This window comes from Canis lupus, chromosome 29 (genome assembly GCF_003254725.2).
Source record: "Canis lupus dingo isolate Sandy chromosome 29, ASM325472v2, whole genome shotgun sequence".
In the NCBI taxonomy this organism is placed as follows: domain Eukaryota; kingdom Metazoa; phylum Chordata; class Mammalia; order Carnivora; family Canidae; genus Canis; species Canis lupus.
The window spans coordinates 11239628-11527985 of record NC_064271.1 but is presented as its reverse complement, the minus strand read 5'-3'; the positions used below and the strand labels follow the sequence as shown (position 1 = coordinate 11527985).

Sequence of the window (288358 nt, the reverse complement as noted above, 5' to 3'; positions counted from 1 at the left end):
TGTTTGCAAGAGATGGTGATAACCATGGTCCAGGATCACATTTCAGGAACTGCTGCTCCCGTGAAAATCCCCCCAGGTGGAAATGAGGCACAGGAGACTCTCATTCCTGCCCAGCTGGGTAGCCAAGCCAGCCTGGGCCAACTGGTAGATTGCTGAGGGAAACTAGCTTTGCCACAGACAGTCCCATAGCAGGGCAGGGGAGTTTCCAAAAGGACACGAGGTGTTCTTTTTCCAAAGGAGGAGAAACAGAAAGTAAGTAGCCCCCAACAGCACTTACTATGGAGGCACATCAGAGAAGCCAGAAGTGTACCCATAAGAAAGGAGTAGGGAGCACCATCGATCGATCGCACTGCTCCAGAAGATACAGACTAAGGTGTGTTTGCTGGATTGAGCAGCACAGAGGCCACTGTGACACAGAGACCACATTCAAGTGAATGGTGATGACAAAGAGATGACACAAGGTGGGAAAATAAATGCAGGTGCTTCCAGGACCCGTTCAGTAAGCATGGAGCATGTATGTACGTGTGTGACGAGGTGGGATGGACGGCATCACATTTCTTTGTCAACATGGGGATACTTAAGGGAGGAAAGGAGTCAGTAAATGACAAGAGGTTGAAAATATGGGAGAGAGAGTGTGCTCATCCAGTGAAGTCCTTAAAAAGGCAGGGAAGTTGGGACCCTGACCACAGAGGGAGCAAGAAGCTGAGCAGAAGCATAAGGCAAATAGGCAACAAGGAAGGAAGATGGGGTGCAGATGTGTGTGGGGTGGTGTAAGTTTAGTGGAGGGAAACTGAGTGTGTCCCCATCTGATGGCCTCCATTTGCTCTGAGGTAGAGATAACAGGTCAGTCAAGGGATGCCCTAAGGTGTTGGTTTGAGAGCTCAGTCTCCAAAGTCAGAGTTCAAATATGCTGTGTAACACTGGATGAATCATATGCTTAGCAATGTCTCTAAAGTAAGAATAGGGGCGCCTGGGCGGCTCAGTCGGTTGAGCATCTGCCTTTGGCTCGGGTCATGGTCCTGGGGTCCTGGGATTGAGCCCCACAACAGGCTCTCTGCTCATGGGGAGCCTACTTCTCCCTCTCCCTCTCCCTCTCCCCCCACCCTGCTTGTGCGCTCTCTCTCTCTCTCTCTCTGTCAAATAAATAAAAATAAAATCTTCTTAAAATAGTAAAAAAAAAATTTTTTTTTACAGAACTGCTAATCGGTCGCAGCTACTAATGTTTAACTCCAAAAGAAGCAGCATCCTCGTCAAACTAGCCGGCTGCCGTGCAAGCACTCTGTAGAGTACCTCCTCTCCAACGTCTCAACAAGATCCTCCCTGTTTGTGAAACTCTGGGAGCCCAAGTGCACACTAGAGAGGAATTCAGAGGTCTTAGGTTCTTCTCCCACCTGAGCCACCACCAGCTGTGGGAACTTGAGCGTTTCAGGACAAGGCCACTCTTCAGGTCACCTCTGAAGTTCCATCAAGACCTAACAAGTTGGTGTTTCAAAGGCTCAGAAGTGAGTCACTCGCCCACAGTTGGCACCTTCAAATGGGGCCATTGTGCAAGACGCCCGGAAGGGTAGAAGTAGCTGGACTTAATTAGCCCAGGGAGACCAAAGGTGCCTCTTTTCCCCACTCAAACCACCAGCCACCAGCCAAGGCCATGGTTCAAGGACACTGTTCCATTTCACGTGATAAGTGAAAAAGAGCTTTCTCTTCACCCCCCCCCCCGCCCCAAAGCATTTCTTCTTCCATTCTGTGTGCTAGAGTTGAGCTTGCATTTCCAACAAATGTTATTTCTCCTTGAATTCATTGAACATGGGTTGGTAAGAGAGCTGTCCCAGGTGTGGGTCCCGCCTGAATTACAGAAGAAACAGAACTACTCCAGTTCCTTCCTTTTCTAAAAAAAGGTGAGGCTTTTCCGAGCTTCTGTTTTTCTCCCTTATCTCTTTTTCCTTAGGAACTCAGCAAAAGGCAGTGACTATACTCCCTCCATTCTAGGGTGCACACTTTCCTCACATGCTAATGTCTGGGAAATGGGGATGCATTGTACGGTCCAGGGCACCTTCGTTTTTGTGCAATGGTTAAACTGCCCATCTCACAATCAGTCTCTTTGTTTTGATGAAGTATAGAGCTTGTCCTCTGGGGAGTGCCTCAGTGCCCGGACTTTACTTAAGTGCTCTCCACAAGCCCAACCCCAGCCCTGTACATTTGGTGGGATGCTCCCGTCCTCTGGCACAACATGACATCAGCCAGATTTCGTGACCTGCTCGAGGCCACGTGGTTAGCAGATAGCAGGACGGGATGATGCAAAGTCTCGCTGCCTCCTGAAATATTTTGGCAGCATAGGCATCATCAATCAGCTATATCTGTGAACATTCCAGAGGAGATGAACAAGGCTCACAAGAGGATTTCAGTCTGAACTATAGCATAATATATAGACAGATAAAGAAAGCCATGTCTGGAGACATTTAGGACCAGCTAGGGGACGAAGCCACCAGACTATGGTTATCTTCTCTGGGCCTCTGAGTTGTGTAAATATGGTCACAGTAACAACAATGCCACCACTTTTGAGGGCCTGTCTGTAACTGGATCTGGGCCAAGCAGTCTACCACATTGTCTTATTTACTTCTCACAACGGCTCCAAAAAGCAGATATTTTTCCTCATTAGAAGCTGTTGCTTAGGGGCACCTGGGTGGCTCAGCAGTTGAGCATCTACCTTTGGCTCAGGTCGTGATCCTGGGGTCCTGGGATCGAGTCCCACATGGGGTTTGGTGCAGGGAGCCTGTGTCTCCCTCTGCCTATGTCTCTGCGTCTCTCTCTGCATCTCTCATGAATAAATGAATAAAATCTTAAAAAAAGAAAAAGAAAAATTGCTACTCAGAATGTTTAAGTTATTGACCCAAGATTACAGATCTAGCAACTATCAGAACTGGAATTCACCTCTGCCTGGCTGGCTCCAGGAAGCACTTACCCCGTGCCACTCAGCGCCAACCATCAAAGGAAGTGGGTGGACCAGCTGACCTCCGAAGTCCTGTCCCTAAGAGGCAGTGGTTCTGCTTTCACAAACAAGTACACAGTGACACTCGGTGAGCATGCTCTATGATGACGTGTTTAAAAGTGATTTTTAAAAAAATCAAAAATTAAACATAGAATGACAATATGATCCAGCGACTCCACCCCCAAAAGAACAGGAAGCAGGAACTTAAACAAATGTTTGTACACTGATGTTCATAGCAGCATTATTCACAAGAGCCAAGAAGACAGAAACAAATCAAATGTCCATCAAAAGAGGAATGGATAAACAAAATGTGGTATGTATGTACAACAGAATATCATTCCTCCTTAAAAAGCAATGAGATCCTCATCTACACTACATGGTGGGTGAATCTTGAAGACATTATGCAAAAGTAAATAAGCCAGCTCCAAAGGGAAATATTATAGGATTCCACCTTTATGAGGTACCTAGAGCAGTCAAATTCATAAATACAGAAAGCAGAATAGAGATTCCCAGAGACTGGAGGAAGGGGAGATTGGGAACTTATTGTTTAACAGAGACATCCCTTTGGGATGATAGGAAAATCCTGGAGATGGATGGTGGTGATGGCTACACAACTTTGTGAATACACTTAACGCCTCTCAACTGTACACTTTTAAATGGTAAAAATGGCAAGTTTTGTGCTCTGTATACTTTAACACAAATTTTTAACTGCCTAAGAAAACATCTGGGACTAATGAATCATGCTACCCCAAACCAAAAACAGGAAAACTTCTGAGACCCACATTGGGATGGAAGTGAGGAATCCCATCCCCAGAGTACGTCATGCAGGACCAGGTGAGGGCGTGAGAGGGTGGACTTGTGTGTCCTGGGAGGAGGAAAGATGGGAAAGGCAGCGGATGTGAGTTCTGTGAGACAATCCTGGGCACAGACCCAGGGTATCTCAGAGCAGATGGCAAGCTTGGTCATGACAGCAAGGAACAGGCCGAGGGATTCCATGTCATTGAGAAATAGCCCATCTATCTCAGGACTCTGGGGAATTACTTGAAAAACAAAACACACTAGGTCCCTCACGTATCAAACAATACTGTATCCTTCCTCACACCTGTAAATAAACATCCATGCATTCTAATTTTCATGGCAAAGGGGAAGCAGTCGACTTATGAAGTCACTGCTTGGCCTTCAGGAGACGCTCACGTATCCAAAATGTTTGCTCACATCAGATGCCGAATATCTGGATTGTCGAATGTTTTGCTGCTAGTGATAAATGTGTGCTGACATGCAGTTCCTGCCTTTCGGGAAGGGCTTCCCATGTGGCTCCGAGGAGCTCTGTCCCCCGCAGTGAGGCTGAGGCACCAGCTCGCAGGCCTTACTGGGAGCGGGGAGCCGCGCCTGCCTCCTGTTGAAACAAGCAGCACCCCATGGGATGCTCTTGTATTGTTTTTACAGAAAAAGGAATAAAGTATTGTGTTCAGAAGAACCAGGAAGGATTGTAGTACTCACCCCATCTCCACTCTTGTTTGTGTGGGTGTTGTGGGTGGAGATGAGAAGGGAGATGAGGCAGTGCATGTCTCATCTGGGTATCGTGGGGGCTGCGGAAGAGTCTGCACTGGTTTCAAGATTTATCAGAAAAACAAACAAAGGAAAGTATTCTCTGAAAATGTAGCAAAAGTCCCAACTCAGGATCAGAGGATGATCACTTTAATACCTCCTGTCTATTTCCGTCAGCCTGTGTAAATCTAAGAACCAACCCGACTACCTCCACGCAGTCAAAGCTTTCCCTGCCCGGTGGGGCACAAGGGATCTGGGGGTGAGGGTCAAGCCTTGGGGGTGGCCCCCCTCACTCCATCTTCTGAGTCTCAGTTCCCTCTCTCCCAAGTGAAGAGACTGGAATAGGCAGTTCCTAAGGGCAACATATGCGCAATATTTCTATTCATTTTGCATTTAGAATTTTTAATGATAAAGGCCATATAATAGCAATAAAATTCATGAAATGGAAACAAATCTATTTGTTTCAATGGAAACAAATGATTACCTCTGAACCCACTATCCTAAGTGGCTTAGTTTGATATTTCAGTGTTTTCAGTCTTGCAGCGTAACTGGTTCTGAAAGCTACACAACTGTTTCGGCTATCTTTGCAGACCAAAAAAAAAAAAAAAAAATCTTATTAATTCCTATGATAGTTTTTTTTTTTCTCATAGTTAAACCCTTTTTTGAAATTTTTTAAAATTTATTTATGATAGTCACACAGAGAGAGAGAGAGAGAGAGAGGCAGAGACACAGGCAGAGGAAGAAGCAGGCTCCATGCACCGGGAGCCCGATGTGGGATTCGATCCCGGGTCTCCAGGATCGTGCCCTGGGCCAAAGGCAGGCGCTAAACCGCTGTGCCACCCAGGGATCCCCTAAACCCTTTTTTAAGCTCCAAAACTCTGCTGGATGCTACAATGACTCTTTGGTGAGTGTTATGCTGTGTTGTGCCCCCACCAGATTCATATGCTGAAAATTTAACTCCCAATACCCAGAAAGTGACTATATTTGAGACAGGGTTTTTTAAAGAGGTAATTAAGTTGCAATGAGGTCATTAGGTGGGGATCTAATATGACTGGTCTCTTCATAAGAAGAGGGAATTAGGACACAGACCCACACAGGGGAAAGACCATGTGTGGACACCAGGAGAAGGCAGCCATCTGCGAGCGGAGGAGAGCGGTCTCAGACCTCCGGAGCCCCAGTCTCTCGGCATGTTCAGGACTGTGAGAAACTAGCTTTCTGCTGCTTGACTCCCCCCAGTCTGTGCTACTTTGTTATGGCAACCCTAACAACCTAACACAATGAGATGGGATTCTCTTCCTTGGTAAACTATACTGATGACACCAAAGGGCCACTGAGGTCAAGACCCTCCCTACAACAAGACCCAGGAGAAGACCTACACACCTATACCTACACACACACACACACACACACACACAGTTTTAATGGCCACAAGTTTATTGAATTGTAACATGAGTGTGTTTTGCAACAATTTTTTTTTTTTTTGATCCTGTAACAGAACAGGGTTTTGCAAAGTAACCACATCCTCTGCTTCAGCTGCTTCTCCCTTCCTGCCAGCCAAGCTACACTGGCAGAGCTGCTTTGAGAGTCAGCCCAGGACAGGGGGTTGAGAGGAATATCTCCCTTCAGGCCGGCCCGCCTCTTGAATTCTTTCTGAGAAGTTTCGGTTAGCAGTCTATCCACTTTCCAAAAAGAAGACGAGACACATCCCCTCACACACCGCACGGGCCCGTGGTTTCATCAGGGTGGTTGTAAGCATGAAGCACCGTCTGGGGACCAGACCTCTGATGGCTCATTTCTACAGCTCTAACCTGATAACCCCCTTTCCCCCCACCCCCTGGGATTTGCCAGCAGCAGCTACAGCAGCCCCATTCACCCTGGAAGTGGGGAGCTTGGTTTCCCCGCAGCACTATGGTTTGCTTTGGGATTTAAAGCACCAGCTTGCCTGTGCAGACCCCACAGGCCATAGGAGTGGCATAGATGAGTCTACACAGAGATTCATTTAATTTTTTTTAAGATTTTATTTATTTATTCATGAGAGACAGAGACGGAGGCAAAGGCAGAGCAGGTTCCCTTTTCTCTGCAGAGCAGCGAGTGGGACTCGATCTCAGGACCCCAGGATCATGACCTGAGCCAAGGGCAGGCACCCAACCAACTGAGCTACCAGGTGTCCCATGACCAATCTAGCTTTAAACAACCACAACAAACAGAGAACAGAGAGGCAGCAGGTTGTTCTCCTTCAGGGAAGTGGGCGCTACACCCCTCAATTTTGAGTCAGTATAACCAGGAACCACCAAGAGCTGAAAAGGTAAATAATCCACCCATTTCACATTCCCTACATTGCACTAAAGATAGAGTGGTGACTGAAAGGGCCGTGGCCATCTCCAGACCAAACTGCAGCCCAGCCTCCAGGGTGATCTCGGAGGGGTAGGAAGTCTGGATAGGCATCCAGCACAAGGGCATCCCAAGAAGCACCTACTGCGGACAGGGCAGGGTGGGGCCTGAACATCCCTGAGGACATCTGGTCTACCAAACAGCCAGGAATAGGGCACCTGGAACACCTGGTAAAAGATGCAATGACATCAGTGAGTGCCACCAACCAACTGCTGTGGTTACAACGTCCTTTCAGCTCTCCCCTCAGCCAGACAGTGCCTCCTTTTTCTCATGACCACTGTCGCCTCTGCTCATTAAAGATCAGCCTCTGCATTATCACTTCCTTTGTATTGTCACTGAGGCCACAAAGTGTAAGGAAGAAAGCTGACACCTGCACCGCCTTGTTCATTGGTGCTTCCTCCAAGTTTCCCTGTGACACCATGCTTGGCAGGGACTGGCATTTAGGGAGGGATGTTGGCCAAACTTCCCAGGGGTGCACCTCCAGGCCACGGCTGACCTAAGGTGATGGGTTACTGGGTAAATAGTCACCAAAGCCATCAGAAGGGCTCCACCTTTGAGCTTATTCGGAGTAGATTCTCTGCGCTTATTTTGAATAGATTCTAAGGACAGCAAATTTCAGAGACGTTGACAAGACAAAGGCAATGGGCCCTAACTGTGGACACGCCTGCCACAGACACCATCCCACGTACTGCTCACGAGTTTGTGAAATATTCGTACCCCCATTCTGCAGATGAAGCACTTTGGGTTTGGTTTTGCCATTTTAGAAGAAGGCACCTGACGTCCCGGAGTCAAATCCAGCAACCCAAGCTATCATACGGCAGAACCAGGACTGGGACTCAACTCATCAGCTCCCAAATCTTGCCTCAGCACCCTGTGGCCTCCCTTCCTGGTACCAGTGGGGAAACGGCTTACATCAGCTGGCAACCTGTGAGCTGGAAAGCCAAACAAAATTAGGTGCAGTAAAGACCCAAAAGGAAGCACACAGAAATGCTGTTTGCCTTTTCTTTCAGGAAGCCTAGAAAAGCAAAGGCAAGTAGAAGGACCTGGGAGGAAACAGAGAACTGATGGCTGATTGCAGGCTGACGAAAATAAAAACATAGGAAGACGAGGCACAGTGAAAATCCCAACAGAGCTCTGGCATGGAGGAGCCTACTACTCTATCCTCGGGGCTTTCTTTAGCAGCAGGTGGAGAAAGGAAAATTCGTCCAGTCTCCTTGGAGAGTCAGGAAAAGGAAAAAAAAAAAAAAAAAAAAAAGAACAAGCAATATGTAAGATAATGAAGTTTCTGGAGCAACCTAAGAAAGCTCTGAGGTTGGGGGTGGGGATGGGGACTACAGGGGGGCTTGGGATCAGAAAATGGGGTAGGGGAGGGGGAGGGAACCTAAATGGAGAAGCCAGCAGGATGGTAGAGGAGCCTAGGTAGAGGCTTCCTCGTGAAGGCAAGCGCCACCCCATCCGGAGTTTATAGATCAGTCCTAGGGACAGGTGCCTCCTTAGGAAAATACTTGAGGGTAAGTGATGGTCTTGGGACTGCACGGCAAGACAATGACCCGAAGCTGAGAGATGAGGACTAGGGAGCTCCCCAAACCAGGCCACCTGGCTGGAAAAGCCTGCTCGCCAAGGGAGCCTGACCACTCTGCTGGTGAGGAGCTCCCGGAGGGTGCCGCTCTCTACACCAAGACGCAGCTGCGGCCTTTATAGAGCGGGGCTCGGAGCTCGGCCGCAGCACGACTAGGAGACGGAACTTCTTGGAAGCATCCGAGGGCTTTTCCAGTACCTCTCACAGCAATCAGTCCTCTTGGCTTAAGTAACTACTGAATTAAAAATCATCCTTACGGGTGAAATGACATGATGTCTGCGATTTGCCTTAAAAGTCTCCAGCAAACCAAAAAGTTGGGGGAAGGGACAGAAGCGACATGAGGAAGAAAATATCAAGGACTGGCGCTGGGTGGGCAAGGTAAGGAGACGGAGACCTCACTGCGGCCTCGCACGCACGCTGCAAACTCAGGCTGGAGCAGGAGACCCCAGGTCCACTAAGTAACACCCCTGGGCGTGGGGCGCAGCTACCCACGTTTTAACAGGCCCTCCCCTCCCGAGGATTCGGCTCTGTGACTCTGATGCTCAAATTTGAGACTCCCTGCAGGACACCATTTTCCCACAATAAAGGTTTTGGGTCTTTGTTTTTGTTTTTTAAGAAAAAAAAAACCCTCCCTGTGCGCATTTTTGCTGTTGAGTTGTTTATCTCTCACATCCCTGGTCTTCCATGGCTGTGGAGCCATTGTTTTGATCTTTTCCTGGAGCCAGAACAAAAAGCCAGGAAGCAGAGGCGACTGCGACTCTCTCCCGCTCTCCCGCCGCCGCCCGCGAACGTAAACTTCCCGTAAAGGGCGCCCCTGCGGCGTGCACCCCGCTCCCACCTGAGCCCCGCGTGCGCAGAGGCGCCAGGTGCGGGGCGCGCTCCGGGGAGGCCGCCCGGGGCCCTCGGCCTTGGGCGCTCGCCGCTACCTGCCCCCCCCCCCGCCCCGCCCCGCGAGGGTCCCGGCCCTGACCGCGGCCCCCGGCGCTCGCCAGGCACGACCCCGCCCCACCCCGGCTTGGCCCCGCTCGCAGACGTGGGTCCCCCGCGCCTCTTCCCTCCTCCCTTTCCGAGGCTCTGCAAAGAGCAGCCCGGGAAGCGAGTGAGCAGAGCCTGGGCCGGGGCTCAGGGAGGCCCCGTCCAGCGGCGGGCGCGCGGGGGCGAGGCCGGGAGGGGAAGGGTTAAGGAGCCGGCCCCTCCCCCTCCCCGCGCGCCCGGCCCCGCACCCCGCCGCCCCCGCCCCTCCCGCCAGTGCTGTAAAACAATCCCTTTGTTTCCTCTTTAAGACGTTAGCCTCAGGGGCCATTATAGGAAAGAAAGGTAGCCAGGCTCTTTTATCTGCAAGAATCCATTAAGCGTGGCCTCGGTGCCGCGGCCGCTCGTTTATGGGCTGCCTCGCGAGGGGACCCCGGGGACCCCTCCCCAGCGCGGAGCCAGACGCACCTGTCCCCCAGCCCACTACCCGGCCCTGGGGAGCCGGGGCTTGGCGGACGGGGCTGGAGGGGTGGGGAGCAAGGCGCCCCCATCCAAACACGAGTTACAAGAGCGTCGTGGAGCTCTGCCGTTTTGGGGGGTCTCCAGTGTACCGTTTCCCATCTTCCTGCACCCCCCGGCAGGAAGAAAGAAACTTCCGACGGCCAGATGGGCAACGGCCCTGGCCTCGCGGTCCGCCGCTCCCCACGCGGGGCTGCGCCCGGGGGCGCGGGAAGGGGCGCTGGGGGCCGCGGGGCCGCCGACCCCGGGTGCGCTCTGCCCGCAGCTGCAGGAGCGGGGCGCGCTGGGCGGCCCTGCGGGGCGGGGCGGGGCGGCGCGACTCCCCCGGCTGCGAGGATGAGGGCCCTTTACCTTCCTTAGGAAGCTGTGACGCAAGAGGCCGGCCGGAGAGCACCGGAGAAGGCGCTAGAGGCTTCACGTGGCTCGTCAGAAAGGAATCTAGCACCGGCTAATTATTTAGGTCTTCCCCTGGAGAAGCCCTCGCCCCAAATGCCCACTTTGCCTGTGCGCTCGGTTACGGGGTCTCGGATCAAAACAAGAGCAGAGACGCCCGACGGGGCCCACGGCTCTGGCGACCCCGCGACCCCAGCGAGCGGCTGTGAATTCTGGCCTTGGGGGCAGAGGCGGAGGGAGGACGGGCGGTGGGAGCCCGGCAGGGCCCTGGGAAGGTCCAGGGTGATGCTTTCCTGGAGCCTCGGGGGAGGGATGTTCCCTTTTTGAAATTGCCAACAATTCAGATTGTTCTGAGGAGCACAGGTGGCCGGAATGCAACAAAACAAAACAAAACTCTTTCTTTAAATTCTCTGTTGTATCCAGGCCAAAGCCAGAATATCAAGCCTGCAGGTCTCCTGCCTTAAATCTCTGCGGAATGACCTTCTTTGGATCTTCTCCTGCTCTTTCCCCATGAATATAAATATTTTCTCCACTTACCATATGTTACCCACGCACTTCCACAGACCCCACCGCCACTGCCCTGCTGGGCTGCTTGCAAAAGGAAAGTCTGCCCTCCCCTCAACCGGGAGGGCAGGGGCGGGGGAGGGAACAGTGTTGTTTAAGGGACAATGTCACTTTCCTCTTCGTCAAGATTCTTTGTCAATTGCTGGGGGAAATAATTGACCTCAAGCTACTTCAGTCACAACCAATAGAAAAATGGAATGGTGATGTGTCCAGCTGTTAAGGGGAGGCAGGCACGCAGGCTGGAAAACAAAGGTGGCGGGGAATAGAGCTGACATGAAAAATATGTAAAGCTTCATGTTGGCATTCTTGGGAAATGGAGGAATTTTGCCCATGAATAGAACACACAAACAAAAACTAGTAGTCTGTTCATTTGCCACACCTTCAAGTTTACTGTCCTTAATTTTATGCCTTTGGATGGCTTGAAGGGAAAATCCAGCACAGAAGCCCTTTAATGCAGCTGAATCTTTTCGGTTCTCTGACCCTTTCCCTAACTTACACAATGGTACTTCCCCGGCGCCCCCCACCCCCCATCCTCCACTCAATCAGCAGCCAGAATGACTCAGTTCTGTCTGATTCAGGGGCCCTGGGGAAGGATTTGAGAGTTCAGGGAGGATTGTTTGGGGGGTTTTGTTTGTAAGCAGTGGGAGCAAGAGCAGGAGGGAAACGGGGTGCCAGGAGGAGTCAGAAAGGTCACTGGAGAGAAAGCCAAGAAGAAACTCCGCAGTTGCAGATCTTGGGTTCCGCGGGGAGAGATGATGGCTAAGGGTGGTTTGTGAAAACAGGTCTCATATTTCAGACCACAAGATGTCCCAGTTATGAAGCTGATCCTGTTCCAGGTTGGACCAATCAGGAAAAAAAAAAAATCGATAAGGACATTTGATGCCACCAATGTGGTAACGAGCAGGAACGCTATCAAACTGGCAGCTCCACCAGGCCTCAGACACGAGCTCCTGAGCTTTCCCGTCTTACAAAGGGGACTTAGAACAAAATCCAGGTGCAACAAAAGCAGCCTGAAAGCTTCGGTGATGCACTTTTTCTCCTCTAATGTGAGACGAAACTGGCATGGTTTTGCCACCAGAGACAAAAACTAAGGTCCCTGCCTTAGCCTTGAAACACAAAGGGTGAGGCATAGTACCAACGTGGCACAAAGCCATCACCAGGGCGGGAGACTCATCGGAGCCCACGCTTGGGTTTCTCAACAGCCTATGTCTTCTCCAAGGACTTGCCAGGAGTGTTGGGAATACGAGCAAGACATCTGGAAAAGAAAGCACCTGAGTGCGCAGAAGGTGCATCGTGGCAGCTTTAAGACCGATAAAGCCCCATGCAGACCTTCAGAGACAAACATTCAGTGCCACGGCAGAAATGACGCCCCAGCGTGATGTGTTTTTCTCATGCAGAATTTTTGAAATGTGTGTGCCTGCTGTAAGATGACCTCAGGTAAACAGGCTCACAGGTGCGAACCTGTCTCCAAATCTCTCCAGTGTCTCACAAGTGCTTTCCGGGATCTCCTCTGAGGTTCCATTCAAATCTTCGCACACTCACTAGCTGATGCTCTCAGATCCACTAACCCCAACCAGCGGCATGGCATTAATTTGACGAAAGAGAGCCTGCTGATGCAATTCTCCATCATTGTTTGAAGCTACTGACCCCTATTTCATTTGAAGTAAAGAGATTTTTTTTTTTTCATGTACCATTCGTGAAAAGAACTGCATCTGGACTAGTTTTGTTCTAAATGGATCTAGAGCTTTCATTCTAGGACCTAACAATTGCTGAACATGGATATTCTAATTGCACCTATTGAGCACCTCTTCCCCCCACACAATTTCACCCAGTGGTTCAAAGATGGAGCCTTTGAGTTGACTGTCTAGTGATGGTAATGGATTTGCATTGAATTCTTCATATTGTCCCTGGTTCCTGGTGGCCCCTGCCATTCATCTGCAAGGTGGGAAACCAAGACTGGGGGCAAGTCTATGGCTATAGTAGTTAGTAAGACTAATTGGCTAGCGTGAGAATGAAACATGTGGCTTGGCCTCAAGAGCCCGGCAATAAATCTAACATACCAAAGTACAGTTGAATGGACAGAACTCTTGCCTGGGATATGTTTGTAACTTGGTAGAATTAAATAAGGTTCTAAGTGAACACTGCCCCATCTATGAGACGTTCAGGACAGAACAGAGGAAATTAGGGGAAGATGCTGAGCGATAGTCTAGATTTATGAAAATTAAATGCTTTTAAAGTATATCATTTTCATCCTGCAAATAATTTATGTTTAAACATCTTAAAACACTGCATTTTATTGTGTGTAAATTATGATCCTATTTATGTACAAACAAAAAGCTGAGGAAAAAGCTGAGGAAAAAGCTGGTAAGAAGTAAATCATAGTTATGTGTTTTTATTTAGATGGCATGATTATGGACAAGTGATTTTTTTCCTCATCTCAGTTTTCCCAAAACGTTATTGAGTGGCTACAACTACTGTTTCATGGAACAAAAATGCATGATCATTCTAGAAACATTTGTTAATACACAGAGAAATCACTATAAAAAAGTGACATAAGTACAATTCCCATTTTTCTAGGCAGACAGGGACTTGCACACGAATGACAGAGGAGTAAATGGAAGAAAGAAACAGTCAAGTGAGTGCAAACATCTCACACTGTTGTCTTCTGCGGTCCTCTCTCCTGGGGACCTAGGCGCTGACTTCACAGAGTAGAGGACTGTAACTCTGAGAAGACAGTACACATAAACTGCCCAAGATCTTCCTGGTAAAGGGGACATTCAGACAGTTCTGTGTGTCCATGCCCTGTCCTCCTGCTACACAGAACACATAGAAGCACATTGAATAGGTCAGACAGGTAAATAAATAATGTATCAACACTGCGTCTGATCAGAAGTTCTGTACTCAACAGTATAACTGTCCTGACCACTCCCCTCACCCAGATTCACCCGCCAACACACGTATACATACACGCACAAGCACACACATACATAGGCATGCACTTACATATACACACTTAAACACAGACACGTGCACACATATACATACATACACGTAAGCATGCACACATGTATACACACACACACATTGCTATCACTGCTTGGACTGATGAACAACTGACACAAAGTCGTTGTACCACTAACTTCTAAGTGCCGACCGGAACCTCTCTTGTCAAGAATTTGAATAAAGAGATGTATATATTGTGGCAAAGTCCGTAGGAAGCTTTTCAATGCAGCTGTGAAGTCTTTTGGCAGGTGAGAGCAGGTGTCAGCTCCATAGAGGGCAGATCTGGAGGCTGGAGGTCTCACGGATGAGCAGAGGAGACTGGTCTCCACAGAGGGGAATGCAACGTATGTGAAGGTTCAAGTGGCAAGCGGCTACATTGCCCTGTGTAGTCCGGGAGGGCTATTCCCATCCTCAGAGCTCCCCTATGAACAACACACCCTCTGAAGCTCTCTGTACCCTAACAATTCCACATTTTAAGCTCGCTTGAGAGGGTTTCTTTCCTTGCAACCAAAAGAGCTCAGGTCACAGCAGAAATAAACACTCACATTATCTGAATGATTTTCTCGAGTCTCTCCTGCCTGGGTTTCCCAGTGACAACCAGTGTCCACAAACTCACATCTACTTGGAAATCTCTCAGTACCTTCAAACCTAAAGTGCAGAAAAGCAAACCCATCTCCTTCCCCTCCATACTTCCCCAAGTATTTCCATATCAGCAGCTTCACTGATACCCTCCCAGTGGCTCAAGTCAGAAATCTGGGACCATCCCTGGCTTTCCCCTATCTAGTACCTCCTGTAACCAACCTATCAACAAATCCTCTCAAATACTCCTCAAATCCATCCATGTCTCCGGCCTTCCGTCACCCCACCCTAGTGCAGGCACCACGACCTCTCCTCTGGGATGTGCGGGAGCCTCCTCACTGGATCCCTCAGTCTGGCTTCTTTCCAATTCCATTCCAGGGCTAAGTCTGATCCTTACACATACACACACACACACACACACACACTCCAGCATTGAAACCCCTCCCATGGCTTTTGGCTTTCCTTAGCCTTTTAAGGTAAAATAAAAACTCACACACATGGTCTCCGATGGCCTTGTGCACTGTCCCCTCTGGGGTCCTACCTCTCAGCATCATGCCCACGCTCTGCCCAAGCTGAAACTTTCAGTTTCTCAAACATGTTGTGCTTCTCTGCCCTAAGGACTTTGCGTACCCTATTCCCCTCCATGTGGAAGGCTTCCTCTCCCCACTGACTCCTACTCTCTTCTTGTGTCTTAGCTCAGACTCTGTGGCCTCCACAAAGCATCCTCTGGCTCTCTAAGCTTAAAGTTAAGCATTCCTAATATGTGGTCCTGTGACCTTCTGTATCTGACTACCCATTGCACACACTGACCTTCAAGGTCATTGCTTGTTTGTATTATTTGCCTCCCCTGCTTGACAGTGGACTCCAGGAAGGCACAGCTCCAGTGTGGAGCCCACCGTACATGTTCAGGAAGCAATGCGGGAATGAACCTATTAATGCATCAAAGCCACGTTCATGCTCTTGACAGCATGTAGATATTTTAGTGAACCGGCTCCTCTACTCATTTTGTCACAGCTTGCGCTCTTTTTAGGAGCTGGTACAAGTCCCTGAAACAGAAAGTGGGAAATGGGGCCAGGGAACAACATTAGTAATAATATTTACTGTTAACTATTATTAGCACACATGACCTCTCCACTCCCTTTCTATACTAGGCTGGTAGCTTATCCTCCAATTATTCTGACTGCACTTTGACTCTCCACCCCCTCATGGTGAGTCCTTATTCAGGACCCTCTTGGGTCTTCATGCAAATCAATCTCAGAGGCCTTTCCAGAAGTCCCTCCTCCTAACATCAAACGTAAGCCCATAAGGCCCCATGACACTCATGCAGGAGCATCTCATTCAGATGAGGATGGGGAAACCATGTTCTGGTATAGTGAGGCCGAGATAAGACACCAGGCCTTTCTGTCCCTCCCACAGGCTGCCTGTAGACCCAAGCACTCCACTGCAGGACACATCACAGGGGAGAGGTTGGAGTTTGGGGACAGGTTGAACAGGGGCTAGAACACCATAGCACAAAGTGCTCAGGAACTAGATATACATGTGATGATCTTGGAAACGAAATAGTTACAATAGGGACACATTGTGAAATGAAGGTGCTTCGAACCCAAAGCGTCAGAAGATGGAGGCAGAAGTTGGGAGGAAGCGTATTCAGGAGAGGATGGAACCAGCATGGCTCTGAGAATGGAATCATATATTTGCAAGTCAGGAGATGATTTCTGACTTAGAAGGAAGATGGTAGTTTGGTTTTCAGACAGATTCGGTTTGTGATGGAGTCCAAGCAGAAGTGAAAGTTCCAAGACGTCAGCTGCAGAAAGGGATGACGATTTGGAGGTGATCCATGTAAGGTGATGGTTGCAGGATGGACAAGGGAGATTCTATGACATGAGCCCAATACAGAGCCAAATCCGTGAGCTCTTATGAGCTACCCTATTCAATCAAGAAAATCAGGGGAGACCGGGACAAGAATCTCAAGGAGACAAAGAAGGTCAAGATGTGAGGCCAACTGGAACATACATTGAGGTTATAAGGAAGGAGGCAGTAAGGAGTCGGTTTGCCATATTCAATGCAGATAATATTATCTGAGCCCTTATTGCAGGCTAGGCACGTTTCAAGGAACTCTTCACCCATGATCCCATTTCATTATTTAAAAAAATATATATATTTATTTATTCATGGGAGACACAGAGAGAGGCAGAGACATCAGCAGAGGGAGAAGCAGCCTCCCTGTTGGGAGCCTAATGCAGAACTCAATCCCAGGACCCCGGGATCACGCCCCAAGCTGAAGGCAGATGCTGAGCCAACCAGGTGTCCTCTGATCCCCTCTGTGAGTTGGGTGCTTATTTTACAAATGAGTTAACTGAGGCTCTGCAAAATTATCCAACTTATCATGGCCACATGGCCAGTAAAAGGCAGAGCAAGGACTTGAACCTTGTCTTGGAACCCACAGCTGGATCTTGGGAGAGAAGAGAAAAATGGAATGGGGGGTATATATCAGAAATGTGGCTCTAGGTAGCTTGACAAGACAAAAGCCAAGTCTCTGTTCTGAATGAGGACTGAAGTTGAAAACGATCGAAGCCTAAATACTCTTCTGATTCAGTGAGTCAAGGACAGGGAGACAGACTGGTGAGGCAAGGAGCCCAGGGCCGTGAGACTCGGGTGCCTGCTTCTCTTCAGCAGCTGCTTCTGGGCAAGAGCAAGGGAGGCTCTTCCAGAGCCTTCTCCCTGGCCTGACAGGAATCGCAGCCCCAGGGCTGCCATTCTGGGTGCTTTCCAAGGGCCCGGGAGCCGGTGGGAGCTGGCGGTGCAGAGGTGGAGAACAGCTCTTCCACTTACTTCCCAGAGGCCCTGCGGCAAAAGACCCTGCATGCCCAGAAGGAGGTAGAGGCCTTGAGAGGAGTGGGGTGTAGGGCAGACCATTAACATCCTGATGCCTGGAGGGCTTCTTAGAGGCAAACACAGCAAGGAGGGGTAGGGGTGGGGGGAACCAAAGCTCTTGCCCTGGAAGCTGGGACAGAACATGAGATGCCCTAGGCCTCCCTGAACCTGAAGCAGATCCCGGACGCTGAACAGCAGGCGCATCAGAGAAAAGAAGACCCCTCCAGCTCTTAGGGGACAGCTCCTGGTGGACACAAACTCTCCTGAGGGGAAAATGTTGGTCTTGCTAGACACACCATGAGATCTCTCACCTCAGATCTACAGAACCCAAGCCTCTCTCCTCAGCAGGTGGAGACGCACCCCCACTACACCTTCCCCTCCCCCACCATCACCAGCACTTGCTCTGCAATAGCTGTGTCTGGCTTTTGGTCAATATTGCTGGCTTTTCAGTCAAGGCAAAGAAGACTTGCAGAGACCAGGGACAGCATCCGACCTCTCAGCTGATTACCTGCTCTGCACGTGGAGGGAATCTGGGCAGATGCTGGTTGCAGGCAGGCTCTAGGGTAGGAAGGTGTCCCCAGGAATCCTGCAAATTGTCAGCCAGCAAGCACAGTAGAATCTGCAAGTGAAAGAACCCTGAGCCTCCTCTCCGCCCTATTTCTCTTCAACCCTGCCACTTGGGCCTTCTTTCTATCTCCACAGCAACCCATCCCAGCCTCAGGCCTTCCTGAGTCTCTCTGCCTGCATGATTTCTCCCAAGTGGCACCACGGCTGTCTTCCTTTTGTTTCTAGATCTCAACTCAAATGTCGACTCCTCAGAGAGGCTCTCTCTCTCTCTCTCTCTCTCTGTCCTGTTTTATTATTTTTAAACACTTATTCTTATCCAAAAGTAACTATATTTTTTCAATTTATTTTTAAGGTTTTATTTATTTGTTTGAGAAAGAGCACACATGAGAGAGTGAGATGGAGAACACACCAGCAGCAGTAGGGAGGGCCGGAGGAAGGAGGAGAAGCAGGATCCCCGCTGAGCCCAAGGCAGGGCTTGATCCCAGGACCCTGAGATCATGACCTCAGCCACCTAGGTGCCCCCCCAAAAGTTACTTTAAACTCATTAGCCTGGATGGCGCAGTCAGCATCCGACTCTTCGGCTCGGGTCATGATCTCAGGGTCCTGGGATTGAGCCCCCAGTAGGCTCTGCACTCAGTGGGGAGTCTGCTTGAGACTCCCTCTCCCTCTCCCCCTCCCCACCCGGCTCTCTCTCTCTCTCTCTCACTCTCTCTCTCTCTCTCTCTCTCAAATAAATACATCTTAAGGGGAAAAAAAAAAGGAATCCATTTGAAGCTTCAAACCACAAAAACTGACCAAATATTTCAAGTGATTTGATTATAAGCAATTGAAACTTAGTTACAAATAATTGTTTCTGCATATCCCCCCAAATGATTGTCTGTTTTCTCCCTAATGGTTTGCCTCTTTCCTTTCATCCTGCCAGATGCTACACTGGGAATGTTGGGCATACGTGTAAACCCCCAATGGTTTAAGGGAACCTAGGACTTTAAAAAGACGGTCATCACTGAAGATTGTATAAAACACGCTGTAAAAGGAAAATCTCCAAAGGAGATAAAGGGCGTCAGGAGTAGGGCGTCTCCTTTTTATGAACAGTTCCTAGGTGGTGCCTGGCCAGCTGCTCCACCCCAGTAAAATAGGCCAGCAGGGAAACCTGCCTGTGGCCTGGCTTAACCCTTCCCTGGTCCTCACCTCAATAAGATGCTGGGAAAGATCAGAAGAATTCAAGCACTACTTGCTGACTGGAAGAAAACAGCAAAAGGGGGGAAAAAAGACTGATTCCAATGTCACTCCCCACCCCCCAGCTTTCTTCTCCCAAAGAGCCTTCTGTTCGCAGAAATTAAAGGACTCTGATAACAGATCACAAATTCAGGACAGAAAAGCTTCACTATGCAGCCAGAGGCCGTATTGTCGGGAAGCAGACGCTGGACACTTTTTTTGCTTATGAACTTTTGGAGACCATTGGAATAAAAGACTATTTGTTCCTGGACAAACACTCACCAGCAAAGAAGCCTTTAAGAGGAGGGAGAATTTTTGTTTTGCATTTTCTTTTTATAAAAAAGAGAGAGAGACTTACTCTCGTTGTTTTTCAGATAAAAGAAGCTAATTTGTTTACTATTGCTGGGGACACAAGTTCCTATGCCACTGTGGTAAAAAGAAATGCTATTTTTAAGAAATAAAAAGCCACACAAGCCTTCGTATGTAGGGTTCTTCTTCCCCTTCCTGCCTTCCCACTTTCATTTTACAGATGGCCCTCAACATACAAGCCAAGTCAAACTGCGCGAGGTAATGCTCTTTTCTCTCCTTCTCAGACTCCTCTCAGAAAAGGCCACACCTGAACTTGAGAAGCAATCTCTCATCAAAGTTCAGTGCAATTCTAGCCTCAAAAGTCACATCCCAGATTTGCTCCTTTCTGGAAAACCAAACTCGTGGCATTCGTGAACACAGAGCCTAGGTTTCAATCCCCCATCCCTCACCGTGCTCATCTTCCTTGCACACATGGAATAATTCTGAAAGCAAGCTAGCAAGATGTTGAATAATGTCCTTTTAAAAGAGGGTGTGCCATAACTGGGTCACTGACTGTGTGACTAATCATGGTTGCCCGTAACCACAGAGACTGTGGCTTCAACCTGACTCGATCATTTGTAAACCACAAAATGACCCAGCCATCTGCAGGGGCTGCTGGCTTCTGGAGCCTGAAGATCTTCCCGGGCCTGTTCCCTCCTCGGCCCAGGTGGAATGGGAGCCGCCCTTGGCTTGGAGCCTCCGGGCATTTGCAGCAATCAGAACAGATCTGACCAGGTCCAACCTTTGCTTATTCAAGTCCTTACCGGCTCCAGCCTCAGCAAGCAATTGCAACAGTTGCTCTCTGCTCTGAATTCCATTTAGCAATTCTGAGTGCAAAGGAGAAAAAGAAGGGCCCTAGAATCAATTTGTGTTCAAGAAAAAAAAAACAAAAAAACAAAGAAACAGAAAAGAAAAAGGTGACACGAAAGAAAACTTTTCCTGCAGCTCAGTCCAGGGTCGTTGGTTGTATCTATCAGGTACTCATGCATTAATCAAATCCCTCAATCTTTCCCCAATCGGCATAGCAATTTAAGGAATATGGGGACAAGAGCCTCTTTGCCAAGGGCCCCTCGCTGGACTAGTCCTGAATTAGGAGGACCGGAGGTTGCATTGCAGGCCCCAGGCGGGGATCAGTGGCCTCAGGCCAGCCGAGGAGGAGCATTAACCCCTTCCCTTCCTGTCACCCGAAGTCAGAATTTTTGCAGGCCGGCTGTGTTAAAAAATACCACTTAGGAGGAAGAAGTTTATTTATAAATGAGAGAAATGATTGGTCTTAGTGGCAGGGGAAGATCTGTTCTCACTACCTCTCACCACAAAGCCCCCGCTCCAACTGTCTGGAAATAAGGTTATTTTTTCCTAATAGGGCAGGGTTAGTGGCAGCGTCTCAGCCCCGCCCCCTTACCTGTGCGCCTTGGGGTCCCCCCCATCCCTCAAGGAGAAACCCACTTTTTTTTTTTTCTTAGCACATTAATTCAAGAGGGCAAGCGCTTGTGTCTCGGGTTGGGAAAGACGAGTTTTCTCCAAAAGGTCGGGCGGGAGCAACAAATGGGAGGGAAACGGGCAACGCTTGTGAAATCCCAAACCGGACGGGTAAGAACAACATCATAAATTATGGATCCCTCGAGCCGCCTCCGGCCTGTGGCGGCGCGATCTGTCTCCGCGGACTTGCCCCGCGCGCGACGGTGCGGTCCGCGAGCGCGGGGCCTGGGGCGCCCCCTCCCCGTCACCCCGGGGGCGGCGCGATCGGGCCCCGGGACAGCTCGGGGCTCGGCGCTGCGGGACGCGCCTGCTGCGGGGCCGGGCCGGCGGCCAGCACCGGCTCGCCATTGTCCCCGGCCCCGGCGGGAGCGCACAGCGCCGGGGCCGCGCTCCGAGCCGGGCCCCGGGGACACCAGGGGCGCGCGTGGGCCCTCGAGCAGCCGGCGACATCTGCGCGAGCGCGCGGGGCCAGGAGGCTAGTCGACACCCCCGGACGCCCATCTGGACCGGCTTTTCCTCCGGGGCCGGAGGCGGAGGGAGAGGTCAAGGTGACCTGCGGCGGCGGCGGGGGCGCGCGCGCCCGGCTCGGCCCCCAGCTCCGCCCCCAGCCCCGCCCCTAGCCGGGCCCGAAGCTCTGCCCCCAGCCCCGCCCCAGCCCGGCCCCCAGCCCCGCCCCCAGCTCGGCCCGAAGCTCCGCCCCCACCTTGGCCCGCAGCTCCGCCCCCAGCACGGCCCGCAGCTCCGCCCCCACCTTGGCCCGAAGCTCCGCCCCCAGCACGGCCCGCAGCTCCGCCCCCACCTTGGCCCGAAGCTCCGCCCCCAGCACGGCCCACAGCTCCGTCCCCAGCACGGGCCCGCGGCTCGGCCCCTGCTTGCCTCCCCCCCCCACCCCCCCACCCCCTGGCGCCTTGCCCTTTGTCCTTCCTCCTCTGGAGCCCAAGTGCTGTGACACCCCCCCCCCTCCGTATTACTCAGGCTGTTGAGATTAAAGGAGCCTCCGCCCAGTTTGGAAAGTGCAGCTCTCATCCCTCTCCCCACCCTCAACGACCCCACCTATTGTCTTGTTTTTGTGTTGTTTTTTTGGCTGCAAGTCAACCGCTCATCATAAGGTGGGCAAACCCCTCGGTTCACATTTAAATATGTTTGTGTGCCAAATTGGCCTGCTGTTCCGCCCTTTTAGCTACTGTAACCTGCACCACAGAAACAATGAATTACCAGATTAAAGTCACCGAAAACCGACTCATCCTGCAGATGTTGTCTGCTGAAGGCTGCCTATTGACGACTGTGTCAGGATCTGTGTGTGTGTGTGTGTGTGTGTGTGTAGCCAAAGCCAACAGCCTCACATTTGTTCTTTGCTAATTTGTCTTCACTGTGCACCCCCCCACACACACACCTCATTTAATGATGAAAGGTCAATTATGAGACTCAAAAACAAGCCACCTTCTCTGGTGAACCCCCGCTCCCCGAAATGAATGGGGAGCTGGGGTCCCTCATAGGGCAGACACGAGGGAACTCCAGATCAAGCTGAATTGTGTGTGAGTCAGGCCCTGGAGAAACTGTGGGCAGAGGAAATGTGAGTGGTGGTTTCCTGGATTTCTTCTGCAGGAAGAAACCACCAGTGGGAGGGAGGGCAGTCAAGGGAAGGGGCCTGGGAGGCGGGGGAGGGGACAGAGGGGCCGGGAGGGAGGGGGCTGGGCCGGGTGGATCTGCGGGAGGCTGGGGCCGCCTTTGTGTTGCTAGTATGGGCAGGGGCTGGGCCTGGTGACCGCCCTAAAGCGTGTACCCGGTGGGCAGCTGCCCAGCGAGGTAACAGCTGGCACCTGTGCTCGAAAATGCAGCGCGCATTAGCAGCATCATTATTTAGCATTAGAGCATTACAAAGATAATTACTGCCAGTTAGAAAAGCAGAGGATGCAGGGAATTGAAACCCCAGACCCCCTGGCTTATCAAAGTGCCAGCCTTTGGAGGGCCACCTCTCACAGAGCTGCGAGGTCTGGGAAGTCTGAGATGACAGCTGGAGCCAGGGCCGCAGGGCCCCTTTCCAGGTCTCATCCTGGCTCAAGGGTCAAATTAGGGTCATAGAGAAAATGTCAAAGGTCATCACACCAACATCTTCTGACATCCAAAGCAGTTCTACCTGGAATCCAGAACTTACCCTTTTGTCTGGAATTAAATGGGTCAAGTAAAGGTGAGCAGGGACTTGGGTCTTCAGATAACAATAATAAGCTCAACAGTTAACAGTGGGTGAGCTCTTTTATGTGTCAGGCAATATGGAAACTTAAATGACTTCTCTGCTTCCATCTTCACAGCCTTAAAAGGAGGTCACCATCATTACCACCATTTGACAGATGAGTAAACTGAGACTCAGAGAGGCCCAGGAGAAGGCACAAAGTTCCTTAGCATTTCATGGCTCTCCCCTACTGCCTAGAGGTGCTAAAAACTGACAGCAAGGAAAATGGAATAGATACCCTTTCCCAAAGCTTGAGATTTAGTACATAAAGACCAGTTTCCCAAGTATGCATAGACCTCTCTACCTGTGTCTTTGTCCAAGTCAGAAGTAAATCTCACAGAAGTAAATGGCATGGTTTCTGGAAAACAAGGTATTTTTTTAAAGTGACTTCTTTTGTAGATTGGTAATTTAATGAAAAACATTTCATAAATTTGCTCATTGAGAAGTTTGCCCTCAACACATACAACTAACCTATATGGACAATATAAAATAAGGTAAACAGTTGAGGAATCAAAAATGGCTTTACGATTGAGTCCCAACTAGGCCAATAAACTCACCTCCCAACTGCTGACCTAATTTTTTTTTTTACATGGTAGTAACTGAAATCAATGTGGACAGTTAATTTCAGGTATACATGTTGAATTTGTACCATCAGATGATGATGCCAAACTGAAGCATTATTGTTATTAATATTGACAATAATTATTAATAACAATCACTAACATGAACAAGGCTGTTATTATGTGTCAAATGTTGCACCAAATGCTAAACATTCATCAGCTCATGTAATCCTAATGAAGAAAGCCCCTGGCTTCCATTCCTTCTTCCTCAGTCTCCTGTCTACACAGTAGCCAGAGAGCTCTTTTAAAAATGTAATTAAGATTTTTTTTTTAATTTAATTTAAAAAAGAAAAGGGGTGCCTGGCTGACTCAGTGAGTAGGACATGCCACGCTGGATCTCAGGATCAATCATGAGTTCAAGACCCATGTTGGGCATGGAAACTACTTTTAAAAAAAGAAAGAAATGTACAATGTAAACAAGGTTGAGTCCTGCCCTTGGTTAAAGTTTTCCAATGGCTTCCCAAAGTGCTCAGGAAAACGCCATCTGCTTTCCCTTGGCCGACAAGCCATCACCTGGACCTGCCTATTGCATGTTTACTCCAGCAGCCCCCATCACTGTCCTCCAGCCATGAGTCAGGCCTGTCTAGTAAAGATCAAAGACATTCCCACTTCAGGGCCTTTGCACATGTTTCTCCCTCCACCTGAAATATCCAGCCTTTGCCTGGCAATTATTTTTTCATTCTTCAGTTTAAATGTCTCCGCATCATGGACTCCTTCCTTCAAACCAATCAAGTCACCCTAGCACTCTCTTTTCCTGCATACCACTTAAAAATCACATAAAATTACTTATTTTTCTGCTTGCTTACCTGTTCACTTCCCTCCCTCAGCCATAAGAGCCAGCGGGACAGGGACACACATTCAGCATTGCTCTCCAATGGGTCCCTGATGCCTACTGCTCCTGGGACACAGAACACTATTTGTTAAATTGATAAATAGAGAAGCGGTCAGAGAGGTAGACACTGTTCTTATCCTCACTTTTTAAATGAAGACACTGAGGTGCCAAGGTGTTAATTAACTTCCCAAAAATCACACAGCTGAATCTGGAATGGGTCAATAACTGGTTCAGATTGCTAGCATTGACTTGATCCAAGGACAAACTGGCAAACACACTTGATCATGAAGAAATGTCAAAATCAAATGGAATTCTATGGGATGCCTCGGTGGCTTAGGGGTTGAGCATCTGCCTTTGGCTCAACCCAGGGTCCTGGGATAGAGTCCAGCATGGGTCTTCCCATTGGGAGCCTGCTTCTCCCTCTGCCTATGTCTCTGCCTCTCTCTCTGTCTCTCATGAATGAATAGATGAAATCTTAAAAAATAAAAAATAAAATAAAATTGATTTCTATAAAAAAAATGAACTTATCTTGGGGTGCCTGGTGGATGCAGTCGGTTGAGCAACCAACTCTTGGTTTGGCTCAGGTTGTGATCTCAGGGTTGTGAGATTGGGCTCCACAGCCATCTCGGAGTCTGCTTGAGACTCTCTTTCTCTCCCTCTGCCCATGCTCCCCGCCACTTTGTGTACACATGCTCCCTATCTCTCTCAAATAAGTAAATAAATCTTTTTTTTTTTAAAGAATAAACTTATCTTGTGAACGATTTAAATTTACAGAAGAGTAATGTTTCTAAATACACCAGACATTAATACATCATCTGGCACATCTATTCTAGTCACAGGAGTTACACATTATTCTGTGACCTCAGAACACTGTTTCTGATTTTTTGTAAAGGTTTCAAAGTATCTGAGCATTTTAAACTATGTTTCTTCAAATAGTACAAATGCTGATGGGGATTCCATCCAGTCATTTCTGCTCTTACCTAAGGAAACCAGCGGAACGTGGTTTTATTGCACAATGGTAGAGGCTGCATGTAGCCACGAACCCCGTGACCTCTTCTTCTACTACTTCTAAACCTTGGAATAACTCCTAAGCAGCCCTCCCCCAAGGGCAGGGTGAAATTCAAATAAGTGAAGAGGCTTCATTTTCATCCTTAAATTGCTGAAGTCCCTTCAAAATCAAGGATCCACTGTTTCTAGACAGTACGCAGACAGCTTTTTCGTAACAAGAAAAAAAAATTGGTCTTATCTTCGTGTTGCTTTCACAGCTTAGATAAACTTGATGTCCTACCGAGGAAATGCAACAGGGTTTCCAGTAAAGGCCTATGTGCTGCAGACGGAGTAGCTTCCCTTTGGAGAATTGAAGTTTTTTGTTTCCTTCCGGCAGGAACCAGAGATGCTCTGTAGGAAAATACAGGAATTCGATTCACACAGAACAAAACACAACAACCCCAAGGGGAGGGGGAGATTTTCCTGAAATATATGAGTTTCCCTGGTTTCACATGACACTGTGTATGGTGTATAATTCATGACCACAGGGGGCTGAAAATTGTCATTTCCTGGCCCCTCCAATGGTGGTTTTCCAGTGAGGAAAACATTCTGACTAACCAATGCTACTTTTTTTACTCTGAGTCTTCATGCTGGTGGAAGAAAGCCTACTTATACCTACCAGGGGAGGGGACGAGAAGGTGGGCTGCAGAGAAACGACGTAGAGTTAGTCTTGTAATCAATCATCCTCGCCTATCGTGAGGGTTTTAACAACAAAGCCTACCCACACAGACCGGCATTGATGCATCCTCACCGAGTCACTTAGGGCATAAATGAGACAACATCTATTAGATGGCTTTTTAAATATAAATATGCAGACCCAATTGATATTTTGCAGAGAACTTTGTAATGTCCAAACATGATTGTGAAAACAGAGGCAAAAGAGCTTATGCGCACTTCACTGGTTTTTAGTACACAATTGTATTTCTACTGGTTCGCTTAGTCTTTCGTAAGTTGAAGCGTGTGTTGGGGGGTGAGGGGGCAGGAGGTAAAGTTTTTTAATCTTGAGACTTCTATGCAACATTTATTTGTTATCCTACTTAAATGAAGTTGAAGTTCAATACAGTAAGAAAAGTGAACCTTCAGTTTGCTCTGGTTTCAGCTACATCCGTCATTTCTTCTCTTGTGTGTAGATGTTGCAAAAATGGTCTGGACGCAGAAGCAACATCAGGGCCCTTTCAAGAAGGCAAAACTTAGCATACCAGACGAGATCAGCTATCTGTAGAAATGGTAACTCTAAGGGACAGTCAGTTAATGCACAGACATTTACAGAACTCCTGTGTTCGCAGGTCACCAAAGGGGAATTTGCGCTGACCATAGTGAATGAATGTAGTGAGCCAATCTCAAGGAAGACTCTTACAGAGCTGAAATGATCAGCCTAGGACTTTTAAAAAGGGAGTTGATCCAGAAATCACACTCCCTCCCTAGTGTTGTTACGGGGAAGGGGAGGAAAATGAAACTCTCAATGAATAACTATGAGTAACATTATTATGTGCTCTGGGATACACCTCCCTAAAACAGAGATGGAAGCTAGAGGTGTTTTTTGTTTTGTTTTTAAAGATTTTATTGATCTATATGAGAGAGAGGGCACACAAGAAGGAGGGGGGCAGAGGGAGAGGAGAAGCAATCTCCCTGCAACCGGGGACTCAATCCCAGGACCCCAGGATCATGACCTGAGCCGATGGCAGATGCTTAACCAACTGAGCTACCCAGGCGCCCTGGGAGCTGAAGGTTTTCATGAAAAGAAGTCAGCAACTGCCAGTGTTGTAGGGATTCTTGACCATTTGGTTGATACATTTTGCATTAAATATGGATTAACTGAACTTACAGTTAACATGTCAGTTTCTGGTAGGTTCTGATTAAGTAAGAGGGTTCGAAGCCAAAGATTTCCAGCTGCCCTAACTAATCATTTCTTGCCTGAGAAGCTCAGGACCAGACTGGGGACCCAGCTTGGTAGTGCCCCTTGGGAAATCAGCCCGTCTGGCCAACTAACCCCTTCAATGACATCTCCAGCTTCCCTTCTCTCTAACTGAAACAAAGCATTGTGAGCCCATGACAAGGAACACCAACATCTGATTTTTTTTTTTACATGATTCAAAACTATTAGACAAAAAGCTATTAGTTTTCAATATAATCCTGAAGAATAGACCCCCAGGGCACCTGGGTGGTTCCATCGGTTAAGTATCTGACTCTGGATTTCAGCTCAGGTCATGATCTCAGGGTGCTCAGGGGATCAAGCCCCAAGTCGGGCTCCATGTTGAGTGTGGAACCTGCTTGGGATTCTCTCTTTCCCTCTCCCTCTCCCCTTGCCCCCTCTCACATGCATCCGTGCCTCTCGAAAGAAAGAAAGAAAGAAAGAAAGAAAGAAAGAAAGAAAGAAAGAAAGAAGAAAACAGACACCCAAAATCAGGGCTCCTAAGGATCTTCCCTCCAGAAATAAATGTTTGAAGAAGGATCTTCCCAAATGGCTATACCTATTTCTAGTGGGGCAAGAAGCCCAGAATAATTTCCATGGGAATTAAAGGAAATTCCAGGCTGACTATTACAAGGTGTACTCAGAAAGTAAGGCCTCTTAGGAAGTGGAAGCACGAAGGAACACAGTGCCACTCAGACAGTGAGAAATGAGGGATCCCACTGTGTTTCAGGGTGAATACTTGTTCTTAGGACTTTTCACTGTGGAGGAAAGCCACACAGGACGCGGTCATGCCAAGCAGCCTGGAGACAAGCCAGGTTTTCAGAGAACGTCCTGGTTTCATCCACGTTGTGTTTGCCTCAAAGCTTTCCTCATCAGCATCGAGTTACTCAGGTGATCCTGCAATTTACCTGAAGGCATTAGAGGAGTAATGTAAAAATCTAGAAGAATTGAGCTCATAAAGTGATAAGTAACATAACTCTGCGAGCCTATTAGAGGGGAAAATTGGAAAGGTTGCAGCCAATTATTAATACGACAGGTGAACATGAGCTGTCGAGGAGAAGTGTCTGGACTGGGAAACAGATTGCCGATATGAGAATGCTCAGGGCAGAAGCGGCCACCTGGCAGCCCTGGGGACCAATCCGGCCAGGAGAGGTAGTATTTTGATGGTCTACGGGGATTAAAAAAAAAAAAAAAGTGTGCAAACAGAAAACCAAGGCTTTTTGCTTTTGTTTTTTTACATAAGAAAAATCCATATGTTTACCTTCTCTGTCTCACATTTGCAAACAAAATTCTGGTTTAAGTCCTCTAGCCCGGGTCAGAAAGAGCAGGATTAAGTGATTGCTCTTCTAGAAACCACCAAATGTTTTGCTTTTAGGAAAATGAAACCACCATGCTTCCTGGAAGAGAACCAGGCTTCAGGTGAGACAGGCCGGAGCCCGGAGCCCGGGGCCAACGTTTAAGGAGGCGCTCCCTGTCCAGCCAGCGCGGCCGGCGCAGGGGCGGCACCTGAAAGCAGGGCCTCCTTAAATTTTGGAGCCCGCCTCACCCTCCTTCTGACCCACCAGTAATCACCGGGCAGTTGGGAGGGGAGACGAAATGGGAGATAAAATGCAGGCTCTTTTGTTAAAATGAAATCGAAAAAGTATTGGGCTTCTCATTTTTATTCTATTTTAGAATTCAAATGACAGAACTCTAAATTGTAATCCCCCTGACTACCTGGAAGTAGTCAGACTCCATCACCGCCTCTTAGAAGCCTTTAGAAGCTTCTCTCAGTACTGCAATCTGTGGTTTAATACGGTTGTTTCTCGCCACTATTGAAACCAGCCTGCATGCTCTAGGCTCCCAGGACCTGCGGAATAGCTGAGCAATATCTTTTTTAACCTTTAGTTTTTAAAAAAACTTCTTGTGGTCACCGCCTGGCCTTTCTCAGGCCCCCATCACCTTTTCTTCTCAAACTCCTTTACCTTGAGTCATTGAGATTATAGGTTTCTAGACTTTCCATCTGTCATACACCCAACAGTGGTCCCACCTGGAGTTAAAAAATATATATATATTGTCCCTATTCCACAAAGATCTTTCTTTTGGCAAGGATGGGTTTAGGTGTCCGGAGCATATACGAGAAATAATGGACGCTGGTCCCTTAGGAGAAACACTATATACATTCTTCAGGCTAAGAAGCTCTGATTGTTGTGCTCTCTGAGCAAAAAAGCCAAAAACCGTACCTTCTCCATAAGCCCCTCGCCTTACACCACAGCAGGCGGCTCTGTTCCCTTGGCGCATCATCCCAGAGGAAGGGGCTAACGGGAAGGAAACTGTAGGCTAGTTAGTGGCCATGAGGTGGCCTGACAGAAGCACACTGCACAACGTGGGTGCTCTCGATGAGATGTGAACAAATCCCATCAGATACCTTTGAGGGAACTGCAGCGTGAGGTATTAAAAAGAAACAACAGTGCGATAAGCAGAGACAGAAAGAGGCCCAGAGAAGAAAGCAAACAGAAGGCACAAAGGCATGGAAGTCGGGAGGCAGGAAAAGCCTTCTGGAGGTGGAGGAAAGGGGGAGGAGAGGAAAGATAGCTAGTGGTTGCAGGAGGAAGGGGGACTGGAGCATCAGCCCCAGCAGTGGTGCGATTGTCCCCAGGGGCCTCTGCCCCCCACCCCACCCCTCTGCCCCCTTGTGTCCGGAGGGGACTGCACGTAGCTCCGCCTCAGTTCCCCACCCAGGACTGGCCAGCAGAGCACCACATACACCAGGCTACAGAGCCCAGGGCCACGGGCTTCTAGAACTCATACTGTCACTCTTGCAAAGAGAAGTTCTTTCTGCAGCAGTTGTGAAGCTAACGTCACCAGGAGCCACCATTGGAGAAAGCAGCCCCAAAGTAAAGTCAGGCCCAAGAAAAGTGGAGCCAAGGGGTAGAGGGAGAAAGCCCAAATCATGAAAGTGAGGCCCACCTCCGGGCCTCGGTGATACAGTAGAAGGCATCATAATGGGGTGCCTGCCGAGCGTGTATCATAGGGCACTTGCTCCAGAGGGCAATGGCATAATTGGGTACAGCTTGGAAAGATCAGCCCTCATTATTTCTAGTATATACTATATAAGCCTAACACAATGCTCGCTGCAAGAGAGAAGCTTGGAATACAATCACTTCTTAGCAAGTGATAGTTATCATTATTAGGACAGGATACTCTCATTATCATCCAGCCGAGTCCCATCTCAGACTCCCAGGGCAAAGTCACACACTTTCAAAAGTACCCTTGAAAATCCCTTCGAAAATTGCCACATTGGAAAGGCCAATAGCTCCAGATTTTTGTCCTTACTGGACACATCACAGCTTCCTCCACAAAGTACAGTTGGGGCTGTGCATTTACATGTGGGCACTGGTACAGAATTCATCTCTTTAAATGCTGGAGTGTCAGAGATCATACCACGAAGGCACATGGCAACTGAGACCCACGGAGAGAATGACCAATGTCTGACCCCCATCTCCGCCCTTTAGGGGTCTAGCTCATTGGGTGACCTAGCAGACAACATGGCCTAAACAATGACACTGCTATCCTGCTGGCCCAACATCATTTTTTCTTTCCCTGAGTGCTTGTTGCCAAACTCACTAAGGCAAATACGAGTATGACATTTGTGCTGTTTTACCGTCAATTCTGGCTAAGCGATCACTATCAAGTGACACACAACGTGGATCAGCACTCATATCAACTGCCAGGTCAATCTATCTGGGAAATACTTTGACATTCAGACTGTCATCTCCCCAGCAGGTCAGGAAAGGGAAAAGAGATCTTTTGAGAAAGTGAATTTTGTGGCAATTTTAATACAGTCCTTGGATACTTCACAGTATATGAATTTAGCCAGGCCAAAGTATGGCTTTCCCGAGGAAACTGTAATGGTCACGATAAGATCAGCACAAGTATCCTTTCCTCCCTGCCCACCGCTGATCCGACAAAGTGAGCGAGTCTGTGGGAACCATGCTCCCGGGGAGAAGAGTGTAGCAGAAATGCCCACCATGAAGACACACAGGAAGTCAAGGTATTATGTCCTCACGGGGCCTACCATTCACCTTAAAGGAGGAAATTTGATTCAGTTAGCACCGATTTTACTCACTGAACCCAGACAGGAGAGACACTTGATATGGTTTGAGAGGGTGCAGGAGGCCCTAGAAAAACTGAGACCACAGAGGAGGGATGGGGAGGGGCTGGGGTGGAAGGAAGGAGCACGGAAGGAGGAGCACATGTCACTGGAAACAGATACTGCTGTCAACTTTCAGGGGCCCCACCTGCCACCTGGGAGAGTGAGGGGTGGGACAGTGAGTGAGGCCAGAAAACATTCTTGACAGGTCAGAAATAATCCGCCAGAAGGCATAGGCCCTATTAACTATGGGTTCTGGATCTTTCAGAATGCCTCCTTCCTCCAGATGACAGCTGAATAATATAATGGCTAGGCGTTCAGGATCTGGGGACACCTGGGTGCCTCAGTGGGTGAGCATCTTCCTTTGGCTCAGGTCGTGATTCCACGGTCCTGGGATCAAGCCCCACATCAGGCTCCATGCAGGGAGCTCCTCCCTGTGCCAACGTCTCTGCCTCCCTCTCTGTGTCTCTCATGAATGAATAAATAAAATCTTAAAAAAAAAAAAAAGTTTAGGATCTGAGTCAGATAAATCTGGATTCAAATGTGGACTGCCACCTGGTTGTTTAATGTCCTAGAGCAAGCTATGCGGCTTCTCTCTGCCTCGGTCTCCTCATCAGTGAAGCTGACAATAATACTCTCTACCTCAGGGGATTATCTGACACGGTGGATGAAAATCGTCTGGCACATAGAAAATGTTCAGTAAATATTAGTTGCTGCTAAGATGCCTTCTATCCCACCCTTAATTATTTATGCAGTGCCTGTGCTAACTGGTGTCTGTATAGATTATTGACAAAGCACCATCCTCCTCTGGGCAGCCTGAGACTGTATAGGATGCTTAGGATGTCACTTTGATCTTGGATGTGTTTACAGTCAGCAGAAATTAATTCACACACTAGATTTGTCAGTCACCATAGGCTCCAGGGCCCCGCTGAGGAAAGACCTTGGGCCAAAGAAGAAAGAAACACTCAATGTCAATAAGTGAATTTGAATCTTCACCAAAGTGGGCTCTTATTCAAATGAGCTAGCTCAAGATATGAAACTTCTAGGAATGGTCTCCCTTGACAATCAGGTGGAAGCTCTGGTTTCTGCATTCCGGGAAAGCAGTTGGGAGAAACAGGCCTTTTCAAGGACCCCCAGACTCACACCAGAAAGAAAACATCTGGAATAGCGCACTGTCACAGGCTCTGTCACACACGAACTTGTGAGAAGTGGTCACTTGTCTTTGGAATTTCATTATTTCCAACCAAAGGTGGGTGTTCCCACTGTGCACCCCTAGGGGACCTAACCTAGGTGCTGGTTGTTTTAGAAGAACCCCAGGACGTCCTTTGGTGATGTGAATTACCCAGTAAGATTTAAATTCATGAAATGGTCTCCTCATCTTTGGAAAGTGAACTGGTTAAGAAAGCAAGACAGCAGCTCGGGTAATATTCATTACAAACAACGCTCCCCCCCCCCCCCCAGTTTCATCACCTCCATAATTAATTTCGTGGCTCAGGTACAGGAAGAGATTTAAAGCCATGTTTATAAAATGAATTAGCCTCTCCCTCATCTTATTTAGAGTTCTCCGTTGTGAATATACTCAAATTGTAATGGAGAGGCAATTTATGAGAAGGCTCTCTGGTGTCCTTGATTCTGTATCCTCTAGAGGATTTATTATTTAGTTCTTCTCCTCTCTTGGGGCCAGAAGAGAGACCATATGGCTGGAAAGACGCAGGCTTTGCCACTTTTTGTTCAAAAGGACTTGTTCTTCAAATGTCACATTTGGGATATTTTGGTGAGGCTCAACAGCGAGGGCCAGGGAGCAATGAGGTGGTAGGGAGGGTGGAGCGGGGTGCGTCTGTAACTCCTAAGTAAGCATGCAGATTATCCTGAATGTGGCTGCAAGGGCAACCTCTAGTTCTAGGTTTGTGAGGCCACATGCAGGTGTGCGCAGCCCAGACATTCGTTCTAGTGCTGCCTCCGCTCTTATCTTGCCCTGGATCCTGGAAAAATCAATGTATTCCCCATTTTCTCGACAGTAAGACGAGGAGGTTGGAGCAGACAAGCTTTCAGTCTCTTCCAGCCATGAAATTCCATGATTTACCAATTTACCGATTTACCAGTTGTAAAACTCTTCCTGATTTCGACATGTCTTTCAGGTCTGGGTAGTCGATAACATACATACATACACATCTTTAAAATTGTGACTCTTTGCCTGTGTTGAGCCGTATCTCGATCAACAGGAAAAAAAAAGGCCGAAGCTGGTTATTGGAGCTGCACTGTCCAGTACAGCAGACGTTAGCACATGTGGCTATTTACATTTAGCCTTGTTTTTCCATTAGACGAGCCACGTTTCCAGGGCAGCATGGCCACACGTGCTACTGGCAACAGTATAGGACAGCACAGACGTACAACATTCCGACATCACAGAGCTCTCTATTGGACAGTGCTGTCATTAGTAGGAAAATAATTTTTTTTTAAGATTTTATTTATTTATTCATGAGACACACACACACAGAGAGGCAGAGACACAGGTAGAGGGAGAAGCAGGCTCCATGCAGGGAGCCCGACATGGGACTCGATCCTGGGACTCCAGGATCACGCCCTAGGCCGAAGATAGGCGCTAAACTACTGGGACTCGATCCCGGGCTGAAGATGGTGCTAAACCGCTGAGCCACCAGGGCTGCCCTGGAAAATCATTTCTTTTACTCTAAAAAAACTTTTATGTAATCTCTACGCCGAACGTGGGGCTCGAACTCATGACCCTCTGAGATCAAGAGTCACCTGCTCCACTGACTGAGCCTGCCAGGCACCCCAGAAAGCAAATCATTTCTAAGTAAGAGCCTAGTTCAGGTGCAAAAGACTGGCTACTACCCCATGGGGAGTTCTCCCTCCTTATTCCGGATTGGTAAATCGTGACCTCCAAAGCCAGTCCCATAAGCAAATAGTCATTTTTTAAGGCAGAATTTAAGGCATCCCAATGACCTCCTTAAGAACACCTCCCCCACGAGCTTGTCATGGGGTTTCCCCACCCACTCTTACTTCTCTCCCTCCCTCCCACCCCTGCGAACTTCCTCCTCTCTCTGCAGACCTCTGCTATCTAGGGTCCCTGATAGAACAAGCCAGGGAAGCAGCCTTTGGAGAGACAAAAATATAGCATTTCCCTCTATTCAAATATGCCATTCGTTACAGGGTATAGTGTTGTTTGGTTTTGGTTCTAACTTTTTATTTTGAGATCATTTTAGATGTTCAGATGAGTTGCCAGAAGAGTTCTTGCACCTTCCTCATACAACTTCCCGTAGGTTTACATCTTATGTAACCATCATGCAATTATCAAAACGAAGAAACTCACGTTAGAATAATTCTATTAGCTAAACGGCAAACTTTATTTGGATCTTGTCAGTTTTTCACTAATTCCTTTTTCTATTCCAGACCCAATCCAGCATGCCACATTGCACTTGGCTGTCACATCTCCTTGTCTCCCCCTCTCAGTAACAGTTCCTCAGTTCTCCTTGTCCCTCATAAGCTTGACTTTTTTTTAAAAATATTTTATCTCTTTATTTATTTGAGAGAGGGAGGAAAAAAAAATCACACAGGTGGGGGGAGGGGCAAGCAGACTGCCCACTGAGTGGGGAGCCAGATGCCAGAGAGATCATGACTTGAGCTGAAATCAAGAGTTGGATGCTTAATGCACTGAGCCACCTAGGCACCCCACAAGCTTGACACTTTCAAAGAGTATTTGTCAGTAATGTTGTGGAATGCTCCTCGGTTTGGCTTTGCCTGATGTTTTATGATTTGGCTGAAATCGTGCATTATTGGGAAGGTTAAATCAGGGGTAAGGTATCTAAGGTGTCCTTCACAGTGTGTCCTTTCCAGAGCGACAGGGCTGACAGCAGCAAGTCAAGCTCCTCAGAGAGCAAAGTCGAGAGTCCTGGTTCTCATGCCCCAGGACTCAGCCAATGGCATGGGGGTGGGAGCCCAATGGGGAGAGAATAACCTTGGGGTCCTCACTGGAGGGAATCTGCAATGGAATCTGGGGGTTTTACTCCTTTTTCTCTCACCCTCCTAGAAATTCTCTGGGATTCCCAATATCTTTTTTTTTTTTTTTAAGATTTTATTTATTTATTCATGAGAGACAGAGAGAGAGAGAGAGAGAGAGAGAGAGGCAGAGACACAGGCAGAGGGAGAAGCAGGCTCCATGCAGTGAGCCCGATGCAGGACTTGATCCCGGGACTCCAGGATCGCGCCCTGGGCCGAAGGCAGGCACTTAACTGCTGAGCCACCCAGGGATCCCCCCAATATCTTTTTAAATGAGTTTCTTTTCTGCTTAAATCAAACCCACCCTGCTTACAACTCAGAATGCTCACAGATGGAGAAATTGGAACCAGAGTGGTTATGGGAAACAGATTTTGAGGTAAATCTCGGGAAATCTGGGGTTGGTTACCAGGCCTAGTTGGAGAAGATAACAGGGGAATAAAACATGCAGGTAAGGTGTGATTCTTTTGGGTTCTACAGCGTGGTGGCAAAATGGTTCATATATCGTGACCTGTGGTCCTCTGAATAAAGCACTCATTCATACATAGCAGGCTTCAGGGGACCGTGTGACTGCTGCCCAACAATGGGATGGAAACCGGAAGGAATTCAAGATGATCTAACAGTGGGGTTGGTATCTCTACAGGGGATAGGCAATTTAAATTTAAAAGAGCTCAAATATGTAAATTCTTGGCCCAAAACATCGCCCCAAAACACTATGACTGTTAAAATAAACTCTCATTTCTTGCAGCCATATTTCCCGATGAAGCCAAACTCAAAATTGGACCCTGCAGGCCAATGAACTTCATTGCCAGTTGAATCCACAGCCTCACTACATCTTTTGTACAACATTTAGAGCATTGATTAGGAAAGAGTAAAAGCCTAGGAGTTGGAATGCCGATCTGGGGAGGCTCCAACAGGCTCTGGGGATAAAGGTCCCCTGGCTTCCCATGAACCTGCCACAAAGGCCATGACGCTCCATCTCCCCTTCTCTGACCATTGTCACCTCGTGGAAGAGCTCCAGTCACTTCATCAGGCCAAAAGTTGTCCTCATGCCCTTCAGTTACAACATTCTTACACTTCTAGTTAGCTTTTTAATTAAAGTCCCAGAATGTTCTGGAAGGTCAAGTCTACTACCCAGTCTGAGCAGAAAAGACTTACATAGCAAAATACGTAATTTCTTTTAGCGCAAATTTGGCAACCAGATATGGGGATGTACTCTGATGAGCCATACTAAGGACAGAAGTACATATTTGTAGCCTGAACTGGATTTGATTATAGGTCTATTTGCCAGAGAGTCTGGGTTCACTGAGTTAGCTCAGGCAGCTGGGAACAGTTTCAGTTGTTTATTTGTTTAGTTGTCTGAAGTCTGTAATCATTGATAGTCCCTGCTGAATGAGACTGAGATGCCAAAAATTAGTTGATGAAATGTAGTTGAAGGAATCCAAAGCCTTGGAGTTTGGGGAGAGAGGAATGTTGAGAGAAGATTCATCGTAAGTGACTAAGTGAAACACATTCCCTCCGACCTTACCTTGCCTCCAAAGAGGACCCCAAGAAAACACTCCCTTCTTCCACACATGGACAAATGCACGGGTGAAGTAAGGGCCAATGTTTTTGTAGGACACCCGGGTTGCCGTTCTCTATAGGCTGGGTTGCTGGTGGTCTTAGAAAACACCTATTCCTCAAGAACACCCAGAATACCACTGAAGCCTTCTAGTCAGAAAGGCAGCCTCTGGGGAGTAAGGTAAGAAATTGAGTTTTGAGGGGCACCTGGGTGGCTCAGTGACTGAGCATCTGCCTTTGGTCAGGTGGTGATCCCGGGGCCCTAGGATGGAGTCCCACATCAGGATCCCTACAGGGAGTCCGCTTCTCCCTCTGCCTGTGTCTCTGCCTCTCTCTCTCTGTGTCTCTCATGAATAAATAAATAAAATCTTTAAAAAATATATCAAGTTTTGACCAAAATCCTATCCCAGGAGATTCAGTGAAATCTTTAACCCTTCCCCCATTACTAAGTGTGTCACCTGAAGAAGTAGTGGAATCCTCACTTTGGGGCTCCCTTAGAAGTGAAAGGAAGGCTACTAAGGCCAGAGAATCTGATGGAAGTCCCTGAAGCATACTGACGGCCCCTAATAGATAGTAAATCAAAACCTATACTTTATCTCTGGGACAAATGCAGAGATAAGTTTTTTCATCAAAGATGTAAGGGGTTGTATAGTATATAAATCAGCCAGGGTCCATATTTGTTGCTTCTGACTGAAGATGCTCATCGATGAAGGAATTAAAACCAGAACTGAGGGATCCCTGGGTGGCTCAGCGGTTTGGCGCCTGCCTTTGGCCCAGGGCGTGATCCTGGAGTCCCCGGATCGAGTCCTGCGTCGGGCTCCCTCCATGGATCCTGCTTCTCCCTCTGCCTGTGTCTCTGCCTCTGTGTGTGTGTGTGTTTATCATAAATAAATAAATCTTAAAAAAAGAAAATGAAACCAGAACTGGTTAGAGGCAACAGACTATATGCAGAGGATAGATGGGTTTTGGAGAATGAATGACAGTGGATTATCATGCGGTTAATAAGATGGTTGTTTTAATTGCCACTGCTCTTCCAGATGAGGTCTCTCAACTGAAATAAATCAATACAGTCCCTGGTACTTTCGATGCTGGCACTGCCTTTAAAAAGTGCATACTTTTGGGACACCTGGGTGACTCAGTGGTTGAGCATCTGCCTTTGGCCCAGGTCATGATCCTGGGGTCCTGGGATCAAGTCCCACATCCGGCTCCCCACAGGGAACCTGCTTCTCCCTCTGCCTATGTCTCTGCCTCTCTCTGTGTTTTTCATAAATAAATAAATAAAATATTTTTAAAAAATAAATGAAAATAAAAAACGTGTACTTTTTTCCTCCGCTGCAACAAGTAGAGAACATTCAGAAGTTTGCTTGTGCCTGATTGGGCAGCAGTACCTCGTACTTCCTCATCACCTTGCTTCAGGGCTGTGCCAGCGGATCCCTGGTCATCTCTCTTTCCCAAAAGACATCACCCTGATCTACTGCATCGATCACATCATAATAACAAAACTTGGAGAGCAGAAAACAGCAGGTGCCAAGGATGTATTGGTAAGATACATGTAAGCCAAAGTAGCCAATATACCCCACGAAAATAAAGGCCACATCAGTAAAGTCTCTGGGAGGTCCATGAGGGCATGAAGGGATACCTTCTCAAAACTGAAGAACTAATCATCGCACTTTACAGCCCCTAAGAAAGAAGCACAGTGCTTTGTGAGCTTCTTTGGCATTTGGAGGCAACATATGTGACATTTGGTAGTGCTGCTTCCCTGCAGACAGGTAACTTGAAAGGCTACTCGTTGTAAGTAAGGGCCAGCTTGTCTCCATCTAGCCGGTCTGCCACAGTGACAGCCCTTCCACTTGAGCCTCATGACAGCAGATCCAGTGGTTCCAAAGTGTCCACCACAGATGACGATGCTATATGAAACCTCTGCTGGACTCCTTGTAAAATCACAGCAGGGGACTCCAGGTTTTAGAAGCAAAGCCACAACTTCTTGGCAAGCATTATTTCTCTTTTGAGAAACAGGCCTTGCTACTGGACTGTGATGGATGTTGAAACTCCAAGCGTAGAACACCAGCTAAACCAGAACTGCACATCATAAAGTGGGTTTTATCTCATCCTCCTGGCCATAATTCAGCCATTCCCAGAAGCACCCATCATTCAGGCTGAACAGATCCTGAAGGCACAAGAAAATTGTACGAGCAGATGGCTCACACGCCCAGGCTGCATCATCCTATTATGTTATGACCCTTCCCTAACCCACACCTGGGCCTCGTGGAGAGTTCTGATCAGTTGACTGGAAGTGGAAAAAATCGATGTGTGCATGTATGGTTTTGCACTATATGCTGGTGCCAGCCGGAAATAGGCTGCTGAAGAGTTACCTCCGACACAGGGGTGGCCTTGAAAGCCAGTTAAGAAAAGAAATCTTCCCAATCAATATAACCTTGGCTGTTTTTCATTCTCTGTCTTACCTCAAAAGAGAGAGGCGCTGAGGTCTGTCTATATAGGTAGTGGTTAATTGTTTGGCTATATGGTAAGGAAATAGTAAAGCATAAGATTTATGGGTTGATGACCAGATTAGGGAAAGACTATGGATCAGTCTCCAAGAATAAGCATGGAATGTACCAAGCAAATATGCACCAAAAGCCCCTCGTGGTGGAGGAGGCTTTTGTTAATAAGGGTGACATGATTTATTTTCTGAATATCAGCCAACCATTATCCCCAGCAACCTAGTGTTCACTCAATAGGTTCATGAAGTGAGTGGCCACAGAGGGTGGAAGGGAAGCTGGACATGAGGTCACAAACATGGGCATGTCCTCAGCTGGCCGAGTATCCAAGTTTCCTGCAGAAGTGATGTACCCTAAGCGTCAATATGGTGCCATACTCAGGAGGAATGGGTGGCCTCATTGTAGCTGGTTCATCACACTGGATTCGTTCTGTAATTGAAGAGGTGGTAATCCATCCTCCCTGGAATTAACACTTATTCTGGATTTGGATTACATTTGCTTTCTTTCCTACTGTGCTTCTTCCTTCATGACCCACACAGTCTTATTACTAATCATCATGGAGTCTCCCATTCACATTAAGTTACTTTTCCGCAAAGCACACACTTGTAATGTGTAAGAAGACAAGCAATGGGCTGATGTCCACAAGATTCACCAATCTAACCATGCAGCCCATTTCTGAGAAGCAGATGCCCTTACAGGACAGCAGAATAGCCTGCCGAAGGCCCCATTCTAGCAACGGTAAAGGTAGAAAGAATAAACCTCGCTCTTAAATGGAAAAAAATGACACTGCAAATATGCAACAATTTTTGACCTGTGGAAATGATGAGTTCATGCCATTCAACCTCATGGTTTGGGGTACACAGAATGTGCTGAACTAGCAATAGTATGTGGTGTTCTTTCACGTGTGAATAGGGCAGACAGAATCGTATGATCTCATGATCACTTGCAACCGTTTTGTTTTCTGCTCCCTGGCCTTTGTCTGGATGTCTTAATAAGCAAGGAAAGAATACTTCCTCCAGGTGAGGTAGTAATGGTCCCATTGTATTTGAAGCTGAGACTCACACCTGCACTTTTCATGACTCTCCTGCCATTGGGTAAATAGGCAAAAAACCCAAGTGTGTGTGCATGTGTATGTTGATGGGGATGTGATGGATTCTGAAGTAACTGATCAGCTTATAAAGAAGCAATGGAGTTGCTGCTCTACAATGGAATGGAGAGGAGCCTGGTGGGGACCAAGAGGTCCCCTGTGGTGCATCATAGGACTGCAATGTTCTTGGAACCTGGAATCCTGAGTCTCAATATGTTTTCTTTTATGAGCCAAAATCAATTGCTCTAAACTGCAACTAAGAACTCTGCCACATTGGGCTGGACCTCAGGTCCATAGCTATAGAATGGAAGTAAAAAAATTGGCCCTCTGTAGGGTAATGAGTAAGGATACAGACCTACATATGAGAGAGTTATATTTTTTTAAAGATTTTATTTACTTATTAGAGAAAGCATGAGCAGGGGAGGAGAGAGGCAGGGGAAGAGGGAGAAGCAGACTCCCCACCAAACAGGGAGCCCAACACAGGGCTCAATCCCAAGACCCTGGGATCATGCCCAGAGCCAAAGGCACATGCTTAACTGACTGAACCACTATTGCATTCCAAGAGAGAGTTCTTTTTTAAAAAAAATTTATTTATTTATTCATGAGAGACCCAGAGAGAGAGGCAGAGACACAGGCAGAGGAAGCCTGATGCGGAACTCCATCCCAGGACCCGGGGATCATGACCTGAGCCGAAGGCAGACACTTAACCACTAAACCACCCAGGTGCCCCCAAAGTAGAGTTCTTTTTTTTTTTTTTTTAAGATTTTACTTATTTATTAATGATAGTCACACACACAGAGAGAGAGAGAGAGAGAGGCAGAGACACAGGCAGAGGGAGAAGCAGACTCCATGCACCGGGAGCCCGACGTGGGATTCGATCCCGGGTCTCCAGGATCGCGCCCTGGGCCAAAGGCAGGCGCCAAACCGCCGCGCCACCCAGGGATCCCCTCAAGGTAGAGTTCTTAATTCAAGTCCTGGCTCTGCCACTGTTTACATGTGGCACCTTTGGGAGGTTACTTGACATTTCTGATCTTTATCCTCATCTATAAAATAAAAATGACAATAATAACACCCATATCAGGGCTTTTATGGTAATTAAATGAGATAGTCCACATAACATGCATATAGCGAGGATCAATGATGTCAGCTATCATTACCTATGCTTTTCTGAGTTGATATGAGTCGTAAGGAAGATATCTAGAATTATACAGTGTTAGTTATCATTTAGGATTTGTCTTCCCCTTCCTTTATTTGATGATTACTTCCACTGTAAAAATGGGAAGAGAGACCTTTGTGTGCTGGTGGAAGGAGTATGGGTAAGAGTTAGTGCACCGGGGTGTCAGTACCTGCTTCTCGCTGTGTGGCCCAGGGATGGTCAGTTTCCTCATCTGTGATTTCAGTGGGTTAGACTTGGCTTCCCCAACTTTTTTCCAGGTCCAACATGTTCAGGGTGCAGAAAGATGAACTACAGGCTGCACTCCTCCTAGACCTTCATATCTCTGGGGTTCATCCTGTAATGGAGTAGCTGATAGGCATTGGATAAGATAGAAATTTATTCAGATCTTGATTTTTCCCAGTGTGAGACTTAATGACGGTTCCCCTCAAATATTTCAGTGAAAAGAATCAGAACTCTCAAATGAGCTAAGACATAGCCAATGCTTAGAACAACTTTGGGACAATAGGCAAGTATAAACCATGACACCATACTCTTCCTAGGTATGTGGAGCCCACAGGATGTTCCAAGGTATTTGTTCTCTTTAAAAAATAGGATGTGAAACTGACTTGGAAAAAAATGAGCCAGTCTTTATAGAAGAGGCTAGATTTGAATAGCTTACTGACTATATTACACAAATAACTTGAGGAGAAAAGAAAAGATTGAGTAATCCCCAGAATGTTGAAAGAGGAATAATTGCTGGGGACATGATACCATTACTGTAAATGTTTTGTCCTTAGTTCTGAAAGTTCTCTGAATTTTTTTCCATCTCATTATGTTTCTTAACTAAATTTCAAAGTGTTGACTAAACAAAAGATTCTAAAGAGAAAGGCCTAGTAAGGAGTGTATTTTTAATAATTTTAAGTAATTGCATCTCTGCAGATTAAAACTATTCTTGTCTTTCTCTCAGGCATTCTGACATGACAGTAAGAGAGTATCATTAAGTGCATTGCAAATGTTAAAAAAAAAAAAAAGCAGAGATGTCTTGAATGAGGGACTCCCTAATTTAGACCATGAAACTTTCATAGGATTCTGGGGGAAAATGTTTTCTAGAGCAATAAACTGGCATTGTTTACAGGTGATATGATCACCTATGGGGCAGGGGTATAGAACAAGAAAGCATTAGGATTAATTGAGAGTTTAGTAAGGTCATTTGTGTGATCAACCTACTAAAGTAGCAGTTTTTACCAAATAACCAACTAGAAATTTTAATGAAAAATTGAATAAAATCTTTTGTTCATAATAGCAACAAAACCTAGGAATTGTTTACAGATTAACTAAAAATCCTGAAGTCTTTTGTGAAGAAATCTGAAATTGATGAAGAGCATAGTCGATCTAAAAAGTGGGAAGGCAGGGATGACTGAGTGGCTCAGTGGTTGAGTGCCTGCCTTTGGTTCAGGGCCTGATCCTGGGGTCCTGGGATCGAGTCCTGCATCGGGCTCCCTGCATGGAGCTTGCTTCTCCTCCCTCTGCCTAGGTCTCTGCCTCTCTTTCTGTGTCTCTCATAAATAAATGAAATATTTTTAAAAATAAAAATAAAAAATAAATAAAAAGTGAGAAGACAGTCCCTGCTCTTAGATGGACAACTTAAAAGGTGAAATGTGTCAGTGTTTTTAAATTAACCCATGAATAGATGCAGTCATAATCATGATTAGACATTGAATTTTTGAGGGACTTAGACTTACATCAACATGCATATGGAAGAATAAAACATCTAAATCCATCTCGAAAATACTAGAGAAAGGATTTTCCACACTAGACAATAAAATATACCATAAAGCCACAGGGGGGAAAAAAAGTGTGATATTGGTATAAGAAGAAGCTAATGGAGCTTAGTATTTGTTGGCAATGGAACTACAAACCAATGAGAAAAGGAGAGATATTTAGCAGCTAGTATTGGGGACACTGGTTCACCTTGAAGAAAAATAACATTGCATTTTTGCACAATAGCACTTACAAAGGTGACATCCAGATGGATAAATACCAAATGTGAAAGCTAAAAACTACGAAGTCAAGAAAACCTAGGATAACACCTTTCTGATACAGGCTTGAAGGCAGACTTTCTAAATAAAATAAAATTAACCAGAAAAATAGAAAAAGAAGAAAAGGAGCTGAACCGGTTTCATTTACAAAATGAAACCAAAAAGGCTAATAAAAACATGAAGACAAGCTCAAACTCATTGGTAATTAGAGAAATGCAAATAAAATCAAGGGCAGAAATTTACACCTGGTGACAATTGGAAAGACAATGGCAAATGTTGGTGATGACTGGAGACAGAGGGACATTCATTCATGGTGGGTGGAGGCTGGACTGGTACAGGCTCTCTCAGGAGCAACCAGTCGCTGCTCAGCCATAGTAAGTGTACACATGCACCTGTGCCCCTGAAGTCTCATTCCTGGGACAAATCTTAAGGAAATGTGTATACGAGTCCATAAGAAGACATAAATAAGGATGTTCTTTGCAACAGTCCTTGTAGTGGGGGGAGGGGGGAACCCATCTGGTGTCCATCACTGGGAAAGTGTGTATCTAAAATGTGGTGGATGCAAGTGCCATGTGGACAACGCAAATATGTCCTTGTCCTAATCCCTGGAACCTGTGACTGTTACTTTATATGTCATACAGGACTTTGCAGATGTGATAAAGTTAAGGATCTTGAAATGGGGAGATTATCCTGAATTATCTGGGTGGGCTCCGTGTGATCACAACAGTCTTTATAAAAGGGAAGCAAGGGAGTCAGAGTGAGAGGGACATGGGATGACAAAACCAAAGCTAGAGTGATAGGCTTTGAAAATGAGGAAGGGCCACAGCCAAAGAATACAAGCAGCCACCAGAAACTGAAAAAGGAATAAAATAGATTCTCCCCTCAGAGCTTCCAGAAGGAACCAGTCTGCCTGACACTCTGACTTTAGCCCAGTGGTCAAATTCTGACCTCCGGGGCACTAAGAGAGCACATTTGTGTTGTTGTAAGCATGTAGAATTGTTCCAGCGCTAATAGGAAACCAATACACACTGACATTATGCCAGTTAGAAGCAATGCAGTAAATACACAGCAACATAAATTCATCCTAAACTTAACATTAAAACTTAAAAATATTAAGAGAAAAAAAATTTTTTACACAAATATCATGTTCAAGGGATTAGAAAACTCAATATCATGAAGATGTCATTCTGCTCAAACTGGTGTATAGATTCAATGCGATCCCAATCAAATTCCTAGTAGGGATTTTTGTAGAAATTGGCAAGTTGATTCTAAAATTTATATGGAAATACAAAGGAACTAGAATAGCTAAAACAAGTTGGAAAAGGAAGGATAAATTTAGAGAACTATATTACTTGGCTTCAAGATTTATTTTAGAGCCCCAGGAATCAAGACAGTCTGGTTCTGGCATCAAGACAGACTTATAGATCAATGGAAGAGAACGTAAAGTCCAAAAGCAATGCCAAAAGTATGACCTGTAAGAAGCAAATTGATAAATCGAACTTCATCAAAACTAAAAACTTCTGCTATTCAAAAGACTCTAGTAAGAGAGTGGAAAAAGGGCCATAGACTAGGAAAGAATATTTATGAATTATATATCTGACAAAGCACTTGTATCCAGATTATAAAAGTAACTCAAACTCAATGCAAGAAAACAAACACCCTCCTCCACAAGTGGGCAGAAGATTTGAACAGGCACCTCACCAAAGAAGATATACAGATGGTGAATAAGCATATAAAAAGGAGGCTCAACTTCATTAGTTATTGGGGAAATGCACATTAAAGCCATAATGAGATACCACTGTTAGAATGTCTACAATGGAAAGGACCGTCTACACCAAGTGGTGGTGAGTGTGTGAAGGAACTGCAGACACTTCTGGAAAGTAAAATAATGCAACTATTTTGGAAGTACATTTGGCAGCTTCGTAAAAAGTAAAACATATACATTCCATATAATGTAGACGTTCCATTCCTATGCATTTACCCAAAAGAAATAAAAACATGGGGAGCCTGGGTGGCTCAGTGGTTGAGCATCTGCCTTTGGCTCAGGTCCCGATCCTGGGGTCCTGGGGTCGAGTCCTGCATCGGGCTTCCCTGAGGGAGCCTGCTTCTCCCTCTGCCTGTGTCTCTGCCTCTCTCTCTCTTTGTGTCTCTCATGAATAAATAAATACAATCTTTAGGAAAAAGAAACAAAAACATATGTCTATTTAAAAAGTAGTACCTGGCTATTTGTAGCAGTTTTATTTCTACACTTGATCTTAGCCAAAAGGCCGAGAAGTGATGTTTTATTTCTAAGAGCCAGAAACTGAAAAGAACCCAAATGTCCACCAGCAGGTGACTAGGCAAATAGTTTGGTATATCAAAAAAACCAAAAGACCCCCCAAAAAACAAACAAAAAAACTAAAACTATCGATACACACAACGTGAATGAATCTGAAAAAGTTTGCTGTGTGAAAAAAGTCAGACCAAAAAAAGAATACATGTTCTCTAATTCCACTTATATAAAATTATGGAAAATGCAAACTAATCTATAGCAATAGAAAGCAGATCACCTGTCGCCTGGAGGTGAGGCGATGGCAAAGGGTGAGAGGAGAGGTTACAAAGAAGCCAGAGGAGGGCAGCCCAGGTGGCTCAGCGGTTTAGCACCGCCTTCAGCCCAGGCCTTGATCCTGGAGATGGGAGATCGAGTCCCACATCGGGCTCCCTGCATGGAGCCTGCTGCTCATTCTGCCTGTGTCTCTGCCTCTCTCTCTCTCCCTCTCTCTCTCTCTCTCTAATAAATAAATAAAACCTTAAAAAAGAAGAAGCAAAAGGAAAACTTCGGGGGTGGATGGATATGTTCACTGAGTGTGGTAGAGTACGGTTCACAGGTGTCCACACTGACTCAACATATTCAGTATAATGCAGGTCAATGAGACTTCAGTAAAACTCTTAAAAATAAGATAAACTCACAAAAGGAAAAAAAAAAAGGCAGAACAGGATACATAACAAAATGCCACGTACCTCATGAAAGATGCACACAAGACAACACTCACTTCGAAAGAATGGTAAGCAAAAATAAATACATCTATTTATACAATACCCACGTTAGACAGCTGACCTCTAGGTGGGAGGGAGCCCAGGGATCAGAGGGGGTAAAAGAGAAAGAAGAAAGAAGAGAGAGACTTATACAGACCAACGAAGACAAGCGAGGTACACAATGAACTCAATCCTCTGCATAAGGATAGTTATTTTCTCTTCATTGAATATTTTTTAAAAAGTTCCTTGGGACAAGGGAAATTTTTATCTCAGTTCAGAAAAGGAGTATTTCAAAAAAAAAAAAAAAAAGAAAAGGAGTATTTCTGAGACCTAGGAAATGGATGCAGTAATTTGTAGCCTTTTTTAAAAAAGATTTTACTTATTTATTTGAGAGAGAGAGTACGAACAGGGTAGGGGTAGGGAGAGGGAGAAGCAGGCCCCTCGCTGAGCAGGGAGCCTAACTCGGGGCTCAATCCCAGGACCCTGGGATCCTGACCTGAGCTGCTTAACCCACTGAGTCACCCAGGGTCCTCTCCTTTGTATCCTTTGCCTTCAAAGGGTTACATCTTAGCATTTTGGGAGGTAGAACTGAGCTTGTATATGCCACAGCTCGGAGAAGCCTGCTAGAAATCCTGCTAGCAGGGAAATGCTGGCATTCTCGAGAAGGGCATAATTACCTCGATGTTTATAAAACTCCATCATACCCTACATGCAGGCCCATTGCACAGATGTTTAAGTACCTTCAAGCTGTGTTTTCATATGTACAGCTAATAACTCCTAGCTGTGGTTCCCTTTAAATAAAGCCAACAGTAACCAGGAGATATGCTTGGCAGAGGAGTTCCCCTGCGTAAAACATCATTTATTTTTAGTTTATTGCAGAGAAATGGGGGGGGGCACTTGGAAAATAATTAAAAGTGTGTGCCTCCTTATAACAGCTATCTCTACTAACTGAACTTCTAACCTGACATAAATACATTGCATACTGTAACCTGTTTCTCCTGATTATTAACCTTGAGTGTGGCAACCTATAAATCATCCCCGAAACAGCTGGCGCTCAGCATTGCCCCAAAGGTATATGATTACGATCGTTTTATATATATCTTGGTATGCAGACATGAAAAATTCATTGAAGAGGTTGGTATTGTAAGACTCATTGTAATGAATTTTCTCAAAAACATAGATCATGCTTAAAATAGGTGTCTGCTTATTATAATGCAGCCATTTATATCTTCTTGAATTACCTTGCCCATAGCTCAGCCATTTTCTTAAAGTCAAACACGATGATACCTAAACAGATTTACGGCAGTCACTTTGCACTGCTTAAAAGTAGAAGTTTGCTTTCTCCCCCTTTTTGGTGTTAATGCCTACAGAATCCAAGGGTACAGTATGTGTGTGTGTGCGTGTGTGTGTGCGCGTGTGTATGTAAGAGAATCATTTGGAAGGTCATTCCTTAAGGGCATCCCCATTTACTTGGGTCTGTCAACCATGGACACATAGAGCACAGAAACCCCAGACAGCATTATGCTTCTCACAACTTATCAAGATGTTCCACTACTCTCTACAGAATGGTTCATATCAACATTTATTAGAATAATAAAATCTTAGAGCTGAAAAAGTCCTCAAATGTCACTGAGGTCTTCACTGTGCAAACGGAGCAAACCCAGGGAGGTAGTGACTTCCTCAAGGTCACACACCTGGCAAGGAGGAGGTTCCAGATTTGAGCTCAGGTCTCGGGTTCATAATAACAACACAATAATCACTTGCGTGGTGTTTTCCAGGTGCAGGGACAGTGCTAAGTGCTTGACACATGTTATCCCATTGAATTCTCACTGCAGGCTTCTGAAGTGGGCCCTGTCACCACCACCACCACCACCACCACCACCAGCATGATCCCTCCTTTACATCTAGGAAAACAGGTCCAGAGAGGTGGCACAGCTTGTCCTGGGGCACACAGCTTATAATCAGCTCGGTAGGATTTAGTCAGTTTGACTCTGGCCTGAATCCCTATTTCTAACTATGACATTTTACTCTGTTTTACTTCTGTGAGATCGTTGCTTACTTTTTCCTTTGCGATGTGGTTGGCCAGACTCGTAAACTGTTACTTTCTGAATTCATAAAAAACAAAAATAAAACAAAACCCCCAAACACAGGGTGTTAGTTGGCTAACACTGCTGTAACAAAGTCCCACAGATGGAGTGGCTTAAACTAATGTATTCTCTCACCGTTCCAAAGGCTAGAGGTCCAAGACCAAGGTGGCATCAGGGTGGGCTCCTTCTGAGGCCTCCCCTTGGCTTGTAGAAGGTCATCTTCTTGTGTCTTCACATGGTCTTCCCTCTGTACCTGCCTGTGCCTTAATCTCCCCTTCCTTTTTAAAAAAGATTGTATTTATTTATGAGACACAGAGAGAGGCAGAGACACAGGCAGAGGGAGAAACAGGCTCTGCGTGGGGATCCTTGGACTCCAGGATCACGATCTGAGCCAAAGGCAGATGCTCAACCACTGAGCCACCCAGGTGACCTCTAATCTCCCCTTCTTTTTAAAAAAGATTTTATTTATTTATTCATGACACACACAGAGAGAGAGAGAGAGAGACAGAGACAGAGACAGAGAGGCAGAGACACAGGCAGAGGGAGAAACAGGCTCCATGTGGGGAGCCTGATGTGGGACTCGATCTTTGGACTCCAGGATCACGCCCTGGGCTGAAGGCAGGAGCTCAACTGCTGAGCCACCCACGTGTCCCTAATCTCCCTTTCTTATAAGGACAGCAGTCATACCAGATTAGGATCGCCCACATGACCTTGCCCTAACCCACCTTTCTAAAGACCCTATTTTAACTATAGCCATATTCTGAGCTGCTGAAGGTTAGGGCTTCAATATAAGAAGGGGATCAGGACACAGTTCAGCCTCTACCACACAGTGTTATAAAAAACACCCAATTAAAAATGAACGGGTTCAGTACTTACAGGTGTATAAATCTTCATTCTTTACCAGGTATGAGCTGTTAAAATCAGCAAAACCTTTGTCTCTGTGTCCTTTTAAACTAATCTTTGTGGGGCTCCTGGGTGGCTCAGCCAGTTAAGCGTCTGCCCTCAGGTCATGATCCTGGGGTCCTGGGTTCGAGCACTGCATGGGGCTCCCTGTTCAGTGGGGAGCCTGCTTCTCCCTCCCCGTCTGCCTCCCCCCTCCACCCCACTTGTTCTGTCTCTATCATGCTCTCTCTCTTTCTCAAATAAATAAAATCTAAATAAACTAATCTTCAGAAAACAAGAGCTGGTTTTGGCAGAGGATCTGTCTGCTTGCTCTTCTTTCCTTCCTCGGAGTCCAGGACCTGGTGCCATAGTTGAATGGAATCCAGCACAGCCTAAATCTGCTACATCCACTCATGGTGCCACTATCCGAGGGTCCTCGCATGCGAGACTGAGCAGTGTGGTGGATGTTAATAAGGCGGCCAAAATTTGGACTCCCCAAAAGGCAAGCAACTTAATGCAAAGAGGCCTTTTTCCTTGACCTTAGCTTCTTCCTCATAAGGATGGAAAACTGAGGGCAACCCTCCTGGGCCTTTAGGTTTTGTTGGGTTTGTTTTATTTTATTTTATTTTATTTATTCATGACAGACACAGAGAGAGAGAGAGAGAGAGAGGCAGAGACACAGGCAGAGGGAGAAGCAGGCTCCACGCAGGGAGCCTGAAGTGGGACTCGATCCTGGGTCTCCAGGATCATACCCCAGGCTGAAGGTGGTGCCAAACCGCTGAGCCACCAGGGCTGCCCTGTTGGGTTTGATTTTTATCCCCAAGTGCAGATGGGACAGGGGTGGGTGTCCTGAGCTTACCCGGGCCAAGGCGGCCCAGGAAGCTGGCGTAGCTTGGCAAGGAGGACCTAGGACCGGCCTCCAGAAGCCAGACAGCAATACAAGGACTCATTTCTGTCTTCTGGCTTTGTGCGAGGACGGAGGGGAGAGGCCTAAAGGTATCTTAGATTGCCCTGAATTTCTTCTTCTTCTTCTTTTTTTTAAGTAAGCTCTCTGCCCAGAGTGCGGCTTACACTCATGACCCCAAGATCAGGAGTCGTATGCTCTACTGACTGAGCCAGCCTGGCGCCCCCAATCGTCCTGAATTTCTCTCGGCCCCCATGCTTATGGAAGAGGGAAAGAATTCATTCCACTCAAACAAACACACAACTCACACAAGAACCAGGCTGATACAATGGACAACTCCTCTTACCACGCAGGGACAGCACAATAGTTGACATTGTGAAGTGTTTACTTAGTGCCAGCCCTGCTCAGCCCTCCGCGCATGATCTCATCCGGTCTCCAAAGCAGGCCTACACGGTGCTGTTACCATCCCCGCGGCCACGGGAGGCGGCCACAGCTGTGGGCCTTACTCGACGGAGACAGGGGGGCCCGTCCAGGCCGTGTGTGAAGGGGCGCTCTGCTTCAAAGCAAGCCTCAATCGACTCGAATGGAATTTTCAGCCTCTTTCTCTCAAAAAGGGAGTCACAGGGGCGCTTGGGTGGCTCAGTTGGTTAAGCATCTGACTCGATTTTGGCTCAGGTCCTGGTCTCAGGGTCAGGAGCTCGAGCCCCAGGTTGGGCTCTGCACTCACCTAGGAGTCTGCTGGAGATTCTCTCTCTCCCTCTCCCTCTGTCTCTCCTTGCTCCTGCTTTCTCTCTCTCTCTCTAAAAAAAAAAAATAAATAAAAGGGAGTCACAGGTGCTTTGAAGACCACATGAGACTGAGGGACACTCTTTCCAGAAAAAAATACACATACAATTGTGCATCAACGTCAGGAGATTTGAGGTCACTTTGGCCTCCCTGCCACAAAGCTCATCCAGGTGTCCAGATTCAGAATTCTTGTTTATTTTTTAAGTTTTTATTACTTTTTCTTATTCATGAGAGACACGGAGAGAGGGGCAGAGACATAGGCAGAGGGAGAGGCAGGCTCCCTACAGGGAGCCCGATGCAGGACTTGATCCAGGGAGCCTGGGATCGCACCCTGAGCCCAAGGCAGAGATGCTCAACCACCGAGCCACCCGGGTGCCCCACGAATTCTTGTTTAAAGCAGAATTTTTCAAGAAGCAGGCCCTCACCTTTTAATTGAATCATAAAATCAATTTAGACAGACACAAGCATTTATTTTTGACTGAAATCAAATACAACAAATGATTTGAGTATATGAGAGGGAGTAAGCCTATGCTGTGTCTTGTGGCCTTTGGGGAAAAAATTGGTATCCAAATGTGAATATGCACAAGGCCCCAGTGTGCATCCTATTTGTCTTCAGAGTTTGAGAGCCAGAGTCATACCCAGCCTGACCCCCTCTCCAGCCTCCGCACTGCTTTCGGGGAAGCCACCATCATCCTCATCTTTGCAGACGTTTCTTACTGACCACATCACCTCCAGCCACTTTGTCAGTGTTTTTATTTTTTATTATTTTTTAAAAGATTTATTTATTTTACGATAGACATAGAGAGAGAGAGAGAGGCAGAGACACAGGCAGAGGGAGAAACAGGCTCCATGCCAGGAGCCCGACGTGGTCTCGATCCCGGGACTCCAGGATCATGCCCTGGGCCAAAGGCAGGCGCCAATCCGCTGAGCCACCCAGGGATCCCCTTCGTCAGTGCTTTTGGATGGCACTCTCCGAAGCCACTTTCTTTTGGAACTCATTAGATGAGGATGGTTTTAGGGTCAACCTTTATGGAGGGTCACTTCAGTGCCACACACTGAGGACGTTGCATACACACTATTTGTCATCCTCACAGCAGCCTACGAGGAAGGCATGATCATGGTTGGTGTTACTAGTATTATTCCGAATGTACAAATGAAGGTGGGGGCCCAGGGAGGGGTCCAAGCTCTCGCCGTGCGGGACTGCCAGTCTGCACTGGGCACGGGTGGCCTGTTTGGTGCGTAGTGTGGCAGAGAGACCTGAGTTTAGGTCCAAAGACCTGCGCATAAGATCCATCTAAGCCACCTGCTGACCTTGGATTGCTGAGATTTAGTATCTTTGGTCTCTGAAGTCACAACTTACGTGCGATTTCAAAGTTGTATCAGTTGAGATAATGCGTGCATGTTTTGCAATCTGTAAGTTGCAGCCAGGCCTGTGCTATTTATATAAACCACATCAGTCAGAGACCTGCGAAGGCCCTCGAGAGCGAGGACCCTGACTACATTCTTTGTCTCCTACCCCCCCCCAGCTGCACATTAAATATTTGCCAATTGGTTGCTGCATAAGGACAAGAATGATGCCTATTATTCCCTTTCTCTAGCAGGCTTTAAAAAAAAGAAAGTGTCCCTAATACACAAAAAGACTCCCTGACATTTGTCCTTGAGAGAGAGGAGGCTTCGAACAAGAAGCACAAAATGGCTGCCTTGAATCCATCAGGCAAGATGTCCGAGCCCCAGAGGAAGTCAGCTTGTGGACGCCGGCAGCAAGGATGCTCTCGGCCACTGCCCAAGCCATTCTTGGATCGCCGCTGGGGGCACTTTCAGGAGTGCGGCGTCAGGGCCAGCCAGTTCAGGCAGGACAGGCTGCTGTGCGAGTCGTTTAACCCACGTTTCTAAATTCTGTGGCCTTTTGTCCTGGCAGTAATTCAGAGGCCTACATGGCTCGCCTTCGAGTAAAATAAGATTGGTTTAAGCTGTTCGTGCTCTGGGTGAGGTCGCCAGGTGCAGGCAGCTAACCTCACCTGGAGCTGAGGGCAGCCCATCGTGTCACCTCTTCCCCAGGCTGTGTGGGCGCGGGTGTCCGTAATTATTCAACGCATTTAGCCACAACCGACGGTCAACTGGCTGGGATCATTGGTAGCTGCAGCAGCCATTAAAACTGGAATCTAGGGACGCCCGGGGGGCTCAGCGGTTGAGCGTCTGCCTTAGGCCCAGGGCGTGATCCCGGGGTCCTGGGATCGAGTCCCGCATCGGTCCCCCCGCAGAGAGCCTGCTTCTCCCTCTGCCTGGGTCTCTGCTTCTCTCTCTCTGTATGAATAAATAAATAAATAAATAAATAAATAAATAAATAAATAAATAAATAAATAAATAAATAAAATCTTTTAAAAAAAAAAGAAAAAGAAAACTTGAGTCTGCCTAAGCCCTTGAGTTAAGGTGGTCATGCCAGTGTCCCCTTGAGGGCAGGGACAGGCACCACGTTCCTAGCACCCACGGGGATAAGTGTGCCACAGCCATTGCCTGTGGGTCCTTTGGGCACGTGGCCCTTCGGGGGCTGCTTTGGCGAGGCCTTGCATACACAGGAGCGGAGGGCTGTTGGGACACGACAGGTGTCCGAAACTCAACTGGAGATGAGCTTTGGTCACTTGGGCTCCGAGACGCAGAGAAACAACAAGGAGGGCGGGGCTGCTGTTCTACGGCGCGGTTGTCACGCGCTGGTCCCGGGATCCTTCCTGCCCTTCGCGGCCAGCGGTGTTTCGACCCTTAGGCCCGCTCCCAAACCACATTAAAAACTCACAGAAATACAAAAGGCTTTTATTTCCCTGCCATCAGAAATGGTATTGGGGTTTATTGCCGTGACTGTCCCCAAGCAGAGGGGATTGGTGGTAACAACTGATGCTTGTCCCTCCCGCTCACTGGACTGCTCTCCGGTTGCAATGGAAAGGGCCATTTTGGGCTTGAATTGTGTGCTGATGGCCAGGGGAGTGCTTTTCTCGAGAGGGGCCTGCGGGGTTGGGGGGGCGGCTAGGCCCACTCTTGGGTCCTGACTCTTGGGTCCTGGGATCGCTCTTGGGCCGTGAGGTGGAGCCTCCAGTCGGCTCGCGCTCAATGCAGAGGCTGCTTGAGTTTCTCTCTCTCTCCCCCTGCCCCCAGCATGTGTTTTTTTCTATCAAATAATCGATCTAGGGGATCCCTGGGTGGCTCAGTGGTTTAGTGCCTGCCTTTGGCCCGGGGTGTGCTCCTGGAGACCCGAGATCCAGTCCCATGTCGGGCCCCCTGCATGGAGCCTGCTTCTCCCTCTGCCTGTGTCTCTGCTTCTCTCTCTCTCTGTCTCTCATGAATAAATAAATAAAATCTTAAAAAACAAATAAATAGATCTAAAAAAAACTTACCTGTCTCTAAATATTAAAAACAAAGGGGTGGGGGGTGCCGGGGGTGGAGGGCCCCGGCGGAGCAGGTCGTCGTCCAGTTGCTGTTTTCCTGTTTTCCCCTCTCAGAACACGCGGTTCTGTACAAAAATGGGGCTCTTGGGTGTGTGTGTGTGTGTGTGTGTGTGTGTGTGTGTGGCTTGTCTGTAACTTCATTTCGGAGGGCGAAGGCGGAAGGGAGATTTCTCGATGGCTTTCACCTAACCCTGCAGGCTCTGCCGAGGCGGCCCAGCTGCTCCCCCGAAGCTGGCCGGGGCTGCAGGGGCAGCCGGCGAGGAGCTGAGAAACAGGCCAGCGTCGCCCCGTCTCCGAGGAACAATGCCTCCCCAGCCAGACACAATGGCGGCCTCTCATTTTCCAGGGACTCTTACAATGAGATGGAAAGGATCCCGGCCGTCGCCTCGCAGGGCCCCAGCTCCGGAGAGAACAGTAGCTCGGCAGCTACAGATATGCAAATCTGCGGAGCGCTCCGGCGGAGGCCTGGGGGCCTGGGGCCTGCTCGGCTGGGGAAGCAGCACTCCCTTCTGCAGGGCCACCTCCCAGCCTTGCGGGGGCCTGAGCGCCCCGGTCTGCCTTCTAGGGCCAGGTCCCAGGGCCCCTATCCAAAGGCCTAGAAGACAAGCTTCAGAAATGCGGCAGAAGTATGTGGACTACCTAATCGGTTCCATAGGTTATATCCTAAAATCAACATGGATGTAAAGTCTGCTCTTGATTAAACATTTTGAAGATTTTATTTATTTATTCATGAGACACACAGACACACAGGCAGAGGGAGAAGCAGGCTCCATGCAGGACGCCCGATGTGGGACTCGATCCTGGGACTGCCCTGAGCCGAAGCTCCACCACTGAGCCACCCAGGTGTCCCAAACAGGTTTTTTTTAACTTCAATATCTTTCAGTCATCCTTTACTAGGGCTCTGGTCTTGTAGCATGAGACACCAGAACTTCTAGTCATAAGATCAGTTGTTATTGAGGGAGTGTATAGCTTAATTAATTATATTTTATTTAAATTCCTTTCGCTGGTAGCTTATTTTATTTTAGGTATGGGTTTTTTTTTTAATATTGTTGACCTAAGTTTACACAAATGGCAGGTTTTTACTTAAGACAGTCCACCACGGGATCCCTGGGTGGCACAGCAGTTTAGCGCCTGCCTTTGGCTCAGAGCACGATCCTGGAGACCGGGATCGAGTCCCACATCGGGCTCCCGGTGCATGGAGCCTGCTTCTCCCTCTGCCTGTGTCTCTGCCTCTCTCTCTCTCTCTCTGTATGACTATCGTAAATAAAAAAAAAAAAAAAAAAAAAAAAAAAAAAGACAGTCCACCACTACATACAGCTTATACTGGAGAAGCCTTAATTCTAGTTCCCTCCACTGCAGTGGTCTATCCACTTGGCCTTGGGCAGCGACCCCACCAGCTAGATAGGGGAGGCGGCAAGAACATTGGCCTGCCTCTCCTGGGTGTGCGGTGGGTGAGCTCACAAGTGCCCTTTGGCAACCACAAATGCTGAATTCTAAAACGCTAAGAGCTTCTTGGCTCCTAAGGAAACATGGTGGAACATGTCAGACAGGACAAATTTTCTCTCCTCAAATGGCGTACTCTCCCGACTATGAAATTCACAGCCTGCTTATGGTTTCAGTCATCCAGCCAACGTCCAGGTTGAAGTCTCTTGAACTGGGGCTGACAAGGATGAGGTGGTTTGGGGCTGCAAAGGGTGTGAAGCCAGGGCAGTACCTGGATCTTGTCACAAGAGCATCAGGTTTCTCTCTTTTGTAATTTTGAAATCGAGCTTTAAGATCAAAACACAAGGGAATGGAAGGAGCCACCTAAAGTAGGGTACTAAGTGATTGCTAAACAATATTTTGACCTGGTGTTTCTCTTTATCATACATTAGAAATCTATTATGCTGTCCTTTAGCTATCACTCAAAAAATTCCCAATGACACTCAACTTGGAGCCCGGAAAGACCTTGTGATCAAGAAAGGCTCATGGGAAAGAACCTGGTGGGGAGACATCGATACGCTTAAATGACCATCTGTCAGCATCTGCAGGTGGGTTCTGCTGTGTTTGTCCAGTTGATGAAAATTTCAGTCAGCTTAGGAGCTAAACAAATTATACAAGTAAATGCTTCTGAAGATAAAGATGTCCGATGAAAGAAGACTGTATTTGAAGTTTTAGTTGTCATTACCCTCGTCTTTGACTTCATTTAAGTTACATGGCAAACATTCATTCACTAAGGAAATGGAAATTAAAATTCAATTCTACATTCGTAGATCCAAAGTAAGATCTACAGATCAACAGACCATCGAATAGAGCTACATTGCCAAAGCATATACACAAGGAGTTGTTCTAGTTTGGGTTTAGAGACTCAAGAATAAGAATGGGAGCAAGAGAAAGTTAAGGAGAAACCTTAAAACATACACGACTTAAATAGCCCAAAAATACTCTGTAAATCATCATCATAACCCCCACCAGAAAAATTGCCAAGTTGGGTGACTCTCCCCACAAAAAATTCAATGATGAAATGCTTTTCACTGAAGGAGTCTTACACTAAATATTTCAGAAGGTAATTTACTCATCTATTTTGCCAAATGTAGTTTACTTTCCTATAAATTGTCTATAAAACTGTGGTAGATCTTATCTGTGCTAAAAAATACATAAAATTGCTCATTAGAGAGCCCAGTTGAATATGATATATTCTAACTTTTAAGTGCTTGTTAGAAGTCATTTACATTGTTTTGCTTTCTAATTTAAATTTATTGATGGCTCCAGAGGCACAGCAATGTTTGCTGCACACACACGTCACTTCAACAATGCACATATGTTCTTACTGCCCCTACCTGTTAGAAAGAGTCTTAGAATTCTTCCCAAAGATAATTAACAGTTTTCAATGAACTGAAGAATTTTGTAACAGAACATGGAAGGAAACTTTTCTGTTCCCAGTATCTTTTCTTGCAACATTTATCATTCAATTCTTTAAAAAAAAAGGAAAAAAAAGAAAAGAAAAGAAAAGAAAAGAAAAGAAGAAAAGAAAAGAAAAGAAAAGAAAAGAAAAGAAAAGAAAAGAAAAGAAAGAAAAAAAGCATAGCAAACATTTGGATGTATTTCAGGAGTAATCCTGAAGTTAATTCAAATTATTCACATAATTCCAAGGCTGCTTGGAATTTTTTTTTTCACATTGTGGCCACCGCGATTATTTATTTTAAAAATACAAATTTGGTCATACTGCCTTCCTGCATAAAACCTCCCAAGCATTTTCTACAGCACCTAAAAGGAAATCCAAAGCCTCCAACAGGGCATCCCTGCCTCCCTCTTTTTCTGGGTAGATGGGCTGCCCAAGAAGCCCTTTCTTCCAAGCTCACTCTCAAACTCAGGGTCTTTGCTCTGCACTCTTCCCTTTGCCCAGAGCATCCTCCAACCAGATCTTCATCTGGCTCCTGCTTCTCATCACTCAGGCAAGTAAGCAGAGCTGCCCCTTCACAGTGCTCCTCCCTGTCTGCCCCATTACATTATTTAATGGTCTTCCTTGATCTATAAAAGTTTTATGTATGATCTGCTTATCACCTGTCTCCTTGCTCCTCAAATGTAAAATCTGACAGCAGGGAACTAGTCTGTTTTCGTTGTAAGGCTCCTGCCTCTGAAACCCCCTCTAGCACATGGAACCCCACAAATGTTTGCTGATGAACATTAATTACACTGGCTCATCAGTTAAGTGCCTGGGCTTTGGAGTTGATCAATCTGGGTTCAAATACCAGGTTTGCCGATTTATTAACTCGGAAGCCTGAGTAAGCTTATCTTTTCCAAAGACTTGATTTCTTTATAAAATGGAAGTATTCACGGGGCAAGATAAACCCAAATTTAAAGGAGGTAACTGGGACTCAAGTTTCCATAGTTAAGAGCTCACACTGTTCCACTTGACACAGGCTTTCTCTTAATCCAAGTCTGAAACTTAAGATCCTTATGGATGGGTCGGTGGAGAGGTAAAAACATAGAAGCCCCAAACATTCCAAATCATCATTTTATAATAATTTTCTTTCAGAGACCTGAAAGAACCGTATTTTGAGATAATGTAAGTTGGCTCTGATGTCAGACTGCCTGGGTTCCAATCCAGCTCCTATATTTACCACTGGCCAACTCCTAAGTCTCTGAAAGGCTCAGTTTCCCGCTGGAAGGAAAGTACTTCCCTCTCAGAGAAGGGAGATGAGCAGCAATGCCATGGAAAGCAGGTAGCAAGCACCTCAGGACTTAATTGACATTGAAGCACACAAGGAACCCTAGTTATTAAGGATCAGATTGAATTTAAAGTATTTCTTACTTAGGTAAATTCAAGGACTAACATCAAGAATTAATTCCATTAGAAGAAAAAAAAAACCCATATTTTCCAACATGGAAATCTAAATGACTTTAACAAAATAAATCCCAGCTAACGCAGAGCCAGCTGGTGACCCATCTCTCAACTCAGGGTTCCTTCTGGCCACAGCAACCAATGCCTTTGCTCTTGGCATTTCCTTCCCTAACAGTCCCACTGCATGTTCTATTTACACAAGGTCATAGGAAAACATCCAGTACTATAAAGTATTTTAGAAAAAGACCCTTTTAGGACGCACTTTATTAAACACACTCTTCTTACCTAATGTCTTACTTTGAGGCTTAAAAAAAATCTTTGTTTTAAATATTTAAACTCCCTGTACTTTGTGCAGATCTAGTCTTTTTTTTTTTTTTCCCCATGTTCAAAGAATTCCATTTTGGAAGATATTCTCAGATTAAAGGCACTTTTTACTCCAGTGCACACTACCCGTTTGTTAACTTCCAAGACACAGTAGTAACGATGGTGGATAAAAAGCAACCAGAGGGTCTCTAGCATGGGGGCTTCAAGTTGTCCTTTTTCCAGAATCACACTGGCAGATTTTCACCTTGGGATAAAAATGAACCGAGTCTTAGTGTCTACAAGGACTTTAGACAATCTGTCTTGTGACACATCCAGTGGGGGATGGACTACTTGAGTGTAGACAGGGTGTGGAAGGAGGCGACGTACACAGAACTCCAACCACATCCCTTCTTCTCCGTTTCTAGCTGCATGGAAATACAGCTTTGTGTTCGGTCAGGTGACATGAAAGGTGAAAAGAGTAGCTCTCAAATTATATTTAACCTCGAATATCAAAGGTCATGAAGGGGTGCACAGATGGGCAGTTCCCGAGCCCGCGCATGCGCACGCGGTTGCTTAAGTGGGCCCCTTTTAATTCCACATGGGTTTTCCACACAGTTTCTGGCATCAAGCACCGGTCCGCAGGACACCAGAGCGCCTTTGTGTCCCTTGCTGACACTCTGGCATTGTGTTTTTCTACCCATTAACCAAGGATAAATGACCTAGATATTCTGCCTATTAAAGCCTCATTTTTCTTTTGCCCTTTTGTTCTTTAGTGTACCACATTATCAGACGCTGCACACATTTTAAAGTATTCTCAGTCTCAGATGCCCTTTTGAGGGAGTAATAGGAGGTTTTTGTGTGTGGTTCTGTGGAGATATCTGGAGTGGAATTATGTGAAGGTAATTTAAGGTTTTTCTTCCTGTCTAGTCTGAAGACAATCAGTTTAGTGAATTACTAACAGCTAATCTAGCATAAGAGGATATATCAAGAAACCGTACAAAGGCCAGAATGCTGTATTTGCATCTATTGCGAATACAAAAAATAGAGTGAACACCAGTTCCCCTACATACTACATTCTATAATTACATCTCTGCATATCATGGGTCACTTTTATTAAAAGCATCATTACTACAGTTGGCAGCAATTTACATTTTATCTTACATGATAGCAGTTTTCAAAGAAAAAAATAAAAGGACATCACAACAAAGAAAAACAATACATTTACAAAGTCATGTCTGTAAACTTCAAGGCTAGTTTAGAGCTGAGGTAATGCTGTTTTAGCTTTGTGGCTAAAGTAACAAAGTCCTTTAATTTAAAAAAGGTACCTGATTCTCTCTTCTCTCACTCTTTATTTATTCATCTATTTATTTTGTTTATACCAGTGCATTACAAGACCACGAGACAATGGAACTGTAGTTCTGTCTGGCAAGAACCCTCCCAGTAGGTTAATTTCCAAAGGGACCCTTCACATTCAACAGCTGCCTTATTATTGCTGCGCCTCGGGACAGAGACGTTCACACTAACGTGGAGATTGTCAGAGTGTATGGATGTGTGTGGATGCGCAAGTGTGGGAACCCCCATACAGTCAAAAGGGAAACAAATGAGCAAGTATGATATGTATGGTAAATTTCATCTTGACCTTCACAGCAAAAAAATTAAAATTAAAAAATTAAATATATAACTTCATACTTCCTTTGAGCAGCACTTCCTTCCATTAGTGCCACTCAGTTACAAATTGCTCTTTATTATAATACCAATGGTACCAAAAGAAAAAAAAGAAAAAAAAAGCAGAGCATTATGTAAGTTTCCTTAAAAAAGACATGATCACCTCTCAAATTTCATCTCTCCTAGGGATAATAAATAATGCACTGCACAATACTTAATGACCAAGATACCTTTTGACACACCTGTATAACATGACTTGGACTTTTTTTTTTCCTTTTTTTTTTTTGCTACACTATGTTACAGAACAGCTTATAAAACTAGGTATGAACATTAACTGTGAGTGTAAACAGTAGGACTACCACTTGTCAAAAGTTTTAAACACTTTAACTGGAACTGGTACTGGTTATTCATCATTTTCATTGTTTTCTAGTTCGTCCCCCCCATCAAGTGAGTCCAGCTCTTCACCCTGTGCCATTTCATCTTCGAAGATGGAGGACTCCGCGGTCTTGTCCAGGTTCTCCTCGGCATCGCTGCCTTCCAGGTTCTCCTCTTCCTGGAAGGCGCCCCCCTCGGCCTTGTCGGGGGCCTTTTCCTCGCCGGAGCCCACGGCGTTCTGGAGTCCTGCTAAGGCGGGGAACCCGGGCAGTGTCAATCCCCCCAGTCCTGGAGGTAGAAACATGGATGGGTAGAAGAGGCCCGGCGCCATGGTGGACAGGAGGAAGGGGTTGAAGGCGAGCGGGCTGGAGGGCAGTCCGGCCGGGGCAGTAGCAGCACCAACAGATCCATTCGCAGAGTCAGTAGCCGAAACAGCATCTGTGCTTTTCTCGGAGTCTTTGTTCTCTTCCTCGTTCTCGTTGCCCTTCTCTTCCCCTTTTGAAGTGCCGTCGTCCGGGTCCCCTTGGCCCGAAGCAGTAGTGGCGTTGCCAGCAGCAGCGGAGAGCGGGCTGTTCAGCAGCCCGCCCAGGCCGAACACGTTGGGCAGGCCCGCCACGCCCGGCAGCATGAGGGGCAGCACGGCCGCGGGGTTCTTCGTGTCGCCGCCGGCGGCCGCGGCCGTCGCCAGTCCCGGGGGGAAGCCCATGAGCCCCGCCAGCTGGAGCGACTGCAGGTTCTGGAGGTTCTGAAGGCTCGTCAGGTCCATTCCCGCGAACAGACTGTTCACCAGCAGAGGGTTGATCCCCGACGTGGAGGCCGCCGCGGCCGCCGCAGCCGCCCGGGCGATCTCGCTCTTAGGCCTTCGACCTCTTCTGCTCGCTCCCTCCCCCCGCACCACGGGGCCGGTGAGAAGGCGGTCAAACATCGACTCGGGAACAAAACCCTGAGGCAAAGGGACAGGCAGAGACAGCAGCTGTAAATGCGGCTGGCGAAAGCTGAAGTTCACTGGGGGCCCTTGGGCGGTGCTGAAAATGCTCATTCTGAATGGAGACACGGAAGCCACGATTCCATCCAAACAGCCCGCTGGTAAAACCTCGAAAGCAGACATTCTACCTTCTGGCACTTACGTTAAACTCACTGAATTGTGTGTGGAGTTGCAGAAAAATTGCTAAAGGCCGCTCCACTGGTGAGGTCAACAGCCAGTTATCAGCATATCCGTAACTACCTCGAGAAATAACGTATTGCGAGGAAGTTGAAAAGTATGGACGCTGACCAAAATCACATTTTAGTATCTACCCTGGAGAACCAAAAACTATGTTCACCCCAAAACAAATATTTATAGCAGCTGTCCTTGTATTTGCCCAAGTCTAGAAACCGCCCACATGTCCTTCTACGGGTGATGGGTAAGCGCACACACGGGCATATGCATGCGTTGGAGGGGATGCTTAGCGATGAGAAGGATGCTCAGCGAGGAGTTGCACAAACGTCTGACATGAGCAACCATGTGGATAAATCTCAATTATGATGTCATCTTAAAAAGGTTAGACAATTTATGCTTCTGCTAATAGGACATCCCAAAAAGACAAAACTTGGGACAGGGAACAGATCAGCAGATGCCTGAGCTGGGAAGGGTAGGGAGGGGCAAGTAATAACAAGGGAACTTGGGGTCGCACGGTCTCTATTTTGGTTGCAGTGGTGGTTCAAGAAATTACACGTTATGACTGACAGAACCATACACCAAAAGAAAAATGAGAAATTTTACTGTATAAACAACCAGAGAAATCAAGACAGCAACAAATTCATCTTGAAAAGTGGAAAAAAATTTTAGACAAAACTGTTGTATTCTTTATTTGAAAATTAAAAAAAAATATATCAGTGAATCTTAATGATCTCAACCACCACGAATTCCATTCCACAGGTAGACTGTTAACCAGGTTTACCTGGGACATTCCACCCTGTAGTAAGTCTACCTCCAAGACCGTGAACATGTATTTCTATACAATCCTTTAAAATCAGAGCTGTCAAATGAATCTGCTTTGAGCTAATGATGTATGGATATAAGAAATGAGGATGTATTATGTCAATTCTTTTCAGAATCAGTGATCACTGATTCATTCATGGTCAACAGAAAAGAAAGACAAGCTCAGGAGACCACACTTTTGTATTAATACCTCTCCAGACAGAAGCACAGTGTACTTACAGACTGCTTCACTATCTCAGTCCAGTCTGGAGCAACTGCAAACTCAGGGTTCTCTTCCAGCCACCTGGGCAGGTCCTTCATTGGAGGCGCCATAGCTCCACCCATCTGGGGAGAGGCATTTGGAAAATGATCTAAAAGCACCTGCATTCCCCCCTTCCTCTGTCTCTCTCTCACACACACACTCACACACACACAACACACACACACACACACACACGTGTATCATATACAGATATTCTGGAAGAAACATGATTTTTCTTCCTTAAAAAGATGTCAGGATAAAAAGCTTCCTTCTGTGAGCTCAATTTCCTTTCCCAAATGTTCACCTTCTTTCCATTTCGTTTATTGACAACAGGCACCCTTTCTTCTCCTGTCAAAGTGTTTATATCCAATTTATTAGGGTTTCGACATCTATGTCGTTTCTGTTTCGGTTTCTGAAATGAGGAAAACAGCACATCCGCATTCTTCTGCAAAAAAATCCCAAATACATATTTAGCAAGATTGTATTTAGTAATTACCCTTTCCTATAAAAATGACAGAATATAATCCAGCCATTTGTTTTCTGCTCCAAGTAATCTCTAAACCCAATGTGGGGCTCAAACTTACAACCCAGAGATCAAGAGTACACACTCTACCAACTCAGCCAGCCAGGCACCCTCAGTCAAGCCATTTTTAATTATTAGGGAAGTTACAGGAATCATTTTAAGTTATTAGAAACCATACTTTTCTTTAAAAGGAAAAAAACTCCTATTTTTTTCTCTGTACATTAAGGAACTAAATAATCACGTAAGCTGAGAATTTGCTTTTCCTTTTATCAATAACTGTGCTTCAAGTCTTTCCTTCAAATGTTTAACCAAATCACAGTACTTTTTAAAATCTTTTTTTAACTAAGTCATGGTATTTAAAAAATATATATTTTATCTATTTGAGAGAGGGGGGCGGAGGGGAAGAGGGAGAGGGAGAAGCAGACTGCCAGTTGAGCAGGGAGCCTAATGCAGGGCTTGATCCTAGCACCCCAGGACCATGACCTGAGCCAAAGGCAGATGATCAACAGACTGAGCCACCCAGGCACCTCCAAGTCATGGTATCTTTAAAGGAAATTTCTTCAAGTACTTTTGCTAATTTCTATTTAGTGATTTGGATGAATACAGAGATGACATCAGGTCTACAACACAGACTATATATGAGAAGCAACCCAAGGGATGAAAGGACCCATGCAGGAGGGGGCGTTCTGAGTGGCAAGGACTCAACTTAAGATGAACTCAACAAGATAAAATGTGAAATTCTCTACTTAAGTTTTTTATTTTTAAAGATTTTTAAAAATTTTATTTGACAGAGAGAGTGCCAGCAAGAGGGAGATGGCCAGAGGGAGATGGAAAAGCAGACTCCCCCCTGAGCAGGGAGCCTGACCCGGGGCTCTATCACAGGACTCTGGGATGGTGACCTGAGCCCAAGGCAGCCACTTAACCAAATGAGCCACCCAGGCACTCCCTACACTTAAGTTTTAAAAAATCCAGTTACTAAGTACATAGGGAGTAAAAGATATGCATTGCCAGCTAGCAAGCAGTTTATGAGATAAATCATCTGGAGATATTGTTTAATGTTTAATGTTACACATAGTGTTAGTTGTTAAAAAAAAATCTTGGGCTGTATTAGCTAGTCAAATTTCTGCAAGTAACAGCTTCATACTATTCTGTGCTGGTCAGACTTGGTCTGGAGACCAGTTAAGGTACATTCATGAATGTCATCCCCATAATGAGACCACCTGAAAACCAGGCCATGTGAAGTGAAGAAATCATGTCTATTTGGTGAGAACGAAAGTAAAGAAGTGCATAACAGGTGTCTTCAAATACCTACGAGGTTGTCCTTCAGACCCAAAGCTACCTTTTAATGACAGAAACTGGGAAATGTCTGAGATGAGGAGACATTCAAGCAAAAGGCAGAGGGATGGAGGATCTCTACACTGTACAGGAGAATTGCGAGGGCTATCCTCACAGGCCTCCTCTGGACTAAACTCTGTAGTACTTACTGGTACGTAACTTGGCATATCAACAGTATAAGTAGGATGCAGCTTCAGCCATTCAACTAAATCCTTGTTTTTAGGAGCATCCTCCCCCACCAGCCTAGTCCCATCTTCAAGATTTATCACGGGGATCCGCGTGTCTGGGTCCAGCTGTCCAGGAGAAGGAATGTTTCTTGTAGGTGGGGTCTCTATATCTTCTTCAAAAGCTTTGGTCACCTCAGCATCCTCCTGCAGAAAGTTGATAGGGGTTGAATTCTCGTAGGAAGAGAGATTCCAAAAATGTCTTATCTCAAGAAAGTGCTATCCTAGCATAATGGATCTCTGACCAAAAATGGAAAAAAGTTACTTGAAACAATGTCGGTTTGGGAACAGCCATTAAATTAGAAGATAAAACTTAAATCTCATTCTTCACACTGTAGAATTAGTAATTAGGAAATTCACAGTCCATCAATGTTCCATGTTTGAGATCTTAAGCAAGCAGCTAGGGCATGGGCAGTGTAGTCTGAGCTTGACTTGCAGGAAAGGTAGCCTCTCAATCTCTCTTGGGGATCTCAGGATAACATCATTAAAGAAATTATAATTAAAAGAATGTTCCAACAGTCAACCTGTACACGGCACTCTCTGAGCCACACAATTTTATTGGCAGTACAACAACCTGGAGTAGGTATGTGTGGCAACACTGAAAATACCATGTCTATCTCAAGTCTAGCCTCTACCATGGTCCAGCCGGTGGTCCTCAAACTTACACCAAACTCCAGATACCTTTTATGGCAGCCCATTTGTCTATTCCTACTGCTGTTTCTACTTTGGTTCAGGTCTTCATCGCTGCCCCCACCCCACATTCCTACAATATTCCTAAATGATCTCCCTGAGTCTAGTTCCACCCTTCATTATTCTGACATCCCTACTGCTATATCAGAGTCCGTTTTTTAAAGTGCACTCTTCCTAAGTCAAAACAACCTGAACTATTTAAACTATTTTGATAATTGAATCCCCATCACCTTCAGGATAAAATCCAAGTTCTTTAGATGGCAATCAAGGCCCTCCCTGATCTGTATCCTACCTTGTATCCGAGCCCACATCTGCTGAACCTTGCCCTCCTTATCACATTCCCCTGCTACCAATGACTTACAGTTCATCCAACCCGGAAGGTTCTCTGGCCTCAGCCCCTTTTGCACACTGTTCTTCCTGCAACCTCTTTTCAAATGGTCAACTCCTATACAGTCTTCAGAACTTAATCAAAGTATGACCATGTCTAAGGAGACTTCATCTGTTTCTCCCCATATTCTCTTCCTGCCATTCCCCTTTTTCCTTTGTGGAATATTCACAAAGTATCCCAGGCATGCCTCACAGCTATGATACATTATTATTCATCTGTCACTCATTTTCAGTACTGAGTTCCTCAGTACAAGCACTTGTTAGGCCCTTATTCTTCACCTCCCAATACTTGGGGGTGGGGGAGCCAGCACACAAAGGGATGATTTCCACCATGTTGCTGAATGTATGATGACTGCATCCTTACTTTTCAGGGCAACACAAAACAGTCTCCAGTTTGAGTATCGACATAACAAAAGATTTCAAGATTTCAGCAAGTAACTTTGCTGACCTTTATACCTCTTCACTATTCCATTTATTTATAGATCATCATTCTCCTTGTATTTTATCTGTATGCACATAATACCACAATACCAGATAAGTAATTCCTAGATCAAAACATCTGACAATAAAACGAACAAAAATCTAAAAAATACATCCTTTAACATCTATTAGGAGTTTGGGGCTGGGTCGCTTATGTGACTTTAGAAAAAGAAAAACACCACTAAGTTCTTCAGGATGATTTCAAATGTGTGAAATGAAGAAAGTCAGCCTGAAGTTTAATATAGGATATATAATTACAATAGGAAAATAGTACCTGGCTCACATCGTTAATTCCTGATGCCTGAACTACAGACAAATATGTGCTGTGACTCAAATATTAAACACAAGAATAAACAAATAAAGGAGTGAGATGCAGAAACTCACTAACTTGTTGATGCTTATGGAGAAAGGGATTTCAGGGAACAAAAATCCATCAAAGTGTTAGGATGGTTTCAAGTGTGAAGGCTAATCACTAGTGATACAACCTTGAGGACCACACACCTAGAAATGACATTTTAACTTACAGAATAACCAGTCACAGCTGATCCATTATGAGGTATATTTTTATAAGAATCTAAGAGTAATCACATGCTCAACAAAAATGACCATTATTATGATTCGTGCATGGTAATGAATTTTGAAAATTAACTTTTAATCACCCAGATGCTTCTGTTTCAATCAGACCCCACCAGAGGGCAAATTCCAGTGAATGCTATTTTGTCATTTCTAAACTTTTCACTCAACCACGACTTTTACTACCCTTTTACAGTTACTGAGCTTTCTGGAGGTTTCAAGAAATAGAAAATAAGCAATAAGAATAGGGATGAAAAAAGTAAAAGATATTGAAACAAGCATCTCCCTCCTTTCAGTTTCAAATTTCAGCATTTCCCAAACTGTGATCCACAGGGAAAGGGCACATCACGGTTCCTGGAGCACCAGCTCCTTGTGCACAAACCAGTTCCAGCACCATTATGTTGATTCAGGTTCCAAATCGATAAGGATTAAGATACCTAGTACTAATTTGTCCTTTAAAAAGGGATCACATGTAATCAAGTTCTTTGGGGGTAAAACCCTCATCATTTCGTAGGCAGCACATTTTTAGGTGGCACGGTTGAAGATTAGGGAAGAGAGCTGTTTTGATTACACTGCACTCAAGTCCTCTGAATTGAAAAAGAAAATGTCAAAATACATTGGCACATACATTTCATACAAACCTAAACTAGCACAGACCTTTATTCAGTTGAGACTTTAAAGGCAGCTACAATTATAGAGGTAGAAGAATTAGCAATCACTAGCTTTGTATATGAACACAAATCTTAAGTCTGGAATAAAACATTTATACTAATCTAATAAACGCCAGGGCCCAAACAACATTATTTTTAAGAGCAGAAGCTTTTTCCGCCTCAGGAATTCAGAGATAACAATTATAGGCTCAGAAGAACATGTTTTTGTTTTGGGCTAGTCTTCCGAGAGTAATCAATATATCAGGATCTTGGGAGGAATAAATCCTCAAGCTACATTTGGTTCAGGCCGAGTGATCTGTATCAATGCTCAACACAATTTTTCAGCTCAGAACCATGACTGTTCATTGTGATCCTATTTCTTTAGTGGAAGAAGCCAGCTTTAATACCACATCACTGAGAGGAGCACAGGCCAGCGTCGTCAGAATGGCAGGACTCTGGCTGCCACTGTGGGCACACACAATGGAAGTGAGCTCCTGAACTTACTGCACTCAATGACGTCCGTTTGTGGCTCATGAAAAGCAGATCAAGACCCTCCACGTTTTTCCTCCTTCCCCGCCTCCTCTTCATAGGAGGCTCTCCATCCACTAGGGAGCCATTAAGCAGATGCCTCGTGGGTGTGCGTGACAGGCCTGCCTGGAGCAGCTCCATTTGAGTCTTAAAGGCATCGGACACCGGTGTTGAGACATTAGGCAAGATAAACTTTGAAGTAAGAGATGAAAAATTTGAGGTAGAGCTTGCTGCCTCTCTTGAGGCCTTTGATAAATCTACAACTTTTTCTTGTCCATTTTCTGAGACCACCTGAGACTCCCGCAGCTGGGCAACCATTTCCATGAGGTTCCGCCGCTTGGCAGCTCTTTCGGCCTCGATTTCAATTTTTCTCCTCCTCCTCCTCCGCTGGCGAGGGACAGAGAGGTTTAGGGCGTCTTCCTATTGAAAAATTCCAACAGAATAATGAGCCTAAACTGTATCTGCTACACGGGCTGGATTTCAGAAAGAAAGAACATGAAGCTTCAGCAATTACACATTCATAACCGCTGAAAATGGCTGAGGGAATGGCAGCTGTCTTTAACTCTTGGGAGGACCAGGGAGCTGTGAGCTCCTAAACCGAGTGATGATTTAGGGCACTTGCCTATAAACCGCAAAACAAACTTACCTTCGACAACTGAGGAGAAGTTGTGAGGTCCTCGCTCCCACTGATGCTAGCCTGGCCGACCATGGAGAGCTCGGCAAAGCTCCTCTTCTGCAGGGGGCTGTCCATGGTGGGTGGTGTGTAACCAGGGATGAGGCCCTGGAAATCAAACATCTGGCGCCTGTTTACCGGCCATTTGCCTTTCAGCACTGCTTCACAGATGTTGTCTAATCGGTTTATCATTACTCGGTCCTGGAGGGAGAAGAAAAGTCACACGAAATTGTAATAAAGACATGGTGAAAATTACCAGATAAATATTTCCATCAAGATGCTAAAGAGCCTAAGAGGTTTAAAAGTCAATCCATGGGCAAAAAGTAAAACAAAGAACAAGCAAATAAATTAACAAAACCTGCCAAAACTGCTCTGCTCTGCTGGAAGGTGCTAAAGGTTGCTCCAACAGAGAAAACTTAATATTTTTTAATTTGAACACTGGATCACATAAATTAGAAAACATTACATAGCCACTTCTATTTCAAAAGTAACTTTTCTTCAAGTTAAAGAACTGTTGGTGAACACCCGCAGACAACAATGGAACCCTGCATTTAGCTTCTGGACGCTCTGGTGCTTCAGATCCACTGGCCGGATCGCAGTCTGTCCCAGGAAGTGGGACATCATTAGCGTCACTATTAATAAAGTTCAGCATTACGAAATGGGCACCAACCTAGGAACACCTAATGAATGTCAATTTGCATTCCCCACCTATTATCACTTCAAATTTCATTGAAGCGTGTACATTAAAAATTTCTAATTACAGCTCTTAGGCCCAGTTTCCATAGATTAAAAGTGTCTGCTACGATAGACCTCTAACTGATCTGGGAAACTCCCTTCTCGCCTCAATAAGGGGGATCAGCATAACAGGGTATAGGGAAGAAAAAATGTCTTTGAGAGGAAACTCCTTCAGCTAAAAATTTCACATTGTCTCTTGTACAACTAATACTATGGAAGTTCAGCCTGGGGATGAGTCAACTGAAGCTGTTTTTATGTTGTTTGTTTTAAACCAGATAGCCCTGTAATGGTGATTAGGGTGATTATGTCCCCACCCTGAAAAGCAGATCCAAATTACATACGGATTTATTATAAAATTATGCTAGTCAGCCAAAAAAGTAATTTCCATTTTGCTTTTGGTTATAGATAACTACATTTGGAATTATCTCATGATGTATTGGAGCAAATGGGTCAACAGCCTACCCTCTCTGGAGTTAAGATGACTATGGGTTTCCAAACCTACAAAGAGGTCTTAAATCTGGAAGTTCTGTTTTAGATTTAAAAAAATTAAAACACACATTTTAAAAAGTCCACAAATTTTCTCCTGTGCACTGTTGGTAGGACTGTAAATGGTGTGTAACTGCTACAGAAAACAGTCTGGAGGGTCCTCAAAAGATTAAAAATAGAATGACATGTGACACATCCATCCCACTTCTGGGTGTATATCCAAAAGAACTGAAAGCAGGATCTCAAAGAGATACTAGTACCCTCATGTCCTCAGTAGCACTATTATAAACCAGGGCATGGAAGAAACACAAATGTCCCAAGGACAGATGAATGGGTAAAGAAAATGTGATATATACACACAATGGAATATTATTCAGCCTTAAAAAAGGAAGGAGATCCTGTCACATGCTACCATATGGATAAATGTTGAGGATAAGGTGAAAATAAGTGAAATAAATGTGCCCCCAAAGGGCAAGTATTGCAAGATTCCACTTATATGATGAAGCATCTACAGTAGTCAAATTCACAGAAACAGAAAGTAGAGTAGTGGCTGCCAGAGGCTGAGGGGAGAGGAGAGGGGGTTGTTCAATGTGTATAAAGTTTCAGTCCCACAAAACAAAGAGAGTTCTGGAGATCTGTTTTATAGCAATATGAATGTACTTAGAACTACTGAACCATACGCTTAAAACTGGTTAAGATCATAAATTTCATGTTACATGGTTTTTACCACCATACAAAAAAATTTAAAAAGAAAAAGAAAGAAAAAAAGAAAAAGAGAAAAAAGAGCAACATTTCATGTTGCTAAGGGCAAGTCTGTGGAAACAACAACCCATAGACTTTACTGCACAATGTGACTACTAACCTAAAACACCTCAAGGAACCAAAAATACAGGCAAGATTCTTATCTTTCCTTCATGTCACCTTTCCTGTCCTATTACAAAAGGACTGCACAGACTTTAAAACATGAGAAAAATCTACAGTCTTCATACACTGTCAGAGTCTACCTTAAAATTCTCTGAAAAATCAAACCAGAATGATTTCCTATATTCCACTCTTTTTTGGCCCACAAAATAAAATAATAATAGTAATAGTAATAAATAGTAATAGTAATAATAATAATAAAACAACCCACCCACCTTAGGCCAAAATGAGAAAGCAAAAGTTCTTTCGTGAAGGAGCTGAGCTACTGAGGGATCGCCATCCTCCATGTAGAACCCATCTCGGGTTTCATCCCTAGCAGTGCTCATGGAGGCATTGCTCTCTTCATCAAAATTCTTCCCTCTAGAGACAGCTCCTGCTGAGAAATGAATTCACGTGCATTACTCACAACCAAAGTGTCAGTGGAAAAGAAGTTTAGAGAGGACATGGTAAAAAAAATTTGAATACCAATCAGTTCCATTTTATTGAGTACCTACTATATGGCTAGGATGGCATTAGGTATCTTACAGTCTTGTTGTTTCAAGCTGGTGATGGCCCCTTCATGCAGATGGTGCTACTCTCATTTTACAGATGAAGACGCAGGCATGGTTAGGTAGGTGACATCACTAGTTATCTGATGCTCAGAGGAGGCGAAATGACAACCAAGTCTGACTCAGAGCCTCTCCACACAATGTCCCTCCACACAGGAGAGAAGACTAACAACCAGTGGGAGTACCAAGGCCCAGCTCCCCAGAACAGTACAATAGAAGGCTTAATTTTTACTCTGTGTTGGGAATAGCAACCTGACTGCAACTTACAAAGAAAACTGGTTATTTTCAGATTCTGCATCTACCCTTTACTTCTGACTTAAATCTAAAATTAAGCATCATTTGTTTCAAAATAATTACCAGTATTTATTCAGTGAATTCTCCTTCACATTTAATTGTCCAAATTAAAATCATGTGGAATTCTTAATACACTGCTACTACAAAGTTAACTCATTTTTTTTTTTTTTTTTTTAGATTTTATTTGTTTATTCATGAGAGATAGAGAGGCAGAGACATAGAGGGAGAAGCAGGCTCCTTGTGGGGAGCCCGATGCGGAACTCAATCCTAGGACCCCAGGATCATAATCTGAGCCAAAGGCAGATGCTCAACCACTGAGCCACCCAGGTGACCCATTAACCTCAATTCTTAATCCGGAAATTGTTACAGGTCTTCTGAGCGATTAAGTAGTTCAAAATTCATACACATAAGCATACATGTAAGCATAACTCGAAAGTACCTATTCACAGAAGTAACTGTACACTAATTACCCTTGAAATAAATAAGAGCCCTTGCCATGTGCTGGGGAAGGATGGTCCTGGCATAGCTGCCATAGTGGGATGGGGAGAGAGGCCCAAGCAGCCCAGCATTACCTTCAAGCTGGGAAGACTCCTCTGACTTATCGTCATCCTCCAGCTTTTCTTCTTCATCCTCTTCAGAGCCTTTTTCTGAAATGGACTTGGGTCCTGTGTCTGCAGTGACCTCCATTCCTTTCAGCTCGCTTCTCACCGAGCCGGCCTCAGCCTCACACCCCTGCTTACTGTCCTTCTCCCCGCCATCCACCTCTTCATCGTCCTCCTTCCCCTCAGTTTTTTCTTGGGTGGCCACACTGCCTGACTCCTCCCCTTTGCCTTCACTTTGTCCTGTAGCCTTTTCCTCCTGGACATGAGCAGATGAGAGGATGGCAGGAGTCTGGCCAAACCCGACGGCCAGTGGGCCCAGGGAGGACATGTTACCAGCCCCTCTGTTCTGAGCAAAGTTTTTGTGTGCGTCCAAGAACGACAACTCGGGGTCATTGAGGATGTGATAATCCGTCCGACTGACCCCATGTTTAGCAGCACCGACCAGCAAGTCTCGGTCATGCCTCCCACATTCCCACCACTCTGGCAAATCCAAACTCGGCTGGCAGAGCTTCAGCCTCTCCCCCAGCTGAGGGTGATGGAGCACCTGCTCGCGGATTTTCCGTAGCAGCTCAATGCGGTAGAGTGTTCTGGAAGCACGCTCTTCTGTGATTGGCTCAATCATGGAGGAGAGGTCAGGTGGTTCTGTTAACATGAAAACAATTGTATTCATTTGAAAGAACCCTAAGTATTGCTTTAAACTGCTCACCCTCTATTTTTCACTTTATTTGGCCTTTTACTATAGAACTTCTGTTACGAAAAGCACTTACCATCATCTGGCTTAGTGGGCATTCGACACACTCGCCTACACATGGCTACAAAACAACTGAAATACTTTTCCAAACTCTCATCGGACTTCTTGTCGAGTCTGGCAAAGGCTCGAAATTGGTTCCAGTCAAACTGCTGTTTCATGGGGTCGAAAATAACTCCAAAAGTAGAAACCACACGGTAAAAGTCAGCCTCTTCTCTTCTTGTCCACCTAGGAGCAAGGAGACATTAGCTTCAACTGCACTTGAGCAAACAGTCTTAACGCTTATTCATTCTTCTTCTCTTTTCCCCTAAACTTAACACATGGGATGTATTCTGGGGGCGAGAGACAGGCTGCTTTGATGTCCTGAGACTTCCTCTGATCAGCGTCTGGGACGTGATTCCTGTCTCTGGCTGGTCGAGAAGGGCAGAGAAGAGAGGCCCAACCCAGGAGCTGAGTAAAACCCCGAGGACACTCACTTTTGCCGTTTCTCAGATATTATAGCTTCCCTTTCTGCTTCTAGTGCTCTCACTTCCTCCCGGGGCCGTCGCCTCCGCCGGTCAGTCTTCATTAGGGCCTCTTGCCTCATTTGTTGCCTTTTATAGCTGCGCTGATAGGCAGTAATGAGCCGGCGCAGACGGGTAGTCAGGGTCGAGGTGTTGGGCCAGTAGAGTTGGCCTAACTCAGCAGTACTCTCACTGGGCTTGCCTGGGGAAGTGGAAAAAAAGATTTCTGAAATGTATAGCTGCAATCTTGCAATACACAGGATTTTCCATCAAAACAAGATGACTCATTAACATTCAGATGACAGTGTGGGAAAGGTTATCTCAGTGTTCATTTTAAAAATATAAATAAATAAAGGATAATATTAGTATGAAACTTACAAACTTTTTTTTTTTTTTTACTCCTTAGGGGGTTCTCGAGAAGCAAGTTTACATCGCCGTTTTATGTAAGGAAACATACTTTATGCCATGAACTATACTATAACGATGCTCTTCCGTAACATACTTAGAATAATAATCTTGAACATAAAACATAATCACATAATTGATAGTTATTCATCTGACATTAGGGAAGAGGTCAGCATTCCAAAAACTTGCAGGGTTTCAGATACCTAGCAAATGTCCTACTCCCAAGAGATATATTTCTAAAGATGCTTAAACTTTTCCACAAACTGGTATATAAATATATACAAAGTATCTCAGTCCAAAAAAGTAGTTATTTCATCAAAGAAATTCAGTGTAATGCATAACCCACAATAAACAAGAATTAAAACTGTTCACAAAAGGGACGAGTCAGTATAGAAGGAATAACATTTTAAGATATCATCGTCATAAAGAAGCAGAAGAGCGGGTATGTGAATTATGCCTGCACGGCACACATTTGCTCCGCTCTGTGGGCTTTTACAGAGCCTTACCTGTGGTGCGTATGTCCATGGCTTCCTCTTTATCTTCTGGAGGAGAATTTGCAAATTCCTTGAAGGGAAAGCAAGAAACAGAATTTTTATAATTTGGGGTTTGATTTTGCTTTATCTTATTAAGAAATGGCCATTATCTATAAAGTTTAACAAGTCTTATATGGGCAGATGATATTTTAATGGTGTTGTAAAAGTCAATATACTCTAGTTCTTACATCTATTTCATCCTTGAATGGTGTCCTGGTTGGTTTATATTCTGGGTCTTCATCTTCTCTATCAAATTCTCCCCTATATTGAAATTGTTTAAAAAAAAAAAGTGTAAATTGTACAGATAAACAAGAGATTGGGTGGGGGGAGGGCAGCTTGGGAAAGACTAATCCTCCACCTGATGCTACTTTTAATTCTGAGTTAGACATCAAAGGCAACCTGATCAGTATTTAAATCATACAGCCACGGGGGAAGGGTCTGGGTTAGGGGTGGGGTAACGGGGGGGAGGGGGAGAGAATGTGTCATTACTTGGAAAAAACAATTTTCAGACTATCTAGATAATCTATAGTGTTTAAATAATCATTATCGTATAGAAACCGACTGGACTGGTAAACATCACTGAAGTTCCAATCGGATGCAATGCAGTGTGTGGTGCAGTGTAACTGAACCCTGCTGATAGAGATGACACTGACATAAAGTTTATTACAATTTTTACATGTCCTTCTTACCCGTCACCACCATCTGCTAACATGTCTGTTCCTCTTTGCTCGGCAGCTATGGCCTTGGCATCGGGCATGCCGACTCGTTCCAGGAAGCACAGTGCAGGGTCAGCTCGCATGGAATTGTACTTCTCGTAGCCTGTGCCATCCCCACCAGCCCACACAGGACATGTACAGAAACAGCAAAAGGGCCGTCACTGATAAAATCATAGCACTGCCATGATACACCAAGTTTGGCTCTCAAATGAGATGATCATTTATGAACCTTGTTTTAGTCGAGTATTCCACAGAATGCTCACTACAGGGCACGTTTTTAGGGGGGAACCATGTGACATTTCAGAGAGGTTTTATCTAAATGACCGCAAACATTAATGGAAACACAGGTTCAAAATAACTGCAAGATGCCTAGGAAGATTTTTGACCCTATTTTCCCCAAGATCTAATTCTGCTTGACATTTAAAAGGCTTCCTCACGCTCCTTTACGACCTCTGTAGGGTACTCTGTGTCTACCCCATCCTCCTGTGGATGGCTTCCGTCCTGAGGAACTCACACCACTGGCTGAAAATCCCTGTCTACGTAAGGCCAGCGAACCTGTCTTATTAGGTTTAGGATGATGCATGTCAGTAAGATGACACTGTTCTCTCTATGGTTTTCAAACTGCAATTTGCTTTTTGACTGCCCAAGCTGACTAGATGTAAAATGGCAGATCCCAACAGTGCACTGCGGGAAAATGATTTTTAGGCTGAGCTCACAAAACGCGGCTGCAGTACGTAGGCAGAACAGCACAATTCAATTAGGATGTGTACTACAACACACCGCTCCTAACTGCTGTAGCGCCGCAAGCCAAACTGTAATCATGAAAGGTTTTATAAGCCATCATTCTCCCCTTTAGTCAGGCTGGGCTGCTGAGAATACCTCCGCGACCTCCAGAGAATTGGGATTATAATCAGGAATCGCTCACTGTATATATCATGCCAGTTCTGCATCCCCAGCCTTTCAAAGTTAACAAGGCTGCATCCCACTCAGGGGAGCCGTGAGTTCTCAGCACTGACATTTGTGAAATATTGCTTGGAACAAAGCCCAGGAGGCACTTGTACAGATTAATAGCAGAGGTTAAGCCCACCGTCCACTTTGACACGGGTTGGCAGAGCTAGCAAGGGGAGCCGTGCTGGAAGCAAAGTTTAGGGAGAGCTATAGGACAACTTGGCTATTATTAAAACAAATATGGTTTTGGTTTTATTTACAGCCAAGAAAGAAATGTTTTCTTCTCAAATACTCAACAAACATTCAAAAACAGCATCTGATATTTACAGTTCATATTAGATTTTTAGTACAGGAAAATGGTAGAAGCCAAGAGTCCTTTGGAACTATCCTCATTAATATTATGACTTTGGAAAAGGGTATGCAAAGAGCTCTAACAACAAAGCCACATAGTCAAGATGTGGTCACATGAAACATCACTTACCGTGTTTGAACACTCCAATTAGGAGGGACTTATCTGCTTCCTTATCCCACCAATCTGTGGGGACTTCAGCATGGAAGGGTTCAGGTATCCACACATCAGCTTCACTATAAAGACACAGTTCATGTCATATTTAAAATACACATTATATTAGAAAAGAATTCTAAGTAGCAACAAACATGATACACCAGCCCACCGTGTCCCCTTCCTGCAACATGCATCTGAGTATCATGAAGAGCAATGAGCAAAGGCTACAAGAAAAGGTGTAAGCCAGTTGCTTCCTACCATGGCCGAGATGGACTTCATAGCAGTGTCCCCTTTTAAAGGTCACCTCAGAACACCAGTAATGTGGTTTACACCTTTTTATCTGTACCACGTACATGGGAACGAGCTTTTCCTGATTCCCACTGCATCCCCACGCTCACAGGGTAGAAATTGCATTCCAGGTGCAAAAAAGGAGATGCACTACTCATGGTTTATGGTCGTTCCGAAACACAATCGGCCGTGTTTTCCGACCACTCGGATTATTACCGGGAGGTATGGGACGGTATGCGCTTGCACTAACCTTGAGTCAGCACCCTCTAAAATCTTATCTGCCTGGTCTCCTATAACTTCTTGTCTTAGGTAGTACAGCATGCGGACACGCAGCAGGACCCTGGAGAGGAAGACAGAGGGGGGAAAAAGTTCTTAACTTCAGGACTGTTTGCCAACAGTGGCTTTTGGCAGCTGCTGCTGTTCATCCATCATCCTGCCAAGGCTGATTAGCCATGCTGTATGGTAGGCTTGAAGCGTGACAGATGGTGGCACATAATCACCTCTGTGTGGTGCTTTCTGCTGGCTTCCAACAGGCCTGCCTGGCAACCGCTCACGCTGCACAGAGAGGGACCGAGCTCAGCCCAGCCTGGGCGCACTTCATTTAGTTTTACCTAGTGCAGCTTGTGAAGTTTAGACACGTACCCTACCATTGCCTCTGAAGTATTGAAGCAAGTTTGTAAACAACTGAGCAGATGGCTTTCAGTAACTGTTCTGCTTCATTATCTCATAAAATTTCCTCAGCTGCTGCCTTAATACCATTTTTGGAAGCACATCAGAAGTTGTAGGAATAAACGAGATATAAAATCTGGTTTTACTACCTTACAATAAACCCTCAATATGGAATGTCAGGTTTTTTAGATTATACAACTTTGCTTCCGAGAAAGGAAGATGGTGATGGGGGTGGGGTATGGGAGGTGGATCCTCACTCTTCTCTCTTAAGGAATATTAAATATTATTTATTCCTTCTAGTTCATATTACCTGGAAGCCTAGGTTGTAGCTTAAAAAATAATAAAAGGATACAAAGGAGGTTAAATTGTGTCCAATTCATTGATGTTCTTAGTCATTTTCAAGGAATCAGCTTCTAAAAACCCATGGAATTCTAGGAACCAGATTTCCATTCTCACTTGGATTCCCTCAATGGCTTAAACTTAATTCTTTCAGTAAAGCCCACCTGGTAAATCCCAAAGGCCCGTGTCTACTCTGAGTCTAGCTAGCATCTCCTGCTGGACAGCTCCTGATGTGCATTCGGGACTGATATTTGAAGACTTACCTCCTTGACTGTGAGTAAATGGTAATACTGAATGCTATTTTCCCTATCTGGGTATGATCCTATCATACACTTACAGGATGTTTTATAGCGGATGCATCACATTTGTGTATACTAGCTCATCTGATCTTCACAATAATCCTACAATGAAGTGGGGCATGCTACTACTTTACAAACATGAAAATGGAGGATAACAGAAAAGCAGTGACGTATCCAAGGTCACAGAGTTACCTTCAAGCATGGACCACTTGGGATTAGGCCTTCTGACTACCACCTCACAGTGTCTCAGGACGTGGCAGGTGCCCTTGAAAATGTCAAAATGATAACTAGGGGCAGCTTCATCAAAATAGACTACTTTTGCATACATAAATAGGTACTCCATGATATGCCTTCCTCTCTGACCGGTATCTGCTTTTGAGCAACACTTGTTCAGGATGGACAAAGTGTGAGGCTATGAACATCTGAATAAGCTCCAATGTATATAGTCATTTTGGGTATTTCATTTTAATTAAAAAAAATTTCTTTGGTAAGATTAAAAATTAGCTGTGCCACACTGAACTGGCAAAAGAAAACAGTATGGGGCCTCCACGGCTGGTACTTTTTTTCTTCTCTGGCTAGAGAAGAATTTATAGGCCAGATCTCCTGACAGAGGATGCTCGGAAAGGGTAGTTCCAAAGGAAGTGCCCTCCACCTTTGGCTGGATTCTCTCTCTATATTTTTTTTTAAACTAAAACTCAGCACAGTGGCAATGATCTGAATGGTTTCTCTCCCTTTTGATAGAAGACAAAGTTTTCTTCTTTGGGAGGAATTTTAGTTACACGGAGACCTTTAGGAGTTAACTGTGAATATTACCTTACTTCTAGAGGAAAAAATTCAAATCAGTTCAACTGGCAACTCAATGGTACCAGCAGGATAACAAAGTAGCCAGGAGGTGGGCCTGACCCTAAGGAGTTCACACTTGGTAAGCCCGACAGACCAGACTACTAACGAGTCCCCAAACCTCATTCACATTTGATGGGCAATCCCACTAGTGACTATTTCTGGACCTGCATCTGGTTCAAGACCACACATAGTAGTTTCTCTGTCTCTTGAAACTTTTGAAGAGAACTAGCCAGTTATTTTCTAGGAGGTCCCTCGATTTGGGTTTCATTTTCTCTTACCAGTCATCTACATTTCCCCACTTTAGATCCTAGGAAGTTGTAGGGCATGACCTTCTAGGAAAACTGGACCACTTGCTTGTCCCAGAGAGGAAACAGCCAGCCTTGCTAGGCTTTCCCTAAGACTGGGTAAAGAGCACACTAGCTACATCTCACGCACTAATGAGGGAGGATACTCTAAGAAAGTGTGCTACTGATGTTAGAATGGGAAATTTAAAACTACCACCTCCATCACTCTGGGATCCAGGCACAGGAGCCATTTTTCCCATACCAAACCACTTCACTTCCGGTTTGTATGAATCCAGAACTCAGAAGGTTATTGACCCAAAGTTCACATAAACCACAGGAAATGGAAGTTTTCTAAGAGCTGTAAGTGGGGCAGGATTTTAGGGAGAACTATTATTCCACAGCAGTAACAACAGTTTCCAAGGTACCAAAATGGTTTGAGATAATGGTTTTAAAGACTCAAAAAGGAAAAAATTTGTCAGTCAAAATCTAGCTATAGTGATCAAAAGTAGGCCCTGAAAGCACTCTCATATTTAAAAAAGGATTAGAACCATTAATCACTGCAAGCCAAGAATTATATTCCATGAAAGGCTTGGGATGACCCCGTGGAGAAGGCAGGCTTCTGAGGTGGGCGGCACTGCCCTCATCTATTCTGGAAGTCCAATCTGGCTCTGCCCCTTAACTAGCTGAGACTAGTTACCAGAGTCTCCAATTGCTTGTCAGGTAAATGGGGAGAAAGAGCACTACTTACCTTAGACAAGTCACACAGATAATGCATGTGAAGTATTTGGCACACTGCCAGTTATTATGTGCTCTGACTTTTGTTGCTACTTTGTAGAGAAATACACATTTATTTATACTCTGGCTGTATCTAGTTGAGATCTTGTTGTAGAGCTCTGTGTGGTTAACAAGGAAAGTGAGTCTTAAAGAGGCTACGGAATTTGCCGAAGGCCTCACAAAGCTACAAGTGGTGGAGCTGTTCAGTGCTGGCTAGTGTACTGATTCTCAAAAATACATGTTCACAGCAATGGAAGAAGAATCGCCACATGCAGATGTTAGTTTAATACAAAGATAGTTAACAAAGCTCCAAGCAACGAAATAAATACAGATCTAATATAACACCTCTTGGTTACAACTTAGTTGTCTGCAACATTTACAGCAGCATTGCTCACAATAGCCAAAAGGCGTTCATCAACTCCAGTGCCCATCGACGGACGAATGGATAAACAAAATGTGGTCTACATGTACAATGGAGTATTATTCGGCCACAAAAAAGGAAAAATGTGCTGGTACAGCTACAACATGGATGAATCTCAGAAACATTATGCTAGGTGAAGTCAGCCAGACCTATAAAGACATATATATATTCTGTGATTCCACTTACAAGGTGCCTAGAATAGGCAAATTTGTAGAGGCAGAAAGAATGGTAGTTGCCAGGGTCTTGGGCAGGGAGGGTGGCGAAGGAGGTGGGGGCAAGCTGCTGTCTAATAGGTGCAAAATTTACACTGGGGTCAGTGAAATGGTTTGGGGTAACAAGAGTGCTGATGGGTACACTGCATTTTGAATATAATTAATACCAATGAGTCACATACTTACAAATGGTTAAAATGGGCAGCTATGTATGTACTATTATTTAAAAAAAAATAGCGCTATGTATCTACTATTATTTAAAAAAAAAAAAAAAAAGAATCCGTCATCTAAAGGTATGCCATCACATGAGCTGGCATCATGTTTCAAGGAAAACACTAAAGATGTACAAAACCAGGAACTACAAAACCAGGAACTACAAATGTCAACTGTATACATCCTTTCAAGACGTACTTATTACAGTGGTGCTTTAGGTGTTTCTTGTAGCTGTCCTCCTGGAACAAGGCGTCTGGGTTGCAGCCAGCCAGCCAGTCGGCATCCTGCACCACTGGATGTGTGCTCTGGGCTTTTACCTTCTTTCCTTTCCTTCCCCGTGGCACTGGGGCTGATAAACCTAGAATCAGAGTTATAATAACAATAACAATAATAATAGAAGTTTTTTATAACTCCAATTACAGACAGCAGGAAGCAGACCTACCAGAGTGATTGACCAAGGCTCGCGTCTGGCCATCAGCCGTGGGTGTGATCAAATCCCAGATGAAGCTTTTAATATTCTCATCCCCCTTGTAGTGATTGAGACAGTACACAAGGATGGTCCTGCAGATGGTTTCCACGTCTTGCTCAGTGAGCTGACGCTTGTAGCGCCCATGGGAAAGGATATCTGTCCACCGTCCCCAACTGCAAAGCAAATATTCAGCATGTAAGAGGGTGCCTTTCAGTTCAGATTTGGGGCTTCATTCTGAGTCAGGTAGCAGAGTTAGGGAATCTTGGGTCAAACTGGTAGCACTTAAAACAAAACTGGCCATAATTGACAGCTGGTGATGGGAAAGTACTTCAGGACACCCGAGTCAAACACACTGGTGGCGGAGCAGGGCCCTAGCTGGTTGCCTGGAGCAGAGCATCACTGAAGTCCCGCCCATGGGGCTACCACAGGCTCTCCCGGGAGATTCGGGTGGCAGCCACAACCCTGGGTGAGGAGAAACGAGCCAGGCCCCAGACACTGTCCACTCGGCCTCATGCTGCCACTTGGCTGGTGTGCTCCAATGCGGACCAGCTATTTGCCATGTGTGGCGACCCAAGTCTAGGACATGATGCTGAGGGGGAATGGTTAGTTTCACTCTACCTCACAGGGATACTGTGATAACCAGTGAAAGACTGAACTGGCTTGAGTTTCCTTTCTGAAACAGGGAGCGCTGGTTCCCAAGTACAAGAGCATTCATGGACAGCACGTTTAGCCAACTCTCAGGCCCTTGTGTTAAATGGACAGGAGGAAGGACTGCACACAGAATGAAATAGAGAGCACACCACTGAACCCTAATAGTCTACTTGGGGTTATAACACCGGGCAGAAACAGCGCTGTGCTCTTTGATCCAGGTGCCGTGGCGTGAGAGCACACAACAGATGGGCAGATGCTGTCTGCACTGTGTCTCCTCCAGGCCACATCTCAGGATGGAAGCCAGCCTCTCTCCTACCTTCCTCAGGGGCCCAGGGCTGTGCACGGCGAGGGCCACCTCGGCTGTGGTCCCAGCCCTGGACGGGTCCTCTCTGGCTTCTATGAATTCTCAGTTCCTCACCCTGCAGGAGCAGTCCTCAACTTCAGGCCTTTCGACACAATGTTCTCTCTGCCTGGAACTCTCTGCTCCCTGCCCAGCACCCAACTCTCTCTCCTACATGGACTAACCCACAATGTCCACCTATCAAGTCACATCGCTGTCTGTGGAATTCCTTCTTGTATTCCCTGAAGGTCAAAAGTGGGGGGATGATACCAGAGCTGTGTCTTAAAGGAGCGACATGCTTTTCCCCTCCATCTGCACAGTCTTCCTGGCCATGGCACCATCACGGTTTCCTGCCACATTTGTTTGTTCACCTGCCTTGAGGCAGGGGCCGTGACTGTCCTACTCCCAGGTTTCTTGAGTATCCTAGCACAGTGCCCCGCCTCCAGTAGGGGTTTCCTACAGAGTAATGCCCAGGGGAGGAGGGAAAGACACTGTGCTTTATGTATACTTCTTAGCTTTAGGAATTATTGATGTGTTCCATTCCTAAAGTAACCAGCAAAATTCTCAACTGTGATCGTTGGCTTGAAACATCCAAGCTGGTGCAAATTAGCAAAAGGCTCAGGTGTCTGTCCACCACATAAGAACAGACAAGAGAGAATTGTCTAGATTCTTATAGATAATCAGCTGAGATATAGAAGGTGCTTCAGTTGAACTTCATTTATTCCATGAAAAAATCACTGATCTGGCACTCAATGTATCTGCTGGCATTGCACTCTTCCCTGAGGACCTAGAGAAAAGAGTCCTGGGCTTCCTGGAGCTCTAACTGGGGCTCCAGCAGGAGAGCCTGCTACTCTTAGTCATAAAACAATGTGATGAAAAAAAAACAACAACAACAACGTGATGAGTGTGATGGAACGTGCAAGCCAGACTCTCTGGTAGAGTGCCGAGGAGATGCCTGTGCTGGATGTCAACGACAGGAGCTGTTGGGCAGATCAAGTCTGTGCGATGGGGCGGGGGTAAGGGGGTGGGGAGTGGGCTGCTGCTCTAGGCAGTGGAAGAACTTGTAGAATGACAGAGATAAGACCTGAGGCAGAGCATGGCACACTGAAGGAAATGAAGTGGGCTGTCCCAACAGAGGCCTGGGCCACCCACAGAAAGGACCAACAGGACAGATGAGAGCCAGATCAGAGCTCTGTGTGCCATGTTAACAGAACGTATGTATTTACTCTGAAACTACTGATAATCAATCCACTGCAAGAAATAATCAAAAGCAGGATATCATCAGATCTACAGAAATGGCATTTTGGTGGTAGTTTTTTTATTTGAATAGAGCTTGCCTGCAGACCCATAAAATGCCAGAGAATTCTTATTTGCAGATTCAGATATTTTAGTGAGCACCTTGCCATCATTCAAAGCATCATTCAAAGCAAAGACTCAGAGATGAATTAGATATGGATCCTGCCTTTCAGAGACATGTTGTCCAGCAGAAGTACAACTCAGAGTTGAAATAACCATCCATTTATGTTTCAGATGAGTTAGAAGAGCCTTATAACTGAGATGATTGCCTTTAACAACTCTTTATAGCAGAGAAATACTAAAAGACCACCACAGTTGAAAATTTTATGCGAAGAAGCTAAAGTAGGAAAAGGTTTTGTAATTTTGAGACTTTGTTCTGAGTTATTATTCACCAACAAGTATATTTGGATCTGACATAATTCTTTAAGGGACAAATTCGTGCTCCCTCAAATCCACGAGGATATGAATGACTTGTGACCACTTTGACCGATCAGCCCTGAGCCCTATCAAAGTTGCTGCAAAGTCATTTGCTTGACTGCACTATAGGGAATCACAGAAATCCAAACACAAACACGATTTTTTCTACGCTGATTAGAGTTCTGGTATTTAAAATAAAATTCTGTTTTTCATGTGAGCCTGACTTACCCATAGACGAGCAGATTCTTCTCAACTCTAAAGCACTCACTCCTTGCGTAGCCCTGGGACCTGTCCTGGGGCCGCCTCGGCTTTGTGCAAGGCTTCTCTTCAGAATCACTTTCCAAGTCTGAAAATTCCATCAGCTCGTCTTCCTTCACTGCACTGTATAGCCTGGTTTGCTTCCTCACTCTTGGAGTGTCAATAACCAGGTTGTTCTAAAAAAGATAGCAGATAAATCTGAAACTTCTAAAAAAGCATCCCTTGGGTTAGATTAGATAGGGCTTTGAATGGGAACCTCTCACTCACCCTCCCATTTAAGGCATCAATATCCAATTCAGCCTTCTTAGCCCACTTTTGCCAGAAATTTGGATCATCCAAGGAAATATCTGTTCTATTTCCAGATGCAACAAAACTGGCCTAAAGGAGAAAAAATATGCATTACTTTGAGATGCTTTTCTCGGAGGCAAAATGCAAAGTAGCTTTCATTTACTCATTCAGCCAAACATGTATGCATTCCTGCACTGTGTGCCAGATGCTGCAGTCAGTGGGCTAGGATGAAAGCGCTACCGTCCCTCAGGTAGCTCTCTGTCCAGGGGTTTAAATAGATCAGGAAGTGAAAGATGACAGTACAGCATATTCGGTGACGGGTGACAATGGTACATATAGGTACGACAGTTATCCACGGGAGGGACCAGGTTCATGAGGGGATGCAGCAACGGCACTGCTGGGAAGAAAGAAGAGGCTCCCCAGAATATAATTCCTGGGTCAGGCTAGAACAGGAAAGTATGTGGAAATGTTTGTGACAGAGCATGTGCAAAGGCTCAGAAGAAAAGAAATGCAATTGTGTCATGTGGCTGGTGATAAGAGTAGTCAGGGGAGAGCAGCTAAAGGTCAAGCTCGCGAGGCAGACGGAAACCAGGTCATGCAGGGCCTTGCATGTCCTGTTAATGAGGCCGGAACTCTATCCTGAGATAGCAGTGGACTCTTTCAAAATGGAAATCATCTCAAGATGGACACAATCACATCCAAAGCCACCTGTTTAAGAGCTCATACTGATGTCCTGGGACATGGGAGGTTACTGCAGTGGTTTGCAGAGGAAGCAGCTCTATAGACTGAAAATGGCTCCACAGAAGTGGAGAAAAGGAGACAGTCCAGAAATGTTTACTCTTTAAAAAGTAAAATGAAAGCAGTTAGAATCTGGGTGGATGTGAAGCATATAAAATAGGTGGAGGAGGTGGGGGGTTTGGGGTGGTGGTGGGAGGCGGCAGTGGCCAAGAAAAACCTCTGTAGCCAACTTGGCATATGAACAGCATTAGTCAGGCGAAGTAACCGGGGGTGTGAGTTGAAAATGCACATACACAGAGGGTGGAGAGACAGGCGTGAGGAATCTGCTTTTGCACAAACTGAATCTGAAGTACCTGTGAGGACAGAGAACAGAACCGGGAAAGAGGCTGAAAGACATGAGAGAGAAGGTCCGGCACAGAGCCCAGAAGAGGGAACCTTTCAAGACTGGAGTAGCTGGGACAACTGGATGTCCATAGGCAAAGGGAAGGAGACGGGCCCCTATCTTACACCACAGGCAAAAGTTCACTCAAAAGAGATCACAGACCTAAATGTAAGGGCGAAAACTATAAAACTCGCAAGGAAAGAGCAAATCATTGTGAAGTTAGGTTAGACGACATATCAAAAGCGTGAACAATAAAAGAAAAAATGGGTAAACTGGACTTTATTGAAACTAAAAACCATTAAGAAAAGACTGGGAGAAAATACCTGGGAGAAAATACTTGCAAATCATATTGCCTAATGAGAAACTTCTATCCAGAATTTTAAAAGAATTCTTAATATTCAATAATAAAAGCCAAGTAACTCAAAAGGTGAATAAAAGACCTGTACAGACATTTTACCAAAAATGATATACAAATTGGTCAACAAGCACATGAAAAGATGCTCAATAGCATCAGAGAAGGCAGATCAAACTAGAGTGGGTGATCACTTCACACTAATATGGCTATAATCAGAAAATCAGAAAATAAAAAGTGTTGGTGAGGATATGGAGAAACTGGAACCCTAAATCACTGTTGGTGTAAAGAGAAAATGGTACAGTCACCAGAAAACAGTCTGTCAGTTCCTCAAAGTGTTAAACCTGGAGTTAACATATGACCCAGCAATTCTATTTATAGTAGATACATGAGAGAAATGAAAAGATACTTCCACATAAAACCCTGTTCATAAATTTTTGAAACAATGTTATTCACAGTAACTCCAAAATAGAGACAACCCAAATTTCATTACCAGCTAGTGAATGGATAAACAACCCCAATGCCCATTATCAACTGCTAACAGAGGTACATCTATATAACAGAACGACGTTCAGCAGAACAAGGGAACTGACACATGCTACAACACAGATGAATCTCAAAAACACTATGCTGAGTGAAGGAAGCCAGACACAAAAGACCACATGTTATATGATTCTGTTTTGTAAAATGTCCAGAGTAGGCAAATCTAGAGAAAGGAGATTAGTGGTTGCCAAGGACTTGGCAGGGGAGGGGCAAGGGGAGGGGAGGAGGGAGAGGCTGGTTGCTAATGGGCAAGAGGTTCTGGGGCGATTGAAACACTCTAGATTTAGATGTGGTAATGGCTGCACAAAGTCTGCAAATTTGGTAAAGGCACTGAATCATACATTTAAAATTGGTGAATTTTATGCCAAGTGAATTACATTTCAATTAAGCTGTTAAAAATAAAGGTGTAAAGGGGGCCTGGGTGTGGATAGGCGGAACTATGCACAGGGGAAGCCTCAGAAGGTGCTCTCAGTCAAGTAGCGGGAAGGAAGGCTGGGTGGTGACCTTCACCAGAGCTGGTCTAATGACAGGGTGGGGGAGGGGTGCAAGCTGGAAGTTGAAAAATTAGCAGAAAAGCAGGTGGTGGGGACAGCTAGTACAAATAACATTCATGTGGATTTTAGCTATGAAAGAAGGGTTATAGAGCTGTAGCTGGAGGGCAACATGAGATGAGAGGCTTTTTTGATAGGAGTGACTCAACTGTTCTTATAGGCTATGTCAGGATCTCAGGAAACAAAATTATGTCAGAGCAGGAGCTCCAGAAGTGGAGAGGGTGGGATCAAGGACAGAGGAAGCAGATATGAGGTCAAGGTGAGGGTGACTACTAGGGCCATATACAGAGAAGGGAACCCAAAATGCACACAAAGAATCTTCTATGCATCAGCAGCTCCACAGAGATGTCAAAATTACCCTCTTAATTCTTAATTAAAGAGCAAATGTTACATATGCACCTTAGGGGCACTTTATAAGATCCTGCTTTAGGTGAACTCTATTATGATTCTACAGAAAGCCTGTCTCTTCAAATTAATTCGCACCTTAGCAAATGTGGAGCCTTTCCCTTCAGACTCAATGGTGATAGTGTGGGTTCGCCGCAGGAGAATCTGATCAATATCTTCTTCACAGAATTTAGACCCTTCATCCTCCTCATCCATGAGTGCACCATAGGCCCCTTTCCGTAGCAGATCTTCTATTTCTTTCTTAGAAAGTTGTTGTACCTGTTTTAGAGAGATATTTTAAATAATTCAGAACTGAAATGTTTGTAGATGACACAAATGCTTCATTGTACTTAAGGAGGATAAACCTGACTCATAAAAAAGAAAATGTGACAAAATAGGCTGAAAATATTGAGGCTGAAAAGTAATTCAATGCTGGACAATTTCTTACTATTAGCTAAATAAAGTTAAGGCGCCAGAAAAAACAAATGGTCTAGGCAAGTGTGGATTACCCCATTGGTAGCGTTTTCTCTCCCACTCATGGACTGCAGCACAGCTTTATCCAGGCCGAGCTTCAAACTAGCCTTGTCGAACATTTCCCTTTCATAAGAATTTCTTGTAATCAGCCTGTAGATTTTCACAGATTTGCTCTGTCCTATTCTATGACATCTAGCCTGAGCCTGAAAGAAAAAGGAAATGAATGGTTACCAAAGAAAGAAAAGACTCAAGTGTCAGTTATAAGAGCACCCGTTCCAATAAGCAGAGGTGCAGTACAGAAGGTTAACACACTAAGAAATTACTTTTACGTTACTAGTAAATTGATTACCACTTGGTTCATTTGCCCAACCATGGGATGCTACCTGAGTGACTACACAACTTTAATTTATTGGTTTGACTGGGGATTCTTCATCATAATGGAATAACTTAAAAAAAAGAAAAGAAAAGAAAAGAAAAAAGGCATCAGGACGATTTTTGTGTATCTTTACCTGGAGATCATTTTGGGGATTCCAGTCGGAATCAAAGATGATGCAGGTATCAGCAGCAGTAAGATTAATGCCTAAACCTCCTGCCCTTGTACACAGGAGGAAAACAAACCGATCAGAATCAGGTTTGGAGAATCTGTCGATAGCTGCCTGGCGGAGATTTCCTCTCACTCTGCCGTCGATCCTTTCGTATGGGTACCTAGAAAACGTCAGGATTAACAAGAAGGCCTGCCGCATGGCTACAGCACGCTTGTTTCTTTTTGTAAAGAATATTACAACATGGGATATATACCATCTGAATATTATTTATCAGAAATAATTTCAGAGCAAACAGGTTTCATTGTAGTTTGGGATATAATTGGTTGAATGCTCAAAAATCAAATTTTATTTTATGTCCTCCCTAGTTAAATAACTTAAGTCTAAAAATTGCTGACCCCTCTTACAGTCAAATAACAAACAATTTTAATTTTAGGTAAGAACCATTTTCCCCTACTCAAATCAAAGAAATGGGAAACAAAATTGCCATTAAAAGTATGCAGAGTCCTACTGTAGTCACCACATAGAATAACAGCTATGTACATCGACAGTTTTGAAAAAGAGATGTGACACATTTTTCCCCACCCCATCCCCTCTATTATGAATGTCACTCTGAGGTGAGCCACTTGGAGCCCCATGAAAGGTCATTTTTTATTTCCTTTTTATTCTTACGGTGCGGTGGCCTCACCGTCTTTGAATGAGGTAGTCTTCCAGTATGTCCAAGCAGCGCACCATCTGGGAAAAGATAAGCACCCTGTGGCCACCAGCCTTCAGTTTTGGCAGCAGCTTGTCAATCAGCACTAGCTTGCCAGCAGCCTGGATCATCGCCTGGAGCTGAAAATCTGGAGAGTCTGCATTGTGTGTTTCTTTAAACTCTTCCAAAATTTTCTCTTCAGCACCTGCAGAGATTGGACAGCATAACGTGAATACTGTAAAAGGTTTTTATTACTAAAAACAATGAACTTGCTTTCAAAACCCACTGCTAACTATAGGAACCAGGATGCCATACTCATGTTTATGAATATGAATCCATCCGCTTACTAAAAGTCAGGTCTAACACAAAACCATGAAAGTATAAAAGGGATCAAAGTTTTAAGCACAACACATTTAAACATTTGGGGGGGAAAAAAACCACATTTTCCAACAAACAAATGTTTGCTGTCTGTAGAAACTGAATTTCAACAACAGACTGTCAAGCCAGAAGTGGCAGAAACAAGCCAAGGGCCAGATACCTACAGAAAATTTGGAACCTAAATTGCTAAAGAAATGAAGAACTGTTTACTAGCTGAATATAAACACAAACAACAAAATCTGTTCTGAAGCTAAGAAACAAGGGAATAGAGTTCTAATAATTACAGTGTCAGGGCAGTAGTTTTTGTATATAACTGTATGTAAACATAGCCAAAAGGAGGGCAACAAAAAGCAATTCCTTTTCGAGGATAATTTTTAGGGATTTTTTTAGGGGTTCTGAACATACTTCTTCTATTGCAATCTCTAAACCTCCTTCCATGTCCATTCTCATCTGAGAGTTTCATGAGGTACCAAAATTCTATCCTGAAGTGGCAAAAGCTTTTCAAGTGTTTAAAAAACAACAGCAGCAAATGACCTTGTTTCACGTAAGGCTTCTATGCCTATGTACGTCACCCTCTTTTTCTCATTAGCCTCATGCAGATGATTTCTGCTTGTTCAAAGACTTGGGTGCATTAGAGAAGCCTCAAGAGAATGACATTGTCAGAAGAGCAGTGCTTACATAACTGCCCCCAACCCCAAACACACACAGGCTAAGCTTCCTTCAACTACTTAGGTGGCTTAGCTAGAATTAGACGGCACCAGTCTGGCCACCTCCCATCCCTGGAGTTAATCGGCCAGGGCTGCTGTGCTCAGCGCCTCTCCCTAAGGATGGGGGGTAGGGTCACCTATTCTTTGGAAAATACAAACAAATCCACCTAATGGGATTGGTTCCCAGCTCTCGACTCTCCCAGAAAGTGTAAACTACTCTTCTTAGCACGGGGTTTAAACGTGTGAACTAACAATACATGTGATGAGTATGCATAAATCTCAAAGGGGGCTTAAAAGTTAAGTGAGTCAGACCCTCATGGCCTCTAGGACAGAACTTCCACAAGCAGCAATGTAAGTAAGAAAAGTGCCATCCTATTTCCACTCTAACGGCACTTGCGCAAATTAAGTTATGGCATGGTCATATGCAGAAATACAGCTTGTTAATTATTACAACAGAGAATCTTACTGAGATCAGATTAAAGTCGCTTTATGCCCTTACCCAGGCACTAAGGCCTCAGCAAAGCACACTGTTACTTGTGAAGAAGGGGGCTTGGCTGAAAATGCTACTCTGGGTCAGAATGGTTAGTCCCTCACTACCTTTTCCACATGAATCAGAAGCTCTTCTCTAAGTGGGGGAAAAACAGGGAAAGGTTTTGTAAAAACAAAATGTTGTTGAAGAGCATTAACAGGAATGTCCCTGATGATAGAATGTTCTTGAATAAAGTTGAATAATATTTTTCAAAACATAAAATTTAGAAATCTAGGTCCTGGATTCAGGACAAGACAGCCCTCAGGAAACAAGAGAAATAGATTTAAGTCTGTGTCTTACATTAGGTCTTTTTAAAAAGTTTGTTCTTGTGCAATATAGTATAAGCTCTTTACAATTCAGAAATAGATTTTGCTCCTGGTATTCGGCTATTTTTTTTGTCTATATGAAAATTATAACTCAGAATCAAAATATAGTATATTGGTTTAAAACAAGCTAAGAAAAAAAATAAATAAAACAAGCTAAGGACCAAAGAATGTTTTTCACAAATGAAATAATCATTTTGAAAAGATAAGTAAAAGACATTTGAATAATTTTATTAAAAAACTGAAAATACAAATAATTTCTCAAATTAGCAGAGAAATTTTTTTCACTTTAACTTTATTCTGAGATGAGAAAAGTAACTTTCTTGCTTTTTGATTGCTACTAATGATTTCTCATCTTATAAAGAATAGTCAAAATTAAAATACATTTGTCCCTACCTGACAAAAGCTACAGCTGAATTTATCAATCCAGCTCTTTGTTATGAATTCAAGGTGTTTTGTTTTTTTAAAAGATTTTATTTATTTCTTCATGAGAGACACAGAGAGAGAGGGGCAGAGACACAGGCAGAGGGAGAAGCAGGCTCCATGCAGGGAGCCCAATGTGGGACTCGATCCCAAGTCTCCAGGATCACGCCCTGGGCCGAAGGCAGGCGCTAAACCACTGAGCCACCCAGGCTGCCCTGAATTCAAGGTTCTTAAAGTGCAGGCAGTTTTAAAAATATTAGCAAACATATTTCCTATATGATTCCTGTAGCACTATATTTATTATAGCCAGAATGTAGGAAAGAAGGGTGGTGAAGGTATTGAAGAGAAAGCAATTTCTACCTTGCAACATCACAGCCAAACTGCCCAATTTACCATTTATCTTGATGTTAGATTTGCAAATATCAATCTGAAAATTAGCTGGAAATAGGTTATGATAAGCCAAAATACTTTGTTGACACTGCCCTAAATTAAAGTACTATTCATGCTACATTTCAAAATGTGTGTGTGTCTCAAAGACAAATTGAAACGAGTGTGCACTCACTTGAAGCGAGTGTGGAAATCTGACTTAAACAGATGGTCACTGTGAAAACAGTACCTGCGATGGTAGCTAGCTATAACAAGAAATTATTATCTGGCCAATGTCATCCAGCCACAAACAAGAAATAATTTTCTTTCAAAGATTACCAAAAAAAGAGTTAGGATTATTTATCTGAAATTCATCCCATCATGCAAGCTTCAGCTTATTTTCTTTCTGCCTATTCTTTTTTTTTTTTTTTTAAGATTTTATTTATGTATTCATGAGAGACACAGAGAGAGAGGCAGAGACACAGGCAGAGGGAGAAGCAGGCTCCATGCAGGGAGCCTGATGTGGGACTCGATCCTGGGACTCCAGGATCACGCCCTGGGCCAAAGGCAAGCGTTCAACTGCTGCCACCCAGGGATCCCTTTCTGCCTCTTCTTCTCTGTGCTGCTCAGATCTCCAACAACGACAACAAATGACCCTGATGTCACTCCTAACCATTAGGGGACCTTGACCAAGTTTTCAACATTATTTGTACTCTCACATAGGGAACCTAAAACTGGACATTCCACTCTCTTGAGGCTGGGGCCAGTAACTGTAACTGCATTTATGTTTCCCAGTTACCTGCTACCCTGATCTAATAAAGCAACAAGTAGCAACAATTAGCCAGTACTCACAGTGCACCCCCCAAAACTGCGCTAAGCACTTAAGATATCAACCCACATTTAAAATATTACTCAGTTTGTGTTCTATCATCCTTTCTAATTTTCTTCCCTCTGCTTTACTTATATTACACCATATGTCACCAACTTATGCATATAGTTGCTTCTACTTTCCACAATTACCAAAATGTTATGCTTTCCTGAATTGAACTTTAGCTTGATGGGGGCTGCTTGACTCTGCCACCACCAATAGGAATTTCGATTTAAACTTCAACACTGAAAACTTCCTTGAATCAGCTCAGTTACATGTGTAGAGGTGGCAGCCCATCAGTATACCTTCTACTCCAGATTGTGGATGAAAATGGGAGGTACTGGCCGTAGAGCAACCTCAGTGAAACCCAACATCCACATGAGCTACCCAGGCAGTTGTAACGCCTACTGTGTGTGTATATACTTTCAGCTTCTCAGCATAGAGGTATATAAAGACACACTGCTTAACAGATTCTTCATAACCTGTAGGCACAGAACACTGACCCCAAGGTGTGACCAACTAGGACAACTGCCACAGACCCAAATTTTAGAAATCCTAAAAAACTCATGGTCAACAATGAATTAAATAAGATGACCCTGAAGAGCAATCAGCCAAGGAAGAGACGACTCCTCCCCCGAATGTTCAATGCATATAATGAGCACGTAAGCAGACCAGGTAAACTTGAGAGAGCTGCAAGCGGGTATCTGACAACTATCACTGAGGTCAACCCTTTCACACACATCCTGCTCGCAGCATTTAAGCTCTTTTGTGAGTGTCCTCCTGTGCCCCGTGGACGCTACTATTCCTCATTTTCTTTTCACCAGATATTAAATGCAAAAGTGTGCATCTGTCACACATGTATTGTGCTTTACTCACACCATCAGTCACCCTAAGCCCCAACTCCACCTCCCCACCTCAGGAATAGACAGGTCAACACTCACAATAATGGCCTTATAGGCTCTTAAACACACAGTGATTAGTAGGCTGGCAGCATTAAACATATAATTATCACACACGATACTCTCTTTAGAAGACAAAGCTAAAAGCACAAAGTCTGAAAAGGAAATTCATCGATGTCACACCACAACAATGAGCTCAGGTGCTATGCTGAGACAGTCTTGCAGGTGTGGACCATTCTGTCATTTAATAACAGGAACATGGGGGTCTGAGATGCCTGACAGGTGTGTATGTCATGAATGGGGGCGGGGAGTGGAGGATGGGATTCTTTAAATTAGCTGCCTCTGAACTTCATGGATTGTGATAAAGACAAAACTAAGCTTTGTTCCTACTCACCTAGAAAGGAACCTAATGGCGTTGCCAGCCATTTGCAATCACACACAAACACCCCAACTCAGCCGGCCATCACCTTTCTTTAACCCATATTAACTCCGGCCAGCAGGGCAGGCAGCAAGAGCCTTCTAGCAGGTCTTTCCCCGCTCCCTCCCATCTGTTTTATATGATGTTGCCAGATCAATCATCCTGAATCATTTCTCAGCTCAAACACTAGCCATGGTTCTCCACTGTCTGCAGACAAAAGCCAAATTCCATGACCTAGCCTCGAAGCCTTTCCATAGCTGGGGCCACTATGTGCCTCAGGTTCCCTGTCCCACTGCTTCTTACATGGACTTTATACTTTGGGCAAGTTCCCCCTTTGTTTTCCTGCTTCTTTGTCTTTGCTCATGTTATTACATCAGCCTAAATGCCCTTCTCTTTTCTGCCCTTCACTGGCAAACCCCTTCCCACCCCCACAGGCTTGTCTCAATTGCTTTCTCTGTGGCTTCTCTAATCCCCATCCCTGACAAACCTGAAGGCTCTCATATCCTCCAATGTCCCACATATCACATGTATGCCATATTTATCCCTTTAATGATTTTCGGAAGTACATAATACAGGTTTTTACTCAAATCAGTTACAGGACACTATCAATTTAGTTAAGAAAACAGGAAGACTGTAAAGTATTCATCAGTAACAGAAACAAACTGTTAGCAAAGTTTTTGAATGATCTCTCATTCTTAGGGAATAGGTCCTAGAGGTCTCTAGACTGAAATTTCCTGCAGACAGCTGCCAGCTGCCTTCTCACACCAGTTCCTCTTTAACTTCTCTGATTTACACACACACACACACACACACACACACACCCCAAAGTCTCTGCTGAGGCTAATCTCTCTTTAACTATGAGCACTGTTGGTGATTTTTAGGTATGAGCACCCACACCTCCTTCCAAGGGGTAAGACACAGAGTCAGGGAAGTAGGAGAACAGCGAGCTGAGGTCCTGCTGCTGCAGGGATCAGAAGGTGCAATGGTCCCTTGCCTGTAGCCACCACAGAAGCAGGCGTCACGAAGAACAGGAAGCTGGTGAAACCCACGTTGAGATGACAGGATCCAGTAATGACCACAAACCATCAAGTCCCCTGTCTGGAGGACAAACAGGACTTCTGGAGCTCTGTCATTTAAACACATTCGCTGGTGCATAGGCTTACCGTTAATAAGGTATGGATGATTGCAGCACTTCCGTAACTCCATCATAGTGTTTAAAAGGTTAGGTACATTAGCTTGACCACCACCTTTGGAAAGAAATGTGAAATTCTTCTCAAGGATGGCTCGGTAATATTTCTTCTGAATGTTTGTTAGCTCAACTTCAATAATAGTTTCTTCTTTGGGGGCCAAGTTCTTTTCTACATCCTCCTTGAGACGTCGCAACATCATTGGCTTTAGAATAGCCTGGAGTTTTTGCACCTAAAAAAGGACCTTAAGTAAATACTGGAATCATGATTCACTTGCATGCTGAAACATATTCTAATGTAAAAAATCAGGATTATGCTATTCATTTACCATTGGTTTTCACTTGTCAAAGCCCAGTAAGGGTATGAAGGCACTGATCTCTCAGCTTGCATGACAGAAGAGTATGAAGGTTGAATGAGTCCAGGTTAAATGGCCTATTTCAGCTACCTGAGAGCCCGAAAAGCCAAAGGCCTGACAAGCACACAGCAGAAAAGAACCCAATTTATTCACTGAGCTTCCCTTCTGTTTGTCTCAAGCCACAGGGATGATGAGGAAGAAGGAAGAGGTGATGTCATGGAGTGTTATGCCTCAGTTCCCTTCCCTTCTAGAAAAAGCTAAGTGAACGAGTAGGCCAGGTGTTACCTACTCCCTCCATCAATAGGAAGGCAGAGAGATCTCTCTGGTTCTCGTTTCTGTTGATTGGCATTTGGATATACAGCACACAAGACAGTTTTTATTTTAGGAAAAGCAAAAACAAAACAGACTTCACTCAACTAAACTAAGAGGCTTTAGACAATAAATTATGGAGGGGTGAAGGGGAGGACATAAAGACTAAGATTGCAAGTGTATCTCCATCTCTGTTTCAAATACAGTATAATAATAAATACCACAGAACTCTTAGGATGTATAAAATAATTAACTGCTTTTCATATACAATACCTCACTTCTCACAGAAATCCTGTGGGGGTAGTTTATTTTTTTATTTTTTATTTTTTTTAAAGATTTATTTATTTATTCTATGATAGACATAGAGAGAGAGAGAGAGAGGCAGAGACACAGGAGGAGGGAGAAGCAGGCTCCATGCCAGGAGCCCGACATGGGACTCAATCCCGGGACTCCAGGATCGCGCCCTGGGCCAAAGGCAGGCGCTGAACTGCTGAGCCACCCAGGGATCCCTGTGGGGGTAGTTTAAATGAAAACATGTAGACTCAGAAAAGTAAGCAATATGACCAAGTATACATAGCCAAGAAATAAGACTAGAATTTCAAAACTCCACAAGGCAAATAACTATAATTTCCATGGCTTCTAACACTGTGGTCAAAAGTATACACAGCAAAATCATTTACCCGAATAGCATGGCAGTCTATGAGAATTACATGAACAGGTAAGTAACCTCTCCCAACAGATCTCAACAGCCCCTCATGAGGGTAAACAGACAACAGAACAAGAAAACCTTCCATAACAAAGACCCAGAACGTCCAAGGAGAGGAGATATAAAGCTCACTTAACTAAGTAGGTGAGAAAAAACTCATATAATTTATATTTTTAAAAAGCTAAATAGCAATGCGTTGTCATTTATTTCATGGGTTAATCTTCAAATTATATGACTAACGTACAAAGTAGATGTGATAAGTACCTGTTCTTCTGTTTTCAGATCACCAAATTCTTGCATAAAGGTGGTTTCTGAAGGGAAGCGACTTGGTTCCAAGAAATGAAGCAAGCTGAAGAGCTCTTCCACAGTGTTCTGTAGTGGGGTCCCTGTCAGCAGCACTTTGTGTTCCTATAGGAACACAAGGAAAGCAACTGATCAAATCCTAACAAAAACAGTTTATTAAAATGAAAGCCTCGCTCTCCTGGGGCGTCTGGTGGCTCAGTGGGTTGAGTGTCCAACTCTTGGTTTTGGCTCAGGTCATAATCTCAGGGTTGTGGGACTGGGCCCCCAGACGGGCTCTGTGCTTAGCTCAGAGTCTGATTGAGATTCTTACCCTCTGTCCCACATGCCCTCCCTCCTCATCTGCCTTGCACGTGCTCTCTCAAGTAAATAAAATCTTAAAAAACAAAAAACAAAAAAGCCTCTCTCTAGATATCCATTTTCCTACTTCTCGTTCATGCCAACTCAGCATCCACCATACGTAAAGTGCAGGTAGCAGAAACAAAGGCAGAACAAAACAAAAACACGGACCCTGCTTCAGACAGATCTGTGGTGTGGGTCCTCTAGAATGCTGCAGACCTTGCAAACATGTCTTGCCATTTCATTTCTTTCCAGGGTTATTAGGTCAACATTTTAGTGCCATGGCTTTGCAAGTCTCCCGAGTCCCAATGCTTTTTTTCTCCACGAAAGTTTTTTTCCCAAAATCCCTAGACTCAGAGAAAGCTCACATGCTTCTTTCTGTTCTCTACATCATCAGCGCTCTTCTCCCCATCTGCTTCCTGCATGACTCACTTCAGACACAAAAGAAGTTCTTCTACATGCAACAGCATATGAAAAACTATTTTGTTCTGCAAAAATTTCAAACTAGCAAAGAGGTCAGCTTGGTTTTAAATACCACAATCACTTTTTTTTTTCTTAAAGCAGATGCTATTTCTAACTTTGTTTCTTTGAACCAATTAGGTATTTCTTTAAAATAATTCTTCCTGTTTACGAGCTGTTTCTCCAGTTTTCCTTATGCATCTGTACCCTTGTCTTTGTATTTTATATATCCAACATAGTGGGGCTATTTCTCAGTGACCAATTTTAATGATATGAGTTTTTTAATCTTAAGAGTCTTATTATTTAATATTTTGTTTGGTACATAGTCCAGCAAATAAAACTATTTCAGAAAGTGATCCTACCTTCTAGTAGGTTCAAAAGCAATTATTCTGACCTAACGTGAAATCTGACACAAACTTGGCTGCCAAGCAGAGTATATGCTCAGTAAATACTAGATAAATGATGTAACTAGGGACGTGCTAATTTTCATCATATCTACCATGTCTTATATGTCAATGAAGTTCTTTAAAAAAAAAAAAAAGATTTCTTTATTTATTTATGATAGACAGAGAGAGAGAGAGAGATAGAGGCAGAGACACAGGAGGAGGGAGAAGCAGGCTCCATGCAGGGAGCCCGATGCAGGACTCGATCCCGGGACTCCAGGATCGCGCCCTGGGCCAAAGGCAGGCGCTAAACCGCTGAGCCACCCAGGGATCCCCTCAATGAAGTTCTTTGAAAGTGAAGTAAAGCAGTTCAGTTTGTTTTTATTTCTCCTTTTCTCCCTTTTGAATAAAGATGTCTCTCAGGAAGATACATAGACCACCATCATCTTGGGATTTATTTATTAAATTCATAATGCGAAAGGCATTGGGAATCAGTTCAAGATTTTCTAATATAGGGGCAGCACCTGGTTGGCTCAGTTAAGGGTCCGACTCTTGATTTCAGCTCAGGTCATGATCTCAGGGTTGTGAGATTGAGGCCCATGTTGGGCTCCACACTGGGGCATGGTGTCTGTTTGATATTCCTCTCCCAGTCCCGATCCTTCAACCCCTCTCCTCTCCCTTCTTCCTCTCTTAAAAAAAAAAAAAAGGTTTGCTAATATCTAACCATATGGGTGGGTAACATGGGCTACAGTCCCTGACATGCTTAAGTTCTGAATTACTTTACCCAAGAATTTTTTAAGCTGTCACAGACTCATGAAAGAGCTATACTGATACGAAAGATTGTCTCCTAGTTTTCTCATATCCCTAATGATTGAGCTAAATCCTAACCTTTAAACAAATACCGTAGAAAAAGCCTTTTTTAACTTATTCATTTCAAAGTAAATGTATCCTTTTTTTTTTTTAAGTTCAACATGGGGCTTGAACTCACAATTCTGAGATCAAGAGTCAAACACTTAGCCAACTGAGCTACTCAGGAGCCCTGGAAGGGACTCCTTTTTTTTTTTAAAAAAAAAAAAAGATTTTGTTTATTTATTCATGACAGACACACACAGAGAGAGAGAGGCAGAGATACAGGCAGAGGGAGAAGCAGGCCCCATGCAGGGAGCCTGATGTGGGACTTGATCCCAGGTCTCCAGGATCAGGCCTTGGGCTGAATGCAGGTGCTAAACCGCTGAGCCACCCGGGGACTCCTTTTTTATTCTACATTCCCTCAAGGACTGTTTAAAGCCGTTATGCCAAATGGTTACACACGTGACACTTTTATAAGGTTACATACGAGTAGTCTAGTCGGATAAAACCAGGTTTCCACTAGAAAGTAACTGTGAAAGACCATCTGATTAATACACACAGTATCACAAAACGTCATGTAAGAGACTTGGGCCAGTAAGCTTATCATCTCCAAGCTCAGCTATGTCAGCAAATATGCTTTTGGCTTGAAAACATTACCATTCTTTAGCTCTGATGGAGTGATGAGCATTTAATTTCATTTCAGCAGACTCTTTAATTTGTGTGAGGCCTGACGATGAAAGACAAGATGACAGAATCAATGAAGAACTTCTACCCCCTCCAGAGAATCCCCTCCTTGTCAATGAGGGGCAAGGAGATGGCTTGGTTTTCCAGAGCTCTGTGGAGGATGGTGAAGACCATAAATGTCCCTCTACAAATCATTTTCGTGAGCATTTCCTTTTGTGATGGGAGAGCTAAAGACACTCAGTGGTCTTCTCTTTCTGAGAATGCACTTGGAACACAATCCTCATCAAGTATACCTTTGTACTGAGTCTACTGCAGGAAACAGCAGTTCCCTCTGACCTGCTACATAGCTGGATAAACTTACTGCTCGTTATTTTCACTGTGATTTATTCTAAGAAACAAGAATAAAAAGTGGCCACTGTGTAAGTCATCATCATAAGGTTCACTGTAAATAAGAATTTAAAGGCCAACCTTTAGTTGTTCAGAACTAGACAAATACAATTGCATTCTAATTCTGAACAACGGTGCTGTATTCCATCTAGAAAACCTCTTTCAAGAAAGATTCTTGATCATCAGAAAAACAATTATTGTGTTTCATTTGCTTATCAGAGATTCCTGGTGAGTGAACCAAGAATGAGTAACAGGTATGTGAGTCCTTGAGATGACCAGGAGGGCTGAGAGTCAGGATCCCAGGGCTGGTCCATTATAGCAGTGGGCAGCATTCTCAGCTTTGTCCCACTATGACATGGTATATCTAGAATATTATGACTTTCTATATGGGCTGTTACGTGAAAAATAATTAAGGAACATTGCAATATGTAACAGAAAAATTATCTGGCTAAGAGATTCTAATCCATTAATGAAGTGTTACTATAAACAACAGAAAATCCTTTCAAGTCTCCCGATTACAATTACATTGTAGGATGTTGACAGCATTTAACTAATCTGTATGCACCAGTGGAGGACAGTTTTGCAGTTAGAATCAACTGCTTGGTAGCACATAAACTAATAAAAGGAAACAACTCAGATAAACTCAGGTGACTATTTAAGCCTTCAGAAAGTGGTACTCTAGCTGTCTTTTACGTGGACCACTGTGAAGATGGGTCCCTACTTGGAAGATGTAGTTAGGTACTTCATGAACACTCGCATTTGCCTGCAAATACCAGTTTACTTCAATGTAATGCTAAAGTATTGCATGGAGAGAGCAAATACAGTCTCAGAGTTTCTCTTTTCCATGTGCTTACCTAGGTCTTCAAGACTATTCACTATTTCTAAGTATTTTAATTTCTTTTTTGGATTGGTCGCCAAATAATATAAACTGGTTATGAGAAACGTCTTAGGATGGAAATTCCATACTTAATATAAAGATTGTACTTATTTACTTGAGAGAGAGTGCACAAGTGAACACCAAGTAAGGGGGAGGGGCAGAGAGGGAGAAGCAGGCTCCCCACTGAGCAGGGAGCCTGACTTGGGGCTCGATCTCAGGACCCTGGGATCATGACCTGAGCTGAAGGCAATCGCTTAACCAACTGAGCCACCCAGGTTCCCCGGAAATCCCATACTTAATAGAATAATTCAGTCAGACTTATTCCTTTAAACAAAACTGGATTTTGTTTGCTTTTAATTAAAAGAACTGCTGGCTAATGAATAAAAGAAATTGCTTCAAAGAAGCAGCTGCAACAGAAAGCTTTTAAGTGTTCTTTTTGGTAGTACCACTCTTCAGTAAATAAATTTATAGTCATGAACGTATAGAATGTTCTTCCCAACTCAAACTCTCAATTAACAAGAGATCATATTAATCTACAAAAGGCAACATCAAAGAGATTTTTTAAATCTTTTGCACTTTTTAAAAACTCATCAAAACATCCAAGACATACTGAATGACAATAACATAGGTTTTAAAATGTACATTAAAAATGAAAACAAGTGATCAAAACCCACTTTGCAAACTACAGAGAACAAAGAAGTCTGAGGATGACTGAAGTCATGTAATAATTTCTGCTAGGAAACCATATACACAGAAGCATGGAACAGAAAATCAATAAAATCCTACCACCTCTATAATACATTATCCCATAACACCCCCACTGAAAAAAATGTAGAAAAATCTATTCAGAAAAACCTGACCAAAAAAAAAAAAAGAAAAAGAAAAAGAAAAACCTGACCACCTCTTAGGAAGCAGAGAGAGTATGAGAGTATGGAGGAGGTATGGTCTACAACTCCAGATCAAATCCAAGGTCTTGTAAATGCCCCCAAACTTCTAAGTGTCTGTGTGAACTTGACCAATTCCGGGTATTAATCCATACAAAGAACTTGACTCTACAAGTCCTACTGGATTCAATGTGCCAAAACTGTTGAGCCCTGGAATATAACTTCATTATCATCACTGGGCCAAAGCCTGGCCCACAGTTTATGAAATGGCAGTATTTATAAACAAAAGGGAAAATCAAATACTCATAATCCATCTCAGCGAAAATATCCTGACTATACCTTACTGTAATACAATTGTGCAAAGACACCAGCCAACAATGTCAGAATCAAGAACAGCCATAACTTTGGAGAAACTGAAAGCTCAGGAGGACATATCATGGTATTTGACAGACTTTGGAAACACCCTACACAGGTATCAGTCAAATTCAGAGCTGTGAGAATACTGAGTCGGTAACGATTCTGTTCGGGTTCAATGGAATCATCAATACGATCACTGACCAAGTCCATCATCTTGAGCCCCTCCAGCAGCTTGCAGTTCCTATTCTTCAGCCTATGGGCTTCATCAATGACGACACAGCGCCATGGAATATTCCGCAGCTCAGGACAATCCGTCAAAATCATCTCAAATGTAGTGATGATGGCATGAAACTTATAGGACCCCTTTATCACTCGACCCTACAAGAACGGTTCTAAATTATTATTTAGCATTAGAGATTACACGAACTTTGATTAATAAGTAGCATAAAATGGATATATTTATCTTTTGGGGACATCTTTATTTTAGTAACAAGTTGCATTTTTGTTTTCAAGGTTATTTTGCAGGGGAGCTTTAAAAACCTTTCTTTTTTCAAGGAAGTTTGAAAATCATTAGTAAAGTTTCCAATCCAATTTCTCCACAGATCATATGTAGTAAAGTGCCACTAAGTGTGGCCATTCTAATTATATCCTAGAGACCCCCAAAAGGTGAAAAGCTGAAAGATTATATACTATAGTATATAAAAACTTGTTTACTGTTTAAAATCTTTTACTTTTTTTTTTTTAACTTTTGTAACATTTCTTTTGAAGTGCTAAAATGAAAAAACATTCACCTAGGATAGAACTTTTAACAATCTCTCAAATCCAGAGTTAAACACCAAAATAGATTTCCATATTTTTCTCCTTGAAGTATTTAATCATAGGTTAGATTTTATACTCAAAGCAAACATATAACAAAACTCTTCCTATTTCCAGTTATAGGATTTTTACTTACCACCTGTAGCTTACAATTATTTTAGCACATACTCTTCTTCCTTCTCATTTATGATGTTTCACTGTCAGTATCATAGAATAACTGTATACAGCTAACAAGAGTAAGTCAAAAATCATCCCAAGTGCTACAAAAAGTCAAAGGAGAAGTTCTTCCCTTTGGGTGTGTTTCACACAAACACTGCATGCCCAATAAATTTTTACTTCTAGTAATAGTTTAACAAAATAATTTTTCCGCTTACATTTAAGAACACCATTTTTTATTTAGCTTTTCCTTAGGCTTGCAAAATAAAACCAATTAGTGTATCAGCACATTAAATGATTTTCCATAGTCACCCAAGGTAAAAATATTTTATTCATTCTTATCAAATAATCAGAATGACCAAAGGTTGTAAAAAAATTAGCTGTATTTATAAGATAGGAAAATATAACACAATTGGGTAAGAAATCTGAAGCAATTTCTCAATTTTGTAAAATCTAGACTTTCTCCCCAAACATGTGAGTCCATTTTAATACCTAATACCTTGAAATGTACATGATAGGCACAGAGCATACCACTCAAGATGCTTTACCTGGGGATCTTTGAAGTACATTTCATACGACTGAATGGTCCGACGACTAGCTTGACTCCCATGATACACAACCACGTTCAACTCTGTCCAGGTACGGAATTCCCTTTCCCAGTTGGGGATTGTGGACAATGGGGCAATTACTAAGAAAGGGCCATGGATTCCTTTCAAATATATCTCATAGAGAAATGTAATGGACTGGATAGTCTTTCCCAAACCCATTTCATCTGCTAAAATGCAGTTTCGCCTTTGGGAAGGAAGTGAAACAAAAGTTTAGTAAGTACAGATGTTAGATATTTTGCTTTCTTTTCACAAAATATATACTATGATAGTCACAAATGCGTATCTCAAATGTTCTTTTTCTTTTTTAAGATTTTATTTATTTATTCATGAGAGACACAGAGAGAGAGGGGCAGAGACACAGGCAGAGGGAGAAGCAGACTCCATGAGGGGAACCTGACATGGGACTCAATCCTGGGTCTCCAGGATCACACCCTGGGCTGAAGGCGGTGCTAAACCGCTGAGCCACCCGGGCTGCCCTCAAATGTTCTTTTAGAGTCAACAAAATACATTTCTTTTTCAACAAAATACATTTTCAAACAAAGTGCTCTAGGACATAAAAATTATTTCTGCATACTTCCATTAATATCTATGCATTAATGTTTGTGGGATGAAAATTAATCATACTTCCATTCCTGGCTGTTTCTCATAATTTTGGTTAGAGATTAAAGTGTGACATTATTTGATTAGTATTTTCAATGACTACACAGGAAGCTATAGGTCTTCTTAAAAGTGAAGAAAAACATGCTTTACGTACATGTTGTACCAATTGAAAAGTAGCCAGTTTACTCCCTCCAACTGGTATTCCCTGAGTTTGTTATTGTTTTTGTACTCCCTGGAACTCTCCGATTTCTTCCAATCATCAGCAGGAGGTCGCTCCTGTTTCAAATATAGTAAATCCCATTAGTGGTTTCTCCAAGACCACACCACTATGCTATTTTCAAATTAAATCCTTCACCATTAGCCAAGTCTTACCACACGCTCTGTTTCTGGCTCCCTGGACATTAGTTTCTCAAATTCTTCAATCTTCGCTTGATCTATGTCCTGCCTTAGCTCCCACGTGCTGTCTTCATAAGGCAGGGAGCACCACTTCACCAGGTAGTGAGTCACAGGCTGGGGCAGGTTTAAATAAATTAGAATTGGATTCATTTGATCGAAATGTATCTATATACACATACACATTACTTATTGATAGACACTACACCTCAGCAACAGTAAGAACTGAGTTGGTAGAAGTTTATTTAAAACTACAATTGTTACAGTCATCCCAGTTAATGGTATCAAGTGTAAATTAGAAATAATATTACTGGGTATCATCAGAACAAGCTAACTTTTACCTAAATTCATTGCTATTTTCAAAAGCCAAAAATATAAAGAAATCGTTAGTAACACAGCTGAATTTAAGCCTTATTCCTATCTGTACAAATCATTTATTAGATGCCTGATTCAGACTTATATGGTAAATCATTATAATACATTTATATAATTAGTTTCTTAAAGAATAAGAAACCAGTCTGTATTAGTATCTCTGCCTTTTTCTTAAAGAGAGGTATTGTTCGTATCTAATCGCTTTAAAATAAAGTGTTTGAGGGGCACCTGGCTGGCTCAGTCGGAAGAGCATGCGACTCTTGATCTCAAGGTTGTAAGTCTGAGCCCCATGCCGGGTGTACAGATTACATACATACATATATACATACATACATAAAGTGTTTGAGCTCTAGTATATCAGAGAAAAAATATTTTGGGTAATGCAGATCAACAGGATTTCCCTTATCTTTCCTCTAGAAAATACTTGAGTCTGTCAATCTTCACTTCAAGACTAAAGCACACTGACCTCGTTGTGATATTAAAAACATTCACTGTACTGTGTAAGTATGCAATAAAACAATCTTCTTTTAAGTACAGCTAAGTAAAACTAGAAAAGTAAATATCACATTATAGATACAGAAGCATCATAGACTTCATGATAACAGTCTGGAAAAAATGGGAGTTCACTGCAAATCTCACTAGATAAGTAAGTTCTAAACATTTTTATATAAAACTTAATTTACACAAGGAAGCCAGGAATGACAGAACTCATAGTGGGTGCATATATATCATTAGCAAGACAATATGGTCAGGAAGGCACTAGACTGGTCTTGACTCTTCCTGCCCCAATCAACCATCCTTTACAACCTCACAGGGCTTTGCAAAGCAACATGAAAATGCCAAGAACTCATAAAGAGAATTATTTTACATTATCCTCTGTGCACCACACTCAATGAGGTTCATCAACTTCACTATGGATGTACAATGTTAAATAACATTTAATTCCATTCTTCTACAAGAGCACTCTTAATTACGTATGGGAAATTTGTGCTTCATAATACGTTTATATCAAACTGTACTGAATTCTTAATTGATCATATTCTGAAATTGTGTAAAGTGCCAATGTATTTGTTTTGTATTGAAAATTGATTTCTTTTAAAAAGCTCTCAAACTAAGCAAAGAACACATTTAGCACTATTAGGTCATAAAACTAATAGTAAGTTTCAGTTAAATTTAGACCAAGTGTGTCACAATCCAACGCTCTGAACCAGGACCTGATCTAGGATTCCATAATCATTCTCTGTAAACACACATAAGCTGTCTGAGTCACTGCCCCCTAATACAAATGATCTTCTGTTACCTCTCCCCGTTCATCTGTGCTACGTGCAAAGTCCATTATCCGGTCAACCTCCACATAATCTGGATTAAAAAGCTCATCTTCAATCTGCACCAAAGGAAAAAAAAGTTAAAATGTGCATTTAATTCCTAAGAGTAAACGTTATTCCACTTTTCACCAGGCAATAATATTTTGGGGGCCACAGAAAAATAAAAATTTATATTTGGCAAATTCTATTATATTAATTGAAATGCTACAATTTAGCAAAATCATTCCCCATGAGGAAATCAGACTTCTCAGACTTTGTTAACCGGGTCTTTTAATTACTGTGTGAAACCTTTTTACTGTGAGAGAATGTTTAAGAATATTTTAAATGAAGTGTGAAATTACAATTCACTAATGAGCAATCCAAAAGGCTTATGGCATGCAATGCATTTAGCATTCTCGAAACTACAGCTTGCAATAAAGTCTCAGAGCCATGCAAAGTTAAGTGCTACTGGAGTCTCATAACTACTGGAGTTGTCTGAGGCCTTACAGCATCATTTACAGAATGCTATTCAAAAGCTAAAAAATACTGAAACCAGTGAGCTTCCTATTTTTAGTGTGAACAGTTTAGGGTATCTGGTTGTCTTTGCCAATCAATCTGTACCCTCATCTGAATATAGTCTTATCGTTAATCTAAGTGTTCTAATGATTTATTTGTACTGAATATAGAGCATCTGGCTAAAAGTATAAAGAATAAAGAAATGAGGCTTAAATAATTGGGTTATTTAGCCAATGTATTAACAATCTTTACGAAGTAAAGTAATACTAACTTCCTTGCAAGGTCATCTCTTTATAAAAGAACAGAATATGGCTCAAAGGGAAATTACAGACTATGCCATACTTTAAAGAAGTCAGAATCAGGCAAATTAGAAAACAGAAGATACATTATTATGTGTGCCTAGAGATGAATTTATCAGTAACATAACTGCATTAAAAAGCTTCTGCAAGGGCAGCCCGGGTGGCTCAGCGGTTTAGCACTGCCATCAGCTCCGGGTGTGATCCTGGAGACCCGGGATAGAGTCCCACATCAGGCTCCCTGCATGGAGCCCGCTTCTCATGAATAAATAAATAAAATCTTTAAAAAAAAAAAAAAAAAAAAAAGCTTCTACAAGACATAGTAGAAGTCGCTTCAACACTGTTCATATCTTCTAAAATGCAGGTTAAAAAAATAAGCTGTTTGGTCACAAGGATAGCAAACATTCTCTGGGCTACTGTGTCCATTTAAAACATCTGGTTTGGGGGCATCTGAGTGCCTCAGTGGTTGAGTGTCTGCCTTTGGCTCAGGTTGTGATCCTGGGGTCCTGGGATCGAGTTCTACATCAGGCTCCCACTAGGGAGCCTGCTTCTCCCTCTGCCTATGTCTCTGCCTTTCTCTGTGTCTCTCATGAATAAATAAAATCTTAAAAAAACAAAAACAAAACAAAACAAAAAGTGTGGTTTAGGTCCTTTGAACACAAAATTATGAAGAAGAAATGAGAAATGCCTTTGAACAGTGCAAAAAATCCATCTAAATGTTCATTTAAAATGTTAATGTATTAATGCACTGGCTTCGTCAAAAGCATCTAGGTTTAGGTACACAATATGTATGCATTGTTCTTATATAGTATGAACACTAAAACTTTCCATTAAAACTTTGATGATAAAAGTTCCTTTTAAGACACCTTGTTTCTTAAATGGCAGCTTTCACTGATGAATTAAAATCCTTAACCTTACTCCTGAACACATCCATTCTCCCAGAGAATAATCTGGGCCATCATGCATGGGATGCAATTTCCACTTTGAACAGAGATTTAGGTACAGCGGACTTAAAAGGATGCCTAGGTGAAACAAAGAATGCAAAAGCAGTCATAATTAAAAATCCCAAAGCAGCAGCACCATGGAACACCTGAAACCAGGGCGTGTGTGTCCGTGTGTGTGCCTGAGTGTGCATGTGTCTGTGTGTAAAAGAGAAAGAGAGGAAGAGAGTTGCTATCTTTTTTGTGCTTGCCCTCAGATCATCTTTTCAGAGTTTAGCTACTTCCACTCAGGACAAAACTTAAGATTTCTAGTTGCCAAGTTACCACTCAAGATAATATATTTCAACCGTAGCAATAGGTTATTCACATAGATAGACCCAAATAGATAAGGCTACATAGGTAGGACCAGGCACAAATCCCTGAACTGCAGCTGACACCAGCAAACAAGGTCCAAATAAATTTCATAAACAGAACCAGGACTTAAGGATGGTGGGGGTGGGGGAAGCTACCACTGCCCTCTTTCCTTCTCCCTACATTGATCCATAAAGAAAAGGTCAGAAGAACATATGGTGTCTTTTTAAAATAAAGCTAATGATTTCAACTTGCCGAATTGTCACCAACACTTAACTTCAGTTTCATTAAGAAGGTCACAAAAAAAATAGAATCTTAAGTGTTTTCTTAAAATCTGCCCTTTAAAAAAAAATCATTTAAATATTCTCTAAGAGGTAAAAGAGACACATGTGAGTAACTCCAATCCACCTCAGTGTTAATTACTGCACTGCAAGGAAGCTGAATACTCGGATCAGAAAAGGTGGTGATGCAGACATATGTCCAATAAAACCACTGCCACCCAATCACCCATCTAATACAAACTTTACAATCTGCCTGTTGGGAGCATGGAAATCAGACTTCAGGAGACCACAGACTTGTCATCTGAGATTATAAGGATTTTATGACAGAAAAGTACTGAACACTCTTCCATCCCCACCCCTCATGTCCAAAAAGGGGTGGGGGTGCGAAGTAGGTTGTTAAACAGGCATTATTTTGCATCAAATTTCACACTTCTTTGCAGTTTACATTCTGTTAACTCCTTTATGGAGAGGGAAACTAATAAATCAGCAAGTTTAATCTTTCAATGTGAAGGTTTCTCTTTTATCTTTTTGAGGCTGTAAGTGAAACCAAATTGGTGAGCAAAAGTCCAGAGACCCCAGTAAGCAGTCTGCAAAAGCATTTTTAATGCAATCAAGTTATGTTGGAGGGGAAATCTGGAACTTCTTTTAAAAAATGCAGATTTCCTTCCCTGCCCTAGGTATGGTTACCTTTTTCATCATCGATAATTTAGGATAAAGGGAGACAGGCAAAGACATTATACCAACTTCTAATACCACATGGCACACATCATTAGTAAAGATGAGTTTAGTGATCGGGTATTAACTTGAGCAAAAGAAATCTGCCACATACTTTCCTTAGTAGAAGTAACTGACATTCTAGAAACTGTATTTAATACTTACTATAGAGTCTTTAACTCACTAAATCTTAATAGAACTTTTATCCAGTGACTTTTTTCACCATCTGCTAACTATACTTTCATTACAAGATTTTAATGATACCATCATATTTCCACATAATATAAGGACCAGTATCTTCTAGACTAAGCAACAGGAAGAATGAGAAATTTCCTGTTTACAAATTTTTTTTAGCAATAACCAGTTACCAGTATGTAAGTAACAGCACCAAATGAGGCAAACTATTTTTTTTCTTAGCCATTTGCTAAACTAAAATTCAAAAGTCAAACACTTTAAGAAAGTTACTACTTAAGAAAATTAACTGGGTATTTCATACCTCTGAAAGGAATTTGTTCTGGCCCTGCTTTGCCTTAAATCGTTTGATCTTTTGCTGAATTCTCTTATCTTTTTCCAGATCTTCTACAGATGCCCATTGACAATGAAGATAAGAGCTAAAAGAATAAAATAATATACTTGAAACATGTAGAAAATAATTTTATTATTCCCCCCCAAAATCAACTAAATAATTAACAAAATAAGCTGTTTACCTACTTATTGAGACTGCTGATCAACAGTCAATACAATTATTCATGTTTGAGAATAAGAAAAAAAAATCAGTAATAGTGCCTGAATTTGTCTTCCATCCTAAGCCTCCAGTTCTCTTATTTATCTCCCATTAAAAAGAGGAAAGGACCTACTAACAAGCTGTTTCCATAAGTGAATGGATTACACTTCAATACAAAACAATTAGCACTACAGGGTGGCCCTAATTATGAATTTACATTTTGAGCCTTTTATCATTAATTGAGAAATAAAAGGTTTCCATCAAGTTAAGAGAATTCAAATTTAAAACAGCACTGGTAAACCTAACCTAGTCCTTCTAGAGCAATCAGAGAGAAAAGAACCATCACTTGCTCTCTGAACACCCACACCCCAACCAGCCCCTGATCAATTTCTGCCCTCCCAGCTTCATTCTTCCAGGAGCTTTGAAATGATGTTTCTTGGACCCCTGTGAATTTTTCCCTCTCTACTGTCTACCTAGTCCTCACACTGGGCAAGTCCTCTCCTCTTCATACTCACCACGGCCTGCTCCAAGCACAGCTGTTCTCTCTAACCTCAACTTGAACACTCTCACCCTCCCTTTGACTATAGGTATATAGTTAACATTTTATGATACTTTGACATTCTTTGGTTTGCTATTTCAATATTCTTTTGTACCATCATTCTCTTCCTGCCCCAGATAGCCTGTCTCCTATTCCTCTTTCTGGTGATGACATTAAAAAGAAATAAGGTGCTGAATATGTGCCTATTTCAAAATCAAGGTACTACTACTCTTAGAAATTATGCAGCCATTCTAAAATCTGTCAAAAATGATCAATGACATGGAAAAGGCTTATGATATTAAGCATTATATCGTTTATATTTATGTAAAGTATAATATGCAAAAGGAAGGACTAATTTAGTCCTTCTACAATTGACTGAGGGAGATAAGGACTTTAAATACATATACCTTGTAGGATATGAATTGATATAAACCCTGTACACACATGCACACAGAGAAAAGAGCCTAGATGAAAATGCATCAAAATGTTAATAATGATCATTTCTGGGTGGTAAGATTCCAAGTATTTTATTTTCTACTTTCAAGTACTTTCTCAATTTCCAATAAATAATGTGCAACCTGCTACTGCATATTATCAGAAACAAATACTATAAAAATAACCTAGTCTAGTCTAATTATTGGATAGAAAAAGACATTTGTGTAAGTCAACACCCTTGTCTTTCCTAAGGTGCAGCACATGCCTTTAAAAGCACCACTGGTGTGGCTGTGAGGTGGACATAGGCATTTAGTCACTCTCTCATTTGTAAACTGGGCTGTAATTTTTTGGATAGTGATTCTGCATTACTAAGTGGAGAAAAACCACAGCTCTCACTAAGAACAGAAAGAAGGCAAGGATACTCACCACCCCCACTATTATTCAATATTGTACTTGAGGCACTAGCCAATGCTATTAGACAAGAGAAAACAAGGAGGGGCAATAATTGGAAAGAAGTAAAACTACCCCTATTTATAGACTGTATAACTGCATAGCTGGGAAACCCTAGATAATCCATTAGAATACTCATTCAAATAATAAAATGAAATAATTTAGCAATGTAGCAGGATATAAAATTAACATACAGAAGTCAATAGCTTCCATTTACACTAACAATAATCAGAAGATACAATGGTAGAGAAAACCACTTATGTTATCAACAAACATCAAATGCTTAGCAATGTATTTAATTTACAAATGTATGAAATGTATAAGGAAATATTCAAAACCCTTCTAAAATACACAAAAATAGAGTTGAATGGACTAGAAAGACAACCTTATTTTTAGAGAGCATGACTCACCATCATAAATCATAAATTCGTAAATGTAATACAATATAAATATAAATAAAATATAAAGAAGCATTTTTATGGTGTTAGGTGAGTTAATACTGACATATATACAAATAAACATGCAAGAACATCCAGAAAAACACTAAAAAGGGGAAGTTTTTAGGGGAAATTAGATACACTAGACATTAAAATATACCATAAGCCTTTATAAGTAAAACAGCATGCTACTGGCTCATGAATAGAAAGGCAGATCAAGGGATTAAAACATGGTACAGGGGCACCTGGGTTGAATGCCTGACTCTTAATTTCGGCTCAGGTCAAGAGCTTAAGGTCATGAGATCGAGCCCAGTGCAGAGCCTGCTTGAGATTCTCTCTCTCCCCCTCTGCCCTTCCCCTGCTCTCTCTCTTTAAAAAAAAAAAAAAAAAAAGGTACGTATATAGTTCCAAATAAATATATAAATTTAGGACATGATAAGGAACATATCTCAAATTGCCAGGATGAAGATGGACTTTTTAATAATAGTGCTAAAACAACAATATTTGGAAAAGTATAAAATTGGAACCAATTTTATAGTAACCAAATATTACTATACTTTATGCCATACCCCAAAATAAACACCAAGTAGATCAAGCACCTACACACAGAAAATGAAACCATGCAGGTACTAGAGGAAAACATGGCAAGTTCCTCTTTAATCTGGGGGTAGGGAAAAGCTTTCTAGCTATGGCTCAAATGCCATATACAATAAGAGAAAATATTAATAAATCTAAATACATAAAAAATTTCTTTAATTTACAATGCAATAAAAATATAAAGTCAAAGGATAATAGAAACTAAGAAAACATAGTTGCAACAGATCACACAGAAAAATGGGCAGAGGACATGATGACACAACTCACAAAAGAAGATATAAAAATGGCCATTAAACTAATGAAAAGATGTTCTTGTTCACAAATTAAGAAAAAAAAAAAAACTAAAGCAAAATACAATTTTTCACAAAAAATGAAACTACCATACTACACTGGAAAGTTTGTAGGGAAACAGATGGTCTCTTATATTGTTGGTAGGAAGGCAAAGGGCCACACCCTTATGGAAGGGAATGTGGCAATACCTAATAGAACTACATATATGTTTGCCTTTGAATACAGCAATCCCATTCCTAGGATTTCACCCTCTAACTGTGCCTAAAACAATCTCAAAATATATAGGCATGAGAATATATACTGTAGCATTATCTATAACTATAAAATATCAAAAGCAATTTACATGCCCACATGCACAGGATGTATTTGGATGAGTGATGACACAGCCATGAAATGGAGCAGTAACAAAGAGTGAAGAAGACCTTATGGTTTGATATTGAATAATTGCCAAAATACAGTATTATTAAAAAGCAAAGTGAAAATGTGTACTGATAGTTGCTATTTTTTGTAAGAAAATAGGAGAAAATAATACTTTTATTATATGTAAAATATTTTATGTATATATATTTACACACACACACACACACACACACATATATATATATGTTATCTGTGTGTTCATACCAAAAATTACAGAAAGGATAAATCTGGGATTGATGAGAAGGTAAGTAGGAATGAGGTGGAAGGAAAGGGAAAAGGATGTGTCTTTGAATATCCTTATGTGGAAGTTCTGACTTTTGAACCATGTGATTATTTCATGAACTTGAAAAAAAGAAAATAAATAAGATCAACAAGAATGATGGGGAGCTGGGGCACCTGGGTGGCTCAGTTGGTTAAGGGTCTGACTCTGGCTTAGGTCATGATCCCAGGGTCCTGGAATGGAGCCCATGTTGGGCTCCTTGCTCAGCAAGGAGTCTGCTTCTCCCTCTCCCACTGGCCCTCCCCCTGCTCATGCTCTCTCTCTCTCAAATAAACATACAAATACTGAATGAACTTTATAGTTGGTAGGCTTCTTTTTCACAAAAATATGGTCTAGTAATTTGGAAAACACTTCCTGTATATTCTAAGACTGACAATTAAGCAAATATATTAGAGATAATGAGAGCCAGGTTTCTCCTGGTTGAAGAAGGGAGTCATTACTATTAGAAGGGGAAAGGACAGAATGAACCCTGCAGTGCTGTTGAAATAAAGCCAGAACAATTGTTATAAAGGCCCTCCCCCTTTATAGGCATTGTTTTTCATCATTGTTAGGTAAGTAGATAGGTAGGTACACAGAGATGTGTATATATAATAAACACATGCGTGTACATGTAACATATATGTGTATGTCACACATACTTATACACATGTGTGTACATGCATGTACACGAGCAGGTGGCCCACCTAGCTCTATCTACTGACAGGCCCCTGAAGTGCTGACTTCCCTGCAGCAATGCGTACACCTAGTACTCAAATGGTGGTTTCTAAATGCCATTCTTCAATAGAAACAACCAAGTCTCTTTGGATAAATAACCTATTCCAGGACTTAAACAGGACAATTACAAGATGAGATTAGAATATCCTCTGCTGCCAGAAAGTAAGGAAGTGCTCAAAGAAGGATGGGGACAAGGCAAAAGGAAACAGTATCCAGCCTAAAGGGGCTCCCAGTGGCCAAATCTGGGATGTGAGCAAAGTAAATAATGATATGATAATAAAGAATTATGGCCCACTGAATAAAAATAAGACATTGCAAGTCTACACAGCTACAAAGAAGCAGATTTAGGCCAAATTCTCCCTTACAGTGGAAACCCAACTAATACATTTAGAATGGGTGATAGAATTAGTAAATCACCACTTGGTAACCATTAGCACATTTAAGAATCTCAAAAATCTTTCCAGAAGATACTTTTACAATTACAAAAAGGAAAACAAGAATTCTTTATACCAGTTCTGTAATTTTTCTATAAATTTGAAATTATGTCAAATAAAAGGTTGACAGGAACTGTTAATTTTATGGAAATTTTAATTTCTCTTAGAACTCAATAATATCAGACAGAAAAGCTCTTCTTTATAACTACATTTGCCTCATCTCACATGACCGATGAAGGATGACTGGTCTCTCCTGGACTGGCAGTGGGACCTAGTCACAAATGAATCAAGTACCTCAAGCCCTCACTTCCACATCCTGATTTGAATGGATGCTGATCTAGTGGTGCCACTTTGTGGGAATCAATACTTAAATTTCTTGCTTTGTGTGTGATTTGATAAATCTACCAGAGAACTGTCTCTGGCTTACTTATATCTCCTCCTTACCTATGCTGACGCTTCCCTTATATGGCTATATATGAAATCATGTCATATGTACAATTTCCACATGTATACAGTCATAATGCTCTAAGTACAAAATGATGACAACATCCATCTAATACAGAGAATTTTTTTATCGCTGTATTCTGTATATCACTGAACTCCCACAATAACACTGACAAGAGACTTCTTCATCTTTTCACTCAATAAAGGTCTTATGAGCAAAACTTTAAACTACATTAGTTTATTAACACAGTGGCAGTTGCAACAAGGGAGAATGATAGAGACCATGGGCCCAGTGCTTTCATTTTCTAAGAGTACGGTATATTTTCTTAGGCTGTCTGAACAGCTGTCTGTCAGAACAGCAACTCCCAAAAGCCTCTCTTTAAACTCTAGAACTTATTAATATGGGGTTTGAGTTCCTTGCTTTGACATTTTTAAACTTAATTTTTATGTTATCCATGAAGATTTTTGTCCTTGTTCTGTGACTACTGCTTAAACTAGAAAAAGGCCGCAGATGGGATGACTTTAGCAGGATGACTACTGATCCTCATAACTACTTGGCCTCATCAAGATGTGTCTGGTCCTATATCTACAATAAAGAATAACAACTCACTGAGTTCTTCAGTTTTTAAAACTTCTGCAATTCAAATCTACTAAACAGAAACAAACAAAATCACAGCTCACTGCATTTCAATATGTGAATGATGTCATAATTTTCTAGAGCCTTCGCCTGATAGGAGACATCTCATCTCAAGTGCCTGGCATCCTATGCACAGCCAGAGGAGGGAGAGTGGCCTCACAGAGTAAAATTCATTCTCAAAGGACAGGCAAATATGACTTTACTCACTTTTCTATTATTGTATGAGGCTGTATTCCTTCTAAAAAGAATTTCTTGGTTATACATGAAAGCTAGTCAACTTTTCTACCAATTACACATTTTCCAGAAAAATGAAATTTATGAAATTCCAAGGATACAAAAATTAGTAGGCAATGGCCTCCAAAGCATGAAATAAACCATACCCAAATCTCCCAATTCCCAATTATTTTTTCATTTTTCCAATTATTTCTTACATCCTTATTTAAGACTTTGACAATATATCCCCCAATTAAAAGAGAAAAAAAAAATCACAGTTTACTTACAAGTTTTTGTATTTCACATAGAATTCCTCAACTTCTACCTCTTCTCCAGAGTCCTTCTGCAGCAAAAGAAAATTTCAGACACATACTTAACACCAACTACTAGAATATTCCAAAAGTAGTGATTTACTCCCACAGGAATACGAAACAGGAACGAGAAAGGCAGTGCTTGATGTTCTTGTAAGGATGAGCACATTGCGAGCAGTAGGAGGCCAGTGAGATGAAGACTAACACGCTTAGGCCCATGCAAGCTACTCAATGTGCTATAGCTTCTAAGACATGAATCATTTTAACTCCTCCCTAACCACATGCAGCTTCATTCACAACAACCTGACCCCAAATTTGGCTCTCTGCCAAACCCACAGTGTTAAGTAGACGCCAAGTGTACCATTTTCTCAGGCAGCAGCCAATTAGCAACTGCTCTCCTGAATGCCATATGTATTATTTTTGGCTGCCTCATGGCAACTTTACATTGTGGGTTTTGTAATGTTTTAAAATATTTAAAAGACATTTATTCCTCCATATAGTTAATAACTCTAAACAAGAAACCATATAAAACTAAACCTTGTTCTTACACTGTAATATCAGTGCATCACAATTCACAGTTTTAGTTTTACTCAGTGGTACAATTAAAATCTCTCAGACAAGATGTCTCACACACATAGCAGCCAAATAAAATTAACACTCCAACTACTACATTTAGGTTAAGGTTAAAATCGTGATATGCATCAGCCAAATCAAGAGTTCGGTGGTGAGATTATCTACACCATCTCCCCTGATCCCACCTACTGCAGTGTGTGCAGCAGAAGATACCACTCATATGATATTTTAGGTATCTCTTTCAATATTTTTTTTTCCCTTCTGGTTTTAGGCTATTAAACAAGTCATAGTATGTAATTTTCTCCTGGAACATTTGATCAGATAAATCAGGGACGTAGAACATAAACACCACTTACAGATGTTTAGGGATTGCTTTTACACTCTTACAAGAGCACCCAAGCCTGCCTCGAGGGTCACACTTGGCTAAGCCGCCTCAGAGATGCTGCGGAGAAAATTAAGGCAAGTAGGAACATGGTAAAGGACGAACAAAAGAGCAAAGACTTCTATACTGGATGACAGGCTAGCACAGGCTCTGCTCTGAGAGGCTACAATTTCCTCAATCCCTAATCTTCAAACTACTATCAAAGACTGTGTGAACTTAAACTTTTCTCTGAAACTCTCACACATATCTCCTCAATCAAATTTTAAAATGCTTTTCCACCTGTGTAGCCCTCAGCAATTAGAAGACAGGATATTTATGAGCGTAGTCAAAGCCCATTAATATCTGGTTCTGATCTAATGATATATAAATGGTCATAACCATAAATAGCTTTTTAAACAATATATACAGGACACCATCACTATCCCAAACATTTAGTTGTCAAAAATGGAAAAAAAGAATTTTTGCTGGGTACCATCAAGAGCCAGCAACGTAAGCCTGGAATTAATTGATTTAATTTAGAGAGAAATTCTTGTCAATTCAAGTGACAACCTAACTAGCCCCCACCTTACTTTTTTCGGACCCAATGTTACCTCTTCCACTCACACATTTCAGCAGTCATTTTGAAATACATTAGCTCTGCATAGAACTGGAGATTCTGGTAGAAAGGCCATGACAAGACAGAAGACAACCAGGGTAAAGGGAAAGCCAGGATGAGCCTAGACCTTTTGACACTTGTCATAGCATTACCGTGAAATCCAATCCTAGGATGGAATTCAAGTGTCTCGTCTACCGTTTTTACTCTTTTAATGCTAGTTATATTTCTTTCAATTCAGAAAGTGTTTCAAAATTATGTATCTTTGAGGTAGTAAAAAAACAAAAAACAAAAAACCAAGCTTTATCATTTCTATTCTCTCTTATTTCCTGATTTCCTTCTTCCCAATCTTTCCCCCTATACTGGCTTTTCCATCATATTCTAAATAGATAGTCTCACCAGCCCCTAATTTCTAAGCAGACACCAAAGCACATAGGATCTACTCTGGAACACCACGGATAGTTTTCATCCTATCTCAGTCCTGTGGTCAGAAAGTTCTGACTCACAGCCATCAACTGTCTGTCTCTTGACTGTCATCAATACCCACTTTCTTATCATGATCAGCTATTCCTCTAGGAACCCGCCATGGAAATGTCTACCAAGAGGGTCAAGAGCTGTCTGAGAGGAAGCAACTGGGTTCCAAGGCTTCATGTAGTACCACCTGGATCTGGTATAGAATTCTACTAAGGCTTGTTTCTTCTGGATGTCCCAAATTATAAGCCTGTTCTTTGATGAAGTGACCACACATACTGGATCACCTTCTTGCCCCTAGAACTGTGAGTAGAGCTGCTTTATACCTTTTGTTTCATATACATATGATCTTCCTGACCTCTGCCTTACTAATAGCAAAACAATTAACAAAAGTATGTGAATTCATTAGCCCTCGGGAACACCATTTTAATTATTCATTAAATGGCAGTTTGGGGACACCTGGGTGGCTCGGCGGTTGAATGTCTGCCTTTGGCTCAGGGCGTGATCCTGGCATCCGGGATCGAGTCCCACTTCGGGCTCCTTGCATGGAGCCTGCTTCTCCCTCTGCCTATGTCTCTGTCTCTCTCTCATTGTCTCGAATGAATGAATGAATGAATGAATGAATGAATGAATAAATAAATAAATAAATAAATAAATAAATAAATAAATGGCAGTTTGACCAGCCTCTGGTGATATCTGGAAACAGTCCCAACAATTATCCATCCTCATGTCCCAACTTTCAGACACCATTCTATAATGAGCATAACTAATGAATAACTGACTCCAAGCACTAGAGTTCTGGACATGAATGCAAGTGTGCTTGCACATACACAAAAAACCAGCAAATTTATTTTCTGGACAACTACTATTAAATTTGAGAGCCCTCTACAGTAATTTTATGTGTTCAATAGAATATTTTTGAGAAACGTGTATATCTTTTCATTAGATCCCAAGGCTAGTCTATGAAAATCCTTAGTATTCATATGAAATTTAAAGTTCCAAATATATTAAGCCATACTTGTTCCCATCGTTCACAGGAACCAGACAATAAATCAACTCCTTTGGCCACCTGGATTCTATCTGTAAATGGCAATCCTGAAGCCAAAAATAATGGATGACCTTCCCTAAGCATTCTATTACTAAATTAAGCAGCCACACTGGAGAAACAAAGCTAAACTATAGTTTCCCCAAAAGGGAAAGTGTTAGAAAATTTACAACAGAAAGAGAAAGCACCTTGATAAAGACATCAATAAAGCAAAGGTATGAATCACTTCCTACTTCTGACCCAACCCTACTCTATTCTCTACCAGAGATACCAAATCACAGTTCACTTATGGAGAAAGTAGGACATAATAAATGTGATGAAGACTTCTGCCCACTTTACATACTATTTGTTGTTGTTATTAGTGGGTTTGGCTAAAGAAGATTAAAACAAATACCCTGGAATAAGCTCTTAAGAAAATATATCATGGCATAACCTTAAAAAAAAAAAAAAAAAAAAGAATTCCAGGGAATATAGCCAGAATTTATTTATTTTTTATTTTATTTATGATAGTCACAGAGAGAGAGAGAGAGAGAGAGAGAGGGGCAGAGACACAGGCAGAGGGGGGAGAAGCAGGCTCCATGCACCGGGAGCCCGATGTAGGATTCAATCCCGGGTCTCCAGGATCGCGCCCTGGGCCAAAGGCAGGCGCCAAACCGCTGCGCCACCCAGGGATCCCCCAGAATTTACTTTTAAAACTACTTTTGACCTTCTAATACAAAAAGGATTTGAATTACTATTCTCCAAGGACGGATGGCTCCAAGCAGAAAGGGCTACATGATGGACTAAATGCAGAAAACAAAAGAATGAACAATTGTACAATCCAAAAGTCCATTCTTAAATTTACCTTAAAATTCAAATACGAGTATCATCTACAGCCCTTTCCCTGGGACTCACACACTTGAACGTGAGTTTAGAACAACATACAGGCCTGAGCTAGCCCTATTTAACAGGAGGTGCAGCATTACGCAGGCCCTGCCAGATGAGCTCTGTGTCCACATGACTCCATGACAATGAGAAACGCTTCTCAGGCTACAGTGATGAGGTCAACTGACTCTGGAAACCATTATCTGAGTCCCCACTATGTGTCAGCACCGTGTAGGGTAGGCTCTGAGAGCCCACAGCAGTTACTGTAGTGCTGCCAGGCGGAGATAAAGGCACCTTCTCACAGCTACTTCTTCAATTATTCATGGTAATAGGACACAGACCAGCAGGCATAGCTAGAATCCACAGGAAAATCTCAAATTTCCTTTTGTTTCTATTTGCCACACTCTCCTCCAATGTTAATAGAGCTGATAACTAAAGTAACTATTTCAAGAACGTTACCAATTGGAAAAGTGAGTACCTGCTAATGTTTACAATGTTCTGATGACTTTTTATTGCGCTTTATGAAAACCAGTAATGTAAAAGCACTTCAATGAGCTATACATCTCATCCTTACTTTAAATCACACCTCAAGGCATACCTCCCTGCCCAGACCAATTCTTCCGTTCATCTTCTCCATCCTAAAATTCACCAACTCCACAAAAACTCCACCGTCATATAAAATTACAGTGATTTTTAATCTCCTATGATAAAATAACCTCGGTTGTCTGTAAATGATAACAATACCTATTCCTAACCATGGGTACCTATCTTTTAAAGCTAATGAGAAAAGAAAAAAGAGCTGTAAAGTGGGCAAAGCAGAAAGGAAAAGCAACGTCCCATGTAATGCATAGTCTAAGTAGCTCTGAATAATAGAGCTAATTATAATTTGCAACCCCAAACCTGCTGAGTATGCCTGCTGAAGCACTATCAACTGAATGAAAATTAATACATCCTATCCAAACCACATGCTATTTACTCCAACAAGTCACTTCAATTCTGTGAAGGGGATTATTCTTTAAAGCATGTCAAGTATTTAAATTTTACCATATATTGACAATTCACAAATTAACAGTTCTAAAGTCATTAGCAGGACAAAAACGCAACCTTTCTAATGAGTTAAATAGCGCTCATTTCTGCTTAAACAGGTGGGAAATTTGGTGGAAATTTTATCATTGAATTCATCAGAGAGGAAATTGTCATGTTCAAAGGGTCAACAGATAGCCACTCCATATAACTCCCATCCCCTACGCTCAATTTCAAAATATCTTGACATGCCATTCTTGATTATTTTCCTGTGAACTAGAGTTGTAGAGTCTGATAAAAAAATCCACACTCTGAATAACACAATAGAAAAGCAAACAGTACTGCAACAAAGGTAAAGAGAAATGCCCTGCTGGTGTAATACCATTTTCAAGGGTCTCTCGACAATTGCATCTGAAGAGCAAAGGTTCCCTATTTGATAAATCTGGGGTCTCACTGATTCCTCCATGCCTCATCTCTTTCAATGGGAAGTCACATTTTGCATACATCTCACTTTAAAACAAACAAAAAAAGGAAGCAGCTTATTTTACATATCAGAGCAATGAGGTTGTACTTCCACCTACCTGGAAAGCAAATAAGAACTGCATTTGACAATGATTCAAGCTGAAAGACAGGCATCCTATATCCATAGGACACCACTTCTAGGGACACTGGAAATTGTATGCTAGAATATAGAGGTGCAGCTCAAGGTCTATGTAATTCTTCGAACAAAATAAAACATTTTCTCCAACTGGCAAAAGAGAGATGGTTGGGATGAAACAGGGACTCTCCATCAGTACTAGACTACTTTATATGTGTTCTTCAGTGACAAAGCTATCAGACTAGTAGTAACAGGTACTTAGAGTTCACCTCAGATCAACATAAATTTTGACTAATTTTGAAGAATAAGTCATATTATCTTCAAAAAATACACTGAAGGGGCACCTGGCTGGCTCAGTCAGTGAAACATGTGACTCTTGATCTCAGAGTTGTGAGTTCAAGCCCCATGTTGGGTATAGAGATTACTTTAAAAAAAAAACTGAATCTTAAAAAAAGAAAAGAAATTACACTGAAAATAGTTCAGTAGTTCACCTTTGCATTGACAAAAAAAAAAAGATATTAAGAAATATTTTAATTGGATATGAAGAAATGTTATGGAAAGTATGAGAAAACACCTACTCACTAAAATGATAAACCTCCATCCTGGGGTGGGGGCAGGGACAGGGGCAGGCAGGGAACTTTCCTAAGGGAAAGGAGAGGTAAATTCACATTTATGATTTTTTATGAATAGTATTTATGAAAGAGGCAGCATATAACTCTAAAAGGCTTATAATTTCTTTGGCGATTTTTGAGTTCCTTGTCTACTCTAAATGGTGTCATAAAGCACTGATTGCTTGATATATTTCAATTTCATTTGGAGCTAAATAGCTCATAGTTTTATATTTGGCTAATAAATCAGACAGGATGAGAAATATCACCAGGAGTTTTGTTTTACAATAGTGAATTTTTAATGGAAATTATAAGGCAAAAAATAACTTAAGAGTCATACATATACCATAGGTTTTGATCACTCCAAGTGGCGCTTACCTGTTTTTTTACTGAACGACTGCTCATGATTTTTTCTACCACTGGACCTTCTGCATCAACAGATTCCTAAAAAAAACAAAACCAAAGTAGAATCAATCAACCCAAATGGAAACCATCCCATTCCATGCTATAAAAATAAGAAATCATTCCCTTTACATCTACCTTCCTCCCTTTTAAATTCATACCCTTTAAATCACTGGATACAAAGTCACCAGTGGGAAATAATGACTGAAAAGAACAAGACTCTCACTCTCTAGAAAGGCAAAGGAAGATCTGTGTTTATTACTTCATGATTATGTGGTTTAATTATGTGGACTAGCATGGGTCCCTAAAGCCAGAGAACATTCAGAAACTCCAGCTGCCAAGAGAAAATAATCTCTGCATGATAGCAGTCAAAAATATAACTTTTGCTCATCTATACCCATGGGGTAAATATACTCATCATTCTGTTATTGTAGGCAGCTTTTATCTATGTTGGTCACATAAAATGTTATATAACAACTTAACATAGCACAAATTACCAAATAAAGTAAAAAATGGCATTTAATATACTTTTCAATGGGTTACCAGTTTGTTAACTAAAGTACAGTAATGGTAACAAAAGAGCATTAAAAAAAAAGATCTTTACAATAATCAATCCAACATTACTAGCCATATTTTATACAAACTATTTTATCCATCATTTACATTGCACAGAGAATAAAGTATGCCCTGCTGGGTACTACAAGGCAGTAATTTCATAAAGGGGTTCTGACGGTGCCTAACAGCGGGAGACAAGCTTGAGTGGTTTATTAAAGTCCCAGAAGCTACAGCCCTGAATTCTTCAGAGGTAAATTCAGCCTCCTTGCATCCTAGCTCTGACTATTCCTCAACATAGGCCATTAATTCCCCAAAACTGTGTCAAATTATGTATCAGAGGATCATATAAAAATAAATTTCAGCAAACAGGGCTTTCTAAAAGCTACTGCTAAACATTTAATATCCCACAGTACATTAGCCAATAGTAGATGAATGTTCTCCGACTCAGAGTCCAAGGCTTCCAGCTATTCAATCTCTAGTCCACCTTGTGCAAGACACGTGAGAACCACACAGAAGGGCCGCTGACCTGCTGCTCTGACTGAGAGGTGTTGGAGGGGGAGTCTCTCCCAGCAGTGTCTGCATCATCTGCCTCCTCATCAGAAATCTTGAACTCCAAGTCTTCTGTGTATCGCTTTCTCTTCACCTGCCTGCTGGAACGTCTCTTCTAAAACAAAAACAAACAAATCCAACAAAGCAAGTTTAAGAAGCCATCACTGATGCTCTTTATAACTTTTCAGGATGGCAATATGTATGTGTGTGTGTGTGTATATATATATATTTTTTTTCTTTTTTTACATTAACCTCAGCGAAAAGCTGATAATTTTAACTCTGTAAATCACATAAGAAACCGCAGTGGCAGTGAACATAACGGAAATGGGGTGGAATCTGGAGTCAGGTGTCTGGAACTTCCAAGGCTCCGTCACTCCCAGTTACCAGATCTTCAGCTGGGGAATGGAAGTAATGACACAACTGATTCTTTAGTCAGGCGGTGCACCGCTCAGAAGTGAAAGCTATATAGAAGCTGGATGATAGGTAAATAGCAGTGTATACTATTCTACTTTTGTAGGTTTTAAGTTTTTCCTATAATAATAAAAGATCCAAAAAAGTGAAGGCATTAGAAGATAATCTGTAAATTACAAAGTTCTATATAAATACAGATATAGTACTTCAGAGGACCATTTAAATAAAAGGTTTGCATTTTAATCTTGGCAATAGTCTTAAAATTTTTGAGGAGATGAAAGACTGAATGGCAGAATTTATAGTGAATGTGAAAACTAATTTTACTTTTTTTAGTTAAATTTTTTACCACACTGATTAAAATGTAAAGTTCTGGTAATAGCTGGTATTAGTAAGATTATTAGCAAAATGGTCTCCTCCCACCCCAACGACAAAAGACTGGGTTAATCCAATTTGCAGGACAGTATGGTCATTGTCTATCAAAAGTTTAAAAATGCCCACCCTTTGACCTAGCGATTGCACTTCTAGTAAGGTACATAACATATCTTGAGAATATCTGCAAGATATCTCAATTGTTTTTTAGACCCAAACTTTTATATCTTCAGAATGATCTGCAAGATAAATTGTAAAATAAAAAGCAAGTCACATAATAATAAGCAGCTTATAATTCTATTTAGGATAACAGAAATGCTTGTGCATCTCTTTGTATGTATGACTCATCAATACATAAATTCAAAACAAGGACATTGAATGTCTCGTTTTCTTCTCTAAGACTACAGGAATATTTGCTAAGAAATGGTATATGTATATACTTTCAATAACAACAACAACAACAGAAACCTGAAAAGATACACAACAAATTGTTAATAACTATTAATTCTAGGGAGTGAAGTGAATGGAGCAGGAAGAGATTTACACACTTTTTGCTCAAAACAGTTCTGTATTGTTAGACCTTTTTGATGAAGATTAGTTCTGTCAATTAAAAACAAGAGGAAATCACCTTTCGTTAATATGTGTATTTGATAAAATCTAACACAACTCTAAAATGACATGGGTAAATTTTAAATCACTGATAAATATAAGATTACAACTTACAGAGGAGTTCACGAAGCACTCAAAATGAATAAAAATACTGAGAAAGTAACACTTATGAACTTTTTTCTAAGAATTATGAAATAAAACATTTTAAAGAGACTCTGAATTTTAAAGTTCGTTAGTAAAACAAAGAGGCAAGTCACCCCACCATGCAGACCAGAGGGGGAGCAAGCAAGGATATTCGCAGCTTAAGCCAGGACCATGGAAGCGCAGGATAAGATGGATTGAGTTTTGTTTTATCGCACTTCTGCTCTCTCTGCTCTCAGGAGGGGCTGGGAGGCAGCTTACAACACAAACTTGCTACAGTATGACCATCAAATGAGTTGTTTTAGACTATGAGCTCTGATCTTACACAGTCGGGACTGCAGAGGTGCAAAGCACCTTTCTGGCTCAAGGTATGTGGGGTAACCTCTTATTAATAAACTTGTAGTGGCTTAGATCCACAGGGTAGCACATGGTCCAGAGTAGAGGCTCCTCCTCTGATCCTCCTAGTCAGCCCTGCCCCAGAACCAATTCTAGGTCAGCAGGGGTTCTGCTATCTGTGACCTCCCCCCACACCACTGGAGGCAATTTGACCTTGGGGGCCCTGGAGGTGAGTGCGGAGTCTCTGAATTGGCCCAGGTTCTCACTATGTGACTTTGGACATATTGTTTTGTGGACCTCAGTCTCCCGATCTGCAGGATGGGGTTCATGATAGTTAACTACCTCATAAGTATATTGTGAAGATCCCATTAGGGAATTAGATCACATAACACAATTCATTTAAAGCATTTAGAACAGTGCATGGTCCATACTAATGCAAAGTGAAATCAGTAGGTTTAAAGTCATCATTAATTAGCTCCACCTTTCCAAAATAATAATAATAATAATAATAATAATAATAATAATAATAATAATAATAAATCACAAAGTACTGATGCTACAAGGCCAGGATACCCTGCACAGCTTCCCTTCTCTCTTCCCAAAGCTGATCTAGAATAACTCCTGCTCCTGTGCCCATTTAACCATTCCCCACTTCTCAATTGTCAATTTCCTTAAGATATAAATGGTTGTTATCAGTAACGGTATTTTAATTGGTAAGATTTAGCAAATCTGTATTTCATTTAATCTATCAATTTAACTAAATTGAAATGGGCTAATCTATATTTTCATCTTGTTGTCATTACTATAAGGAGGAAGTGTTATCAGTGATGCATCTGGATGTTTTATCAGGTTTCCCTGGTTGGGGCCATGTCACAGTATGCTTCCAGCCTAAGTAACTAGACACCCTCAGATACAGTCTAACACAAATCCACTATACACTAAATCTCCCTACTGAAGAAATGTTCCAGTACAATAAAACAGTAAGCTTTTCTTTTTTTAAACAGAAATTTTATGATTGGTGGATAGGACTTTTTTAATTCTGGAAGTTTGTTCTCACATCAACTTTGGTTTATCAATCTATGTAACAGTGATGGGGTTTGTTAGTAGTGGATACACGGTCACTTCATAAGAGCAAAAACACCAAAAATACAATTAGAACTAAATTTTTCCTGAAAATTTTACATGTTGTTATGGCTTTCTGCCTTTTAAACAATAGTGATCTTAAGTTCATTTATTTTAGGTAATGAGATTCCTTTTACCATTTCCCAACATAAAATCAATTCATTACATAATACACTTCTATTATGGTCTGTTAAACTATTATTATTTGAAAGATTTTTTAAAATCAAAACAAAGTGTAAGCATTCCATTTAAACCATAACTCAAGAGGTGCCTGGCTGGCTCAGTAGGTTGGGCATCTGCCTTTGGCATATACAAATACTTTTGTGTAAACCTAAAACTACTTTTTTAAAAAAAAGCTTATTGGGGTGCCTGGGTGGCTCAGTCGGTTAAGCATCTGCCTTTGGCTCAGGTCATGACCCCAGGGTCCTGGGATGGAGCCCAGCATCAGGTTCCCCGCTCAGTGGGGAGCCTGTTTCTCAGTTTCCCGCTGCCCTTCCCCTTGCTCATTTTCTCTCTCTCAAATAAATAAATAAAAACTTTTTTTAGGACAGCCCGGGTGACTCAGCGGTTTAGCACCACCTTCAGCCAAGGGCACGATCCTGGAGGCCCTGGAGGCCCAGGATCAAGTCCCACATCAGGCTCCCTACATGGAACCTGCTTCTCCCTCTGCCTGTGTCTCTGCCTCTCTCTCTGCATCTCTCTGTGTCTCTCATGAATAAATAAATAAAATCTTAAAAAAATTAAATTAAATTAAAAAATAAAAACTTTTTTAAAAAAGAAAATAAACCATAAATCAAAACTTCTGAACTGAGACTAAAATAATAGGTCAATTTGATAAACTTACATTATTTTAGAAAAGTTACACATAGTTAACACAGTTATACCAAAGGGAAGATTTAAATGTGTTTCCGTGGTCTCTCTGTTGTAGTACTTTGAGATACAATTTTGAGTTTACATTATATGGAATTTAATAGTTTAAACAAATCAATCACAGAACATAAGAACTGTAAGCCCTTCATGCATATGCTACAGGAAGAAACAACAAACAGCAGTCAGCATCACTTCCTGTGTCAGGAACACAGAAAGATTTGCCTTCAAAGTCAGATCTTCTTGTGTGGTTGCTTATATTAGGTACTGAACGCATAATAGTTATGCACTAGCTAATTAGAAAGGATGCACTGATGTTTATTTGAATAGATTAGCCTTTTTCTATAAGTGAAATGCAGAAGGGGGAAAAAAATCAGTATTTCATAAAGTCCAACTGAGTCTCCATTAATACAAATACTTTTAAGAAACAGCAGCATTATTTGTGAGGGAAAAATGGAATTTTCTTGACCTGTGTGGATAAATCTATTTAATGTCCAAATACTATTGTCATAAAGGCCCTGGTTTAAGCAAACACGATTCAGAAGAAAACACCCCTGTGCATAAAAATAAACTTTAAGATCATTCAAATATTTTAGTTTAAAATTCCCAAAGCCATTAAAAAAAAAAAAAAAAAAAAGAGGTTTACTTACCTTTCCTATCTTTACAGTGATGTGTAAAAGGAAATTACAAAATTCACCCAAACGGCCAGCGGCATCACAAGTTAGTTACAGAACCTAACCAAACCACATTCATTCACGCATACTCTCTTTTTCCTCTCCCTTTCGGGCCCTCTTAGCTTAAGCCATTCCGTGACATTATAGACATCAAGGAGTTCTACTAAAAAACAAACAAACAGGGGCACCTGGCTGGCTCAGCTGGAAGAGCCAGTGACTCTTGATCTCAGGATTGTGGGGTTGGGCCCCACGCTGGGTGTAGAGATTACTTAAAACTAAAACCTTTAAAACAAACAAAACAAAAAACCCCAAACCTATCTGAAATTCTTTAAAATAGAGCTGCAACTGTACTTTTTTTTCTGACTTTTAAGCGACTTGGTAGAGGTATGGGTAGCAAAGTACTTAGTGTGGACTGAAGACTCCGAAAAAGACAAGCAGGTTGTTAGGGGCTGCCTTGCGATTCTAACAGGACTCCTCGGTAACTGCTCCTTGATAACTTAGATGTCATTCACTGAAGTGACATTCCTAGCCATCCCAGTGGAACATACTGGCACACTTCCAGAGACTGTAACAAGGAAATAATTTTTAACGGTCACGTGTAAGGGCCTCTTACCTTATAGTCTAATCAGTGAAGGCAGGATGCTTTACACACAAGAATCTACATTCCTAATGTTTATTTCAGTTTTTCAACTTCTTCCTACAAAATTCTCCAAAAGTCAGGAGAATCTAACACTGAAAAGTTCTGCACTGTTACCATCCAGAAAGTCACTAACTTGTTCACAGAAACTTTATTTATTACATGACTATACATCCCAACTCTGGCCATCAGATGTCAGAAACCTTAAGATTAGCTACAGATTACATGTTGGTTTTTTTTATTCTGTAAAATAAAAGAACTGACAAGCAACCAAACTCCAGAGAAAATCAGAAATATGAAAGCAGCTTTAAATGAACCAATACATCAACAACATGTTAACACAAATATATACATACATATATCAACATCGAAGGATACATTTACAGAAATAAATGAAGATTCTCAGTTTTATTTATTGTGAGGTCAAAGATGACAAAACCAAGAAGTCAGGGGTTTAACTTCGTGTCAGCCCCCAGCTCTCACCATTGTGGATATAATGTTCCAGACAACAATAAAGCCACCTTTAAAGCAGCTCTATAACAAAGACAGGGGAGGTCTAGTGTACTTGATATGCGGCTAAAGTTACCCATGCTAAATAACCAAGGCTCGGGATCAGAATAATGGTATTACCTGAACACCTGGGTCCTCATCTTCTTCAGGAGGAGGAGATGGTGGGGGCGTTTTGTCTAAGTCTGAATTTTCAGAACCTTCTGTTTTTCCCTTGTTGACCTTTTTCTTCAAAGCACTTGCTTCTGAATCAGGTTTCTTATTACTAGAATTCAAAGTGGATCACTTAGTGTTCACTTTTTAATGAGGTTTTCCACATGCCCCATGCCTTATATTTCCCACATTAATATCCCGAAAGTATCAATGACAACTGATAAATCGATGCATGTTGGCCGTTTATAGTTAAATGGCACTCTCAATTAAGTTTTTATAGCCAAACCCCATACTGATGACCTTTGGCAAATATCTGACCTAATTAAAAAGAAATTTCATGCAAAAACTCCTAACACCACACGGAGTACATTTCCTCATCTAGACAATGCAAAATCCCTGCCAACACACCAAGCCATAATGAAAAATCAGATTAAGAAGCAGTTTTATTATCAAGTTTTTAAGGTGCAGAATGTTATGGGTTCTTTTTTTTTTTTTTTAATTTTAATGTCAAGGGAAACTAGACTATAATGATCATTTCTTTGTGTCTCTTGCAGCTTTAAATACTCCTATTTAAGTCCTTTTTATAACTAACACTACTAGGTGTCCTCTATTATGTCATCCAGCTACATTATTATCCAATGAAGCCTTTTAAAATATAACAAAATATATGGCAATTTCCTGTTCTATATAATTTTACTTAATGCTGTCTTCTTAATTTAACATAAGCTTTATTTTGGTGCTAGGCATTTTTTTTTTTTGACATAGTCACAATAGCCTCTCTTTCAAAAGCTAGGTCTCTGAAATACAAAAATATAGCAAAGCAACCCCAATAATTAAAGTGCATGTTCCATAGAATGTTTCTGTCAAACGTTAATAGGATTTGAATGTTACATAAGTCAAAAGGCATGAATGAACTCTATGAAAAAAAATTTTTTAATTTAAGTTTACCATCACCTTTAGGACATTTATTTGATGTTCTTTTAAAATGTACATTTAGTGCTAACTTCCATTCCAATTTCCAAACCAGCTCCAACATTTCCTAATATTATCATGTTATCCAACGATTAATCTAACCTCGTTAATGATTTACATTTACTATTTCTAGAAAGCCTAAAATTCCAATATATTTGAAAACAAGATGTATTTCAAAAACCTTTAAAAAGTTTATTTATTGAAGTTTATAAATTCCAGAAAAGTATGCTGACAGAAAACAGCATTTTCTTCAGCCTCAGCTACTACAAAAGACGCCAAGACATCTCTATGCTTTTATTTAAATAAAGCACATCATGTAAAACATTTCAAAATTATGTTAGTATAATAAAGTATCCACACATGCCTAAAATGTATTTTTGTCATGAGTAAATAAAATATTTGGTAATCCTAAACTAGTTATTTCTAAATACTCAGCGCCTGTTTTTATTTTGTGAACACTTTAGCATAGTAAATAGCCACATAAGGAAGTAACTTACAAAGAATTCAAGATTATAGTCAACGGCAGTTAGGTTTAAAGAGTTCTTTTTATTTAAATTTTTTTTAAAAAGGTGCTGTCCTAAAAACTTTAAGTCCCCAAAAGATCCACGGAAAGAATAATATTTTTTAAAATTAAAAAAAAAAAATCCATACAACAGTTCCTCATCCAACTGTCCTAGTGTTTACGCTACACATGGACAGAAGTCTCCCCTACTATGAGGCTCCATTTCCAGCATTTATTTCCGCTCTAACTGCCACAAATTATACAATACTACAGCTGAACGCTGGGCCCCTTTCCTTTCATCTGCACGCCAAGAGCAATCAGATTACCCTGGTAACCAGCGGTCACATGACCAGCACCTGCTCTTTTGGCTGGATGCCACTGACTAAAGCCATCTGCTTCCCTCAATCAGCTTTCAAACATTCTCAACACCTGCGCTGCAGTGTTTTGTGGTTTCTTTTATCAAATCAGTGCAAAACTGCTTCCAAAACTTTACATATTTCTCAAATTTGTTTAAATCAGAGGTAGGCCTGTCACAGAGTTGAACCACTGCCAGGTAAAGTAAGTCGGCAGCCACTGCTTTTCACGGTGACCTCTCTGCACCAGAGCGAAGTACACAATTTAATTTAGTGGGGTTACTGCACCCTGTGTGAACTATCCTATAGGAGTAAAAAGGCTTACTGTCTTAAAGCCACCAGAGCCCAGGTTTGATGAAATATCAATTTGCTGAAGGAGAGAAGTGCTAATGATTTTCCATCTGCCCTTCCCATGAATGAACTATGTGGAACCTCCAAGGCTGCTAAAGTCAGACAAGACCTCTCCAAATGCTTAGGGAGGTGGGGGGGGGGGGGGGGCGGAAAGCCTGTAGCCAAGGGAAGCACTCATCCCAGATCTGATTACTGAAAGATTTCTAAACTCATTAGACCTTGCACTATTAACGTTGCTCAGAGACAGCTAAGCATTTCCATGCTGACATCTTCTCAGGACATCAATATACAAATCAAAAACATGCCAAGAAGTCAGAAAAGCTACAAAATCCTCAGTGTCCACCCAAAGACATAACAATCAAGGACAAGATAAAGTTACTTTAATCACTAAATTGCCTTCATTACTGGTTTGCAGTAATCTCATTTGGATTTTCAACTATGTGTTATATTAAAACCACTCTGTCCCAAAAAAGCCAAAGTCAGGATTTTTCTTTTAACAAATGAGGTATAATATAGGATGGTGGGTTAGAGCACTGATATGGGTCAGACACACCTTAGTTCAAGTTCTGACGCTGTCACTCAGAACCTTATCTGTGTGGGACCCTGGACAAGCCACACCATTTCCCTGAGCCTCCACTCCTCATCTGTAAAATGAGGTAATTCTATCTTCCTCCAAGATTTGTTAGGAGGTTTAAATTAGATAGTGGATGAAGACTTTGGCAACGTCTGACACAAATGGCCAGGATGCACACACATCTAGAAGGCATTCTGGAACGTCTGGGAACCAAACCTCTGGCTTGGTTCAGACCCACTCGGGCCAAATCAACTGCAGACTCGGAGACAGAATCCCCAAGCAACACAAGGAGAAGGAAAGCCCTTTATCCACAGTCCTCAACACAAGTTGGAAGAACAAAGCAGCAGACGGTCTCCAATGCCGCTCCTCTCCATGCCCATGACCAGTGTTCTAGTTCAGGCAGGTATCATCTGACACCTTGCCTGTCACAACTGCCTCCCCACCGCCTCGTCACCCGCAGGACCCACAGGTAGGGGGACCTACCACCAGACTGCCGGGGGAAAGGCACACAGTCTACCTCCAAACCTCTAAGGTTCAAAGCTCACCTTTTATAATGTCAGAGCCAAAACACAGCCATACATTCCTCTCCCAAACTGTAATTTGGAAAGCTGGAAGGCACAAACAGTGCAGCTCTTCCCATTGGGGGTAAGAAAACATTACGAATAAGAAACGTCCCTTAAGCTGACACTACAATGTTGAGAATGAGGCCACTGAGTAGCTTAGCAGAGAGACAGACCCTCAAACAGCTAACAGGACAGCCACTCACGGGAGTAGCCGACACTGGCCTACCAGTGGGGATCACAAGAAAGACCAGGGGTGGGCAGGGAATGCTTTCACCTTCTGGCCCTAAATGGTCTCCATCCTGGAGAAATCATATCTGCTCCCACTCTTCTCCCAAACCTGCTCTGCCTCCCACACTTCTTAGTTCAGGGACATGGCACTGCCACCAAAACAAAAACAAAAACAAAACCAAACCCACCCTCCGTACATCACCACAGTGACCAGCAAAAATGTAAACCTGATTGCATCATTCTGCTTCAAGTCCAATTCCATATGTAATAACATCGGAGTCTGCATTGGCAATATAAGGCCTTCTGCAATTTTTGCAACTGGCAACCATATTATTTTTCTACTTACCTCACACCCCAAACCCCCCACCCACCCTTTATGCTGCAGACACAAAGAACTACTCCCTAAGGGGTACACCTATCTCTTCCACGTCCACTCCCCTCCCAACTCCATTACTGCTGTGCAAGACTCGACCAGGCCATCTCATTCAGGGAAGCCTTTTCTGGTCAAAACAGACTAGATGACTCCACCTACATGTCATAAGGTGTACCCCATACAAGGGATATTTAAAATACACAGAATATGGTGGTAGTAATGGTGGTTCACTGCAATGAACCAAGACCAAAGCCGTGTGTGTGTGTACACATGAGTGCATGTGTGACTGTCTTTCTCCAAATCTCCCTTACACTCAGAAAGAGGAAGAGTGTGTCCTATTTATCTTTGCTTTCCTAGTGCCTGGTCAGGTATGTTCCTTATCAACTTTAGCAGATCGATTTAACTAAAGAGCGCAAGTAGCAGCAACAACAACAATAACAACAACAACACACACACACACAGCCCTTATGATATGCCAGGCGCTATTCTAAAGTGCTTTTCTCATTAACTCCTTTCAGAAAACCCCACAGATTCTATCTTTATGATGAAAGAGCTATGAAGCTCAGTAAAATGGGACTAACATGCTACCAAAATAGAGTGAGACTTCACAAGTTTTCAAAACCAGTACATCTATATACTTCCCCTCCCTCTTCACCAAGTTCTTTCATTTCCTCAGACTTATCTCCCATCGCTGCTGGTAAGACCGAGATACAGAGCCACCCACTCCTGAAGCCCTTCCAACCCTGGAAGCAGCACATTATTCTGGGGAGGGTGCTAGCAGTTTGAAGGGCACTGTCCCTCCACCAGCTCTATTTTCATTTCACATTTTATCATGAGAGCATGGTCACACTGGTGGACAGCTGGATGAGCTCAGCGTCCATAGCTTAGTGACATTTAAGTCACCACTGCTAGACCAGGCTCTAATGTGCTTTAATTGTCCCCTGTGTGATCAAAGCACAGGCCATCTTCATGAGAACCCAGGAACACAAACTCTGTATTTGGAGAATACATGTTATATGGAGGGAAGTGCTAAGGACATTCCATACCCTGAAGGGTTCATATTCAGCTTCTGACCGTTAAGAGTCTGCAATGAAGGCCTAAGTGGAAGTACCTAAAATGGGGTGGCATGAACTCATTCCACTGAAGACATGGCACAGAGATAACAATTTTTCTTTCTTTCTTTTTTTTTTTTTTTGGTGAGAATGAGTACAAGCTTTGAAACAGGCCAAGGGCCAGAACTTACTAGATATCTAGCTAGCTGCCCTGATTTATTGCAAAACAGAATGCAGTTAAACATTGATCAGCATCAGCCTACGGATCTAAGTCCTCAAAAGAAACGCAGTTTAAAAAGAAACCACATGTGATGAGAAAATGGTTAGTAAAGGTCTGGACACTGGGAGGGAGTTCTCGGACAGACACTTCAGATGGGGTAAGTTAGTGAAGATTCTCATCACACTGGGAAAAATCAACCTTGAGGCGTGGGTCATGAAGATTAATCAGATTTGTCTCAGGGACTCAAGCCAAAATGTCATACTATAATCTTTTAGAAGAAGAGTAAAAGGTATTGAAAGATATCCTTATATTTTATATGCTCAAAAGGTTTTTTAATGAAGAATCAAAATTAATGGATGGGAAGTGAGAGAGATGTTCCTGGCATGGGATGTTTGCGGTGCGCTGTAATTCTAAAAGATCCAGGCTGCCAGAATAAAAACTGTAATAAGCTGTTAGAGTCAAGGGCCCAATGGTGGTAGAAAGAAAAGCATCAAGTCTTTCAACTTGAGTAGATAATTTTTTTTTTTTTTACAGATTTTATTTATTCATGAGAGACACAGAAAGAGAGAGAGAGGCAGAGACACAGACAGGGAGAAGCAGGCTCGACGCGGGACTCGATCCTGGGTCTCCAGGATCACGTCCTGGGCTGAAGGCGGCGCTAAACCGCTGAGCCACCCAGGCTGCGCCATGAGTAGAGGATTTTCCTCTAAGTTTATAAACCTCAAAAAAGAAACGCAAAAGAAAAAAGAGACAAAGTACTAAAAGCTTAAAAGTGTCAAACTAAAAATAAAATATGAAATCATCATGTAAACTTAACCCAACAAAACAAAAATAAAATGTTTAAAGAAAGTCCTTAGACTAAAATTTATTTAATGGCTAAATTCGAATATAATAAAATGCAGGTGACAGAATAAACTAATGATGAAAGAGACAAACTGCGCAACACACAATAAACACACAGGACAACTCCTTCCCACGAAGGCAATCAGAGCTTGCCAGGTGAAGGCCTGAGTGTGCTCTGGAGACTGCCCACCCCCTGGGATGCTCCACAGGGCAACCCTGGGCAGATAGCAGCCGGGTGGGAATGGTGGGGTGTGACCAAGACCCTTGACCTGCACACTTATGCCCTCTGGCTCCCAGCAACTCAGCCAGCCTGGTGCCACATGGTTCCCTCCAAGTGGGTACCTTGCCCCCTCAGCCCCTAAACTCTACCCATAAATTCCTCACCCAACTTCTGAAGATGGTTGAGAAAGAGAAAGAGGAAGAGCAGAGAAGAGAAAAAGAGAGAGAAGGGGAGGGAATTCTATTTTATTTCTGAACAACAAACATAAGATTTCACTGACAAATTAATAGGCTTTTTTTTTTTTTTTTTAAGTTCTCTGAATGTCACTGGCTGGAACACCTCTAAGACATTTAATGTAATCTAAATTGTTACCTTAAAATAGCTCTTCGAGCACCAATGTTCTTACTCCTTAAGAACATTAACTATGCTAAATTTTTAGAAAAGATACAGAAACCTAACTTGCCTTCATTTAAAATGAAAGTATATTTCAACTCAACATGCCTTACCTTTACATTTTACAATCGAACTTTCCAAGGATGAAGAAACTGATGGTCAGACAGGCTACATGCTCAGCCCAAGAAGTGGCATTGCTAGGACTAGAGCTAAACCTGTCTGGTTTCAGGGCCCACGTCTGAGTCCTGGAACTGGTCTGAAGGCATCTAACCTCCTCATAGAGATCTCCATAGAGTCCAGTGTGTGCCTGGCCTTTTAGGGTATCCCTCAGGCCTTTGGAACCTTTGCTGGTGAATGTCTTCTGTTACTTGGGACCATCTCTGGGTAGCCTTCCAGTACCACCAGAACCCTATCTTGATGATAGCTACAGAGTTGCCCCTTATTTAAAAATGAATGAGAAGGAAGGAAGGAAGGAAGGAAGGAAGGAAGGAAGGAAGGAAGGAAGGAAGGGAGGGAGGGAGGGAGGGAGGGAGGGAGGGAGGGGAAAGAAAGAAAAGAGAAAAAAGAAAAAAGAAAAGAAAAAAGAAAAGAAAAGAAAAGAGTGATAGAAAAGCCTCCTGAAGGAGCCAAATCCATTTTTAATACAATGAATATGTTCTAGATGGGGGGAAAAAGACTCATCATGCAGTCAAGAATTTTCATCGAAAAACTAAAGGTTGCTGAGTTATGGATTGAATTAAGATCTTCCAGTAGCATGGAAAAGAACACTAGTTAGTTAATACATTATCTCATCACAGAAGCTCAACATAAACATTAGCCACTGTGGCTATATGACACTGCCTGGCACTGTTCTGCAACATAAGAACTGAATAAATCAGACATTACAAAACTGATGCAAAAAGCACTCTTTTACTATAGCATATTCTTCCAAGTGCCAAACAGTAGGGCACAGATGTGGTTCCTTGTGCATGTACTGAAAATGCCACTCTTATTTAGCCACAGCGTTCCCATGATCCTGGAAAGGGGATACTGGTCTAAGTCTGGCAGTTAGAACCCCATTCCCTAGATTCATAATGAGCTTCTCTGATCTGCCAGCATGGCCAATACAACAAATGAGACATGCTGCTCATCCACATTTTAATCAGGTGCTACCTATAACTTTCCCTAATTAACATTTTTATTTTTTTAAATGTTTTTAAAATGTGAGACAGAGAAAGCATGGGGTGGGGGGCAGAGGGAAAGGGAGAAGCATGCTCCCCACTGAGCAGGAAGCCCAACTCAGGACTAAATCCCAGGACCCTGAGATTGTGACCTGAGCCAAAGGCAGATGCTTAACCGACTGAGCCACCCAGGCATTGAACCACCCAGACAGAGTGGGAACCCACCCAGAGTTCCCCTCTCCTAGATAACATTTTAAAGCTAGGCCATGCAGACTTCTCTGAGAAGCTAAAGGGAAGGTTGGTGTTTTAGATGGCTAATGATGTTCTCAGGGTGGCTTTGCACAGTACCCAGACTCAAAGGGACCCTTACCTGGGCAGAAGACACCTAGCAGAAAGATCTTTGTATATCAAATGATAAATTTTGCCTTTGTATAGGTCTTCATACTTTTCAAAAGCATTTTCGTATATAGTTTTTAATAATTATTTAAAAATTAAGCCCATGATTTCTTCTGCTCTTTATCTTCCAATTCTAACATCACAGCCACATGTTCAATGACAACATATGTTCCACCCTAAGATTCCACTTAAGAAAGTCTTCAAGGGGGATCCCTGGGTGGCTCAGCAGTTAAGCGCCTGCCTTCGGCCCAGGGCGTGATCCTGGAGTCGCAGGATCGAGTCCCACGTCGGGCTCTCTGCACGGAGCCTGCTTCTCTCTCTGCCTGTGTCTCTGCCTCTCTCTCTGTGTCTCATGAATAAATAAATAAAATCATTAAATAATAATAATTAAAAAAAAAAAGAAAGTCTTCAAGGGAATGTATCTCCAGAAAAATCCCCCTTTAACATTCCACTACCACCCTGAGCTCCTTGCCTCTCAACTTTCATCTGATGGGTGCAATGAGAGCTGGAGGTGGAGTCTATGCCACCCTTTCCCACATCCAACCACAGTGGCAGCCAGCCACCACTTTCAAGTCCACTCCAGCTCCCTGGACAGGCAGAAACAAACTTTTGCAGACCAGTGTGGTCCAGTCCTGCATCTAGCACAGGGCAGGAGTTAGCAAGACCTGCTTTTTAAGGGTCCATGTTGTTGGGCATTCTCTTCCCCCAAGGACTATGAACCAAACCACACGTGGCTAATGGTAGTACAGTCTGTGCTAAAGAGTGGCTGACAGGGGATCCCTGGGTGGCGCAGCGGTTTAGCGCCTGCCTTTGGCCCAGGGCGCGATCCTGGAGACCCGGGATCGAGTCCCACGTCGGGCTCCCGGTGCATGGAGCCTGCTTCTCCCTCTGCCTCTCTCTCTCTCTCTCTCTCTGTGTGTGACTATCATAAATAAATTAAAAAAAAAAAAAAAGAGTGGCTGACAACTACTCCCTCCTTGCTCATTCAGCTGATTTAAAACAAATCAGATAGAGGAAGGATGATAATGTGGTCTATCACTGGCAAGAGAAAGACTGAGACGGCCATCCTAAAGGAAAAAAGGATTTCTAATTAAAAAGACCCAATGGCGAGGTGCCTGAGTCACTCAGTCGGTTAAGGCATCCGACTCTTGACTTCGGCTCAGGTCATGATCTCATGAGTTGTGGGACTGAGCCCCGAGACCAGCTCCGTGGTCAACAGGAGTCTGCTTCAGATTCTCTGGCCCCTGCCCCTCCCCTCTGCTCACATGCTTTCTTGCTCTCTCAAATAAATGAATCTTAAAAAAAAAAAAAAAAAAAAAAAAAAGTCCAATGGGCCTCTTTCAAAGAGAAGATAACCTTTGAGACCAGCAGAGAAGAGGGCGTCTAGCTGGTCCCATCCCTGACCTGCAGCTTGGATTTAATGAACCACAGACTTGGCAGGGCAGACCAGAGAGCAGAGATGCACAATGCCCACAGGCACCTTCTCTCCCTTGCTCCTCTCCAATACTGAAAGGGCTCAACACTCCACTTTGTGGTCATACATTAAAAAAATCTGTGCCCTCTTCTGCAGAGTGTCCAAAATACTTAATTCAGTATTTCCAATTATCCAATGCTGTGGGCCAAAATTGAATCATGGAACATAAAAGAAAAAAAAGCAGAAGGAAAGCTGTGGGTTTAATTTATTTTATTACCAAATACCTGAGGGAGAGGTATCTGACTCTCCAGGTTTTGTGTACTTATTAAATAAAACTAGTTTAATGGTTTGCTTTTGTGTCTAATCTCTACAGAGAAATTTTACATGTAGAAGAGCACACTGTAAAATATATATTAGGTTACCAAAACTACACCGCTGTTGGGCTTGTTGGCAGAATAAAAATATTCTGTGGGTTAAAATGCTACTTTCTTAGATCAGAATTGAGAAAACAACATCTGAAAAGCAAAATTCCTCAGAATAAAGTTACCACATAAATATTAATGATAATGATAGTGTGGTTTACAAAACAAACAAACAAAAAAAAACAAACAAAAAACCCACTTTACATGGTTTTGGTACTTCGTGTTTTTGAAAAATAAGAGCAGTATGTTGACTGTCCATTTTAAAATAAAATAATTCATCACTCTTAATTTAGAAGGTGCATTTTAGTTTCCTGCTAACTTTAAATGTTGGGGGGGGGGGTTGGAAAATAGCAAGGAAGCTGCACCAGAAGCAAATCTCCACGGCTTCATTTAACTGGTGCTTCACTAGTCAAGTCACAATCTTTGGCCAAGTTCCCTTCTTTATGTCCATTCAAAGAATCTTTATATAGCTAAATGGACCACTAAATCCTTCAAGAGTCATTCAAAGGAAGCGCTTCCTCCAAATTCTCTCTCATTTCACAAGGCCCGTGCATACACAACAGAAAACACATTGAAGAGAAGAATGCAAATCCTCCTATTTCAGCTACTTGAATCCTTCCATATGCAAAATGGCATCCCCTCCAGCCCACAAATGTCTTAGCTTTTATTTTCAATATTTACTGCCAATATTTGAAAGCTATAAGGACACCTGGGGAGAGCACTAGGAAAAAGAATGGGTAGAAAAATATATATTTAACATACAAGGTAAAGAGGAAAGAAAGATACATCTCTAATAGAAAAGTGGAATGAGGCCCATTTTTCTCATTTTTAAGATTTTAAATGTCTTTTCCTGAAATGCTCATTTTTTTCTGTTTCCCTACCATTCTATGTAACAGCTTGTGGATGGATTCTTTTAGTTATCCTGGATAGACAAGACAAATATAATCATATTTTGGTTGCCAAAAGGGTCAGTTTGCTGGGCATAGCCACAAATTCAATCCACTTTACAGAATGAAGCAGAACGGCAGGTAGTGAGAAGGACATCCTCAAGGCACACAAAATCAGCCCACTGATAACAGCCACCCTTTATAAATGTCCTTTATTACCAAGAGTGTGTGAATGATGCAAAACAAGCTCTCTCCCTGCCACAGACATAATGCAGAGCAAGCCAGACCACCAGTGGGTCACTTCCATCACCACTGGCACAGAGGGCAGCACATTTCTTTGTAGAACGTCACCAATTAATGATACAGCATACAGGGCTGAACAGGAAAGATGTATGAGTAGTTCTACACTAAATTTTTCATTTTACTTCTGTTTATTCCCTTCTATTTCAACCCTCTGTAGGAAAATTATTTTCTGTATAAACAAATTCATCAAGTTAACTTATTCAAGAATGGAAATAACTGGTATCACATAACATTTTGCAAAACAAAATTGCCACTGCTGTATTCCAGTGCTTAAAAGCAAACTGCTATGGCAATTCAACCCCAGTGCTAACATAACCCAAACCCCCTATTACCTTCATCACTGCATATTCAATTTACATAATTATTCTGCTATGCTATTCAGAATTTACATGTAGTTGTATGCATTCCACTTATCTGTGCTTCAGGGATGCTATTTCCTTCCTAGACTTAGCAGAACACAAGACCACAACTTGACGTACTCCATTCATCTGGCCAATAGAAACTGGCTCAACAAAAAAGTGGGTTGGTTGGTTTGTTAATCTACTGAAAATCTCTGTTCAATTACCATATTCTTGGACAGCCGGCCCCATCTGACCAACGATGACAGGAAAGCCACCCAGGAATGTTCTCACACACTCTGTTATAAACCAGCAATGGCCTGACGAGTGGTCAAGGCACCGGGGCCGAATATCCCCAGGCCCCCTCAGCATGGCCTGAGTCTTGGCCACGTTATACCAGCCCCCATTCTGCATGCACATCTCCACACTCAACAGAAATGTTCTACTCAATTATTTTTATACCACTTGGGGAAAAACAGCTATCACTTATAGGAGGCATTCACTGAGACTGTTCGTCTAAAGCAACACAGAGGAGGAGAGATGTACCAAACACTCTTCTTGGGAGAAAATAATCACATGCCCTTTCTCCTACCAAGAACATGTGACTAATGCAGAGCCATTACTCAGATTCAGCAATGCCAAAAATTTACTCTGCAGAGACAATTCAAATCTCAGGATGAGCAGCTGGGAGCATGCAGATGAGACCTACACTGGAGCTTTCTCTGGTGGGTAAAGATAGGGCCTCTCTCTGTACCAAGGCAGCACAGGTGCCCAGAACAAGTTCCTAACACTTGCTTACAGTTGTTGGGAAAATTTTAACAAGTTTCACTGTTAAATACAGCATTCATTTTAAATATCTGCCCTAACATATCCCACAAGAGACAAGGATAGGCTAAAGTATGTTTTTTAAAAGACAAGACTAGGTCAATGTAGACTCAGGACTTGAACATAATATACTTGGAAATTTATGACAAGACCCAAGACACAGTGCAGGTTTTTTCTTCTTTTTTTTTTTAATCAACGTTTATCATTAGGTGCCAGATTAAAAAAATTAAAGATAACAAACCTAAAGGCAGATAGACTGTGAGGCTAAAGCTAGTCTTGGTGATATATTTTCTGAGTTCTAGGAAGGTTCTTTACAACACAGACTCTTAGGGATGCCTGGGTGGCTCCGCAGTTGAGTGCCAGCCTTCGGCACAAGGCGTGATCCTGGAGTCCCGGGATTGAGTCCCACATCAGGCTCCCTGCATGCAGCCTGCTTTACTTCACTCTCTGCCTATGTCTCTGCTTCTCCCATTAATAAATAAATAAAATTTAAAAAAACAACAACCCACACAGACTCTTACATTTCAAGTTTTAAAATAATAATAATAATAATAATAATAATAATAATAAAACATTCTTTTACAATTTTGCTGCAATTTCTCCTTGAAAAAAATAAGCACATTTCTACCTAATCAAAACCACAATACTTAGCTTTTAGGGAATTATAGTTCTAAAAAACCCTTGATAAGTCAGACTGAAATTCTAACCACATCTTTCTTGCTCACAACCTAACACTTAACGCTGTACCTACAAAGAATAAGTATTTAATGAAATATTTAAGTAAATGAAAACAAAATTCATAATGGGTTGTGGGTTTAGAAGGGTGTTCATAGGGGAAAAAATAAAGGTTTTCAATTAAGAAACCACATACTGAGGCATCAAAGAATGTTCCTAAGTAAATGCAAGTATTAAGTTATCTATAAGATTGAGTCATTGAATAGAATTCAGTTATTTCGGCACCATAAAAAGTACCGGTGACAAAAATTTTTAAATGACTATCATATAAACTTTCAAAACTCTATAAAATAGCCTATTTGGGGTTATATAGATATTTTTAGCAGAAGTTGAAAATCCGACTTCACTCTTCCTTTGCAGGGACATCTCTGTATTCACAGAAATCATCTCTTCTCTGTATCTGCACATACACACACAGGAAAGACTACAAGACAAAGGTTTACTACAGGCCAGCGAGCTCAAAAAGTTCAGGTCAAGCATGTCTGTCACAGAACTGAGGATGCATGTGTACACACACGTGTGTGTGTGTATATGTATGCACATGGGGGTAGGAGGTGGAGTGTGTTTTCTAATGAAGTTTGCAAACAGGTTCAGATTAACCAAGTCTGACCATACATCCATCTGGAAACTATATTTTCTAACATGAGCCATATTCTGAAAAATAGATTCAGATGTTTGGAATTGGTTCAGAACAGTTGTAAGAAATGTTCAGTACAAATGAAAAAAATTAGTCTTCAATGTCTTCTCCTCTCAGCTTTTCTTACTGAGTAAATATGCCTTCTGGGGGGTCAGAGTTGGTGGGGGAAGTACAGAGGGAAGTATGGAGTGGAGGAGGGTATTTCCTAGAAGCTAAAGCGCATGCTAATCTTGCATGCATATCTAATGGATAACTGCTATTTGATTTCTCCCACGTTGCCCACTAGCATTTCAACCCTGCCCCTGGAAGGCTTACTCCGCCAAGTGGAGAGAATTAATTCTCCTCTTTCAACTTCTGGGAAACAGGGCTGAAACGCTTAGTGAAATATAGTGACCTATCTTGCTTCTGTAATCCTTCTTTCCCTGTTTTGCATTGTCCTTGAAAATGAGGTTGCTGGTCTAGGCTTACAAATAATTAAGCTGGTAATTTGGTTCTGTTTGCTCAGTGACGAATTTTCACAAAAATACACGCAAATGATTTTAAACAAAGACTTTTTACCCAATGAAGTCTAAAATGTACCATCCAAACAAACAGTTTATAGTAATTGATTCCTAAACTTCAGAATGTACAAACAAAACTCTTAACTTTTTAGTTTGGGTATCAGAGAAAGGAACCCAATGGCAAAAATCAAAGTGCAGCCCCTCTGCCCCACCCCCACCCCCTTTCAAGGGCTGTGACTGAGGTGCTCATTTCTACACTGTTTGGAGGGGGGTGATTTCTGCCCACAGCCTACCTTGACTTTTTGCTGGATTTGGGTTTTGGCGTGGCAGTTTTTGCTTTCTTTTCCTTTGGCTCTTTGGGAATCTTAGGGGCTTTCGGGGTCTTGGGTTCCTTGGGCTCTTTTTTCTCCTTGGGTTCTTTCGGTTCCTTCGGATCTTTTTTTACCTTCGGCCTTTTCTTTTTCTTTTTCTCTTCTTGGGACCCATCTAGTGAGTTCCTATTTAGTTCTTGGTTATCAACCCCACCAGGGAAGTCATCTTTACCAAAACTTTTACTGGGATCCTCTGCAACAATGTGGTTGTTTTTCTTTTTCTTCTTCTTCTGCTGTGGCTGCTGTTCTACGGACGGCAGGTAATCATCACTCTTCACTAGCTGAGCGTTCGGTCCGCTAACCTGAGTCATATCCGGCACTGGTTTCTCCAGAAAGGGCTCCGATGGAGAATGCTAAGAGACACAAATAGGAATTGAAATTAGTTTATCATTCTTCAGATCGATGAAAGGAACTGAAAGTTAGTAGTTGATGCTTCTGAAACTTTATACTCAAAGTAGCAAATATTTTACCAACTATATACTTTAAAATCTACCTTTTTCTCTCATCTAAAAAACAAGAAAGCTTTTACGTAAATAGTTAAACAACAACAACATCAACAAAAAAGCAATACAGTAAAAATTTTAGTTCAGGAAGAAAAATAATTCTCATTTAGCTGTCCATTTCTTAGCAGCCCCCTCCATGTGTGGGTCTTGGTGAATGACAAACAGTGGAAGAAGCTAAGCCCAAAGAACGAATTTAAATGGAATTCTTTTATTAAAGATATATAATTAAGCCGCTTTTAACAAGAACAGGTATACAGAGCACTGTACGATTCAGGTACTGTGAAAGTTTGAAATCCAAGTATCATACACAAATCTTCCATGGTACAGGCCATTTCTGATTTAAATGACATGAAAATACCAAATTAAAAATACATATCCAAATTTAGTGACTTCAGATTCATTAAATTTCTTGTACTAATATGAAATGCAGAGGGTGTTTTTCTTAAGTTACTAAAGCTTTACATTTTCACATTTCACTGAGGAACAGAAAATCCAAGTAGTTGAGCTGGTAAGCCTTGCAGGATATTTTTGATATTCACAAGGAATGTATCCAGAGACGGGCTTAAATACAGTAGAGAATACCAACAATCAGGATGGGGTGCTGAGTGGTCAGCTGAGATCAGAGACAGCTCAAACCAGCACAGGGTTAGAGTATCATCTCTACTGTAAATTCGGATATCTAATGAACCTTCGTATTTCAACGAAATACTTTAAAATGTTGTATCTGCAAATGTTACTCAGGTTTTTTTTTTTTTTCCTTTTTCATCTGTTTCTCCAGATACTTAAGAGTAAGTATAACAGAAACAGCAACAATAATGGCAGCTAGTGTTTGCTGAACAATCTCACTATGTGCCAGGCATGTGCTAAGCACTTTACACTCCTGACACCAGCCCCAATTAGGAACTGAGTATGGACGCTGATGCTCTAGTGCTGAGCCCAAGAAGTTACAGGCCCACCCTTCTGACCACATCACCTCCAAAAAGGAGGAGGCAAGAGAGCCCAGGTCCAGGTCTGCAGAAGACTCGAGAGTAACCCAGAAGCTACAGCTTACCATAAACAGGGTACTTTAAATTAGATTCCAGTATAGTACTGAGCATCTATTTCATGCCATGTACTGAGCTGAGTGCTTTCAGGAGTCAGTTCACCTGACTCTCACAACAAAAATGTGGCAATCTGCCCCCATCTTACAGAAAGGAAGTAAAGTTTGAGGAGGCAATGTGTTCTCTCAAGGTCACACAACAGGAGACAGAGCTGTGATTTGAATTTAGGTTTTCTAAACCAGTGTTCTTTGGACTCTCTGCTTCTCCTGAAATCTTACATATGGGCATCCTTCTGGGAAAGGCTCCATGGGTTTCATTTGATTTCCAAAGTATTCAGTGACAGACCCCCAAATTTTAAGACATCACTTCCTGAAAAAGCTTACCAGGGTCACTAAAGAAACCCACATAGATGCCTGGGTGGCTCAGTCAGTTAAACTGTCTGCTTTCAGCTCAGGTCATGGTCCCAGGGTCCTGGGATCAAGTCCAGCATCAGGCTCCCTGCTCATCAGGAAGTCTGCCTCTCCCTCTGCCCCTCCCCCAGCTCACGTTCAAACCTGCTTTGTCTCAAAAATAAATACATAAAATCTTAATAAAAACATAATAAAGAACCCCACATTCTCCATCTGCACTAGTATATGAGACAGAGCCCATAATTATGAGATAAGAGACACAAATTCTAGTCTGGGCCCTGCCATTAGCTTTATTACCAGTGGAAAATCATTTCACTCATCCAGCATTCATTTTCTTCATCTACAAAGTGAAAGGTTTGGGTTAGATGATTTCCAAAGTCTCTTTCCAAATCCAATGGTATTGGAAAATCTTAAAATACATATTGCTCTTTCCTAGTCACAGCTGAAAGAAGATGAACCTGAAAAAGAGTAAAGCTATACAGAAAGAGAAAGAAGCAGGGGCAGAAGTCTGAGGAAGAGCACAGGGGTGGGAGTCCACATGAGCAGGTTTCCACACAGGAAGAGCACAGCTAGCCAAACACTGAAAAAGTTACCACGTGCCCCACACTTCTCCCTTACACACACTCTCAATATGCCAACTAAGGTGCTGTCCATGTTACCATCACCTGAGAATTCAGAGTGTCTGGTTTAATTGTGTGATTAAACTTCAGTTGCTTAAGTTGTTACATATTATTTTCAAATGTTAAATAAAAAGGAAAAAGCTATATTTTTAAAAAAAGAGATTTAGAGATCAAACTTTTTTGGGACAAACTATTTTTCAGGAAAGGGAAGAAAAAGTATTTCCTGGAAAGGGAAGGAAAGAGAAAAATCTACCAGTAAACAAAGCTTAAAGCTTAGAATGGTGAATTAATCCCAGGTATATGTACCTTGCTTTAATCTGCATGGCATTAACCCCAGTAACAGAGTGATAGCTTCTAATGAGAAATACCTGGAACACATTTATGGACTAGAAAAAGCACAGAACATCTAATACAAAAAGAGTGAAAATTTATCTACACATTTTAGCATACAAATGATTTTAGATGCTCCTTTCAGTAATAAATGAAGCCATAAATTAGTATCCCTTAAAACATTTAATCTTCCATAAGAAGGAAAAAAACATAAAGATTAAATACAAAAAAAAGGGATTAATCCTGTTTGATATGCAGCAGAATTATGTTTTGGTACTATATGAGATAGGGTGAAAAAGGTGCTCAGAAATATTATAGTGTTTACCAGACCCACATCTCCTTAAATCTTTTAGAGAAAAGCTGTTTTTGTAAACATTTAACAAAGAACAGATGGCTTGCCTTAATCATGTGGGGGAAAAAACCTGGAGCTCACAGTAATACCCTGACAAAGTCTCCCAGGCCCAGCCATGCACCCCCCACCCCTGCCCCATGCATGGTACAGTCTTCCCTAATGCTATTTAATTTTACAGCGGACATTTTCCCATCAATTCCCACTGCCTGACAGGTAATCAATGCCATTAACATCTGATATTACCATATAGGGCATTGCTAAAACCTCTCATTTATTAGAGCAAACGTGGAGAATGTTAGATACCAAAGATATCTTTAAATACACACTATGGGACAGACTTTCCACATGTTTTCTATCATAATTGGAATAGTAAGGACTATGCCGTGGACTTTTGGAACTAAAATAGAATGACTGATACTTAAAGTGTAAATAAAAATGATTCAAAGCGTGTTTGTGTCTTGTCCAAAAAATTACCATAAATTAAAGATAATCACTTTTATCCTTAACTCCATTGTTCAAAATGTATAAACTACACAAACACACAAACAAGTCACCATATGTAAAACAGCAGAACAGATAGGACGCAAAGTTAACCAAAGGAGAGCTGAGATGAAGGAAGGGAGGGCAATCCTTCTCTTACCTTTAAAGCAAATGAAACCTAAAATTCTCAGGAGCTTTCCCAAGGAAAGGAAAAAGTAGATAAGAAGAAACTTTTCATTTACCTCAGGTATGCTTTTCATCTAACATTCACCAGCTTTATCTGGCTTAAAAGCTACCTTATTTACTCATGTTTTGCCTTAATTATATTCCTAAAGCCTCAACCTGTTAGCACTGTCAAGGAACAGGAGTGAGCTGCGTGATATTAACACTGTGCAGCATTTCCAACACAAATCATATCTGCAAACTAACAACATTCTGTAATGTAGGGCACCTACAGACGGATGAAGGTTTTATTCACTGAGTGATACAAACAAGCCTAAAATCAAAATGCTACTTTAGAATATAGAAAAGATACTTCCAACTGGGCAAGAGCAAGAGGACACTTTTGGGAGACACATCCTTTACCCGCAAGTTAAAGCTAAAGGGAGGTTCTTGTGCTTTTAGAGAAATGGAGATTCTGGTGGAGAAGCTGCAGGCCACGTAAGGCTGAAGGAACAACAAATTCAAGCCTAAAACACACTAAACTATGATTCCAATGATTTGTAAAAATACAAATAGTAAGTCCTTAAGATTGCAAAGTACTGGGCAGCCCTGGTGGCCCAGCGGTTTAGCGCTGCTTTTGGCCCAGGGTGTGATCCTGGAAACCCAGGATCAAGTCTCACGTCGGGCTCCCTGCATGGAACCTGCTTCTCCCTCTGCCTGTGTCTCTGCCTCTCTCTCTCTCTCTCTCTTTGTGTCTCTCATGAATAAATAAAAAATCTTTAAAAAAAAAATTGCAAAGTACTATTTGTTTCCTTTTTTTTTTTTTTTTTTAATGGCTTTGGAAACACCTCATATCGATGCTCTTCACTTTCATTTTTCCAGTATTCCCTGGGTTCTTGATCCCTTGGCATTCTTTTAAAAAGTAATTCCAATATGAAAACTGAAGCTCAATCTTCAGCCAAAACAGCGTTACAGGGTTCAAAAGTATGTTTAGTAAAGGCTCCATAAGTCCTGTCCAGTTGAGACTCTAATATCCTTTTCTTGCCAGTGACACTAGTAAAAAGAAGATGCACTCAATATATGATGCCCAATTAATTTATTTATTCAACAAATATTTGGAGATGTAACAGTAAACAAGCCAGCCACAGTACTGGCAGGGGGAAAGCAGAGCACTTGACCTAGGCTGACACTAGGGAGGCTTCCTGAAGAAAGTCACCCAGGTGCTGGGCAGAGGTTACTTCCTCCATAGACCCAGCCTGAACAATGAGTCATACCTGAGATCAGGTAACTGAAAACATAAAAATGTATGACAAGCAATCTTGTGAAGCCCTGTTAATGGAGGAGCAGATCCAAGAGGAGCGGATACTAGTTCTAATGGTCAAGCAATATACTTTTCAACTATGACTATTTGTTTTTGTTTTTTAATTTTTTATTTATTTATGATAGTCACAGAGAGAGACAGAGAGAGAGAGACAGAGAGAGAGAGGCAGAGACATAGGCAGAGGGAGAAGCAGGCTCCATGCACCAGGAGCCCGACATGGGATTTGATCCCGGGTCTCCAGGATTGCACCCTGGGCCAAAGGCAGGCACTAAACCACTACGCCACCCAGGGATCCCAACTATGACTATTTGATATAAAATAAAGTATGGAGCACCTGGGTGGCTCAGTTGGTTACGCATCTGCCTTTGGCTCAGGTCATGATCTTGGGGTCCTAGGGTTGAGACCCGCATCAGGCTCTCTGCTCGGCAAGGAGTCTGCTTCTCCCTCTATGTGCCCTCTCTCTCCTGCTCTCACTCTCTCTCAATAAATAAAATCTTTTAAAAAATAGAAAATAAGTATAAAAATATTCTTAAGAAGACAAAGGTTGGACTCTTTTTTTGTTTGACTAAATTTGTTATTACAATCAGGGCTCCAAATTCAAGCCATAATTTTATATGCCAGTTAGTTTTACTCAGCTCATTCTTAATTTCCAGGAATGATGACTTATTGAATGAGTACATTTATGAACAAAATCACCCAAATGAATAATTATTAAGCTTGTTAGTCACAGGAACTGAGAAGGCAAAATGTATAAAACAATAGTTCTTAAGTTTTGGGTATTAAAAAGTGTTACATGTAAAGATGATGCAGGTCACATGAGTTTAGAGAATTCTGGGCTAACCAAATAAATCGTTTTCTTTAACTACAAAACCCCAAGGCCTTACTACATTCTGAGTAGGGGATAATGTACAGTGTGTCCTAAAAGTATTTAATCCCTGCATCCCTTTTTTCTGGGAATATCTTGGATGAAAACGTTCTTTAAGATATGCTTTGGATTATACTGATCTAGCTGAAGCAGGGCAAATTCATCTGCTCCTCTGGGTGGGGAAAGTATGTGTGTGCATGTGGCTGTCTGTGTTTCAAAGAGCGGTTATCAAATGTTTCATAATACAGCATGTGACTCTCTGAACAAACCTAATTTTATATAAAATGTGCTCAAATGGCTCACTGAATTGGCAGTTTCTTTTATGTTCAATTTAAGTCACTGGAAGGAATAAAATAGGAATATTGGTATAATCATATAAGGATGACTTGTATAATTTTTGTTTTATACAGTCAAGATAATTACCAAGTTAAATATAATGAATGTTGAAATATTATAATGCAATAAGTTATCTTTATGAGTGCCTCAGAACCATTAAATTTTAGAACTAAAAATTTTAATTACTGCTAAAATATCTCATTTAAAATCATCTGAAGCCATTTCCAAAACTTTGGTCTTCTGCTTGTGTTTTTAATCTGTGCCATACAAACAAAATCTTAAATAGCTACAAATTAACATGAACCACTTTAATAGCATCTAAATTATAAACACATTTTGAATTTAAGTAGAGCCCAAAATAATGAAAATAATGAGCCAAGCAATCATGTTGCATTTAATATTAAATAGTTTACATTAGATATTGAATACTGCCCATCTTCTATGTATTTAGGAGTAAACAATACCACAGGAACTGTCAAACCGCAATTTTAATGTGTAAAGCACTATGTTGTGGTATTTCCACAGTCACTTTAATGAGGGTAACACAGCAGTGAAATTCCACTGATGCTAAACCCTTTCCAAGTATCTGAGAGACCCTCAGTGCAGCAGACTCCCTCCCAGAGGAGAATAGGGCATCTGTCCACCATACCTCACTCTTTGCCACCCCGTCACTGCCCTTCTGGCCATCTCCCCTTCCTTGTCTCTGTTCTGAGCAGGCTGTCACACTGGGCTGGGAGCTACTGCAGATGCACGAGGTGGCTGCCGGAGGGTTACAGGTGTGCAGGCCGGAACAGTGCTGGGTACCTGCAAGGCTGCCTCCACCTGCCCGACTCAAGGTGGTGGGGAAGAGCATCAGGGAAGAGCCCCGTAGTTCAGGGAGAGACAGCAAAACGGACAGGAAGTCCTGAAGCCGTCCCAGGACACCATACTGAATGATGATTTTAAACCAGGTATTATACAGTTACATGTACATTTTACAACCCTCTTCTCCTTCACTGCCTATAATAACCACAGGAAGTTGCCAAGGTGGGTGGTATTCTTCCTCTTTTATAACTGAGGAAACTGAGGCTTTCAGATGAACTTACCCAAAGTGACAGAGCTGGAAAGGGCCAACCCTGAATCATCACCCTGATGTGACAGCTACAAGCCAGAGAGTGAATGTGATCGGGCTCGCCTGCAGGGTGATGAGGGCTTCTCCAAGCCCAGGAAGCTGCTTGCTGCCTTCCTCCAAAACCATAAAGGCCTTAGTTTTAAGATCCTAACCCTAATCAACAGGTTAAAATGGACTTAATTTAATATAAATTTGGGATTTTTGCCTTCAAGGGATCAGAGGAGAACTCTAGTTTAATTCTAAACTAAAACTACAAAAACCACTAGCTCTTCTCCCAAAGATAAAAATGTGGATAAGAACTGGCGTTTACATTCCTGTTTATGAACATGATCCTGTTTGAATATCAGAATCACCCTGTTTGATAGAAGTTGAATTCAATTCAACCAATCTGCTTTGTCCCAGGGAGTCAGCAGTCTGCCAGAACTAGAAGAAAATAAGCCCACTTTCTGCCCTGCCCTGAAAACTCTCCCAAAACCAAATTTTTAAAAATTTTTATTTATTTATGATAGTCACAGAGAGAGAGAGAGAGAGAGAGAGAGAGAGAGAGGCAGAGACACAGGCAGAGGGAGAAGCAGGCCCCATGCACCGGGAGCCCAACATGGGATTCGATCCCGGGTCTCCAGGATCGCACCCTGGGCCAAAGACAGGCGCTAAACCGCTGCGCCACCCAGGGATCCCCCAAAACCAATTAAAAAGAAGAGCCTCTATGCATTTTTTAAATTCCATCTACTATATTTCAAGAAATCTAACAGTTCTTTTCCCCAGTTTGGTAACACATCATTCTACTTCTTAGGAAAAGCACCAGATGAAGTAGTAGGCTTGCATGTAAAGACCATATATTTGAAATAACGTGTTTATACACAGGCGCATACACGCACACACACACACACCCCTAGGGCATAGAGTTGAACTGATGTAAACTGAACATACTTTTGATGTACCTCCATTGCTTCATAAATGCTTGGAAAAATTAGCATTAATTGTTTATACAAGACTTGAATTATGTTTTTACATGTGTTAGCCTTCCAAAAAGTATATACAGGTAATCAGACTGCATTCCTGATCATGAGAATCTCCTCTCAAGTATTTCTGATAGAAGAGAAATGGAGAGGGGCCAACAGAACCTATCGCTCCTGTGGAGAGGGGAGAAACAGAAACCACCACAAATATAACACAATTCAAACCCTAGCACAGTACTGGTGAATAACTCTGTAGGTCTTTTGGGCTACAGGCACAAGGGCAGCCCCCTCTGGGAAGCAGGCCTGTCCACCCTTGAAGACTACATCCATTCTCCTCCCGTAGAAAACCCCTGAGAAAAAAACAGGGTCTGCAATGTGGGCATCATGGTACACCTGAGGTGCAACAAGCAAACTGAAATATGAACCCATTAGCAGAGTCTGAGATACAGTCATACTTCCAGCCTCTTGTTCTGAATTTCTTAGTTCCTTCCAGCAGTAAATCCTTAAGTGTTATCTTCTATCAGACATTGCTTTCTAGAAGTAAAAAGTAGAAACGATAACGAATGTGCTCAGGGGCCTTAACAAAGTCCATTTGTTGTTTCTCCTTTCCCTCTTTTTTTCTCTTACTTTTTCGCATTTTTTTTTCCTTAGTAGGCTCTACTCAATAAATATCAATGAATGAGAATCTATGGAACAAATTCCCAGTTCACGGGCATTTGCCTTCCGTATTTCAAGTTAGCTCTTAGGTCCAAACTGTTCTCAAAGAGGTATCTGGAGGCTTGAATTTGGCAGCAGACCTCTAGACCTGAAGCGACCCAATTTACCAGGGATCAAAAAGCAAAACACCAAACAGTGCTTCCAGGGTGGTCAACTGTTCTGCAGAAATAAATCCTTTCAAAGACACTTAAGGATGAAGATCAAACTTACATCCTAAAAATAGTCCATTTCAAAATTTTTTTTACCGTACACTTACACTGTATTTTGCTATCACTGGTATTCCCAACAGCAAGTTTGATCCTTAAACTGGAAAGGTGAAACGTATGCAGTTTGGCTCTGGAAAAGCAACTGACACCAAGTTTGCATTTAGGTTTCAACTACTCTATAAATATTAATATTAAATGTAACTTACTACGCTATTCTTATGAATTTAAAGAGTCAAACTTCAGTAGACTGATAGGAAAGTGTCTTTATCTAACACTGGCCAATCCCAAGGGTTTGTGTAGAAATGCAAATAGAACAAAATTTATAAGGAGCTCAGTGATAAAGCTAATTTACACAGTCTAGGCAGGCAAGTTCTCCATAACTCAGAGACTGTGAGTCTAGCAAATTTAGTTGGCAATAAATGCTTAATGATAAACTACTTTGGTCCTATAAAAATTCCTTTGCTTCTTATAGGAGACAGAACCCTAAGATAGCCATAGGATCTCCACCTCCTGACTGTAGAGGGGACCTGTGTCTTCCAGGCAAGAGAAGGAGGCAAAAGTCATAGGACTTGGTAGGTTTGATTAAGGTCCCAAATCAGTTGGTTTTAAGTTACTCAAAGGGCAGATTTTCTTGGATAAGCCTGGCTTAATTAAGGAGGTTTGTAAGGAGGATGCGGACTTTCCCTGAGGGTCAGGTACACTCTGTCACTGAGACCAAGGAAGCAAGTGACCAGAGTGAGGGAACCACAGTGGGGAACCCACCATGGTAAGAAACTGCCAGCAGCCTCTAGGAGTGGAGGGCAGCCCCAGATGATGGCCAGCAAGAACTGAAGCCCCTCATCATACAGCCACAGGAAATGAAATCTGTCAACCACCAGAACGGACTTGGAAATAGATTCTTCCCCAGTCAAGACTCCAGATGAGAATGCAGTCCTTGCATCTGACTGTAGCCTTGCTGTAACCCTGAGCAGGAGAACCAGTGAGGCCATGCTCAAACCCTGACTCACAGAAACTAGGAGACAAGAAAGGGGTATTGTCTTACCCATGAAATTTGTGGTAATTCATTACACAGCAGTAAACAACAAATGATTCCTCTTCTCATGCAAGACATTGACCCTTCCACACAAAGACAGAGAGCACCCCAGTATATCTTTTTACTGTTGTGATGCTGATGCTAAGACTGAGAACATCTGTGCCAAACACTTTTCTGTGCTCACAACCTCCTTAGGAAATTACTCCCATTTTATACATAGGAAAAACCAAGGCACACAGAGAGATAAATAAATTTGCCAAAGGTCACAAAAAGCTGGTTCAAAGAGGAATCAGGGTCAAACCCAGGCAACCTTTCAGCAGAGCCTACATCTCAGCCATCACAGCTGCTGCCTAATCCCTGCGGCTCCCACACTTCTGCTGAAGTCTTTCCAAGAAGCAGTTAGATGTAACAGCAGGGAGAGCTGGGAATAAGGTGACAAGGAATTTTGGGGGGGGACGACCCATTCAGAAGGGATGAGCCCAGAGGACACAGACAATGTGGCTGCTATAAGCCAACTGGAGCCCAACACTCTTCCACAGTCAACTGCCACAGAGAGCATCACAGGGAAAGGATTTTTATAAGAAAATCACTCCATTTTCAAGTAAAAAAAAAATGTAAGAAACTGCACTATAAACAATATTAAAGGTTCCTGATATCTTAAAAGAAACTTTATTGTACATTAGAAACAGTCTGTTTAACACTTACAGGGGATGGTGTCCCTATGACTCCTTCCAGCTGGAATTACACATGAAACAGAAGATACCAAAGCAATTAAGTATTTTATAAACACTGCTGAGGGGTCAAAAAGAGGGAGGTTCATTCACTGACTAATAACGCAGTAATAAACAAACAGCAATGTTATGCAACTGAGAAAATTATTATAATTGAATCTACACAGCTGGGCAAGAATAGAAGCCTGCTTATGTATATTAGCTCACAAATCCTTTGTGTGGGTAGGTTTTAGTTTTAGAACTGTTTTAGACTTGAGTCCCTTTTATGAAGTCAGATTTTTTTTTCCTTATCTGAATACAATTCCTCAACTACGACTGCAGAACAGAAAATAACTTAATGAACTGCCCCACCAATTTTTGCTATTCTATTTATACTACAAGAGAAATAAGCATGTACACAGTGATTGGAAACTTAAACTTTTTTGAGATGTACTCCCTTTAGAGGAGTACATTTTACCTTGTTTGTGCACAGCAATATGAATAATGAATGACTGTGACTCCCTAGCATATGGGAGGGAAAAGCCCAGAACAAAGTAGCTTTTCACATTTTAACATTTAGCTCCTGCTGTGTTCTTGGAGTTTCCTTTACACCTTGATATCTTCCCCTTTGCAGAAGATGGGCAGAGAAATACTGCCAATTACCGTAGTTAAGTTTACACAGATGTGTCACAGAAAGTGACTCCTATATTTCCCTTGAATTGCTGAAGTCACAAGCATTTGAATGAGAGAAACACTATTATTCTCTTGGGTTCAGGACTAAGCTTGCTAAAAGTCCACCATCCTTCCATCAATTAAGTGTAGTTAAAATGCAAACCAAAACAAAGTTTCTTTTGGGAAAATATTCTAGCTAGATATTATCCTTATTACTACATGGAATTTTTTCTTGATTAAATGACTAAATCTGAACAAATCAGTGATCTATGTCAAGTTCCCGTCTGCATAAAAACCTAACTAACTTCAAACACAAATGGATGATTAGCTAACCATCAGGGCAGAGGTACAAATGTATCTTCAACAGGCACACATTTTACATCAATGATATCTATTTTTATGAGATAAAAGTACTAAAGCTTTAATGGTGGCAATTAAAACAGCCAAGAGTTTGAGTAGCTCGATGGCTGAGTCACAGACCTTTTACCTATAATGGGATCCATTATATCCCTGAACTCAGTTTGAGGGAGTAAAAGAGGAACAAATTTTTAAATATGGTTATAAAACAGCAGTACCCTCTGAACTAAGCTGTTTTAGTTTAAACCACTGTGTGATTTACTCTGTGTCTTAATGTCAACAACCATTCAGCAGCCTTCTTTACAGTTTTTAGATACTTGTATCTATTTGAAAGTATTTGAGCAATTTGAAAATGCTACAATGAGGCTATTATATAATAATTTATACTTCGGTAATTTGCTTCCATTTTAACTTATTTATATGAAAAAGTCCATCTGCTTTGAAAATGCATAACTTGAGATGACTTCTGACAAAATCCTCATCTGTGCCTAAGATATAAGTTTTTATATTTTGATATTCTCTTTTAAAGTACAATTTTGGGGGAACAGATAATTATTCCCAATAAAGATGGTATATGTTTCAGTGATAAAGAACATCAGCAAACAAAGGGGTGGGGATTTTTCATGAGAGTTTAACATTAGGATACATTATACTATTAGGATAATAAGCTCCATAGTTGCAAAACAGAATAATCATCTAACGTCTAGTCAGTCCAACACTAACCACTTCTCCAATTCAAGAACGTAAAGATGTTCTCATTCGCTTCTATTATAGCAAATTCAGAAATGTAAACAGAAATTATCTTGGGAACAATCTCACAAGTTTTTGTATCTGTTACCATCATCATCTCCAGGGACAGCTGGCAAACAGGAAACGGATGCAGAATGATTTGCCTCGACCAGGAAAGACCAAACTAACAGGAATGGCAGGGCAGGCAGAGGCCAAGGTCCTCAGGGTTACATGGGTCTGCAGCCCCCACTGAGTACACCAGCATTACATAAAGAGTGCCAGACGCGGCCTTGGGTATATTCCTTTCTGTTCTGGCAGCTCTTTTTAGACAAGTTGTTAGAAGGAAGAACAGCAGGATGGACCTGAGGACTCACTATTAGGGTTGGGTTTTGGCAATTTACTCTGTGGGACTTTAACAGTCAAGTGGGAAGACCATCATGATTCTCAAGATCTATAAGAAGCAGCAGCTTGATGAGCTGATTTATAAAATCCCTTCTAACTCCACAACTCAGGTCTCTGCTGTTAAAATCTGACTTTGTCCTGCTCAAATGATAACCACTCCTATCGTCTAAAAAGAAATGAGTATTTGTAAATATGGAGTGGGAAAATGAAGGTAATTTCAGAAGGAAACACTAAGGAAGTTTCTCAGATTAACACAAAAGAAATAAAGCTGATCTGAAAACCTACACTAGAAAGCACAAACTTAAATAAGACATACCAGAATTACTATAACAAAATGTTAAAGTATACAATTTACTTTTCCCATAAAAAAGGGAAACTTTCAGAATGGTATTCCAGGACTACATAATCTCATTTCATAGAGATGTAACATCTACTAGGCTTTCCCACAGTTAAGGTTAACCTCTGCTCAATATAATGTGTCACAAAATAATGTTTATTAAACATCTCAGTATGTACAGAATAGTAATGGCTACACTTCTGGAGCTGTAGATCCACACCAAATAAACCATGGAGAGGTGACAGTGAAGGGAAGAACAAGGGAAGGCAGAAAGGATAAAAGCCAGAAGTCGTTCAGCATGAGCCCCAAGCCCATGAGAAAGCACGTAGGAAAGCAACGCTCTCTCACCTGGAAATGGCGTACTGACACTTTTAGTGGGGACCATGCTGAATTCAGGGAAGCAAGGAAGGGACCCAAGCTCCTACTGGCACAGCTGAGGGCACAACCAGAGCACTGTGAGCTTTGGAGGCCAGCACTCCCCAGGTAAAGCAAACTCCAGGCTGGCATCAAGCTGCCCCACACCCTTGTGGCAACACTCTTCAGCAATTTCAAAGTCTGTCACACAGAACAATTTAGCCATATCCTTCAAATTTATCTCCCAACCTACTTTTGGATTTGCCTCTTTTCTTTACACAGTTCTCTCTACTTTGTAGCATCCTTTGACTCCTCGCTTGGTTTTTCAAATATTTATTGAGTCTTGCTTCACCCCCATCTTCCTCCCGCTCTTGTCATCTCTGCTCCCCCTTAGAGCAGAATTTTCAATCCTCATGAGAGTGACAATATTTGCTATCCTCGTCCTCCTTCAATCCACTCTTGACTTTGTTCTAACCACATCTCATCAGGGTGACCTCCAGTGGCCTCCTCTCCCTCTCACTGTCCATGAACTGACACAGCTTCCCACCCAGACCTCGACCTCCAGGACAGTCCTCTCCCTTTTACCTCCCAAGCTCTTTCTTTGCTGGTTTCTCATCAACTTCTCAACATATGACTTCTGAGATGCTCCAAGACTCTGTGTTTGGATCTCAGTTCTATCCAGGCTTCCTCCTTCTTCAGGTACCATTGCTCTAACTACTACCTACCTACAGACTGACAAAATCCACAATTCTTTCTTGAGCCCAGACCACTCCTTTGAACTCTGTATTTCTCTATCCAACAAACTACTTGATATACTCACTTCGATGTCCCAATAGACATCTCAAACTTAACACATTCTAAAAACAAATTCTTAACTCTCTTCACCAAACTCCAATGCCACGCATTGTTACTCTGTGAGCAGAAGAAGCCAAAAACATGGAGTCATCCCTGATTCTTCACTTAGTCTCCTTTCCAATTAGTTAAGTCCTGTTGGCGGCATCTTCCACAGAGACGGGAAATAACCTTCAATGACCTCACCCACTACTCTCTTCATCTAGGGACTTCAAGACCTTGCCTGGATTACTGTGACAGCCTCTATAACTAATTCCTGATTTCTAGCTTTGCCCTTTACCCCAATCTATTTCCTGCATAGTCTGAGTGATCTTTAGAAATGTAAATCAGACTATATCACATCTCTCTACTCAAAACCTCCAAGATTTGCTCATTTCAGAGTAAAATCTAGAGTCCTTGCCATGGCCAACACAACCTTAAATGATGTGGACTCCTGCCACTTCCCTAATCTCATCTCCTAAAATCCTCCTTTGTGCTTTTCCACTCCAACCACATAGATTCCTTATTTACAAACAACAAACGACGAAGGCCATTCTACCCCAGGGCCTTTGCACAGGCTACCTCTGTCCTCAGGTCTCTTTACTCAGATGCCTTCATGGCTATCTTCCTTGGCTTCCTTCAGATGGCTTAGGCAGTAAGAGAATAAAGCAAATGTGACACAATGCCAGTACTTGAGGATTTTAGGGGAAGGACAAATAGGTGCTCACGGTATCATTCCTTCAACTTTCCTGTAGATTTAAGATATTTCAAAAATCAAAGTTGAGGGGGGAACCTCTGTGCTACAATAAAATTATTCTCTCTTATACCCCGTTTCTGACCATTCCTCCCTAATTCTCAGCATAGTCAGATACATGTTTCCACCTGAGACTAGGTATTTCCTTCAGCACCTTAAAATAGCAGGTCAAAAATCAAAATCACTTTCCTCCACCAATCTGCTTTCCTATCTTAGTCATTCACTGGCACTGAGGTTCCCAGTCACCCAACCTTGTTTCTTCCTCATCCTCACTGGCCCCCATCCACACTTCTGCAGTCCAGGCCTGCTCCAAAAGTCTTCCTTCCAAGTCTTCCTCCCGCTGGGCTCACCTTCTTCCGTGTTCTCTGTGTAATGTAGTGGAGAGATCATTCTTTTATTTTTTTAAAGATTCTTATTTAATTGAGAAAGAGAATGTGAGAGAGAGCACAAGCAGGGAGGAGGGGGAGAGAGAGAAGCAGGCTCCCCGCCGAGCAGGGAGCCTGATGCGGTACTCGAACCCAGGACCCTAGGATCATGACCTGAGCTGAAGTCAGACACTTAACCAACTGAGCCATCTAAGTACCCCAGAGATACTGTTCTATAACACAAACCACTTGGGCTGCTTTCCTTTGTACAATTTGTCAGCGATCCCTGTCAACTACATTTAAAACTGAGACCCCCAGCATGGCTGGTGGGGGTCTTCCCGGGCCCATCTTTCCCGTGCCTGCCCCTCTCCACTACACATGCCGGCCACCGCAGGCTAGCAGCTGCAGTCACATAACGCACTTTGCTCTTTCCCAACTTAGTGCCTGTGGACATGTTACTCCTCCTGCCTGGAATGCTGTTCCTACTGTTTCCCTGACCACCCCCCTCACCCCATTTAATCCTACTCAATCTTTGAAATATAACTAAACATACCCTCTTCCTGAGGCCTTTCCTGATCCCTCCAGGTGGAGTCAAATACTAGATCAAGTACCATTTATCACATTGCTTGGCTAGTTATGATCAGATCCTTCTAGCCTTCTGCAGTACAGCCCCTGAAGGAAAGGAGTATGTTATACTGCTGTTTTTATGTATACATTGTGTGTATGCACCTGTGCAAGCAGGTGTGTACATGTGCCGGTATCCCTAACACCTAAAGTGGGCACTGAAACATACCAAAGGCTGAGTATTTACAGAGTGAACGTCAAAGTCTCCCTGAGTCTCACTCGGATGTTGCACAGATGTCCTACCCCACTCTGTCCTGACCACACATGTGCCTCCCCCTTGACACCTCAGAGCAGCTGTACCTCCCCAGGAGCTGGGAAGAAAGCCTTCAGCCACTGTGAACCTAACAAATGCAGGCATAAATGAATGCACACTGGATGGACTGGCCCAACGCAACGCTGAACCATCTGTTGTCCAGGACCCGGGTGGTGTCAGCACAAACCTCCATCACTCTTTCCCCTGACTCAACCATTACTTTTCTTCCTGGCCCTGAAATAATTAATTACCTGCTCCCATACAACTCTGCATTTCTCTCTCTTCATTGCAGTTACATTACTATAAAACCGTTTGTTTGTTTTTTTTTAAAGGGGAGAACAGAGTATTATACCCTCACAACCACACATGGTGACTGGCACATGGTGAATGCACAAGAATGTTCACTGATGAATGAATGAATGGATGAGTGAGGTTATCACCTCATCTTTCAGTATCCTAAATAAGACTCAACAAACAACAAATGCTTCCTCTTTACTGAGAACTAACCGCGATCATTCCATCTCAGTCCCAGAGACAGTGCCCAACAAAAGCACCCTCTGGAAAGAGACCCAGAAGAAGTTCTCAGAATTTGAGGTCTAAAAGTGAAAAAGGTACCTTTTCTAGTAATTGCTGTACTATGTTTTTATCAAAAATGGCATATGACTTTAGTGTATGTGGATTTCAAAATAAACTTTAAAATTCTGATGGCTTACCAACTGTGAAATACTTCATTTTAGATGGAAGGTTAAAACACACTTGCAAAATGTGACACTTGTATGCTTCTCCTTTTTGCTCTGACCACAACCATCTACTGGTGGGGGTGGGGAGGATGATTATCTACCTTCCCCCAAAGCCAAAGAGGAGAGTCCTGGGGCCAGAAAGAAGAGGAGAGCCAGAGAGGATGCCTGAATGGGTGGTTGGCCGAGGGGAAAACCGACAGCCCCGGGGATCAGTGCTGGGTTTGCAGAGCTTCAGCCTCCACTGGCAGGCCCCAAGTTTACACAGCCCCAGGTGAAGCTCCCTCTCCAAGACACCCAAGGTCCTACCCTAAACCGCCAACTCCAAAACTTAACTCACCATCTTAACCCTGTGCGCCTCTCTTCCTGAAAAATGGTAAAGTTTATGTGGTTTTTCCTGATTTTTTCCTACCAGCCTGTGTGGCCACCACTCACCCAGGACCCAAGTGGGAAAAGTGGTGGCCCTATTCTACCTCCTTCACCTCTCCATACATGCTGCTGCTGCCTCAATTCCAGACCCTCACTTCCCGACTCTCTCGGCCCAAGGCTCATGCTGTCCAACGCGCCAGCTACCCCTCACATGGCCACCAAGGACCGGGAATGTGGCACATATGAACTGAGAAGTGCTGGAAACATAAAATACACCAGATCTCAAAGACTTCAAAAACCAGTGGCAGCAAAAGGAAACTACCTCTATCTCACTAATATCTCTATATTATATAGTATTTGTTGAAAGGATATGCAAATATTCCATGCTGAAAAAGTATTTTGGAAACATTACAGTAAATCAAATATATTAAAATCAATTTCACTGTTTGTTGTTTGCTTTTGTAACGTGACCAGACATCTTTATACAACACGTGTGGCTCATATCCTGCCCCCTGAACAGCACTGCCCAGAGGCATCTCTCAGTTTCTCTGCTGGCCCCTCTGGGCAGTCTCATCTTCTCTGCCCACCATCCCCGGAGTCCTCCAAGTTGCTGTCCGCTTCAGTCCCAGCTGGCTTCCACCCATCAGGTGCATCTCAGCCCAGAAGGTGTCTCCTCCACGGGAGGTCCCTGAATGTCACTCTCCTCACATCCCCCAAACACCTCTTCTCTCCACCCCTGCCATAGTGTACTGCACGCCGGACAAGCACCTACAGAATCTATGTGCCGTGCCCTGAGGGTACAAAAGAAAATGGCAAACAGGAACCCTGACCTCACCCAGCCTAGAATACGGAGGAGGTGAAAGAGTATTTTAGTTAAAATATAGTCACAGTAGTAGTAATAATATAATAATGTGGCATGGAGAGCTGTCGTGGTTTACCAGATACAAGTGCAAGCACTACATTACCTCACTTAATCTTCCTAACAACATTATTAAATTGGGATTAGTACGAGTCTCATTTTATTTTACTGTTTTAAAGAAGATTTTATTTCAGAGAGAGAGAAAGCACAAGGGGGGTGGGCAGGGGGAGAGGGAGAGACAGGTTCCCTGCTGAGCAGGAAGTCCCGAGGTGGGGCTCCATTCCAGGACCCTGAGATCATGACCTGAGCCGAAGGCAACCACTTAACTGAGCCACCCAGGTGCCCCTGCATCTTGTTTGAGAGGTGAAAAATTGAGGCCCAGAGAAGTTATGCAGTTCACCCAAGATCACACAGCTCAAAAGTGACAGAACCAGGATTCCAAGGCCACACTGTTCAACACTGTGCTGTGCTGCCTTCCAAGAGAAGGATCACCGCATGGTGAGGACATGATCCATGTGGGAGCACAGAGGAGCAGTCCAGAGCCCACACTGTTGAGGTCAGAAAAGGCTTTGCACAAGAAGCCATCTCTAAACTGCAAGTGAATGTTCTGGGCCAAGCCCAGGAGAGAGAAGGTCTGGAAGACCCGAAATCAGTTCACTGTGCATGGTGAGAAGGAAAAAGGCTGTATCTAGAGGAAGACAGGGCTCTGTTTATTCGAGCTTTAAGAAAGAACTTTTTGAGAGAACCTGTACAGAGAGTACATGAGGATACAAGATGGGTGAAGACCCAGAGTTCTGGGGAAGAACTAACTAAAAAGGGGGAACAGGTCTGTCCCACAGCATCTAGAAGGTAAGAGAGGGGAATACAGCAGTCCTCAGTCCTTATCCTGATAAGCCTGGGCCAGAACCTCACATCTCTTACTAAAGGGAAACTGGGGCATCCCCAGTTCTCAAGAAGGAATTCCCAGCAGATGCCCTCCACCACCACTGGCCAAGGTCATCTGAAGATTTTACTAACTCCACACAACTGAGACATGCATCTAAATTTAAAAATATATATATCTGATTACAAGGCTGTGAAGTAAAAATGTTATGAAACCACGGGCATAAGCACTTCCCCACGATAACATGGCAAGTCTAACAACAGGGATTCAAAGCAACTAAAAAAGCACACATCTCCTTGGGGTGGGGGTGTTAAATAATTAAACAGCTAAGCACAAATGATATGCTTAAGTGGACTGCAAAATTTGCATCCATTTTAAAGATGAAAGACATGCTTTTAAAAGAATTTAAAAGATTTATTTTTTTTAATTTTTTTAAATTTTATTTTTCTTATTAATGATAGGCACACAGTGAGAGAGAGAGAGGCAGAGACACAGGCAGAGGGAGAAGCAGGCTCCATGCACTGGGAGCCCGATGTGGGATTCGATCCCGGGTCTCCAGGATCGTGCCCTGGGCCAAAGGCAGGTGCTAAACTGCTGCGCCACCCAGGGATCCCAATTTAAAAGATTTAAAAGAAATGCTTATCTTGCCAATTCAAGCAGGGCCACAGGCCCCCCTCCCTCCCAATCCCTGTTTGTTCTCCTTCGCTTTTAGTGGTAGCAGACAACAGGAAAGAGGGACAAGCAATGCACAAAAACGGATACGATCCCTTATCCAAGACCATCATGAGAATGTGATTTCTCATCTTGCCTGAAGGCTTTCTACTAACATGTAGTACCTTGGAAGGGCAGTAATTTTGTTTTTCAAGTAGACATCCTCCCATAAGGATCTTCATAATCTTTAATATGGCTATTTTTCACCTGATTAAAGATGGGGTCCACTGGGGCACCAGGGTGGCTCAGTCAGTTAAGGGTCCGAGTCTTGGTTTCAGCCCAGGTCACGATTTCAGGGTCCTGGGATCAAGCCCTGTGTCAGGCTCTATGCTCACTGGGGAGTCTGTTTGAGATTCTCTCTCTCCTTCTCCCTCTCAAAGAAATAAATAAATCTTAAAAAAAAAAAAAAAAAAAAAAAAAAAAGATGCCACCCACTGGAAGAAGGATGATAGAAACTGAAAATCAATCTAATACTAGTACTGCCATCAACAAACTGCAACCATTTTATCATTAGCTTCTATACTCTATTCATTTAATATTCCCATTTATCGTGCCACAAACACTGCACTAAAAAAAATGTACATACATTCTCTCTTCAGATTACAAGTCTGGGAAGTTTAGAAGGATTTTTTCTTATTTGTCTTTGTGTCTCAGGGGCTGATACCTAGTACATGGTAGATGCTAAGTGCTCTTATAGTGACCTCCTGATGAACTGCTACTCAAATGCAGATTCTATTGAAACTCAACAACAAAAGAGTTAATTTATTATGTTGTAGGGAAGTGTATGAGAATATGAAAAAGGCTGGCCTTTAGGACTGAGACAGCTAAGGGGCATCTGGCTGGCTCAGTTGGTAGAGGACGTGGCTCTTGATCTCGGGGGTGTAGATTCGAGCCCCACATTGGGTGTAGAGGTCACTTAAAAATAAAACCTTTAAAAAAAGACTGAGAAAGGTAAGATTCCTTCCTTATCTTACTCAACTTTACAGTAGCACTTGACAACTGATTACTCCCTTCTTGCAACCCTTTCTCCACTTGGTTCCAGGACACACCCTGGTGGTTTTCTACCTTCCTGACTACTCTTCTCATAATACTTTCCTTGATCTCCTGGTCTAGAGTATTAGACAAAGGGACTGTACAAGGGCCCAATCTTGCATTTCTCTTCTACCCATTCACTCTAAACAACATTGTCCAGGCTTATGGCAGAAAAAGCCACCTATGCAATGATAACCTCTAATTCCTCTACTAAATTATAAATTCCCATATGCAACTGCCTACTTGAAACCTCTGCTTGAGCCTAGTTAGTAAGCACCTCCCAAATTAATGTCTGAATCAAATGTGAGTTTTCTGCCCTAACCTGCTTCTCCCAGTGTTCCTGATCTTCCAACTTCTCAAGCTAAAACTCACATGTCTGTCATTCTCTCAAACCCAATTTCCAATCCATCAGCAAATCCTGTCAGCACTACTCTGAAATCTGTTCTCACTTCCTACCACAACCCTAATTTAAGCCACCATTATGTCTTGCCTGACCAATTGTCCTCGTCTTCTACCACATTTGCCCTATCTAGTCCTCATAGAGAAAACCAGAGTGAGCCTGCTAAAATACACAATATATTATGTCACATCATGCTAAAAAGTCAGGTAACTTTCCATCTTATTCACAGTAAAATTCAAACTCCTTAGTATATTGCTTACAATGCCCTACTTGATCCCTCCTCTAACCAAAGCTCCCACCATTCTTTCACTCACTATATTCCAAACACACTGATCTCTTTTCTGCCCTTCAAACATACAAAGCATACTCCTGCCTCAGGGCCTTTGCACAGGCTATACTCATTTTCCCCAGATGTTTGCATAACTTGCTTGTTCCCTTTACTTTATTCAGGTTTTCTGCTCAGTGTTACCTCCCAAGGAGGCATTCCTTAACAACTTACCCACATTATCACTCTCTATAGTTTACTCTCCCCTCATTCAGTTCTATTTTTCTTCATAACTCACATCATTTAATATTACACACACACACTTTGGTTAGTTGGCTGGTTGCCTCTCTCACTAGAATGTTAGCTTCATGATCGCTGCTTGCTCACTGTTCTGCCTAGAAGAATCCTTGGTACAGAATAAGCAGTAAATTTGTTCAAAGTTCTTCAACTGATAAAAATAGATGACAGAAATATCTACCAAAGCAACATGTCCTAAAGAATAGTGAAAAGGTACCAAATGAGTTTTGGAAACACAAACAGCCAAGTGCACTCAAGAAAAATAAAGTAAATGAAAAGTTACGTAATAATCAATTTTATCAAATCTAATAAGGAAGAAGGTATTAACAGGAAAGGTATAGCCTGCTAGGGACCCAAAGGACATTTGTTTACCCATTTAGCCAGCAAGGTCCAAAGAATGTAAAGGATCAAGGAAAACTCAACCAAGAAGAGGCGCTTTGCTACATGGCAGAGATACAGTGAGCCTGGATGAAAGTCCTAAATAAAGTAAACCTCAAGGAAATCAACACTCTTTGTTCCTATTGTATTCTCACCAAAGAAGATCTGATTATGAATCTGGACTCCTGAGTACATTGACAGCAAAAAGAAGTGACAGTGGAAACTGTAAAAACTATAAGTAACATAAAGTTCTTTAAAAAAAAAAAAGATTTTATTTTTTTTATTCATGAGAGACATGGGGGGAGGGGGCAGAGACACAGGCAGAGGGAAAAGCAGGCTCCCCACAAAGAGCCCGATGTGGGACTCGATCCCAGATCCCAGGATCACGCCAAGCCAAAGACAGATGCTCAACCACTGAGCCACCCAGGCATCCCAGTAACATAAAAAAAAAAGCTGGGAATGGCCTCCAGGGTCTTCAGACATCCAAGTACATCTTATCAAACTGGGTCAATCCCAAAGAATCTAATCTACTCTGAATGTCAACACGTTGCAGATTTCCAAAGCTAGAAGCCTCTGTGAAGCCCTGTCTGACCCAAACAAAATGCTTTATCTTTGTGCCATAATTCTACCCAGTGCTCCTTACCAGCATTCACTACATGGTAATATGGGCACACACTTGCCACTTGCTACTAACTACAAGCAAGCTCAGAGGCAAGGAGAAGCTATTGTTCATTTTTACATTCTCAGCATTTATTGTGTATGCATCAGTCACTAAACACGTGATGGATGGATGAAGGGAAGAAGGAAAGAACCAATGACCCCACTAAGACCCAGCCATCCTCCAAGGCCCTCCTGGGCAGCCATGTGCCTTCCTCAACCTAACAGTCTACTGCATAAATAAACTTATTCAGTTACTGAATTCATCACAGTGGACATACTAGCAGGCTATGTGACTCAACAATCTATGGAAGAGTTACTCAGAATTTTCTAGAGGGACAACAGGTGGCAAAACCTGCTCTCCGGTTTTTTTCAGGCCACAACTATCTCCGCTATCCTTAAAGCAGCCCTCCTCAGCTTCTGACGCACATCAGGGTCCCTAATGAGCTTCTCTGTAGCCGGGACCATGAGGCCCAGTCCAGCGGCTTGAGCATCTCTGATTAGATAATATCCGGATGACACTGCTGTGCCGAAGACACTAAGATGCAACACCGGAGTCATACTGACATTCTAGTGCTCTACAAATCAGGATGAGGACAGGACAAGCCCTGAGAATTCTCAAGAGTTTCTAAGGCCCACGAAGAACTTGAGGGGTCATTTTCCAGTTTCCCAAGGAATGCACCCACTCCAGGAAAACTGCAGCCTTCTGCTCCTTCTCCTTTTCTCTCTTCCTTTTTACAATTGCTTCTTTTTATCAAAATGCCTTTTATTTATCCCAAAACTTATTACAATACATGGCCTGCTCTTGGGTATAAAAACCTCTGAGGCACCAATCAAATGGTGATTTGAGAACGCCTTCCTGAGAATGCCTTCCTCTGGAGGAGGTGTAAAGAAAGGGCACAAATGCCCACTTAGTGAAATGATGGTGACACAGGCATTTTAAAATATATATACATACCATATAATATTATGTATTATATGTACATATATAAAATATGCCACACAAAATTTCTTTTAGGATCTGATGCCAGGAAAAAAACCATCCTTCTGAGAAGAAAAAAATTTAATACATTTATTTAATGCATTTATTCTCACTGAAAAACAAAAACAGAATTTAAAAAAATTTTTAAAAAATCTTTTAGGGGACAAAAAAGTTTAAGTACTACTGCTCTACCAAATATGACTAGAACTGCACTGTCGAATATGGTAGTAGCCAAATGTGGTTATTTGAGTTTAAAGTTGGTTCAGATTAAATAAAATTTAAAATTTGGTTGCTTGGTCACACTAACCACATTTAAGTCTTCACGACCACAAGTGCTTACACATCTCATCACAATGGCAGTACAGAGAACATTTCCATCATACCAGAAAACTCCACTGGCTAGAGCTACTCTGGAATTCTGATCAACTGTTTAATAAAGGGCTGAAATCCTTTCTAGGGAAAATGCTGCCTACAATCATTTTTATGATCCCAAGCACCATGAGAAGGTGAGAGGGCTTCAACCAGGTAACAACACATTAGGACTTCAACTTTCAAAACAGAATGTTCACCCTACAACTCTCACTCATCTGGTTTCCAAAGAAGAGGGTTCTACTCTCCACTAATAGGATAGAAAGCTAGTACTTTGGCTTCTTTTTAAAATTATCATTGAGTTATGTTTTACATAACATAAAAGACATAAACCATTTTAAAGTAAACAGTTCAGTGGCATTTAATATAGTCACAATAATTTAGACTCTTGATGACCTGAAGAATCTGTCAAATTATCTTCTATCAAGGTTCTATTCATGACCTAATTAAAAACAAACAAAAATCTAGGGGAGATTGCCCAAGATATGCAACATATCCACATCAGGCATCTCAGGTCCACTTAAGTTACCAAGCAGGATCTCTGAGGTACACTGTGTGGGTCAGATCAACGTAACCCTCACAAGACAGCTGTCACCATGTAGCCCTGATTGTCACTCTCAGATGGGATTGTCAAGGGGGCATGGAAGAAACTATCATGAGGGGGAAAAATAACTACTTCTACATTTGTTATAAAACTACCCCTAAAAAAAGTATCTGTGACACCAGTCAATACCTCCTACACATATAAAATATGCCACACAAAATTTCTTTTAGGATCTGATGCCAGGAAAAAACCATCTTTCTGAGAAGAAAAAAATATTTCCTTCCTTTTTATGAGAATTATACATCTTTGTATGCTCACTAGGAAGCTCAGAATAGAACATGATGCTCAGTTCAGGCAACCAAGGCTATCATTAGCATATTTCCTTGTCCTTATATTTCCAGGACCCAACTTCCTATCTCTACTTCATTTACACACACTCACACACTCTCATTCTCTCTCAATCTCCACTCCTCCCCCACCAATCGTTTTTGGAAAACCATCAACTAAGGAGTAATATGCAGCTATTATTCCACTTATCCTCTGCCACTAATACATTATAAAATTCGAAGACAACAAGATCATACTTAGCATAGGACTAATTTACCCTAAAGTAACATCATGTAACAGCTAATGGTTTTCTGCTTGTCTTCATGCTAAACAGGCACTAGCACCTTCTCATCAAAACAGATTCACACAGGGATACCTGGCTGCCTCAGTCAGTAGAGCATGCAACTCTCGAACTCAGGGTCATGAGTTCGAGCCCCATAATGGGGGTAGAGATTACTTTAAAAAAAAAAAAAAGATATACACCCACCTCGAAATATGAAAAGTGCAGCTTAGGAGACCAATAAGCCAGATACTGCTGTCAGCCATGAGCACCTGAGAAAATATTTTGAAGTTTTTCTTCCAAGAATGAGGAGACTGAATTCAATATCAAATTGTGAGAAATCTTTTTCAAGGGCAAAAAAATAAATAAATAAATAAATAAATAAATAAATAAATAAATAAATAAAACCACAAAACACACACACACACACACACCAATTTCATCAACTGTGATAGCTTTTAACTTATGAAACCAAATAACAAATTTTCATTTTTTAAAAAAGATTTTATTTATTTGAGAGATAGAGTGAGGGAGAGAGAGAGAGAGAATGCACAAGTGGGCGGAAGGTGGGGGGGAGGGAGGGAGAAGTAGGCTCCCCACTGAGCAGGGAGTCCAATGTGGGGCTCTATCCCAGGACCCTGAGATTATAACCTGAGCTGAAGGCAGATGCTTGACCAACTGAGCCACCCAGGGACCCCAACAAATGTTTCATATAAAACAGTAATGGTTAGGACTTCTTTGTGAAAAAGTTAATAACTTTCTGAAATATTACTTGTACTTTTAAACTAAGAGACTCTGTTCATGCTACTTAAAATAGCATGCGGTGTTTAGCAGCAACTGACTGATAAACAGAAAAGATTTATTCCAAAAATAACAATGTGAGTTGTGTCAGCATTACTGTGTATGAATCACTATATTCTATCACCATCTAGCAGGGCCAAAAGATACAGGGTGCCCATGGCTTTAAGGCCATCTGGTAAGAGGTGACAGATTAAAAGCGTAGGGACACAGATGATAAAAAAAAACTTCTCTAGTTCTAGTCGTGCTCTACATCTTACTTTCTCGTAATCTAACGTGTCTTGTTTGTTATGGCTGAGATGCACAATACGTATGTCAGTAGCCACATATGGCTAAATTTACATTTACTGAAATAAAAAAAAAAACTAAAAGCTCAGTCACACAGTCTCATAAGCCTCATTTCAGGTGCCTGACAGCTACCTGTGACAAGTGGCTTCTGTACCGGACAGAGCAAATACAAAACATTCTCGTCACCACAGGAACGTTCACAGACAGTACTAGCTTATGCATTTCCTACAAACACATTATTAGTGTGATATCAAAGAACAAATGGCAAAGTTTCTTTTTTTTTTTTTTTTGCAAAGTTTCTTTAAAAAATAATTAGGAAAGTACTAGATACTTTCTGACAAACTTCAGTATACAATTAAGTATATTTAAGAGGTGTTATATCTTGAATTAAATGAAACTACTTGGACTGTAACCACTTTACGGTATTTCCTTGATATGAAGAGAGCATTTCATTTCATACATGATTGTGTGTAGATTACAGTTCAATAAATTAATATATACAGACATTATACACGGTATTTGGTAAACACATATTTGATGGACATTTGATAATACCTAACAGGTTTCCCGTGCTTTTTTAAATTCCACTCTTCAATATTTTTATAAAAAGGAAAAAACTATAGTGTATGAAGTTTGAAGATGAAAAGCAAAAAAGGGTCCTTTCCCTTATATTCAAATGGAAGAAAGATATGTGATCTTCCCTAAATACACCAATCTTCTATCTAGCTCTAAAATTCTACAGCTCCCCTTTCACGAAGATGGAGCCAAAGGCGAAGAAGGAAGCCCCTGCCCCTCCCAAAGCCGAAGCCAAAGCAAAGGCTTTGAAAGCTAAGAAAGTGGTGCTGAAAAAAAAAAAAAGAAAGAAAAAGAAAGTGGTGCTGAAAGGCATGCACAGTCACAAAAAAGAAGATCCGCATGTCACCTACATTCCGACGACCCAAGACCCTGCGTCTCCGAAGGCAGCCCAAATACCCTCAAGAGAGCGCCCCCAGGAGAAACAAGCTTGATCACTATGCCATCATCAAGTTCCCCTTAGCTACTGAGTCAGCCATGAAGAAAATAGAAGACAACAACACACTTGTGTTCATTGTGGATGTCAAGGCCAATAAGCACCAGATCAAATAGGCTGTGAAGAAGCTCTATGACATTGATGCAGCCAAGGTCAACACCTTGATCAGGCCTGATGGAGAGAAGAAAGCATATGTTCGACTGGCTCCTGACTATGATGCTTTGGATGTTGCCAACAAAATTGGGATCATCTAAACTGAGTCCAGCTGGCTATAAATCTAAATATAAATTTTTTCACCATAAAAAAATAAAATAAAATAATAAAATAAAAAATAAAATTCTGAATAGGCACTTTTGGGGTTCCTGGGTAGTTTAGTCAGCCAACTCTTGGTTAAGTGGCCAACTCTTGGCTTCAGCTCAGGTCATGATCACAGGTCCTGGGATGGAGCCCTGAGTCAGGCTTCAAGTTCAGTAGGGAGTCTGCTAGTAGATTTTCTCTCTCTATCTCTCTCCCTCTGACCCTCCCCCTGCACACACTCTCTCTCTTTAAAATAAGTAAATAAATCTTTTAAAAATCAAAGTGGTAATAGTATTGAGTTACACAAAAAAATGTTTCCAAAATTGTAAAACCTCACATATGAAAAAATCTGAATCACCTTCTTTGGCCACTTTTTAAAATGTAGCTGCTGAATCAAACTGCAAGGATACTTATTTTCCTTTTGTGACCATCTCACTTTGAAACATAAAGTTACATTTTATAGGAAAACAAACAGATTAGGATAAAGAAACATTGAAAAGATCATAAGTGGTATGGCCCTCACAAACCAACTGGGAAGAAACTAAACACTGAGAAAGAGGATATTTTATATATAGTACCCCACTTCCTAGAGAGTAAATAAAAAGAAATGCAGCAGTGTGATAGCAATTTTGCCCCCTCCCAACAAAAATATTATGAATTCTTGTTTGCTTTATAGGGATTCTGACAAACTGATTTTTTTTTAAGATTTTATTTATTTATTCATGAGACACACACACACACACACACACACACACACACACACACACACACACATAGAGGCAGAGATACAGGCAGAGAGAGAAGCAGGCTCCATGCAGGGAGCCCGACGTGGGACTCGATCCCGGAACTCCAGGATCACATCCCCGGCTGAAGGCAGGTACCAAACCGCTGAGCCACCCGGGGCTGCCCTGATAAACTGATTTTTAAGACATTGGTATATAATGCTCAGTTTCACAAAATAAGGGTAAGTTTTTCTACTTTCAGGTGAAAAGTGGAAGTGGGGAAGAAATTCCAAGAGCTCATTTCAATAAACCACATTAGCAGTAATTGTAATAAAATACTTAACTTTTATCAGAGACTTATCACATGCCACACACTGTGCTAAAAACTTGACAGCCACTGTCTCATTTAACGCCCATAGTGATCTGGAGCAATTGATATTTGTCATCCTCAGGAAACAAGTTTAGGGAGGACACTAAGTACCCATTTCCTGACTAGGCAAAAAACTGGAAGAGGGAGATTCACATGCAGTTCCCGTGCAGGTGGAGCCCATGAGCCCATGGTCTCCACCAGTCTGCACTCCTGACTTGCCAGCATCCTCTCCAGCAGCACTGACAGGCAGTGCCCTGGCCAACCCCCCAGCATATGGCCCACTAGACAGAAGTACAAAGTGTTTTTTTAAAAATGACACGGGAAACCCTAAATGAAGTAAACTGACACCTCTTCCCATTACCTCAGTCTTGGAATCAAATTTATATTTAATATGAAATATACTCTAGCATCCATTTAAAGGATTCTCAGGGGATCCCTGGGTGGCACAGTTGGTTGAGCTTCTGACTCTCAGTTTCGGCTGGGGTCGTGGGATCAGGCCCTGCGTCAGGTTCCACACTTGGCTGGGAGTCTGCTTGGGATTCTCTTTCTCCCGCTGCCCTTCATCCCCACACTTCCTCACTTTCTCTCTCTCTCTCTCTCTCTCTCTCTCTCTCTCTCTCTCAAATAAAGTCTTTTCAAAAAAAAGGATTCTCACTTAAGTCTTCAGTGAGGGAAACTTACTAAAACTGATCTTGTGATCTGGCTTATTTTTTGCTCTATGACTGCCTGGTCTCTTAGTTTTTTGTTCTGTTTTGCCTTTTCCCTTCACTAATGATACCCTAGCTTAGAGACTTATTTATACATAAATACTGATTTTTAACTTTCTTGCAAACACTAAAGCTGTGAGCTTTAAGCTCAGCTCTAAGGACATACCTTTTCCAAAATCAGGCTCTGGAGTTTTCTTTCCTTCAGTTGTCTTTTACCATTGTTTCAAAGTAAGAGGAACACCTGACTGAATCAGAAGGCAAGATATAGGGCAGCCCTGGTGGCCCAGCGGTTTTAGCACTGCCTTCAGCCCAAGGCATGATTCTGGAGACCTGGGATCAAGTCCCATGTCAGGCTCCCTGCATGGAGCCTGCTTCTCCCTCTGCCTGTGTCTCTGCCTCTGCATGTGTGTGTGTGTGTCTCATGAATAAATAAATAAAATCTTTTAAAAAAAATAAAAGAAAGAAAGAAGGTGAGATATATTAGACATTGAGCACCAGTGCTGCTTTCGCATCTGACCCCAGAATGGGGGAAGTTCGTATGCTTCATTAACAGTCCCCATTATTTAGGGGAATACAGCTAAGGTGAAAAGGGGAAGCATCCAGAGGAATAGCTGATAAAAATGAAATACTACTTAACTCCTTCTAAATCATCAAACTTTTTCCCTAAAGAACTCTCACTTGTCTCCTTTAATCCACGGTATGCTTCCATACATTTCAACAGCTCTCCTTTGTGAAAATGTCTTTGCAATATTTGAGCAGCCAGAAATGGAGTTAGCTTAGTAATGGACCAATTTAAAGCAACGTCAGCACATCCTACTTGGTGATTGCCCCAGTTCCACTTCTGCCTGTGGTTACTGACAGATTATCTGTAGATTTACAGCTATGAATACAGAGAACGGAGAGTAACATTAAAATGTCAAGACTGAGGTAAATTCTCCATTAGTCGCCACTGTCCATTTCTGTCAACCTCCACAGTGGTATTAAAGTTTAGCCATCTCTTCACACTGACATTTTGAGGTGGTTGTAACAATAACAGTGAAAACAAACACATCATAACTGGATAATCCCACTATTTCATGACTGCTTTTTTTAAGTTAAACAGAACATTTGTGCTATAAGAATCAAAGAAGCAAAAAAAAAAAAAAAAAAAAAAAAGAATCAAAGAAGCATGACCTAAAAATTGAACTTTAATTCCAAATATTCCTATAGCCAGTAAGAACTTTAAATCTATGCATGGCCCCTTCATTAAAAAGTTCAGAAATATGACTTTAAAGTTTCAGAGAAAGAATGATCTAAAAGTCCTTGCCTATTTACTAACTGAGAAATCTACCCTGCAGTGTTCTCAGCCCTCTCTGATAAGCAAGAAGCAGGGACTTTACAGCCCACCAAATGGCTAAGGGAGGAATTCCCACCCCAGAGCTCCAAACCTGCTCTGGCCTGCCATTAACAAACAGGGTGGGTAACAGGCTGAGTTAGAACACCACTCAAGAAAATCTCAGCAAGGCTTCCGCAATCGCTATTTGCCCCTCCTCCTCTGCCCATGCCCAAAACAAACAAAATGACTCTCAGATTAATCCCTTTTATTTCAAATTAAAGCAATTTTTTTTTATTTTTTATTTTTGGCCTTCACAGTTAGTGTTGAGGTCTAAGAATTCTCCTAAAATTGGTGGTAAGAATTACTTAGAATTAAATTAAACATAGAAGACAGTGGAGGAGAACAGGCCAAACACACAATAAAGCAGAACAGACACATGCTCTTCATTAAGAGGAATCAAGATAGCATGTTTCTTTTAAATAACTGGTTCGGTGATGATTTTAATGCAATCACTAAAATAAGACATAGGGAGGAGCACCCGGGAGGCTCAGTCAATGTTAAGTGTCTGACTCTTGGTTTCAGCTCAGGTCATCATCTCAAAGTTGTGAGATCAAGATCGAGCCCCACAAAGGGCTCCATGTTCAGCAGGGAGCCTGCTTGTCCCTCTCCCTCAGGGCCCCCTGTCCCTCCCTGCTCCTTTTGCAATGTGCATGTGCATGCTCATGCTTCCCTCTCCCTCTCCCCTTCCCTCCCTCAAATCAATCCATCCATCCACCCATCCTTTAAAATAAGACATAAGGCCTTCTGGCCTTACTTGGTCCTCTCTCACCATCCAATCCAAAGCAGGAAAATGAGTGTCTATGTATCTATGTTGACTTTTGACTTTTTAAAATGGTGCCAACTCGTTGGCATTTGGCCAGCTTCCTCTAACTTCTCCACTGGCACCACTCCTAGTGTCATGCCCCAGTCCCTAGAAGGCTCTCCTATGTTTCTCACACTAAGCAAAAGAAAAAAAAAGTGAAACCTCATTCATGGTGATGCACCATCACCTACTAAAGTTTGCAAGGCAAAAGCACAAGTTTGCTGCTGACTTCCTTCACTGATAAAGGAACTATATTCGGTGACAAAGGAAGAATGAGGGCCCTCTCTCCATGGTTATTTAGAGATTACCTATAGATTGACAGCTATAACTACAGCAAATGGAGAATAATATTAAGGTGCCAAGATGAAGGTAAATTCTCCAAGTTAGGTCTAGCAATGCTTTTCCCCTAATTGTCTCCCTGACCCACTCCCCAATTTTCCTTCCCCAGCCAACTATTGCTCTGCGGTGCCAGAGATGGTGTCCTGAGTGATTATAAAAATGAAGAAGAAAAAAGCAGCAGAGAAGAAAAAGGTAAAAGGAAAAGGAAGGAGGGGGAAATCATAAGAGTAAAGACGAGGGCTTTCTCCTTTATCCTTGGAGTACCAATTTCATAAATAAGCATTAGTGATGGAGAGGCAAGGAGAGATCCGGAGTTGGGGGGAGAGGAAATAACTACTAAAAGTATCCAAAAACCACTTGAAACTAAAATCTTGGAAATGGTTATAATCCACCTTTCAGACAAACTCACTATTTTTTATTACAAGAAAGTAGAAAAACATTCAAGACAGCCTTCTTTGAAATCGAAACAAATGGAATTTCACTTAGATTATCTTTTCATGAGCTGACGAGGATACCACACACATGCACATGCATGCACACAACACTACGTGTAGTGTTATTACCTAAAAAAAACGCTACTACTTTCCCAACCTTACAACCTTAGACCTGTGTTGAAGTTTACTGTCATAATTAAAGAGTTTAAAATTTACTTACATGTGCATAGATTTATTTATACTTGGAGTTGTTTTCAAAAAGAATTTGAGGGACGCCTGGTTGGCTCAGTGGTTAAGTGTCTGCCTTTGGCCCAGGGCATGATCTTGGAGTCCCAGGATCGAGTCCCATATTAGGCTCCCTGCATGGGGCCTGCTTCTCCCTCTGCCTGTCTCTCCCTCTCTTTGTGTGTGTGTGTGTGTCTCTCATGAATAAATAAATAAAATCTTTAAAAAAATAATAATAATTTGAAGCAACTACTATTCAAAGAGTCCGGCCCTGTGCTCTTCAACATGGCAGCTGCCAGCCACATTGGGCTCCTGGTCCACCTTCTATGGAGATGGCAAGTGCTGACTGAATGCAATGAGAAGTGTGTGTAAAACGCCAATCAGATTTCAAGTACTTGTGTAAAATATCTAATTAGTAATTTTTTACTGATCATGTGTTGGAATAATATCTTACATATACTGACTTAATTAAATATATTATTAACTTTTTTAAAAGATTCTATTTATTTATTCATGAGAGAGACAGAGACACAGGCAAAGGGAGAAGCAGGCTCCCTGCGGGGAGCCTGATGTGGGACTCGATCCCAGACACCAGGACCATGCCCTGAGCCAAAGCCAGACGCTCAACCGCTAAGCCACCCAGGCTTCCCAATATGTTACTAAAATTAATTTTACCAGGTTTTTTTTTTTTAAGTAACTATTTAAAAATTCAAAATAACACATGTGGCTTACACCTGCAACTCCCACTACATTTCAATTGGACAGGACTGGTCTAGAACAGAGTTGGTACCCGAAGAAATGACAGCAAGGAGATTATACACCTAAATAGCAAAATCCCCTGTCCATCTCAGTGAAGGCCTTTATTTCATCCCTGCCTTGTCCCACATCGCCAATCTCTTCCTTCATATAGCGCTTAGCACATAACAACATAAATATTTCTTTAATGGAGTTGAATGAAAACAACAAAGATCCAAGATTAAAATGCAATACCTAAAAGTGGCTTCTTAAACGTTAAGAAATTTCATTGGCTGCTTAGGACACTGAGCCGATGGTTAATATCCAGGTTTCAAAAGTAAATCAAAAAACTAACTCCTTGTTACCTGCAATATTTTTGATACAGAAAACAATACTCTTTTACAAAATGAAAGCCACTAGGAGACAAGGCTACCATTTAGTATGCGGCTCACTTCACGCCTTCAGACGGTGGGGGTGAAAGGACAGATAGGGCAGAATTTTTTCCTTTGCTTGACTCTACACTCGGTATTTTCCATTTCAACCCACTGAATCTCTGACCTCTGAGATAAACCACCTGTGCTGAGGGAAGACGCAGGGAGGCTCTCATTAAGCTGTAGCATATAGAAATTGTGACAGAAGAAACACCTAACAGTCTTCACTGAACAACAAGAAGCCGCTGAGAGCACCAGATCACCCAGCAAAGTCAAGGGCAGTCAAGGACGGATGGCTTGCTGTAACCAAAGGGTATCATGAAGAAATAACCAGCAAGCCACCAGCACATGGGGAAAGAGGCGACTCCCCTGACTCCTCCCTTCCCTCTGTGAGAATGGTGCGACAGCCTGTTCCATCAAGGTCTTAGCTATGGGTGTCTGTTCTCTGAACGTGGTACACTTAGAAGAGCCCCTGAATGACACTTAGGTTGAAGCTGGGTTCTCCCCATCTCTATCAGATATCTGTGGGGGTATGAAAGTGTAAGTATGTCATGTCAAAAGTAATATTCATAGAGATACATGTATTCTCTATTAAAAAGGCCCCTTTCTCTACTTCTGATCACAATTTGCATAAGTGAGGCTTGAGATGCATGGCCACATTTTCCATAAAGTTTATTTAGTAGTTGCCAATTACCCTGCTCATGTCTGGAATTCTGTATTTACTGGGTGAACTGAAAGAATTTCAGTAGAATATTCACTCTACTTGAAACTTAACAGGAAAAGGTTTTCCCAGAAAAGCTGTTTTTTAAAGATATTTATAAGATATCATGGAAAGACAGAGAACTGCAAAAGTTACAACCACTGATTCTTCTAGGTGTTTTTCCTTTTTTTTTTTTTTTTAAATCTCCTGGGGAAAAATTAGGACACCAAAATTATTACCCATCACCTCAATCTTAGAGTCCCTTAATTTTTTCTGCTTCTGTTTCCTTCATCATGATGGTCTTTCAGGCCCAAGTTAATGAAAAGGGTACAAATATATTCAAAATATACTTATTCTAAGGATACAACACTGTAGATTCTAAATTCCACCAAAAGTTACCCCCACCCCAGAACAAAATCTGTAAACGGAGATACCTGTGTCTTGTGTAGTAGAACTTATTCAGAAACTCAGGGATTTGCCTATGACTTGACAGACAATCTATTTAACCAGTCTTTTTTAGATAAACTCTTCAAATGAACAAAACGATGTTCTAGGTGGTTCTCACCCACAGCCACCGTGCACTGATCAACATTCCATTCTCTGCTGTGCTTCCCACTCCTTGGGTGCTGCAGAGCAACCCAATGGTGCTGTGTTCCCGCCAAAAACATCCCAGTGCACCCCGTGGACACAGAACCTGCCCACAAGGAGACCACACAGCTTCCTCTCTCATACCCCAGCCTCTACACCTCTCAACAACACTGAAGTTCATTCGGGGGGCATGGGGCTCTGGTCTTTGGACTCAATTCCTCAGCCTTAAACTCCTCTCTCTTCCCCTTTCACCCAACCTCCTCTCAACCTGGGCAGATCCTTCACACCTCAGTGAAGCCATCTCTTCCCCTGGCTCAAACTCAGAGACCCCAACTTCACCCCTACAAGAGTGGATTGGAAGCTATTTCCAAACCACACAGTGCTTATTCCTGGGCTGTGCTTTCCTTGGCAGATGCATGCCTGCACCATACACCCCCGACTCCCCACCCCCCGCCGCCCCAAACAAGCTGTCTCTAGCTCTCCCAAAGAGTAGTATTATTGGGAGCCTCGGTATCTGGTAACTGTTCCCTAAAAGCATGAAAACAAAGGCAAACAATTCCAACAATAGTTAATATTGAAGTAAGTGCTTTAAGTTATTTTTTAAACTTTGCAACAAGCAATTCTGAGCATTGGCCCAATGATAACATAATGTTTTGGAGTCCTTACCATGTATCTGACACCATGTTAAATGTTAAAAGATATTATTGGTAATTTTGCTATGCCTCTAACCAGGGAGGTAAACTCTCATTTTATTTATTTTTTTTTAAATTTTATTTATTTATTTTACACAGAGAGAGAGCAAGAGAGCAAGCAGAGGGATGAGGAGAGAAAGAGAATCTGAAGCAAACTCTGCACTGTGCACAGAGTCCAACACAGGGCTCAATCTCAGGACCCTGAGATCATGTTCTGAACCAAAGTTAAGAGTTGGATGCTCAACCGAGTCACCCAGGCACCCCAGTCTACCTTCATTTTAGAGAGAAAAAAAATTGAGGCCCTGAGCTTAAGTCACCTGGTCAAGGTCACAGGGCCAGCAGTTGGTGGTGTTTCCACTCAAAAGCTGCAAACTCCAAAGCCTGCACACTTCCCCTTCATGCTGGTGGCTCTGAAAGTGGGACTGGGGCCCTGGGCTCTATGAGATGTAATCTGTCTCTCTCGCTCTCATTCTCTCTAAGCATATGTGGACTTTTCCAAAGAGTCCCTGCAGGCTGTATGCGGTGGCAAATGTTAGAATCCAACATTTCAAAAAATGTAAAACGATGTCTTTTTTTTTTTTTTTTTTTTTTGGTTCTGGAAAATAGTTATTTTTTATTTTAAAATGCTACTGATGTTAACACACAATAGTTTATTATTTTTTAAATTTATTTATTCATTTGTTTTTAACTAATCTCTACAGTCACGTGGGACTTGAACTCACGTCCCCATGATCAAGAGTTTGCACACTCTTGCTACTTATCCACCTCGGTTTATTATTTTTAAATGATCAACAAATAAATATTTCAAACTGTCCTCAGTTTAAATTTCTAAGACAATAAATTTCAACATATAAACCCATGTAAAAAAAAAAAAAAAAAAAAAAAATAAACCCATGTAAACGAAAGATCTTTGGAGTCCTCAATAATTTTTAAGCATGTAAATGGGTCTGAAATGAAAAGGATCAGGAATCAATGTCCTTCCTTATCAGCTATTTAAAAGAAATACAGGATCTTTTTCTTCCCCTGTAAACTTCATCAAATAATCAGGATAGTCTGGACCTAACGCCAAAGAATGTGCCCACACTCCACAATGAACACTGTGGTCCAATGAACTCTGGCCTTTCTAACATTTTCCTTTGTTGACTCTTCAATAAAAAGTTAAAACCTCTTTAAAAAAAAAAAACTCTTTAAAGATAACTATGTGTGTTATATAATTTGGAAAATATCTGTTTAGAGCCCACGAGACATTTAAAAAGCTTCACATACTTTTAAAAAGTGACTCAAGATAAAACCAACAAGCCTATATGATTGTGATAACTCAGCAAATCACATCAATATTTCAACCCGATCGGGCAGTTTCCCTGCTACACAGCACGGTTTTGAACCACCATTCTATCATATATGAAATGCAAAATAATTTTAGTAGTTCTAAAGCAAAACATAATTAGATAGATATATTTCCTAGAGTGAGTCATTCACAGGGAGAGAGAGGTTTTTAGGATTATGTGATAGCATTTTGAATTACTCACATCATTATCCTCATCACACCTGTCAACATGGGCTAAAGAAGGGGAAATATTTGCACAAATCAAATTTAATGTTTCATAACTAAGGCTATAATCATATTTCACCTGTTCCTTAAAAATAAAAAAGTAATTTTACATTGTATTTACATGTGAAATGATGTAATGATAAAGCAAGGTCTGTATCACAGGAGATGAGCACTACAGCCTGAAGAACTAACAGGAGTACACACCACGGACCGCCACTATACTAGGCACTAGATATATGTTAAGTTCAACGCCTTTTGCAATAGGGTACTTACTATCTTTCCTATTTTACTGACGAACAATCTGAGGGTCAGAGAGGTTAACTTGTCTGAGGTCGCCAAGCTAGTTAAGAGTAGCAGAGCTGAAATTCGACTTTTTTTTTTTTTTTTTTGACTGTAGTCTATGCTCTTCCCAAGATTTTACACCTCCCTAGTATTATTTTCAGAAGTGAGTGCTTCAAAATCTGAAGAGGATGCAAAGTTATGCAGAAGGAAAAAGGCAAATGCCACGAACAAAAAATGTTAAGGGCAACGAAACTTAAATAAAAACACTTCAAATGTACGTGTTTACAGTTCTAAGTCTGTCTATAAAGGCGGACTCAAGAAGGTGACCTAGAGGCAGGGGAACTGCACGTCAGGTCCCCTAGAGTCTAGCACATATGCAACCCTCCAGTGTACAGTGACTCCAATGCCACACACTTGTAGTCATCCTCTGAAATGGCTATTGAGATGTTTTAAGCTCTTGAAACTAGGGAAAGGGTGATGAGAGCAACGATTCTCACCCAGAGAGTGCATTACAACCACAGGGTAGCTCCTTCAAATGGGTGCTTGCATTTAGCAAAGTGAGAAGATGCCAGAACGAGGAGAAGTCAGAATTGCTGCTCTGGAAAGGTCCCTGGGCCAATAAGATCCTTTCCAAGAAGCAAGTAAAGAGTAATTCTTGGAAACCAAGTCACACTCATTTCTGCCCTCAAGGCCCCCCAGCCTGAATGGCTCAGGGACAGCACTTTCCGGGGCACCTGGCCTGGAGATTGATATAAGAGAAAACAAATACACAGGGTTTGATGCCATTCATTCCTCTGCACTCCTCTTCCCCCAGGCCCTCTGTTCCCAGCCTCCTGTCAGGCTAAGCTCTCTCACCTCCCCCTTCCCTTGGTCTGGGAACCACTGGGCTCCAAAGCCCTTTCCCATGGGCTGCAGGTCGAGCTTCAGCTCCCAGAGGAGACAGGGAACAGCTCTCTCCCGGACAGCTCCCACTGACCTTGGGACTCCTGCTGAGAATATCCAAGTGTGCCAGACCTCGGAGGACAGCTTCCCCAAAACCTCCACATGTCCTTGTGTCCTGGGTCCCCGAGAGACTTTCTTGATCCCCACTTTCCTGCTCCCACCATGGCTGAGGCTTCTGAGTCTCTGTTCTAAATGCCTCTCCACCTGGGCTACCCCAACACAGATTTGTTTCCTGACCAAACCTTTCTACTTTCACATTGCTTTAATCCCTCCTTGTTTCTACTCCCCAATCCTTGGTCCAAACTGTCCTTACAGGCCTGGACCACAGGCTCACAGTTCAACTTCTGGTCTCCCAGCCATGCTGTGGACTGTCTAATCAACATCCCAAGCTCCCCACAGAAGCCTGTCTACATTCCTTAAAAGAAAATACAAGACCTCCACCAACTGGCCTGCCCTGCAGCAAGCTCAAGGTCCCATACCCCATTTACTAAGTCATCCCCAAACCAGAAATGCTGTCCTCAGTTCACTTTTCCTGGCTAACTCCTAGGCAAGAGCCAAGCACCCACATTCCCAGGTATTTCCTGTCTTTGGACACCTGTTGCATAAGCACGTGTGGTCTTCCACTGTGCTTTTCTTTCCACATGTTGGTCATGTTTTCCCATACTGATTATAAGTTCATTAAGAATAGCTCTAAAATCACCTCCTGTGCCATCCGAACTCAAGTTGCAATCATGGTGGAAGATCAATACCTATTTTTGAACAGCACTCAGAATTATCTGTACATATATTCATTTATTTTTCCTGGACCTACGGCACAAACACCAATGTTTATAATGGAAAGACATCTTTGTGAATACAAGAGCTTTGAAACTTACATGTCCGCTTACAAACTCGTTAGGATAACAAAAATCCCAGCTTATAGAAAGGTAGACTCCTGCAGCGGTGCCGGGTACCCAAATCTCTTAGAGACCAAACATTTTCTGCAGATTAACGTTGACTCTGATTTTCTACACTGCAATTTAAGTTCACACTAGCATTCAACATCTGGTAAAATAAGTATTACAGAAGAACACATTGTGAAGCTTCCCAAGGAAAAAAAAATTATAATTTTCTAAAAGAGGTAAGAGGAACTGCCACAAACAGAAAATGTTGCTGAAAACCAAGTTTCACTGTATTTTTAAACCAGAGAGAGAAGAGAGATAGAGAAAGAAGAGGAGCCCAATGTCCATGTCCCTGTTGGCAGTGACAGCTCTTGCAGGCAAGCAGGGACCCAGGTTTAGTTACCCGTGACACATCCACAACACTGAGCATGATGCCTGGGGTAGAAGAATTCAAGGCTTTTTGAATACGTGAATAAATGCAGAAGCCAATAAGTGAAAGAAGAATAGAGGGGGAAAAATGAGATTCCAGGGCAGCGTACAATATAAAAATCAAGGAACTCATAACGAAAAAGCTCTGCATGAAACTCAAAGGAAAAACCTCTTTAAGTTTACCGTGTTGCACTTTGCACTGCAAGGCAGGCCGGATTCGGGTTCCCTTACCTGAGGCACAGGCACTTTCTGCGGGGTGTTCTGGGGTGATGGGTGGAGCTGTGCCCAAGGCTGGTGATGCGGGTGTGGGGGCGAAGACTGGTGGTGCAAGCCTGGGTGGGGCTGCATCGGAGGGCAGGTCGGCAACTGCTGGAAAGACGGCTGCTGGCCAGGATGCTGTTGGCCAGGAAGCAGTCGCTCCTGGATTGCTTGGGGATCTGCAAGGCCAACACCGGGACAACCATTTGGTCTCATGTGCCCGGCCAACTCCCTCGGTGCTGAGGACATGCCCATGAACGGACGAGACTGCTGCATGTTTCTGGGGCCCATATTCCTCTGTCCGATTCCCATGGCACCGGGGGGCTGGTGAGACGGCTGAGGGTGGGGCATATTTGGATAACTGCCAACTTCCATGGGTATCCCAGCACTTCCAGGCCTGACCTGCGGAGGAGGAGTACCTGCCGGGTTACTCATTGCTTTCATGGGTGACATGGGAGGTGGAGAGGCGTAAGTTCCCTGAGGCTGTGAAGGATGCATAGTTTGTGTGTTCATTTGGTTAAGTGAGCCGCTGGGGTGGATGGGCTGCTGGTGCATTAGTCCTTGACCACTGTTTGACGGGAATCCTACAGCATTGGGATATCTTGGTACGGACTGACTCATTGGAGGATTATTTGTAAGGCCTAAATTTTGATTCATCCCTGTATTGTTAACTAATCCCTGATTTAGGTTACTGTAAGGATATCGAGAATACTGCCCTGAGTTGTTCATAGTAGGTGAGGGGACTGTCTGGCTCCGAGAGCTAAAGTTAAGGGTCTGTGGCCGAACAGCCCCTTGCTGAGGAGGATTAGGGGAGAATCTGGGACTGTGGGCCACGGATTCTCCATGGAGAGCAGTAGGGGGGTGGTGGTGGAACTGTGGCACCGAGTGACGCAGGGAAGGTGCCATGCTGGGACTCTGTTGGGGCACGTGGGACAAGTGGCCAGGGCCTGAAGTGGCGATGAAAGGACTTCCCTGATTGAGGCCCTCTTGGCCTGGGGAAAACTGGCTCATCCTCTGCTGTGGCTGACCATGCTGCTGCATGGAAAAATCCCCACGTGCCATGTAGCTGCCCATCTGCTGCATGTGCTGAGGGTGGCCCTGTGCAGGAGGCCCCGATGGAGTGGGCTGGGGCGGCTGTGGCTGTGGCTGCTGCTGGTAGGGGGCCCGTATCTGGTCTGGCACCTGCACAGCCCGGGGGCCCCACATGGAGCCACTGTCCACGAATGACTGCCCGTGCCTTTCATTCTGCATGCCAGGGTAGACTCCCATCTGACTGCCGCCACTGCCACCATGGGGGACCTGAGGGACGGGGGGGCCGTGATACTGCGAGTGGGGAGACGCAAGCCCGTTCCCAGGGGCGCTGCTCATCATTCTATTCGGCTGATCCATCAGATGCATCTTTTGCTGTTCGTACTGATTATAGTGATCAAAATGGGTCAACTTTGTTTGATTTTGATTAGTGGAGGGATGATGAAGGGATGGCTGCAAGGAGGCGAAGCCCTGGTCTATCGGCATCTGCTGACCCATGGGGTTCACTGGATTTTCTGGGTAACCACATTCTCCGAGGCCTTCAAGGCCTTCGCTGAAAATATTCCCATCCTCGCCAAAAAGACTCATCATTCCTGGATCTGCCATCTTCTTCCAACGCGCGGCTCCTCCAAACCACAGCTCAGGAGCTTGTCTGTGCTTCACCTCACTGAGGTGTTTGTCCTCAAAGCCTATAATCCTTGACTAATCTTCTTCACGTCATTCCATATTTCTTTAATTCTCTTGGACCCTGCAGTGTCAGGCAAAGTCTGGATATAGGTCCTAGAAGAGAGCGGGAGGTGGGGGGAGGGGGGAGGGAGGGAGGAAGAAAACAAAGAATTAGGAACGAATGATAAGAAACTGCCAGTATTTTACGCATTCGAATTTGGTTTCCATCAACAATACTAATCTAGCCCGCTCGCTGAGCTGTATTTTATAAATCTAGTTCACTTTAAGAGAAACTCATTAGCTTCTACCAGAAGCATTATTATGATCGGTTACTTAGAAAGCAAGCAAAACACTAACCTTAACCTTAAATTAATCCATTCACTACACTTCCTAGCGCTCCATTCTTGGATGGAACAGAACAAAAGAACACAACATGAAGCAGCAGCAGCTGCCACAGCAGGCAAGCAGATGTATGAATATAGCCAAGCAGCCCATCTGCTGAACTAAAGCCCTGGAAATGCTCTGGTTACCAACAGCCCGCCCTTAACCTTATTCCCCTGAGCAGTGTAATCAGATGAGCAGCCGCGGCACCGGGGGCTGTGAAAAGCTCAACTTAGTTAAATTGACTAGAGGATTATACAAATACCAAAATCAGGCATTTCGTACAAATTAGATATTTACGGCCTGCATACAACTATGTAACGGCCACAGAGGCGTCCAACAAGAAAGTGCCCACAACGGTGTTCGAACAAGGGAGAGTCCGTAAGGATGGTGGAAAGCAAGGTCATGAACAGTATAATAGGTTCATAATTCCATTATGTTTCATGGCAGTATATAGGACTCAGAAAGAGACCAGAATAAAAGCTTTCATTCTCCAAGAGGGTGGATTTCACCCATGGCTTTGGGCCCACCGCGCCCCCAGACCACGCTGCCGGCCGACAGATCACAGGTCATGATTTGCCGGCACATACCAGGCCCTGGTGATGCACCCAGAGTGTGACCACTCAGAGAAACTCTGGACGGGTGGCTAGACGCTGGACGATGACCATTCTCGTCAGAAGAAACCGAAAACTTCCCCCAAACTGGTCAAAACTGAAAATTACTTTTTTTTTTTTTTAAGATTTTATTCATTTATTCATAGACACACAGAGAGAGGCAGAGACACAGGCAGAGGGAGAAGCAGGCTCCATGCAGGGAGCCCGACGTGGGACTCGATCCCCAGGTCTCCAGGATCATACCCCAGGCTGCAGGCGGCGCCAAACTGCTGCGCCACTGGGGCTGCCCTGAAAATTACTTTAATGGAATAAAGCTCCAAATATCCATGCAGGCCTTCGCCCTTGCCTTTGCCTCTTCTGGGACAAGACAGGATGAGAGCCGGTAGGGAGAAAAGCACATCTGTCAGCATCCTGTGTTTATAGCACAAGGTATATACTACTTACTGCTGGGCATTTTGTTCAAACAGTTTCTAACAGATTCTGCACGTCCGATTAAAATCACCAGTTTAAAGAATGCTTCACCAATCAAAACCGGAAAGTGTTTTTGTCGAATGCTAATTAAATCAACAACCTAATAAAGAACTAATTCACATAGGAAAAATGTCCGAAATCTTAAACATCTTTGGAATTTAACTCATTTTTTTCCTCTTTCATGAGCACATGAAGTATTGTGTGACACCACCCAACTGGAAAAGAGCAGTATCTTGAAGAATTTCAAAAGTGATGTTATAAACAGGCTCAGTCATAAATACTGACGCACTTCTCCACCAGCATGGGAACGAACAATGGGCAACCAGCACTGCTGAGAACTTACCAGAAAGAGAGAGAAAACCCAGTCCCTAAGAGAGAGAGAGAAAACCCAGTCCCTGCCTGTCCTACTCTAACATATTCCTAACAAGGGGAGAATTTTGCTTACAGAAAATGTAAACAACATTCCTGTTCACTGTCAGAGCTACAGACATAACACCTGAGAAGGTCTTCAGGTCTGTAGTTTTCAGGTGACAGCTGTCAGCTAAAGTCAAAGGTCTCCTCACTCCGCCGCTAACTGCCATGAATTTTCTGATCGACTTTTCTCCAAAACAGAGGTCAGAAGAGTGAGAATAAGGTGAGCATGAAAGCCATTTTATTTACCGACATGCTGCTTTACTACACAACCACTTTCAAATCCAAAATAAAGACAGGCAGAAATCTTCAGCGCCAAGTGCAACAAATATTTATAAACCGAATTTACTCCTAAACAGCCCAAGCAGTCAGTCTTCATTTATTCAAGACTCATTCTAGCTTTCAAGGAAATAAACACTAGAACGGACTTGGTAATAGCTTAAACTAGCCGTGCAGACTAACCCCTTACCAAAATAACCTTTCAAATTAGCTTAAGGAAGGTAATGTCTACTCATATGTACGGACGGCCTTGTTTTTATAGGATAACAGCTTCATCCTCCAGGGTGCCCCGCGTGTCATGGGAGGCAATGCTACTGACTGCATGGGGTTCCCAGCCAGCTCTGGAGGGAAAGCAGTCCAAGGGGAGGGGATGGCCTGGTCCGCTGAGCCCAGAGGCACAGCAGCCTGGGAGCAGCAGCTTCTGAGATGCCCCTTACCTTGTATCAGCTTAAAGGTGGGGCAGAAAGGGGAAAAAGAACTTGCCTACAGGCAGAAGAAGGGACAAAACAGAACACTTACTCAAAGTAATCCTACCTGATGCATAGGCTTCCAGTTAGCCAGTCTAAGACTTCATTTCCCAGAAGCAAGAAAAATGACAGCATTACCTGATATCCAGTAAACGCACCACCCTCCACAACAGAGACCACCATCAGGTGAGCTCCAGGCAGAGGAGTTCAAAAACTATGGTTTTAATGACGCTCCCGCTTGCCTGGGCAGCCACCACGATGCTCCTGCCCCTTTTCTGACCTCAAGACTTGGCTGGCGACTATGCTAGGAATCCATCTGGTAGCTGGATTTCATATTTCTGATCTGAGCTAATCTAATTAATTTATTTTGGTCCTTTTTAATTTGATCAAGTCCATTTGAATACCCACTTTCCCAAGTCACAGCTGCAACCTATAATTTTGTTTCTATCAAAGATATTCATTTAAAACTCCTTTTTGGAGGTTGGCCTCTTCTCTACATTCAGCATCTATATTTTCTATGTCTACATAGATCAGCTGTTCAATGAGCCATCAAATCAGAGCCGTAGATATCATTTTAAATTTTGCAGTAGTCACATTTTAAAAATAACCAAAGAGTGTGAAATTAATTTTAATAATAAATCTAACTTAATCCAATATATGGAAAAAAATTATCACTTCAACATGTAATCAACATTAAAAAAATGAATGAGATCATTCACATTTTTTGGTACGGAGTCTTGGAACCCCAGTGTGTGTTTCACACTTAGAACATATCTCAATTTCTACTGACCACATTTATTTAAGATTTTTAAATTTATTTATTTGAGAGAGAGTGAGCAAGAGAGAGAGCACAAGCTGGGAGTGTCAGTGAGAGAAGCAGCCTCCCCCACTGAGCAGGGGGACCTTGATCGTTAGTCTCTCGATCCCAGGGCCCTGGGATAATGACCTGAGCTAAAGGCAGATACTTAACCAACTGAACCACCCAGGCGCCCCTACTGGCCACATTTCAAGGAAAAAATGTGCACGTGGCGGTAGGGGCTATCACGCTGGACAGTATAATTACATATTATTAAAAAGATGACTAGATATACAAGTTGTCAGTTATCAATACAATTATCAAATAATTTTCACGATTATTATCTGGGTAATAAATATTCAAGTTGTATTTATGTTTGATTTGGTTTTAAATAAAAATCAAACTAAATATCAAATCACACTTATTCAAAACACAGGTACTGAGTACCTATAATGATCCAGGCACTGGTCTAAGTACTAGAGATATTATCAACGAATAAAATCAAAATTCCCTTTGTCCTCATGGAGCTCATCTGTAAATGATAAATCTTAAAAAGTAAGATTCAGAGGTTACATTAATAAAAACTTAGGATACCATTTTACAAACTATTTCTTGGGAATTTATGATGGACAAGTGTTTTAACATGTGTGATATTATATAGTAAATAGTACGGAAACAGACAGTGAAGTCACAATAATGTAAGTTTCTGTTGAATGCCTTACTGGGCACTGGGTATTTTCTGAGATAGCAATGGCAGTGCAGAAGGTACATATGTCTGGGGGTGAGGAGGGGTCCAATGAGACAGCTCAACTAACAGAATCACCTATGCTGCAGTAGAAACTTCACTGTGAAACCAATTATGAAAATCTGAGAATTAGCAAGGACTTTGGAGACCTTCTAATCCAAACCCCTCTTCCTCCAACAGATTAAAAAAAACCTTTTATAGACTGAGAAGTAAACATCTTCTAGGAGGTATTTTCATGACGGACAATTCCCAAAGATGGAAGAGAAATGTACGGAAGAAATGGCAGCTTACTAGTAACAGCAAATCATTAAAGGCCTAATTTGCATCTGTTTTGTTCGGAGATAAGTTACTAAACTGCTGAGACCAACCAGCATAAGAGTTTCCTTTCAAACAAATATTTTTAATTATACTATCTATCTGTAACTTTAAGGAAGCAAGCACATTATTAGCACCACATTGAGGCTATTGATTGATTTTGGGGAGGAATAAGCAGGAAGAAAACTGGCAGATCCAAAAACCAAATAAACAGCACATAGAGAATCAGGGATGAAAGCAACAGGCATACAACGAACCGAGGTGAAATAAGTTGTGCAAAAACACATATTAATATCTTGAAATGATTTCTGACTTCCCCAAACTTCTATAAACAATGCTTATCTACGCTGCTCTTGCCAAAGTAATATGGCATTCCTGCAGGCAAGTTTCAATGTGGTATCATAGTGAATGACCTGAGAAATTAGCAAGGAGGTTAAGTGAATACAAAACATTTTCATGTGCAAGATATTTTCCATAGGTCACTTTTTATCCAATTGGGTAAGTAGAATGCCATCCAAAGGAAACTTTTTTCATAAATATCCAACATGTGTGGCCAAGTGTAGACTCAAAGGATAACTGCATTTTAGATGATGAAGACTATTTTGTGATCTATAGCTTGATTTTTAATTGTGCTCTTCAAGTTTCTATCCTCCATCTCCAAAATGCCTGGGGCACGTAACATGACCGTGACAGTGATTCTTGGGCGTGGGTAAGCATATATCAGCATTTCCACGGCAGTTTCTAGCAGCTGTCACCATCCGCAGTACAACCTATGAAGGTGCCTCTCCATCATCAAGGTTACAAATTATATCAAAAGGGAGGAGGATCCATGAACCCATAGGTGATCACATGAAAGATAAAGGGCTCAGTACCACTGCATGTTCCTATTCATAGATCTGCTAGATCATAAGGCCTATGGGCATCGATGCCCACTCATAGCCCCCAAGAGCCACTTGGGAAAGAGGAAAAAGTCTACCCAGGCCAATGCCCACTGTGGAAGAAGGTATTACCTAACGGACAATGACCCAGATAAACAATCAGGAAATGCCTCCAAGTCACCAGCATCAGTTGACTACAAGTCAGTTCTAGATTTGCCTCATGGCCCTTCCTGAACTCCCCAACCCACCACCCACTCCCTGCCCTGGGAAAGACCATTTTCTTCCTCATTAGTATGTCGGGTCATGCTAATATGCTATGAATGCCCTGTCCCACACAACAGCCATGAGCCACATGTTGCTATTCAAATTAATTAAAACTAAATAAATTTAAAATTCAGTAGGTCAGTCACACAAGCTACAACCCAGGGCATACATAAAACATTTCCATCATTGCAGAAAATTCTACGGACTGCACTACTATGTATTTCCTGTTAGAGGTAACATGTTTAGACAAAGACCATATTAGATAGTAGCAATTTTCTTTGATGAAAAATACTTTCTCCTGTTCAGTGCATTTTTTTTTTAAGATTTTATTTATTCATGAGAGACAGAGGGAGGCAAAGACATAGGCAGAGAGAAAAGGAGGCTCCCTGTGGGGAGCCCAATGCAGGACTCAATCCCAGGACTGCAGGATCAGACCTGAGTCAAAGGCAGATGCTCAACCGCTGAGTCACCCAGGTGCCAGTAAGCTTAATTTTTAAACCAGAATCTACATAATGATATAGTAAGGACACTATTTTTCTTAGTGGCTTTGTGTATTATTTTCACTATTTTATTGGAAGAAAAAAATATAGAAAAAACAAAAAAGGATTTGAAGTCCTTTGGAAGTCCAAGCACCATATGTAAAATAAAACCAAAAAAAAAAAAAAAAAGAGTAAGAATTGCATTTACAGCTAGCTTCCATGTTTAACACCAGGAAACCCCCAAATCTGCTGATATTAAAGAGATCCATATTTTTTATAGGAAAAACTATGCTCAGAATTGATGTTGTATAGAGTAATGGTATGCTTTACATCAGCATTCCTTACAGCAGCTAATACTAGTTCCATCCGCCCCTCTGACCCAGCCAAACAATGGAAAATAACCCTCTATCCTTCCCATCATTCATTCATTTAAAAATATTTAATGAGTGCCTACTTTGCATAACGCATTTACCAGACACTGGGTACACAGAACTGAACAAAACAGACAGGGCCCCTGTCTTGTGCAGCTTGCTATTCTAATAAATGCCCCTCAGATACCCTTCATATACCAACCACCAACCAACCTGCTGACTCTGCCTCCCAATACCCCACAGGTCTACTTCTTCCTCTCAGTTCACCCCACCTCTGATGGAGTCAGGCCTTCGTATTTTAAGCAAGGATAAAACATTAAAGACTGGCTGTTTCTCTCCAAGTCGGGTCTCAACAGGTTCACACAGCCAACTGAGCGATCTTCCAAAACACAAAACACATCATGTTTCTCCCCTGATTAAAATCCTTACAGGAGTTTCCAGAGTTCCATCAAGTCCAAGTGCTCCAGCGTGGGTGGAAGGCACTTCATAATCAGATCCCTGTCAACCTCCATTCTAAACCCCAAACTTCCCCCTCCCCACCCCTGAAACATGCACAAACACCCAGGCTAGGTCTGATGAGAAGTTTACCAACAATCATCCACTCACTTCCTCACACCTTCCTCGAACTACACACCTGCCTCCTTATGTCCTCACCTTGCACTCTGGCATCTTTTTCATCTCAGTCCTTTTGTTACCACTCCTCTGGGGAAACTTCCTGACCCTCAGCCCTTTTTCTCCTCAGGCTGATTCAAGTCAAGCACTGTTGTCCTCATTTATTTGCCTTGCCATCTGAAGCAGGTGCTGGGACTACTGATACTTCCTAGGAACTGGTGAGAGACACAGATTCTTGGGTGTCCTAATCCAGACCTCCTGACTCAGAATTGGCATTTTATTAACAAGCCTGTCGATTCCTGCGCAGATGAAAATTTAGGAAGTCCTGCCCTCAGGACTGAGCCACCATGGCTCTGACTGCTCCTCAGTTAACACAAGAGTGAAAAACCAACCACAAATAACTCATCCCAAAGGATTACAAAGCAAGTAATACAAAGATGTGCTATCTTACACTTAAGGAAAGGTAGTCGAGGCATTCCTGACCAACAAAGAAACAACACTACTATCGACCTCACCCAAAAATTACGAATATTCCTTAGTGATAAATTTTAATTCATAATGGTTTACAAGGAGTGGACATCTAAAAGGGGTTTAATTTTATAGATACACCCATCTGCTTGCCAACCATTTTACATGACCCCCACACCAAAAAAAAATGCAGTTAACATTAATATCTAATGCTATGTTACATAACACACTATTTCACAGGTTTCTTGCAGAAATCTTTCAGTTATTTCTACATAACTTTGAGAGTGTGCATATTCTGAGCTGCCTTTCAGATAAAGATGATTTTCTTTTTCCTATATAAGAGTGCTGGAGCCAATGTTTTCCTTTAAGGCAACTAATGAAACAGCACTCAACTAACAGTTCATACCAAGTGCGTGGCCACAATACTATTTTTTTTTCTAAATTGGACAAAAGGTAGCATTGTCCTATACATAAGTTATCTACCAAACCACAAGAATCATGGAAATCAATGTCTTTTAGAGAACAACCTTTACACCCTACAAGTCCACATTGAAATACCACTCTCTGAAATTAGCTCCTTCAAAGACTAAGCCCACTGAGAAGGCAGCCAGCAGACAGCTAACCTGCTTGTCCTACCACAGAACACATCCAGGGTGACCTCCTTTCCACATACAACTTTGCATGGCCCAGCAATAAACCAGTATACATTCTAAAAGCACTTAGAGGGCACCCCAGGTGGCTTGGCGGTTTAGCGCCGCCTTCAGCCCAGGGCCTAATTTAAAAAAATAAATAAATAAAAATTTTAAAAAAAGCACTTAGAGATTCAACATGATATGGCGAAAGAAATGAGAACAAACACCTATATACTTATCTGTACGCACCATATCCATATAAGTACACAAGATATGTATCTATGTAAAATATGTGAATCCACTCCAACTTTGTAATGCTATCTTTTTTTTTTTAAGATTTTATTTATTTATTCATGAGAGACACAGAAAGAGAGAGGCAGAGACACAGGCAGAGGGAGAAGCAGGGTCCATAAAGGGAGCCCGATGCGGGACTTGATCTCGGGACTCCAGGATCATGCCCTGAGCTGAAGGCAGACACTCAACCGCTGGGCCACCCAGGCGTAATGCTATCTTAATTAATTTTATTACAGATGAGAAGGAAAGCAGAGACAAATCCACAAATAGGTAAATGGAAATTTTTTTAGTGTAATTTATTTGGGGCAGGAAAAAAATGAAACTTCAGAAATGTATTTCAATCCACCTAGCAAAGATGTTTATTGGGCAAACTAATGGAAAAGTAATATAAATTTTACAAAATTTTATGAATCCTGGTACATCTTGCTTAATATTGCAAAATATCCATGCATAAACAAAACATGGTTGATCTATGAAGGCAAATGATGTCACATGTTTATGAGCCTATTAAAAAATTATCATTTGAAAATATTTCCCTGTTCACTCTATCTAGTCCTATTTCAAGCAATTGACTACACACACACCCCCATCTGGTGATGTCAAGCCTACCAAAAGTGAGAAGAGAACAAGAGGAGGGAAGGAAGGATTGCCTAGGGCCACCCTCTGTCCAGGGGTGCTCTGCTGTTCACAAACCCCTGTAAAGCTAAACCAATGAAAGTTGCCAAGGTGGGACACAGGTAACAATGGTGAGAGGTTACCAAAAAAAAAAAAAAAAAAAGAAAAAGAAAAAGTAAGCAGCCAACTCTTCTGTAAGTATACAGAAAACACCATTTTTACCACATTTTCTGTACACTTACTACGGTTGTCACGGATTAACTGATCGGGCAATTTCCTATAATCTTTTGCATTTTCAAAGGTCCCAAAAAAGTTGAAAAGGGGATCTTGTCTCATATTCCAGGGGGATTTTAAAACTCTCAATTCTGTACCCAACTCTGCCTGGTTTGAAATGCAGGGAGAGAAAGGCTGTAGTAAACAGTGTCCTCTGATACATACTACCAACATTCTTTTCCTGAGAGGAGGCGGGGAAAAGAACCTTCGGCAATACCACAGCTGAAAATAATTTATCATCTTCTCTCCTAGAGCAGAGCACATGTGATGAGAAGCCTTATCCATCATGAATAAACCTGAGCACAGACACAGGCAAAGTGTCACGGGATGAGGGTAGAGGTCACATGGTAACCTGGAAGGTTCTTTAAGATGCCGTATTTCATGTGAAAGAGGAATACACAGGACTAAGAAAAATCCAAATTTCTACCAGGGAAGCAAGTAATATATATAAAAGGTACAGAGAATGGTAAAGAAAGGCTGTGGAGGTCCTTGGAAGAATATTAGAGAAAGTTATTTGGAAAAGTGCACATACTCTCAAAAGGTAAATCTATAGGGGGAAAAGGAAGAAAACAAATGTCACTTATTCAATGACTACATTAAATCTCTACTTCAATGTAAATTATATTTGACAAAGGAAATGGAATGATGCCTGGAATATATAATAAACAGCCTCACATCCATTATGTCATAATCATTCTGACTTAAAATAAGGTTGAAAACATTTTTTCTATACCTATGACACTTAACGAAAATGTGAATAGGATTCTACAATGCCATCATCATCAAAACTATGATAATCAAATCAAAACTATAATCAAAAACTATTCTAGGGCACCTGGGTGGCTTGGTTGGTTAAGTGTCTGCCTTTGGCTCGGGTCATGATCCCAGAGTCCTGGGATCGAGCCCTGTGTTGTGCTCCCTGTTCAGCGGGGAGCCTGCTTCTCCCTCTGCCCCTCCCCACTGCTCATGCTCTCTCTACCACTCTCTCTCAAATAAATAAAATCTTTGATTAAAAAACTATTCTAAAATATAACTACTGACAATCAAAGCTATCAATTTCATGAAACTAAATAAGCCTGATAATCTTTTAGCCAAGTTCAATGTCTTCATATTCGCATATAACAAAAGACAACAGTTTTCTCCATAAACTCTATATATTTAACTTTATGTTTTCCTGCATCCACTGCAAAGGCTCAACCCTAAACTAGCCCTTCTCCTTATTACCCAGAAATTTCCTGAGCTTCCTTCCCCAGTTATCTGAGCACTGCGGGCAAAACGAAGTATCTTTTACACTATTCTAAGCAAATTAATTCATAACCTAAATCTGTTCTCCCTCAAATTACAATACATTCTGTAAAAAATTCCTTTATTATTTTGCTACAGTGCCATACTATTCTATGTCACTGAAAGCTGACTGTTATGACCCACTTCTGTTTCACATATTTCCCCTAAAAATCATTCAATTAACCAATTCTAACATTAAGTACTTTTTACAGGAGTGTACAAGATTCCTGCTATTAGGATATCATTCTAACTTGCACATAAACTTTATATTTCAGTTTGAAAAGGGATCCCACTTATGTACTTATAAATTTCTACCTTGTGTTCATTTTGATCATAGATCAATATTAAGTTCACCTTGAGTGAGCAAGTAAAAGAGACTATAATGTAAGAAAAGGCAAAGTGAGAAGAGGAGTTACTACTAGGTGAGGCATTTGTTTCGCATAAAGAGGATGATCAAAATAATTTAAGGCTACATGAAACCTTATCAAATTTTGTACTTGGTTTAATAAAAAAAAAAATACAAAAAAGAACACACACTTGCCTATTCCGCTTTAAAATACAGAGCTTCCTAAGACCTGGGACTGCTGCACCCATTGGTTAGTATGGTTTTAGGGAGTTTAACTAGTATACATCATTTGCCAATAGAATTATGATGCAGGTAAGGAAATGTAAATAGTTAAGTTTCATCAGTGATACTATACATTGTATTACTCCTACCCACATTTTTCATTTTCTCACCCCCACATTCATTCTCTCTCTAAACATACCAGTTCCTACTTCATTCCCACTTCTCAGAGAACATATAAAAATATTCACAATGTTTCCTATGAAACAACTACAGAATATAAAGGTTTCTAACCATGCTACTGAGAGTCCAGTGCCTTTTTAAAAACAGAGGTTGGGCAGCCTGGGTGGCTCAGCAGTTTAAAGGCCTGCCTTCCGCCCAGGGCGTGATCCTGGAGTCCCAGGATTGAGTCCCACATCAGGCTCCCTGCATGGAGCCTGCTCCTCCCTCTGCCTGTGTCTCTGCCTCTCTCTCTCTCTCTCTCTCTCTCTCTCTATCATGAATAAATAAATAAAATCATTAAAAAAAAAAAAGAAACATGTAGGGTCCACTTAACCGTGGATTCTTTAAAAAATAAATAAATAAAAATAAAAAAACAGGGGTTATGGCAAACATTTCTCAATTTCTTGAAAATAGCTTTAAAGGTTCTGTATATAAATCAGGGTGTCCCATTAAATAGAATACTGCCCCTACACTACATCTTCCAGACTGCAATGTATACCTGGAAAGAGCACAAAGTGTTCTGGAAGACCACGTATCTTAAGTTTCTACTTCAAAAATATACACACAAGCCCTCTGTACTCTGGGTTTGACACCTGTCAAGATCTCTGTGTATTCAATGGCCAATGCTCCTCAGCACTAAAACTAAAACAGGGAGATTAAAGTTTTTTTTCTCATCATGGTAAAGGGAATAGTTTTAAAATACCATTTGGTATTTAAAATTGTTTAGATCATCAGTATCCAAATAATTTTTATTGGTTGCATATAAACTTGGTAGTTAACAGCTTTTAACCTATCAGAATCATTCATAACTATTTTGTAGAATAAATTTAAGTTTTCTGACTGTACTTTTAACTTTTCCATTTTTCATATTTTTAATTTGAATAAATGATGTCCTATTGAAAGGTTAACCTGCAAATACATACATATCAATATTTCTTTCATCATGAACCATTTAGGGTTCCCCTATTGTATCTTAAGTGCATTAAGGCCCTATATTTTATGTCTATCACTTTGTACCCCCAATGCCAGACCCAATGCCTCAGTTTAAAGAATTAGCCATTATACAACAGATATCTCAGCATATCACTAATGCCCCCTCCTCCAGCCACAAAAATGTAGGAGAATCAATAAGCTGCACTGTCTCCCTAAGGTTTTACTCATACAAGGGAGGGGTTTGCATTGGGGCAGCATCTTCCATTTCTCCACTGATACTGTGCCATTTAAAAGGGGAAGCACATGCTGATGACAATTTTCTAGTTCTACAACTCCTTGTTTGTGTAATGACCCGCTCCAGCCTTCAGAGTGAACCTCTTAGAACAGTGTGGTCTGGCATGTTTCCCATCAACAGCGTCCAAAGAATCTAGCAATCTCTTCTCTCCACTTCACATTTTTTTGTTTCAAATGATGACTTTTTTTTTTAAGATTTATGGACTTATGTGAGAGAGAGAGCATACACGAGTGCGTGCAAGCAGGGAGTGGAGCAGAGAGAGAGAGGGAGAGACTCTCAAGCCAACTCCCTGCTGGGCACAGAGCCCAAGGCAGGGCTCTATCTCAGGACCCTAAGATCATGACCTGAGCTGAAATCAAGAGTTGGATGCTTAATGGACTAAAGCACCCACGTGCCCCTTCCCACTTTCCATTCTACCTACATTCTCACGTGCCCAAGAAGGAAATGCATTAAATGCTATTTATTGCTTATTACATTCGAACACCTTTTCTCCAAAAAGTCCAAAGTTCTCTACACACTGCCTTTTCACACATTTTAAGTTCCATCAATATTTGCTAACCATCCAACAACAAATATTATTGAAAACTATATTATCGGGCATCCACAAACAAAATGTTTGAAATAAATTTTTATTATTAATTTCACCTGGCTCCCTGGTTCACAGCTTATATTTAAGCATTTTGGATGTAATTCCAGTATAAAACAAGTAACCATGTGAATATGTTGAAAATAGTAACTGGTTCTTGATCAATCAAAATCATATCTTAATAAACTTATTTTTCTGCATTATAATACTCTTATGTCTTCATATAAATGTACTTTGAGTTCTTGAGCTTCTTTTCTGAGTTTTTTCTGACCCCTCTACTACTATCAGCTAGTATTTTGTTGTTCTTGGGGAAAGTGTTTTGGTGGAGATAAGAACAGAAATGCCGAGAAGCAGAGGCACCCTCCCTTTAGACCTGTGTAGGTATTCCAATTAAGTGAAATTACAAAAATTTAAAATCCTCTTCTTCTGTCACACTAGCCATACGCAAGTGCTCAACAGCCACACGTGGCTAGTGGCTACTGAACTGAATGCAGCAAATAGAGGTCCGTTGAATTTTCACTACAGTAGAAAATACAGGCAGTATTGGTCTAGAGGGCAAGCAGGAGAACAGCAGGTAGAGGGAAGGAGGGACGACTGAAAAAGTCCATTCCTGAGGCCTAGAGAAGCAGGATATACTCAGATGTTGCAAATACTTCAATATGTCTTAAGTGGAGGCCAGATCTTGAAGGGCCTTATAATTCACTGAATTCATGGAGAAATCACTCTCAAGTTGTTAAGCCATACTATTTATAAAGATATACACTGTGAAAAGATTTACTGACTTGTGGACCACAGACTGGATGAGGTGGAAATGGTACAAGACTAGAACCAAGAAGCCCAATTTGAAGGCTCTAGCAGGAATTCAGGTAAACAATGATGGTGCAGCCAAAAAGGGAGAGAACTACCCAACCATCTGACTCAAGTTTCTGACCGGATGTTGGAAAATGAAGAGTCTAGGATGACAGGACCCTGGCTTGGGTAACTCCGCAGATGGTCATACCATTCACCAAAATATGGGGAATTGAAGAGGAGTTTACATGGGGTGGGGGAAAGGTGTAGAAATAACCCAGAGCTCTCCAGGAAGCCATACAAAAGAAGTGAAGAGCCCAAGAGAGAAAGCTGAGCTAAAGATATGGCTGTCTGGGCCACTGACAAACAGAAAGAAGGCAAAGTCTGAGAGTAGATAAGATCACCCAGAAAAATATGTTTAGTGATAAGAGAAAAGAACAAGGACAGTATCCTGAGGAATACCAACACTTATAGGGCAAGCAGAAGCGTCCACCAGCATGACAAAAGCAAACACCAAAAAAAAAAAAAGAAAAAACAAAAAAACAAAAACAGCTTTAAGAAGGAGGTGATCAACAGGTTCAAAGGCTACAGGGAAAACAGAACAGTGTCCACCAGTCTCCACAGGCAGAACACCAGTAACTCCACAAAGGTAGTTTCTATAAAGCAGTAGGGCCAGAAGCTCCAGTGCTTGAGTTAAGATGGTGACGGGTGGAGAAAAGAGTAAAGATGGCTGCCAAGCTCCAACAGAGGAGGGGAAGGGACAGCAAGCAGCAGTGAAGGTGACTAGTCGATCAAGGGCTGGAATACGTCTACTCAACATGAGGGAAATGGGATTTGTGTTCCAACACAACTCAAGCAACCCTGGGAACATTCCTCAGTCTCTCTGTGCCTTGATATAAAGTGGGGATGACCATAGCATCTACTCCACAGGGTTATTAGGGTGAGGTACATTAGTATTTGTAAAGCACTTAGAACAGTGCCTGCCATTTGGCAAGCACTATACAGGCATGTGTTAGATAAAATACATTAACACTGAGAGGAGGAGACATAGGGAGTGAGAGGTCCAAGGAGGAGCATAGAAAAAGGGGAATGATTAAAGGCATGAGTCTCTGAGGTGGTGGTGGGGCGGGGGGCAGGAGGGGAGACCCATGCACAGGGCATAGGATCTGCCTCTTTCATCGGGACAAGCAGAAGGATGGGTACAGATGCAGAGTTAACAAGTGAATATGGTTCATTCCCATGGCTTTGACTGGCTAGTTCAATTCCAAGGGAGGCAGTGGTCTTGAGGTATAAGTTTTAAAGAAACAAATTGGAGACAAAACAAGTGGAAAGCAGAAGATACACTGTGCTCACGGATTGAAGAATTAACGTTATTAAAATAGGTTATAAAAAAGGTTATTAAAGATGTCCACACTACCCAAAGCAATCTATAGATTCAATACAATCCCTATCAAAATTCCAATAGCATTTTTCACAGAAATAGAACAATCCTAAAATTTGTATGGAAACACAAAAGACCCTGCACATCAACAGAACAAAGTGGCATGGTCACAGGGTGCCATGAACACACTAAGGTCTGACATCAACTCTGAAATGACATCTGGTTCTAGAAATGATAATTCCACCCTAGCTCTAATATTTGAGGACTGAATTAGAGTGTATATACAAAGCACTTAACACACTCCCTGCAGATGATCAAACAACTTTCTTCTTTAATGTGAGAAATTTAAATATGCAAAGTATGTCACCCAGGCTGTGTGGCCTTGATCCAGTTAGTTAGCCTCTCTGGTTCTTGATTCTTCACCTCAGGAGAGGGGAAGTGGAAAGGTGGCTGAACGAAAGGACAAATATCTTAGTATTCTGAGGCACTAAGTACTTCACAATTGGAAACCGGTGAAATTCTCTTCTGAAATTCACACTTCTAGTGACAGAAAAGTAATGAAAATTTCAAAAGTACAGATAATTGATAAAAACTGAATATACAGGTAAATTGAACACACATATATTATGTAAATAATTCAGTAGCTTTTTAAAAAAGTTTATTTATTTGAGAGAGAGAGAAAAAACAAGTATGGGAGGGGCAGAGGGAGAAAGAGATTCCCCCCTGAGCAGGGAGCCCAAAATGAAGCTTGAACCCAGGATCCTGATATCATGATCTGAACTGAAGCAAGATGCTTAACCAACTGAGTCACCTAGGCACCCCAATAATTCAGTAACTTTAAAGTTTAAAGAATTCATTCTGAATTCATGGAGAAATAAATCACTTTAAAGTTTTCAGCTATGCCATTTGGAAAGATACATATTTTATAGAAGGAATCCCCCCCTTACTAAAATGTGGGGACCACTAGCAACTCAAGTAACTGTTCCCGCCCCCCCCCCCAAAGGTAAATTAGCACCTGGTTCATATGGTGAATTAGGAAACCACCATTTCTCAGAAGACGTTCACTTGCAACGCTATAAATGGGCATCCTAGGGAATCCCTCTGCTTCGGGCCCACCTTCAGAAAGGGCAGTCAGGGCAGTACACCTGCAGGCCCTCCTCTACGACAAAGACCTCAGAAGCCTGCCAGGTCCTTTCCCAAATGTCTGGAAGTGTTGGTCCAAAGACCAAGCAGTCACCTAAAGCAAATTTCTCAGAAGAATGAACTGCATGCCATCTTTATTCGAGGCAGCACACAATCTCTCTCCCAAATCACCAATAATATAAACTGTTGGTCACAGAACTGTAATCCTTCCATTAAATTAATGATTTAAGGGTTTAGAATAGAACTACAAAGCATCCTATAAAGTGCTGAAGAATTGGATTGCTAATTGCATTCTTCCCATTTCCCATTTATTTGCTGAACAAACTTGAGTGAGAAGTAATCTCTTTAATTTCCTTTTCCAAAAGTAAAATAGGTTAATGTCAATTGTCATCTTCAGGGATGTTGAAGGATAACTTCTTCAAATTCCTACTACAAATATACTTACTATAAAAATATATTAAAATGTTTATTATCCACTATGACTAGTCTTCTTTTTTTTAAGATTTTATTTCTTTATTCATGAGTGACACAGTGAGAGAGGCAGAGACATAGGCAGAGGGAGAAGCAAGCCCCATGCAGGGAGCCCGATGTGGGACTCGGTCCGGGGACTCTAGGATCATGCCCTAAGCCAAAGGCAGACACTCAATCGCTGAGCCACTCAGGTGTCCCCTATGATTAGTCTTGTAGGTCTAGCCTAGAACAGTCCTTTCCTCAGATTCCCAACTATACACAGATGGAAGAGCTCTTCCATCAAAACAAAACAAAACAAAACAAAAAAACACACACAAAAAAAAACCCCAAAACACACGTACACAAACACAAAATTTTAGCTTCCACAATTTTAAAAACTTTCAGAAAAAAATCACAGACCATTTCTTTAAAATATCTCATTCCCTGATCAAGCCCCATGTCGGGCTCTGCATTCAGCACAGAGTCTGCTTGAGATTTTCTCTCTCTCCCTTTCTCTCTGCCCCTCTCCCTGCGTGCACATGCACTCTCTCACTCAAATAAATAAATCTTTAAAAAAATAAAACATCTCCTTCCCTTACGACCCACCCGCGGTAGATTTCCCTATCTCTGGAATCTAGATAAGCACTTCTGCAGTCTGCAGGGCTTCATCACACAAGCCCAAAAGGTCCCCCTCCCTAGAGCTCCCAGAGAGTAAGGGAGACTTTGGTCATTGCCAACAGAGCCCTGTGCCAACTACCCACGGGCTGAGGGCTCATGGAGTGCTGCTCATGTCTAATTTTATCCCCAGTACTCATCACCATGGCTAGGATAAAGCAGCTGAATGTACATGCCTATAGAAGAAATAAAGAGTAAAGAGTTTTTCTTTTCAATAAGTAATCCACAAAAATTTGAGTGTCTACTTCATGATATGGAAAGTCAAACTGGAAACACCTGAGTGCTGTATTTGCAAATCCCATCATCCATTTCTGAATTTGTCCAAAAACTTATCTCCCCTTGATCTTACGTAACTAATAGTTCCAAGCAGACCCCCTTTCAACACAAGTTTATGATTTCATATTAGCATTTTCTCATCTTCATCTTTTATTGACCGTTGTCAAAAATTAGGCCTATAAATGTCAAGTTTACTTATAAAATCACCACCTCTCGTTAAAGATTAGTGTTGCACAATTATGGCACCTCTTCAACACTTTAGAAAAGCTTAAAACAATAGTAAAGAAAAATGAGAAAAAAGGAGTATCATGGCTGGGGGGATGGTAGAAGAGAGCAGCATCTGGAAATTTGGGGAAAACCAGTTGTGAAGCCAGCTAGATCCGGCTTACACACTTTCGCCACCTCAAGCAAATTAAAGCAGCTCTCTGACTTCAGCTTCCTCATCTAAGAAAATATGAAAATAGTATTCTACAACCTCCCTCAGAGGACAGCTTAGAAGTGCTCTCTCAAAAGTAGCCATTATCAGAATGCCTTACACACGACAGATGGTAAACAATAGTTGTCCTCCCACATTCTGCACCAACCCTACCTAGTCATCTAGATTTTCCTGCTCACAGCTTCACTGACAAATATACTGGGTACCTCCACGGGAGCTGACAGTACGAAACTCAAATGGTATTACACCAAGTCCTGAACTCTTCTGCCCTATAAAGAATTAAAAAATCCTTAAAAAAAAAAAAATTCAGAACCACAGAAGCCTGTTACCTTACTAGGATAGAGACAGGGCAGGCAGAAAGAGTCCAGAAGGCTGCAGGGCAAGTCCCTGGATGAACATCTTCACAGACAATGAAGGAAATTCTGCTTTCAGGCATCTAGACTCTGGGAATCACAGAAGGCAAATGCTAAAGAACTCAAGACCTAATCCAATCACTTGACCTTACAGAGAAACAGTGAGAAGGTAAATGCTTCATTCAAGGTCATTCAGCTACTCAGAGGGAGAGAGAGAGAGCAAAGACTCCAAGACAAGTGCTGGTTCCTACTGTAATATATACCCTAAACTGTTAAGGAATGTATGCCTTTATTCTCAGGCAAGTGTCCTCTCAGACTAGACAACTGTATATATAATTAGAAAAATGTTAACAGACATTTGAGGCAATACAATTTTAAAACAGTACACCCAAACACCATCTATGGAGTAAGCTAAAGTCATAACTTGAAGCGATTCCAAATAAGGTGGCATTCTAAAAACGTTCTGTTCTAACCGTTGGCGTTATCACTGAATGTGGTGTTGTGTCTCCAAGGTCACTATGCTGAAGGAAACAACATTCATTTGCATAATTTCTGGTGTATTAAGTCAACTATGTCATGAAAATTTTTTTCTCTTAAACAGCAGAGGAGTTGCTTCCCCAAAATGTCTCTGAGTGCTAAGTCCTTCTTTCTACACGCAAAGATATTTGCCCTCTATGCATTGTTCCCATATGCCTGTATCTTTCTAGATGGTAGTTAATGCCATAAGCTATTCAATTCAAGGTAAATAGTTTGTGTGATCAAATTGCAAGCTTTTTTCAAAAACAGTTTTTCATGGGGAAAAAAACCCAACTTACAAACTATGATTATTCAGACTTAAGTGTGTGACAGGCATTTTCTCAAAAATGAACAAAATAAGTCTGTCACTTAAGAAAAACAATCGACAGTTTGTTGCCAATGATAAAATTTGACTTTCAAGCAAAAATGAGAATTTTGGAAAATCTGTATCCACCACTATGAACTTGACAGCTTCCCAATACTTAAAGAATTTTTTATTAGATAGATAGTAAGAGGAATAAGACTTTAAAAAATACTGTATAATGAAATGTGTCAATAAGTGAAAGATTTATGTAACTCGCTGAACCAATATTTTCCAAATTACGAATGCATGATGTTACAAAACTGTACACATGGATGGAAGATCCATTCAAAGCACAAGATACACCAATGCATTTTAATGAAACCAAATACAAAAATTTCACTAATACGGATTTCAGATTCCACATTGCAACTAACCTGTAAGAAATTACTCCTTATAGGGACACCTGGGTGGCTCAGTGGTTGAGCACCTGCCTTCGGCTCAGGGCGTGATCCTGGGGTCCTGGGATCGAGTCCCGCATCGGGCTCCCCACAGGGAGCGTGCTTCTCCCTCAGCCTGTGTCTCTGCCTCTCTTTGTCGTCTCTCATTAATAAATAAATAAAATCTAAAAAAAAAAAAAAAAAAAAAAGAAAGAAAGAAAAAGAAACTACTCCTTATAGTTTTAGTATAAAATTATCTAAAAAGGCTATTCAAATATTCCTCCCTTTTTTTTTCATTCCTCCCTTTTCAATTACAAATCTGCATGCTAGATTTTCTTCATGTTCTTCAACCAAAACAACATATTATAACAGATGGAATGCAGAAGCAGCTATCAAAATCTAACGGTCTTCTCTTGAGCCAGGCACTAAAGAGATTTACAAAAACAAAGTAATACCCTTCATTCTCGCTAAACTTTTGCTTTGGAAAACACTTATTTTTCATAAAAATTAAGTTGATTAACATGTAAAACTATTCTTGGTTAACAGCACTGCTGAGAAATGCAATGTACATACACTTAAAACTTACACATCATGAAACATCTAAACATGGTAAAACAAAAAATTAAACAAAAAAGGCCTTTCAAATATGATACCCTGGACATGGACAGTATGGCCACAAGTCGTAGCCGTGGAGATCTAGAAACTCAGTAATTTCCACTGCCACAATCACCAAAAAAAGGTCACAGATATCCTTGACAAGGGAGAGGCCAAATAAGGAGCCACAGACTCTATTATGAAGGTTACTTGATTAAAATGCCTGGCTTTCAAGAGAAGTTGGGGTGTGGAATGCAAAGAAGAGAAAGTTTAAGAACCAGCAAATCAAATGACTTGGCTGTGATTAGCCTAGTGGCTACACAGGGGAGAAAAGGAAGAGAATACCTTACTTTGGCTTTTAGCTTACTATATAAATATTTCAGCACTCACCCATTTGTTGTTCTTTTTATAAGAATGAGACATCCACACTCCTACTCTTACTGCTATGTATGAACATCAGAGAAAGACCCAAAAGCTTTCTACGTGTATCTTAAGTCTACGGCCATACTACCCTGAACGCGCCCAATCTCATCTATGCGTATCTTAGCTTCAATAATCCTATGAAATAAGCAGTACAAATATTATCCCCATTTACAGAGGGTGAAACTAAGTCTCAAAAGTTTATTTTTTATTTTTTTTTTATTATTTTTTTTTCAAAAGTTTAAAAGACTGCCACAGTTGAGTGGAAGAACCCATATCCCTACCCCCACGTCTTCTGGGCTTTTATTTGAATCCTCTTCCACACACTACTCAGACACTGGTTCTCCCTGGGTGGTCCTGCACCAGCATCATTGACACCTTGGGGAACTTGTTAGAAATATGACGTCTCAGGCCAACCCATACCTACTAGATTTGAAACTCTTGGGGTGAGCCCCAGCAATCGGTGTTCACAAAGCCTTCCAGTCATTCTGATGTATGAACCGAGGACCTAGGAACAATGACACTCCAGAGAGACAGCTGTCCACTAAGACAATTATGTAAATAATATAAACAACTTGATACCAATACAATACAGCCAGAGCTGCCATAACAAAAAAACCACAGACTGAATGCTTTGAACAACAGAAACATCCTTCTCATAGCTCTGAAGGCTCAAAGTTCAAGATCAAGGAACCAGCAGGACAGGCTTCATTCTGAGCCCTCTTCTCCTGGCTTGAACATGGCCACCATCTCCTCTGTGCTCACATGACCTCTTTGTGCACAAAAAGAAAAAAATCTTTCTCTTCCTCTTTTTACAAGGCCATCAATCCTATTGGATTCAGGCCCCATCCATATGACCTCATTTAACCAGAACTATTTTCACAAGGGCTCTATTTCCAAATACAATTACACTGAGATTGGGACTTCCACGTGTAAGTTTGGGAGAACAAAATTCTGTCCCTAACTGAATTCAGAAGGAAAATGTTCAGGTCCCATGCAAAGGCTGATGCTGCTGGTCTAGGACCTCACCTGCAGAACCTGCAACACAGAGGGACAAAGAGAACGAAGTTTACTTGGAAAAGCAGCAAGTATCATGGGAATCCCAGCACTGATCCAAAGCAGCTGAGGAGGACTCACGGGGATTTCCACAGGAAGTAAGGAAGGAGGGAAAAGTCATTTCCCACACTGGTGCCTCATGCTAACTGGTAGTGGTAAACACTTACTGAGCATATGCTCATGTGCCTGGCCTTACATGGTAAGGCTTCAGATGTACTGGCTCATTTAATCCGCGTTACCCTCATTATGGAAATGGAAACAGAGGATTTAAAGGTTAAGTAGCCTGTCAAGGATCCACCACTGGCAAGGGGCAGCAATGGGAATAATCCCCAAGACAGTTTTAACCTCTACACTCTACTAGAAGGGAGAAAAGAGTGCAGGCTTGTATCTGATCTTCAATCATTGAGAGCAATCCCAGGCACTATAGGCCATCCAGCACAATGGTGTCGAGAACAGCTGTTAAGGAAACACAAAAGACCAAAACACACAGGGAATGATACTCGACTTCACTGATAATGAAAGTGTGCACCTACCAAACTGGCAAAGGACAATAATGTCCTGAGTTGGCAAGTGCAGAAAAATGAGCAACTCCCACACCACTGAAAAGATTATGAAATGATGTGTCCTTTCAGGGCAGGGCAATCCAGGAAAACACACCATATAGAAAATGAACACAGCCTGTGACCCCATGACAATCCTTTCTAGGAATGCATCCTAAAGGTGCATGGAGATATATGTGAAAGGCTAATCTGTATGGCAGCACTGTTTTCAAGAGTAAAACACTAGAAATGACCTAAATGTCCATTAAAAGAGGACAGGTATGTGAAGTTACGTGGTAGAGGATATCATTGTTTGAGCTATCTGAAAAGATAAGGTATAGCTCTATGCATTGATATGAAACATCAGCCACAGTATTCTGAAAAAAAAGGGAATTACAGGTGTATTAATACATTAGTAGTGTGAAAACCTATCTCCCACTGAAAGGCCTAGAGGGATAATTAATGTACCAATGTTTATTGGGCATGGGGGCTTTCATTTTCTACTTCATACACACTTTGTGGTGTGAAATCTTTTGGAATAAGCATCCTTACAATCAGCCAGATGTTAGAGATAAATTTTATTACAATTTTCCCCTCATGTCAAATGGATCTAGCTTCTATCCAAATTCTGCTAGCTGCTAACGGCTGGGTTACTAATTCTCACAAAACCTCAATTTTCTCCTAGGAGCCACTGTTGGGATAAGAATGCCTATTATCGGGACACCTGGGTGGCTCCACAGTTGAACATCTGCCTTCGACCCGGGGCGTGATCCTAGAGTCCCAGGATTGAGTCCCACGTCAGGCTCCCTTCATGGAGCCTGCTTCTCTCTGCCTCTCTCTTTTTCTGTGTCTCTCATGAATAAATAAATAAATCTTAAAAAAAGAGAGAGAGAGAGAGAGAGAGAGAGAGAATGCCTATTGTCTACTCTCAGGCTACATCCTTGGCTTTCCTTCCTGGTGCTCACCAGGGCAGTACACACAACCCTGCATGTTGGGACAAGGGTTTGCTGGGTTAAGAGCCCCTTAAGGGTAGGTCTGTGTGCTCATGCATCTCTGGTGTCTCAGGGTCCCCCAGAACACCTAGTACAAAGAGATGATCAAGTAGTAATTAATAAGCAAGAAAATCTACAGCTAGCATATTTAACCAATACTAGTAATGTAAGATATTTCACTTTCAAGAGAATTTTGGAAAAAATATTTATGAATCCTTGAAACCCCATACACACTCCAAATATTTTAAAAGTATAAAACTGATCTACCAGGGGGCCTGAAATGGCTCAGTCGGTCAAGCATCTACCTTCGACTCAGGTCATGATCCTGGGGTTCTGGGACCGAACCCTAAGTCATACACCCTGCTCAGTGGGGAGTCTGCTACACTCTCTCCCCCTGCCCATCCCCCCACTCATGAGCACCCTCTATTTCAAATAAATAAATAAAAACTTTAAAAATAAATAAATAAATAAATAAAAATGATCTATCTAAATTTCTTCATTGCAGAGTTGATGAAAGATGTCTAAATTTTCCATATTCCTGCTTTGAAAGTTTAAAAAATATTTCAGTCCGCTCATCTGAAATTACAATTTAGACTTACCTAACTCAGAAACAAAATCTGTCATCTCCAAAGTTCCCTACCCTATGGGTGATAAATTCTTTCCCATAACCAAACAGTGCCATGCATTTACTCGAGTGCAGAGTGCAGAATGCTATACACGAACATATGATCAGAATTAAGTCTGTCAGCTTTTACAGCTAGTTCCTCTCTACTTACTCATCCCCTGCATGGCTAAATTTTAACACAGAACCACCTGAGTGGCAGTGTGACCAAGAGGAAAGTACTAGGGTAGAAGATGGGACTTACTGTGCTATCTCAAAGGGCCCATCTATATCTAGACCATAATAACCCCTTCTCTCCAGGTGAACAAAATGTACAATGAAATAACAAATGTGACTTACTTTTGAGTTCTCAGAAAAGTCCTACACATGAGGTACTTGGGCAGCTCCGTGGGTTAAACAGCTGCCTTAGGTTCGAATCATGGTCCCAGGGTCCCAGGATCCAGTCCCACATCAGGCTACCTGCTCAGTGGGGAGCCTACTTCTCCCTCTGCCTGCCACTTCTGCTTGTGCACTCTCTCTCTCTGTCAGATAAATAAATAAAATCTTAAAAAAAAAAAAAAAGTCCTATACAAAGGTATTGTCAAATCCAATAACTAACCAAAGTGTTTACATCATAACCAAAAGTAACTAAATGAAAACACTACAGTGACACAGTTTCCTTCATTTTCAAGCAGGCTAATCACCATACTCCTAATTTGACAATAAACTAAGGTTTTAAATGGAATTCTAGTAATTTCCTTTTCAAGACAGAATGTAGCGCCTTCACCAGATGACCAAACTTAACATGACCAGTAAACAGGACGAAGAGATGTCACGTGCCCCTGTGTGACACCCTGAGGAAAGACACACCACCGCCCATGCATTACTCTGGCCAAAAAAGGCTTAACCTAAATCTAAACAGGAGGAAAAAAAAAAACTACTTTGCTAATTAGGTTGCTATTTTGGCCACCTCAAAGAGATGTCTAATTTCTGAAAGCCACTACAGTATAATATTTGCTGTCTTTCATAAAGTTTTCTCTGCTGTACCCATGCCAAAAACTACTACAAAGAAGCAAATCGATGACATTTTCCCTCCAATGATTAACTTCCATATACTTTCATGCAACAAATATCTATTGAGCACCTGCCATTATGTCAAACACTGTTCTAGGCACTGGGGATGCATCAGTAAACACCATAGACAACAATTCTCCCCTTCAGAGCTGAACTGCATTCTAGTGAGGATCAAGTCAGAGTAAGTAGGTAAAATATAAATAAATAATTAAAAGGCAAAACAAGAAAAACCACGGCACAGAAGGAAGGGGGACAGGTAGTTTTAAGGAAAGGGTGTGATTTTAGAGTGGGTGGTACAGGGAATTCTCCCAGGGAAAAGGACTCTGAGGATGTGGAAGGAGCTGACAAGGAAGCTGGACAACCAAGAGGACTGCTGGGGATTGGGGGATGGGGGGTGGGCAGAGACCATGAGGTAGGCCTCCCTGCCCCCCCGCCCCCAGAACCCCCAGACCCCCCCGCCCCCAGTGTCCCAGGGAAGCCACTGCGCAGGGTGCAGCAAGGAGGAAGGTGAGGCACGGAAGCACTGTGGAGGAGGGGCCGCTGTGACTTGGGCTCTGGCACTGGCTCTGTGGATGGAAAGAGCCTGCAGAGTGAGGGCAGGGAGCAGACCAGTGAGGGCGCCGGCCGCGGCCAGGCTGCAGGAAGAAATGGCCGCTGAAGCAGGGGGGTGAAGTGGAGGTGCAAGTTGTCTGATTCTGCACATACGTGGTAGAGCCAACAGGATCTGAGGATGAATCTGATGCAGTGAGAGAGAGGAGTAAAGAGAATTCCAAGGTTCCCATCAACACCTCCGTGTGATAAAGGTTCTGAAAGCAATGCTGGTGGAAAGCACCTCAACTCGCTGTGCCCTCTTGCTGTGCACCACAGTCCTATGAGGCAGGCTGTGCAGGGTCAGTGTTTCCACCTTTTCTAAATGCAAGAACGAGGCCTGAATGGGTGTTTTGTCCATACATAGCAGTACTGGAAACAAAACAGGAGCCTAGATTTCCTTCCCAAGTTCAGGGTTTTTTCCATTATATCATGTAGTTGGGTTTTTGTTTCCCATTTTTTTTAAGGTAAAAGGTTACCATATACAAAATATACAGAAAATGGAGAAGCCTTGTTCTGGGACATTTTAATGGCTTGCTGGTACCCAAGAACTTGCTAACGTGAACTCTTCTGCACCAAGAGATCAGCAAGTGCTTTTTACCAAACTGTCAGGTATATGCAGGGCCATCTGTATGCTGAGAAGCTCCCTGACGTTTGGCCCTGGCTGGTTCTAGAAGGAATATATACAACTAGAAGAACAGCAGTGGCCCATCCATCCTTATTTATAGAAAAAGCACCTCAAATTTTAGCCCCATGTTGTCACCTATCTACCCTCATCTGTTTTAGGAGGCAAATCACGTCAACATTACTGCGTTTCTTTAACATCACCTCTAAACCCTAATATCTCTCTCCAATCACATTCCTTGCAGATCGTAGGAGACCTTCCTTTAGCTATCCTGTACACCCAAACAAGTCCGACAGACTATTTCTCTCTTGTCACTGCCAGAATTCCTTTTCACTGCCCACTGTACCACGTGCACCCTCAATGCCCACCACCACCCTTACCAGCCTAAGTCCATCCATTCATTCATTCATTCACTGAGCACATCTCTGATGGGAGCTAAGCCCGCTGTAAGCACCCAGATTTCCGGTTCCCCACCGGCAGACATGGAATACTAATTATAAATGGGATAAAGGTTATGAAAGCAGAACAGGCAGCCGAGGCCAAGGGACGGTGGGGGCGGGGGGGGGGGGAGGTGCTAACCAGTGCTACAGCCAGGGCAGGTCTCTCTGGGTAATGACCAGAGGGGAAGGCGGGGCAGAAACCAGGCAAATGAGGGAAGGCAGGTGGGTCAAGCTCCAAGCGGTCAGAGTGGCTCAAACAACACTAGAGAGAGAGAGAGAGAGAGAGAGAGAGAGCAGGATATTTGAGGAGGGCAGTACACCTAACCAGAAAGGCCAGGGAGCAAGTCCGGGAGGACCAAGGGGCAAGAGCACTTTAGAAATCACATCAAAACTCCTGGCCTGGGGCAGCCCCGGTGGCCCAGCGGTTTAGCGCCACCTTTGGCCCGGGGTGTGATCCTGGAGACCCGAGATCAAGTCCCACATCAGGCTCCCTGCATGGAGACTGGTTCTCCCTCTGCCTGTGTCTCTGCCTCTCTCTTTCTCTGTGTCTGTCATGAATAAATAAAATCTTTTAAAACAAAAACAAAAACTCCTAGCCTGTATGAAGACAATGAGAAGTTGATGCAGAGTGTTAAGCAGAGAAGTGAAAAGATCAGGCTTTTGGGGGGAAAGGTCATTTTAATTACATGATACTTCTTCCTTGATTTCATGTAGAATCTCTGTTGGGTTACCCCACACAGCAACAGCTCTAGAAGAGCTCTTCATCAGCTCTGGCCACCTCCTCCAAAGCTTCTGGCCTCTAGACAGTCAACACCCTGTAGAGAACGTTGCCTCTGCAAACAAAACAATGTTTTGATCCTGTCGTTCTCATTTCAGAATTGTGATTGCTTCTGCCTACTGATCCTAACTGTACAGTAACGGCCCGTCACCCACTGCGTTCTAGAAAAAAAAGCACACTAACAAGTTGCTCCTCCAATATAGCACTGCTTTTAAATTAAAACAAACAAAAACTACCTTAAAACGTTCACACAAGCTTCTACAGCAATTTAATTTGGAAGGAGTTCTTTCCTTTTCACCGATATATGTTAAAATATTTTATATTTTTTAAGATTTTATTTTATATATAGTAGGAGAGACCGCGAGCAAGAGGAGGAGCAGAGGGAGAGAAACAAAGAGTATCTCAAGGGCTCAATCTCAGGACCCTGAGATCATGACAAGAGCCAAAATCAAGAGTCGAATGCTTAACCTAACCCACTGAGGCACACAGAGCCCTTGTACTGAAATATTTTAAAATAAAAAGAATACGCTGCCTAGGATTTCCTTCAAGTAATACAGAACCTGGGGGAAGCTGACAAGTATGTGAATGAAGTACATCTGGCTATGACAGCTGATTCTACTATTCTGTCTCCTTTTGTGTGTTAAAAGGGGTTCTACTATCTGGGCATCTGAAGCATCTCAAAGTACTCAAACTCTACATAGAATCCCCTTCTTTTGTTCTGTTACTTTCCCTGAAAGTTGATGTTGCTTAGAATGATAGCAAACTTAACCATCAAAGATTAAGCTATTGCGATCTAACTTATGTTACAAAAGAGAAAATTCCAATTTTAGGGCAAATACCTCAATGAAGCATTTGGATTTTTTTTTTTTTTAAGATTTTATTTATTTATTCATGAGGGACACAGAGAGAGAGGCAGAGATGAAGGCAGAGGGAGAAGCAGGCTCCACTGGGAGCCTGATGTGGAACTTGATCCTGTGTCTTCATGATCACACTCTGGGCCAAAGGCAGACACCAAACTACTGAGCCACCCAGGAATCCCCTGGATTTATTTTTTAAAAACAGTCCTGCCTAAACATCTTCCTTCCACCAAATTTATTTTAGTCTCACAATTCTTAGCATTATGGATTTATAAAGCTGTGAATAATTTGTGTTAATAGATACGTTTCCAATCACCTTCTACCATCAACTTAAATATCTTCTACTTCATTTGTAACTCTATATATGAAAAATGGTCATTACATGTGGTAAACTGGCTTACAGAATCACTGACTTCCAAGGCTGAAAAGATCATTCAAGGCTCCCCAACCAGTCATTTGATGTTTTTGTCTTTAGATTAACATGCATATGCAACCTGGTAAGTTTTAGTGGGTAATTTAATGCTACACACTACATACACTACGTACAGTAGAAAATGTGGAGGATCAGGAAAACTTGTTTTGTCCACAATGGTGGATCAATTACTCGTGCCTTCCTAGTATCTCACACTAAATAATTATCGCTCAAGGAAATAACACTAATATCTCTATGTCGTGTTAGAGTTTCCACTGTAGACAATTACAGGCTACAAAAAAAATTTTGTGCTCACCTTCTGCATAGCAAACTTTACCATACTGTGTTCAGTCGTTGGAGCTTCCCCACAATTAGTGTGAGAAATAACACCATTTCCACTCTCGCTCAACATTTAAAGTCAAAGTCATCAAACAGCGGAAGATTTCATTACCACCCTGTACTGACAGAGACCAATATTAATTATTATTTGAATTAACCTCTGAGCCATGGTTTTCATCAGTACTCAGAAAAGACAGGGACAATTTCTAATTACATGCCACCCTCATTATAAGTCACTAGGCCACAAAGCTGTATCTGATGGGGCTGCCACCCTGTGCCTTGAAACTGCTTTGGACTTCTATTACTGAACATTCTCATCTCATTTACACAGAAATGGAACTCGGCACTCAGAGATACTTTCCCCAAGAGCTACCACATTTTTCCTTTAAAATTGTGATGGGGGTGGCACCTGGGTGGCTCAGTGGTTAAACACCTCTTCAGGTCAGGTCAGAATCCTAGGATCCTGGGATCGAGTCAACATCAGGCTTCTGGCAAGGAGCCTGCTCCTCCCTCCACCTGTGTCTCTGCCTCTTTCTGTGTGTCTCTCATGAATAAATAAATAAAAATGTTTTTTGAACTGACTGGGTGGGGGGGAGGGAGATGCCTGGGTGGCTGAGTGGTTGAGCACATGCCTTCAGCCCAGGGCATGATCCTGGAGTTCTAGGATCGAGTCCCACGTTGGACTCCCTGCATGGAGCCTGCTTCTCCCTCTGCCTGTGTCTCTGCCTCTGTGTGTGTGTGTGTGTGTGTGTGTGTGTGTCATGAATAAATAAATAAAATCTTTAAAAAAATTTTTTTAATAAAAATAAAAATTGTGATGGGGAACTGTACATAAGTCTATTAGCAAAAGTCCTTTAATGCAAGGTAAACAGTACTCAGTGTTGACACTTAACTGAAACATTGAGTTTTATTTCTCTCTTCCACCACCAACCCTAGTCTCATTCTCCAAAGATAATCAACTTAACTGTCTCTTAGATGTCCTTCCCTGCCCATGCGTGCACATACAGATGTGTCTGCACACATCAGGTATTTTAATCAGGAATTTGGGAGATAAACATGCAAGCTGTCCATCAACATCTCAGCCACAGTCATTCCTTGGTGAAGTTTCACTGCTGTCCTCTGCCAAATACACTGCCCTTTGAGGTACACATTCCATTCTATTGTTAGAAAAATGAAGCATTTTCAAATCCTAAAAGTTTTAGGTTAATCATCTGTGACACAAATATTCACATTTAAAATATCTCAAGATTAAGGATTTAGGTGTGGCACTATACGATTCCTTAAATGTCAAGAGGAATGGAGACCAGATAAAAACGAATCTATGTGTTCTCAACAAAAAAAAGACAGAGTTTCTGAATTTTGATTAGAACACAATTTTAAACTTGACAAAATCACTGGTACAGCCACTGTAAAAAAACAGTATGAGGTTTCTCAAAAAGTTAAAAATAGAAATACCACGATCCATGATCCAGAAATCCCACACCTAGGTATTTACCCAAAGAAAATGAAAACACTAATTCAAAAAGATATGCACCCCTGTTTACTGCAGCATTATTTACAATAGCTGAGACACAGAAACAACCCAAGTGTCTATCAAAAGACAAATGGATAAAGACAGGGTACGTGTGTATGTATGTATACGTACACACAGGTGCACACACACTGGAATATTATTCCACCATAAAAATGATGAGATCTTAGGGTGCTTGAGTGGCTCAGTCAGTTAAGCATCCAATTCTTGATTTTGGCTCCAGTCATGATCTCAGAGTCCTAAGATGGAGCCCCACATCACCTCTACACTCAATGGGGAGTCTGCTTGGGTTTCTCTCTCTCACTCCCCACCCTCCACACTTAAATCTTAAAAAAAAAAAAAAAAGATGAGATTTTACCATCTATAACAACATGCATGGATCTAGACATGCAGACAATAACACACATTTACTTACGCTTAGTAGAATTAGAGAAAAACAAATACTACGATTTCACTTACAAGTGAAATCTAAAAAACAAGACAAAAACCAGAAACAGACCCATAAATAAATACAGAGAATAAACTGATGGTTGCCAGAGGGCAGGGTGGTTGGGGATGGGCGGAGTGGGAGATAACAGGCTTCCAGTTACAGAATGAGTAAGTCACAGTGCATCTGGGTGGCTCAGTCGGTTAAGTATCTGCCTTCAGCTCAGGTCATGATCTCAGGGTCCTATGATTAAGCCCCAAGTCAGGCTCCCTCCTCAGCGGGGAGTCTGCTTCTCCCTCTACCGCTGCCCCTCCCCCCACATATTCTCTCTCTCTCTCTCTCTCTCTCTCTCTAATAAATAAAATCTTAAAAAAAAAAGAAGTCACAGAGATGAAAGGCACAGCACAGGGAATACACAGTCAATGGTATTGTCATAGTGTTGTATGGTGCAGATGGTAGCTACACTGTAGTGAGCATAGTATAATGTATAAACTTGTCAAATCACTATATTGTACACCTGAAACTAACATAACATTGCATGTCAACTATACTTCAATTAAAAAAATAAAATTAAGATCAGGAAAAAAATAAACTCGGCAAAATCAACTGTGTGTTAGAACAATAACTTACCAATTTTACTACAATTGGTACAATGAAGGAAGACAGGATGTCATTATCCACAAGATAGAGAGAGAGGTCTAACCTGATGTATTCTAAATACAACTGACCCATTTCTTGGCCATACACATGGCAATCATGGCATCCATCCTCCACGGGGTTAGTGCTTCAAGGGTGAGTGAATATTGTTTGTTACTGAAAAGAGCACTATGGGGACCAACATCATCAGTAAGACAAAGGTGAATTTTAAAAATCAAAAGTCTACATAAGAGTTATAATGAATTAAAAACAGGTATCTTGCTATCTAAAATTTCCTTCAAAGATCCTACCTTCCTACTCCCCATTTTATCAATATAAAAGAACCTTTCATCTCAACAAGATGTAAAGAAGAAACTGGTATTTGAAGAATTCGTTCCTAAAAACTAAGAGTGAATTTTTGTAAACACTTCAAAAACAACTATCATAAACTAAGGAGATTAAATCCTGAGATTTAAAACAATCTCCAGGGATACCTGAGTGGCTCAGTGGTTGAGCGTCTGCCTTTGGCTCAGGGAGTGATCCCGGAGTCTGGGATCGGGTCCCGCATCCGGCTCCTTGTGGAGAGCCTGCTTCTCCCTCTGCCTGTCTGCCTCTCTCTCTCTCTCTCTCAAATGAATGAATGAAATCTTTTTAAAAAATAGGAATAAAACAATCTTCAAAACTATTCCTACCAACTCATATCTGTGAATCTCCAGTTTTAAATGTCACTAATAACAAATTACAAATACTTGAATTTATACAAATTACAACTATAAGATACCTTTAAACTCCTCTGTAAGAAATCACTATCTTTAAATGTCCATATCTATTATGATCTCAAGAGATAAAAATTTTAACTAAAGTTTCCTTTCACTCTTAGAGTTTCAATTTCTATTTAAAAACCAAAACATATATAGGATGTGAGTGATACTGCACTAGGTCCTAGGAATAAAAAGTAAACAAGAAATGCTTGATGAACTCAGTCTAGTGAGAAGAGCAAAGAGAAAAGTAACAATGATACAATGTGATTTAGCACTATAATAATTTAGTTTACAAGATAATCTCTCACTTAAGAGTTTTTACTTAGTCTTCAATTAAACCAAACTCCTTTAGGCTGTTTACTGGCTTCTATGGGGATGCAAAAATAATAACAATAAGCCTCAGTGATTTTTATACTATATTTACCTTCCCTACTTCCTCTAACTTTACACTAAATTCACAGGATTCCCTCCTTTAAGGGACTCTATCATTTTTTCAAGTTAATTGATATTAACTTGATAGGTAATATTACCACCTATACAAAAGCACCTTGGTTACTTATTAGAGAACGTACAACTACCTATTTTAGAAATCAGAACCTAACGGGAATAATCAGGAAAGTACTAACTAAAAAAAAGATTACAGTAGCCCTAGACATCTCCAAAGAGCAGATAACATAAAAGAAAACAGCAATGTAAAGCAGTACAATTTTAGAAATTCAGCAAAAAGAAGCCTGCTGCAGGCAGAGATGGAGCAGAAGCACCAAGGACAAGAGCAAGATGTTGCCATGTTTACCTTTGTACCTCACTTGTGTGTTTACTCATTTACTGATGCAATAATCTACACGGAGACATGTGCCCTCAAATAACTAGAAAGAGAAGACAATGTAAGACAGGGAAGTTGCATTCCGTTGAAAATAATTAGAAATGTCATTCCAGAAGAGGTAGCATTTGAGACAGAACGGGCAGGCAAGCAAGATTCTGACAGGCAAAGATAGGTCTGAGAAGACAAAAAGGTACTTGCAATAGAGCGAGCAAGAGTAAATCTGAAGAGGGGAACTATCGTGTGTTTAGGGACCATGAGTGCTTCAGGTGAGCCTGAATATGGGATACATTTTAACAAGAGGAGGGACTATGGTTAGAAAGTTAGATTGGCATTAAGAATGGAAGACCTGGGAGGCCTGGGTGGCTCTGCGGTTAAGTGTCTGCCTTCGGCTCAGGACATGATCCTGGAGATCGAGTCCCACATCGGGCTCCCTGCATGGAGCCTGCTTCTCCCTCTGCCTAGGTCTCTGCCTCTCTCTCTCTCTCTCTCATGAATAAATAAAATCTTTGAAAAAAAAGAATGGAAGACCTGAGTGCAGGCAGGCAATCTTGTATTCAAGGGGGAAAAACAAAAAAAAGGGTGTGCAGAATGTGAAATGGGGAGATGTGGGCACTGGGGCAGCTTCTCTAACACACAGGTGGAGGACTCCTGTGGTGAGAAGTCTTTGCAGGAGTCCAGCAGAGGTGGCCAAGAGACACTGAAACGTGGGCAAGATCTGAGAGGCCACATCACGGGAGAAAGAATCTACAAATCTACAAACTTCAACAACATTCTATATATGGGGTAAGAGAGTCAAAGTAGAAGTGAAATGGAGACAGTATTTGTGGGTGACTGGGGAAGCACAATGTGGTTTCAAAGGCGTGATACCCAAAGCACAGGTCTGGTGTCCTCCATCCTTCCAAGGCTCCCTCTGACTATGAAATAAAACCAGCCTCATTTGAAAAGCCCTTCTTATGCTCATCTTCATACCCTCTATCTCACAGGTCAAATTCTTCCCAGGTCCTAGTATGAAGCTTTACTGTCTTTTGCACATGTCTTTCCTCCTCCACTTCCCACCACCCTTCCTTTAAACCCTGCACAGAGGCCAATTCCTCTGTATTCTCCCCAACACTTTCACTGGCCGAATATTACCAACATTTAAGGTCTTAACCCTTAGTATTTGACTCAACTGTGAATTTGCATGCACCTAGCCTTGCCGTAGAAGAGTGTGAGTTTTCAACAGCTACCCAATGCTGACACTCCATTCTTCAGAATTACTATTAAGATCCCTGAAAGTTAACTCTTAGAGAGGGGTAACTTGTAAACTTTTTCCATTAATCCAATCCATTAATCAGTAATTGAGACATGTGTTACATTATAAGATGTATAATAAGTTATACCATTTCATGGGGAACAAGTGCATGACATTTAAGAGTAAGATAGTAAATTATAATCTTCTAATTTAACTGGGCTAGAGCAGAGTCACTCAAGAGGAAGAAAGCAAAGCAGTCAAATTCCTTTCCACAGAGAGAGATGCCAGTCAAGGAAGACTCCTAGATGCACTGACTCACAATATTTTAATTGAAATCACTATCAATAAATCCAGTTTTGTCAATATTTGCATATTTCAGCCACTGTAGTACAGAAATAGAGGTTCCAAGATATTAACATCAAAAGGTGTTTTTTTATTAATAATCCAATTTTATACCACAGATTAATAACTATGCAAAATCCTGATATTAACATGCATTTTTAAAGATCTTTGTAGATTAGCAAACAGTGTTAAAAGAACTTCCCTCTTCTTAATGAAAATTAACAGCACAATGACATTTTTAAATGGCAAAATATTTTAACCTGTAAGTTTAAACTTAAGGCATCAAATCACAGCTAAATTACTATACTTTTGTTCTCATAATTTGAAGATAAATGTGTTACTCGCTGATTTATCTTTTTATGTCTTACAACTCTAATTCTCACTTTTCATTATGACTATTCAACAACTGGTGCAATATCCTCTATTAACAAGAAGTTCCATAACATGCAATTATGTAGCAAGTGGTCTAGTGTCGCCCTTTGTTTTATCATCACCTACAATGTCCAGACACTGTTTTAACACAATCTATTTAGCATATTTTTCTATTTAATTATAGTGAAATTCTATCCAAGCACTAAAATATTCCCTGCTATCATTAAATTCACTATTTTACCAAGGGTTTAAAAATATTAAACGCTATAAGTACGGGCCCTGCTAAATTATTCCTAACTACTTCCTGAATGTTACTGACAAGCAATTCTTAACGGCTCAACCACATGATACAAATTCAGATTTCCATCATTTTATTTATTTATTTTCTTTTGGTTTTGTTTATTTTAGAGAGAGAGGGGAAGAGAGCATGCATACACAAGTGGGGGGAGGGGCGGAGAGAGAAATCTCAAGCAGAACTCCCCAATGAGCATGGAGCCAGCCCCCAAAACTCAGATCACAACTTCAGCTGAAATCACCATTTAAGTAACTGACTGAGCCAACCGTGAGCCTCAAATTTCCAACATTTTAAATAACTTTGCATAAGCACAATTAGAAAACAAAGTATTAATCAGAAAACTTGCCACGCCACCCAACAGCAATCAGATTAAATCTATTAAATCTACATAATCACTATTGCATAAAAAGTCTTTGTGTATGTGTATTAGATACTTCATGAGGGACGCCCGGATGGCTCAGCAGTTGAGCATCTGCCTTTGGCTCACGACATGATCCTGGGGTCCCGGGATCGAGTCCCACATCAAGCTCCCTGCATGGGGCCTGCTTCTCCCTCTGCCTGTGTTGTGTCTCTGCCTCTCTCTCTGTGTGTCTCTCATGAATAAATAAATAAAATATTTTAAAAAGTAAAAATTAAAAAAAAATAGATACTTCATGATATGTGGAACTACATGGGGTCCACAAAAAAAAAAAAAATGTAACCCACCCTCTTAGGATGCCCATGGTAGATGTGGAAAGGCACTTGGACTCTGTTTTGGAGTCGTGAGGACTGAAATCAAGTATGTCTCATCCATCTACTATACACGTGGCTTTGGGTAAATCCTGTTCCTTTTTCTACAGAATGCCATATGGATTATAGCACCAGTGTGTGTTAGAGTAAGCAACAAAATACAGTACAGATGTGATTCACTGTATAACATAATGTTGACCAACATTGGCTGAAGCAATGAACCATTACTCCATGTTGCCTTTCTCCCCTGTTTTCTCTTCTGCATGTGTCACCATTATCTTTGTACTGTATATCTAAATCTCAAAAAGTGGATGGTATGCATTTCTCTCAAGTCCAGGGATCAGACAATTAGCAAGAATCCTGCCATTTTTACTCTATGAGGTTACTTACAGATACTTTATCATAAGTTAAATTAGCAATATTCAGAATATAGTTAGGAATTATGGAGCTGGGCACATCTGAGTGCAGAGCACAATCACAGGACATGCTCGCCACTGTTCCTGTGGGACAGACCAAGCTCTCCCCAGTCCAGCCACTGAGCCTACAGGCAGGAGGACCACAGCTCAAGCTTACCTTCGTCAGGTCAGTAGTCCTTCCATGTCTACATTCAATGCCTGTTACCCACTCCATAGCTCCTTTTTATTTTTTTTTTGAACAACTGGTTAACAGTTGTACCTTGACCAGTCTGTGCAATTACCTGATAGTTACCATCTTTCCCACTAGCCTTGGGCACCTGGTATAGTTTTGCTCACCTCTATACCCAACACTCTGCATGGTGCCCACAGACACTCATAATTACTTTTATGGATCAGCAAATAAACAGGAGACAACTAATCCTATAGCCAATACCTTAGGGAAGATGAGATAAAATTCATGATCAAGTGCATGTGCACTGAGGAAAGTCAAAAGAGAAATTTGTCTACAAGTGGGTTTAAAAGTTTAAAAAAAGGGAAAAAAAAAAAGTTTAAAAAAAGGGGTGAGGGGACATGAAGTTAAAAAGGCCCTAGGGCTGACGGGTCACAGTTCAGAGAAGGGCAGAGGGGAGGGTCACGCTAGAGGGAAGAGGGAGAGCTGGGACACAAGGGACAATCTGCGTCCCAACTGACACGTAGATCCAGGAACTGAGACATGCTTAACCAAGATTAATTTGGCAGAAGGACGTCTGATACAGAAGGGAGTTGCAAGCTGTTTCAGAGATGAGGCGGAACCACAGCTTGGATTCAGTAAATGGCTGGATGCAGGGGGCGCCTGGGTGGCTCAGGGTTGAGCATCTGCCTGCAGCCCAGGGCGAGATCCCGAGGTCCTAGGATCAAGTCCCACATCAGACGACCCGCAGGGAGCCTCCTTCTCCCTCTCCCTGTGTCTCTGCCTCTCTCTGTGTCTCTCATGAATAAATAAAATCTTTTTTTTTTTTTGAATAAATAAAATCTTAAAAAAAAAAAACTGGCTGGACACAGGGAAGGAGAGTGGTCTGGGAGACTGAAATTGAAAGAAGTTGTCCAAGATGTCACCAGGATAGCAGGGCTGTTGGCCGGACAGCCCTTCCAGGACGGGTCGAACAACGTGGCATTCAGTTTACACTCAAAGACGAGATGTAATTTTAATGTTATGATGCAGCTAACCAAACAAGAGCTGAAGCACTGGCTCTAGTTACGGAAGCATTAGGAATCTATTTTTCCTTAGTGGCAAGGGTAGGGGTTGGCAGAGTAGAGACTATAATTTCTACTGATAGAGTTCAAACCAAATAGGATTTTAAGAATTTACCTAAAACAGCTTCTGAGGCTTAAGTACTATAATGGGGAAAATGAAAGTACAAATGGCCTTTCTTTCTTGCTTTATTTTCTTCTGTTTCCCTACTTTGACCAATGAGAGGAAGAGAAAGCAATGAGATTCTAACATGTTCTCCTCTAATCTCTCCATTTCAGCACTACCACCAGTTAACTGGCCAAAGGCATTTTATGCAAGAATTAAGATTATGCACATTCACCATGGAAAATGGTTGCAGTCTGTTCACACCTCCCTTGAGTGGTCCCTCCCACACCGCCTGGCCAAGTGAACAAACAGCTGAGATTCACTAGGAGACTCTAGGATCTCCGAGTATAAACTAATTCCTTGTCACTTTTGACATGCCTCTCACCAGCAACTGAAATGCTTGGATAGAGGACCCCTGGGTGGCTTAGTGGTTCACCGTCTGCCTTCAGTTCAGGGAGTGATCCCAGGGTCTGGGATCAAGTCCCACATTGAGCTCCTTGCAGGGAGCCTGCTTCTCCCTCTGTCTATGTCTCAGCCTCTCTCTCTGTGTCTCTCATGAATAAATAAACGAATGAATGAAAGAAAGAAAGAGAAAGAAAGAAAGAAAGAAAGAAAGAAAGAGAAAGAAAGAAAGAAAGAAAGAAAGAAAGAAAGAAAGAAAGAAAGAAAGAAAGAAAGAAAAGAGAGAAGAAAAGAAAAGAAAAGAAAAGAAAAGAGAAATTAAAGAAATGCATGCTTGGAGAGGAAAAGGATTAGTAGAAGAGATTTTAAGTTTACAACTAAAACCACAGTCTCCACCTTCTCAGGAGCTTGTTGCTAGGAGGTCTTAATATAAAAAGCTTTACTTAAGGGACTAAATAGATTCCAGTTGTTCTCTGAAGTTGGAATGGATGGTTAAATTGAGGAAGAAACCAAAATAAGAGCTGCAAGAGGCAAAGTGTGATACAGATGCAATAACTGTATTTACCAATGTAGAAATCAGGAGGGACATCTTGTCTAAAACAAGTGTAATATTTGTAATAAGAAAATCCTGCATTTTCCCAATTATACACCACCACATGTGGAAAATTACTGTTAAAGCAAGGGGGGAAAATAACTAGCATCTAGTAAGTGCTCACTATAGACCAAGCACCATGCCAGGTGCTTTACACACCACACACACACCCACACACACCCATATAATCCTCACAAATAGCCCTCAAGTATTATCTCCCTCTATTTTCTATTTTGTAGATGAAGAAAATGAAATCGAAGCAATTGAGTAATTCTCTAGAATACAAAATTAGTCAGTAGAGGAGCTGGTTTTTCTTCATCTTGTCCTGCCTCCAAAAGCAGCACTGCAAGAGTGAAAGCACGGGTCCTCACTCCCCATCAACCAGTGCACCAGAGGCTTCAGGATTTGCACAAGAGGCAGAAAACAACCCTACAGCAGGGTAAACATCCTTTACAGAGAAATCAAACAAGCCACAGTGGTGATGGCTGCCTCTCCCCACCCCCGGCAAAGAGCGGGGGAGAACTTTCTTTTAAACATCCCCAGGAAGGTTAAAAATATCTCCTAAGTTCATTTGGAGCTGTCACTAAACCAAAAACTTTTCAAAGAACAGAGTTTCCTTCTCATCCAAACCCAGTTTTCCAAATAAAATTCATTCTTTAAAGATTTTATTATTTGATTAAAAGTTTTTCCAAGACAGAACTATATCAATACTCCCGTTACCCTGCATAGACGGCTGCACGGAAGAAGCAACTAGGATACGTAACACAGTCGGCACGTCCGACGGCAGGCGCGGCTACCATACCCCCGGGGGTAAGAGACCGCCTCCCCCTTATAACTAGGAAGTCCACCCATTCCCAAACAAACGTCCAAATGTAATCACATACACAACGGGAGGAGGAAAAATAACCCACTTCGCCTTAAGGGATGTGCTTACTGGGAACTATATAAAAGGGCCAGTCCTCACACAGACACAGACCGGCCACCACACGGATGCGTGTGACTGAGGAGACTGGCTCTCTGAGCTGTGATGCCTTCGGCCACGACGAGCACTCACTGAGGACCTCCCGGAGAACTCAGGACCGTGTGCCTTCCCGGGGACTTCACACCAGCGGTGCCACTGACCTGGTGACCGAGACAGAGCTGCTGCTTATAAAGATGTGTTAACGGCGACTCTCGCTTCAGTTAACCGAGTCCGCTGATCTGCTCAAGTTGCAGCCACGTATCTGTTCCTACTGCAGAAGAGATCCCGGATTACTTCAAGGGTATGTCTGTGTACATATGTGTGCTCACTTTCCATCAGTTTATTTTCTAGCCCAGATACACATTACTCACAAACCTCACTCAGCTCAAAATTCAAATGAACATATTGTTCTAATCTGCGAAACCAGCCCACCATTTCTGGAAAGTATCACCTTCTGAGGCAATGACAGACTTGCCGGAGCTGCAACTCCGCTGCCCGTCGTCATCGTGCCCGTGGTTCTGCTTAGAGGGCGTGCGCCAGGCACTGGTCTCGCTACAGAAACTGAGCCTGGAGGATTTAAGTAGCTTTCCCAAGGTCACGTGGCACAGTGCGGAGTCTAAATTAGAACCAGGCTCCAGCTCCAGAACCCATGCTCTTAACTGTTAGGTTATACTGCCTCCGATGGCTCACGACAGCAGCTAAAGCATTTGAAAACTCCCACATATTCACAGACCTTTTGATTGGCTTCAGTGGCTACCCAGCCAGCACGGAAGCTGGCAGTATTTTTAAGTTTCTACAACTAACCACTTAGTTACTTGATGTGCCATCAACTCATCATGTTAGCCCAAACACAGTCCACTCCTAATTCTGTGATCTTGATTCCTTTGGTACTGTCTTCATCTAGTACAGTCTTCATCTAGTTTGGGCTAAAGATACATATGGAACCCATGGCTTTCATCAGGTCAATATCCAATCTCAGCCCAGCAACTAATAAAAAAAAAAACCTGTTAGATAGTGTGTACCTACACCAGAACAACCATTGCCTGTTATACTTATTCTAAGATAGTAATAAGCTTTTAGAAACGTCCTAGACCTAATCCGTGAAGGTGAAAAGCTGCCAGTATGGCTGGAAAGACCCTAAGGCAAGCAATCACCAAGTATCAATTCAGTATTTAGTTTTATCCATGATGATCTTTTGAAATTTGACTGTTTAGAATCTAAAATATTTCCATAGAAACAATCTCTAGCTATGAAACAACAACAAACAAAAAGGGGGAAAAAAAAAAAAACACTTGACCTAACCCATGATGCAGCTGAGAGGGTGGAATGTGACGGGTGATGCTAGAAGTCAGTGGAGCATGAGGCTGAAGAGGAGATGAAAGTTAATTCAACTGTAAGCTCCTTAAAGTCTTGCCCTATTTCTTACTCTAGTTTTCTATGCCCTCCACACCCCAGTAGATAAGGCTCTCGGGAAGGAAACAGAGGAGTTGGGACATGTTCCATAGGAATGAGGGGAGACACAGGGCTGGTTACACAGAACAGGCCATCTGAGGCTTTAAAAAAAAAAAGAGAGAGAGAAGATAACATGTAATAAAACCACACCCATCACATAGCCCTGGCTTGTTCTAGATGACTAGAAACAATGTTAAAGTATCAGCATTTGGCAATTTTGAGATCATCTCAGTTCTTAATGGTCACATGAATTTTTTGGTGATGTTAAAATACTTGGTTACATCATTTAAGATATAGGAATCTATGGGATCAAACAGAGAAGCCCCTGTCACGTTGTACAAAGCACAGTTGTAGCACACTTGGCTACAACCTAAATCCTCATTGCCATATAAAAACCACTCCTTCTTAACCACATAATGCAGAGAGAAATCCAGAAAACCCTGACCAAGAAAGAAGTCACCAACAAAATGTTCTACTGGTAACTGCCACAGTCATACTTTTAATCTTTTCTTTTAAATATACTAATAACTAACTGTTCTCTGGGTGTGTTATGCTGTGATGCCAAGAATGCCAGTTAGCTACCATCTCTATGTGAAACCTTCAGTCATGCAAATAGATACTAGGGCTTGCAAATCTTTACATCCCTCACTTCATCTTCTCTTTACAAAGAAACACAGCATACCATAACAACATTAGTAACTGCTCATTTTAATGAATGCTAGTATGTGCCAGGCATTGAAGAAGGTATGAACTCCATTTTACAAGTGAGGAAACTGAAACACGGAGGTTAATTAACTTGTTCAAGGTCCTAAAGGTAGTTAAGTTGTTGGAACTGGGTTTTAAACCCAGGTCATCTGATTCCAGAGCTCTTGGCTTTAACCTTTATACCGTGCTACTTTTCTGATCTCTAACTGTGCCTTTAAGAAATCTTTAAATTGTCATCATTTTATCTGCAGTTTTTCTTTCTTATGGCTGGTGGAGGAGGAAGCTCTGAGGTCACTGTAACAGGTCCACATTTGGGATTGAAGAAGTCTACCTAACCTGAATTCTTTATATACTGGCCTCACACTATCTGATGCAAGATCCTCTTAAATTATCCTAGATACAAAGATATTAAAAGGGGTCCTTCCTTGCATTTTTATTACTGAGAAATTAGATTTTAAACTTCTTATAAACAAGAACCACTCATTTTACTACTTTTCCATATGTAAAATGTGGGCACTAGCCTCGTACAAAGCTCGGAATCTATACTCAAATACCTGATTGTTTGTCAAGTTAGATTTTTAGTGGTTAACAGTACATTGCTTGTTTTCCTGTGACTTTTAATAGATTTTGGCATCAGTCTTGTGGAATAGTCTCGGTGACACTGTTTTATGGTACCCAATGTGTTGACAGCAGTCTGGCAGATTAACACCACAAAAAGTTGCCCACTGTCTGCTTACATTAGGTCCAGTAGCCAAGCAGGGTCATGATGAAATACCTGATTCATGAGTCTATCTCTGCTGTACTCTATGTGCTATTCGCAACGTATGGAGCAAGGTGGGTTAGAGGTGGCACCAGGTGTGACTAAAGTGACATATAACTGTGAAATCTTTCTGCTCAAGATTAGAAGCTTAGGTTCCAATTTCAGATACATTCAGTTGATATTCCTTTCTGTTCAGCAAGCAAAACTGAAAAATACAAATAACTGTGAACTGAAGGTTTCCTGATTTTTTACTCACTTATCTAATCACTTCCAACACGTAATTTTCTTCCACATTTCAATACACCAGAAATAGGTCTGTCTTACAACTGATAACATCTTAGATTTGATGAAATAAAATAATAAAACAATTGCATATATATCCTGGATTCTATGATTTTGAAGTTTATATTACCATCAACTCATAATTAACTTAGATGACAATGTTAACAACTTGTCTCTGTTCTTCCTTTTCCAATTCTCCTGTTTGCCGTAGAAGATATAAGAATGTGAGATAAATGCAAGGTAACATAACTTGAAGGAGACAAAAGCTTTGAAGCTACTTTATTCTAAGTGCAAAGCTGTTACCCTCCTGTGAAGAAAATAGAGCCTGAAAGTTTCTCTAGGCTGCATGCAGCCCAAATGTTTCTTCTACGAGAAAGACACAATTCCAAGGTGAAAGAGTTCCAGATGCTAAAGTCTTCCTACTAACTTACATCAACTTGCTCCAAGACACAATAAGCCTTTTAACTCAAGCTCAAAAACCTCAAGGGCTTTCTCCTCCACCTCCCAAATATCAAAATCATGCTCACATATTTAAACAATTAGGTGAGACGTACAGAAGCTAGCACTAAATATGTCTGAAATTTGAGTGCTAAATGTGCAGTTAATATTAACCAAATTCAGATCCCATCTATAGAAATGTTTTTAAAGATGATTCTTGTTTTCAAGGGGAAAAGAAAAAGATGATTCTTGTTTTCTTTGACTTCAGAAAACTTAAAAAGGGGAGTAGAAAGTGTTGTTTAAATTCAACTTATGGCAGAACAAAATTTCTTTGGGATAGAAAAAAAATAAGCCAATTATTGGTAAGTGATCTAGAAAAAAGAAAAACCCAAGAGGAAGAAGTTGGGAGTGCTTGTTTCAAAAATATAACCAGCTAACATTATTTTTTCCAGAAGATTTCCCTGGCTATACCACAAAACACTGAAATATTGTTAGTCCTTCTTTCCGTATAAGGTACCGGGTAGCTTCTTGGTGGTTACTGCTTTTCCTGATTATAAAAATATCTTTCAGTTCAAAAAAATAAAAAGATTAAAATAAGAACCACTTGCAATCTAAGTAACTAACATTTACTGAGTGCTAACAATACACAAAACACTGTGTGAATTATTTTAAATGCACTGTTACATTAATCTAAATAAGCCCAGGAGATAAGTACTATTATCATCCCCTTGTTACAACAAAAACCTGAATCTTAGATAAGTTTTAAAAATTTGCCTATGGTCATAGAGCTAATTAAGTCACTTGTCCAAAAGTCACATAGCCAATAAGCTGTTAGAGATTCAAACCAGATCTATGTAACTCTGGAATTTGAGCTTTTAACTAAGTGAAACTGCCAATTTCTGAAACCACTCATTTTTTTTTAATTGATGTATTTTCCCTGTAGTCTTTTTCTATGCTTATAATTTAATTTGTATAAAATTGGGACCGCAGTTAATATTATTTCATACCCTATTCTTACACGCTTTATGTTTTTTTAAAAATATGATCTGTAATGCTTGTGCAATATTCTAATATATAACACAAATTTAACCACTAGCAATTTTTCCACTCAGAAAAAATGCTGCAACTTCTTACTCATCATGGCTGACTGCACTTCAGATTTTTCCTTAGGATACACAGCTGATAACTTCAATGGCCATTTATAAACATCTTGAGACAGAATCTCCAATTTAAAAAAAAAAAAAAAAAAAAGAATCTCCAATTTTGTTTTAAAATATTTGTGTTGGGACACCTGGGTGGCTCAGCGGTTGAGCATCTGCCTTCCACTCAGGGCTTGATCCTGGATTCCCAGGATTGGGTCCCACATCGGGCTCCCTGCATGGAGCCTGCTTCTCCCTCTGCCTGTGTCTCTGCCTCTCTCTGTGTTTCTCATGAATAAAATAAAATCTTAAAAATAAATAAATAAATAATAAATACAATATTTGTGTTTACTGCACTTCAGACAGTACTGAGACTGCAAGTCTCACCATTATTCTGCCAGCATCAAGAGTATTTAATTTTTACTTATTTGACAAGGAGGAAAAAAGTATCTCATTTTATTTTTTTTTTAATTTTTATTTATTTATGATAGTCTCACAGAGAGAGAGAGAGAGAGGCAGAGACACAGGCAGAGGGAGAAGCAGGCTCCATGCACCAGGAGCCCGACGTGGGATTCGATCCCGGGTCTCCAGGATCGCGCCCTGGGCCAAAGGCAGGCGCCAAACCGCTGCGCCACCCAGGGATCCCAAAAGTATCTCATTTTAATCTGCATTTCTTTTATTACTCCACAATCTGAAAATTTTCATGTTTAGTGGCAATTGAATTTTCTTCTATGTGTTACCCACTGATACCCTTTACTGCTTTTCCATTGTGCTCCAATTGGTTCTTTGCTGTATTCTCTCATAGAAAATGCTCAGGTGTCTTTTTAATGATGCACACAGACATACACAGAGTAGATGAAGTATAAAACACGAGATTGTTCTTCCTAATGTTGGAACACATACATTTAAAAGAAAGTTGACTCTCTTCCTCGGCGCCGCCTGCGGAGGTGGCAGCCATCGATCACTGGGCATCATGGCTGCCCTCAGACCTCTGGTGAAGCCCAAGACCGTTAAAAAGAGGACCAAGAAGTTCATCCGGCACCAGTCAGACCGATATGTCAAAATTAAGCGCAACTGGCGGAAACCCAGAGGCACTGACAATAGGGTACGCAGAAGATTCAAGGGCCAAATCTTGATGCCCAACATTGGTTACGGGAGCAACAAGAAAACAGCACATGCTGCCCAGTGGCTTCCGGAAGTTCCTAGTCCACAACGTCAAGGAGCTTGAAGTGCTGCTGATGTGCAACAAATCTTATTGTGCAGAGATTGCTCACAATGTATCCTCCAAGAACCTGCAAAGCCATTGTGGAAAGAGCAGCCCAGCTGGCCATCAGAGTCACCAATCCCAATGCCAGGCTGCGTAGCGAAGAAAATGAATAAACAGCTTATGTGCGCGTCATATTTGTGTTAATAAAACCATAAAACTACAAAATAAATAAATAAATAAATAAATAAATAAATAAATAAATAAATAAATAAACGAACGAACGAACGAACGTTGAGGGGCGCCTGGGTGGCTCAGTTGGTTAAGTGTCTGCCTTGGGTTCAGGTTGTGTTCCAAGGGTCCTGGGATGGAGCCCCACATCAGGCTCCCTGCTCAGCAGAGAATCTGCTTCTCCCTCTCCCCATTGCCTGCCCTTGTCCCTACTTGTGCTCTGTGTGTGTGTGCCAAATAAATATATAAAATCTTTAAAATAATAAAAATCTAAAAAAAATAAAGCTGAACTAGAATAAACCAGTGAACTTCAGTCTGTAGTACTGTATTTGTATTGGCCTTCTTACAGACGCCTAAATTACCATCATGCTGTTTTGACTCTAAATGAGTAATATTAATATTCTATAGGATGCTGTCATGTTATTCTGACCCATGCAGTAAAGGACATTTACAAAAATAAAGTCAAGCTACATATGAAAATAATTCCAAAAAGGGACCCCTGGGTGGCTCAGTGGTTGACTACCTTGCCTTTGGCTAAGGTCATGATCCTGGGATCCTCAGGTCCCGGGATCGAGTCCCACATCAGGCTCCCCATGGGAAGCCTGCTTTTCCCTCTGCCTATGTCTCTGCCTCTCTCTCTCTCACGAATAAACAAAATCTTAAAAAAAAAAAAAAATAGTTCCAAAATCATCTTGATAAGATCCTTTTATTTAAAACAATGAACAAACAAAAAAGGCTTAATATTTTGCCATTTCTTGACCTGCAAGTTGTACGACTTCATCAGTTCAGTAGTTTTACTTTGGAAACTTTCTAACATGATCATTTTTTTTTCGTTTTATACATCTTACACTGCTCAAGTGTTTTCTATTTCTCAATCTAATCTAAGCTCAGAATCTCAAACCTAAGTTCTCATGGAGGCCAGTCCTAGCTCCACACCAAGCCCCCTGCAGTGACTGGTTCCCCTCCCCCTCTGCACCCCCAGTCTCCACCTCTCCTCTCCAACGTCCCCTTAGTGTCCCCTAAGTCAGGGCTCACCTCGGCTGGCTGCCCAACTCCAACTGCTCTGACTTTTTGCCTCTAGTCCCTCTTCAACTGCAATCCATCACATGTTGCCAAACTAACCTTTCAACTCCATTCCATCACGTAATGGGAGTCAGGATCTAACACTCTGAACTTCCAATTTCGCCATAGCCCACACCCTCCTTGTCTATCCAAACCCTGCTCCTTTCTTCCTGACCAACTCTGATCCTCCCAGAGCCAGACGGCCATACTTGGCCACGCTCAGCCACACCGGACTGACCCAGGGGCAGCGAGGAGGAGGGGACAGGTCCACAGCAGTGGCTGTGTCCTCCTCCAGCTCCTATTTTCCTGGGAAGGGCCCTGGGCATCAAAGTGCCCTGTGCTGGCCCCTGCAGGCTGCTCTCGGCTGGCCCACCCGTTCCTTGCCAGGACCCTTTGCTGACAGTGTCTCCCGTGATTTTGTTTGTGTTATTTGTCAGCTATCTCAAGCTACCAAAAGGCAGTGCAAGCCAGATCTCATGGTTTCCTTCTCCATTCCCAAGCCCTGCACTGGCTGCTTCCAGGTGTTACTAGGCCGACAGCATCACACCTTTTAGCACTTAATTGCACACTGTGCTGTCCTGTTCCACATTGTCATATGTGGGTTAATCTCACTTCCTAGCTATGGATAACAATTTCAGTACCTCCCACAGAACTAATCATTCTACATGGGCACACCTTCACAAACATCTAAGTCATATGAAAAAGACAACAAAAATATTCTGAAGGTCTGCATCCTCATAATTCTATTACCTTTGAAAGGAGTTCATGAGAATAACAGCTTTCACCAGGCACGTTCCAGATTTCCAAAAACCAAAGAGATTTTATTATAAACCTCACACAGAAATTGCCATTTTCTCTTTAGAGATGTAAATCTGAAAACATTATTGAATTTTTCCCTGCCGTTACTGGCCATGTCTTTGCATTCATTAAAGTCTTTCCTAGAATTGACTTGGGTACAGACCTTTATGTAAAAGCTCACAGTGACATGAATTCAGATAGGTCCAGCTTTCTGTAACCCATTCCTAAAAGCCTGATGAACTCACAGCGAGCTCATAAGTCAGGCATCCTCCTGGGTTCTGGTGTTACTGAATGGTTCCTCATGCCACCATCACCCACTCCAGTAGGTACTTAGGTCATGCTCACTTCAGCAAGCAATTTTCTCCCAAAAGGATTTCAGGAGCCACTTTAACAGTTTCCCTCCAACACAATATTAGAATATGGACATTACCGCGCACTGGATTAACCCACAGTGAATCGTAAGTACCAAATCAAAACAACGCCACCATGGAGAAACACGTTTGGATCAAATGCCAAGACCATGGCAATGGGGTCTGAGGAGGTCAGAATAACTCTCACCTCCTCTTCCCCACCCACGTTCTGAACTAACTGGGAGACAGCCAAGCAAGAGGAGCCGCCTGCCACCCTGCCACGGAGAAGGCCGGCAAGGCCTCAGGCACAAGCACAAGGCCTGGCGCCGCCTGCGCTTGTCAGGCCCAGCTGCACACGGAGGCCTCTCTCTGGAGGCCGCCGCGCAAGGAGCAGCAGGGCCCGCGCTCTGCGGGAAGCCGCGCCCCAGAGCAGGCTCCCTCTGAACTCCCGGGGCGGTGTGTGGGATGCTGGATGCCAGCGGGGGCCACCAGGCACAGAAGGTAGACGCGGACGCGGGTTACTGCTCTGCTCTCCTTCAGGGCAAGCAACAAGGGCGGGCTGGGCCTGTGCTCTAATGGCCGAGCAGGCATCCCGGAGAGTGCGCTATAGTGGAAGAAGCAGGGATGCCGGGGCACAAGGCTGGGGCACCTCCAAGAGAAGGAGGCAGCCAGGATCTGGGGAGCCAGGAACTGCTGACGTTCAGTGCAGGCATCAGGTGGAGAGTTGGGATCCAAGAGAAAGAGCTGCTTTCGGGTTTTCGGGACTTTGCTATGCTTCGGCAGAAAGGAGGAGACGTGAGGAAGACTTAGGTTTTAGACCAGATGGGGACATTAAATTAAGGACAGAAGTATGAGAGACGTACCAGAAACAAAAACATAGACTCAAGAGTTCCTCGTGTAGAAACGAGAGCTGAGGCCGTGGGCCGGACCTAGACCCAAGAGCAGACCAAGGCGGAAACCCTAAGAGCAGGTTGTCCGCAGGGAGAGGACAGAGAGGACGGATGGTTAGTGGGCGCTGAGCCGGAGAGGGAGGGAGGAGGTGAGAGACGGCCTCCACGCCGAGGCCTGCTTTCACCCTCTCAACGTGAGCACCGTGTCTCTTCTGCAGAATTACACTAACAAGTCCTCACAGACAGCACTAGCCCACTCGCCAAATTACATTTTGAGAGGACTCTCATTTTAAAGTTATTACATGCCCTTGGAAACGATACTGGCTCGCACTGGGCTGCCCAAAAATAGTACTGCAGCGTGTTAACCTATTCGTCTCTCATACCTCCACCGCAGAAACTGGAACTACACATAAAACAAATGTTTAATTATTCTGTGGCAGGAAAGAAAATGAAATGTAACAACTAAATACTAAACAACCTACTCCCTCTCCTATTTAACGCCACCTTTAAAGTGTACTATGCTTTTAAACTCTTAACCCATATGTCCATCTTCACCTTTCCTACGAACTGGCTTGTCAAATAGCAACTATACTTCACTCATTTGCATGTAAGAGAATAAACAGTAGTTGCAACATTGAAAAAAACATTGTAAGAATATATCAGTTGGATTTCCTTTTTTCTAAATTGTTTTGTATTTCCCAGGTATACCCATTGTGTAACTAATACATCTGTCTAAATGTGTAGTTTTTTTAGAGTGTGTCAGAAACACCTAGAAAAAAGAGCAGATTTTAGATGGCCCACAGAGATTCCGATTCAGTAGGATGGGAGTGGGGGAACCTGCATTTTTAAAGGCACCCCAAATGACTGTGTTAATGGTAAAGCATAACAAGTATCTCTTTTATTAGTTATTCTAATCTTACCACATGAACTTTTAAAATAACAACATAAAATTTTAAAAATCACTGAAATAGACTCATTTTATGGGTCTCTGGAAGAAAACATGAAAAAGCTACCTCAGCCCAGCTCACCACTCTACTCTTCCTTAAAGACCAACAGATGCATTAGTTCTGCAAAGCAACCTTATATACCTTCTGAATCCTGGCAAGGTAGGGGGCGGAAGGCTGAAGGCAGAAAGGAGGAGTAAAAACATTGTTAAAAAGCTGCATTTCTGCCCCTAGAATGATGGACGAGTGTTCTTACCTGCAACCTTCTCAAAGCAGTGAGAAAAGAGAAAGGTGGAGTTCCCTTCACAAAGGAGAACATTGGGAGAGTAAGAAATACACAAGTCAGTTTCACAGGGATACGAATTAATGCTGTCGTGCTTTGAATCATTTGAATCATTGACCCATTTTCTCACCTCTAGCCTAGCAGGTGAAACAAGTCAAATCTCTTAGCTGGCCAAGCAGTCATTTTTAGAGAAGGCAAAGGTAATAAACAGTCATTTTTCAGGTCTGCCAAGGGAAGACATTATTATTATTATCATCACAGCAGTGACCCATAAAGGAAAATACCAATGATGTGGGCATTTCCCGAGGTTCTGAAAAACCTGAGCCACAGAGGATGGCAAGCAACCATTCTGCTCGCAAAAGCCTGGGTTTCCATGCAGCATCTTGGACAGCACACTGCCTTTCACTCACCACATAGAGACAGTCAAACAACACTACGACACACACTTGCCAGCTGCAGCACAGTGGCACCGCCTGCCAGCCAGCAAGTCAGCGCCAGCAGTGTCACCACCGGTGGGCTCAACCGTGTGGGGAAATTACCCGACTATGCTACTGTACTGTGTCCTTACAAATGTATTTGACAGCACATAAGACAGAGTCCTCCTTATCCTGCTGGACTCTAGCAGCTAAATGGAAGGGCTCTCAGCAGCCCGTACTAGCCACAGAGTTCCTTCTGAACAGCCCAGGTGTTTATTTTTGTTTTTTAATGAGAAGGAAAATGGAAAATTTAAAAATGTTAATTCTAATGATAAACCCAGCTCCGAAACTTAACACAACCAAGACAAAAATTTAAATTGCAATCGTACAAAAAAATGGTAAAACTTGTTTCAACTAGAGGCTCACTGTTTTTAAGCTAGTCAACAGTTTCTTCAGTTGTAAAGGGGGAAAAAAACTGCAAACATGAAGACGATCTAGAAACCTATCACCATAGAATATTTCTATGAGGCAAAGTAGTATTAGCATTTTGGACTTTTTCTTTTCCTTTTAAAACTCCTCTAAAAAAAGAAACACACATCTACCCCATAACACACAAGTCTACTGATGTATATACATTTGAATTCTATACCTATTTAAACCATGCAGTGTATGGTTGGAGAAGATGGCCTGCTGCCTTGCAAGTTAGAAGAAGAAGATTACAAGAAGGACACATATTCACCCAAAATAATGCATCTATGAAGAACAAGGGACTGTGAGCCTAAGTCTTGTCCTGGTTCCTGCCTAGGCAATGCAAGTCCTATGAAATGAGGAAAAGATGTTAAGTGAATTACATCCTGGATAAACACTGGGAAGGAACGTTCAGGGAAGCCAATTCTATAGCAAGCCGAATACTCTGATGTTGGCTCTATCTTGGACTGGTAAACAAAAACAGGGCTGAGACACCAGTAAGTCTCGCAACGAGCATATGTCTTATTAGGTTGAAAGCATTCACAATTAATACAACATCTGAGGAAAAGAAACTTCACTGACTACAATCCATTAATAGACAACTTTCTGCCTCTCGATTTCTCTCCAGGAGGCAACCTTCCAAAGCAAAGGTATGTAAGATCTTGATAAACTCATTCTATCCTTCTAAGGACTACTACATCTGTTTGATGGAACCATCCAAAGCAACTTCTGCAGAGAGGTTAATGCCACAGGCTACTCAATGAGCCTATCCTGATTTGCACCCCAACTCCACCTCCAACAGTTGTGATTTGGGGAAAATTCATTAAACAATCTCTAGAATTCCATTCCCTCACCTATAAATGGCAAGTATTGTTCCTACCTCAGCATTTTCTGTTGTTTTAAGATTTTATTTATTTGAGAGGGAGAGGGACAAAGAGAGAGGGAGAAGCAGACTCCCTGTCCAACAGGGAGTGCAGGGACCCTAGCCCAGGACCTCAGGATCACAACCCAAGCCAAAGTCAGACGTTTAACAGACTAAGCCACCCAGGCACCCCTCTACCTCAGCGTTTCGGTTAATCCTACTTCAGGATTCAGTGAAACCAGTTCATGTAAATAAGGAGTTTAGCAAAATGTGAACTCACAAAAAGTCCATGCTCTGTAAACGTTAGCTACTGACATCAAGCCCTTAGAGTCAGTCACGTTAAGAAACCTTTTTTTTTTTTTAAGAAACTTTGATTTTGATACAATTTCCCAACCTGCAGTAAAGATGTAAGAACAGTACAAGGAACTCCCATGCATCCATATTTATCAACTGTTTACATTTTGCCTGACCATCCCAGAGCCTTACCCTTCCAGAGCAAGGGAACCCTCCTCATTCTCTTGTGGCTACTTCAAGCCCTGGCCCCAAATCTACTTTCACTTTAGATGCCATCTTATTTCTTCCTTAAGTAATAAGGAGAACTTGGAGAGGACAGGACTGAATTCAATGTTCAGCAACTTGAAGACCAAAAGCTACAGATTGTGAGAACACCCTATAGCTCTCCAGTCTGAACTGGGAATTTATAATACTCCAGAACTGACTAAGTATGCCCACACAAGTGACTGTCCAAGATAACACCATCCAGCATTTTTGGAGAAGCACAGGCTTGGGGGAAAGAAGGAACTAACTGGTTTGCTGGCAGGACAGCCACCATTTAGGCTGCAGACAGGTATCTCACAGCTCAAAGGAACTAGTCCTATGATAACTCAGCTGTCTCTCAGTAACCAATATGAAGTTAGCTAAATAACATCTAGTTATACACCAGGACAAGGGCACATGTAATTTTATGTCTACACCTGAGGAAAAGTGAAAATGTTATGGTCAATCACTACTATAGGCCACTCATTATTTTCTAGTCATAATTTAGAATTATGGGGATTTTTTAAAGTAAAAATAAAATCAAGATACATGGTTTGATAAGCTCAATGATTAAGAGTGAGCTAATAATAATAACTATCAAAACAATAGTAACTATTCAATACATAGACCACATGCTATACCAAGTGCTTTAGGTAAAGTATCTCACTTAACCCTGGGTAGGTAGATTCACCCTCTGATCCATCTGATATCAGAACTCAAGTTCTCAGCCACCACAGAATAAAACCTCCATAAGAACAAATGTTCTGGGCAGTCCGGTGGCTCAGCGGTTTAGCGCTGCCTTCAGTCCAGGGCATGATCCTGGAGACCCGGGATCAAGTCCCATGTTGGGCTTCCTGCATGGAGCCTACTTCTCCCTCTGCCTGTGTCTCTGCCTCTCTCTCTGTATCTCTCATGAATAAAGAAAAATCTTTAAAAAAAAAAAAAAAAAAAAGAACAAATGTTCTGGGGCACCTGGGTGGCTCAATGGTTGAGCATCTGCCTTTGGCTCAGGTCCTGATCCGGGGTCCTGGGATCGAGTCCCACATCGGGCTCCCCGCAGGAAGCCTGCTTCTCCCTCAGCCTGTGTCTCTGCCTCTCTCTGTGTTTCTCATAAATAAATAGATAAAATCTTAAAAAAAAAAAAAAAAAAAAAAAAAAAGAACAAATGTTCTCACCTCCAAGGGAGAGGAAAGGCATGAGGAGTTAAAGGCACGGGACCCAGTCATTTTAGGGGCCAAGACATATGGCTTCACAAATACAGCAGCACAGACGGAGGAAGTGTGGACAGAAATAACCTGGACTGATTGGATACAGCAAGAGGGTATCATATAGGATTACAGGGTGTTGCCAGTATTTTTAACAGACCTTTGCCTTTTAAGACACAAATGATGGTCTCAGAGCTGGTTGAGGACACAACCGAGCAAGATGCTTACACATGCAGTTTCTGGACACTGGCCAATCTAGATTCAAATTCCTCCTCCATCACTTGCTAGAATTGTAAGGCCCTGGGCAATTTAACCTCTCAACCCAGGTCTCCTCATCTATAAAATGGAGATGACAATTCTACTTATTTCCTAGGTTCTGATAGGTAAATGAAACAATCCATTAAAACACTTGGCATAATGTCTCCTTGACTGGAAATGCTCAATAACTAACCATTGGTTAGTACCTATGGGTTATTACTGTTATATGTAATGCTGTTTTGTTATTTCTACACCATTTCAGCTGATTGCTCCAATACATATGTAATAGAAAAATAAAAGTTTATTAATTTATTTTTATTTTTTTTAATTTTTTATTTATTTATGATAGTCACACACACAGAGAGAGAGAGAGAGAGAGAGAGAGAGGCAGAGACATAGGCAGAGGGAGAAGCAGGCTCCATGCACCGGGAGCCCGACGTGGGATTCGATCCCGGGTCTCCAGGATCGCGCCCTGGGCCAAAGGCAGGTGCTAAACCACTGCGCCACCCAGGGATCCCAAGTTTATTAATTTAATCAAGATTTTTAAAATCTCAAGATGAGTCTGCATGATTTTTCTGACAAGATCAATACACCTGCAATTGGCCAAAGCAAAATTCCCAGTGCAAAACAAGGTCAAGTACACAAGAATATAAAATACTGCAATAGAGAGGTTTCAAAAAAGTTCACCTTGAGGATACGGGCTTAACAGTTTCAATATGTTAGTCCCATCCATAAATAAAGTAATTTCTAGACCCATACACTTTAAAACACATCACCAACCAAGGCATATTTTTGATTGTACACCTGTGCTCAAATTGATTTTATTATTCACTTAGTGCAATGGCAGGAACTACCTTGGAAACTAAAGCATGCTTAGAATTCTATAAAGGACTTTTACTACTTGCCTCTTAGTGTCACGTTAAAGATAACAGTTGTTGGGTGTGTTTAAATAATAGTACACTCGCTAATTATATTTTAAATATCAACAGAACAGATTCTGCTACGGATATCTTACAGAATAGAAGAACAAAAGTGGACTCTTTAAAAGATTAAAGCAGCCCCCCGGCTTGCCATGGAACTAAGGGGAAAAAATTAATTACTGAAGTATCATGTATCCTTTACCAGACCTACTGCAACTAGAGTGTGAAAATCTCTATTTTAAGCGATGGATACCAGGGAGAGTATATGACATGTCAGAACTAACACAGGTGTCTAATTCCCTGCCTTTCCCTACACAAAGTCTCAATGTGGCAATCCAGGTCCCAGTTGTCCACATGATGACGATGGCTCTCTGCGTGACCTGCCCCCCCATCCCACCCCATACATGAGATACACGGTGGAAAACTCAAACCTGCTATCTCATTGGCCTTGTGGGGTGGAGGTGGGAGGGGGCAGGATAAATAAACATCCTCTTTATTCTTCCACTAAAACCCACATCACAGGAACCTGTGTGCAGCTTTCCATTTAGTGTCTACACCTCTGAAAAGACAATGATTTCTTAAACTGTAAGAATACACTGTTGATGAGACCAGACAAGGAAATCTATTTTTTAAAGTTTTTCAAAAACCTGGAACTACCAAGTTGAAGAAATAGCGTAATAAGTAAATTGCCGCAGAGTAGCTGACAACAGTCTATCAGAAGGTTGAGTAAGCATGTCAAGCTTTTCTACTATTCCACCGCAGGTAACATACCACTCCTGGGTTTTAAACTTATCCAAATAATCGCTCATAACAACTAGAAGTAAAATTTTCAGATGAAGCATGTCCTTACGATCAAAGTCCCTAAATTTGCCTGTGAAGCCACACAATCTTGCCTACCCTGAATGAGACAGGAAGAACTCTAGTAGACTTGAACATGTCACAGTGTCCACCAGAGAAGCCTATAGGGATCAAAGTCCACGTAAGCATCTTTGACATCAACCCCCTACCCAAAGGCAGTGAGTCCCAGGAAGGATGTCTGTATGCACACCGAGATCAAAGTCTGATTTATAACCAAAATAAATGGGTAATATTGTTACTTACATAAACTAACACAAAAATACAGACATTTCCCTCAAAAACTATTTCAAGATAAATGTTCAGGATTTTCATAATTTACCTTATTAGAAGCTTTTCTCGATTTATCAGTTAGCATCTCTTACTTGCTACCAACCATGCAGTATATAGTCCACTTTCTATAATAATTGAACAAAATGGCTTTTAAGATAATTTACACCACAAAGTTATACATCCTCGACTGAAAAATAAGTAAATATTCTGACCCAGGATGGTATTTTCTCCACAATTATTTAAGCATTGCATTCATTTCTACTATACCCATGTAGAACTGCAACCAGCTCCTAAAATACAACTAACACCCTTCACTGAGCACAGTGGGACCCACCGGCTATCTGCTGGAAACCCAAGCACCTTGTGTCAATACCTAACTAGCAACAGAAAGCCACCACCCACAATGTGGAAACACAGAAGAACAAAATGTGGCAAAGTCCAACCACCATAGGATTCTATTCTCAGTGTATGAGGAGCAAACTCCTACAGAGTGCTACATCATCTCAGGTAAGTCACAAAGTGCCATATATTTGGTAAATAGCAAAGGTTCCCGCCCCCCATTTTATCGACGCTCACCAGCACTCCTCAATGGACTCACTATTCACCATCTTTTTGGGGAAGCTAGCAAGTCATTTTGGAAAATTTTGGAACACCACTAGCAACAGAAAGAAAGCTGAGCTACTCCCTCAGTCGTACGCTGTAAGAACTGGTAGGTACCCTCCTCGAACCAGGTCCTCAACAGGTGCTCCCTGCCTCAGTGAACAGCATAGCATCACCAGCCAGTCAGCTAGGCACGCAGCGTGTATGCCAGAAACCTACATTCCTGGATACCTTCTCCCTGAGCAAATCTATTGAGTCCCTATTCATTGAGCCTCCTAAAGATTTCTCAGCCGGGTCCACATTACTCCATCCCCACAGCCACTACTTGGTCCAGACCATAACTGTTTCCCCTTCACATGGACCACAACAACAGCACATGGACCACAACAGCAGCTGGATGCCGTCCCTAACCCATTCCACCTCTTCTGCCCCACCCACCAACTCAATCTTCCTCAGAAAATAAGTCTGTTCATGTCAAATGCTGTGAAACACTCATCAGTGGCCCTGCAACTTCTTTGTAAATCCCCAATTCCAATATTCCATGGGCCCCACCCAAGCTGGCCTCTGCCTGTCTCCTGAGTCTCATCTAGCTCCTCTCTGTAGACCTCAAACACACGACCTCCCTGTAGCTTGGCTAATGCTACCCTCCTCTTGTAACACCATTTAGATGGCAGTGCTAAAGACACTTCCTAAGGGGTGATAGCCCAGACAGCTAGATGAACCCCCCAAAGTCACTCTCACTCCTCCAAATACGCACCACATAGCACCTAGAACAGTGCAGTTGCTTTATTTATGTTTTGTCTGGCTCTACCACGTCTTAGACCCACCCAGGTGTCTCGTGGCACCACAGCATTCCCAACACAGCACCTTTCAGGTGGCAGGTACCCAATGAATAGGTGAATTGATGAACAAGAAAAGAGATAAACCAGGAGAGCTGATCGTAGTCGAGTCATTTGCCCCTAGAGCCAAGCCTGACCCGTACAGCACTGTGGCGGTTAAAAGGGCCACTAAAGAAAGTGTCACCAATACCACACTGGCAGAAACAAGCAAGCCCAAGTACCAATCAGCCTTTGAGTGCCAAGCTATGCTTCTGTATTCCCATTCTACATTTTTTTTTAACAGAACCCTCTAAAAATACCCCGCTGACAAAACAATCATGTTTTCAGTCACCTAACGTTAGTTAAAAGGTACAGAAATCTAGTTACGGTAATGAATACAAGCTTCTAAAATGAAAACAGTAATCAAATCTTGGAATAATTATCTCTGCATTTTCCTAGATGGATAATCATAGTTTTACAAAAAACAAAAAACCTCCAAACCATCACATAGTAGAGACAAATAAATTATTATTGGCATAAAAACCCCTTTAAGAGCGATGTTAAATTCTTAAACCAAAGGTACTTTTGATCAGAACCTAAGGGGGAAAGATACTCTTCCAGAGGCAGCTCAGTCATCCAACAACAGCAGCAACAACAAAAAACCCAGTACCTCCCCTACACAGGCACCAAGCTAGGCACCTTGAAAACAGCCACGACCAAGACAGCTCAGCGCTAACTGGGTGACCAGCCAGAGGCAGCTCATCTAATTAATCTCTCTGGGCTTTAGTTTCTTAATCTGTAAAATGAGAAAGTTAGACCAGCTCTCTAAGGTTCTCTCACTCTAAATATCCATAAAGATTCACCACTGATTATAAGACAAATTTCTATTCGACAGTATCATGATGATTTCCTACTTCTGTTTATCATTTTCGTCACAAAGGTGTGGTCTCATTTAAGAATTTTATTGATGAAAGGAAAATATAAAAGAGCACTAGTAGAGTTTTTAATTACCTTCCCAGCTCCCGACTACCACCATAATCATCTATGGACTTCTGCCATAATTGCAAACCAATCTGAAATGCAACATGACATCTATTTTTTGTAGAAAAATTAAGTGATCATTTACTCCCAATTTCTCTTATACTTTAACATCATCTGTCATCGTTGAATATCAAAGGATTTTTTTTAAGAAGTAATACAAAACAATAAAGTTTTCTAGGGGGAAAAAAAGGAAAATTGTATCACCCAAGTAAAGCTATAATGGCTTTAGAAACCTGATAAGATACGACACTAAACTCCGAATTTCTAATGACATAAAAAGAAAATAGCTTTTTTTTTAAAGATACACAAACACGTCCATATGAATGGACAAGACAATGAAAGAGTCACACGGGGCCAACGTGTTCCTGACATCATCTCAACATCATCCATCTAGTTCACATCTAGAAACCATCTGAATACTGAAAGTAAATCACTTTCTTACAAAGTGGAAATTAAGGGTCTTTTTTTTTTTTTTTGTAGTCACTTTACTCAGCACTGACTAAGCATTTTTATTCTTGCAATGCCATATTTATAGATGTTTATAAGACGGTCAGTCATGTTGTGTGCTATCAAATCGGAAAGGCCATATATGGATAATAAAGGATGAAAGATAACTACTGCCTCCAAAGTTAATCTCAAAAGTTAAATGTGGGTATTTGGTTACTTAAAGAACTCTCTCTCCTACTCGACAGGAAACTCTCTGAGGGAAAGCACTGCCTCTTATTTGTCATTTATACACTGAAAGGCTTACCAATGATTGATTACTGAAACAAAGAGTAAATAAATGGATGGTAACTTACAGCAAGCCAACTTTCTTAAGCACGGGTAATAAAATGTAAGCCTAGGTATGAAACGACTACTCTAAACTTGGCACTTAGGTTGCTCTTAAGGGTCACACAGCTCATACACTGAACCACTCAGACTGTATTCTTTCACAGATAAAAAAAAAAAAAAAAAAAAAAAAAAAACACTCCTCGTCTTCCTTTGACCTAATTGCTTAAAAACCATACTATAAATATTACATTCTCGGCTGTATTTGTATGAGAAAAAAAGTTGTAGCATTTCTCTGATACGTTACTATAAAGGTACTCCTCATGGTATTCATTTTAGCTCAGTAAAAGACTCTCATGAAAAAAAGTTTGGGAAATAGTCCTGTAAGTCCCCCTGATTAAAAACTAAACCAAGTACAGGTGAATCTATGAAAGTTCTATTTTAAAACTAAGTTACTAGATGCATTTTAAACTTGACTTCTACATTTTAAGCTTGGGGGAAAAGGCATCATTTTTTCCTCAAAAGAGGAAAATAGTGTTTGAGCTGTTAAACCATCGCTATCACGTATACACAACCTGCATCATTTCTCTATCCTGACTTCCATGTCAAGAAACAGAAAAGGAAGTAATTTTTTAAATCAGCTTAAAAATACACCTATTGATTATTAAACCAAGATAACCAGAGTTTGGAATTCCCATGCTGGTCTATATTTCTTACCTAAAAATGAATTTGAATCTTTAGAAACCTAGAATAGAATTCCTCAGGTTCAACTTACTGGCTTGCCCAGAAAGCAGAAAAAAAAAAAAAAAAAAAGAAAAGAAAAGAAAAGAACGTATCAAGAGGATATAAATTATAAAATACATAGTGCTGGGAAATAATTCTTAAGTGTCAAGTCATGGTGAGGAAATTCACCTGTTACAAGCCTCACAAAAATCCATAATCTTCCTTTTATCAGGTCATCAGAGAGGGGAGAACGCCATACTCCCACTGTGTGGCAAAATAAGAAAATTTGGTTCCTAAAATCGACTGCAAGTCCCTATCCGTTTCCATTTCCAAATTCTGTTTACTTTGTAACTTTTTTCTACAGTACAGATTTTTTTCCAGCGAAAATAAACTTTTCGTGAGCAAATCTGGAAGACATAAAATGTCTCCTACTTATTATCACCTAGAAAGGCAAACCGAGTACTGCTCCGTGCCCCAAGCATCTAGCTTTCAGCCTCTTTATTATCATTGTCAATGAATGGGCCCCAGTCAAATGAAAGCTGCCATTTTAGGGTAAAGACTGGAGGGCTTCTGTTGTGCAACAGCGAGACAAAAACACTCCGCGACAGATGTACTCTGGGGGCTGGGAGACGGATTCAACTTCATAAAATCGCTGCTCAAGTTATTCCTGAAATAAGAATCACCTAGTACTCACACATTACTACAATCTAAATAGAATTACAACTAGGATAAATTAGGTTCCCATGCTGTTAAGGTCGTAGTCACTAAGATTTGTTTGTCATCGTTAGAATGGGTCTGTGAGGAAATAAAGAGAACTATTTTTTTTTTCCTATTTGATTATTACGTACAGTGAGTACTCCCCCTTCTCGTTATTGGGAGAGAATGGGGGGGGGGGGGACATACACTCAACCTCTTTGAAAGGTACTGCCCACCGCAAAGACGGCTTCAGTTAATATTTTTAGAAAATAAAAATCAGGGCCTTCACGTAAATCCTTCAAATTAAAATAGTCAACATGCCCCAGAAATGGAGCCCAGAGGATGGACGTATTTCAAGATAAGTTATTTAAATCGATTGCTAGATAATATACAATGGGAAACTAAAAAGTCTACTTAGCGAGTGGAGAGCTGGATAGTGTATCTAATTCTAGCAATTCAAAAGGAAACTCTCCATGTGGGTTGCTACTTTTCTTTTGTCCATTGTCTGTTCAGAAGAGGGGGGAAAAACTAGTTTAAAACCGAGGCGTGAACAGTCTCTAAAAGTGACCTCCGGGAAAACCGTCCGACCCCCCGCAGGAGCAGTCCCCGCGCCGCCCGCTCCACGGGGGCGCTCACAAAGCGGGCGGCCGGCCGGGACTCGGGGTGCGCTCCCACGGCGCGGGGCTCCTCGAGGCACGGCCATCCGGAGAAAGGCGGCTCGGTAATGATGGCTGCTCGGGGCCGGCGGCTCCTTCCCCGGAGCCTCCCGACCCCCCCACCCCCCACCCCGCCCGGGATCCGCCGCCCTCCCCGCCCCACCCCCCACCCCCCGGCTGCGCTCGCCCCGCGCGGACGCGGCCGCCCCGCACCGCAGCCCCCCGGTGCCCGCGCCCCCGCGCCCCCGCGCCCCCGCGCCCCGCGCCCCCGGCGAGCCCAGTCCCCGGTGCGAACCAAACAAACAGCGCGTCCCCCGCCGCCCTCCTTCCTCTCCCCGCTGACCGCCTGGCCTCCAGCCACCTCGGCCGTTCGCGCTCCGAGCCGCGGATCCCTGCGGGGGCACAGCGCGCCCGGGCCGCCTCGGGGGCCACCAGGAGACCCCCCCGGCGCTGACCCCCCGGCGGGGCCCGGCCCGGGGCGGGGAGCCGAGCGGCCTCGGGGGCTTAAAGTCGCTATTATGCAGCCGCCGCCGCCGCCGCCGCCGCCGGCCCGGCCAGCTCGGCAAGGTGGGGTCCCCTCCTCGCCGCGCCTCCCCGCGCTCGCCCCGGCCCCGCTCCCTTTCTTCTCCTCCTCGCGCACTTGGGAGCCGCCGGGGAGCCCCGGGGGCCCCCGGCTCCGGGCTCGCAACTCCCCGAGCGGCCGGCGCGGGTCGGGGTCCGGCGGGGTCGGCCGCCCCCCGCGCCGCGTGCTCGCGCCGCCCCCGCCCCCGCCCCCGCCCCCGCCCCACGCGGCGGCCCCCGCGCACTTTCCCCGCCGCCGGCCCACCTCGCCCGGCCGCCGTCCGCGCCGCGCCGGGAGGGACGCACTTTGTTCGCGCCGGTGCGGCCGCCGCTCCCGGCGAGCGCGGCGTGGTCGGTCCGGGGCGGGGGCGGGGGCGGGGGCGGGGGCGGGGGTCGCCGCCGTCCCCGAGCCGCCGCCGCCGCCGCCGCCGCCGCTCAGCCGCCCCGCGCCCGCGCGCCCATCGCCCACTCGCACTTGAGTTGGAGCCCAACTTTTCCTCCTTCCTTTTTCTTTCGATCGGAGCCGGCAACTCGTGCTCGGCGCCGGCGGGAGGAAACGCGCTCGCGCTCCCCCGCGCAGACACGCTCCCTCCTGTCCCCGTCCCCGTCCCCGTCCCCGTCCCCGTCCCCCCCCCACGCCGGCAGCACAACAAAAAGCCATTTACATGCGAGGAAGTGACCCTCGGCCGGACCGCGCGCCCCCGCCGCCGCCGGCCCCGCGGACGCAGGCAAAAGTTGGGGCGCGGGCGGCGCTCGGGGCGCGGGTTCGGGGCCCGCGGGCGGCGGTGGAGGCGGGGGCGGCGGCGGCGGCGACACGGCCCGGGCGGCGCTGCGCTCCTGCGCCCACCCGGCCCCCGGCCCCCGGCCCCGGCCCCGGCCCCGGCCCCCGCCCGCCCGCGCCCCGCGCCCCGCGCCCCGCACACGCCCAACTCCTCGCTCCCAACTCCTCGCGCGGCCCCGGCCCCGGCCCCTGCCCCGGCCCCGGCCCCGGCCCCGGCCCCGGCCCGGAGCGATTTCCTGCCGCCGCCCCTCCCGGAGGCGCCCGGCGAACTCTCGCGCTCACCGGGTCGGTCGGGAGGCTCCTCCGCTGCCCCGCGCCGAGGGCACAGCACAACGCAGGACGGGCTCCGGAGTTGGCTCGGCGGCCGCGGCCGGGGGGCTCATCCACGGGCGCGGAGTTGGCCGGCGCGGACGGGGCTCTGGCGAGTTTCAGGGTCTCCGGGTCCCCGGGCCGCCTCCTCAGCGGCGCTCCTTTGTGTAATTCCACTCGATTCAAGTTTAATCCGATAGTTCCCGAGCACGAGCGCGTCCGCACTACCGCGGCTCAGCCCCCGCGCCGCCGCCGCCGCCGCCGCCGCCGCCGCCGCCGCCGCCGCCACCGCTGCCGCCGCCGCCGCCGCCGCCGCCGCCGCGGCCCCAGCACGCCAGCGCCTGCGCGCGCCCGGCAGCCGCGCGTGCCCGAGGCCGCGGGGCCGCGCGCGCCCGCCGCCGGCTCCCTCCGCGCCGCGCCCGCGCCCGCGCCCCCGCCCGCGCCCCCGCCCGCGCCCCCGCCCGCGCCCGCGCGCCGCCACCTGACGTCAGGCGCGCCTGGCATAATTTATGCAAGAATTCGGCCGGGGTGGCGGAGGCCGAGGGAGAGGCCGAGGGAAAAGGGGCGGCGCGGGGCTGCGGGGCGCGGGCGCGGAGGGCGGGCCGGGCGCCACTTCCCGTCCCCGGGCGGGCGCCGGCGCTGCGGGCGGTGCTCCCCGCGGGCCGGTGCGCGGCCGCCGCGCAGCCTCCCTGGCGGGGCCCCTCCGAGCGCCCGGCCGCCGCGCAGCAAGCAGCGCCCCGGGCGCGGGCCGCCGACGGTGCCACGTTTCCCCGCGCGGCAGCTTCCCGGAGCCCGGGTGCGCCGCCCCGGGGCAGGCAGGGGCAGGCAGGGGCGCGGGCCGCGGGCCGCGGGGCTCCGGGACGGCGGCGGGCGCCCCTCCTGCGACCATGCTTCCACCTGGAGTGATCTTCCCGCATGAGACTATCCAGATGGACACCTACCGATTCGACCGGGTCCGTCCCGCCTCCCCGACATTGCTCTTCCTGCCTCCTCGTTGACGGGACGGCCGGGTGCGCGGCTGGATCAGAAAGTTTGACCTAGATGGCGTGGATTCTGCTGACTGTGTCGCCGTGCCAAAGACGGGGGGGGGGGGGGGGCAGTCGTGGTGAGACAAAGAAATAGGTTGTGTGCCCATTATTACACGTGTCGGGACTAGAATGCTTTAATCATTCTTTGGCAAAAATGGCACTTTCAGATGATCTCCTGGCCCTTCGTGTCCACACCTCCTCTTCTGGTTCTCCTCCCGGTGCAAAAGCAATAGGGAATCTGGAGAAATGTTTCCTTTACTGATTTTCCTTCTAGGAGACAGACCTACAAGCATTTACCAAGCACTCTCTGTGTGCAACTTACTGAGCAATTATGGTTCTTTTAAACTGTCAACAACTGTGCGCTCTAAGATGATGTTATTAGGTTAAATACTGCATGTATTGTTAAGTCAAGGAAGAAACCTGTATCAACCCAAGATAGGCACAGAGTAAAGCGACTTGCTAGACTTCAAAATAAACTTGAGAAAACTGCAAAACTATGCAAAATATACTTTCTCCTCACCACCTGTGGTGCCAAGAGAAATCACAATATTCCTATTTGAACAAAAGATTCATCAGAACCATTTTGCCACATAACAACTAGAACTGTTCGATAATGTTGATTAGACTTAACCACTAAAACATTTATTTTTCTAATATTAGTAATACTTTTCTAAAGATTTGTGACATTATACTGTCATTTATCAGAATGCATTGCTTTTGGCTTTCTTTTGTCATTTGAGTGCTGTATGAAAAGAGGTAAATGTTTCACCCAAGGGATTTACAGATACACAGCATAAAGAAGATGGACCCTACAGAAAATTCTGACATTAAGAAATTGGCAAACACTAAAATCAACTTCTCCCTGTTTTATAGCCCCATGTCATAAACCAGGAATCAGAATTCTGAGGTTAGATTTACATTTCCATTAAGTTTATATCTCTTAATGAAAGCATGTGGGGGGTGCTTTAGTGTATGTGTGTGGGAGAGAGAGAGGTTAAAGACAGGATACAATGTCTACAAAGAAACCACTAGGACCTTGCTATATCAGAGGACATAAAAGTAACATAAAAGGAACTACTTCTTATCTTTTACGGTATACCCAGCTCTCTGTCAGATGTAAATACGTTTCAAAGCTAATTATAAAAATAAAAAAAAAAGCTAATTATAAGCCAAAAAGTAAAAAATAAAAAGACATCTGCGTATAAGGAAAGTATATTAGTTAACCTTTAAGGAACAAATAGTATTAAGTGACTATGAGGAGATCTCCCTGTGCCCTTGTCATTTAACTAGAAAGATAGGACACTTCTTGAAATAGGAGAAATGGTGAAGTAGTGCAGCCAAAGCTCAAAGTGGAAACAAAACAGTTATACTGCCCTTCCCTGATTTATTCTCCCTCCTTATCCCAACCACTGTCCTGACAGTCAGTGATGGAGAAGACTCTAAGCTTTTAGAAGTTGCACTAGTGCAAAGTTTGAGGAGGCTTGAAGAGCAGGGAGCCTCAGCCTCTAGGCAGCTCTGGCCTACTAAAGTCTTTACTCCCACCCCCATCCCCACTACCTTTTACCTTCAACTGTTTTCTCTCCCTTTGCTGCACTATTGAACTTCTCCCAATGAGAAGTACTTGAATTCACAAGCTTTCCCTTTAAGTATGCAAATACCTTAAGGAGAGATAAGGGACTCCTGCTCATTCACAGATGATTGTAAATTAGGTCAATGGGTCATTTTCCTCCCAACACCTTGCTGAAACTAACAAATTTAGAGATTTATTTATTCATTCAACACAGAGTGCCTAAGAGGTTCCAGGCATTGTTCTAGGCACTGGAGATGAAGTCGTGAACAAAACAAACCAAAATCCCTGCCTTCTTGGAGTTTACAATCTAACGGATTGGTAGTTTTGATTCAGTGGTTAGAGAAAACAGTAGTTTGGGAGCCTGAGCCCCTTGGGCAGGCCTGTGTTCTTACAGCCAGAAGGCATTGGAAAGGTACTAAGGACCTGGGAGATGGACATGAGAGTATGGAGTGGGTGCCAGCAGACAGCAGTTGAGAAAAACACCAAAGACAACTTAACCTGTGGCCAAAAGGTTTTCTCAGCCCCTGAAATGAATGAAAAGTCTTCCAAGAACTCAAACTATTACTAAGTGACCTATAATTCAGCTACATCAATGTTGAGGCAAATAGTTGTCTCTGGGAACATAGCTATAATGTATCAATGTATAGTGCTGCATGAGGGCAGGGGGAGGAGGAAAGAGGAAGATAATTTGCCCATCCCAAGTAACTGAGAGGTACCTGGCTGGCTCAGTCCATAAAGCATACTACTCTTTTCTTTTTCTTTCTTTCTTTCTTTTTTTTTTCTGAAAGAATTTTGTTTTTTGTTTGCTTTGAAAGATTTTGCTTTTGTTTCTGTTTTTAAGTAATCTCTATACCCAGTGTGGGACTCCAACTCAAAATCCAGAGATCAAGAGTTGTATGCTCTACTGACTGAGCTACCCAGGCACCCTGAGCATACTTGCTATTGCTCTCTGGATCATGAGTTCAAGCCCCACGTTTGAATGGAGAGCCTACTTACAAACAAACAAAAAACTAAAAATTACCCAAACTCTAGGAACACCTCCTATTTAAAATGAGAGCCCTATCTGTTCTTCCAGATATTGTGAACTTTAAAAAATTACAGATATTACACTAATTCCTGTTGAAAGTACTTCTATGTGTTTTTGGAACTCATCTTTTGTAAATGTGTTTGGAACCAATTTGCAAGTTATAGGGGACAACTCTCTTTAGAACCACGTCTCTTTTTCTCCACTAAAACTGCATTATTCTACCTCATCATTTATCAAATTTGCATCCAAATGATTTTGGCAAGCTCCAACAATGTATTTTGGCTTTAGGGGCACTTGGGTGGCTCAGTGGCTGAGGGTCTGCTTTCAGCTCAGGTCGTGACCCCGGAGTCTTAGGATCAAGTCCAATATCAGGCTCCTTGGAAGGAGCCTGCTTCTCCCTCTGCCTGTGTCTCTGCCTCTTTCATGTGTCTCTCATGAATAAATAAATAAAATATTTTAAAAAATATATATATATTGCCTTTAAATGATGAAGATTTACTACCATTGAAATTATAGAGGAAAAAATAAAGGTACAGATATCTAAAGGGTTACAAATGCTGAAGGAAACACCAAAAAGAAAAGTCTAAAAAGCATTTCTTTCATCACTGGAATAACAGTATTAATGCTCCTCTGTAATTTTTTCATAAGGGAAAGAATCCAGTTGAGAATGTAACCTCACCCTCTATGCTCTGCTCATAATGGAACTACTTGCAACAAGCTTTAACTAGGCACTGCCAAGATTGTTAAGGTCAAGATATGAGGTGAAAAGAAAGCCACTAGGGCTACAGTTAGGCCACTGTTGGCTCCCAAAGACACCACGTTTAGCAAACATTGTATTGAATGCCTACTTTCTTTCAGGAAACATTTACTGAGTACCTAGCATATGCCAGACTATTAGCCGTGGAGGACGTGGCTAGCTCCCCGTCCTCAAGGAGTCCATGGTTTACAGCAACTTAAAGAAAGGAGTGATTTTTGCTACCTGAGACAGCAGAGCAGGTTTCCTAGAAGATAGGAGGCTCAAGCTGGGACTAGAGTAAGCACAGGTGTTTCTCAGAACAAGGAGGGTGGGAGCCATTACTGACAGACAACAAAGTGGTCCAGTGGTTTTGAAGCCTGGTGAGCACTTGTTGCTGCCAGTAATTCCATACTGAGTGGAACATGGAGGGTGAGCCATTCTCCATCTTCAGTCTTCTCAGATACCCTTGGGATGGGTTGGCTGTTTTTTTGTTCTCCCCAAAGTGCCTGCCTGCATCAACACTGGTTTTCATTGGATTATAATTTATTGCTTCCCTACTTTGTCATTAGGTCATGGGCTGGTTGGGAACAAGAACCATGCTTTGTCTTTTAGCATGCCTAGTTGGCATAGAGCCCTCCATATAGAAGGTGCTCAGAAAATGCTGACATACTTATATAAATGGTGGGGGTAAGGAGGTAGCAGAGAAGTAGATAGGGCCAAGGAGAGGTCTAGGCATCACCCTCAAAGGTTTTGGCATCACTGATGAGTTCAGCAAGAGAGTAACAAGTCAGACCTGTACTTGGAAAGATCTCTGTGATAGGTGCTGAATGCAGGAAACTAGACCTGAAGCGGGAGAAAAGCGAGGTGGCCCCCATAAGACAAGAACAGGGAAGATCTAGAAACAATTACCAACTTCTTTGTACCCTTCAGATTCAGAGAAGTTACTAAATGCTTGTCACATGGGCTGTCATCCCATAGGAAAAACATAGCAGAACTGAAGAACCACTCCTCCCTGTGGTGGAGGAAGGCAGTGCTCTTTCTGGAAGGAGCACTAGATGGAGAGTGTGAAGGCAGTGGCCCTGCCGCCAATCTGGAAAGAGTCACTTCTCCTCCTTACCTCTCAGTTACCGGCTCCAGTCAGTATTGGGTGACTTGTTGCCACTGAACTTACCCTAAGTAATACAGGGCCATACCTAGGTCGTTCATTGTCTCCATTTCTAGACTACCAAATGGAAATCCATATTGCCTAACTTAGCCAATTATAATTAGATTCTTTTGCTTTACATTCAAAGTGGGAAAATATAAATATAGTGTTTTACTCAACAGGGATTAAGCACTTGCCATGCAAGTGTTTTCTGCAAAAACAGAAAAAAAAGTAAACCCCTGCCCTAGAGGAGTTAGTTCTCTGAATCTATCAGGCATGACACACATTTAAGCATGTCATTACAATTCGAATGCATCCAATAGTGGTATTACTGAGTATAGTGGTAGCCCAGAAGAAAAGACGACTAATTTTGCTTCTGTGCAGATAGGCAGGGAAAGCTTTACAGAGGATGTGACATTTAAGCTGAGTCTTCAAGGACTCTGCAGATGGCAGGGCTTGGTAGGTACACCAGGCAGGAAAACTGTCCAGGGCATCTACTGGGCAGATGGCTAGTGTCAGCACTGCAAGTAATTTGGCTCAAGCACAGCATAAACAGGGAGAGGACAGGAAATGAGGTTGGAAATATAGGTAGAGCCAGGTTGGGAGGGTTTCGTAGCCTATTCAGAAATCTTTATTCCAAAAGGGGTGAGGAGCCACTAAAGGATTGTGAGTAGGAAAATGATCAGGACAAACATGGATGTGTTGGCTGGGTGAGCAAGGAGACAATGAAGAGACATCATTGATGGTCAAAGTACAATATGACAAAGCCCTTGACCAAGGCAGCATGCAAGGTGATGGAGATCAAGGAATAAATATAAGAGCTACTTAGACGACATCTTTTTTTTTTTTAAGATTTATTTATTTATTTACGATAGACACACAGAGAGAGAGAGAGAGAGAGAGGCAGAGAGAGAGGGGCAGAGACACAGGAGGAGGGAGAACCAGGCTCCATGCGGAGCCCGATGCGGGACACCAGGATCGTGCCTTGGGCCAAAGGCAGGCACTAAACCCCTGAGCCACCTGGGGATCCCCTTAGGCGACATTGATAAGTTCATGAAAAGTAAGGGTGAAGATCCACTTCTAAGTTTCCTCCTTGAGTGGTAACGAGTTGCATCATTAACTAAGATAAAGAATAATGAGCAGGAGCGGTTTGTAGAACATAGTGCTCTGGTGTGGGGATTCAAGGTAATCTGTAGACTATTCAAGGGGAGATGCCTGCTAAGTAAGAGATGAGAACATGGAAGAATGATCTGGTCTGGAAATGCAGGCATCAGAATCATGAGGTATGAACCATAATTAAATCCACTAGCATGGATAGCATTGTTTGGGAAGACCTGCAACATGAGACAAAAGCAGGCTAACAGGAATCTTTAAAATACCATGTTTTCTCCGTTATTTATTACTGTGTATCAAACCACCCCCAAAAAGTACTGGCTTAAAACAAAAATTTATTATTCATCTGATGAATTGACTGGAAGTTGGGCTCAGTTGGAAAACCTGAGGTAGATTGTTCTGTCTCTCTCTCCCCCTCTCTCTCCACTTGGTCTTTATCTTAGTCATCCAGATGACCTGGCAGTCTCTGAGGAGTGTTCTAAGAAGGCAAGCCCCCAAATACAAGCACCTATCGAGCCTTTGCTGGCTTCATGTTTCCTGATGTTCACTGGCCAAAGCAAGTCACATGGTCAAGCCCAGAATCAATGTGGCAGGAGTAGGAAAGTGGGAAATCGCATGACCGCACAAGGAATAATTCACTGAGGAATGTTACTTATCCATGTAAAGCACGTTAGGAGACAGATAGAAAAAAATAATAAAGGGAGACATCAAAAAAGAAGCCACTGAAGAAAAATCATGAAGATCAATCTGAGAGGAAAAATAAGACCTCAAGAGAGGAGAGTTTCTAGAAGGAAAGGAGCAGTAAGTCATATGTCACAGAGAGAGCATGTAGGAAAGGAATGAAAAGCGTTCATTGGATTTGGTCTTTGTTAACCTTTTCAGCTTCAAGTGTTGAGGGCAAAAGCTAGATTGCAGAGGGGTGAGAAAGTTAATGGGAGCTGAGAAATTGTAGGCAGTTGGTATAGACTTCAGACTGTTAGTAGTGGTGTGGTCACAAAGTGAAGTGAGATGGGATAGTAGCTAGAGGAGACCTCACATTAAAGAGAGGGTAGTAGGTTTTTGAAGAAACAAACAAATGAACAAAACAAAACAATACCAACCATGGGGGTGATAAGCATTCCTATGGAGTAGGAGGCAGGAGCAGGAGGGGAAATGGGCAACCACGTCAGGGAGTGAGGCTCGTGAGAAAGAGGATGCCATCAAGCCCCAGGTGGATGACAGGAAAGATGCCTATCTTTCTGGAACCCAAGAAAGGTGGGTAAAAACTGCAATAAAGTTATAGGTTAGGGTAGGGAGAGATGACAGAAAATTAAGCAAATTCATTTATGGTAACTTCTTTCTTTTTTTTTTTTTTGGTAACTTCTTTCTTATTAATTCAGTTGCTAATCATTTACTGAGATTGAATTGTTCATGGATGGTCAAGAGATATGAGATATGAGGAGAGAGTTCAAGCTTTGGAATAGTACCTACAGGGAAGAAAGAAGCTGCAACAAGAAAGTAAAGGGACTTTTTCATTGAGTCCTGAACTGAGATATTAGCAGTGCTAAGTTGTTATGCAACTTTCTTAAGTGATGTTCACCTCTAGAGATAAGGAGTACAAATGGTGAATTGCCAGGTTCGCCCTGGGGAGTTGTTGTCTTCTATGGAGACCCCAAGGGCCACTGGCAGCATAGCCAAAGTAGGGCCCCTGGGGCCACACCACATCAGCTTGCATTGTTACCTGGAGCAATGAAGTAGCCACATTAAAGGCCCTTTGTTTAAATGTAGGGCACATTTGTTGTTGTTGTTGTTTAAAGATTTTATTTATTTATTCATGAGAGACACACACAGAGAGAGAGAGAAAGGTACAGACATAGGCAGAGGGAGAAGCAGGCTCCACGCAGGGAGCCCGACATGGGACTCGATCCCGGGTCTCCAGGATCACACCCTGGGCCAAAGGCGGCACTAAACCGCGTAGGGCACGAGTTGTACATGAAATAATAAAATAGAGATTTCTGGCTATCTCAAATCCTTTTTTGGGGAAATAGATATGTTCTCAACAACAACAAAAATAACTAAGTGTGTCTCTTCCTCCTTCGATTTCATTAAGACCCTGGGTGGCTGGTTGACCCATTTGGTTGGATTCCCATGTTAACCAGACCAAATTCTTGGGTGTTGTTTTTGTTCTGGTGATCTCAGTAATGTCAATGTCAGACAGTGGAACATAACATCGCCGCAAGTTCTTAGACAGTTCTAGGCTAGACTATGTCAAATTCAAAGATGTACTTTGATATGTATAATGAGAAAAGGTCATAATTTAAGGTCACCTAATTCTATATCTCATGTGTCAGATCTCATGATACTCCTAAGTTCAACTCTGGTTTAGGTATTTGCCAATAACTATTGCTAGCACACGATGCTCCAGGCCCCTTCCTCCTCGGTCAAAATATTCACAGTAGGAAGAATATAAGATTTGGGTTTTATGGATCAAGTACCCTCAACCCTCTTTTACAGATGAAGAATCTGAGGCTTGAGAGATTGCCCTGCTGTGAAAGATAAAAGTGGGATCCAAACCCAGGTGTCCTAAACCCCTGCTCAGTGTTTTTTCCCAAACAAATCTAAGAACTGTCAAAAGGCTACTTGCCTTTCCCATGATCCACTGGGAGCTGAACTCCCTTACATCCAACTATTTTCACTTTCTTCTTTTTTAAAGAAAGGAAAGTCACATTTGACAGACAAGTCTGTGCCCTGTCACAACATCTTGCCTTACACTACAGCTCTGGGTTAGACTGACTTGATAATTGAAACCAATGATGGCTAATTCCTTCTGCTGGGTGGAAGCACTAACTACTCTCTGCCTAGATGCTCCACTGTGAAATGTGGTGGTCACAGGGATGCACATATCTAGTTCAGCACTTGGATATGTGAGCAGTTGGCTTGGTACCAGCACCTAGGCAGTGTCTGGCACATAGAAGGCCAGCGACAAATGCCCATGGAATGTGTTGTATTTAAGGTGCTGGGATAACTGGATACAGAAAGGCAAAACTTTTTTTTTTTTTTTTGGTTTTTATTTATTTATGATAGTCACACAGAGAGAGAGAGAGAGAGAGAGAGAGAGAGGCAGAGACACAGGCAGAGGGAGAAGCAGGCTCCATGCACCGGGAGCCCAACGTGGGATTCGATCCCGGGTCTCCAGGATCACGCCCCGGGCCAAAGGCAGGAGCTAAACCGCTGCGCCACCCAGGGATCCCCAAAACTAATTTTTAAAAGAGATTCTGTGTACTTAAATCTGAGAGGAGAAATATTCCTAATTTTATCTTAATTTGTATTTTAACATAGTTAACTTCCTCCAAGGTAATTACTTTTTAATATGTTCCTAATGTGTTTATAATATGATTGAGCTGCTATACTGGGGCTTTTCATTTAGATAGCTAGCAAGAATTTGCATTAACCCATCTCCTAAGCTCCTCTCTGGAGTTTCTCTGTGGTGTGCGCTGCCATAACTTCAGTTCAGGGGTAGAGCTTCTTGGACGCCACAAGACAGAAGTCAACTAGGCACAGTGGTGCGCACCATCCCATTCCTCTTCCCGTCCTCACGGTTCTGTTGAGGGGCCCTCACGAGCCATGGCCCTTGGGTCACTCCTAAGTCACCTGGGTCTAAAGTCGATTAAGTACAATTTCACAGGTTTCACCAAGAGCCTGTTCATTTATTACCTCTCTTGGGGGGGGAGGGGATATATATATATATATATAATTACCAGACTTGACTCATGAAGATTCAGATACTCCATGAGGACTCAGAGATGGCATGGATTGAGGCAGTGGCACAAGAATGACTGCATTTGGGGAAACAAGACTACGTTCCACATTGCATGTTTCCCTTGCTTCATGGGGTTTTTAAAATTGTGAGTAAACATATCCTATATAAAAATGCTTTTTATTTTTTTAAAGATCTATTTATTTTCTAGAGAAAGTGTGCATACAAGCAGAGGGGAGGACAGAGGACAGGAAGAAAAATAGACCCCCCACTGAACTCAGAGCCTCATGCTGGGCAGGATCTCACAACCCTGAGATCATGACCTGCGCTGAAACCAAGAGTCAGATGCTTAACCAACTGAGCCACCTAGGCGCCCTGAGACTGGTTTAAAAAGTATTTCTATAGGCGCTTTCTCCACATGCAGTGTGCAGCCTGCTGAAGATTCTCTCTCCCCCTCTGCCCTCCCCCTTCTTCTCTCAAATAAATAAATAAATAAATAAATAACCAAGTTTTTTTTAAATATTTTATTTTTGTATTCATGAAAGACACACAGAGAGACAGAGACACAGGCAGAAGGAGAAGCAGGCTCCATGCAGGGAGCCCGATGTGGGACTCCATCCCAGGACTCTAGGATCATGCCCTGAGCCGAAGGCAGACACTTAACCGCTATGCCACCCAATTTTGAGTCTCCAAGTCAGTGGCATTAAGTTCATTCACGATGTTGTGCAACTATTACTACTATCCATCTCTAGGATTTTTGTCATCTCAAGTGGAAACTCTGTACCCAGTAAACATTAACTCTCTCCTTCTGCCCATCTTCCAGACCTTGGCACTCTCTACTCTACTTTCTGTCAATTTACCAAATCTAGGACCCCACGTAATGGAATCATATAATATTTGTTCTTTTGTATCTGGCTTATTTTACTTAGCACGATGTTTTCAAAGTTTACCCATGTTGTAGCCTGTGGCCTAATTTCCTTACTTTTTAAGACTGAATTATATTCCATTGTAGTATTGCCACATTTTCTTTATCCATTCATCTGTTAACAGAAATGGGAACTGTTTCCACCTTGTAGCTATTGTGAATAACACTACTATCAACATGGGTGCACCCTCGTCTTCTATAAGACCAGGACCCATTCAACCTAAGTCCTGGCATCTTGTAACTCCTCCTTCCCTGAAATTGGTTCCTCCCAACACCCTTGTCCCTTTGCCTACTCCACAGTGAAGGCGTCACCTCCTGAGCAGAACTGAGACTGGCTTCCTCATGTGCTGCTGTGCTCTCCCCTTGGAGTGATTATCTTGGTCCTATAGATTCCTTGCTCCTATCTCCAGATGCAGGAACTTGACTGAACCCACTGTCTTCCCTGGAAGCCACGCCACAGGACCAGGCACACCCAGCCCTTCTCTTCATGAGCTAAAACTTACTATGCCTCAAGGTCAGACCTTTCCAAAACATGCTGTAAATAATAGCAAAAGCGTACTGCAGCCCAGAAAATCTCACTGAAAGACAGATGTGGTTGATTGGATAATGCTATAAGACTTTTTCAAGTTAAATATTTTTATAAAATAGAATTGCTTGCTTTGTGAATATTTACTGATAAAAATTGATAGTCAGTTATTTGTTAAGGTTTTCTTATTGGATTTGTGAAAGAATATATTAAATGTAGACATATCCCCTCCATTGCCTTCAGAAAGAGCATATGTAATCAGAGATATGGGCCATGATGGTATAACTAATCAAACAAATTATGGTTTATCTTTTTTTTTATGGTTTATCTTTCCAATAAAACCTACATAGGTATTAGAATAGGTATATAGGGGATCCCTGGGTGGCTCAGCGGTTTAGCGCCTGCCTTTGGCCCAGGGCGTGATCCTGGGGTCTCGGGATCGAGTCCCATGTCAGGCTCCCTGCATGGAGCCTGCTTCTCCCTCTGCCTGTGTCTCTACCTCTCTCTCTCTGTGTCTCTATGAATAAATAAATTAAATATTTCAAAAAAAAAGAATAGGTATATATTTTTATGCTGACATGCTATCATCTCTGAGCCATGGTATTATATGGGGGGAAAAGTCTAGACGCAGAAGAATATATGCTATGTTCATAGTTGGGGGAAAGGATCAAAGAATTTGTAAGTGCACACACACATATATACATGTATGTATGTTTATGTATATGTAAATATATATGTATTTGTGTGTGTGTTTCAAAGATTTTCTTTCTTTCTTTCTTTCTTTCTTTCTTTCTTTCTTTCTTTCAGAAAGAGATAGCAAGCAAGAGCACATGGGGTTCAATCCCAGGACCCCCGAGATCCTGACCTGAGCTGAAGGCAGCTGCTTAACCGACAGAGCCATCCAGGTGCCCCCTCATATGTATGTTTGTAAATGCATAGACGTGTCTGTAATGATAACACAAAGAACAAACGTTCGTGGTTGCCTCTCAGGCAGTCGTGGATGACAGAGTACCTTTTTCCTGCATGGCCGGCCTGGTACAGTTTAAATTTTTGACTGTGTGCACATATTACTTTAAACTTAGAAAAATGTTTATAAAATTAAAAGACAGAGTAAAGGAAGCAGTAAATGAATAGTGTATAAACAACAGAAAGTCTCTCAGAGGAAGGCAGGTTGGCTCTAGGCTGGGGCAGTCAGTTCAGGTCATGGAAGAGTGGGCCTTCCAGCGAGATGTGTAGGATGAGCAGTTTGGGGCAGAAGGAGAGGTAGTGGGAGAGTAGAGTGGGACAGCATTCCAGAGAGAAGGCACACAATAAGCAAACTTAGAGTCTATGGGGTAAATCAATTGATCTTTGCTTAGGTGGAGGAATGTAGCAATAATTTATTTACATAATGTATACACCGGCTTTTTCCAAAATGCATTTGAAGACATTTATAAGATGAAAAACAACACAAAATTGTTTGAGTATAAGTAGAACAGGACGCAGGGGGAAAATATAAAATTTTTTATCAAAAGAAGTAACCAGTTATTAAGCTTTGCAATTGCATCTGAGCCTCCTGATGGCCAGAGTAAAAAAGGAAAACCATAAATACATGGTTTTTGCTACATAAAGAAAGATGGCATAACAGCTTTCTGAGTACCAGTCCTTTGTGTCAAATTTTGTAAGAAAGTGAGGTGCCTGGGTGGCTTAGTCTATTAAGCATCTGACTTAGGCTCAAGTCATGATCTCAGGGTCCTGGGATCGAGCCCCATGTTGGGCTCTGTGCCCAGCGGGGAGTCTACTTCTCCCTCTCTTTCTCCCTCTGCCCTCCCTCTACTCAAGTAAGCTCTCTCTTTCTCTTACATAAATAAATAAAATCTTTTTTTAAAATTGTAAGAGGGACGTCTGGGTGGCTCAGCGGTTGAGTGTCTGACTTTGGCTCAGTTCGTGACTCCAGGGTTTTGGGATCGAGTCCCACATCAGGCTCCCAGCGGGGAGCCTACTTCTCTCTCTGCCTATGTCTCTGCCTCTCTCTCTCTCTCTTTCATGAATAAATAAAATAAAGTATTGCGTGAGAATTCATCTAGAAGACAGTGAGTCATGGCCCTGAGCAGATCAGTGTAAGGCAGGGTAATGATTAGGAGCACCTTGGTTGAAGGTCATCCAGGATGCAGATGTTCAGTGGTCTACCTTAAAACACTTCTTAGAATACTGGATGAATATCATGTCTCCTAGAAAATTTTGCCTGGCTGGCATTCTGCATTACTGGTCTATGGCCAGTCACATGTTTTAAGATCAGACAACAGGTAGAAGTGTGAACATCTTATTAGGAAAGCTGAGAAAGCTAGCAAGCAGTGTTTTGCCAGAGTGACAGGCAATTTCCTCGTCCCCTAGCATGGGGCCACAGGGTATCCCTTGAGACACATCCAGAATTATCCTCAGAGAGAAGATTTGCCTTATTACAGTGCTTGGATAATTGTTCATTTGACTCTCTGATATTCAGCAATGAAAAAGGATGTCAGATATGACAGTGGTCTACATGTTTTCAAGTCACTTGGTTTTCATGGCTATCAAAAAACATTGAATGCTAAGCAAGATGAACTGTGAGGGGAGGCTGGTAATATAGGTTGGGATCAGACTGTGCTGGAATACTCTCAGTAGCGTAGACTTTATTCCAAAAGTAATGGGTAACCATTGAAGGTTTGTATCTGGGAAGTACTTAGTAAGGAGTACATGATGTGTAGGTGGTTAATCCAGTGGCAGTTTAGAGTGGGACTGAGGAAAAAGAGACCAGAAGGGGAAAGGTATTGTAATATTTTTGAAGCCTGTAGGAGGGCAATAGGTGTGAGAATCAAAAGGAAAAACTGTTCACATTCTATTGAGAGAGAACTGACAGGTCTTCATAACTGAATATGGGAGCTGATGAAAAGTGGAGGATGGCTCTAAGACCTGGAGCCTGAGTGATGTAAAAGGACCATAGAAACTGCAGAAACAGACATGGTGTTAAGAGAGATCGTTTGTGTGGGGGAAGATCCATTTGTTTTTAGACATGCTGATTTTTGAGATGATGGCAGATTATTCTAGTGAAATGATCCACAGCTAGCTGACAATAAAGGAATGAAGCTATGTAAATGAATGAGATTCCTGATGGAAGAGCATCATTTCACCTATGAAATATTCTTGCCAAAAAATCAACTTGAATTGGATCACACCTCTACAGTTTACTGGAAACTTGGGTGGGTGGAGGGCTGAATGTGTTAAACAACATCCTGGAGATGTGATCAGCAAACTCCAGAATGTGGGACATGGCACAGGACAAATGAGCGGACATTCTCTACAAATGTATTGCAAAGAAAAGAAGAAAAAAAAAAAAAAGAAGGAAGAGAATCTAAAGATTGAAAGAGATTTATTTTTTTTTTATTTATTTATGATAGTCACAGAGAGAGAAAGAGAGAGAGGCAGAGACATAGGCAGAGGGAGAAGCAGGCTCCATGCACCAGGAGCCCGATGTGGGATTCGATCCTGGGTCTCCAGGATCGCGCCCTGGGCCAAAGGCAGGCGCCAAACCGCTGCGCCACCCAGGGATCCCTGAAAGAGATTTAAAAAAGCCACATCAACCAAGTGCAAATGTGGACTTTATTTGCATCCTGATCTGAACAAACTGACTCTTCAAAAAATTTATGAGACAACTGAGGAAATTTGATCTGATTAAATATTTGGATATTTTTAGACATATTAATATTTTTGTGGTTAAAACTTTTTTAAAAAAAAGAGTCCTTAAAATTTAAAAATACATGCTGGAATATTTACAAGTGATCTAATACAGTTTCTGAGTCTTGCCTCCAAAGAATCCAGTGGGAATAGGACATAGGAAATGGTGGGGTATAGACGAAATGAGAGTAGCCATAAACGGATGATTGATGGGCATGGTTGGTAATTCCTGGGGGCAGGGGGAGCATCATCACACAATTCTCTCTACCTTTGCATACTTTTAAAATGTTCCATAATAGGGGTGCCTTGGTGGCTCAGTCGGTTAAGCATCTAACTCTTGATTGGGCTCAGGTTGTGATCTCAGGGTCATGAGATTGAGCCCCTCATCAGGCTCTGCACTGAGTGTGGAACCTGTTTAAGATTCTCTCTCTCTCTCAGGGATCCCTGGGTGGCTCAGCGGTTTAGCACCTGCCTTCAGCTCAGGGCGTGACCCTGGAGTCCTGGGATGGAGTCACACATTGGGTTCCCTGCATGGAGCCTGCTTCTCCCTCTGCCTATGTCTCTCATGAATAAATAAATAAAATCTTAAAAAAATAATTCTCTCTCTCCCTCTCCCTCTGGCGCTCCTCCCTCAAGCATGTGTGTGTCTCTCTCTCTCAAATAAACCATCTTTAAAATTTTTTAAATAAAGTGTTCTATAATAAGTAGGTAAAAATGAACAAATGAATGAATGAATGAAACAGTTCACCCTCGTGAAAATCAAACATATCCTTGTGAAAGTAAACATCTAAAGACAGGTGAGCAGCTAGTCCAAAGCAGAACCCTGGGGAAGTCTCATATATAGGGTGGAATCAGGAAAAGAAGAACAACAGATAGATTAGAAGCAATGTGCTCTACTGGCAGAAAGCATGGCTTTGGAAGTCCACAAATCTGGGTTTGTATCCAGTTCTCTTACTAGCTTTGTCATCCTGAGCACACCATTTTCCTCTGTCAGCTTACAAGCCTGGTTCGTTGTCCATATAGTGGGAATAATAACTGCATCTGCCTCATGGAGATAATACAGAGGTGGAATGAATCAGTGTGTATACAGCATCTTATAGTCTGCCTGAAACAAAATAAACACTCATGGAGCATTCGCTATTACCTTGTGGTTTTGTTGCTGATCAGAGTGGTGGGAAGAGGTAAGGAAAAGAACCAGAGAGTGTAATGTAACAGAAGGCACGAGGAAACTTTGATGACAGGGCAATGACATTGGTGCCAGGTTACAATCAAAGAATCTGGTGCGTTCATCTGATTAGGTGGTTTGGAGGTCACTGATGATGTCAACACCTTGGCTTCGTCCAGACATGGCCAGTACAACCTGATGACTAGACTCGGGCTGGCATGCTGGGGAAGTGTGGGGGAGGTGGCGATGGATTCTGTACATCTCTCCCTATTTGGCCAAGAAAAAAGGAAAGGGATAGAGCAACAAAGACGAAGGAGCCCTTTCTGGAAGTGAGGGGGCTCTGGCAAGTGTGGGGGAGAGAGGAAGAAGCCCGCAGAGGGGGAGTGACAGAGGCGCTGAGGCAGGAGCAGCGTCCTCACTAAGGAAGAGAGATGGAGGGCTGGCCTTTGGGTGAGGTTATTCAGGGAAGTTGATTCACAGCGAGTGAGTGAGGCGTGGAGAATAAAAACAGGATGAAGCCTCAAGAGGAATCAGGGTTTCCAAGAGCACCGGAAGGGACTGTGAGGGAGGGAAAAAGCTGAGACATGCAAGGGAGAAGTGTGGAAAGGAGAATGAAAGAGGCACTAGCTGAGTACAGGGCTTGGTGTCTGGGACAGAGGCAGAGGATGACAAGGGAGACCTGGCTGGTGGCCTCCCTTCTCACCAGGCAGGCAGTGGGAGAAGGGAGGCCACCAGCCCTGGTACTGAAGCAGCAACCACGGTGGCCAAGGTGGAATAGAGACCTCCAGCTTCCCGGGGTGGAACTGCAGGGGCTCGATGAAGGAAAGGAGAGGAGCACTCCCCAGAGAGCCAAGGGAAAAACAGCACAAAACAAATCTAGCCCATGAGACTTAGGGTCGTATTAGAAGCGTTAAAATGCACAATCCTTTCTCTACTGTTTCTGAGCCCTCTAATCTACTGACACCCTTCACTTCCCACCCCCATCACCTCGCCTCTGAGACGCATCCTAAGGATGAATTAATTGGTAGCTCTTCTTTCTTATGTTACCCAATAATAGGAAAAAACTTGGAAATGCAATAACTTGCTTGATGTAAAAATTCCAGAGTCTAGAGATGCCTGGGTGGCTCAGTGGTTGAGCATCTGCCTTCGGTTCAGGTCTGATCCCAGGGGTCCTTGGATCGGGTCCTGCATTGGGCTCCCCACAAGGGGCCTGCTTCTCCCTCTGCCTTTGTGTCTGCCTCTCGCTCTGTGTCTCTCATGAACAAATAACTAAGATCTTAAATAAGAAAAAACAAAAACAAAAACAAAAAACCCTTCTGAGTCTAAATGTCATGATCTTTCGACAGAGGAGATTAAGATCTGGGAAGAATACATTTCAAATCTAGATGCATCCAGATTATGATGTTGACATATCTGTATCTCTTTTCAAACTCAGGGATCGCCTGCCCTTCTTTTGGCCTCCAATACTCATTGGTCCTCCTCTTCCAATACCAACAGGATTTTTAGCTGCGCACATGGCTGCTCAAAACAAAGCCTATGTAGCTCAGCCTCCCTTGCAGCTAGGGGTGATTAAATCAGCCCAATGATACATAGGCAAAAATGTTGGATGTGAGCTTCAGAAGAGCTTCCAGAAAGACACATGGTACATGCACTTCTCCCTTTCTTTATTCCTTCATCCACTCTGCTGCCCAGAATTTGAGTCCAACCTCCATCCCAGACCACAGAGATAGTGGCACAGCCTCTGGATGGTGAAGTCAAAGAAAATCGATGCCTGCAGATTTGAAGTGAGACACATATTAACCCATCACCATCTGCGCTTGCGCTTGTACAGACGTGGAATAAAATTTCTGTTTTGTTTATACTAGTGCTATTGGAGGATTTTCTGTTATGTGCATCCTAACCTAATACTAATTAATATACAAAGTATTAAAATTAACTAGTTGTTGGGGAAAAAAAGCTAAAATAAAAGGTAATGATTTGATATTTATAAGAATCACAGAATTTATAAAATCACAGAAGTAGATAAAAACTTAAAAAGGGGTGGGGGGGCAGCCTGTGTGGCTCAGTGGTTTAGCGCCACCTTCAGCCCAGGGCGTGATCCTGGAGACCTGGGATCGAGTCCCACATCAGGTTCCCTGCATGGAGCCTGCTTCTCCCTCTGCCTGTGTCTCTGCCTCTCTGTGTGTGTGTCTTTCGTGAATAAATGAATAAAGTTTTCAAAAAAAATCACAGAAGTAAAACTGTAAGCCAAATGTCATCTATTAGATCAAATCTATAACCACATATTCTCCCCCCCCCCCCATGTGTTCTTAAAAGCATATTCAGTGACCAATTTCCAGCCAATTTGCCTGTGTTGGGTCCTGTATTAGACTCGGAGGATGCCATAACAAATATACCAGTTTCTGCCCCGTGAACCCTATGTCTGGGGAAGTGATTACAAGGGAGAGAATAAGCTGCTATGGGCATACACACACTCTGCCTGCAGACTGAGGTAGGGCCCCGGGGATGCTTTCTCGGAGATGAGGTCCCAGCTGAGCCCTCAAGAACAGATAGGGTCTGTGCAGACGAAGAAGAGGAAAGAAGCGGCTTGCCAGGCAGTGGGGTCTGCCGGTGCAGCCTTGGAACAGGGAGCGCAGCACCTTTGGAGGGCTGCAGCACGGGGCCGTGCCAAATGAGCTCTGTTCATGCAGAGCTAGGCCGGAACAGGACGAGGCCATGCTCTGTTCCATGGCATTAGGAGAAGCCGAAAGCGACACGGGATAGGCTTAGAGAGTGCAGTTTTAAAGATTTTTTTAAAAATGTATTCATGAGAGACAGAGAGAGAGACAGAGACATCGGCAAAGGGAGAAGCCGACTTCCCGTGGGGAGCCCGATGCGCGACCGGACCCCAGGACCCCGGGATCATGTCCTGAGCCAAAAGCAGATGCTTAACCACTGATCCACACAGGTGCCCCAACAGGGCAGTTTTAGAGGGTAAGAGGGAGTCATTAATGGCCTTGTAGAAAAGCATGAGAGACTCCACTTTGGGCTCAGTTGGGGTTGCAGACAGTAAGCCAGTGTGTCACGGGCCCAGTGCCCACAACTGTGTGACACCCTGAGCCGCGCTGGGGGAGAGGCTGAGGGAATGGGGTCTCCAAGAGGTTGAAGAGCAGGTGTAGTAAAATCAAAGAAGGATGAAGGCTGTGGGTGTAGGCTACACGTGGATGTGCTTCGGAAGTGGGGTGGTCGTAGGCAGTGTCCCACGTGACCGTGGGAGCACAGGGCTCGGGGCTTGGATGACAGCCCCAAGTGGTGGCGGAGCACTGGAAGCAGAGTGTTGCTTGAGAAGAGCTGGGGCGGTCCAGGAGTGCTTATGAAGGAGGGGGTAGGAGCATCCCCTTGCACAGGGCCATGGAGGGGGTCCTGTCATGCAGGGAGAGATTGAGGATGCGTCAAAATTCAGACTGCCACACGGAAAAGTCAGGGGCAAGGCTTTAGGCCGATGGCACAAAGCAGGTCTTCAATCAGGGATCCCACTGTGGGCTTCCAAGTCTGTTTTGTTTAAAATATTTTTTTGCGGTGGGGCACCTGTGTGGCTCAGTGGGTTAAGCGTCTCCCTTCAGCTCAGGTCATGATCCAGGGTCCGGGATGGAGCCCTTTATTGGGCTCCCTGCTCAGTGGGGAGTCTGCTTTTCCCTCTCCGTCTGCCCCTCCTCCCGGCTTGTGTTCTTTCTCTCTCAAATAGATAAATAGAATCTTAAAAATAAAATAATTTTTGTGGTAAAATATACATTATGTGAAATGTACCATTTTCACCATTTTTAAGTGTACAGTTCAGCGACATTAATTATATCCACATTGCTGTGCAACTATCACCACTATTCCTCTCCAGAAGTCTTTCATCTTCCCAAACTATAAATCTGTCCCCACTAAGCAATAGCTCCCCATTCCCTCTCCGCTTCAGTGCCTGGGAACTTCTATTCTACTTACTGTTCTATTTTGTCTGAATTTGACTCCTCAAAGTACCTCCTATGAGGGGAATCATATAATGTTTCCCTTTGTGTACGGCTTATTTCACTAAGCATAATGCCTTCAAGGCTCATCTATGTTACAGCCTGTGTCAGGATTCTCTCCTTTTTTGGCTGAGAAATATTTCCTTGGATGTATATATCACATTTTGTTCACGGATATTTGGGGTTTTCACCTTTTTTTTTTTTTAAGATTTTATTTATTTATTCGTGAGATACACACACACACACAGAGGCAGATACACAGGCAGAGGGAGAAGCAGGCTCCATGCAGGGAGCCAGACGTGGGACTCGATCCCGGGTCTCCAGGATCATGCCGTGGGTTGAAGGTGGTGCTAAACTGCTGAGCCACCCGGGCTGCCTGGCTGTTTCACCTTTTGAGTAAAAAGAGTTGGAGCAGTTAGCAGGCAGGGAAAGGGAGAAACCCAGAGCTGAATAGGAATGTCATCCACTCTCTCCTTTTACATAGAATGGGGAAAATTGTCATCCATGGAAGGACTGAATGACTCAAAGTCAAAAAGAAATCAAGTCTTCTGATCTTCGGACTGCTTTTTCTTCTAGTACCATGTGCTAGTCTGAATTCAGCTGAGTTCCCTGACAGAGGAGGAGTATGTGTGGGGCAGATGAGCAGAATCTGGAAGCCTGAGAGCAGAGGCTGGAATCCCATGGCATGATGCCGCACCAGCACAGAAATGGAGCCAGAGAGATGGTTCCCAGGCAAAACTGTCAAAGCTCTTTTGGGTCTCACCTTACTGGGTCATTGATCTTTTCTTCCTTTCTATCTTTGCTCCCTTTCTTCATCTCAGCAGGATAAAAATGATCTCTGTTGACCAGGTAAAAGATGATTTAGGTGTGAGCTTCAAGTGCCCTGTGCCACCTGTGCCCCTCACAGGAGATTTATATTTTAAGGGGCAGCTTTAGAAAACTGAAAATTTTAGGAGTCAAGAGGATGGGACTGTAACAGTAGAATGGCAGCCGGGGTGAGTACTGTATTCAGGCAGGAGTCCCCTCCTCTGCTTGCTGGTGTGGTTAGAAGGTTGCAGAGATAAGTGGGTGGGAAAGTGTCTGCCCAGCTTCCCCTCCCTCTCAAGAAGGGAGGCTCAGTCACAGATGCATTAGGGCTTTTTTTTTCTTCTTCTTCTTCTTCTTCTTCTTTCTTTTTCAGAATTTGATATTAGCTTCTTTGAGATAAAATGTATCTTGTGGTTATTTTACCAACCATCGTGTGTGCATTGTCACTTTCTGCACATAGTCCGTTCTCAGTCAAAACCGGGAAGGCAATTAACCACTGGCCAAATATTTTAGACTTGTGTGAAGGAGCCAGGGATAATAGAAGGGCTTTTGGTGCTACTTTATCCTTGATCATGGGTCAATAATGAGTATTATCATTGAAGAACACCTTCCTCTTTTAAAGTTTGACGGTGAACACTGAATAAGGTATACTTCATTAAGTATTTACCTTATTTTTCTTTACCCGTTTTTATTAGTATCTCTCACACACATGCGCGCGCATACACACACACACACACACACACATTACCTGGCTCTTGTATAATATGTAGAGCATAACAAAATCCAGATTGTACCAGAATCCTCTTAAACATCCTCCAATGATTCTTTTTTATATAGAGTGCCCCAGTTCCTTCTGATATCAGCTATTACCCATGAATAAACGCAAGTACACATCAATCCCTATAAGGGAATTGGAGTTTATGAAAAAGTAATTTTACTTCCTTCTTAGATATTTTTTTCATACTGGGTGTGTGTTTGTGTGTGTTTGTGTGTGCATCATTTCTGTGAAAACCAAATCCTTTCAAGTCCGAAGTGGAATGTATAGAACAATAAGGGCAACTACTGTTTGGTTAGTGTTTTAAGGTTGGTGGTACACATTATCCTCATTTGATCCTCATATCAGCAGTGGGAGCTTGTCAAAATGGGAAATAGTTGCTAATTTATAATGTGGAAACTAACTCTCAGGCATAACTTGCAAAAGGCATAAACTAGCTGATTTGGACCAGAGTCTTTTAATTCCAAATCCCAAGCTTTCCGCACTATATTATGTGCTAGTCATCACTATCTGCATATCTCTACTAGACTGGTAGTTGATTTTCAATACCCAATTAACTTGAAATCTCTGTTAAAACCAACAAATGTAGCAAATGGCAATCTTACATCTCATCTTAAATGTGTGTTTCTTTCAAATGGTTGCCTAATCAGGTTTGCTATGCTTAAATAAGGCTGAAATGTACTTCATTGTAGATATACTCTTAAAATGAACTATACTTTTTAAAAATGTTTCACTATAAACATTTAAAAAAATCACTTAACACTCCGCAAGGTTTGGAAATAAGATTTTTAAAAAGGTTAAAATTGAAAAACACAGCTAAAATGTCAGTAAAGTGTACTTATAGGACTTTTACCAAATCAGTGCCTAAAATGTGTTCTTTTTCCTTTTTTTTTTTAGATTTTATTTATTCATGACACACACACAGAGAGAGAGAGAGGTAGAGCCATAGGCAGAGGGAGAAGCAGGCTGCCTGCAGGGAGCACAATGTGGGACTTGATCCTGGGACTCCAGGATCATGCCCTGAGCTGAAGGCAGGTGCTCAACCACTGAGCCACCCCAGGCGTCCCTAAAATGTTTTCTCAACTCAAAATTATCGAAGCCTACACACCTAAGAGAAGCCCTTTGGGGTTTACTTTTCCCTTATTATTTATGATAATTATTCAGTTTGTCCTTTATATAAATAGATATGATACATACTGAGAGAATACTTATCTACAGAACAGTAAATAATTATGATGCCTTTTTTTTCCTGCCCCAAATACTTTAAATACATTACTTGGTTTCACTTTTATATGATCTCATTAATTTTTTGCCTATTTTACTAAAGAAATTTTCTCTTTTTAAAAAAAATTTTTATTTCTTACTAAATTATACTCCCCTCCACCAAAGTGTAACAGAGTCAACAGGCTAGTTGTACAGTAATGAGAAAACCAACAAGGATCTCCTTCAGAGTAAGGCTGAAGGGAAACAATTTGTAGTAGTTAAGATTTATTCCCTTATACCCCCCCCTCCAAATATTACATCTCTCAACAAAGAATTCTTGTTTAACTTTATTGAAAGTGTGTAGCAGGGTGGTGTTTAGAAATACTACAGATCTAAATGTACATATGTAACACTGCTAGCTCAGAAGGAGCACAAGGAAAATGATAATTTCAATTTGTTACCATGACATCTCTTAAACAAAAGAAAAATATTAAGAGTACAGGATATTTTTTTAAGTCAGTATCAGGACAATTTCCTAACATATTGATAATTGCTGTCCTAAAAATTAATAATAACAATCAAGGATCAGAACGTCCACCATAATGTTCTTTCCTTCCACTATCATTTTTTGGCATTTAGTTTCAGCTCAGTTTTAAAGTTTCAGAGCCTGGGCTTAACATGAACATTTCTGCCCCTTAACGTTAAACAGGGAGCTACTGTTCCAGAATTTCACTTCACAAACCACACACACGATGGCTGCTAAAAAAGATTTATGGTTAATTGTGACAAAAACATCAGAATGGTCTAAGCAAAATTTATATCATTTTTTTAAAAAAGTTATTCTTCTAGAGAAACTTCTGATTAAATGAGGAGCATTCAAAACTGAAAAACACAGCAACATAAGATAAATCTGTCGGTAGATACCTAAGGCGACTCTAATTTTTGTTTTCCTACGCCGGTCGCTGAATTCTTAGAGGGTCCGACCAGTACTGCCAAGGACCGTCCTGGGGAGCTGGGAACAATGGTGAGCGGGATGCAGCAGCCCGGTTCCGAGGAGCTGGTGTGGGCTGGAGCACCCCGGGCGCACAGCAGGCGAGCGCAGCGCAGGGCGACGGGTGCACCCTGCTGGGAGGGACGCCACCGGCCCTTCACTCGGGGTTAGGAGGTGAGGGAAAGGAAGGAAGCCACCTCTTACGAAAGGAGGAGGCCGGGGCGTGTTGCCGAAGCTGGGGAGGACCGTCGCCCTGGAGAACCGAGAGCCACTCAGGTGGGCTGGAGCTCGGGGAAGGGGGGGGGGGAGTGGGGAGCGGCCGCAGGTGGACGATCCTGCTGGAGACAGGATTCGGAGGCCCTTGCGAAGCGGATCTAGGGAGACGGGACTTATCCTGAAGGCAACGGAGATTTCCTAGAAGATGTGAAACGGGAACAGCGTGATCGGATTCACTCTACGGGAAAGCATAGCTGTCGGGCCGCAGGGTCGAGGTGGGGGAGGGGCGGGGCCGGAGCCGACGGACCTAACGAGCCGAAAACCACGGCGCTCCAGGTGGAAGGCGCTGGGGGCCTGTACCAGGAAGCCGGAGCGTGGCAGGAGCGACGGGCGGACCACCAGGGGGACGCGAGTAAAACGGACCGTGGGCCTCGACGACTGCGGGACGGGGCTGGGGGCTGAGACCAGGCTGCAGGGAAGCAGTTTGGAAGCAGGGAAGTTTGCAGGAAAGGTGCGGGGCTCCGCTTAGGGCACGCAGACTGTGAGGCTTCTGCGGCACCCAAGTCCCATCTATCCGGACCCCAGAAGAGGGCGGCCTGGGAGCAGGACGACCGGCTGCGAGGGGACCAGACACCCTCTAAGGTGCGCACAGGAGGGAAGACGGCCCAGGACAGCTGGGCGCCCCGCCCCCCCCCCCCCCCCCCGGACAATGCTCATATTCCACTTTTCTTCAAATACACGCTGAATCACAGAACGCGCTGCGACATAAGCAGGGGGAGTTCATTGCTCTACTTTTTTCAGGTGACAAAAGTGAGACTTTGGGCAGGGCTGGTTCACGGTCACCTGACGGTGAGTCTGGACTTCCCGTCCCCAGCCGAGAGCCCCCGCTCTGCCCTGAAGATCAACGTGTGCGGCTGCTGAAGCATATTCTTTCTCAAAATTTCGGTAGAGCGGATCACGGAAATGGGATGTTCCTTTTTAGACGCCTTTTGTTCTTTTTCTCCCAATCCTCGTGAAATACAGTGATCAATGTTCAGTTCTAATAAGATACCACCAGGCATCGAAAATACGTAAAAACAAGAACAGGATTCGGATAGAGGAAAATTTTAGAGCCCAGCGCCACCAGAACGCACACAACTTCTTCAAGTTCTCTGAGCCGCGTGAAGGAACCTTGACGGATTCCGGCTTCACGCTTAGGACTCGGCTCGTCCATCCCCGCCCTCCCCGCTCGAGGACGAGCCCAAGCGCCCCCCCGCCCGCTCCCGTCGCTCCCGTCCCGCCCCGTCCCGCCCCGCCCCCCTCCGGCCGCACCACCTGCTCCCGTCTGCCCGCCCGCGCCGGTTCTCACGCGCGGCCCGCGGGCCTCCCCGCCGCTCGGGCCTCGGAGCCCGGCCGCCGCCCGCGCAGCCTCCCGGCCCCTCCCGCCCCCCTCGGCGCCGCGCCCCCCGCGAAGCTCCCCCCCGCCCCGCCCCCCGCGAGGACTTCGGAGGCGGGCCCCGGCCGGACGCCGCTGATTGGCTGCGTCCCCGGCCCCGCCCCGTGCACGCGCAGGAGGTGGGGCGGGCCCCGGCGCGTGCGCGCGCGCGCGGCGCGGTCCCGCGGGCGGAGCGTCCGTGACCCGCGTGCCGGCCTCGGCGTCCGGGCCCCGGCGTCCGGGAGGCGGGGGCGGGCGGCGGGCGGCGGCCGCGGCGGCGGGGTGTGCTCGGCTGGGGACTCACGCGGCCCCCCCCGCCCCGCCCCGCCTTCGCCCCGGCGGCGCTCCCCAGCCGCGGCCGGTCGGGCGCCCCGCGGGGCCCGGGAGCTGCCCGAGGGGCCGTCGTCGTCGCCGGCCCGGTAGCCCGGATGTCGCTGCCCCCCGCGGCGGGGCCGCCGACGCGCTCTCGGCCCCGGAGGAGGCTCGTCTTAAAGGGACAGCGCCGAGTTCGTGCCGGCGTGGGCGGCGCCTCCTGCCCTCCGTGCGCGACCCGCGCCCCGGGCCCCTGCGCCGGGCGGGGCTGCCCCGGGATGGCCGCCGCTGGCCGCCCGCGGGCCGGGGTGCTCGGGCGAGCTCGCCGCCGGGGCCGGGGCCGGGGCCGGGGCCGGGGGCGCCGCGCGGGGCGGCGAGGCGCCGGCCTGTGATTGGCCGAGGCCGCGGTGAATGCAGGACATTGTCTGGCGGCGGCCGCCTCCGAGCGAGCACGACGGGTGCGGGCGGCGCGGGTCTGCGGCCGCCGGGGCGCCGGGCCGGGGCTTCCGAGCGGGGGCGGGGGCGGGGGGGGCGCCTCGGAGCACAGGGTCAGCCCCAACGAGGAAATGAGATCATCGTGTTGCAGATACGGGCTTCCTTTAAGGCGAAAACCATGCAGGTGATTGAAAGGGGCCAACTGTTGTACAAGCGCGTCCTTTGGGTCAGGCGTGGGAGGCCCCGGCTCTCCCGTGCACAGCGCCACGCCGCCCGTTCACACGTGCGTATCCACGCGGAGGCCGGGACCGTGCGGCGGCGCGTCTCCCCGGGCCTTGGCCTCCGGGCTCGTGAGAAGGACACGCGGGGCTGGTGGCTTTGCGAGTTCGTTCCTATTGTTAGGAGGACTCTGACGCCGGCCCTAGACCCGGAATCCTGTTGTGCCCTACGTGTCGGGTCACCTCTCAGGGTCTCGGGATGAACGAGATCTTGTAAAGAGCCCTCGAGGAGACGGGAGCGCCCAGAGCCTCCCTGGACGGAGAGGAGGCCTGTACGTGGGATTGTGCAGTGAAGGGAAATGAGAGCAGGACAGGGGTGTATGCAGACCAGTCAGTTATTAGTCTGTGAAGAGCAGGGTTTTCTCTCATCCTAGACAAGTTTTCTGGGTAAAGGAATATTATGGTAAAGAATAGCCCTCTTTCCTGTTTTGTTCCCAGTATCAAAGGACTGGAAAGATGGCAAGGGAAAGAAGGCACGAATGAAGAGAGAGACACAAATGGGAACTATTTGGAGAGTTTTGAATGAAGCTAAGTTGTATTTGCTTTTTTAAAAAGCTGTACAGGAGAAATTATCGTAGAGTTAAAATTAAGCAGACTCGTGTTAACACAGATTGCGTGTGTTTGCACATGTGTGTCCATATATAGACGTGCATACACATATAAAATATATAAACATATACATGCATACATATATATTTAGGTGTTTTATTTTTAAGATGGTTAATTCCAGGATAGTTGACGTACAGTATTGCGTTAGTTTCATGTGTACAAAATAGTGATTCAACAATTCCATGCGTCAATACAGATTTATTGTAATATGTTGTAACTTCAGTTGGATGCCCTCTTCAAAATAAAAAAAAGTCAGTGATTTCATTTAATTGAACAATCAACAAGAATTAGAGACGTGGAAATGACAAACAAATGAAGGAAGGAAAACATCCAGAAAACAAGATAAATTTAATGGACATGATTCATTGCAAGAGACATGACCTCATTCCTTATTAGAGGGATTTCCACTAAACCAGGTTTGATGTTAAATAAATTTGTTTTACAGACTTTCCTCAAAATTACGCTAATCTAATATGTTTTTTCCTTGTTGTTGTCATTGTTTTTTTTTTTGTGGTATGGAAAAGGGAAAAAGGGAAGAGATACACTGAAAAATTTAAAACATTGTTGCAGCTTCCCCAAATGACAATTGTTCCAGGTTCCTCTACCTCACCCATCCTAATATAGGAATAAAAAAGCAGAAATCATCAGCGTAAAGATGCTAGCTGTTCCCAGAAGTGAAACATGAATAGTTGTGTTGGTCTCTGTGAGCGAAGCAAATTTAGTTTTGATTACTTCTAGCATTTAAAGAGTTGATTTCTATAATTAAGCTGATTTTACTTAGAAGTTATTGAATAAATGATTAAAAGTTAGGGATTAAGCTGAATGAAATAAGCTGTTTATCATAAACACAAGCAGCAGGTTATAGGATAAAGTCTATAAGGTAGGAAATGACTAGCCAAGAAAGTTTGAGACAGTTCCAGCAAGTTCTTTTCCTCGGGACTTTCGCTTTGGTAGTCCATATATAACTGTAGGCTAATCTTACAGGATCATAATATTTACCGAACACTTGGTGTATACCAAACACTGTCTTAAGTATACTTCTTAGGTACTCCCACAAAAATCCCCGTTCTAAAGGTGCAGAAAGGTTAGATCGCTCGCCTGAAGTCAGACAGCCGGCGGCGCAGAGCCAGACCCGGGCCTAGAATCCTGTCTGACTCAGAGCCGGGAGGCTATGTGATCTCACTCGCTCACTGAGCGGACTTAGTGATTTCTAGGGATGTGGTCACTAATACACCTTTGATCAGGTTTTTTTTTTTTTTTTTTCCAACAGTTGCACATTTAAACGTTTTGCCCTTTCACTCATTTGTATTTCAGGTGACCCTGGGGCCACAAGGCTGCCATCTGTGCTTAGTTAGCTACAGAGAGTCAAGCATGCCTATCACCTTTGAAGAGAAACACCCCCTGAAATTTGCATCTCTGTTCTCTTTTAAGCAGACGTGGACATGGGCAGTAGCACATGGGAAAGTCCGCTCACCTCCTGCTTTTCTGCGTTTTCTCTTTCTCTTCTTTCTTTTTCTTCTTTCAGGCCTGTGGCTTCATAGGACCCCTGTAATACTGGCTGGCCATGTTTGGTGCATCTGGGTGGTGTCAGTCCCAGAAGAAGTCCTCAGTCATTCAGTTATTGGCTGAAGGCTGACATATCACTCCTTTCTTCAGAAGACAGAGAAGGGAGGAGGAACCAGTAATGCAAGACAGGAATTTGGGGATTCAGTAGCATAAAGCTGAGAGAAAGGGCTGCCCCTTCAAGTTATTTTATTTTTTATTTTATTATTTTATTTTATTGTATTATTTTTATTTTGCCTTTCTTCTGCAGTCTGTACCTTTAGCTGAGAAGTGGTACACCCTTAATGACAATCAGGGGTAAAGGGTTGCTGGCCCTCCCATTTCCCTTGGTGTCTTTAGGCCTGGTCCTGCAGGGAGTGGCCAGTGTAGTACTCCTCTGTAGCTCTGCCAGCAGACAGAGGGAAAGGGGCCCTCAGTCTCCAATCAATCCCTATTGTTGCTTATTCCTGGTGTCAGTATCAGGAGGGTTAAGAAATTAGAAATAAAATTATTCTGAAGGGGATCACTTGTGACTGACTCATTAATCCATGTGATTTCTGATGCTCATTATCACTGAAAATTGAGTTGCCTAAGTCTGTTTAACTTTTGTGATTAAGGATCAGCGTTAGGATTTGAGGTTCCAGGGACAGAGAGGGATGAAAGGATTGTGTTCAGTGGTCCTCCGCCCCTTCCCGCCCCATGGCCAGCACCCAGTACTCTTTGTACTCTTTGGCCAACAAGTGCTTCTCCATCTCCAGTAGAACACCCGACAGGGAGGCTGACAGAGCAGTGTGGAGGACGACGGGCCAGCACTGGGCTGGCCCAATCCAAGTCCCACTGCCATCAGTGGATGACAGGCACAGCCACAATCAGTGTCTTAATCCCTAAGAGTACCTAGATGGGGCGGGGGAGACGCTTCTGCAGGCCTAACTGAAGACCCGCCTCCTTAGTCATAAGTTGTCTTTTTATTTTATTGTAGTTTTACAGTATTCCATAACTATGCTCTTACCCTCTGATACTTTTTTTTTAAGATTTTATTTTTATTTATTCATGAGAGACACAGAGAGAGGCAGAGACATAGAGAGAGAAGCAGGCTCCCCACTGAGCAGAGAGCCCAATGAGGGAATCGATCCCAGGACCCTGGGATCATGCCCCGAGCCCGAGGCAGACTCTCAACCACTGAGCCACCCGGTGCCCTGCCCCCTGATGTTTTTCAAATCCAAATATTTAAACATCTTACAAATGTGTAAAAATATTTTAATCTAATAGCGAGCACCTACTCATTTATCTTAGTACTAGTACTTCACACTCAACAGGTGGCCACCCCCTCTTCCTGGGCTCCAGCACACAACCAGATTCTGGCCTGTCATTTCCTTTCTTTAACCCCTCAGCCCAGGGTGGAGAGGGCTTCCCACTGGGGCTGTCCCCAGATGCCTTATCTTGCTGATTCCTTTCACTCCACCCACAGTTCTTAGAAGTCTTTTCTGAAAGTCCTCCTTTGATGGTTCCTGCCTCATCAGACATCCAGCACCATCTGGCCCCCACCTACACCCCCAGGTTCATCTGTGGCCTTTCCCTTCTGCATTTTTTCCCTCTCACACACCAAACTACTCCTCTCCCCCACACACTTTGACCCTGGAGGATGCCGTTCTTTCTCTCGGGAAAGCTGTATGAAGACTTCCTTGGGCTCCTTCCACCTGGGCTGCCTCTGTTACTACATTTACCACATTGAATTGGAATTGCTACTTGGCCCTTCCCAGACTGGAAGTCCCTTGAGGTCAGAGCTCATGACATTCATCTGCACATCTTGGTGCTTAGCACCATGCTGAACACATGCAAGAACATGATGAAGGAAGAGCTAGATACAAATTGAAAATGTTTCACTTCCTCTATTGATTCTCTTTCCAGATTCACTGTCTAGTTTTTCAAAATTTAATCAATTCAAAATTGAAGTTTCATTTCTTTCAACCTTGTCAATATCGATAAAATTATACTCTTTAATTAACATTTACATGATTGCATGCTTTTACTACACTGTATACACCAGATATGCTCTCAAAACGTGAGTAAATATTTCTAATTCAGGTGTTTACATTTTAAGGTAATTTGATTTCTTTTTTTTTTTTTTTTTTTTAAGATTTTATTTATTCATGAGAAACACAGGGAGAGGCAGAGACATAGGCAGAGGGAGAAGCAGGTTCACTGCAGGGAGCCTGATATGGAACTTGATCCCAGAATCCGGAGACACGACCTGAGCCAAAGGCAGACGCTCAACCACTGAGCCACCCAGGTGCCCTGGTAATTTGATTTCTTAGTGGTGAAGCTTTCTGTTTTTGTATAACAGTCATTTTCTAGATTATTTGTTTGGGAAGTGCTACTTTCCTTGTATCAGATTTGCCTTAAGAAAGAAATTCTGCAATGTGCCCTACTACATAAGTAGATTTAACTGAGAAGTATCATTTTGCCATTTTTTTGCCCCTAAATACAAAAATAAGGAGAATGATGTAACAGTCATATTCTTTTCAAGGCAACTCCACCGTCTGTGTGTTTTCGGCAGTTAGAGCAGGGGAAGGCCCAGCTTCTCCCCTGCCCCTTCCCTGTGTTTCTCTAGCTCTAGCAGAGACGTTTTCTGTAATTGGTTTTCCATATTTGCCAAGAGTCTGTTTCCTCTTAACATTCAACATGTTTAACAGAAGTCTTGTAATAGTTCCAAAAATAATAAAGCTGGTCCCAAGCATAAAAATGATCCATACACAACACATTGTTTTTTTGTCGTGGTTTTGGTTTGTTAAGTTCTTTTTAATAATTTTTAGTGTCAAATCACGTGGTAGAAATAAAAAGGTTTTCTTCACAGTAATAAAACCCACTAAAGAAATACAATCAATGGCTTGTGCATAGGGCGAGTGCTACCTGCCGAGGCCACCCCAGGACAGTACGGCCACCTCAATGTCCAGCACTGCTTGCTGTGATAGAAGTGGGAGATTCTGGTTAAGTTTAACGCTGTGTATCCTCAGAAGGCGCAAAAGCTTGTTTGAGGTACATGCTTCCTGCATGTTGGGAAGGCTCTTCTTAATCTGATGTAATTTATTTCTCCCATTGTCAGATGCTAATATAAAAAAGGAACACTAGCTTATATTTATCCTCCCCTTCCATCACTCCTAGGAGGTGGTTGAAATGTCCCAAAATAATGTTCTCTGTCTTAATAATTAGATCAGACAACTGAACAAATGTAGATTTCCTTTAAAATTGTTCCTTGTTTTACTGTGGTGGTAATTATTATTATTAGCGCTACTATTTTAAAATTTTTATTTATTTTTTATTTTTTAAGGATTTTATTTATTCATTCATGGGAGACAGAGAGAGAGAGAGAGAGGGGCAGAGACACAGGCAGAGGGAGAAGCAGGCTCTCTGCGGGGAGCCGGATGCGGGACTCGATCTCCAGGACCCCAGGATCACACCCTGAGCTGAAGGCAGACCCTGAACCCTGAACCACCCAGGTGCCCCTATTACGTCTAGTATTATTATTAATGAAACATCTTTAAGTGTTTAGGGATCTAAGTCCAGATGAAGAGCTTTAAAATCCCAGGGAGAAATCAGAGGCATCACAGTCAGCAGGTAGCTGAGGAGCCGACAACAAAACCCCTATGATTTTGTGCAATGCATTTCGACCTTTTCTTCGTCAGTGAATTGGAATCCAAAGATAAGCCCGAGGCAATACAAATAAATAACCCTGGCGAAGTGGTGCCCTCCCCCCCCCCCCCCCCATCGCTGTTGGAGTGAGCATCCCAGAGCCCGGGATTCTAGGCCCTGACTCACACCCATGTTGGGGGAACCGGTCTCCTCGTCCCCAGATCCACTTCTCTCTGCTGAAGGACCCTGTTGTCCCCAGGACCCGGAGGGGCTGGGACCGAAAGATCTTGCTGCTCCCTGCCTGTCTGAGCTCCAGCAGCAGCCGGGCGACCCGAGACCCTGAGGAAACCGCAAGCTCAGGCTGTACCTGCACCTTGGGAGTCCCAGTCGGCCTCTTGGCCAGGGCTTGGGGGGACCACGGCACCCCGAGGTGAGCAGCCTGACTTAGAGCACCCTCAAAGGAAGATAAACTGAGAGTGCCCCCCCCTGGGGCAGTGGGAACCCCCTTACATGTTGTATATTTGACCAGTCCTCGTCTATTTTAGCATATGTTTCTAGGGAATGGAAAGATTTGGGGGGAGGGTGGATAAAAAAAGAGTACTCACCTCACGGAGCCTGATCAACACATGGAGTTGAAATTGTATGTCTCTCGTGAATAAATAAAATATTTAAAAAAAAAAAAAAAAGAATCGCTTGGGATTTGATTTGAATCCAGGTTCCAGGGCACGGAACCAGAATGGGAGTTGGGGGTGGCCTGGGGTCCAGCTGGAGAGACACCCCGGAGCCCCTCCTGCTGCCCGCTGGCCTGCACCTCCTCCAGAGGCCACACCTTCTTCAACTCGGGTGGCCGGGGATCGGGGTCCCCAGGCCCAGCAGAATGTGGCCTTATTTGGAAATCATGTGGCAGGCGAGGTCATACTGCAGTTGGGAGGAGAGGGGACTTAATCCCTGATGACCCTGACGACGACCTGTTTTACCCAGGGGGAGGAAGGACCGCGGCAGGTGAGGAGGCAGGCACCCGGGAGAGCAGCATGTGCGCAGCCCGGCACCCACTGCCCAGGGGCACCCACTGCCCGGGGGCACCCACTGCCCCCCAGCCTGTGTGGTACTTTGTCACAGCAGCCCTAGGAGACCAGTAAAGATTCGAGATGTAATACTTCTCTTTTATTTTTTTAATTTTTTTAAAAGATTTTATTTATTTATTCGTGAGACACACACACACAGAGGCAGAGACACAGGCTCCCTGTAGGAAGCCCGATGCAGGACTCCATCCTGGGACCCCAGGATCATGACCTGAGCCAAAGGGAGATGCTCAACCACTGAGCCACCCAGGCGTCCCACTGCCAAGCCACTCTGACCGCAGACGGCCTCACTTGCAACCTAGGGTGGGAGGCATCAGGATCCCAGCAGGGGTCCCCATCTTTCCCAGCTGGCCCACACCCCAGTGTGCTGGTAGACAAACGATGGCATGTGTGTGTATGTGTGTGTGTGTAAAAATGAATCTGGGCAGGAGGCCCTAGTTGTGGAAAAAGCAATCAGGAATTTGTTGTTAGAGTACAGTGACAGGTGACAAGAGCCCTTCACGGTGTCATGACAGACACTTTTATTGTTGTGAAGTCTATACACTAACCTCAAGCATTTCAAACCGGAGGTGGTTCATTCATTCATCAAATACTTCAGTGCCAAGTTGTACTCAGTGCTTTGGGACTTGGCGGGGGCGGGGGGGGGTTGCTCTTAGTTAAAAAAAATCAAATTAAATAAATTTAGGAAATTAAAGTAGATTGCAATGAAAACATTTTTCTTTTGCCAGTTACGAACATAGAAAAAATCGCCATCATCACAGCAAGGACTTCAATTATTTTTTTTTAAGATTTTATTTATTTGTTCATGAGAGATAGAGAGAAAGGCAGAGACACAGTCTGAGGGAGAAGCGGGCCCCATGCAGGGAGCCCCACGTGGGACTCCATCCCGGGTCCCCAGGATCACGCCCTGGGCTGAAGGCAGTGTTAAGCCTCTAAGCCACTGGGGCTGCCCAGGGCTTCAATTATTTTATCTTAAATTTGTATTTTTTAATTTCTGAATAGGTAAAACCAAAAGATACAAAGGCTGATGATGTAAAGTAAACGTCTCTCCCTCAGAGGTGATTGCTGTTACTTGAGAAAAACCATTTTAACACCAGAGAAGTAGGAAGGACATAATCTTAGAGAAAAAGAGAGCTTTCCCCAAAAGGGAATAGTTAGGGGAAAAAATATGTATGTATTTTTCCTTAAAAAAAAAATCATCCATTACTTTTTTCCAAGGTTGGTCCTCACTCCTTTTATGAATGAGGCATTGTTCTACGTGCGAGCAATATATCAGAGAACAAAAACAGTGAAAACACCATTCCCTGCCCTCTTGGACTTCTATTCCTCTGGGAACTGAATCTGAAACTAGGGCACAGAAATCCAAGTAAATGAACAAGGAGAAGCCGAGAAGCTAAAGGAAGAGGCTGTCCCAGCCAGCCAGGCATCGCCCAGTGTCCTCCAGGCATACGGGTACAAAAGTGGGCATGTGTTTAGGAATAGCCACCTGCCATGGCCAGGACTGCTCAGAGGCGAAGCCAGTCAGACCAGCTGAAGGGCTTCATGTCTGGGTCTCATCGGGCTCAAGAAGCCAGAGTCTGACAATAGAATTTGGTCCAGATGTGAGTACAAGTGCAAGAGATGTTGGTGGGGCGGAGGGAGTCTGAAGAAGCAGAGAGGAGGGTGATTATAATTTTTTGGTAGGGTTTCTGTTCATGCAAAGGAACCAGCTAAATCTGTTTGCCATTTGCATGCTTCCTTCTTCATTCTTCCAGTATCTGGGCGTGCCTCTCAACCGAGGTAGCGACTGAGCTGTGATAAACTACCCGGTCTCTGCCTAAGGCTCTTCAGTCAGGACAGCAGGTGGAAGAAGCATCGACCTCAATCACTACACTTTTCCAAAATTAATAAGCTTTTTAAATTAAAAAAAATTTTAAAACATTTTATTTATTTGAGATAAAAGAAGAGATGGAGAGACAGAGAGAACAGCGGGGAGGAGGAGCAGAGGGAGAGGGAGAAGCAGACTCCCCACTGAGCAGGGAGCCTGATGCGGGACTTGATCCTAGGACCCTGGGATCATGACCTGAGCTGAAGGCAGATGCTTAACCGACTGAGCCACCCAGGAGCCCCAATAGGCTTTTTTAAAAAAAGTAGTTTTAGGTATACACAAAAGTATTTGTATATGCCCTCATCCATCCCAATTTTCCCTACTATTAACATCTCGCTGATGGTCTGATAAT

At 42.9% G+C, this 288358-nt stretch overlaps 1 protein-coding gene, 1 long non-coding RNA gene and 1 pseudogene across 5 annotated transcripts; 1 reads left to right on the top strand and 2 right to left on the bottom strand.

The window, feature by feature from the left end:
- Nucleotides 1–23420: 23420 nt before the first annotated feature.
- Nucleotides 23421–30595, bottom strand: LOC112678393 (uncharacterized). The gene is made up of 6 exons (XR_003147533.3): nt 30405–30595; nt 29881–29970; nt 26824–26918; nt 25988–26097; nt 24674–24765; nt 23421–23605 (listed from the first exon to the last, which is right to left on the bottom strand). It is a non-coding gene; the product is annotated as an uncharacterized LOC112678393 (long non-coding RNA).
- Nucleotides 30596–60973: 30378 nt separating this feature from the next.
- CHD7 (chromodomain helicase DNA binding protein 7) lies at nt 60974–252503 on the bottom strand. Of its 4 annotated transcripts, XM_049103683.1 has the most exons (39): nt 229357–229469; nt 229067–229176; nt 187005–188840; nt 146175–146605; nt 131591–131732; nt 125772–125909; nt 124667–124732; nt 118109–118164; nt 111704–111818; nt 108105–108188; nt 106412–106549; nt 106194–106315; nt 105380–105623; nt 104061–104237; nt 98605–98748; nt 96947–97202; nt 90867–91077; nt 90146–90341; nt 89672–89839; nt 89262–89441; nt 86192–86302; nt 85895–86100; nt 82936–83135; nt 82692–82851; nt 78690–78779; nt 78128–78231; nt 76672–76801; nt 76171–76243; nt 75956–76013; nt 75018–75246; nt 74561–74769; nt 73764–74435; nt 72565–72725; nt 70181–70408; nt 69511–69954; nt 66152–66373; nt 64449–64589; nt 64123–64227; nt 60974–62865 (listed from the first exon to the last, which is right to left on the bottom strand). In XM_049103683.1, exons 3-39 carry the CDS (start codon nt 188664–188666, stop codon nt 61951–61953), a joined length of 8988 nt encoding a protein of 2995 aa, XP_048959640.1. In that variant the 5' UTR covers nt 188667–188840; nt 229067–229176; nt 229357–229469; the 3' UTR covers nt 60974–61950. The 4 variants fall into 4 exon arrangements, with proteins under 4 accessions (XP_048959640.1, XP_025333593.3, XP_048959643.1 ...); XM_025477808.3 differs by lacking the exons at nt 229067–229176; nt 229357–229469 and adding an exon at nt 252167–252503; XM_049103686.1 differs by lacking the exons at nt 229067–229176; nt 229357–229469 and adding an exon at nt 252167–252503 and having other exon boundaries at nt 72565–72722.
- LOC112678503 (60S ribosomal protein L32-like) lies at nt 234593–235080 on the top strand (annotated as a pseudogene).
- Nucleotides 252504–288358: the final 35855 nt, after the last annotated feature.

Excerpts from the sequence above, each read along its gene's own strand:
- CHD7 (XM_025477808.3), bottom strand. The coding sequence starts at position 188,666 with ATGGCAGATCCAGGAATGATGAGTCTTTTTGGCGAGGATGGGAATATT. Across the intron at positions 104,238-105,379 it reads TGTACTTCAAAGATCCCCAG|GGTCGAGTGATAAAGGGGTC; the intron begins GTAAAGCATCTT and ends CCGTTCTTGTAG. Across the intron at positions 89,442-89,671 it reads GAGAAAACGCTACCAATGGG|GTACAACAACTTTCTAAGAA; the intron begins GTAATCCACACT and ends TCTCTAAAACAG.